This window comes from Macaca fascicularis, chromosome 2, assembly GCF_037993035.2.
Source record: "Macaca fascicularis isolate 582-1 chromosome 2, T2T-MFA8v1.1".
Classification (NCBI taxonomy): Eukaryota; Metazoa; Chordata; class Mammalia; order Primates; family Cercopithecidae; genus Macaca; species Macaca fascicularis.
The window spans coordinates 149,110,282-149,398,639 of NC_088376.1; the positions used below are offsets into that span (position 1 = coordinate 149,110,282).

The window sequence follows — 288,358 nt, forward strand, 5'->3', positions numbered from 1 at the left end:
AATCTGGGTTCTGGTTATGAAGGTGTGTTCACCCTGTGAAAATTCACCCAGCTGTACTATTGTGATTGCTACCCTTTTCTTATATATGTATGTCACACTTAAAAAAAAAAAAAAGATTTGTTTGGCTTACTGTGGAAAGTGCTGTGATGGAAAGCAACAGGGTGCTGGAGAGAAAATCTGGCTGGGGTGGTCAATCAGGGAGGGCTCTTTGGAGGAAGGGATGTTTGGCTGAGAGCTGGAGGGTGAGGTGGAGCCTGCTATGAGAAAAGCAGCCGGGAAGAGCTTCCAAGGCAGGGGGAACTGATAGACAAAGGCAGGAAGGTTGGGACGTGAGTGAAGCTGTGATGCGCAGGAAGCTGGCTTGTGCCATCAATGAGAGCCAGTTCTGAGCATCTGGCCCCAACTCTGTGTTCAGTGAGGTCACCATGGTGACTTGGAATATGCAAATGATGTGGGAAATCAGCAAATTGTATCAATCTGGATTTTTTTTTCCTCAGAAAATCGCCAGCTGTACAGCAATGACCATAGCTTGGCAGACCTGTCATGATTGGTCATTTAACCATCTTTAAAATTCACTCTATTACATCCTTGGCTTTCTTCTCTAGCCTGCTAGGAAAAAAAAAAAAAAAGTTTCTTTGGATGCAACCAAAGAGAACTTCTGGCTTCAGCTTGTCTGTTACTTACCCTTGTTAATTATTTTTGTTTTGTGTAAAACAAGAGTTGGCAAACTGTGGCCCTTGTGTCAAATATGATCCGCGGCCTGCTTTTGTAAAGAATTTTATTTGTTTTTCATATTTGTCTATGGTTGCTTTTGCATTACAACAGAGGAGCTGAGTTGCTGCCACAGAAATCTTACAGATGGCAAAGCCTAAAATATTTGCTATTGGCCCTTTAAGGAAATCATTTGCCGACCCCTGTAGCTTGGCAATAGTCATCCAATCCCATGCACCCTTATGGCCAGTATTTTCTGCACCCACGTCAAATACCCAGTGCAGTATGCTGCTAGTGCATTCCCTTCCACAGGTACACCCTACGAATCCCTGCTGGTTAAATGTTTAGCTTTTGAGCTATCTCTGCTCAACAGCCACCAGTGATGGGGACCTTCCCCCCAGCCAGAGGTGAGGGATCTATTTCCCAGAGGCCATCTCCTCACCTGCTCTCTCAGACCAGTCCTGGTGCCAACTGTTGAAGGTTGGGTTCCCCAAAAGTAGAGGCTGAGAAAGAGTTTGAGTGCAAGATGCTTATTAGGGGGTCAATACCTGTGGAAGGAAGAAGGAAAAGTCTTGAGGTTGTGATTTTGTTGGGGGAAAGGGGAGCTCTGGTCCAGTCCTGACTACCAGGGTAGCCTGCACCAGCCAAAATGGCTGGAGATCTATATACCCAGCTGGGAAGGGCATGACCTCAGTGAGGGGTTCTCCACAGCTGAAGCTGACCCCGAAGGAGCCAGAGCTAGAGGCTGCTTGCAGATAGCACTCTGCCATTGGCAGCAATGTGTCCCTAAAGGATGGTCTGGACAGCATGCACCAAGGTCTGCCATAATCCCCACCATGCGTCCCTGATGTACCTACTTTCTCCCCACTGTGGCACCCTTTTGTCATTTCTTCACACCTTCCAAAGCACTACATCTGAAAAACTAACCACACTGATAAAAAGGAAGAGAACTTCTGTCTGTCGGCAGGCTACTGTGTGCCAGTTGCCCTACAGAGGTGACCTCATGAGGGAAACCCGTTGACGCTCCACTCTGCAGACAGGGAGACTAAGGCTCCCCAAGGGGAACTGAACTGCCCAGGGTCACACAGCTGGGGAGTGCAGGGCTGGTATTCAGATATAGTTTGCCTGGCATTGCAATTAACCTGCTGTTTTATGTTTTGTTTGTTTTGTTTTGTTTTGTTTTTCCGCTCTAGGTCACCACCTCTTATAAAGCAATTATTATGTATCATAACACTTTATCAATCAAAGACAAATAATGGGCCATCAGATCTTCTGGCCTGTGTGAGCTGGTCAGAGTCACTCTTGCACAGACATAGGGACTTGCTGAATTGCACGCTCACCAGGGGTCAGGTGCCGCACTGAGCAGTGTGGATAATCCCCACGGCAGCGCCTGAGGTAGGTGCTGCTATTATCTCATTTTACAGATGAGAAATTGAGGCTTAGGAGAGGTTGAGTAATCTGTTGAAAGCAAGACATAGGTCTGTTTAATGACTGGACACAACTTCCTTCTTTCCTGGGTGGAAGAAAGTCTACCTCCAACAAAAGCAATTACTGTGTTTTTTCCCTTGTGTCCTCCTAAAGTGGGGATCTGCATAATCTTAAACTCTTGGAAATATGTAATGTAGCCCAAGCAGTCTCCATTGCCTTCACAGACCTGCAGGACCCTGGGCACACAGGATGAGACCTACTTGCTTATGGCAATGACAGGGCCTGGGAACAGAGTGCTGGAGTGGTGTCCAAGTATAAGGAGAGGTGTAGGGAAGAAAGCCAAGTGATCTGGGATTCTTTTCTCTCCACTGTTTTTGTTGTTTCATTTCTCCCTTGAAGATCCAGAATTACACAAGGAAGCATTTACTTCACTTAGTTTTGTTTTGTAACATGATGTTGTTAAACAGCATGGGCTCCGGAATCAGGCAGACCAGCATTCAAATCTGGATTCTGCTTCTTACTACCTGTGTGGCATCCACCAAATGGCTTCACCTCTCTGAGCCTCACTTTCCTCATCTGTCAGGTCTGACTTAGAACATCCCTATCTCCTGAGCTGTTGTGAGGGAATGTTGATAAATCTAAACACACAGCACAGCCTGCAGAAACCTCAACAAATGGCAGTTGAGCTCTGGTCTCTATGGGACCCCAGCTCTTTGGCCACTCAGGTTGATGCCTCTTGTTTTCAGCCCAAGATCATCCTCTCAGCACAGAAGCATCAGTTCATATGTGGCATCTCTTCTTCCCTCTTCAATTGCCAGAGAGTACTATCTCCCTGACCAAGGATGGATTCTTCCCATCACTTCTGAAGAACCACATAGTGAAGAAGTGAGGAGTTGGCCCTGGGAGTCAGGCTGGTTTGAGTTTCATTTGAGTCATTTCTTAGCTGGGTCACCCTGGACAAGTTTCTTAACCTCTCTGAGCTTCCAATGTCTCATCTGCACAATAGGTAAAATTGTACTCATGACATGGTACCATGGTGAGGGATCAATGGGCATGGCATGCAGAGGCTCCTTACATACTGACTGGTACACAGAAGGTGCTCAATAGATGCCTGTTCTCATCTCCTTCTGCTATTTTCACTTATTCTAAGCCAATACTTTCACAAGAGACTCCTAAGAGGTTGTATCCTAGCCCAGGCCTTTCTACAACCTCGGTATAGCTATTTAAAGAGACAAAAATCGGTCATAACTTTGTTCTTAATAACGACCACAATAATAAAATGGCTACAATTTTGCATATAAAATCAGTCCCAGTTCATGCCTACATGATGCATGATGGGGAGAGTGGACATTCATCCACAACCACAATCTCTGGGAATGAGAGGTACATGTGACAGTGCACTTACTTCTCAGAAGGACCCTATAAGTTGGAGACTATTATTATACTCACATTTCAAATAAAGAAACTGAGACTTGGAGAAGTTATGCTTTTTTTCTCTGGGCCACCCAATTGGTAAGAGGCAGAACTAGGATTTGAGCCCATGTTCTTCTCATATTCTAGCTGTGAAACAAATGTGGGAGCAATAGATAGACCTCTCTTGTTAGGTAGAGGCTAGCCATTCAAAATTTTCTAGCAGGATTCAGCTTCGGTTATTAAAATTGTTATTTGAAGTGTATCTGAGAAGGAGAGAGGGAGGACGGACCCCCAAAGAAGCCAGTGCTGTGATGTCTTGATTTATTCACAGTCACAGAGAAATCACTAGCAACAGATAACTCTTTGTGGCTATATAGCAAACCCAGAAAAGACTTTGATTGGTTCTTCTGGATCACTTGTTCATTCTTGCACCAATCATTGTGGCCAGAGGGCAGCCATAGCAATGAAAAGGAGGGCAGAGAAGACACCCCGAGTGACAGTTCCATCAAAACCAACCATTCCTCCTTGAGATGCCACACTACTGGATGCTGTCCAGGGCATGGGCACGAATGTTACTTCCTCAGGAGGCTGCTCCCAACCACTTTACCAAAAGTAGACCCCACCCCTGACCCTGTTTGCCTGTTTAATGTTCTCAATAAAACTCACTGCTCTGCTATTATCTTCTTTATTTTTCTTTCCTTGCTAGAATATAAATAAACTCCTTGAAAAGAGGGGCTTTGTCTGATTTCTTGATTACTCTGTTCCTGGTGTCTAGAACATTTATAAAGTTGCTCAATAAACATTTTTGAATAAAGAAATGAGTAGGTGCCAAGAAGACACCACAGGGAAACGATAGTCTCTTCCACAAATGGTGCTGGGAAAATTGAACATCCACGTGCAGAAGAATGAAATTGGATTCTTACACCATACACAAAAATTAAAATGAATTAAAGACTTAAACATAAGACTTGAAACACTGAATTCTGAAAAGAGAACATAGAGAAAAACCATGTTGACATTGGACTTGGCAATGATTTCTTGGATAGGCCACCAAAATCACAGAAAACAAAAGTAAAAATAAAAGTAGGACTACATCAAACTAAAAATCTTCTGCACAGAAAAGGAAACTATCAACTAAATAAAAAGGCAGCTTATGGAATGGGAGAGAATATTTACAAGCCATATATCTGATACAGGATTACTATCCAAAATATATAGGGAACTACTATAATGTAACTGTAAAAACCCCTGAAATTTTATAATGATTTTACAATGGGCAATGGAATTGAATAGACATTTCTCAAGAGAAGACATACAAGTTGCCTATATATATATATATGAAAAGGTGCTCAATATCACTAATCATCAAGGAAATGCAAATCAAAATCATGAGATATCACCTCACATCTGTTAGGATGGCTATTATTTTAAAAATAGCAGAAGATAACAAGTGTTGTCAAAGATGTAGAGAAAAGAGAACCTTTGTACACTGTTGGTGAGAAAGTAAATTGGTGCAGCCTCTATGGAAAAGCGTGTAGGGGTTCCTAAAAAAATTAAAAATAGTACTACTGTATGATCCAGCAATCCCACTTTTGGGTATATACCCAAAGAAACTGAAATCAGGACCTAGAGAGATATCTGGATTACATGTTGATTGCAGCATTATTCATGATAGCCAAGAAATGGAAGCAACCATTTTCATGATATTGATTCTTCCTATCCATGAGCATGGTATGTTCTTCCATTTGTTTGTGTCCTCTTTTATTTCACTGAGCAGTGGTTTGTAGTTCTCCTTGAAGAGGTCCTCCAAATTGCTTGTAAGTTGGATTGCTAGGTATTTTATTCTCTTTGAAGCAATTGTGAATGGGAGTTCATTCATGATTTGGCTCTCTGTTTGTCTGTTATTGGTGTACAAGAATGCTTGTGAATTTTGCACATTGATTTCGTATCCTGAGACTTTGCTGAAGTTGCTTATCAGCTTAAGGAGATTTTGGGCTGAGATGATGGGGTTTTCTAAATATACAATCATGTCATCTGCAAACAGGGACAATTTGACTTCTTCTTTTCCTAATCGAATACCTTTTCTTTCTTTCTCTTGCCGGATTGCCCTCGCCAGAATTTTCAACACTATGTTGAATAGGAGTGGTGAGAGAAGGCATCCCTGTCTTGTGCCAGTTTTCAAAGGGAATGCTTCCAGTTTTTGCCCATTCAGTATGATATTGGCTGTGGGTTTGTCATAAATAGCTCTTATTATTTTGAGATATGTTCCATCAATACCGAATTTATTGAGAGTTTTTAGCATGAAGGGCTGTTGAATTTTGTCAAAGGCCTTTTCTGCATCTATGGAGATAATCATGTGGTTTTTTGCCTTTGATTCTGTTTATATGCTGGATTATGTTTATTGATTTGCATATGTTGAACCAGCCTTGCATTCCAGGGATGAAGCCCACTTGATCATGGTGGATAAGCTTTTTGATGTGCTGCTGGATTCGGTTTGCCAGTATTTTATTGAGGATTTTTGCATCGATGTCCATCAGGGATATTGGTCTAAAAGTCTCTTTTTTTGTTGTGTCTCTGCCAGGCTTTGGTATCAGGATGATGTTGGCCTCAGAAAATGAGTCAGGGAGGATTCCCTCTTTTTCTATTGATTGGAATAGTTTCAGAAGGAATGGTACCAACTCCTCCTTGTACCTCTGGTAGAATTTGGCTGTGAATCCGTCTGGTCCTGGACTTTTTTTGGTTGGTAGGCTATTAATTATTGCCTCAATTTCAGAGCCTGCTATTGGTCTATTCAGGGTTTCAACTTCTTCCTGGTTTAGTCTTGGGAGGGTGTATGTGCCCAGGAATTTATCCATTTCTTCTAGGTTTTCTAGTTTATTTGCATAGAGGTGTTTATAGTATTCTCTGATGGTAGTTTGTATTTCTGTGGGGTCGGTGGTGATATCCCCTTAATCATTTTTTATTGCATCTATTTGATTCTTCTCAATTTTCTTCTTTATTAGTCTTGCTAGCAGTCTATCAATTTTGTTGATCTTTTCAAAAAACCAGCTCCTGGATTCATTGATTTTTTGAAGGGTTTTTTGTGTCTCTATCTCCTTCAGTTCTGTTCTGAATCAATATCATGAAAATGGCCATACTGCCCAAGGTAATTTATAGATTCAATACCATCCCCATTAAGCTGCCAATGACTTTCTTCACAGAATTGGAAAAAAACTGCTTTAAAGTTCATATGGAACCAAAAAAGAGCCTGCATTGCCAAGACAATCCTAAGCCAAAAGAACGAAACTGGAGGCATCACGCTACCTGACTTCAAACTATACTACAAGGCTACAGTAACCAAAACAGCATGGTACTGGTACCAAAACAGAGATATGGACCAATGGAACAGAACAGAGCCCTCAGACATAATACCACACATCTACGGCCATCTGATCTTTGACAAACCTGACAAAAACAAGAAATGGGGAAAGGATTCCCTATTTAATAAATGGTGCTGGGAAAATTGGCTAGTCATAAGTAGAAAGCTGAAACTGGATCCTTTCCTTACTCCTGATATGAAAATTAATTCAAGATGGATTAGAGACTTAAATGTTAGACCTAAAACCATAAAAACCCTAGAAGAAAACCTAGGTAATACCATTCAGGACAGGCATGGGCAAGGACTTCATGTCTAAAACACCAAAAGCAACGGCAACAAAAGCCAAAATTAACAAATGGGACCTAATTAAACTAAAGAGCTTCTGCACAGCAAAAGAAACTACCATCAGAGTGAACAGGCAACCTACAGAATGGGAGAAAAATTTTTGCAATCTACTCATCTGACAAAGGGCTAATATTCAGAATCTTCAAAGAACTCAAACAAATTTACAAGAAAAAAACAAACAACCCCATCAAAAAGTGGGCAAAGGATATGAACAGACACTTCTCAAAAGAAAACATTTACACAGCCGACAGCCACATGAAAAAAAAATGCTCATCATCACTCGCCATCAGAGAAATGCAAATCAAAACCACAATGAGATACCATCTCACACCAGTTAGAATGGCAATCATTAAAAAGTCAGGAAACAACAGGTGCTGGAGAGGATGTGGAGAAATAGAAACACTTTTACACTGTTGGTGGGACTGTAAACTAGTTCAACCATTGTGGAAAACAGTGTGGTGATTCCCCAAGGATCTAGAACTAGAAATACCATTTGACCCAGCCATCCCAGTACTGGGTATATACCCAAAGGATTATAAATCATGCTGCTATAAAGACACATGCACACGTATGTTTATTGTGGCACTATTCACAATAACAAAGACTTGGAATCAACCCAGATGTCCATCAGTGACAGACTGGATTAAGAAAATGTGGCACATATACACCATGGAATACTATGCAGCCATAAAAAAGGATGAGTTCGTATCCTTTGTAGGGACATAGATGCAGCTGGAAACCATCATTCTCAGCCAACTATCACAAGAACAGAAAACCAAACACTGCATGTTCTCACTCATAGGTGGGAAGTGAACAATGAGATCACTTGGACAGAGGAAGGGGAACATCACACACTGGGGCCTATTGTGGGGAGGGGGCGGGGAGAGATAGCATTAGGAGATATACCTAATGTAAATGACGAGTTAATGGGTGCAGCACACCAACATGGCACAAGTATACCTATGTAACAAACCTGCACGTTGTGCACATGTACCCTAGAACTTAAAGTATATATATAAAAAAAGAAATGGAAGCAACCTCAGTGTTCATTGACAGATGAATGGATAAAGAAATGTGATATATACATACAACAGAATGTTTTTCAACTTTTATTAGAGAAGAAAATCCTGTCATTCAAGAAAACGTTGATGAACCTGGAGGACATTATGCTAAGTGGAATAAGCCAGATACTAAGCACAAATATTACACAATACCACGTATAGGAGGAATCTAAAACAGTCTCATAGAAACCCAGAGTAGAATGGTGGTTCCCTGAGGCTTGGGGGAAGGGGAAACAGGGAGATATCAGTCAAAGGGTACAATGTTTTGATTATACAATATGAATAAGTTCTAGAGATTTGTTGCGCATAGCACCTATAGTTAACAATACTGTAATCTATGCTTGGAATTTGCTAAAAGAGTAGATATTATGCTAAGTGTTCTTATAATCATCATCACAATAACAACAACAATCATAAAGAGGGCCCCAGATAGAAAAAATCTAGGAAATACCATTTGGGACATAGGCCCTGGCAAAGATTTTGTGATGAAGACTCCAAAAGCAATTGCAACAAAAATAAATTGGCAAGTAGGACCTACTTAAAGAGCTTCTGCACAGCAAAAGAAACTATCAACATAGTGAACAGCCAACCTACAGAATGTAAGAAAACATTTGCAAATTATGTACCTGACAAAGGTCTAATATCCATAATCTATAAGGAACTTAATTAAGCAAATTAACAAGCAAAAAACAAAGAACCCCCTTAAAAATAGGCAAAGGACATGAACAGACACTTCTCAAAAGAAGACATATACATGGCCAAAAAGCATATGAAAAAATGGTCAACATCACTAATCTTTAGAGAAATGCAAATAAAAACTAATATGAGATACCATCTCACATCAGTCAGAATGGCTGTTATTAAAAAGTCAAAAAACAACAGATGCTGGTGAGGTTGTGGAGAAAAGAGAACACTTATACACTGCAGACGGGAATGTAAATTAGTTCAGCCCCCGTGGAAAGCAGTGTGAAGATTCTGCAAGTAACTTAAAGCCGAAGTACCCTTCAACCCAGCTATCCCATTACTGGGTATACAGCTAAAGTAACATAAATTGTTCTATCAAAAAGACACATGCACTCATTTATCCACCATAGCACTATTCATACTAGCAAAGACATAGAATCAACCTAGATGCCCATTAACAGTGGACTGGATGAGGAAAATGCAGTACAAACATACCATGGAATACTGCACAGGTATAAAAAAGAACAAAATAATGTCCTTTGCAGCATGAAGGATGCAGCTAGAGGTCATTATCCTAAGTGAATTAATGCAGGAACAGAAAACCACAAACCACATGTTCTCACTTATAAGGAGGAGCTAAACACTGAGCAAACATGGACACAAAGAAAGGAACAATAGACACTGGGGCCCACCTGAGGGTGGAGGTTGGGAGGAGGGACAAGATAAAAAAACTAATGAGTGCTATGCTCATTACCTGGGTGATTAAATTATTTGTACACCAAACCCCAGTGACATGCAATTTACCCACGTAACAAAACTGCACATGTACCCCCTGAACCTAAAATAAAAGTTGGAAGAAAAAGAAGGGCAGGAGGAAACTTTAGGAGGTGGTGGGTGGGCTTATGGCACAGATTGTGGTGATGGTTTCACAAGTATATACTTCTCTCCAAACTCATCGAGGTGTATACATTAAATATGCACAGCTTTTTGTATGTCAGTCATACCTCAATAACATAGTTTAAAAAGAATGAGTGGGGCAAAATTTTCCAGAGGATCTGGAGGAAGATAAAAGGGAAAAGAAACATAGCTTCTGAGCAGACATATAACACTGCCCACAGCAGCTTGCTATGGAGTTCTTGGCAATCATTTGTTTAGAAAAAGCGATAAAACAATTATTTTTTTCAATCACAGAAAAAAGGATGTCGGTGGGAGGTCTGGGATCTCTGGCTTCTCGCCTATCTCCTGGACTAGATAGGCACCTTCTTGATGGCAGAAACGGGGAACTTATTCTTCTCTGTATGCTTAGCACTTATCAGAGCCTGGCATATAGTAAGTGCTGAAATCAGGGTTCTGGATGAATAAGCCCAGCTGTAATAGCTTAGTCTGGGTTTCTGAAATGTTACTGTGTATTTGAATCACCTGAACATCTTGTTAAAACGCAGACTCTGACTCAGTAGGTCTGAAGGGAGACCAGAAATCCTGCATTTCTGACAAGCTCCCAGGTGATGCCAATGCTGCTGGTATGGACCACTCTTTGAGCAGCACATCTCAGTCTTCTGACAAGGAATCTCTGGGCGTCTCATTATGCAAAGAGGGCGGGCTCTAGGAAAAAAAAGTGATAGGAGGGTCAAGAGACTTGGATTCTAGCTCCAGATCTCCTGCCTAGGAGCTGGGGAACTTGGGCAAATTTCCACACTCCTCTGAACAACAATTCCAGCTGCCAGGTTAGGATTCCCTGCCCTGCGCTGTCCTGCCCTGTCCTGCCCTGTCCTGCCCTGCCCTCTCACACAGTGTCTGAGCTGCTGCAGTGAAGGCTGGGACTAAAAGGGCAGCATTTAAGGCTGAATCAGACTCATCACCGCCCTGGATAAGCTTTGAGATCACATACATTAATATGCTTTGCAAGGATGTGAGGAAAAGTTAAGATCAACCAACATACCCTGCAGAAAAGAATGCCTGAACTCTCGCAGCTGCCACCCAGCAGGCTGATCTCAGATTTTATATTTAGCCCTACCTCATAAATTCTCTGCCATCCATATTCTGGTAGTCGTCATTTTTTCTAAGCCGGCTCTTTCTAACCAGATGGACCCCCTCTTTACTAAGGACCTTCTGATCTCTCACTCCCACCCCATCCTCTTCTTGAAGAAAACAAAATCAAAGCCCCTTTTATACCTTTGTCAATGCCTCATGAGCAATAATAAAATAATAGCTCAACATTTATTAAGTACTAACTCTATGCCAGTTCTACGATAAGATCCTTACCTAGACTGTATTAGGGTTTCCCAAATGGTAAACATTGATTATAGTATGTGATACAGACACATGTTGTTTTGATCATTATGTTATTTATAAGTCACCTTGTATTTATGGTAACTAGTACTGTCTTTCCACTTAGGGTAGCACTGTAAAGTCTAGTTTAAAATAAATATAGATAAAATGAGTCAACACAAGAGGAAAGCAAATCAAAACCATAATGAGATACCACTTCATGCCAACTAGAATGGCTGCAAGAAAACATACCAACAAACAAAGAAAAACCCAGATACTAACAAATGTTGGCAAGGATGTGGAGAGGTTGGAATTCTCATCCACAGCTGGTGGGAATATAAAATAGTTCAGCTACTTTGGAAAAGAGACTGGCAGTTTCTCAAAAGGTTAAACAGAAAATTACTATGCAATCCAGCAATCCCACTTCTAACTATATACCCACAAAGAAAACGTATGCCCATGTCAAAATTTATACAGGAACCTTCCTAGAATTATTCATAATAGCCCCAAACTGAAAACAACCTAAATGTCCATTAACTGATGAATGGATTAATAAAACACTATGGAACATTATTCAGCATTGAAAGGAATGCAGTACTCATGAATGCTGCAACATGAATGAATCTTGAAAATATTTTGCTAAGTAAAAGAAGCCAGCCACAAAAGGTCACATATTTTATAATTCTATTCATATGAAGTGTCCTGAATAGGCAAATCCATGGAGACAGAAAGTAGATTAGTGGTTGTCTATGGCTGACAGGAGGAGTTTTAGGTGGGGAGAATAAGGAGTGACTACTGAAGGGTGCAGGGTTTCTTTTGTGGGGGTTAACAAAAATTGGGATGCCTGAAAATGTACTGTGTTGATGGTTTGCACAACTCTGTGAATATACTAAAACCACTGAGTTGTATGCTTTCAACGGGTAAATTGTATGATATGTGAAGTATGTATTAATAAAACCATTATAAAACATGTAAAGAACGTATTAGATAATACTATAGTTGGAAAGCTGATCACAATCTCAAAAGGCACAATCTCCAGTGCCATAACCCCAAATGTTGAAATCCAGAAAGATCACAACCCGAAAATATAATTCTGGAAAAAGAATTTTACAAATTACTTTAAAGGTATTTATTTACATTTTTAAAAGATTTGGGGCTGGACACGATGGCTTATGCCTGTAATCCCAGCACTTTGGGAGTCCGAGGCGGGTGGATCACGAGGTCAGGAGATTGAGACCATCCTGGCTAACACGGTGAAACCCCATCTCTACTAAAAATACAAAAAATTAGCCAGGCATGGTGGCGGGCATCTATAATCCCAGCTACTCGGGAGGCTGAGGCAGGAGAGTCGCTTGAACCCGGAGGTGGAAGTTGCAGTGGGCCGGGATCCCGCCACTGCACTCCAGCCTGGGAAACAGAGGGAGACTTCGTCCTAAAAAAAAAAAGAGGAGGTTTATTTAAAAAAACAAAAAAAAAAACAAAAAAAAAAACATAAATCCACAACAGAACTCCTCATAGGGCATTTTATATAATAAAAGAGGCAATCATAGATATATATTTTTGCGAAAACAGGGGCATAACTGTTATGAACAGGTGACTCTTATTCATAAAGGAATAGTATAAGTGTACATCACTATGGTTGGTAATTGCGTGCACCCGACTCTATAACTGCAGTCACCTGAAATACCATGATGGACAGTCTAAGCCTATTGGCGAGACTGGCCAAAAACATGGACGGGTCCGCACTGCTTTATCATAGCACCAACCGCCCAATAGTCAAGATCTTGACAAATTTTAACTTTCACAAATGTAGATGCACAAAAAGGACATGCTTTCACTTACTGAGGGAGTTTTAATGTTTTTATGGATTTGCACAATGCTTACACACTAAATCAATGTTGTGACAATGAACTTTCAAGGAGTCACATTTGCAAAAAGAATGCATGCAGAGAATTACAACTCTCTAAAAGTCTTTACGTAATTTACACTTTCAGGATTGGAGATGATGTGAAGAAATAGATAGCATAGTGATTGTAAAAAACAATGCTGACAATTTAAAACAGTAAAAAAAAAAAACTAAAGAAAAAACAAAAAAGAAAAAGAAAATTTGACATATGAAAATGTATATTACAGGGTTGGGTAGATTATGAGCAATCGCGCAGTTAGTCCATAAGAGCTGGCCAGCTTTCATGATCATTAACTCTATTTTGAAGTCATGTATCACAATGAATAGCTGTTTTTCTTTTTCTTTTAGGACATCACTTTCCTTGGAGAATATATTCATATTCAATTTCTACCTGGCACTTCTCTTTTTAAAATTCTTCTATGATTCGATATACATGAACATGAGCATTCCCTATTCAGTTTTCCCCTCTTCTGTGCCATGATTCTAATCCTGTTTTGGGTACCCAGAAGTCCATTTCATGAGTACTTACACAGAACACAAATTTGGTGGAAAAAATATTGGTGATCAAATAGCAGCACCAATGCATAAGTGTCTTCTTATCCTACCATTTACATAATTATTTTTGAACCAGTCAGTAACTTTGCTTAGTTTCTTCAGACAAATGTAGCTTTAATTCATTAAAAGCTCCTGGAATGTCATCAGCTGGAAAGGAATGCCAATGCAGGAAAATAACACATTTTTAACCCAAAGTTTCCCTTGTATGGCATGGTCAGCCAAGCTACTCATCTGAATTTTCTGCCAAATGCATTGGGCTGAATGGAAAAAACAAACTTTATTGGTAACACCTTGAAACTCACTTTTAGAAACCTTAATCACACCTAATTCCAAATCTGTTACTATGGTTTGGAGATTGAAATTGGTTTTCTTCTCCATAAAGGAAATATCAAGGTAATAATTCTTCTTGACATAATGCAACTATTCTGTGATTGAAATTTTCAGAATTTTAGATGACAGGGATTTTAGACTTCAGGAAGTTTGATATTTAGGGATTTCAACGTACAGGATTATAGTTTCTGAGACTGTGTTTTCAGGATTATGATCCAAATCCCTACAGATGGCACATGAATATTAAAAGAATTGAAGAGGCTGGGCTCAGTGCTCACACCTGTAATCCCAGCACTTTGGGAGACTGAGGTGGGCGGATCACAAAGTCAGGAGATCGAGACCATCCTGGCTAACATGGTGAAGCCACGTCTCTACTAAAAAAACAAACAAACAAACAAAAACACAAACAAAAAACACCATAGCTGGACTTGGTGGTGAGCACCTATAGTCCCAGCAGTTTGGGAGGCTGAGGCAGGAGAATCGCTTGAACCCAGGAGGCGGAGGTTGCAGTGAGCTGAGATCATGCCACTGCACTCCAGCCTGGGCAACAGAGTGAGACTCCATCTCAAAAAAAAAAAAAAAAAAAAAATTGAAGAGATAGTTATGGTAAAGTTTAGGAAACACTAGATATAGATCAGTAGTCCTTCCAATAACCCTTTGAGATAAATGCTACTTTCTTTTCCTGTTATATAGGAAACTGGCTTCCAAGAGTTAAATTACTCATCCAAGGATATAGACTTCAAGTGAGTTTTGAACCCAGACAACTGACTCCAGAACCAGTGCTCCTACCTGACATGCTATACTGCTTCCAGTGTCCCCAACCCCCAAGTTCAGCCGTAGTCAAACTTTGTATAATGATGCCCCTTGCCAGTCTCTCTGACTTGGATCTGACCTGTACCAGTGAGCATCACCTACTGCTTGACAGAGGCTGTAAGACGACACAGAAAATACTAGTAATAATTCCAGGCAGTGGGAAAGAACAAACTCATTGTACAGAGGGGGAAACTGAGGACGAGGTCATATAGACAGTCAGAGACACCACCAGGACTCCTTGGGAGAGCTCTATGGCCAAGATGGCCAGTTATTCACCAAATATCATCCCTTCCAGAAGAAGGGCTATCGCTGGGAAATGCCTGCTCAGCCAGGGACGTCATTTTCCAGATGCCCTTACATGTGACCTCAGTGGTAGCCAGTCTTCAAGATGGTCCTCAATGACCCCTGCCCCCTGTGTGGCCTCCTCCCACAGTGAATATGACTGGTCTGTGTAACTAATAGCTATTACTACAAAAATGATGGTGTATAATTTCCGAGGGTAGATCATAAAAGATATTGTAGCTTTTACCTTGCTCTCCTGGATCACTTACTTTGGGGAAAACCAGCTGCCACGTTCTGAGGATACTCATGCAGCTCTATGGAGTAGTCTATATGACAAAGAATTGAGGCCTTTTGCCAACAGTCATGTGAGTGAACCATCTGGGAAGCAGGTCATCTGGCTCCAGTCAATCCTTCTGAGCACTGCAACCTCATGAGAAGCCTTGAGCCAAAACTACCCAGCTAAGCTTCTCCTTAACTCTTGACCCACAGAAACCATAAGGTAATAATACTTATGGCTTTATCCACTAAGTTGTGGGATAATTTGTCATGTTGCAAGACATAACTAGTATACCCTATGACTAATTCTTGCCAATGGAATGTGACCTGACAGGTTATGTGCCACTGCCAAGCACATATGGTTAAGATCCAGTTTCTTCCCCCTCCCACAAAGATTTTTTTTTGAACAGATATCTATACACTCAGGTCCATAGCAGCATTATTCATACTAGCTAAGAGGTGGAAGCAACCCAAGTGTCCATCAATGGATGAATGCAAAAACAAAGTGTGGTCTACACATACAACGGAATATTATTCAGCCTTAAGAAGGAGAGAAGTTCTGACACATGCTCTGTACAGCATGGAAGAACATTGAAGACATTATGCCAAGTGAAATAACCCAGTTGCAAAAGGACAAATACTATATGATTTCACTTATGTGAAGTACTCAGAATAGCCAAATTCATAGACATAAAGTAGGATGGTGGTTGCCAGGGGCTCAGCGGGAGGGAATGCAGAGTTAGTGTTTGATTGCTATGAAGTTTCAGCTTGGGATGATGAAAACATTCTGATGATGAATAGTGGTGATGGTTGCATGACAATGTGAATGTACTTAATACTACTGCACTGTACACTTGAACATAGTTAAAATGCCAAATTCTATGTTATGTATATTTTACCACAATAAAAAAAGGCATTGTGTGCCGAAAAGGAGTTATTTCTTCTGCTGTCCCATACACACTCAACTAAATTTCTGCAAGAGCTGGGGCTTGTGGGTTGAGTAACATGTTTTTCTAGCCAATATTTGCTGGGCAGTGTCCTGCTGTGAACAAAAAAGGCAGGATCCCTCTACTTAGGATCTAGGTTCAGCAGCATGTGACAGGTATCCAAAGCAATAGTGGCTTAAGCCAGACAGAAATTCATTTCTCCTACATACAGTCTGGAGATGGCAGTGTCAGGCTGGCTGCTGACTCCGTTCCATGAGGTTATTCAGGGAACCAGGCTCCTCTCTTGTATTCTGCCATCCCTAGGATGTTTCTCTCACCTATGTGGCTCAAGACAGTTTACTACTACATCCACTTTAAGCAGCAAAGAGAAGAGAGAAGGGAAGAAGAGGCATGTTTTCTGCCTTCAAGAAACAGTCATTTTGGTTCTCTGTACTAGAAGTGGAATGTAACTACCACTTGCCGTACTGTCTGTCCCTCACATCCTCCAATGGGAAGCCCCCACAGAGATCTTGGGAGCCCCATGTTGACTATGATAGAGCCCCAGCATGGGTAGAATCTGGATCCCTGCATCACTTCATGGAAGGTTGTCTGCCAAACATCTGCATAGGACTTTGAATAAGTAAGAATAAACCTCAAAGGTGTTAAAGTACTGAGATTTCAGAGTTTATCTGTTATAGCCACCAGCATTATTTTAACTAACACAGTCTTATGATTGAAGCTTGGGAAGCCGGATGACACTATAAGACTGAGGCCAGGTTGGGCAATGAAAAGATGGTTCTAGAGTTGGGAGACCCTCGTGCAAGTCCCTTTGACCCCACTTACAAACTATGTGGGCTATTCAAACTCTTCCGGTCTTGGTTTGCTCAAATGTAAATTGGAGATAATGAGAATACAAACTACACTATTTGTTGTGTGGACTGAATGAGGGAATCTGCAAAAGAGACAGCTGAGAAAGATCTGCTTGGGGCAGTGACAGACACCTGTACCCTTGCCATTCTCCAAAGAGGAGAACAGATGGGCAGTTAGACTTGGGCACAGCACATCATAACTCACAGCTTGATGTGAAGCAAATGGCCCACTGGGGGTGCCTAATCTCTAAGTCACGGCTGAATACCCAGACTCAGGCAGGAAGCCATCTGACTTGGATTTGGCAGTATCTCCAATTTGAGACCTAAAATAGCCCAGCCAAGAACTTACTTGGTTGGCTTTTGGGTACTTAAATTGGGTTTGCCACATGGGCCGATTTTTTTTTCCCAGGTAGCCCAGGAATGACAGTCAAGTCCTCCTGTCTTTAAATCTCAACTGGACAGTGCTGGCTTAGAAAAGCAGGCATGCTCACTGCTCGGGCTGCCACTCCAGGGAGTATGACAACCACACAAGTGTCAGGGTCAAAGCCACAGATACTTCAGAGGCTGCACAGAGAATGTAAGAGTGTGAAGATGCCGGGGCTCACATAGCAGCAGGTGGTGGGTATTGTGAATCTTATGGCACATCAGGCAGGTCCACAGGCTCATTTCATCCCATAGCTGAATGAAAGGCTCAAATCTGAGTTTATTGCCTTCTGGTGCCCCAACTTTTCCAGAGTAATCCCCATTAATTGAAATATAACATGAGTCACATAAGTAGTCTTCTTAGTTTGCTAGTGTTACTATAACGAAAATGCTACAGACTAGATGACTTAAACAACAGAAGTTTATTTTCCCACAGTTCTGGAGGCTGGATGTCCAAGATCAAAGTATCAGCAGGGTTGGCTTCTTCAGATGCCTCTCTCCTTGGCTTGTGGTTGGCCATCTTCCCCTGTGTCTCAATGTGGCCTTTTCCTTCGACACACACATCACTGTCTCTTCCCCTTCTCATGAGGACACTAGTCCTATTGGATGGAGTCCTCTATGAACCTTAATCACCTCTTTAAAGGTCTTATCTCCAAATACAGTCACACTCTCAGGTACTAGGAGTTAGGGCTTCAACATAGGAATTTTAGGGGAATTTTAGTCCATAATAGTAATTTAAAGTATTCTAGGAGCCACACTTTTAAAAATATGAAGAAAATAATGAGATTAATTTACTTATTTAACCCAATATATCCAAAATATCATCATTTCAATATGTAATCATTAATAAATATTAATGAGACATTTTACATTCCTTTTAAAAATATTAAGTCTTCAAAATCTAGACTGTGTTTTATACAGCTCCATTAGGACCAGCCACATTTAAAAAACCTAGTAACTACATGTTCTAGGTACTTGATGCCCTCAAGCCCACCAGGAACTGTCCCATATCTGGGCCTTTGCCTACACTGTTCCCTCTGCCTGGAATAGCCTTCTCTCCTTTCCCCACTCATACTTCAAGGGCTTAGCATTACATGTTACCTTGTCCCCAAAGTCTTATGCAATCCCCCAGAAGGAGGGTTTCCCTTTTTCCCTGTGTCCTCACAGGACCCCATACCCATCTCTGTTTGAGTGCCTGCCATACCAGCTTATTATCTTTTCAATGTCACTGAAAGGTCAAAACCATTTCTGAGCCACCAGCACATAGCACATTGCTTGGCACATGGTAGACACACAATAGTCATTGCTGGTTTTAGGGGAAATTGGGGGCTTGCTCTGAGATGAAGGTATTAGATTACCAGGAAAATTTGTTTTAAAGTTCCCCCATTATTTTGTGTGTGTGTGTGTGTGTGTGTGTGTGTGTGTGTGTGTGTGTGTGTGTGTGTGTGTGAGAGAGAGAGAGAGAGAGAGAGAGAGAGAGATGGGTCACAGTAAAGAAAGTGGTAGAAAATATTGCTTAGGGTATTATTGTTTCCAGAGAGACTCTGAACCAAGGAGTTAGGATTTGAGGCTGTATGTAGCTTTAATAGTTGTTCCATTCTTAGTTTACGATCTTCTCTAAGAAATGTTTGGGCCTTGATATACAGCTACAAGGCACTGTACATCTGAAGCTGATGGGCTTATAATCATCAAGAAATACATGATTAATTTCACAAGGGTGGCAGGGCAGTTTACCAGCTGAGTGACCTAAGGGCAGTTTTGACCTATAATATGGGTCTCAGGGTCCCCCTGTTGCACAACTCCAGGGCACTGCAGAGTGACCATATGAATGGTGTCCCTGGAGCTGAGCATGCGCAGCCTGTGTGGCTGGATGCATTCATCCTGAAAGTCTACCTGTAGGTGAACATCTATGACAGACCACTGACTTTAGACATCTGAGCCAGGATCTCAGGAGATTAAACACAGGGAAACTCAGAACATAAGAAACTGTGTGCATTCACACACACAGATGCTGCCCACATCCAGAAGAACTGTAGCACAAAGGCCTAGTATAAACTCAGTGTTTTGGAAATTGGAAAGCATTCTCTCATAGAAACAGGGCCCACATAGGGGCTTTTCTCCCCAGGTTAGCATTCGGGACCCAATGATTATCTTTAAAAACAAAATAGCTGGCTGGGCGCGGTGGCTCAAGCCTGTAATCCCAGCACTTTGGGAGGCCAAGACGGGTGGATCACGAGGTCAGGAGATCGAGACCATCCTGGCTAACACGGTGAAACCCTGTCTCTACTAAAAATACAAAAAACTAGCCGGGTGAGGTGGCGGGTGCCTGTAGTCCCAGCTACTCGGGAGGCTGAGGCAGGAGAATGGCGTAAACCCAGGAGGCGGAGCTTGCAGTGAGCTGAGATCCAGCCACTGCACTCCAGCCTGGGCGACAGAGCGAGACTCCATCTCAAAAAAAAAAAAAAGAAAAGAATTAAAAACAAAATAAAAATGAGTCTCACAATATTGTCCAGGCTTGTCTCTAACTCCTGGGCTCAAGCAGTCCTCCCACCTTAGCCTCCCAAAGTGCTGGAATTACAGGCATGAGCCACCGCCATGCCCAGCCCAGTGATTAAGTTTTAAGCTAACATTCTTGGGCTTTTCCCTTCAGATGAAAAAAAGGACATGAACTTCCTCCTTTGTCCCATCTATTTTCTACTTAAATCAATTATAGAAGACAAACTTCATGTGGGTGAAACCTCTTCTGGCTAGAAGAGGTCTGAAGTGGGACCCACTAGGATGTAGAGCGTAAGTCAGAGAACTGGGTTTGAATTCTGGCTCCACTGTGTGATTTTGGACAAGTTGCTCAATCTGAGCTTCAGTTTCTTTATCTGTAAAGATATTCCCATCCCTATCCCATAATGCTGTGTAGCATAATAGAGACAGGGTACATGAGGGCCTAAGCACAGGCTGTGCAAAGTGTATCAGTCAGTTGTACTGTGTAACAATCTTGAAATGTCAGTGGCATATAACAATGAGCATTTATCTCTCATTCCTGTGATTGTAGGGTTGGCTGGGACAGCTCTGCTTCAGGCTATGGATCTGAAGTTTTGGCTAAGGTATCTCTGCTCCATTATCTCCTTTTGGGGCCCAGTCTGGAGAGGCAGCAGCTAAGTGAAGTGTGTTCTTTCCACAGTAATGTAGGCAGATAAGGGGGCAAGTCCAACTATGCAAGTACATTTCAAACCTCTGCTTGGCCAAAGTGAATCATATGGCTGAGCCCAAAGTCAAGGTCTGGAGAAGCAAAGTCTGTTAACCATGGGCCACAGCAGGAGTGAGGATGTAGCATATGATTATGAGGGAGTGAGAAGTTAGGACCAGTAATTCGTTACTACAAATAGAAATAGTATACACATAGAATTATCATCTGTTCATGTTCACTCATCCAAATATTTCAGTGGAACAAAATGGGTAGTTCTTAGAGTATCTTCTTCTTTCAAAGAAATGTCTTAGGCATTGTGGCAGAAGATGAGTATATGGTATAAAAACGTAGGAGATTGCCGATGGGTAAGGGGAAGGACATGTTACCAGAAGAGGCCGCCCCATCCTTCCATCTTGATTCTGGCCCTAACAGTAAAAAGATCATGCCCTGAACCAGCACTGAGGCCATCAAAGGAAGAAATGTTTCTACAGTTACCTGGCCAGGGTAGCTCCTAAATCAGGTATGTAAAGGTTGCAAAATGATGCTTCATCTTGGGCATTAATGTCATCAAGGAGCCCTGAGAGTTGAGAGGGTAGAGAAATCATTTTAGAATTCACCCAGAAGGTAAGCATTAACCTGGGCTTAAGAGGATGGGTTATATCTGATAAGCAGAGGGGAGCTTATCCCCTTTCAGAAAGGGGAAGGGCATGAGCAGAAGCCAATACTCGGTGGCAGAAAGCAGCAGACATTTATTATTGTAGCTTGTAAATCATGAGGCTGGAGGTTGGCTGATGTGGGTTGGGTTTGCTCATACGTCTTCGAGTCTGGTGAGGCCTCTGCATTAGTCTGGAATTTCCTGGGGGCACCTCAGCTGGGGCCATTCTACTCTGTGTGTATCTAGTTTTCCTCTTGGACCCGCAGACTGACCTGGGGACATCCTTCTTGTGGTCATGGCAGAAGTTGAAGAAGGCAAGGTTTGGGATTGACACATATCAGTATATCAATTCTGCCTCATTCTAGTGGCCAAAGCAAGTCATATGGCTGAACTTGTGTATTGCAGGGGGTGCTACAAAGTTACATGGCAGATGGCATGCATACAGGGAAGGGTAAAGAATTGGGATCATACGTGCAAACCTACTAGAAAAAGTCTGGTGGTAGTAACAAGGTAAGGGTTTTACAGAACGTTGCAATTGAAGACTCTCATGATTCAGAAATCCCATCTCAGACTCCAGTGACTGGGAAGTCCCCTCATGGTATCCCTGCCTTAGGCTATGACAGTCCAGCTTCTATGTCTACCTCTCCCGTGCGGCTTACCATGCCTGGGGAATACTATTCTGTCACTGAATGACTTGTAGGAAGTTCTTCCTGGCATCTAACTCCTTCCTGCTTCCTCCCCAATTCTAGCTCGCCATGTAGGCTTTTGGCTTGGCAGCCATCCACGCATCTGAAGACAATCCACTGACCCAGTGGTTCTGGTTTATCACACCCTAAGTGAGACAACCATGGCTGCATTGGCACAAAGCGGAGGGGGACTTTTACCCTCTCGATGGGCTGCTGTAGCTCTACTAACCCAGGAGATGTACTTGACATCTTCCCTTCCCTCATGCTCATATCCAGACCTAGTCAAGTCCTCTGAGTTTAGCCTTCAATGTCACTCTCCTCTCTCCAGTCTAAGCTGTCATCACCTCTTGCTTGGACCAGTGTGGTAGCTTCTTCACTGCCCCCCACCACCACCCCGCCCTATAATCTACTTTTCACGCTGTGTCAGAAGTTATCTTTTTACAATGTGAATGTGTTCTCATGGCACCCACTGCTAAAAATGCTTCACCTTCAAGCACATCTTGTTCCACACCATGCTCTCCAGCCTTGACCCTGGCAAGCATCCTCCGGAACCCCAGACCCTCCTTGTTCAGTTCACTGTTTTTCTCCCTTCAGGCTCCCGCTCATCTGTCAACTTGCTCAGGGAGCTCTGCCTTATCTCCTTGCCAAGGCTAGACTGCTGGGTTACAAGCTCTCTAGCAACACAGCCTTTTCCCTTGCACATCGCTGAGCACCTCTAACTTTCATTTCTGTGATGGCTTGGTTAACATCTGCCTCCGCCACCATCCTGTAATGGGGCATGCACACTGGCTGGTGAGGGTAGGGCTGATCTGTGGCATTTGCAAATTCCCACAGTGTAAATGCAACCACCTTGGAAGATTTCAAGATACCAACAACGGCGCCTTGCAAAATCCCTGAAAATGCAATAATCGGCTGTCATGAGCTAGTGTGAGCCAGCTCGAGCATACCATTGAGGTGAGGCTTATATCTGGTGTTGCTCCCTAGTGACCGATATTGCATCCGGAAAATCATTAAAGAGCCAAAGCAAGGCCGGGCATGGTGGATTACGCCTGTAATTCTACCACTTTGGGAAGCTGAGGCAGGCAGATCACTTGAGGTCAGGAGTTTGAGACCAGCCTGGCCAACATGGTAAAATCCCATCTCTAATAAAAATACAAAAAAAAAAGAAAAAAAAAAAAAAAAGAACCAAAGCATTTGGTAAATGAATGAATGAATGAATGAATGAGCAATGGTGAAGTTCCAATGAGCCTCAGGACAGCAACTGCTGTTTCCAGAAGATGGAAGACATTGAGTGCTTGCCCCAAGAAAGGAATAAGGGAGCCATGACATTTCTGTCCTCTGAAGACTGCTTATAACAAACATGTCTATCAGGCACAAATTCAAGTGCTTTACAAATACTAACCCACTCAATCCTTATGACAACTAAAAGGCAGATACTATTACTACCCTGGTTTTACAGCTAAGGAAACGGAAACTCAGAGACATGAAGTCATTTTCCAAGGTCATTTGGAGTTGGCTTTGAAACCAGGTAGTGTCACTGCAGAACCAACATTCTTACCCACTGTGCTGTGTTGCATTAGGGCCAGCCCTGGGGATAAGATGTGTGTTCCATTTGTGTCCCAATCCCTGTATATCGACCCCACAATCAGTGTGTGCTCTTCAGCCCACTGTCCCTCAACAAAGAAATGAAGTGGCAAAGGTCTAGAGATGAGGTCCTGCAATGATGAAGCAGATGTGGACTCTTCTGGAGAAGGACAGAGTAAAAAGATCAAGGCTTTTCAAGGGCCATATAATAACCAAGGAGATGGACTTTAAATATTTACTTACTAAATTCAAATAGGAAATTGACCTGGCTAACTTTTACAAAGGGAACCATTCAAACCTGAGAGGTGAGTTTGCAACATTAGTATTTGTACAATGTTCTTCCCTGCACGTGATCTCATTTTGCCTTGATGACCACCCTGGGACATGGGAATAATTGTGCTCATTTGAATAAAATGAGGACACCAGAGCTCAGAGAGATTGGGTGATGTACCCAACGCCACAAAACCATCCATCAGCAGAACTGGGCCTGGGTCCCAGACCAGATGATGGCCAGCCCCAGCCCTCTGTTGCTGGTTCAGTGTTACTTCCCAAGCAGGTCTGGTAGAATCACAGCTGCTCAGAGGAAGTCAATTCCTGGAGCTAATTATGCTGAGCGCCAGCAGAAAGCGAAAATGTAATTAGTTTCAAAGGAGCTTTGTACAGATTCTGGAGCGACAGCCTAATATTGCAATAGTAAGATTCAGGAATATGTCTAACTTTTGATGTACTTGTTCATTTAACAAATTGGCTCCTAGCTACTATGTGCCTACTCTGCATAAGGATCATTGGGGTTGAAGGTAAATTCCTTCCTTTATTCTATATACGGCATTGAGGATCATCCAAAAGAAAACAAAAATAATGATGTCTTGGTGTGGGAGAAAAATGGCATTCAAAAATGGTAGAAGGAAAGGTTGGGACCATTTGATTGAGGGGGAATTTTGAATATTGGGGCCAGGAATTTGGTTTTATCCTGTAGGAAAAGGAAGTCCAATGAAGGTTTTTTTTGTTTGTTTTTGCAGTCAGGATCTTGTGCTGCGCTCCAGATTGGAATGCAGTGACATGATCATGGCTCACTGCAACTTCGAACTCCTGGGGGAGTTCAAGCTTATGCCATCCTCCTGCCTCAGCCTCCTGAGTAATTGAGACTATAGGTGTGCACTACCACATCTGGCTACGTATTTTATTTTATTTTAATTTTAAAGATAGGGTCTTGCTACGTTGGCCCCCCATTAGGGCTTTTAAGCAAGGGAATGAACTAACCATCCTCCTCCTCCTCACAATACAAACAATAGCTACTGGCCAAGCGTGGTGGCTCACGCCTGTAATCCTAGCACTTTGGGAGGCTGAGGTGGGCAGATCACCTGAGGTCAGGAGTTCAAGACCAGCCTGGCCAACATGGTGAAACCCTGTCTCTACTAAAAATACAAAAATTAGCTGGGTGTGGTGGTGGACACCTGTAATCCCAGCTACTCGGGAGGCTGAGGCAGGAGAATTGCTTGAACCTGGGAGGTGGAGGTTGCAGTGAGTCAAGATTGTGCTATTGTACTCCAGCCTGGGTGACAGAGTGAGACTCCATCTTTTAAAAAATAGAGATAATAAATAACAATAATAGCTACTGTTCACAGAGCTCCTGCTGAAGCTTTTAACCCTCACACCCACCCTATGAGGTCAGAACGCATGTGAAGCCCACTTAACAGGTGAGAAGCGTGAGGCAAAGAGGTAACAGAGCACCTAAGGGGCAGAGCTTGGATGCGAAGCCACATCGATCTGAATTCAGTATACTCTCACCCTGAACACCGCAGCATCTTTGCTTTTAAACGTAACCTGGGCAGCACATGGGGACAGAGGTTTGGGAGGCACCCACATTTAGTTCAGTGGTTCAAGATATGAGAAAGGCTGAATTTAAGGAGAGAGAAAGGAGAACCAGAGAAGCAGGGAGAGAAACGGTAGCTGTGTCAGGCAATGCCAAGAAAACCACACCAGTGGGAATTTTAAGAAGCAAAGGAGGGAGCAACGGTGCAGAAAGTTACCTAGAGGCCAGGCAGGATGGGGATGGAAAAGGAACCGCAGAATTTGCCAAACTGAGAGGGCGTCCAGGACTTCACAGCATTTTCAGAGGAGTGGTGGGGGTGGGTGCCAGATTGCCGTAGGCTGAGGAACGCGTGGGAGGTGAAGACAGGGCTGGCAGCCTGTCAACTTACTCTTTCAAGAAATATGATAGTGGGGGGGGGGAGGGGAAAAGGGAAGATGGTGGAAGGAAAGGCTTTCTGGGGAGATGGAGGTTGGGAGAGACTTGAGCAGTTGTGAGCCACAACGAAAGGGGAAGCTGAAGGCAAGAGTTTGAAGCCTACAAGGCAGGGAGCCTGTCCCTAAGAGAGGTCCAGAGGGAGGTCCAAGGAACAGATGGAGAGCAGAGCTGGTGGGGGCTCATGTGGCTGGACTTCTCCAGGCCTGTGCAATGGAAGAGGTGGAAGTATCCATCTCTGTGGCCCCTAGCAGCTTTAATAGTCTTTCCTTCTTCCCCTTTTCCTCTTCCTTCCTTCCTTCCTCTCTAGCCACAAATATTTATTGAGCACATACTATGCACCAAGTCTTGTGCTAGGTTCTGTGGCTATTATAATGAACAGGACAGTGTATATCATCCTTACAAATGAGGAGACAAATATTATACAAGAAGATGGACAAATGTGTGTATGTCTACATGTTGTATAATACTAAAGTGGGCAATGTTCATTGGGCACTTTCAAGGTATCAAGACCTTTATAAGCATTTAATAACCTTTTACCTAAAAATCCATCCCCTACATTAAAACCTACAAGACCCTACTGGTATTACCTTTTGCAGACCAGGAAACTGAGGCACAGAGGGATCAGATGACTGACCAAAATCACACAATTTAGATTTACCTGTTTCTAGACACAAGCACTTAACTGCCACCCGGTCCTGACTATGTTGAGAGCTGCGGACACCAGTATGAACAAGACCTGCAGGGTGTCTAGGGCTGGGAAGAAGCCACAAGTTCATTTACACCCTTTCCCTCGAGGTGTGGTCCCTGGACCAGACATAATGGCATCACTGGGGAGCTCGTCAGACACGCAGGCTCTTCAGCCTACTGTGATCTACTAGACCGTGATGTGTAGTTTAAACATGACCCGCAGATGTCTGGTGTGTAAGTTCAAGTTGGAGAAGTCTGGTCTAGAGCCCATTCCTCTTATTAGAGACGGGAAACTGAGGCCCAAGCATTTGAAGGTTATGGACGGTGGTAGAACTTTGGCGTTTGGTGAGTGGTGCCAGCCTAGGCCTAAATGGGCGCTTCCACTCTTGTCCCAGCAGGTCAGTGGGTAGGGCTGCGGGAAGGATGGGCGCTGCAGGGGCTCGGCGCGCACAAGGTGCTCGCGGGCTCTCTGGCCCAGCCGGGCTGGGGTGGCGTGGGCGTCCTGCGGGCCGGGCCTCCGCGCCGCGCCGCGTCCCAGTACCCGTCTCCGCGCTGGCCTGGCCCGGTCCCTCAGCTCCACCCCCTGCCTCCCCCTCCCGCCTGCTCGCGCCTCCTGAAAAGCCAGCCCGCCCGGGGCGGAGGCGCAGAGCCGGGCCGGCGCACGAGGCAGCCAGCGCGGCCATGACGGCGGAGAAGGCGCTGCCCCTGGGCAATGGGAAGGCTGCAGAGGAGGCGCGGGAGTCCGAGGCGCCGGGTGGCAGTGGCAGCAGCGGGGGCGCGGCGCCCGCGCGCGACCCGCGCGACAAGCGCGACAAGGCGGTCCACGAGCGCGGCCACTGGAACAACAAGGTTGAGTTCGTGCTGAGCGTGGCCGGGGAGATCATTGGGCTGGGCAACGTGTGGCGCTTCCCCTACCTGTGCTACAAGAACGGAGGAGGTGAGGTGATAGGGAGGAGAAGGGGAGGTGGCGCCACCCGCCCGGTGGGGGCGGGGAACCAGGGGCTAGCGCGAGACCCCCTCCCGCGCCTGCGTGGAGCGGAACCCGAGCGGAGAACCTCGACTCCAGGCACCTGGCGCTTGAGCTCGCTCCGGAGCGCGGCCCACCTGTGCCAGTGCGCACGCGCACGTGCCAATTCGCACCTGAGGGTTCCACCGGCCAGCGCGGGGACTTGCCCGCGTTCTGTCCTCAGCGTGAGATGCAGAGCGAGGCCAGGGAGCCCTTGCTTTGGGTACGAGCCCTGATGTTTCAGGCACTTGGCCCCTTTGAGCCTCAGCTTTCCTAACTGGGAAAAAGGCCTGTGGAGAAGGGACTCCTGATGATCAAAGTGGTCTCAGTTTTTGCGCGCTTACTGAAGTGCCGAGCACCTTTGACCTATATCATCTCATCTCATCCTCTCGGTCACTTTCGTAGGCAGGGGTCTACCCATTTTGCAGATGAGGACACTGAGGGTCAGAGAAGTCTCACTCGACCAAAAATAAAGATGGGATTCTGATGTCAAAGGCCTTGTTTTAAACTGGAACTGGACTCATCACAGGGAGAACTTTTAGGCGAGGCATTGCTCGATGGTTTCCTGCCTAGTCTTTCGTCTACTCTTAAGCCCATTTTAGGGCCACTATTTGGGGCCCCTCTGGTGGAAGAATTGGCAACAAACAGTTTATTTTACGGGTCTGAGAGTCACCCACGACAAACAGCAACACTGGTTTAATGCTGATGCTCTGCCGTAGAGATGTAGAAGGGCAGAGGGAAAGGATGGTGACGAGAGAGTCCTTTCTAGTGACAGCCTCTCAAAGTCAGTTTGACAAAAGATGCAGCAGCGAATCCGTAACTCTCCCAGCTCAGGGAAGGGGCTCCAGCCTTCAGGACCCCCTTCTGTCATATCAGCAGGACAGCTGGGCTGGGCCATGGCAAGGGATCTTATAAAACCTCCTTCGGTGGCACAGTTTCTCCAAGGAAGAGCCTGTATCTGTATATTCCCTCTTCTCTTTCCTGTGCCCCTGCCCCTCCAGCAAATTCCCAAACCCCAGCGAAGGTGGCTCAGAAGTTGGCTGGCAGGGACCGCGTTGTCTGAGCAGAGCAGGACTTCCTGTGCGAGCAGCTGCCGGGAGAGCGAGAAGGGTACTGCTTGGCCCAGGCCCTTTCTTTGGGGACATTCATCCTGAAGGCACAGGCTGCTCCAAGCCTGCTCTGCACTGGTAATGAAGTGGCCGCCGGTGTTGATGGCTTGGCAAGGGAGAGAGAGGGAGTGGACTTGGAGACCCCCAACGTGCCCTGTGCTCTCGGCTCTGAATCCCGCCTCTCTTTGCAGATTCAGCGTTTGTAAACTGCGTCCTCTTGGAAACCTGTGGAAATCTAGGGTAGTCCCCAGGCACAGATTGTTTTAACATCTTTTTTTTCCATACAGGAAATGTTGTGCCCAAACAAAAAGCATTCCTAAAAGCAGAAAACAGGGTAAATTGGGTTAATTACAAATTCTGTCACAGATTTTTTTTTTCTTAAAAAAAAAGGGTTGTAGTGAGTAAAGTTTTTAAAATGAGTCACTTTTTTTTTCTTCTGACTTGTCAAGAGTTTCCATGAGATGCATAGATCTCCTGGTTTGATTGAGTTTATTATCCTAAGGATTAGTAGCTTTGTGAATACACAGGTCAAAAGGCTTTCCGAAAGTGTCATACGTTATACGTTAGATTCTAGAGGTTTCACAGGTAAATAACAGCATGTTAGGGGACCTGCTGCAACTGATTTTAATCACTTAGATTTAGATTCAGTAAACAGATCCTCTTATCTCCTTTTCCACACTTTTTGCTTTCTAATGTAGTTGGGATATCTGCTTCTCAACTGTTTACCTTTTTAAAAAAAGTCCATTCTGCCCTCCTTATAAATCCCAACTATAGTTTAAAGTATTTCCCAATATGAAACTTTAAATTAGCTGCTTGCCCAGAAAAGCTAAGACACTTTCAAACGCTGATAGATACGGTCCTGCTATCAGGATTGATCAAAATTGTTGCTATTAATCCTTGCAGTTAAGGAGACTTCATTTAGCAAAAAGCACTTTCAGTTAAAGCCTTCATTTGTGAGATCAGATGGTAGCAAATAGCATGTGTTTCCATGCTTTGTTATTAGACAGGAGGGACAGAATGAGGGATTTGGAAGAATCCCCATTCTGGGTGTAATAGTTCATGCTCACCTCAGTTATTTAATTTGTTTCACAGAAAGACCCAGGCAATGGGTATTGTGTTTCAAATAGAAACACTAATGCTTAGGGTGGTCTCTTCCTGGACCAATTCAAAGCCAGCCTTTGCTAGATAGATTCTTTTTGCAGACTCCTTGCAAGTTGACACCACACCTGGGCCTCATGTGTAGGGGTACTTAATTCTTTGAGGCCTGATATTGTTCATTGTATAATTCCCTGAGAATGCTCTTTATGACAAAGATTGTTTGCAGGTCACTTCCAAAGTAAGAGGAAGGGGTGCCCCTCACCTGGTCTGTTGAGGTCACTTTAAAATGAAAAAGGGTGCAACATTCAGGAAAGGAATGAATTTGACCCATGCTGGAGGATGAGATGTAATTTTTTTTTAATGAGCCAATGAAACAATTTCTTTTACATTATCATCTTAGCTGCATTACAATTCTATGAGGGAAGCAGTGCAGATGTTAAAAACTGAAGCTCCATTTTACAGATGGAGAAGTTGAGGCTTGGAGATGTGAGGTGGACTCACATAAACCTAGCCCTGTTTTCTGACTCTGGTCCTCATAATGGGAACTTGAACTCAAGTTCAAAGAACATCATGTCTGGCCTGTAGTAGGTGTTTATTAAAGAGTTCTTGTGGCTGGGTGCGGTGGCTCAAGCCTGTAATCCCAGCACTTTGGGAGGCTGAGGCGGGCGGATCACGAGGTCAGGAGATCGAGACCATCCTGGCTAACACGGTGAAACCCCGTCTCTACTAAAAATACAAAAAGAAATTAGCCGGGCGTGGTGGCGGGTGCCTGTAGTCCCAGCTACTCCGGAGGCTGAGGCAGGAGAATGGCGTGACCCCGGGAGGCGGAGCTTGCAGTGAGCCGAGATCGCGCCACTGCACTCCAGTCTGGGCGACAGAGCGAGACTCCGTCTCAAAAAAAAAAAAAAAAAAAAAAGAGTTCTTGTGCCAAGTATGAAACGGCAGGGACAGTTTTCATCTCATTCCTTTGCATCCTTACAGGGGCATTCCTGATTCCCTACGTGGTGTTTTTTATTTGCTGTGGAATTCCTGTTTTTTTCCTGGAGACAGCTCTGGGGCAGTTCACAAGTGAAGGTGGCATTACGTGTTGGAGGAAAGTTTGCCCTTTATTTGAAGGTATGTGTTGAGTTAATGAGAAAATAAAATTTTGCACAGGGAATGTAAACTGCAAAGGCAGATTGTTTTGAAAAGATAGACTCAAGTTGCTTCCTTTCTTTTGTCCCTTCAGGCATTGGCTATGCAACGCAGGTGATTGAGGCCCATCTGAATGTGTACTACATCATCATCCTGGCATGGGCCATTTTTTACCTGAGCAACTGCTTCACTACTGAGCTACCCTGGGCTACCTGTGGGCATGAGTGGAACACAGGTATGGCCCCACGGAGGTCTCTCTGCTGGTCCTGCTGGGTGACCTGGGATTGGGGTTTGTTTGTGCCCTCAGGCCAGTCCTGGTCCCTGGCCTCTCATCAAGAGTCTAGTTTTCTAGGGTAGTCTTGCTGAAACAGGGGTCAGCTCTGCACCTGTTCTGGTACGTTCTGTGAGTTGCAGCCCTAAAGGCTGAGCTGAGCATTGGCCCATAGACTGGCATGGTTAGGAGAATGGAGATGTTCTGTCTTCTGTCAAACGCAGAGACTGAACCCTTTGGGGGTAGCATGGGGGTGTGAGGAAGAACACTAGACTTAGACTTAGGGGACTAGGGCTCCAATACCAGTCTTGCCTCTAGTGTCAAGTTTTCCCCTATAAAACTGGGGTTAGACCAGATCAAGGGCTGCAGACAGAGGACCTACAGGCCAACCAGGCTTTAGATCAGTGAATGGCAAACTTAAAAAATGGATTTGGTTGCCAAAATTTAAAAAGTTGGAAGACTTCACCTGAAAAATTCAGGTTTCCAGCCTATCTTAAAAACTTAAACAATCTGGTGACACCAGACCCACTTTCCTGCTTGACGGCAGTGGCTACAGCCAAAAGGTGGCTATTGCCTTCAATGACAAATCTGTCATTGAGTTACCACAAACCCCACCCAGCTCACTTTATTCATTTACTTTATCAATCCAACCCAGCTGACATTTGAATTTAACCCCCAACCCCACTCCTGCTGGAATGGATAATCTTTTAGATTATTTTTGATTCCGATATATTCTTTGTTTTTCCATATATCCTCCTATTAGCATTGAGTTTGATAATCCAAGGAAGGCATTTCCCTGCCCAATCCCTGTCTAAGCTGGCCATACTCACGGAAGACATCGCTAATCAATTGTAGCACTCTTTCCTTCTCAGTCTAGTCTTGGCCTTAGAACCCTTCTCCAATAGTGCTCCAGACAGCTGCTGCCTTTTGACTGGAATTCGCACATACACTTTGACCTGTTCACCATCCATATGATAACCTGTGTTAGATTGTGTCTGGAAGTGGCCTGCCATCCTGAGGGCTGAGATCCAGTAAGATTGGGTAGGATGTTGGTGACCAGTAGAAGGAACTGCAGGTGGTAGACCTAGAGATGCTGCAGTGTGGCTTCTAGCCCTATGCAATGCCTGACTCTGCCCTACTCCCCCACTCCCCCAACCCCTGGCTGTTGCATTTTGTGGAGCTTTTGCTGTTTCTCTCTTTAGGGCCCTAGTTTTTAACCTTCCTTTGGCCAGGGAACTCATAGAAATGTTTATCAAACTATAATTCAAGGACATTTTCTTGGAGGCCTGTGAGTCCTCTAGGATAATTTAATTGTGTGTACTTATTTTGAGGATACTCTAAAAATATGCACATGTTCTGGATGGTCTGAGCAAACACCTTATAACTGAGGACAGTCAGGAGGTTCCAGTGGCTTACTTTATGCATGTTTATAATTTAAGATGCATTCGTGTCAAATAGAATGATGGTGGCCAAGGGAAAAAGACCAGAAAGATTTAATTCATAAATAGAGCATTATTACTAAGTGAAGTCCAGTTGAGAATGCAACACACCATGGGAATGAAGGTTTTGCAGAAGTGTAACCAGAGGAAAATGGTGTAATCAAATCTCAAATAGTTCACGGAGGAATAAACCACCTGAACTCAACAGATTCTGCTTCTTATGTGTCAGTTTCATTTTTCTGTTGGGAAAGCAATATAATTTTACCAAATGGCATTATCCTATGCATCTATTTTCTGTTATCACTTTAAATTGTGTTGGTTCTGTAGTTTGCTTGGTATTTAATTTATACATTTAATTTGGCTTTTATAATTGTATGAATACTACAATCACAAAGACTTTATAACTCATTGTTTATTTGTACGTGGTTAAATATTTTAATAAAAATAATTGGTCAACTTGGGTGTCCAAGAAATTTTTTTTTTAATCTAGGAAGAAAAAAAGAATTGAGAAATCCTATTTTAGGGAATCTGATAAAAGTCAAGGTCTCCTCTCTCCAGAAAAAGGCACAGGACACATTCAGAAATCTTGCTTATAATTTCAGGTTTCCAGGCTCCTCTCAAGCCTGACTGAGGACCCACAGACCACCTCCTTTCAGAACATAGGTAGCGCTTGCCAAGAGGATCAACAAGCAGGCAGACAATCTGGATTTTCCCCAGTGGACTGCAAACCTCTTTCTTCAAATGGTTTGCAATCCCCTTTCTCTAAAGGTGTGTGAACACTTGCAATGTGTGAACCATCACATATAGGAGGTGATTCCTGCCTGCAGAGATTACAGATGTGATTTGGAGCATTCATACGTATGTGAGATGGAAGACATGCAAGAGTGAAGCCAACCGGGCACCTGCTCCGTGCTGGCCATGGTGCAGGGTGCAGGGGCCTCTGAGGTGAATGGATACAGGAGGCCTTGCCCTCGGGGAGCTCATGGTCTGGTGCCCCAGGTGTCTCTAAACAGAGGGACATGGGTCCCATGGTGGTGGACTTTTCTGGGCAATACCCATGGCAAAGTAGATGGAGCCCTGGCTGGAGTTTATTTCAGTTCTATCCACAACTGGTCAGTGACTTTATATAGGAGGAAAAGGGTATAGGTGGGGGTCCCTTGACTATTTCTGAACCTTAGATTCTTCTTCCTCAAAATAAAGGGAGTTGGAGCAGGTGATTCCTTGGAGGGCCTTTGAATTCTTGCTTTCTTAGATTTCAGGGGAGGGAGGTTGGGGAAGCCCTCCTGGAGGGAGGGGTTAAGGCCCAGGGGCACTGGGCCTTGAAGGATGAATACTAGGTTGCTTTTACTTGAGATTAAATCTCCCTGGGACATCAAATTTCATGAAATGAGAAGAGGCATTCAGTAAATCCTTTCTGATTGACTGGATCGAGTGAGGGAATGATGAAGAAACCAGGGATTCTTGATATATGTTGGCTCACACCATTTCCTCCAATCATCACATTTTGATGAGACAGCTGTGGCATTAGCCCCTTTTCACATAAAGTAAAACAGTCTCAGCTGCATTACTGCCCCAAGATCACCATGGATGATCCATTCCTTTAGTCCTTCTATTCCACTAGAGCCCTTCAGCCAGACAACTAAATGCTACTGATGGGCCTCAGACAGGGAAGTGGAAAAAAGAAAAGAAGATTTGGGAACAAGGGTAGAGGAGACGGTTTGATAGGGAGTGTTGGTTGGGAATGGGAAAGAGAAGGTCCCCTTCCCCATAAACTTTTCCTCCTGTTCTAATCAGTCCAAACCTCTTAACTGTTTGTAAAATACTGATTTTCCCCAATGCCCTTTGACGCATGTTTACTTGGAGCGGCTACATGAAAATGCCTAGTTGCACATCCTGAATGTTTTTCAGGATTCAACTTTCATGGAGGTTAATTTTCTTCTATTTCTTGTCTGTTTCCACTGTAGAGAATTGTGTGGAGTTCCAGAAACTGAATGTGAGCAACTACAGCCATGTGTCTCTGCAGAATGCCACCTCCCCCGTCATGGAGTTTTGGGAGTAAGTGGAGAAGAACTTGTCTCCTTTGGCCTGTGGGGGCTCTGTCCTGGTTCTGCTCACTTGGTCTTGCCCGTATTCCTGGAAAAAGCGTGATCCTTCATTCCAGCCTGGCACTTCCTGGCTTCTGTGAGCATTCGACGGCTTCGGAAGCAAGAGTGCATATCTTCAGAGGTTTCCCAAAGGGGCAGCTGAGAGAATTGTTTTCTTGTTCTTTGATAACATGTCAGCGTGCATAGTTGCTTATTAGGGCAGGAAGTGCTTAGTGAAAGGATAGACAGTTTAAAAATTCATTTTGAGCAAAAGAAGAGATGCAGCCTGTTTGCAATAAGCTAAGTCAAGAGTGTATTTAGCCTGGAAAGCGTAAATCTCTAGGGGGGATGGATTAGCTTTCTTTCAGTAGCTGAATTGTCATATGGAAAGGAAGGAGATCAACTTTAATGGATAGAGATTATAAAGAAGCAGGTTTTAAATGTGCATAGGGAAGAGCTTGGTCTCACAGCATTGCATTGTCTGGAAGTACTTCAGAAGATTGTGAGCACCAGTCCCTGGAAGTTGACCAGTATAGGGTTGCCAGTCATTGTTGGGGGTGTGTCTGAATCCACTGAAATTGTAAGTAGTACTTGTGTGGATGGGCATTTTCCCAGAAATTGGCCTAGTTTTATCAGAGTTCCAAAGGATCTGTGACCCTCACAGGTCTGCCGAGTGTGGTTGTGTACACTGCACACTGAACAACCCAAGGGGTCATAATTTACATTATGAAATATACGTTCCAGAATTGTGTGGTGCCCGACCTGTATAACCATACGCAGTGGCCCTGACTTGCAAGTTTGTTATAAAGGTAGAAGGATCCCTTGCCCCAGGTATTGGAGAGAAGTTTCCTGTATGGGTCAAAGGCTGGACTAAATGCTTTCTGAAGCTTTGCAATCTAAAAAGTCCTGGCTTCATTGAAGAAGCCTCCATTACTCTGATGATGATTAATAGTAGTGTATGTGTGTGTGGTGGGGCAGTGATTTATGAGTGATTTTTATTCTTTTCCCAGATACCATTCGTCTCCTGCCCTCTCTAGAGGTCATTATGCTGAATTTAGATTTACCACTCTCATGTACATCTTTATACTGGCGTATATATCTCCCAAATAGCACCTAGGTATTTCTTGCATATTTTTCAAATTTTATGTTACTAGTATCTATTACTTACATTTTCTATAACAACTTTATTTCTTTTCTCAATATTGGTTCTTAGATGTATCCATATTGGCACATGTAGCTTGGTTCTTTCATTTTTCTACCAGAGTATTTCATTGTATGAATGGCCTATATTGTATTTATCCAGGTCCTCTGATGGGCATTTAGACTATTGCCCATTTCTCACTATTATTAAGTACACTGAGTAAAAATGTCTAGTCTGTTCTTCCTTGAGTGGAATTGCTGGGTTGTGGCATACATGCGTTGTCAGTTTTATCATATAATGTAAAATTGCTTTAGAAAGAAATTAATCTAGGCCAGGCATGGAGGCTCACATCTGTAATCCCAGCACTTTGGAAGGCCTAGGTGGGCGGATCACCTGAGGTCAGGAGTTTGAGGCCAGCCTGGCCAACATGGTGAAACCCTGTCTTTGCTAAAAATACAAAAATTAGCTGGGTGTGGTGGTTCATGCCTGTAATCCCATCTACTCAGGAGGTTGAGGCAGGAGAATCGCTTGAATATGGAAGGCGAAGGTTGCAGTGAGCTGAGATCACGCCACTGCACTCTAGCCTGGGCGACAGAGCAAGACTCTGTCTCAAAAAAAAAAAAAAAAAAAAAATTAATCTAATACACTCCAAACAAGAGTTTGTGAGAATTTCTATAGCTTCACATTTTGGACAGCACTTGGTCTGTTCAGTTTTTGTTTTGCCAGTGTAATGGGCATTAAATGATATCTTAATTCACATTTCTGTGATTACTTGTGAGGTTAAGCACCCTTTCATGTTTTGTTTTGTTGTCTGTTTTTTGCTATTTGATTTCTGTACCTGTGAACTTCAGGTTTATATGATTTTCTATTTGGATTGTTTGTCTTTTCTTACAGATAGAAATTGTTGATACATTCTAGATATTATCTTTTCCCAGTGTGTGGCTTTTCTTTGTTATTTACGGTATACCGAAGTTTCCATTTTACTGAAGTCGAATTTGTCAACTTTTCTTCTGGGTTTGCACAGTTGGTGTCTTATTTAAGATATATTTCCCTACCCCAAAGTTGAAAAAATTTTCCATAGTTTCTTCTAAGAGTTTTACAGTTTTTTGTTTTTTGTTTTTCACATTTAGGAGTATAATCCATCTGGAATTTTATGTTTTTAATGTTGTTTTAGGTAGAAATCCAGGTTTTAATGTATAAATAACCTATTTTCCCAGCAGGAGTTACTGATCATTCATTCTTTTCTGATTTGTAGTGCCATCTTCTACACATAATTTCCTTTAAGCACAAGTCTGTGTTTGGGCTCTCTGTTCTGTTCCATTGGTCTCTTTGTCTCTGTGCCCATACCACACCTATAGTTTTTTTGTAAGCCTTGAGCCTGTAGGGCAAGTCTCTCACTTGTTCTTTTCCAAAATTGTTTTAGTCTTCTAAATGAATGTCAGAATCAGTTTGTTGAATTAAACAAGAACAGCAATTAAAAAAAAAACTCTGTGAGAGTTTTGATTAAAAGTCTATTGAACTCATGGGTTAATTTGAGAAAATTTGACATCTTTATGATCCAACCTCTCTGTCTATGGACATGGTATAGCTAGTTCTCCATTTGTTTACATCTTTTAAAGTGCTTTATAGAGTAGTGCTACTTAAATGTGGTCTACAGAGTAGCAGTATTTTAATCACCTGGTTACCTACCCCAGGCCTACTGAATCATAGTCTCAAATCCATTAGATTTGTACTTCAAAGGAGACTTCTGTGCTGGGTGGGCCTTTGTGGTCTTTCCCAGTCTCATTGGGCTGAGGTTTCCTGGAAGGATGTCAGAGACTTGTATTGGACCTGCACATTTGGGGTTCTGTAGAACAGTTTCTGTGCTCCTTTAGAGAATTCACCCTGAAACTCCAGACTGGACAAGGTCTCTGTGTTAGTTACTGTTGTTTTTGCACCATTCATTTCCTTTGTAACATATATGGAAAACCTTAATTAAATCATTATTTGTATAATATTTGTTCGTAGCCTGTATTCCCCAATAGGCAATCATGAAGCGGCACCTTGTCTGGTTTTACTCATCATTGCCAGGCTATGGAAGGCCCTCTGTGAATATTTATAGACTAGATGGACGGATGAGGAAGGCAGACAGGCAGGCAATATGTCCTAGAAAATACTATATGAGAAGAGTCAAAGTGGGCTCTGGCAAGAACACATGCTGTCATTAAGCCTCTCACCCAACAGCATTGATTAATTCCAGGACCCCTTTGCAATATCCATATTATCCATTTATTTGGACACCAAGGGCAGGCAAGGGCAGTTTGACTGCATGCTCATCAGTATGGACCATCCTGCCAGCTACTTGGTTACTCAAGATGAAATTTCATGAGAAAATGAACCCATGGTTCTAGTTTTCTATTCAGATTGCATCTCTGTCTGTATCATCCATACAGTGTTGAATCCTGTATCCTAAAAGTACTCAAATACTAGTGGGACACACACCCCTTCATACAATTATGCTTTTGTCAGACACCTCTAATTCTTCTTTACCCCTGAGCTGAGATTGGAATATAGAGATTGTGTGAGATGTTCATATCATCCTATGAAAAGCTTTTGAGCCATCTAAGTTTGAGAAGGGATGAAAGCTGTGTCCTTCAGTGAGAATATCCATTTACCTTTGCTGAACCCAAATTCCCAAACTTATTTTCCTATGGACTAAATTAGAATCCCTTCCCTCTCTCTGACCCTGCCCCAGTGTACTCCACTCCCTGAATGCTCGCATTCCGCTAAATGCAGTCTGGGAAACATTTTGCTAGGAATAAGTTCTTCCTTAAATTCAGCCAAAAGTTGATTTCTGGGGCTTTGATATAGCATACCTAATTGCTTTTCTGTGTGACAGCACTCTTCAAGTATTGGATCAAGCTTCCTCAAAAGCATTTCTTCATCTCTCTTTGTTGTTTCCTTGTGTGTCTGGTTTCATGGGATCCTGTTGTCCTTTTCATACTGCCTCCAACTCCAGGGAGTTCAGTGAAGGCCACATTGCTCAAAGTAGACTGCCTAGGCTGTCTGTTATTATAGTTCATTCATTTGACAAACATCTGAGCTCCTGGTACACATAAGAAAGACACGGTGTCTTATTTAGGGGAAGCAAAGATGGAAGATGAGGTTCTAGTCTCTGGAAGCAGAGGTGAGACAAGCCCACAGATAACCTTAAAATCATTTATAGGGCACTACTTCTCTGCCTGCATCTGGCCATGGCTTTGCCTTGGCCATGGGCACCTGGCCTGCCCACCCCCATCTTGAAGTGTCAGTTCCCTTTTCAGATGTAATTAAATTTGCTGGCTTAGCCCATGAGAGAAGCTCGGGCCCTAGATCAGTCCTGGATTCTGACTCTTATGGGGGGTCCTACAGGGCCAGGGCTGCTTGTCTTCCTAATGTCAGGCTTCAAAATTAGGCCACCCTCGTTTCCCTTAGTAACCCATTATGCATCTGGCATCCGTGCATTTATCTAAATGTGTCTGCAGTTCTAAATTTTGAGCCTGTACCCTCTGGTGGGATTGAATGCTATTTAGTGCATAACCAATATTGTGGCATCAGATGGACATTGATTCATCTTCACTTCCCTTTCTCAAGCCTCCAAGTCCTGTTAGTCCAGGGTTGGGGGAGCAACTCCGTTCTTGCTATGTATACAACCAAAATTGTTGTTGCGCAGCGTCCATTCAGCAAGCACATGTTGAGCACATATTGTGTGCTGGGCCCAAATTAAGCTCTAAGGGTATTCAGTTCTATTTATTCAGAAGGATGAGGCCTTATTTTTCTGGTTTATCTTCACTGGAGGAGTTTTGTTTTTAGTGTTTATTTTTGAGTCACGTGGATATTTTAATTGATTTTCTTTGGACATGAGATTTGGGATCAGAGGAACTAGAGTGAAGGTTGGTTCTTTCTGTGGGACTGGGGTGACTCCCTGCCTCTTTCCCAGGCCTGTCTTCCCCTCTGCACATTACTCTCCTCCACACTGGCCTTCTTTCTGTCCTTCTTTCTGTATATTCGGATATACGGGCCTTGTCCCAGGGTCAGTCTCTTGGCTTTTGCTTTTCCTTTTGCTAGAAGATTTCTCACCAGATCCTGTGTGTCTGGCTCCTTCTTACCATTGAATCTTAATTCAAATGTCAGTGTCACATGGGGAGCCCTCCTTGACCATGCCCATGGAATCTGCACCCCAGTCCCTCTCAACCCCATCACTCTTTCTTAATGCCCCATCACTCTTTCTTAATAGTTCTTATATTATCTGAAATCCTTGTATATTTATTTGATTATTCTGTCTTTCTCCATCAGAATTTAAGTTCCATGCTGGCAAGGACGATATCTGTTTTGTTCATTATTGTCTTGCCAGCACATTCTAGGTGCTCAATAAATATTTGTTGAAATGAATGAATGGAAGAGTGAATGAATGAATGTTTCTTACCCCCTTGGATCTCAGTGTCCACATCTGTAAATTGGAAATGATGATAACACCTACCTGAACACCCACCTGCAAGGCTGAGATGAAGATTGAATGAATGAGACTTCTCCTGTAGGAAGCCCAGCCCATCTTAAGCTCTTTGGAAAGGTTTTAATATGTAAATAGATTTTTGCAATTGGTTCTCCCATATATGAAATGGGGTTAACTCTGTTCCTTGCCTTACCAACCTCTCCGGGCTAACACATTCTGAGAACTTTGATGGGTCATAAGTGGGGTACCTGTGTTAGTTCTGGCTACTGGAGGCACAGGGTCCCTTCCAGCCCCATCTCTACAGGTACAGAGTCATGGTTGGGCCCAAGCTGCCAAGACCTGTGCACAGTTGGTCTGTTTGCCTACAATAGCCTTCCTGCCTCCTGATTCAGCATCAGAAGTGCCCTTCGGACCCTTTCCTAGGTCAGCACTGCATGCTGTGTGGCAACATCCTGTTCTGCTAGTTTGGATTACCTGGCCCCACCATACCCCCAACACATCACCCCATAGCTAAAGTGCAGATTTTAGTGGCAAGTTCTAGAGCCCAGTTTAAGCAGCTGCCCCTTCCACCTGTCAGGTGTGTGACCCTGATTAACCTGTAGAGCCTCTGTCTGCTCCTCTGAAAACGGGATGACATATGGTAAACGTACCCACCCCGCTGTCAAGAGCATGGAATGAGATGATGCTTACAAAACTCCTAGCATGTGGTAAGTGCTAATAAATGGTAGCTGTTTTTACACAGGAGACTTTATCCAGATCTCTACAAGTCTGTGTGGATTCTTTTTAAGATTCTTTAGAGAAGGCTCATCAAGCAAGGCCTTGTTTTCCCCTCACAGTAGGCATGGTGAGCTTTCTCAGTGCATTTTTTCTTCACTTAATTGTTCTTTTGACATTTTTTAAGTAAATACTGGGTGCTGGACATCTTATAAGTAGCCAGAAAGATGAGGAGGACACTGGCTCTCCCTGAAGAAGCGCATAGCCTGGCAGGGGAAGCTGGGAAGTAGGAAAAAAAAAAAAAGAGTTTTTGAATTACGAGGTAACAGATATATCTGTAGAAGGCTTGCAGAGCGAGGCTGGCGAAACCTGGATACCTGGACTTTGGGGAAGGCTACATGGAGTTGGTGATACTTTAGCTGGGTTTTGCAGGATGAATAGAAGTTCATGTGGTTGGCTATGGAGTGAGTAAGTGACATACCAGGTGGAGAGAATAAAAAAAGCAAGAGCGCAGAGATCTGAAGTTGTGTGTTGCAGCTTATGGATTTTACCCACAATGCTACTGCATTTAGATCCTAGGGGCTAAGGGTAGACTTTACTGAACAGCAGGCAGGGGCCAGAGCATCTATGCACTTACAGGTGTTTATTGAGCACCTACTATATGTCAGGTCTCATTGCAGGTTCTGGAATGCAACATGAACAAAACAAAAACTCATCCTTACGGATCTGAGAGCACCAATAACCAAATAAGCAGAAAATATTGGATTAAGCTGAGTTCAGTTTCCTGAAGAAAAAGTCAGCAGGGTTAGAGGGCAGAAAGTGTCCGAGGGTCAGCGAAGGCTTCTCTGAGGAGGTGGCATGTCAGTCAGGGAACTGAGAGAAGTGAGGGAGCAAGCTGTGTGGAGGTCCCAGGAGCTACAGGACCGAGGGAGCAGCGGGGGTGGTGACCCCATAGTGGGAGGCTCTTTGGGGAATGGCAAGGCAGTCAAAGAGCCTGGAGAAGAGCATGAAGGGCCTCTGTACACTTCTAAAGGGTTTGCAGTGATTCTGTGGGATGCCTGCAAATGTTCTATTCTTAGAGTTGTGTAATCAGGCCTGAGGATAAGGCAGCCTCCCCAGGCTGCGGGTGGAGGCCATGGATGTGGTCCAGGTGCAGGAACCTAAGACTCCTTCCTGCGGAGGTGGAAGCTGGGTGGTGGTGCCCTGCACTGTTGGGAAAGACAGGGTAGAAGCAGTCTTGCCATGCTTGTCCATAGAATACACTGAAGGGAGTAAGAGAACGGTCTCTCTGATGTATTAATTCCTCCATAGCCTCCCACTTGCTGTGAGGTCTTCTAACCTCATGCGTCCTCAGCGAACTTGTTCTGATGCAGGCAGATGGGCAGCTCTTAATCTGCCTGAACTCTCAAGGCCCCATTTTTTTTTCTAAACAACAGCAACAGAAGCCAATTTAGCAATAACCTGCAGCACTGGGGCTGCACATAAGTTTTGTCCCCAAATCCTACTTCTGAAAGTTTATTCGCGATATGACCTCGCTAGTTACATAGAACCTGAGCATGTCCTCAGCAGCACTGTATATGATAGTTAAAAAGGACATGTAAAATGTTCTTAAATATGATACCAATTAGATAAAATTATACAACTGCTAAAAAAGAATTAGGCAGAAAATGTGTTGACACAGAGAAGCTAACAGTAAGTGAAAAAGGTGAGTTGTAGAATGTTGTGTATGATATCGTATGTAATACATGTGTTGTATATGCCTTTATAACCATAAACCATGTCTGGAAGTATACATAAGAAACTATTAACAGATTACCCGGGAGTGGGACTCGGGGGCAAGTGAGGTTATAGAGAGAGGCTTACTTTTTGCTTTGTACTTTTTTGTATTATTTAAATTAGAAACAAAACTAGGAACATGATTTCATAATTTAAAAAATGGGAGCCACAGGGTTAGTGAATAAGCTGTTATTTATCATAACGAACCCTCCTGTTTGTGTAACAAATCCCATTTACAGTAGTTTGTAGGCAGACATTGTGAAGAAACTAGTAGTTCTTTCTTTCTCCTATATGTGCCTACAGGCCCACAGAGATATCTAGCCCTGAAAGGTAAAATGAAGCTTGCTTTCTGAATGCTTCATCATTTACTGTTTCCTTCCAGTGAATGGAAGATTGTAACACAAAGGGGAGTTTGTAGGCAGACGTTGAGAAGAAGCTAGTAGAAGCTTCCACCTTGTTAATCTTTATGTATTTATTTGTTTAGTTACCATTTGTCTTGATATTAGTTCATTTAAAAAATTAAATTTAATTTTTTAAATGAACTAATGCCTGTAATGCAGGCAGAAGAAAAAAAATTCAATTTTACCATTAACTAAACATAATTTTGGAAACGCTGAGGGATTTCCCAGAACCCAAAACCAGCTTCTTGGCTCCTAGTGGCCCCAAGCAGCCCTGGTGCCCCAAACCCACCAACCAGCTGCCCCACAGAGGATCTCTTCTCTCAAGGAGAGGGCCGTTGTTACTCCTTCCCACCAGGGAGGCGCTGGGGATCCTTGGTTAGGGTTTGGGGGAGCAGGAAAAGGTCCCATTGAGGACACATACCAGACTTGTGCTGAGTGGGGGCTTGGGCCACATGCAGTACTCTCAGGAGATTCACCAATTCACCAAAGCAAAGCCAGATCAACACTTTGTTGCCCTAACAGGGTGTTGTGACCTTCTTATTCTAATTGTTGAATATTTAACTGATGTTAAAATGGTGATTATTGGCTGGGCGCAGTGGCTGACACCTGTAATCCCAGCACTTTGGGAGGCCGAGGCGGGCAGATCACGAGGTCAGGAGATCGAGACCATCCTGGCTAACATGGTGAAACCCCGTCTCTACTAAAAATACAAAATATTAGCCGGGCATGGTGGTAGTGGGCGCCTGTAGTCCCAGCCACTCAGGAGGCTGAGGCAGGAGAATGGTGTGAACCCGGGAGGCGGAGCTTGCAGTGAGCTGAGATCGCACCACTGCACTCCAGCCTGGGCGACAGAGCGAGACTCCGTCTCAAAAAGAAAAAAGTGATTATTGTTGTAAGCAGTGAAAACACAATAGACATATAAATGGGATACGTTTGTATGTCAGATTAAATATAACCTATAAATGTGTCTCCCCTAGCCCTTTTCCCTAAGAGAGAACTCTGTTCACAGTTGAGTCTCCTCCTGCCCATATTTCCCTGTACTCGTGGTACCACTCGTCTTACTCTCCTTTTTGCCCTGTCTGTCAAAGCATACAAGTTCCCAGGTTCAGAAATTTAATTCTCCTCTTCCGTCGGTTCCCTTTCATAGAAACAGGTTTTCCAGTGGACATTTGATTTCTTTAGTGCAAAAGTGATCTGTGTCCTTTTTTGTAGAAAATGTAGGAAGTAGGTTTAAGTAAAAGAAGAAAATACAGCATACAACAGGATTTGGGTTTCCAAGCTGCTGAAGTAGGGAGGGGCATGCCAAGTCTGCAATTTCACTCCCTTGTCCCCAGCCAGACCCACCCTGGTGGCCATCCCTGAAGCAAGAGCCAGGACCCCTATCTGCCAGGCACCAAGAAGCACTTCTCCACTGCCAATTAAGGTTTTTTTTTTTTTTTTTTTTTTTTTTTTTTTCTTGAGACAGAGTTTCGCTCTTGTTGCCCAGCCTGGAGTGCAATGGTGCGATCTCAGCTCACTGCAACCTCCACCTCCTGGGTTCAACCAATTCTCCCACCTCAACCTCCCACGTAGCTGGGGTTACAGGCACTCGCCACCACACCTAGCTATGTTTGTATTTTTAGTAGAGTTGGGGTTTCACCATGTTGGCCAGGCTGGTCTCAAACTCCTGACGTCAGATAATCCACCCACCTTGGCCTCCCAAAGTGCTGGGATTACAGGCATGAGGCACCAAGCCTGGCCCACTGCCAATTAAGCGTAAGGGGTGGAGGCCTGAGGGAGAACCCAAGGTCTGTTTGCCTTAAACCATCAATGCCAGGGATGGCCTCTTGCCCAGAACACCTCCCCAGAAGGACCAATTAATGCTTCTAGTGATGACACCATCCGAATACTATACTGAAAGCCCTTCAGCCAAGGATCAAGGTTCTGCTTGTATGCACAGTTGTTGAAACGCTATTTAAAAGTGCTGTGCCGTGCTGTGGTGTGGTGTGGGGACCTAGAGACTTGGGCTTTGGCGCCAGAAAGCAAGAATTTGAATCCTGCTGCTTCCACTTGTTGCTTAAATCTCTCTGCAATTCACTGTCTTTGTCTGCAAAATGGGAATAATTGTTGTTATAGCACTACTAGTAGTAATTGGGCTTAATAAATACTGAATAGCTGTGGTCGCCTGTTATTATTAGTTCTTGATCATTACAGTAAACATATTTGTGTGTAAATTTAGCCAGATGGGTATTTGTATTTTTCACACTAGATGTCTTACAGTATAGAACAGGAAGCAGCAACTTACTAAACTGCAAGAGTTTTGTATGAGGTTCTTTCTACATCCTAATGGGTGCAGTAGAGAAAAGGAAGTCACATTTGGTTACTAAGCACCTACTGTATACCCTGGCCCTGCACAGGGCCCTCTAAGCACATGACCTCATTTAACCCATCCACCCAGGTTATAAATGATGTGGTATCAGTATCTGAGTTCTCATCTCACACGGGGGATTCTGAGGACGTGAGATACTAAGGGACCTGACCAAAATGCCTCTCATGGTGAGCCAGAACCCAAGCTGGTCTGAAACCCAGCCACCTGCATCTCTCCGCCGTTCCAGGCTTCTTCCTGTGTGTGAAATATGGTCAGCTGCCTGCTTTATCCCAGGTGCAGAGTTGGACTGCTGTATGCTGCCTCTCTGCAGCCCCATGGATTCAGGCTCTGGAAAGAAGTTTTTTTTGTTGTTTGTTTTTTTGTTCTTTGTTTTTCAGCAGATGGGGAATATATTTGATAGGAAAAGGGAGGAAGGGACGAAGGAAGAAACTCATGAGGAATTTGTCAACTGATGCTGGCCTCTAGTGTGTGATATGTGGCCCTCCAGCCAGTGGCACAAGGCACTGATGAGTGAATGATTTAATTCAGGGTCAGGAGCAGAATAACTTGACTAGGTTGTTTTTAATAAAACAATGAGGAAGTATATAAAACTCTCCAGGGTCACACATGCACACCCAAACACACACATCCCTTGCTTGTGCTTTGCACTCTTCTCACTAAGGGGCAGATGGAAGACATGCAGGATGGGGGAGAAGCACCAGAGCTGGGGCAACGTGTCCTTTTCATTTAGGAATTGGGACCCTGAGCAGGTAATGCCAAAGCTCAAGATTCCTTCTCTGTAGAACGGGTGTAAATAGATAGCACTTAAAAGTGCAGTTGGCGTGAAGTGAGCTGTGGACAGTGTGACATTGCCGGTCAGCGGTAACTCCTCACAATCCAGTCCCCTTCCACAGACCTCCCATCCTCACTTTCATTTTAGAGCTGAGGTGGATGAAGTGACATTCCAAAAACAGGTGACCACCTGTGGTCTCCCAGTGGGATGCGCCCAGACTGGGACCAGACATCCACTCCCTGCTCTGACCTCCTTGTGCAGGGCTGCTGCTGATGCTCTCATGCCTATCCTGGCCACCACTCATCCAGGGCACACAGTGGCTTCTTGCAATCCTTAATGCAGACCACTTCGGAGGGGCCAGGGCACAGGTGGGCCAGCTTTGAGCTTCTGGATGCTCCTGAATGCAGATTTGCTTCCCCTTGGGCACGTGTGGGGAACCTGTGGGGCAGCCGTGACCTGGACAGCATTTTTGAGCTGCTTGAGTCCTGGGAGGAGGAATAAGGGGCAGGAATCTGAGGACCCGGACCCCAGCCATGGGGTGGGGGAGGCCCTTCCTGCCACGTGGGATCCACGTTCTGCAAGTGAGAATGGCTGCGTTATACCCTGTGGTGGATTCCTCACAGCTGCAGCAGCTCCTCCGTCTCTCACCTTCCCCTTATGCACTCTGCCTCCTGACCTTCAGGACCTCTGCTCACTTCTCCCTGTGAGGCCTAAGTTTTGAGGCATTTCCCTGGGTTCCTGCTCCTCTGGAAAGTCCCCACTTCTAGATTCACTCTCCTCCCTGCACTCCCTCCTGCTGCTCTCAGTCTCACCCTCCAGCCACAGAGGGGCAGCACACGCATTAAACTTGGGATCAAGGGACAGGTTCAAGACCAGGCTCTGCTACCTACCGGTTTTGTGATCTTGGACAAGGTAGCTATTTCTGTGGAGCCTGAGTTTCCTCTGAACAATGGGTGTGCAAGATAACACACGAAAGCGCCTGACACGCCTTCCCAAGTGTGTGTTCTCCAGGATGTTAGGAAGTATTGCTTTGGAAAAGCAGAAACAGGGATGGGAGAGGGGAGCCCTTCCTTCTTAACTTTTCAGAAAGTTTATTGTAGTTTACATGCCATAAAATGCACTCCTCTTAAGTGCACAGTTTTGAGTAAATTTACCAAGTGTGAAGCCCACACCACAATACAAGTTTAAAATGTTTCTATCCCCCGAAAAAGAGCTCTCTGCCCATTCACCATTAATCTCCATTCCCAGTTCCAAGCAACACTCAGCTATTTTTTTTTTTTTTAAATCTCTGTGAATTTGCCTTGTTCAGACATTGCATATAAATGGAACCATACAACTTGTGGTCTTTCGTGATTGGTTTCTTTCGTGTAGCATAACACTTTCAAGGTTTATCTATGTTGTAGCATGAATCAGTACTTCATTCCTTTTTGTAGCTATATGAAATACTGTTGCATGGATAGACCATATTTTGTGTATCCATTCATCAGTTGATGAACATTTGGATTGTTTCTACCTTGGGCTATTACGAAAAATGCTGCCATGAACATTTGTGTACAAATTTTTGTTTGAACATATGTTTATTCTCTTGGGCTTATATCCAGGAGTGAAATTGCTGGGTTTTGTGTTTAACTTTTTAAGAAAATGCCAAACTGCTTTCCAAAGTGGCTGAACTATTTTGCATTCCCACCAGTAATATATCAGGGTTCCATTTCTTCACATCTTCACCAACATTTGTTGTTGTCTGACTTTTTGATTATAGCTATCCTAGTAGGTGTGAAGTGGTATGTCTTGTGGTTTTAATTTTCATTTCAATGAGGAACACTTCTCAATAAATTTGAGAAACACTGAGTTAGATAAAGCTATGCAAATGTTGTTTCAGGACTTCTCAGAGCCTTTAATATTCTGCTAAGCAATGAACATCTCTAAGAAACTCTAGTGTGCAGTAGTTTCTCAAATGAGAGCCCAGCCTGACCTGGGAACTCAGGACATTGGAGGATTAGTGTTCTTTGGGAAGCATTAGCCTAGGACAGGGGTCAGCAAACTACTGGCCAAATCTCAGCTGCTGCCTGTTTTTGTAAATAAAGTTTTATTGGAAGAAAGCCACACCCATTCATTTACAAATGACCTGTGGTTGCTTTCACCCTGCAGGAATAGAGAATAGTTCGGACAGAGACTGTATGCCTTGCCCTTTACAGAAAAAGCTTGCTGAGCTCTGGCCTAGAAGTCCCTGGTACACAGTGAGGTGCTCATTTGCTTAGCGTGAATGGCAGAAGGGGCTGGTCCTGGGGTTGGGGTGGGGACCAAGGAAGCACTTGTGAGGCTTAGTGTTATTTGAGCTGGTGCTTGAAGGATGGTTAGAATATAGATAGCTGGGGAGAATTGGGAAGGATGTTCCCAGCTGAGGGAATCATGGGAGTGAATGCTGCAATGTGAGGAAGTGCAGGATGTTTGGGGACTGATGGAGTCTGGTGTGTGGACAAAGAGTAGGATTTTGCAGGGACAGAGGGAATTGGAGAGGTAGCTCCAGACCCCTTAGGCCTATGTTGGTCCCTGATTGTACTCCCTGGCTCCCCAGGGTCCTGGCTCCACTGACACCCATAATCACACAATTCCCCATCTTTCCCAAGACAGGGTAGTGATTCTGAGCTCTACCTCTGACATTGAACCGATATGGCTTCAAGATCTGTCCCCACTTTCTGGGCATGTCACCTGCCTGAGCCACACTTTCCTTATCTGTAGAGTGGGAATAATAGCTGTCCTCACCTGAGAAGATGCAGAGAAGGTCAGATCAGATTTTACACATGGCATGGTGAGCAGGTGCGAAATGCAAGCTGTAACTATCCTTGTTGATACCTTTATACCCCTGGACAGTAAGTTCCCTAAGGTGGAACAGCCTGCTTATTCATCACTGTAGCGTGGACTGAATGAGTGTGTGATGCAGAGGCCTGAAATTCCTGCAGAGGAGGCCTGGCTGAGTCCCTGGCTTGGTTTAGGGGCCCCTGCTGTGGACTCTGTCGGAGTCCCCCGTGAATGTGGAGAGTGCAGGGGACTGTACTTCTTTCTTCCTGGAGAAGTGAGAGCAGACTCCCCAAGGCAGCGGCCAGCTCCCCGGCGGGGGCCAGGAAAGCACATTTGTTTTGGTGATGGGCCTTTTTTGGTTTGTGTGTTTGTTGCTTTGGGAGACCAGCAGGGCTATTTATAGCTCAGCCCCTCAGCGCCAGCTTTTAGGGCGGTCTCCAGGGCCCTGGCAGCACTTTCGTCGGTGGCAGGTTAAAGAAAGGTGATCTGTTTGCCGGCTCCGTGCGCGACATGAAGATGAGGCCACCCCAGGCTGGTCTGGGAGCTGTTCCCACGTGGCCCTCCTGGGTGCCAGGCTGGAGGGAGTTCTGCTTCAGCTCTGCTCTCCGTGCAAACCAGCCCTTGTGCTGGGAGCCAGAAGCTTCAGGTGGGAGGCTGTTTCCTTCTCTCCAGACTCAGCAGCTGTGTGTATGTGAGCTGCCCAGAGGGAACAGACATGGGATTCCAGCCACTATCCTTTGACCATCAGGCACAGGAGAAGGCCTGAGTGAGAGACACCCTCTCAACCTTGGGCTCACTTTCTGGTGTAGCCAGAAGTTCTTGGCATCAGAAGAACTTGGTTTCAACTCTCAGTCTGGGGCAGGGCATGGTTGGCTCACACTTGTCATCCCAGTACTTTGGGAAGTCAGGATAGGAGGATCACTTGAGGTCAGGAGTTCAAGACAAGCCTGGCCAATATGGTGAAATCCTGTCTTTATTAAAAATACAAAAATTAGGCAGGCATGGTGGCAGGCACCTGTAGTCCTAGCTACTCAGGAGGCTGAGGCAGGAGAATCACTTGAACCCGGGTGGTGGACGTTGCAGCGAGCCAAGATTGTACCACTGCACTCTAGCCTGGGCTATAGAGTGAGACTCTGTCTCAAAAGAAAAAAAAAGACTCAATTTGGGCAAGTTGCTTCACCTCCCTGAGCTTCCTCATCCATGAAATGGATATAATCATGCCCCAGCAGTGGTGTTGCCATGAAGACTGAATGAAGCGAGATGGGGGAGGGTGTCAGGTGGTGCTGAGCACAGTACTCACCACTGCCATCTCCTCCCAGTTCCGCTCCTTCCTCCAAGTCTCTTAATAAGGAAGGATGTAGTTTGCTTTTGAGCCACCCTCTTAGCTTCCCCCACTCCTTCCCTCTTGTTGAGTAGAAAGGACATCTCCATGCCTGGCTGGCCTAACACCTCCATCTATGGATTTTCTGCCTTCCACCATCTTAAGGGCCTTCACTTCTTCTCCTCCTCTCTTATCCCCTGTTCCCTCCTGTTTCTGAAATTTCTCCCTTCTTCCATATCTTTCTGGTGAATTAGCCCAGTTACACCAACCTGAAAGCAAAACAAATGTGGATCAAACAACCCTTGTACCCTGTGGCCCCTTTAGCTGCTGCCACCTCTCCCTAACTCATCGGAGCTAAACTTCCTGAAGGACCCACGTGGCTCAGGGTCTCACCTCTCATCTGCCCCCGACCCAGTCTACTCTAAGATCAAACAGTGGCTCTCCGGGCCTCCCCACTCCTGGTCCCAAGTCCCGCAGGTATTGCCCTCCCACAAGGCTGGCCTGCAGCCTTTGCAGGTCGGCTACTTGCCTGCTGGAGATGCCCCTTCCTCTGCCTTGAGGATACCCCCTCCTTGGATTGCTCCCCTGACTTTCTGCCCACTCCTTCCCTGCTTCTCCAAGGGCTACTCCCTTCCCTTTGCTGCCTTAAGATGTTGGGGTTCTGGGGGCTTGGTTGTAGGCCCCATCTTCCCCCTTCTCTGCTCTCCCGCGATACTCTGAAGGCTGAGGGCTCAGGTATGAATTCCCTGTCTGCATGTCATTTCTGGGTGGCATTCAGAGACCCAGTAGCCTCTGGGCATTGCAGCAACCTGAGTGTCTTGCCAACAGCTCCACATCATCTTATCTAAAAGAATGATTGGCCATCATCTCTTCCTCTGTTCCAAGCACCACTTCACTCCTGCTCAGCCTAAAGACCCACCCTACCCATCCAAGGATCCGTGGTGTGAACCTGGTGTCAGCCTAGCCCTGGCTCTTTCCTGCCGCTGGCTGCCCCAGGCAGTCACCTTGTTCCTCTGCTGCTCTCCAGCCACCCATTCCTCTCTAGTACTATTCCCTTCCCTATTGCTTGCTCAAATGGAGGCAAACTCCTCTGCCCCACCCTGACCGTTCATTCTTCCCATGACAGCCACAGTGTTCTAAAACGCACATCTGATGGGGTCTCACCACTGTTGAACACTTCCCTAGGCTTCTGTCACCCGCAGGAAGAAGCCCTGGCCCCTCAGCAAGGCTCACAGTCTAGCCCCTGCTCCCCATGTGGCCGCCTCCTCACCCTACTTCTCACCCAGCCCAAGCTGCACTCACCTAGCCCACCGTGCCCTTCTTTGGCCTTGTGGTGTTCTTCCCAGCCTCCTGGCTTTTACCCTTGGGGGCCTTTCTCCTGCATATGCCCCCTCTTCTTTGCTAACTTTCCTCCTAACCTTCAGGACCCCCAAACCCCCACTCTGATACTGATCCCCACAAGGGTCTCCTGCTGTGCCTGGGAGCTTCCCCCACCTTTCTCTGTGCCCACCCTCTCCATGTGCTGCTGTTTCCTTATCTGCTTTCTCCACTAGACCACAGGCTCTTTAAAGACCCCCAGGCTTAGCTCCGTGTCTGGCACACCGATGATGCTTTCGTAAGTATTGTTTAAATAAATTACTGAATGTGTGAATGCCATGTTCCATATACTCCTCTCTCCTAGTACACAAAGACATGTAAGACAGCTTTGGGGTGTGCATTTACTGTAGCTTTAATTTGTTAAGAAAGGAAAGTGGTGGGTGATGCTAGGGTTATGGAGGAATCAAGGCTGAAAGTGTGGGCTCTGGAGCCAAGATCCCGGGGCTCAAATCCAAGCTCTGTTTCTTGCTGAGGATGTGAGTTTGGGCAAGTTACTTCGCCTCTCTACACCTCAGGTTCGCTGTCTTTGAAATGGTGATGATAACTGTGCTCATCTCAAGGACTGTGGGGGAGGGTTAGATGCATTCATGCTTGAAAAGCCATTGAAGGTAGGTATCATTATTCCCATTTTACAGATGAGGAAGCTGAGACTCAGAGAGGTGATGCCGCTTCCCCGAGGTGGAGCAGCTGGTAAGGAGAGGGCTGGGATTTGAGCAGCTTCTGGGTGGAAAGCTCCAGATATACTACTCTACTATGGCCTGAAAAGGGTGCTTCGTGAAGAATCTGCTGTAGGGCCTGGCGCATAGTAGGTACACACTAAATATTACTCATGTAAACGGATCCCTCTGCAGAGACCCATCTAGGCTTCAGCATTTCCTGCTCCCTTAACAGTGTCGGGGGAGGTCTGTCTCTGGGTCCTTTTTGGCCAGGGTGTTGGCAGCAAACTCTTCCTTATTCAGACCTTTCTTCTGTCCCAGCATTTCATGGGGGAGGGTCATTAAGAAAGCTTTTTCCCAGGAAGAGCTGTGCCTTCTCCAAGTCTCCGGAGTTGAGTGCCCCAGCCCCCATCCTCTCAAAGGCTGCCCTTGTGGGTTTCAAAACAACCCCACTGCCCTACAGGCTGAGAACCTGGCCCCCGAGCCCCCTTTCCTTTAGAAACCAAAGGTCCATTCCTAGTTAAAGTCAGCGTTGGTAAAACCTGAGGAAAATAGTTTGAGGATGTTTTCAAACAGTGTCTGGTAAAACAAAAGAGCAATTCATCCTCCGTAGCTTTTAGTAATCTGCTTCCCATTCTGGGAATTAGATTGTTCAATTAAGCGAGAGGGTGCCGGAGCAGGCTGCATGACTCAAAAGTTTGCAGCATCCACATTGTGGAAGAGAGGGGATCTGAGCCAGCTTGTGCCTGGCGGGCCTGCCCCGCTTTCTCCCTCTGTCCCCATGTGGGTTCCAGTTTTCAGGTCCCAGGTTCAGAAAACAACTACTTCAACAAGAAGGCACATGTGTGTGTACGTGTATGTGTGTGTGTGTGTGTGTGTGTGTGTATGTGTGTGTGTGTGTGTACATGCATGTGTGCATGTGCATACGCGTGCATACACCCCGGCTCAGTAGGGACCTCGTGTGTTCCTCCAGTGACAAGCTCAGCATCTCGAGTGGGCTGGTGCAGAGTACACCTGGGCTGTTTCTGTCAGCAGCAGCCCTGATTCCTTCCAGCTCTGGGTTGTCCCTTGTAGTTCACCAGCTGATGGGCATTGGGGATGCTTTGGGTGGCCGTGTGTAAGGCAGGGTAAGCCCACACAGCTCTTAATCTGGGCAAAGGAGAGCCAGTAGGTACCCTGAAATTCCTGCAGCATTTTGGGAGCCAGTGTGTTTCCCTGGGGAGAAAGTCCATCCCTTCGGTAACTTCTCAAGGGATCCATGACTTCCTCCCTCAAACCCCTCTCCTCCTCCCTCCAAAAAAAAAAAGTTTAAAAATGATTCGGGTGGCATTTGGAGATCACACCTTCATTACCAAAAACTCTTCTTCTGTAGTGCTCAAGCCTTACTGTGTATGAGAACTCCTAGGGGAAATCACAAAGTGTAGCTCCCTGGGAGCCACTTTGCAAAGGTTGGGACCCAGTGGGTCTGTGGGGGTGCAGAAAGGTTTGTACTTCTGGCAAACCTTTGGGATCAGGGATCATGCCCAGGGATCATGCTCGGGGACATGCTACTCTGTTATACTCGTAGATTCTCTTAAAGGCCTCATTTAATAAGGCCTGTAGTTTTAAAATGAATTAAAGCCAGAGACTGCTAAGACATAAGAAGCAAATAAAATAACAATTGTTATTATAATTAAATGGCTGCCTCCTTTCCTTCATAAATAACTGGGACCTTTTTTTGGTCCACCTTATTCTAGTAGAGAGCAAGGGCCATATGATGCTTATCTTTTTTATCCTAGGGTCTGATATAGTGCCTGGCACTTAGTAGGTGCTCAGTAAATGTGTATTGTATTTCAGTGGATGTTCCCACTTCTCCTGGCTAAGGGTATGAAAGCTGATTTCCTTTTGAGTAAATCTATGACTGCACACAGTCTGATTTTGTTTGGGGGCCTGCCTGATTTCTCTGGCGGGGCTGGGGCTGGAGGGAGCCTGTAGACCAGTGCTAATTGGTGTCATTGAGTAATTAATGCAGAATCAGGCCCTGAGCGGATTCCCAGGGAGACAGACACTGAGGGTGGCTTTCATGCTTGGTGGGATGGGAGCTCCTTTCTCAAAGGACGTTCCCAGAGTGCCGAGGCGACTGGCTTGGTCTGGTGGGGGTTGGTTTGGCAGCCGGAATGGGATTCGTGGAGCAAGCTTGGAGAGGGGGTTTGTGTTGGTGCCATAGTTCTGCACAATATGGAGCGTGGCGAGTTTGACTTTAAAGGAACACAAACCCCAGGCATGGGCTCTGAGAGCCAGGCCTGCGTCAACTCTGAAGAATTGATGGGTTCTGAGGGAAGTGAGCCTGGTGGCATTAGCTTAGCTCACCCAGAGTCTTCCCTGTCCTGTGGCCTGGGCCCTCTGGGAAGCCTCTACACTTTGGCATGATAGTCAAGGCTCCCCCTGGTACCACCTCTGCTTACCTTTCCTGCTGTTTCCTTCTGATCCCTGCACCCCAGCTTGCTGTTCCCAAAGCACACCATCCTCTACTTCTGGTCATGCCGTTCCTTCCACCTAAAACCATCTCCACTTCCTTCTTCTTCTGACCAAATTCCACTTACCTTTCACAATTTGGCTCACATATCACTTCTTTCAGGAAGCTCTCCCTGACCCGCTGTAGCAGTCAGGATATGTTGGGTTATGCTGCAGTAACAAATGTCCCCAAAGAGCTCAGCAGCTTCAAGCAACAAAGTTATTTCCTGCTCAGACTATGTCTCTGACACAGTAGCAGATGGTCACTCAGGAACTCAGGTTTTTCAAGGCTCTTCTTGACACATGCTTCTGTAATGACAGCAGAGTTAGGGAGAAGAGATGATGGAGAACCATACCCCCAGTCTCTGGAAGCTTCTATCTGAAATGGCACGTGTTTTATTGTTGGTCAAACAATGGTCAAAGCAAGTCCTATGGCCCCCCTCAAGTTTGTCAGGGCAGGATGTAGGGGCTCCCTTCAGGGAGGAATATAGGATATTTATGGCTGGTAATATGATCTCCTGGGAACCCCAAGGTAGGCTGGATGCATCCTCCATCGGAGCCCTTTCCATGCTGTTCTTGTACTACATTTGTAGACTTGCCTGTCTTTTTCCCCAGAGAGTGAATCCATGATCCAAGGTCCAGAGGGCAGCGTCTTGTTCCTCTCGGAGGCCCCATGTCCTCCCCAGAGGAGACATTTGGCCCATGGTGGACGTGGGTGAATGAGCACATGGGCCAATCCCTGCTCCTCTGCAGCACTAGCTTTGCTGAAGATGAGCCAGCCCCAGCCCCAGCCCCAGCCCCAGTGACTCTCCACCCTACCTTCTGCAGGCGCCGGGTCTTGGCCATCTCCGATGGGATCGAGCACATCGGGAACCTTCGCTGGGAGCTGGCCTTGTGTCTCCTGGCAGCCTGGACCATCTGTTACTTCTGTATCTGGAAGGGGACCAAGTCTACAGGAAAGGTAAGAGGTCAATCTTCAAGCAGCTAATCGTGGCAGGGGAAGGCATGAGCTCACAGATGACCCAGAGAATAATGGGGAGTTCATGTTGCAGAGGCTAGCACTTAAGTTGGGAGGCGGGAGGAACACTGGACCAGAGTGAGCTCTACCCACCCTCAGCACTTATTGGCCGCCCACGTTAGGACAGTTCAATTTTACCTTCTGAGCCTCAGTTTGCGCATCTATGAAATTATAAAGCCTTGCCCTGTCTGTCTTATTGAGTTGAGAGTTATACAAGGTAAGAGGGTTAAAGTGCTTTGAAAATTGGGAAATGCTGACCTACTACAAGGATTCTTTGGTAATGAAGACAGGGGTTCTAGGTGTGCATGAGGGCAGGTGATGCTGGCTGCCTCCACTGACAGACCCCAAGATCTCAGGGGTGTATTCCTCCCTCACCTGGAGTCTGGAGGAAAGAGAAACTGCTTCATCTTGCAGCCTTGCTGTGTCACCTGCACCATGCAGTCTCCCGGGTTGCCGCCTCACCAGGGAAGAGAAACTGGAGGAGGCTAGCTTTTAACTGCCATGGTCTGGGAGTTACACGTGGCTCTTCCACTCACAGGCTGTTGGCCAGAACCTGAGACACGGTGTCACCTACCTGAGACACAGTGTCACCTACTGCACAGGGGCTGGGAAGCAGAGGGGACCATGGGGACATTTGGGGAGTGAAAATGCTGTGCACTGCAAGGATCAGTACAGAGGTTAGAAACTTGCAGCCAAATCCAACTCACTTCTGTGTTTACTTTAAAAAGGCGGGGAGGGGAAGAATTCGTTGACAACATTTAAAAATCAGGATATTTCATGTGGAAAAAAAAAATCTGATTCTGGCATCCCTTGGAAAGTAAGATTTGGCAACCCTGGACTTGCCTGCCCACACAGCGGCATGTGTTTGAACTGAGCAGCTGCCACCTCCTTCCAGGGAGCTCTGGTTGGCCACAGTCCCCACCATTCCCTATCGCCCCCAATCCTGTGGCTGAGTGTCGATGCCAATGGTTTCCTCATTTTGCTATTCATTTTTTTCTTACAAAAAAGGGGGAAATGAAGCATCTCTTATGCCTGGGTTGCACTGACCACATCCCTCCTTGCCTGCCTCCTTCCCATAGGCCATTGCTCATAAACTCTAAGTACTTGGCTGGGGCTGCTGCTGGAGATAAAACCTCCAGGGAAACAGGAACTTAACAATTCTGGGCCCTTTTCCAAAAGATGTTCCCCTCAGCTCCCAGAGTGGTGGGTAGGATGAAGAAGAAACTGCTAGAATGTTTGAGGTGGGCGGATCTGCAGGAAGGAAGCCAAGGTGTTCCGTGCTACGGGCTATCTGGAAGCTGAGGGTGCACTTAAAACAGTCACACAGATGCAGAGGGACTGCAGAAAGTAGAGCAGAGATTCTCATGTCCCTGCAGCCAAGGTGATTTTGCTTATATTTGCTTTTTGTAGTTTGTATCATGAAGAAAATAGGATTTTTCTTTTTCCAACTATAAAACTGTGTCATTATCGATCTACTTCTTCAGACTCCACACACAGTCTCCCATCGTCTTCCTTGCTGCCTCTTCCAGGAAAAAAGCTGGAGGGTATAAGAGTAAGGATTCAAACCCCAGGTCTGTCACTCTCTAGTCGTGACCTTGGGCATGTCGCTCCACTTCTCTGAGCCTCAGTTTCCTCTTCTGTAAGATGTGATTGATAAGTGAGCTTACCACCACATGAGGTGGTTGTGAGGATGAAATGCAAGGAGAGTTGAGTATGGCCCATGCTCAACAGAGAGAGTAACTAATAGTAAATGCTGACTAAGTGGCAATCTTTAAAAATCTCATTATAAAGATAATTCAAGTCGTTGTTTCTGAGTATTTACTATATACTTAGCATTATTCAGCAGGTTTCTAAAGATGAATAAAACACAGCCTCTACCCTACCCAGACAATATATGAAAGTGCTTCATGAACCGTGAAGAGAAGGGAGGAGGTATCATGGTTGGTATTATTACTAATTCTGCTATGGTTACCACCTCTTGGGAGTTGACACAGAGGCCTGTGGGGCTTGGCGGGATGGCGGCTGTGCGTGGGTGCAGGAAAGGTTGCCTGCACGAGGCTTGTGTATAGATATGGTTGGACTGTTCCAGGACCTCATATGGCCTTGAGCTGCAGGCCCCAGACTGTGGGCTGCAGCAGTGCGGTTTCGCTTAGCCAGCAGGAGAAGACTCAGTCCGGTAGTGGGGCCCTTTGCTGCTGACTGGGCAATTAAGTCTGAGCGCTGGAGAATTCTAATGCAAAGAACTGAGTTCGACGAAGGGCCGACAGCTAGGATCTCAGAGATTTCACAAGAGGCTTATGGGGAAGGCAAGGGAGTGAACACTTATCCACTGCTTTCCACTCCCTGGCATCTTGCAAGAGCTACAGATCCTCACAGCCTGGCGGGCTGCTGCCTCTACCTTACCAGTGGAGTACCTGGGGCTAAGGGAGGGTGGGCAGCCTGGCCATCGTTGCATAGTGACCCTGCTTCAACACTGACCCCAGGCAACTCCCTCCTTGCCTCCCCCTGGACTCTCAATTAAGATGTAGAACATTGTGTTGTTTTGAGTGGTGTCTTTTCACACATCTTCCCTGAACCTCATTTTTCTCATCTCTGGTAGGAGTGGTAGTGATGGCAGCATGATAATTATCAGTAGTAATGGTTAATATTTATGAGTGCTTCCTTTGTGCTTCTCATGCCTACTCCATTTAGGCTTTGAACAGCCCCATGAGATGGGGGCTGTCGTTATCCCCATTTTACAGATGAGGAAACTGAGGCATGGAGGGATCAATAATTTGCTCAAGGACCCTCCAGTAGGAAGCAGAAGACTGGGATTAACTTCCAGCATTGGGGACCATGCAGTCCATGTCCTGGATATACTGTCATACCTGTCATCTGTGATGGGGGGACTATGGTGATTTTCTTATGGACTGGTTATGAAGAGGTATTTAATGAGATAGCACATAGTAGGTGCTCAAGGATTATTGGCTGCAGCTCTTTCTAAATGGTGCTTTTAAGGGAAATGCTGAAACCAGATGAGCCAAGTAAGTATTTTCCTGAAGACTGGGTTTCTCCTCCAAGTGTCCTGTGCCCAAGGCCAGCATTAGTATCCTGGATGAGATGCAGTTTGCTGGAGCTGTAAGAATCCTTAGAAATGGTTTGGTTCACCTCTGCCCTTATTTTATGGATGAAGAAACTGAGGCTCAGAGAGTGGAAGGGCTTGCCTGAGGTCACATAGTGAATAAGTATCAGGCCAGGAGTGACAGCCTGGTCCCCAGTTTCCCAGCTTGTTATGAATGATGAGGTTCTGTGGGGGCACATCTGAAAGTTTAGAGAAACCCCGAGTCCGTGAATTGATAGGTAGGCTTTTCAGGGGAGGATCTGGCACTTTTGTTCCTGTTTACGACTTGCTTCACTTTGGAGACGAGCCCAGCACCCAAAGGTTTTTTTGTGTTCTGTACAAAAACAGCTAAAAATAAAACATGGGGTCATTTGAAACTTCCCAAGTGGGCAGAGGTCACCCCTGCCCCTGGCCTGTGGGAACCTAGCCAGATCCTTTTTCACGAGGCTGTTCGAATAGGAAGAAACCCATCTCCCAGCTATTGTCCAGCTGCGACTAGCTTTGTGTTCCCTCTTTATCTCTTCCCTGAAGTTCCAGCTTGCTGCCCATACTCAAGCCTCAGCACAAATTTCCATTTATAATAAATGTTCGTTAATTCAAGAAAAAGTCCCCAGACCCCACCTATCTCCAAGGGATATTAAAACAATATCCCCAACTTTAAGTCAATTCAGTGAGCATTTCACCTGCTCAGGGAGGCAGACACTGTAGACCTGGCCTTTCAGCAGGTGGTTCTGTAAGTGAGGATTTGGGATCAGGTCATGAATAAGTTGATCTGAAATGGGGCTATAACAACACCAGAGGTGAAGTCCTAGAAGCACTGGTGTTAGCGTCTCCCTGCCGGGACAACATCCACACATGTTCTTCTCCACGAACCCCCTGGGGCACCTCCCAGTATGCCTCACAATCTTTTGACGTTAGGCATGTGGGATTTCCCCCAACCTCGGGGTCCGATGAGCAATCTGTTCGCTCAGAAGCAGTTGTTTTAGTTCTTGCTCTAGACACTACTGGAAATTTCAGAAATCTCCTATTTAAAAAAAGCCTTTCTCAATTGTGTGTTAAGTCCTGTGAAAACATGGGATTCTAAAGTGCTTGCTTTCTTCAGGAGAAAACTTCCAGACTGTTTGTATCTTCTGGATGATGCAAAGTTTCAGTTTGGATAATTGGAGTGGGGATAATTGAAATTAAGTGACCAGAAAGTGGAGACGTCTTTGTGATTTTCCTATGTCTTTGTTTTTTTCATCAATTGAATCCATCTTGCCCATTCCTGTCACCAGCTCCTTCTCCTGGTCTCCTGGGTCTGAAACCACTCAGACATGTTGGATACCTCTCATCCAATTATTGACCAAGTCTATTTTTGTTTAAAAAGAAAAACACCAAAAACATCCTGTCCTCTCCATTTTTGTTTCCCACCCACACATTCAAGAAACATTGAACCTTCAGTAGTTCCCTAGTACCTCCAGAATGAAAATTGCCCTTAGAATTTCCCATTTGCACAAACATTGCAGACATGCAGAATGATAACAACTGAAATGCTTTATATTCTATGAAACAACAATTTCACATAAATTCAGAATTGTAAACTCTATCTTAGGCCAAAGCATGCACAGCAATATTAATGTTTTGTGATATTTTTCTAGTATCTCTGTGCATATTTGTTGAAGCCAAAAAAAAAAAAAAACCTTTTCATTACTGTGTGTCCTTCTCTTGTGGTTTTGGTAAGCTTTAATCTAATCCAGGGATTGGCCAACTATGGTTTTAGGGCCAAATCCAGTCTGCTGCCTGCTTTTGTAAATAAAGTTTTAATGGAACACAGCCACATCCATTCACCCACATATTATCCCTGGATGTTTTTGTGTTTCTACGGAGGCAGCGTGGAGTAATTGCCGTAGTGTGGCCCATAAAACCTAATATATCTGTGACCCGGACCTTTATAGAAAAAATTTATGGACTGATGGTCTAATTTATTAAAATAATTTATGCAAACAAATTCTCACTTAACAAGAAGCTAATATGTAAATTGCTATCACCCAAAGTGTGAGCTATTTCAAATATTAAAAAGCAACATGATGGTTTTCAGTGGAGAGCTTTTCTAAAGGATCCTTAAAAATTTCACTCCAGCCTTCCAGCCCCAAATGGGATATTTCCCATGTCCACATGTTCACTTGCTAGAGAGGTTGCTCATTCACTCGCTTATTCATTCACTCACCCAGCAAGTGTTTACTGTGTACCTGCTACACCAGGCACCAGGCTGGGGATTCTTTTCAATGGCCAGTGAACCAGACCATGGGGCTTACCATGGGGTAGAGAGATGGAAGATAAACCAGCAACATAAGTACAGTGAGAGGGAGCATGGGGCTGGGAGAGGGAAGCATGAGGGCAGGTGTCCTCCTCAGAGAGGTCAGGGATGGCCTCTGTCTGTGATGAGAAGGATGGGGCGGGGCCAGTGAGTGGCACATGTGAAGTCTCAAGTGGGAAGGACCTGGTGAACTTGTAAGGCAAAGCAAAGTCAGTGATTGAGAAAGATGGTGGCATGAGATCAGAGGGGAAGCGGTGGGGGTCAGGCATTGCTGAATTTTTTCTAAGTGCATTGGAGAACCACTGCAGGTGTTCCAAAAGGGATAGCACAGTCTCTTTTCATCCCTGCAAGCTGGCTCTGGCTGCTTGTTGTGAATGGACTGGTGGGGAGTGGTGGGGCTGTGGCAGGGTGTGGCCCTGTTAGCATAGGACCAGGGAGGAGGTGGCAGGAGAATGGAGAGAGGTGGTCACATCAGAGACACCTCTCGGGGTTTCATCCTTGTTCTTCAGGGCCTGGTTCCATATAAGATTTTGAGACCTTGCTGTCCTTTGCCTTTTGAACAGGCGTGGCTGACCCGACCTTTGGCCCGGACACTGCCCTTGCAGACAGCCACCTCCACCTAGCAGACAGTCGAGTGTCCCCCCACTCTGCCCCTACACCCTCCCCAGCTGGCTCCTGTTCCTTGCTCTCCCTACTGCCTGGTTCCTTCTTCTGTCCTTCTCTTGGTGGATGATTTATGGATTTTTCCCCCTCATTTCCTGGTCTCCAAGAGCAGTGGCTGGGAGGGGAGGGTGCTGCAGAAACAATTCTGGTCCCTTCCCCGCCTCCTCCTATTGCCACTTTAAAGGAAGCAGGATTAACTGGGATTTTAAGAAGAATCATGCCTTTTCACTGCTTTGGGGCTCTGTTTTTATTCTTTTCAAAGCTCTAGGACACCAAGGCAAGGAAAAAAAAAAAAAACACACACACACACACAGACAAACAGACACACTCACACAGAAACAGCTGCAAAGAGCCTTGAATTGATTTTTTTCTTTCCCTTCCTTCATTCACCCACAAGTAGAGGAATTGGAGGTGGCACAGGACTCTTAAGCAGATCGTGTCGTCTGGAGGATGGTTATTGCAAGGCCGAGGCCTGAGTGGCACCTTCTTCCCTCCAGGCCCTGCTCCAAAGCCTTAACTCATTCAGTGCTCACAACAACCCTATGCAGAAGGTGTGAGGATCATCCCCATTTCACAGATGAGAAAACAAAGGTGCATGGTGCGTAAGCCTTAAGACCACAATGGGGGGATGCTGTCAGAGCCCATCATGGCTTACCATGGGGTAAGCCAGCAGGTCTTGGATCTGCAGATGGAGGCATTTCTCAGAGGGGCTGCAGGAGGCTCCTCCCCTCCCCTACTGCTACCAAGGTGGGCTGGAGCACCAGCGGGGAGAGCCATCAGGAGCCCCACACAGAAAATTTATTCTACAGGAGCACCCTATTAAGTGTCTAATGGCTCAATGAGGCATAAAGCAGGAGTAGAGGGGGGCTGGGGAAATAAAAGGAAGGGATGTGTGAAAGAGCAGAGGACAGGCCCAGGAAAGGAACTGGGCAGCGCTGTCTCTGGGCCCTCAAGTGGCCTTTGTTGCAGTCTCAAGCGAGAGGAGAGCTGCCTTGGTGGCAGGACTCTCTCAGGGGCCAGGACTGATGTCTGCATTCAGAGAGGAAACTAGAGCGTTCATGAGATGCATGCAGAATGCCTGGGCGGCCAAACAGGAGAGCCCCTGCCCCGGGGCCCTGAACCCGAGGACACCGAAGCTGCCATACCGTTGGAAGCACTTCTCACACCACTGTGGTTTGGGGAGAGCGGTAGATTGTGACATTAAGTCAAAAGAGTTCAGCATCTTGATTCAGCCCTTTCTCTGGCCTTGAATGACAGGGCTTCACCTTTAGCAGGAACCCTGGCAGCAAGGAAGCTTGGAAAGGAGGGAAGTTTTGCGACTTGGTAATACCGTCTTTATTAAAGCACAAAGGCCCCCCAAAGTCCCAGTGATTGCTGGGTGGGAGGGGGTCCTGTGGCTGGCGGCCTGGAGAAGGCCAGAAGTCCCAGTGGCAGGGGCGGGCAGTGATGCTGCAGTTAACCCTTACCGAGCCCCTCCTGGCACCTGGTGCCTGTGCAGTCCTGTCCCTGTGCACATGGGTCTCCCTGGGAAACAGGAAGCCACCCTCCTGTTTGGCAGGCACCAAATATTCAAAGTGGCTTTGCTCTCAGTGCAGGATGAGGCACAGTGCTTTGGAAAACTAAGCCAGAAACGAGTGGGGAATTTGTTTTGTGTTTACTGAATATTAGCTCTGTGCTAGGTGCTATGGAGAATGGTAAAAGAATGATTAGCTCTCAAGAATTGGGGAAATAAGAGAAGATGAGGCACAGATGGTGGGGGGAGTGGAACAAGCAGGAGCTGGGAGTCGGGAGCCCTGCCCCACCACTTGCCAACTGTGTGAGTTAGTGTGGGCCAACCAGGGCTGTTTTACCTCTCTGGGCCTCAGTTTCCCCTTCTGTCAGGGTTAAAGCATGACGCATGCAGTGACAGTGGAGTGTTGTTACTTGTGAAAGAATGAGCCCAGGCTGGGATGATTGAGTCAGGTGAGCCTGGCAGCCAAGGTGGGCTGCAGTGAAGAAAGATACCCTGGGGCCAGCATGTCTGGGCAGCTCCAGGCAGGGGGACCTGTGAGCTGCCTTGGACAGATGTGGCAGGAACAGTGATGAGCTAAAGCTCAAAGGGGCATTTGAGGTAGCAGGGAGAGATAACACAAGCCTGAGACTGGATGGCTAAGCCGCAGCTGGCATGTTGCAAGGGCACCCCCACTTGCTGTTGCCTGCGGGCAATGACCCACTCGCCCCAGTGCAGTCAGGATTGATGTGGAGCTGGGTCCCCCTCCAGAGCACCTGCCAAGGCCACCCCTCCCCTCCATCCCTCTTGCCACCCGTGTCAGTTGGCATCCAACCAGAGAAGCAGAACCAGTAGGAGATACAGAGGAAGAGCTCGAGTGGAGGAATTAGTAACTGTGGGGGCAGGCCATCGGGAGGGGTAGGCTGGGACTCTCCACGCAGCTGAAGCTGCTGTTCACAGGCAGAACTTCTTCCTCATTGGGGAAGTCTCCACTCTGCTCTGCAGGCCTTTCCTCTGAGTGACTGAGCCTACCCCGGTTATCCCACATAATCTCCTGGATGTAAAGTCACCTGACCATGGATGTGAATCACATCTATGAAATACCTTCACGGCAACACCTTGATTCATGTTGGATGGATGACTGGGAACCATAGCCTTAGCCACCTTGCACATGGCAGAGCCAGCACAGTACCTTCATGCAGGCATGCCCTGTCTCACACCTGGATGGTAGCACCAGTGGGCCACCCTACTGTGTACCCTGCCGGGGTCCTGGCTTTCTTGTGTACCATGGCCAGACGCAGCTTCCTTCCATATGGCTTTCATTGTGTAGCTCTCCCCTCAGAACCCGGCAGTAACTCCCTGTCACCTATGGCACTGACACTGATTTTCAGAAATTGTCCAAACAATACTTTTAACAAGCTATTTCTAAGCAAAATAATAGTCTCACTCATGTCTCTAATCCCAACACTTTGGGAGGCTGAGGCAGGCAGATCACCTGAGGTTAGGAGTTCAAGACCAGTCTGGCCAACATGGCGAAACCCCGTCTGTACTAAAAATACAAAAAACTAGCCAGGTGTGATGCTGCATGCCTGTAATCCCAGCTACTCGGGAGGCTGAGGCAGGAGAACCACTTGAACCTAGGAGGCGGAGGTTGTGGTGAGCCGAGATCGCACCACAGCACTCCAGCCTAGGCAACAAGAGCGAAACTCCATCTCAAAAAAAAAAAAAAGAAAAAAAAAGAAAGAATAGTTCCCTCCAATCTCACCACTATACATTCTCTCCTTGTTTGTGTGTTGCCTTCTAATCCTTAGCATGTGTAATCAGAGCTAACACTGCGGGAGGCTTGGCCACAGGCAGGCGTTGTGCTAAGCACCATGCAGCATCTTCTCTGTTAATTTTCCCAGCAGCCTCCCAGGATCTCATGCTGTTATCCCCCTCCTGCCTTTTATAAGGCAGAGAGAGGCTGAGGAAGCCACTCGAGGTCTCAGAGACAGTATGTAATAGAGCCAAGATGCAGATGCACATCTGTCTGATTTGAGTCCTTGCCTTAATATCACTCCTGAGCCCAGCATTCAACGTCCTTCTCTGTTTCAGTCCAGTCTCCCTACCTCCTGTAGTGTAGACTTAGTGTATTTATAACTTTTCTGTATATTTATACACACGTTTGACCCATTATAAAATAAGCTCCCAAAGGACAGACTGCCTGGTGCTGAATCAGGTGCCTAAATAAAAAATGGTGAATAGGTGAGTAGATGGATGGGTGCGTGAGTAGATGTGTGGATGGGTGCGTAGATGGATGGGTGAATGGGTGGGTAAGTAGATGGATGGGTGGGTGAGTAGATGGATGGGTGGGTGGGTGAGTGAGTAGGCGGGTGGGTAGATACGTGGGGAATAGGGAGATGGGTAGGGGCGCAGTGAATAGCTATGTGGATGGATAGACAGAGGGCTAATCAGCAAATTCAGTCCTCTAACTTTACTAATGAGGCTGTGATATGCTTGAGAACACACAAGTGACAATTAGCTAAGTAAAATATCTCCCGTTGATACAAGCACCCTGTGGAGTAGATACTAATCACCCCATTTTGCAGATGTGAAAAACTGAGGCTCTAAACGTTTAAGTAATGGGCTGAAGTCAATTTTTAGTGGCAGGACTATGATAATGAATCCAGAGCAACTTTCTGCCTCTAGAACGCTGCACAGACCTAGATTCTCCATCCCTCACTTCTTCATCTCTTTTGTTTCTGCCACACCCTGCTGTCTTCTGCTCCTGCAGGAAGCCTTCCCTGACTTCTCCTACCCTCATCCTTCTCGGCCATCTCCTCACTCCTGCCATAGCTCTTAGCAGCAGCAGTATCCAGCTGAGCATCCCTAAGTTTGCCTCTTGTGTCTCTGTCAAGCTTGTGGGTCCAGGGAGATTTCTTACTCCGTGAGACAAATATTTACTAAGCCTGTCCTGTGTACCATGTCCTGTGCCAGGCACTGCAGATACCAACTCTAAACAAGAATACAGGCTGGAGTGCGAGTCAGACTAGTAAACAGACAGTTACAGAATCTCCCTGTGGTAAAGATAAATATGACCCTGGGGAGCCAGTGGTGTTAAGCTGAGGTATGAAATGTGGATAGTTGTTAATTTCCCAGAAGCAGGAGAAGTAGGGGATTCTAGGGAAAAGAAACCATGTGTACAATGACCAGAAAGCTTACCTCCTTCCCTTTTCCCTCTTTCCTCTCTTCGGTTTTCCTTCCTCTGCCTATGTTGATTGGGAGCCCATTGCATGCCAGGGACTCTAAGAGCATGTATTTTTTTATTCCTAGTGTAAGCCACATGGGATGTGCTATGAGTGGTCACTTGTTGATTGATTCCATCAGCCAGCAAGTCTGTGATGCCTGTCATGTGCTAGCACCCATTTGATTGATTGGAGTGAAAATGCTAGCATTTCCTGGCAGTCACTCAACCAATTGCTCTTCTCCCTCACCCCCAGCGGAGGCTAAGGGAAGAGCAGAGGGAAAACTTGTCTTGGGGAAAAGGAGTGACAATCGAGAAGGGATTGATAGAAATTGTGTGTGGTTCTGAGAGTGCAGCTCTAGGTGCGAGACCCTTGTCTGATAACCAGGAGCAAATGGAGGGAGACTGCAGGTTGAGAAGGAAGCAGGGAAATGATGGGAAGAGAGAGTCCCGAAAGCAGTGGAGTCAGACAGTCCCAGGTCCTTCCTGCTGAGCTGAGGCACATCATTTGCAGAGCACTGTTGGACTTTGTCCTGGGCCCTCTACTTTCATGATTTAACTTAACCTTCACAATAGGCTGTCAGGCGAGTGTTGGCAAATCCACTTTACAAATGAAGATATTGAGGCCCAGAGAGGTAAGTGATGTGCACAGGGTCCCACAGCTGGTGGAGGAGTCAGGATTTAAACCCAGGTCTACCAAGGTGGACCCTAAAACCGGTGCTTTTCTCCCTGGTACCCACAGAGTCCTCAACAAGCATTGGCTCTCCCTCCCACCCACCAGGACAAGCGCTTATGATGTGCCGGGTACCTGTGGTGGGCTGGGTAATTTGAAAATGAATGAGTGGAAGAGAGCAGAGCCCATGGGCTCCACCACCTCTGGAACCAGGCAGGCCCAGGTCTGAATGGTTGCTCTGCCTCCCCGGTGACCTTGGGCACAGGCCTTCTTTTCTTCTGAGCTGTTTCCTCAGCTTTACCGGGGGCACTGAGAGCCCCCCACCTCACGGGTTGTTATAAGGCTCAAGTGAGGCGATGTGTAGAAATGCTCCCCCATGCTCGTATGCAGGGAACACCCCGATGTAAGTCTCATCATTATTGCTTGTAGTTTTTACAAATCCATGCTCCAACATCAAAGTGCTCTCAATTTAGTGGGGGAAGTAAGATTGGATTCACTCAAGATAATCAGCATGATTCTGGAGTAAGTATTATCAAATCCTGGCACAGTCTGTGTTGGTATCGAGTTTGGATAAGGAGGTTATAGTGGCCCGGGGTGGTCTGGAAAGACCTCCTGGAAGAGGTGTGATTTCAGCATCACTTTGAGCAAGGGGAGGGGCTAGAACTGGACCTCACATTGGAGGAGGGTTGTGGAAAGGTAGAGCCAAGGATGGCTATAGAGGTTGGGAAGCCATAGGCTGGGCCAGACTTCAGAGTAGAGGAAGCACAATTATCAGAGGAAGGTCCCATGGGCAGCGGGGAGCCATTGATGTTCCTGAGTAGGGGGTGTATTTTGGGAAAGTGGAGGTGGCACCAACAGGCTTCACAGTGTGCTCTATGCTGGGTAGCAGCTGTCTTCCTTCCTGTTTGACAACCCCTGATGTGTAATGAACTAGAACCCCCAGTGAGAACATTGGAGCAGACAATAATTCACTCGGCTGAAGCCAGACAAGAGCCTTATCCTGAATCACAATTAAGTTGTGTCATAATTGTGATCGGCTCAGTATATTCATAATAATAGTACCAACACCCAGGAAACAAATGCTTACTGTATGCCAGCCTTGGTGCCAGGGCTTTTACAAGCCACTCACAGACCCTGCACCCCTTGTTTGTGACAAGGATTTTGTAACATGGCTTTTGTCACCCTGAAATGCAACTCATAAATAATCTGCACAGTTACGTTCAAGAAAATTGATATGATGCCCTAGCTATATTATAAAGGAAAAGCAAAAAGAGAGCAAATTATAAATAAAACAGCATGTATTTCAATATGTAAATGCTCGAGCACACAAGAAAACATAATGAAGTAGTCAGGTGCTGGCACCAGCTTGTAAGAAATACATATGGATGTGAGACAAGAGAGCCGATGCACCACTGAATATTGTCCATACTTTTTCTCCATGTTTTTTACATCTTTAAAAAAGAACTAGTCACATATGTTATTATAGAATCACCATGAATGCAATAGCTGAAATAGTGACTAATACAATGGTGGTTGTGTCAATCACTCACATTCCGTGGACAGTACAGCCATTAGTGACATGATTTTCTGAAATGATGAACAATGCTTGGTAAAGTACTGAGTTAAAGAGACAGCCTTTCCTCACTTTACATGGTAATTGCATTTCTGGAAAATTCAGTCTATATTAAAATGAGGTTAAAAAAAAACTTTGAGGATATATGTAAAACAGAGTTAGCTTCTCACTCGAATAATTATAAACAGCTCCTCCCCACCCCACAGGAAGTGGCACATGCGGAAATCTTGAGAAGCAGGAGAGTTTTTTGCTGTGTGAGGATGGCCCCACACACTGTAGGATTCTCAACATCTCTAGTTATTGGCCATCAAATGCATCACCTCTATCTTTATGATGACTCAAAATGCCTCTACATGTCTCCAGGTTGACCCTTAGAGGATGTACTGCTTTTGTTGTGACCACTAACTTACGTTATGTCATTTAATCTTCACAACAATTCTTTGAAGTAGTTATTTTTGTTTCCACTTTGTAGGTGGGCACACTGAGACTTAGCGAGGTACAGTAACCTGCTCAAGGTCACAGAGCTGGGACTGGAACCCACTCTGTTTCTCTATCTCACTATGGCATTTAATACTGTGTTATTGTTTTACAGAGCTATGTGCCTTCAAATTAATTCAACATACACTTATTAAACACCTACTGGTTTTTAGGTATTCTGGTAAGTCAAGGAGATATAAAGGCAAATATCTAAGACTTGGTCCTGTGCAGCATATGGGATTGTCCAGAGAGAGAGAGAGAACATGGCTCTGGAAAGGAATGGAACAAGTTCTTTATCCCCAGAATGGGCAGCCCTTGAGGGTGTATGAAGAGAAGCAGGCTCGATTGGTAGGTAGAGATCAGCTTATGAAGGGCTTGTAGATAAGCCTGGTAAGAAATGGAGAGCAATGCAGAGGCACCAGAAGGCTTAAAGCCAGGGGATGCTATGACCAAGCTTTATAAAAAGACCACCATAAAATGTGGCATGTGGAATGAATAGGAGGGGCTGAGACCAGAACACAAGCCATTCAGTAGTTTGGGTAGGAGATAGTGACAACTTTGAGGTGGAGAGAAGAGTAAGTATTTGTGAAATATGCAAGAGTATGAGTCAGCCCTCTGTGACCCAATGTAGAGGGTAAAGGAGACACAGCAGCCCCAGATGAAGCCTGGCTTTCTGGCTTGAGTGCCCAGTGCTCAGTGGTGCTGGTAGGTGAAATGGAGAAATATGGTAGCAGGCCGAGTTTTGGCTGGAGTTGAGGGAGACCATTCTTTGGGGACCCATTAAGTCTGCAATGTCTGTGACTCTGCAGGTAGAGATGTTTGGGTAGCAGACAGGTATGTCTGAGCTCAGGTGGAGTGGAATTGTTAGCATATATGTTAGGATTTCTTTACCTGGAGCCCGTGGATGTTTCAACGTGTCCATGAACCCCTTGGAATTGTATAAAAATTCTGAGATTGTGTGATATGTACATTTTTCTAGGGTGAGGGTCTGTAGATACCATCGTGTTTTTGAAGGGACCTGTGTCTTCCCAAAATAAGAAACCTCTAATATGCCATATTTTGTCTAACCTAAGTTACGTCATTATTTTATGTACCAGAAGGTACATAATGCTTTCAATTAAGAACATTTACCAGAAGTAAAAACACTCCCAATTAATCTACTATCCATTGCTTTAACATTATTCCTGTGTGACACATAGAATAGTCATACCAGACTCTCTTGTTGCTTTGAAGTTTCTTCCAAAGGAATTGGCAGATTCTTCTTCTCAGGTGTGTTTTCTGGGGTATTTTTTGGCAATCAGTTTGTATGTATTGTAGTAACAGAATGTAACATAGCTTCATTTACTTGGGGATATCTTCTTTTCTTGGATCCACAAAATAATTGGTTGTTTCTTTGCAAGAAAATATGGAAGTGTGATCATTTCACCAATGATTTCTATTTTCTTTACAGTATCAAAATTTATCCCTATTTCTGTGCCTTTCTGCAGAGACATAGTGTAATCTTTTTAAAAGACATTCTAAATCTCACACAGTAATTGACTAAATTAATTTAAAATATTTTATCCAACAAAGCCCTTAGCTCAGCTATAGTGATGACAATAGGAACAGCTATGTCCTTGGTCCCTTCCATTCTGGCAGTGGAAACTACATTGCAGCTGCCACTTGGGAACCATCCTGATTTCAGAGATAATAAGGTGAACCATTTTTAAAACATTTATCTTAGAATTGATGGAATTGGAGCTCTGGGAACAAGTGGGATAGCCAGGAAGAGAATGCAAGAGAGAAGAGCACAAGAGTGAAGATGGGACTTGGGGAGCACCAACATGTAAGGGGCTGAGAGGAAGAGAAAGTTGAAGAGTTCCCTGAGAAGAAGGGAAAATCCAGGCTAATGAGGCTTCAAGGTGGGAGAAGGAGGGCGAGGGTTGTAAGACGTGTGCTGGGCTGGGCACGTCCATTGGAACTGGCCATACTGGGTAAGAGCACCTTCCATGGAGTGCTGGAACTTCTGGGAAGTGGAGTCAGACTATGCAGTCCTCCCTGTCAAAAGGTTTATCCTTGAAGAGCGGGAAGCAGGGAGGCTGAAATCAAAGAAGACACATGGAGGTTGTAGCTTGGATGACACCATTATCTAAAAGGGGGACACAAAAGGAGGAACAGATTTGGGGGAGACAGTGATAATTTTGGTGTTGAGTATCCACATACTCAACTTTGTAGGTCTTCATAGAAATTGTAGATCTTCATAGGAAATCCAGGTAGACATATACATAAGAGAGTTGAAAATATGTGCTTACATTCAAGAGATACCACTGCATGAGGAGGATTAAAGAGCATCAGTACATTGGTGGCTCCTAAACCCATAGGAATAGGAAAGAAAACCCAGGAGAGTGGAGAATAGGATCTGGATGAGGCCCCACTTCTGGGAAACAGTTTGGAAATCTGTAGAGAGCAGCTTCCTTTGAGAGCTACCTGTGAGGCAGGACTTGCTCCTGTGCCTAACACAGTAGCTGGCAGATAACAGATGCTAATTGAAGTTGATTGATTGATTGGTTATTTGATTCATTGATTGAAAGAATGCATGAAGAGGCCGGGCACGGCCTGTAATCTCAACATTTTGGGAGGCCAAGGTAGGAGGCTTGCTTGAGCCCAGGAGTTCAAGACCAGTCTGGGCAACATAGCAAGACCCCATGTCTACAAATAATTTAAAAAATTAGCTGGGCATGGTGGTGAACACCTGTAGTCCTAGCTACTTTGGAGGCTGAGGTGGGAGGATCACTTGAGCCCAGGAAGTCAAGGCTGCAGCAAGCAATGACTGCACCACTGCACTCTAGCCTGGGCGATAAAGTGAGAGTCTGTCTCAAAAACAAAAACAAACAAATAAAAAAAGCACGAAGTAATGAATCTGTGAAAGAGACTTAAGAAAATCATGGAGAAAGGAAGCAGAAAACTAGAAAAGTCCAATGAAGGAAAGTTTTAAAGCTGCAAAGATAGGAGACGAGCAAGCATGAAGAAGTCATTAGGTTGGACGATTGTAATAGTCCCTGGGGGGCCCTGGTGTCCTGTGGGATGGCTGCCAAGTGAGAAGTGAAAGAAAGAGGATAGAGTGTCTTCAAATGAGGTGAGAACAAGAGGCGAGCATTGATTCTTCTTCCAAGAAGTGAAGCAGTTTTGAAAGGAGCATGTTGCAACCAGCATGGGTGAGCTGGTAGGGATCCGTGTTGTTCGGGATCCCTGAGGAAGGACCCAGGAGAACCCAGAGTCCTTGGTCAATTGGATGGATGGGAGGAGAGTCTGCCTTTCCGAACAGGAGATGCTTGTAGGAACAAGGCAGCACCTTGCTCTTTCTGGCTCCAAATGCAGCCCCTGAATATCGGATCCCTCCTCTCTACAACTCCATCATGTGTTTTTAAGGGAGTGAGAGGACATGGGGTGGTGCTTGTCGTCTGGCAGTGTCCCGCCACTGGTACATCCTTGCCTGGGGAATGTGTGCTTTAATGGTGACCTTGGTCGCCACGGTGACACCAGCCTTCTAGTCTAAGAGAGATGGACGGGATTTAAATCATTATTAGCCAAGGTTCCTCGTATGTTTTCCAGGCAGTAAATAATAGCTCCTAATACCAGTGTAAGCTTGGCTGGGCACTGTGTGGAATGTTTATGTTGCTCGGGCTTGTTTTCATTTTGGGTTTGTTTTCTTTTCGTGGTCTTTATGGTAGAGCTGTGTAAAAATCAATAGCACTGACTCCCTCGCTAACCTTAATTCATCATGAAATAGGCTTAAACACTAGACTGCCTCGTCCAGTGAATTTTAGATATCCTGTGGACAGGGATTTAAATTGGGCTCAGCCTTCTTAATGAGCATGGTTGCTATTTAAGTATCTTGTCACCGTTGCATACAGGGCTCATGTCTTTCCTTGGAGGTGATTTTTCCCAGCTTGAAGAATTCTGCCTGCTTTGTGTCCTGGGTTCTTCTTGCTTTAAGGACTTTCTTCATGTAGCACATTCCAGATAGGACTCTAGAGCAATGGGAACATGCTGTTCCCCCTTCAGAGTTCAGCTCCAGGTGGAGATCTCTGGCACACCACTGCCACCCAACCTGCTCACACCACTGTGCATGTGCCTGAGGCCCTCTGCTGTCATCCTGTGAACTGTCAGTCATATACATCTGTGCTAGGGTTAGCTCACACACCCTTGAGGGCAGGGACCCAGGTCATTCATCAGCATGCTCTCAGAATCCAGCACAGGGCCTGGCACACTGTGGGCTCTGTGGATGGATATGAACGGAATTCAACTGCGAGTGTTTTGCTCTCAGATGGAGAGGCTGAAATGCGAACATGGACTGTTCACACCAGAGCCTATTGCAGACATATGGGGTTATGTCCTGTTATGTTCTGTTTGTTCTTACCATGTTATTGAGGTCTGAATTTATTCATTCATCAACTATTTACAGTCTATGTAGGTCTTCTCAGGAAGTGTTTCAGAGCCTGTAGAGATGAAAAAAGCCCTTGCCTTTGAGTAGATACCAAGTAAAGAGAGAGCCAGGTCTGTGAACAGCTGCCCGTGTTACAAGGCAGAATGAAATAAGGGCTAAGTAGAAGGAGGAAGGGGAGCTACTGTCTCCCGAGGGCTGATGTGTCAGGTCACTGTACCTGGTGCTGTGTAGACATAGGCTCATTTAATCCTCACACCTACCATGAGAGGTGGGAACTATGGTCTATGATTCACAGATTAAGAGCCTGAGGCTTAAAGGGATTGAATTCATCTGCTTCATTGCTATCCCCACTTTACAGAAGAGAATATCAAGACCTAGAAAGATAATAGCTTGCCAAAAGTCAGCCACATGCATACAGAGTGCCAGAGGCTGGATGTGAACTTTGATTTTCTGAAGCAAGATGGCTCCCTATATCTGTATGCCACATTGCTCAGTGTGTTGTAGGCTGTGACAGGAGTGTTTTGTTCTGCCTGGATGGCCTCTGACTGAGTCCTGGAAGACATGGTCATTGAACTGGTCTTGAAGGTCAGCAATATTTTCATAGGTAGAGAAGAGGAAAGGACCTTCCTTTCTCACCTCCACTGTCCCACTCAGGTGAAGGGTGACACGAAAGCAAAGGTTTGCAGGCAGGGAAGTGCAGGGTTTGTTCAGGGGACACAAGAGGACATGGTGTGAGATGAACATAGTTGGCTCATAGGGGAACTTGAACTCCCGAGGGGTCCATTCAGGGCTTCAGAGCTGAGTGGCTCTGAGTTTGAATCCTGCCTTTATCTAGCTTTGTGACCACAGGTCAAATGCTCAACTTCTGGGTGCTTCAGTGTCCATCTCTGTGAAATGGGAATGATATTTTCTGTCTTCTACAATTGGGTAATGTAAGAATAAGGCACATCAAGCAAACGATAAATGTCAGTCCTATTATTATTAGCTATCTTCTGATCTTCCATTTCTCCCAAGTGAAGCATTTTTTCCTCTTGAGCCCTCTGTGTCCAACTAGGATATCTCTCATTACCAAATAATAGAGTCTTGGACTCTCAGGGCTGGAATGAGCCATGGGTGTAGGTGATCTTTATGTTCCCAACCATCGGTGAGAAGAAAGAGTGACACTATTCCCTAAGCTCCTAGCTGTTTGTTTTCTTACCCCAGCCCCGATGATGCCTGACAGGGAAACGCCCCTCCCTTGTGACCTCTCAGGGCTGGGAGGGGCGTTTTCCTGTCAGTATCTGAGAAGTCTCAGCCACTTTCCCCCCACAACTGTGCATGAGCCCCCAGCAACCATGTGCCCCTCAATGGAGAGCCCCCAAGCTCCTTCCTCACCAGGTTCCTGGTGCATCCGAAAGGTTGGAGATGTTTGTTGACCTTGGCTGCTCCTGAAAGCCTGGCATCCTTCTTTACAGGGCAGGCTTCCTCCCTGTTACGTGTATCTGTGGTGGTGCAGTTGGGTCCCTTGCTTCCCTTCAACTCAGCTTTGAGCGCGTTCTATCATTTTAAATTGGAGTATGATCTTATTTGGTTTCATCCAGATATAATTTTTTCCCTTCCTTCTAGGCACTGTCTGCACCCTGGCCCATCAGCTGCCACAGTTAGGACTTCAGAGAGGATTCTCATCCATAGTGGCCACTCTGGCTGATTCCCTCTGTCCTTCATTCGAGTCTGGCTGCTGCAGCTCCTCCAAACAGCTGTGTATGCTTCTCCTCTGTCCTGAGGTCTTTCTTGTCTCTGGGTTCTATTCACTCAGATTTTCCCAGCCAATGAATTATCACCTCTTAACACCAGCCTTCCACTGCCACCCCCATCTATCAGGGAGAAGATCCACAAGGATTATCAAGAGCCATTTCCCAGTGCCCTTCACAGCTGAGACAGAGCTGATTCCTGCCTCTTTGTCTGTAGTCTTGAACCCCCAGATATGTTGTTCTCTGCCAGCCAAGGCCACTCGCTCACTGGGTTGGACAGACATTGCTTATTGCACAGTGATGGTGAGTGAAGGCAGCGCAAGCTTTCTAATTATTGAGCAGTCTTCATGTCAGATGCTTTGCAGAGTGATCTCTAACCAATCCTCACGACATCATTTGAAATAGGCATTATCCTCATTTCACACAGAAGGAAGATGGAAGCTTAGGAAGGTCTCATGGACCGCCAAGCCCATGCTTGTGCTTGGTGATGGGGCCTATGCCAAATCTGGCCACCCCGTCAGGCCCGTTTTAAACTGTGGCAGAGAAAGCTAAAACTGTGGTGGCCGGGCACGGTGGCTCACGCCTGTAATCCCGGCACTTTGGGAGGCTGAGGTGGGCAGATCACAAGGTCAGGAGATCAAGACCATCCTAGCTAACACGGTGAAACCCCGTCTCTACTAAAGATACAAAAAATTAGCTGGGTGTGGTAGCAAGCACCTGTAGTCCCAGCTACTCGGGAGGCTGAGGCAGGAAATCACTTGAACCCAGGAGGCGGAGGCTGCAGTGAGCCAAGATCTCACCATTGTTCTCCAGCCTGGCGACAGAGTGAGACTCTGTCTCAACAACAAAAACAAAAGCAAAAACAACAACAACAACAACAACAAAAAACTGTGGCTTCCCAAGACATAGTGATATCTTTGGCAAAGCTGTTCTAACTGCTCTTTACACAGACAAAACTTTCTGAAGACTTCCTGATTCCATTTATTGCTGTTCCTGGTTGACTCCAGGTGTAGAAGGATGGTCACTCTTAAGGGTCCACCTTCAGCTCCTGGGTTGTCCTCAGAATCTTCTCTTCATGTCTGAGTAGAAGGAAACAGTGTGGATCATTTGGGCTAGTGCCTCCATTTGGTGAAAAACAACAAACTCAGGGCAGAAACAGGACCCACCCAAGATCACAGAGGCAATTGGTGGTTTGATATTTAGCTTCCATCCTTATAGTGGAGGCCTCAGAGAACAGGAGCACAAATAGGATAGTTTATTTCTCTCTCCCATAACAGTATGGGTGTGAGCTGGCTGGTTTCAGGGACCCAGACTCCTTCTGTTCTGTTGCTTTGCTTTCCTTAGGGTGTTGCCCTCATTTACATGGCTTAAGGTGGCCCAAGACTTTGTTTTCATTTCAGCCCATGGGAAGGACAAGAAAGGAAGGATGGGATACAGCCCTTCCCTTTAAGGACGTGACCTGGAAGCTGTACATGGCACCTTCATTTCTATCTTGCTGGCCAAAACATAGATGGCCATATCTATCTACAAAGGAAGCTGGGAGATGTCTTTATTCGGGGCAGCCATAGGTCTTTTCAAAAATGAGGGGTTTTGTTACTGCAGAAGAGGGAGAATAGAGTCATGGTCTTTGTGCTGTGGTGGGATGGGGACCGCCAGCTGGGCTGTTCCCAGCTCCAGTCCTGCCTCTCAATACCTTTCTTCTCTTCCTCCTCAACCCAGCCCAGGGATAGTGCCCTGAAATGTGGATCCCACATGGGTCAGTGTTTACTTAGATTATTTTAGGCCCCACACACGGGCTAATTTTCACAGCTAATGATACACCGCTTACACTTGTACAAAAAATTATAACTTTAACTCTTCATGGAAATACCACTGCATTGTTAAAATACCATTACCCCTTGAAGAAATGCCACTGTTTTCTTGTGAAAACATGACTCTACCTATTTAGAATTTGGTTGCTTAAAACAGAAAGTTTTCCCCTACATTTACTATTTCTGTTAGAATGTTCTAGAACAACACCTCCAACAGTGGTAAAAATTGTGAGGAGGCCAGATGTGTCCAGGGTGGCCTTCCTTCTTTAGATATGCATTCTCTTAGCATTTTATTCCCAAAGATAAATAGTGTCTTTGTGGGAGTTATGCCAGACTGTTAGTTGACTGCTCTAGTGTTCTTTCCTGGGAACGCAGGTAGTGGTCTCTAAGAAACCAAAGGGGAGAAAAATCAGTTGATATTTAAAAGAGTGATTGTCTAGGGATTGGATATTCAGTGCCATGCTTTCCAGCCATATGGGATGCACCTGAGAGACAGAGGCGAGACTGACTGGAAGTGGACGTGGAGGAGGGGTGGAACTGCACAGTGTCCCCCTGGCTGGGAGAGTGGGCGATGGATTATGAGTTGCTGCCAAATGTCAGGCAAACTGAACACTTGAGGTTAAAGACAGCCAGAGGAGACGACAAGATGGCAGCACCTGGCCACATGTGTGGCAGAGTGCAGCATGTGTGCTGGAGAGAGCAGACTTCTGAATACTTCCAGCTCTGTGACCTAGAGCTCCCTAGGCTCGGAGAGATTTTTGTCTGCCTAGGCTCAGAGGAATTTTTGTCTGCAAAGTGTGGAAAGAACCTACTCAAGTTGTGTGAAAATTAGTTAGAGATACTGTATGAGATATTTCTGGCACCCGGTAGGTGTTCTGTTAATAGCAGCATTTTCCAAGGCTCTGGGTAGCAGGTTCACAGAAGGTTCAACCCAAATCCGTGTCAGGACCCTGGATAGCTCCAAGGAGTCCTGGCTGTGGACTCAAGTCATTTGTGGCTGACTGAGAGAGCAGGGAAGGACCTCAGAAAGCATCCATCTGGTCCTTTCCCACAAATCCAGAAAGAGCTCTTTCCGCTGGTAGTTCACAGGATGATTTCAGTGATAATCCATGAACCCAGATTGCAGAGCATCCAATTACGAAGTGAGACAGCTCTTCCCTTTTCATGTCCCTTAAGGTGAAAGGTACGCTGAGGTGCTGGTTTATCTTTAGCACCTCTCTAGAACTTGCTTCTCCTGCTTTTGAACAAAGACAGAACACAGCTCAGACTCAGAGCCTTTGGCTAGAATTTAATCACATTTTATTTTCATCACATTTATTTTTGTAGTTACTTTCCATTTGCAGTAAGAGATCATAGTTTTCTGTTTATGGTGGTAATTCACGGTTTTCTCATTATGCATATTTGTTTAATATTAAAGAATGTGCTAATTAATATTAGTACAATTAAAAAATATTAAATAAATAATACAAAGGTGATGTGTATATGGCAAAAAAAAAAAAAAATACTGGGAAGATACTATGACTGATTGAAGTTTGGATTAGTCTATCCTTGCCTCTTTGTAGATGGTAAATGCCAGCCCAGAGAGGGTGTGGAACTGGCCCCAGCTGCCTAGAACATTGGATCTTCTGATTTTGTGGTCCTAGGTTCTTGCCCCACACTACTCTGCTTTTTTGGATTTCTTTTGAACAAGACTTGGCTTTCCAATTGACTCCATTATCCTGGAAAACTTAGGGTGGGGTGGCCCTTCTACAATGTTTGTGGCATTCCAAATGATCAGACAATCTCCTTGCTCTGAAATAAATGGCCATGTCCTGGAAGTAGGGGGAAAACCACCCCACAATCCCAGAATTGGGATGTAAATGAGCAATTAGCGTCAATTAAAACAGGATACAGTATAATTACCACCAATTGTGCTAACCTTTATATTCAGAAAGCCTTGACCTGTGAAAAGGGAATTAAACAATAATGAAAACTCTTTCTTAACCAAGGGGTGTGTTTTGGGCAGTGATGCCTCCTTTCATGGACTGAGGGTTCTGACAGATCAGACCCTCCCTTCTTCACACCCACCCTTCTGGGCTTGGGCCACTACTGGCAGTGGCCAGGAACAGCCAGGCTTGATGATACCTTGTCAGAGACTTTATTAGACCCATCACCAAATGCTGCGTAATTCAGCATAATGCCTGACCCCTGCTGTGGCCTCTTGCCTCTTCCAGACAAATTCTGGGGCCTCAGACATCTTGAAAGGGACACTTTGCATCTGAGCTGCCCTGCCCTCTGTATCTGACCTGGTCTGTCTTTTAAAGCCAAATCCTTTGTGATGTCCTTGTTTATAAACATGCCTCTGAAAATCCTATTCAATTTTCTGAATCCTGTTTTATGTGGACCCAGCATCACATATGGATGCAGCACAAAGCAGTGTTCCTAATGACCTGCATGGTAACCTCAGAGTTCCAGATCTCAGCCTGCTTCTTTGTTCCTCTGTCCAACAAATATGTATTGAGCACACCTTATGTGCTATACACTGTTCTGGGTGCTGAGGATACAGCAGGGAAAACAAAAGACCAAACCCTTATATCATAGAAATCTTAAACTTACAAGGCAAGAAAAATGCTGATGGAGAGCAATTTTAGGTGCTGGGAGGATGCAGAATGACAAGGGTGATAAATGTGGAATGGGGCTCAGGGAGGACAGGAGAATTTATCCTCTCAGCAATATCTGGGCAGACAGTATGGTTTATGAGGCTAAGAGGGTGACTTCTATAGCGAGACAGACATTCTAAATGGACCACTCTGAGCCTTGGCTTCCAGACCTTTAAGATAGAGAGGACAATGAGTTCTCAACTGGAGGGCAGGGCCCTGACTTGGAGGAATCCTCTGCCTGTGGGGACTCAGACACACACAGGACGAACGTCTCGTCTTGGGTGGCCAAGGAGCTGGGGATGGACTCTGTGGACAAAGAGAGACTGAGAAAATGCAAGGAGGCCTAAGAGGCCTGGCACGTTCCCCAACAGCAGGGAACCTGGTAGTCTGGGGAAGGGTGGAGACTGGCCAAGTCACACGGCAAGCCCGGGCAGAGCCAAGACTGAACCAGCATTATCCAACTCTAAACCCAACCCTTTCATCATATCCCACAACCTTGAATGCGAGGCTGAGGTTAGACTCAGGAACAGGGAAGACACATACAGGATTATTATTTTTGTAACTGCAGCTGCAGTGTGGACAGTATGGGCTGTCAGTGACCAAGAAGAAAGGTGATGAATGGCACCAGCAGTGGGGGTGAAAAGGGGGTGTAACTTCAGAATGTAGTTGGATATCTAGTTGGCAAGACTTGATCACTGATTAAATGTGGGGGAAGCTGAGAAGAGAGGTGAAGCTAACTCTGAGCACACCTGAGTGACAACCTGGAGGTTCCTGGATATACGAGGGGGCAGACAATGCCCTCTGCCTATTTCTACATCCTTGGCTAGTTCCACATCTTCCCTGCCTGACCCAGCCTCTCCCATTCCTGCTTATCTTTGGAAACCCTGCTCCAGCCCATGTTCACAGACAGGAGAAGGCTGGATCCCTTCCCAGAGACACTGGAAGCACCTTCCCAACCTGTCTGCATAGCCTCCTTTTCTTGTGTGACTCTCATTGTATGGTGTCATGATCCCAGGAGTTTCATTCCTAGATGCTCATGTGCATAAATTCCTTCCTCAAGGACAAGACCTGGGTCTTACCATTCTGTTGACCTGCAGGAGAGTCTGCAAAAGCATAAATGAAACATGGACTAGACCAAGGGTAGCAGATAGATGGATTTCATCCCAGCTGATTACGGCGGGCTGCCTGGAGTGCTGTGTAGAGGGCTCTGAGGCTGCATCCAAGCTTAGCTGCAAAGAATGCTGTGATCTATTAGTGGTATCTGGCAAGGCGCAAGAGGGAAGAGTAGCAGTATGTGTGTCACTTATGTGCAGTCTCTGGATGACAAGAATCTGTGTGGTTTTGACAATACATAGTTGTTCTCAGGAAAAGTGAAAGATGATGTCCAAGTGTCTGGTGTGGCCAAGGGTAGAAACAGATTAGAAATAACTTTTAAAGAGCCACTTTTTAAAGTGGCTTTAAAAGAACTATAGACACAGGCTATCCTCAGCATTGAATTTCAACCTTCATACCACTCTCCGCTTGTGTGCCTTACATAATGATGCCCCTAAACCACCTTTTGTACCCTGACTCGAGGTTCTCAAACCTCAGCTTACGAATGATTTTTTCTGCGCTAATGCCTGCCAGCCAGTGGTTTCATTTTGGCAGCCTAACTCTTTGTCTGCACTGTGATCTTTGGGCAATTGATTTGAATATTTTATTTCCCTTGGTTTTATTTCCCTTGGTTTGTGGTTTTATAAAAGAAGTGTAAAAATGAAGGTGTGGATACCAGTGGAGGGAATGTAGTTCTCCTGAATATAATGTAGAAGCAGAGCATCGATTCAGAACTCTAAACGATGGAATTGCTTCAAAATTATCCTCAGCCACCTAATAAACCATGTCACTGTAGTAATTGAGGAGCAGTCTTCTGTACATGGTGCCTGGGCACAGTGAGGGTACATTTGGCCAGGTTGTAAGTGACCCTCTTAATGACACCCCACTGGTTCGGTCCACCCAATATAGACTGGACATAGCATAACCAGCAAGTGTAGTCACATCGAAGTACTCCCACAGGTGAAGCACAAATTTTTATGATTTTTGAGTTGTTCTTATGTTTTACACGGTAATGTTATTTTCCTTAAATTTTGTGAGCATTGGGAATTAAGATAGCTGAGTTCCAAATATTATGTATCTGGAACAGGTCAGCTCTTGGACATTCTGGATGATTAATCTTCTACCACACAATACAGGCAAAAGTGGAAACTACTAAATGAAAGCGATGGGTTTTTAGCCTCACCCTGATGTTTTACAGACTTAAGCTGATTGGCTTCGGGAGGGGGTGGTAATTTTGAAGGAAATGAATCAAGAATGTATGTGAAATGCCAAAGATCTATCATAGATGCTGCATGCAAAGTTAAGTGAAACTGGAGATTTTATAGCACTTTTAGCTCTCTGCAGAAACCATCAAGCCTTATTGATTACTGGCCTCTTATTTTTATTAATATTAATATTGATTTCTGCTCTTTTATAATATATTTGACCTGCACCTTTTCTGAATTACATTACATATGATAGCAAGAGATTGTGTCGATTATGTGACGTGTCAATTGAGCTGATGGTTGATTTGGAAACAGGGATGCAGAAATTGGTGGTGCGGGGGCCATGAGTGGGCTGGGGAGGTTGCCATCATTGTAGAATAGAGACATTTTCTGAATAAAATAATCCAGCCTTTCAGGGTGTGTCCACAGGACCCACTGTCACCAATCTTTGCTGGTTCTAATTTCCCATTTTTGAGGACTGTGTTTAAAATCTCTGCTTTGTCACTTACAAACTGAATGACTTGACTTTTCTGAGAGCATCGATTCAGAACTCTAAACAATGGAATTGCTTCAAAATTATCCTCAGCCACCTAATAAACCGTGTCACTGTAGTAATTGAGGAGCAGTCTTCTGTACATGGTGCCTGGGCACAGTGAGGGTACATTTGGCCAGGTTGTAAGTGGCCCTCTTAATGACTCCCCACTGGTTTAGTCCACCCAATATAGACTGCACATAGCATAACCAGCAAGCGTAGTCACATCAAAATGTGAAAATAACTCAGGGTTTGCATGGCTGTCATGAGTGTTGCAGGTTGTGTACATAGGTAGCCTGGTGGTTGAATGTGTGACCTTGGAGTCAGGCAGGACTTGCTGTGACCCCCATGTCTGGTTGCCATTCATTCACTGGGCAATCCTGGGCAAGTTATGAGTAGCTTCTCTGACCTTTGTTATGTGTAAAAAGATAATCATGCCTACTCATTCATGTTGAATGCTTCGCGTATGGAAGTGCTAAGTAAATGCAGCCATTGTTATTACCACGTATAAAGGGCTGGGCATGGAGTGGGGATGTCTTGTTGCCTTCTTCCTTCCATCCCCATTTTCCAAGTCCTGAATTCCTCATCATCCTTTATGGGCTGACACCTCCTTGGAGAAGCCCTTCTGGACTGCTCTTGCAGTGAGGGACTCACTCTTTCTGTGCTCTTCCATTCTTTTTGCTCCCCTGATGACATAAGGCATGACCTCCTGTCTATAAGTCTTTCTTTCCTACCAACTGGAAGTTGCTTGAAGCAGAAATTTCCCTCCTGTGATTCAGTCTTATTTTTACCTTCCAGGACCTAGCTCAGTGCTTGGTGCATGAGAGTGTTTTGGTGAGCAAGTGAGTAGGTGGATGAGCTGAGTGAGTAAAAGAATATATGAATGAACAAATGGGTGGAGGACTGAAGCACTGGTCAAAGAAACCCTGGGTTGAACGGGAGTGAGAGGCTGACTTAGAAAGCTGGAAGTCTCAGGGCATAGATTCTAATATCTGGGAAATGGGAGTCTCTGAACCAAAGCTTGCATGCATATCTGCATCTGAGCACATTTGGAGGGAAGGTCCTTAGATTCTCACAAGTGTCCCTGGACCCCAAATGTCAACACGTTGCTGATCTGAACAGATGGAGAGGGCAGGCCCCACTGAGAGGACAGAACCAAGTGATTGGAGGAGTGAATGTGACAAAAGAGAGAAGTTAAAACTGGCAGGACACTGAGTCCTGCAGGGACCTCAATTAAGGGGTGTGGCCGGCACCACAGGCAGCCCCTGGGACAGGAACTCCTACAGTCCCTGCGGGCCTTGATGCCTCCTTCTAGGCAGCTCTTGTGCGAGGAAGCTCAGAGGAGGTTTGTGTCTTTGACTGTCTTGATTCCTATCCAGAATCCACTAGCTAAAAGGGTCTCTCGGGTTCATTGGGTCCAATCACCTGCCTCCAAATAGACTAAGCCCAAATGGTTCCAGGCAGGCCCTAGGTTTTTACTGCCCCCAAAGTCTTCTGCCCTTTTCTTCCTTTCCCTCCCCTCTTCTCACCTTCATTATTTTATCCTGTTCTATCCTATCCCATCCTATCCTATCCTATCCTATCCTATCCTATCCTATCCTATCCTATCCTATGCCATGCTATCCTAGCCTAGCCTAGCCTATGCTATCCTATGCCATGCTATGCTATCCTATAATATGCTCTGCTCTGCTCTGCTATGCTATCCTATCCTGTGCTATGTTATCCTATGCTACTCTATGTTGTCCTATGCTATGCTATGCTGCACTATCCTATGCTGTGCTATCCTATGCTATGCTATCCTATGTTATGCTATGCCATGCTATGCTATGCTATGCTATGCTATGCTATGCTATGCTATGCTATGCCATCCTATCCTATCGTACATTAGTCTAGCCTATACTGTCCTGTGCTATCCTAGTCTCTCTTTAGCTATGAATACTTAACTTTCAGTAAGAGCTGTGGCTTTTAAAATATGAGTTTTGACCCAATAGTGAATTCTGAAGTGGATTTAGAACATCATGACCAGCTTATTAAAAAAAAGAATATGATACAAAATATTAGCATGTATCACACATGTGTTATTTTGTGAAACTTCCTTTTCAGCTCTACGTGTGGTGGATTGTGATGTATATTTCTTTCTGTGTTGTGGTCAAAAAAATTCAACAAGCATCACTCTCAAGCACATCACAGGCACTCAGTAGATAGCACCGAAAGACCTCGCCTTTGGTGAGGTATGAGGCAGGAGGACAGACCATGTTAGGGGTCACTTCTTGTTGCTGCACCAGGAAGCCCTTCTTTCCTTTACCCCCTCTGTGGCCCACTCCTATCACCCCTGCTTCCTTTTCCTTTTAAATTTTATTTATTGTGGTAAGAACACTTAACATGAGATCTGCTCTCTTAACGTATTTATAAGTATCCAATGCATTGTTGTTGACTGTAGGGGCAATGCTGTCCAGCAGGTCTCTGGAGCTGATGCATCTCACTACTGAAACTTTACACCTCTTCATTAGTAATGCCCCATTTCACCCCTCCCAGTTCCCCACAACTGCCATCCCACTCTTTGATTCTGTGAATTTGACTCTTTTAGGTACCTCACATGAGTGGAGTCATGCAGTATTTGTCCTTCTGTGACTGGCTTGTGCAGATGAGTGGATCAAGCAAGTGTGGTCTATACACAGGGGGGAATGCTAGTCAGCCTTGGGAGACAGGGTCCTGGTGCAACATGCGACAATACGGATGCACCCAGAGGACGCTGTGCTGAGTGAAGTAAGCCCATTGCTCTCACCCTCTTCTTGATTCTCTCCTCTCCTCTTGTGCCCAGGTTGTATACGTGACCGCAACATTCCCCTACATCATGCTGCTGATCCTCCTGATACGAGGGGTCACGTTGCCCGGGGCCTCAGAGGGCATCAAGTTCTACTTGTACCCTGACCTCTCCCGGCTCTCCGACCCGCAGGTAAGAGTCGCTTGCTCAATGTGCAGCATCAACCACCACCACTGGGAAGCCTTCTGCAGAGCCCCTGCCACTGGCCACTGGGATTCAACAGCTGGTTGAACAGTGGAAAGCCTGTGAACTCTTTCCCAGAATAATTTTAAATGCATACATTTAATACGTAGGAAATCAAATATTTTAAAATACCATTACCGAAACATTTTAAACAGACCAATTTGTGACATGGGGATAGATGTACATTTTAAAATGAGGACATTACATAGCCAGATCCAGCAGCAAGTCTGACGACTACTGTGACTTTAAAGCAGCAGTGAGCATAAGTGACGTTTCAAGATAGCTATACCATGATATGAAAACATCTGGAATTTCTATTGCTAACAGGACTGCAGTTTGTTGCCTGCATCTAAAATTGAAACAAATACTACATTTCAGTTAGAAGTTAACTAAAAATTAAAAAAACAACAAAAAAACATTTCTACCCCAAATCACAGATCTCTGCAGTAGTGCCTCTCGGTGAGAGAAACTGGGTCTTTGTTCGTGATTGATTTTCTTTGTGGGAGCAGCTCATAGTAAAAAAAAGAGTTGGAGAAACTGGCTAAGCTATCAGTTGTCTTTGGTAAGGCATTTGTTGTTCTGAGTGGTGAGTAGTAATTGTGCCTAAGGTTCTCTAAGTGGGCACATGGTGGTGTGCCCTGGACTATATTAAACAGATAAAACCAGAACATCTCACAAGCCCGGTGGTTCTCAACCTCAACCACATGTCAGAAGCTCTTGGGGAGCTTTTGAAAACGTGAATTCCCAGAGCACAACCCAGACCAATTAAAATGAACTCTCTGGTTGCAGGTGTCAGTATCTTTTAAAGGCCTCTAGGTCATTCTAGTGTGTGAAGTAACTTAATCAAAGACATTTGAGCGGGCGAGCAGGCACTAATTTTTCTATTAAAACACAGAACACATGGAATCAGTACAGTTTCCAAACAGGAAATGAGGCTTGCAGGAAATTTGAAGTCTGCGATCTGTGGCTTCCAGCCACCTCCTGTTAGGGGAGCTTGAGGGGGAAGCATTTGTTGGGGGGATGGTTAGTGCAGCTCAGAAGCCCCTCATCACGGTGGGCGGAGTGGGAGGTGAGCTCATTTTTGTCTCAGTTTGCCATGCCTTGCAGGGCCTTGAGGCTGAGGATACCACTAGGCACCTGCATGGCATTCTGAATTGCAGGCAGAATCCCTGGGAAGAAGGAAATTAGCTTCAAATGTTGGCTTTGCCAGTTCCTGATCTCTGATGGCAAAGGCTCAGTTGAAGGAGCAGTTTTGGAGAACATATTCTACAAACCACTGGTTGGTCTGTTTTTATGATGGCCATGCATTCTGCCTTGATCCAAGACAGATTTCCCCTTCTCTCCTCTGCTTATGGGCTTCTTTTTTCCTGGTAGTCATTCAAGAGCCACTGAGTGTCACCCAGAGTTTCCAGATCTGGCTGATCATCCGAATACCTCGGAACTGGTTAAAAATGCTGATTCCAGGCTCTACTCCTGGAGATCCAGTTGCAGTGGGTCTGTGATGGCACCTGGGCATCCATATTACTAAGAACCCTCAGAGGCGATTCTTATAATCAAAAAAGTTTGGGAAAATCCAGGTGGCACCTAAAACTTCAGAGCCCTGCACGCACACACACACACACACACACACACACACACACACGCACACACACCGAGAGAGAGAGAGAGAGAGAGAGAGAGAGAGAGAGAGAGAGAGAGAGAACGAACACTGAAGTGAGTCAGGCCAGGCCATTTTCTACCATCTCCTTCCTTTTAGGCCCTGGCCACCAGCCAGTATTAAGTAGTGGAGAGCACATTGGTCTGAGAGTTGGGACTTGGGTTCTCCTGGTTCTGCCATGGATCCTGAGTGACCGTGGACAAGTTCCTTCTCCCTTCCCTCTTTCTGGACCTCTGTTTCTCCACTGGTGACATGAAAGAGTTTTCAAAATGGAATTGGAGAGTCCCTGCTTTTCCATGAGCATAGGCTGGCAAACTCTGGCCTCTAGGCCACATCCAGCCCTCTGTCCATTTTTATAAATAATGTTTTATTGGAACACAGCCTGTTATTTGTTTACATATTATTGTCCATGGCTGTTCTAGCACTCAAAGGTAGAGTTGAGTAGTTGAGACAGAAACCCTGTGGACCTCTGTGTCGGGGGGTGGTCCCAAGATTACCTACATATTTGGTAATTTAGAAGGATTCACAGGACACAGAAGCAGTTATACTAATGGATGTGGTTTGTTTCTATCATCAGTAAGACAAAGACAGTCACCAGGCAGAATGTGGAGGAATCCATACACAGGTTTCTCACTTTCCCTCCCTCCTGCCTGGAGCAGGTATGCAGACTGTGTTCCTTCCTCCAGCAAGGAAATGCGGCAGCATGCGTGCAGGGTTTCTGCCCAGAGAAGCCTTCCTGCAATGCAGAGTCCAGGTTTTTAGTGAAGGTGTTTTATTGACTGCACAGGTACTCCCTGCCTCCATGATCAGCCACAACCCTCTGACTTCCAGACTGTCAGAGGAAACACAGGCGTTTACCAGAAATCACATTGCTGTACAAATGGTCTAAGCAGGCAGCCTTTATGGGATTCAGTGTTCCAGGCATACAAAACAACCATGTCACTTAGTACCACAGGGAGCATCCTAAAAGCCCAATTCCCAGACACCAGGCAAGAGCCAACACTACAAATGGGCCCAACTTTGGAGCAACATTGGGCCTGCTCTGTTGACTCTTTCCTACAGGCCTGCAAAATCTCAAGTGTTTACTGCTTGGCTCTTTCTAGAAAAAGTTTGCTGACAGTGCACTGGAGTACCCTCAGGGGCGTGTGAGCAGGGGCTGATGGGCCCCACTCCACCTGACCCCCGACTCCGTCCTTGTTGCTCTCCACCCCTGCTGCCACCAGCCTAGTCTGGGCCACCACCATCTCCCACGTGAAAACTGTAGCAGCCCCCTAACTGGTCATCCGGAAATGGCTCCTTGACCATCTAGGCCACTCGCCACCCAGCAACAGAGGGATCTTTTTGAGATGTAAATTCGATGGGCACCTCTTTTGCTTAAATCCCTCCTGGGATTCCCTGTGGTCTTTGGAACAAGATCCAAATGGTGGGGTCCCCACTGTCCTCTGTGAGCTGCCTCCTGGCTGCATTCCCTACCACTCTCCCCCTCTTTCAGCTCATTCCAGATATTGGCCTCCTCTCTGGGCCTCCAATAGACATGGCCTTTCTAACTGAGGGCCTTCACACATGCTGTTTCTCTGCTGGAAACACTCCTTCTTTCTTCCCCAGACCCGCCTTCCCCACCTTGGCTGAGCAACCATCCACTCATTCTTTTTTTTTTTTTTTTGAGATGGGGTCTTGTTCTGTCATCTAAGCTAGAGTGCAATGGTGTGATCTCGGCTCACTGCAACCTCCACCTCCCAGATTCAAGCAATTCTCCTCCTCAGCCTCCTGAGTAGCTGGGATTACAGGTGTGTGCCACCACACCTGGCTAATGTTTTTTTTTTTTTTTTTTTTTTTTTTTAGTAGAGGTGGGGTTTTGCCATGTTGGCCAGGCTGGTCTTGAACTCCTGAGCTCGTGATCCACCCACCTCGGCCTTCCAAAGTGCTGGGATTACAGGTGTGATCCACCGTGCCCGGACCACCCATCCTTTAGGACTTAGTTTAAACATCACTTTCTCAGGCAAGTCTTTTCTGACTGCTCAACCATGCACCACCCCCCAGCACCCAATACTTATTTTCCAAAGCACCTACATATCCTATATATTTACAGTAAAATATTTGTGTATATATATAATTGTGTGTGATCTTTATTTGTTCAATGTCTATTGTTGAACAGATATTTTCCGAGTGCCTACTCTGTGTCAGAGATTATTGTAGGCCTTGACAATTTTCCACAGGGTGGCCACTGGCTGAGATGGCAGCTTGGGAGCAAGGTCTGTATCTGCCTTTCCTACCATTGTATCCTTAGTCCCTGATGAGCTCAATGCCTGGTACACAGTAGGTGTTCCTTGAATGTTTGTTGAATGATAGGAATAAGGGCTATTTTCATTTTTCACGAGAAGGTTCTCTTTAACAAAAAGTCTAATGACCTCCAGATCACCAAATCCGTGAGCTGTAATGTTTTTTGATTCTCTATCAGTGATGGCTAGGAAGCGTGCGTGTGTGTTTGTGTGTGTCCCAAAAGCAACTATGTCCCCAAAAAGCAACTGCTGATTTTCTGTGGCATAAATAAGGATAGCGACCCCAAGAGGGAAAGAAAAACAAAACCCCATGTATGTTGGTGATTTTTGGAAGCTGGGGTATGCTGTAGGAAGAAGCCCAATGTGGCCTGATTCCAACTGTCCCCATTTGTGGATACCCAGCCCATGAAGAAGCAGGAAGCACTGGTTTCCATTCCTGTTCTCCTGCAGTGGTGATATGACCTTAGGTAAGGCCCCTAGCCTCTAGGGGGCCTTGTCCCCTCCTCCCTCAGTCACACGTTGCACTTGCCTGCCCCAGCAGATGGCCTTGAAGGTGGAGTCATTTGATGGCCCAGTCATGGAGAAATGTTTTTTCTTTTCAATTATGTATGTATGTTAATAAGCATTAGGAATAAAACCAGGACATAAACCATATCAAAACCATGGCTTTATTGCTATTATTGCTAGAATGAAACTATATATATGATATGTATGATCTCATACACACACATATATACATACATACATATATATACAGGTTGAGTATCCCTAAACGCTCCAAAGTTTGAAACTTTCTGTGTGCTGACATGGCTCTCAAAGGAAATGCTTCAGTGAGCACTGGAGCTCATTGGACATATATATGCCATGTATACGATTAAAAGTGAGGCTAATTTAAAGGCAAATGTTTAAAAATTATTAAAACAAACATGGACATGACAAATGTAGTGCAGGTGGAAGGTGGCTGGCCAACATCTGAGGCATGGTGCTGTGGGGGTAGAGAAACATCCTAAGCTAGTCTTAGGACTTCCATAGCCACATGGTCACCCTACAGACAACTGAGGCACAGCTCCCAAATTTAGAGAGAGTAGATTAGTAAGAGGGGTCGACTGGAAGTATTTTATCATGAAGTCAGTGAAAGTTTCAAACTTGTATCTCTTTGTAATGTTGCTCTCTTAGCAAGTCCAGATTATTTGTTTGTTTTCTGAAAATGATCCTTAGTTTTCCTATACTTCTAGATATGATCCTGCACTTCAAATTGCACCAAGAAGAAAAGTTCCCAGATAGTGGGAGAAAAGTTCCCAGCTGTAGGCCTGGCTGTTGGGCTAGTCTGGGAGTATGGGCACCTTTGTTTCTTTGGGATAATCCAGCATTTGTAGTATTCGGGCCTCTTGCAGCTGTGAGAAATTAAAGGGGTGACTCTGTAGCCAGTAAAATCTCTCCTACAAGTGGAGAAATAGGTAATAGGAAGGAGAGATGATTAGGGGAGGAAGAGAAGCCTGCAGGAAGTCAGAGGGCTGGGCCTCAGGCTGAGCTCCAGGACACATTCAGGTCTCCAGCCTCTGAGCCCCATTGGTCCCCAGGGCTGCTCCATCTAGTCCCTTGGAGGATGAGGATGAGCTCAGGTGGACTGAGGGCCGGGAGGGGATGAAATGAGCACTTGGTGGGGAGTCCTTCCTAGTCTGTGGACTCCAGGAGGGCAGGAATTACAACTATCATGTGTCCCACTCATCTATCACCAGAGCCCAGCAACCCTTCCTTAATTTGTTCTACTGGTAGTTATTCCCCCCTGCCTGTGACAGGTACTCAGCATGTAGAATGAGTAAGAGCCTCCTTGTCCCCAGGGAGCACACAGTCTGATAGGTAAGGGTGGAGTCTCACCTCTTCTGGGGTTCCCTCCCTAGAGGAAGAGGGAAGTGGGGTTGGATGAGACCAGAAGTTCTCCTCCATTCTTACAGTTTGTTGAGAAGGAGTAGCAAATTTTTGTTGGTAATCCATCTGAGTGCCAGAGCCTGTAAACGACTTATGCCTTTTATACATTAAAGTGGGCTTAAAGTGACTGCATTTAGGCTGGACACAGTGGCTCACCCCTGTAATCCCAGCACTTTGGGAGGCTGAGGCAGGCGGATCACTTGAAGTCAGGAGTTCGAGACCAGCCTGGCCAACATGGTGAAACCCCGTATCTACTAAAAATATAAAAATTAGCCAGGTGTTATGGCACATGCCCGTAATCCTAGCTACTCTGGAGGCTGAGGCAGGAGGATTGCTTGAACCTGGGAGGTGGAGATTGCAGGGAGCCAAGATAGTACCACTACACTCCAGCCTGAAGGACAGAGCGAGACTCTGTCTCAAAAATAAATAAATAAGTAAATAAAATAGAGTGGCTGCGTTTGTACCGTCACTTTCCCTCTCTTGCCTTTCTAGGAAATTCCTGGGAAGGTCCACTGGGAAGTCAGGAGGGCTGTTAGCTGGTGCACCTTGCGTTAGAACCCCAAAATTGCCTTGTCTCTTGTGGCTCCATGAGGGGCCAGCCTGCCATCATGCTCCAGTAATAACCATGGGGATGGCATGTTATCAGCAGAGCTTACTTCTCTGCAAACGTGTGTGGGGTTCATGAAGACTGGGCCTGGGCCAGGACAGGCGGGCATGTGCACCCAGTTTAGCCCTGTGGCCCCTCCATGATCCAGGATCTCCATTAATTCCAGACTGACCCCAGCTCCCCTTCCCTCAGGATTACAAGGGGCTCAGACATGCCTATTTGCTATGTCATTTACATTTCTAAAGGGGACACAGGGCATCCAACTGGTGCAAAGCTCTGCACTCCAGTTTGCAGCCTTATACAAGGACGTTCCCTGGGAGGCTGTTCCTGCCCTCCACATGTGGGCGGCAGGGATTCTGCATGAAGGCTGATGAAGTGTTGAGCCGGGTGGCTGTGGCTGCCTTCATGGTGGCCCCTTCATCCTCCCTCCCAGCCAGTAAAGCCAGAAAGGGTGAGGAGAGCTTAGCTGGGAAACCTGAGGACTGAGATGGCACAGCAAGTCATTTCTACTCCTTCTTTGGAGACTTGGGAGCCATTTTACTTTCCTGCTCTTTATGCACAAGTGGGGAGAATACCTTCTCCACTGATCAAGAGAGAGAACTGTGAAAATTGCTTGAAAGTCTAACGGGGTGCGCACCCAACCAGTGCAGTCACAATGAAGGTCCCAACCACCTTATTTAAAATCGCACCACCACCCCCCGTGCTCCTGGCGCATCTCATCCGTCCTCCTGGCTTTCACTCATCACCATCGCAGACACCATTCATTTTGCATCACCGTTCTCCACCCACTAGGATGTACGCCCCATGTGGGTGGAGGATGTATCTGTTACCTGCCCTGTTCAATCTCCAGACCTGGAACAGTCCCTGCAACACAGGAAGTGCTCAGGAGATATTTTTTGAATGAGTCAAAGAAAGGACCAAACAAACAAACAAACGAAGGAAGGAAAGACAGAAGGAAGAACAATTTCTAGTACAGCCTGTGTTATTTTGTGTTATGGTTGCAGTTGTGGGTGTGTTCTTCAGAAAGAAGTATTCTTGGTGTAGTGGGATCTGGTGTGGAGGGGAGGAAATGGGAGTCACTATGCTGCCACTGGCCAGAAGGTGACCAACAGCCTGCCCCTTGACCTCTGTGGGCTCCAGGTTCTCACCTGTGCATTGTGGGTGAGAATATCGGCTGCACAGGGAGGAGGCAGTGGGGCAAGTGTGCACATGAGGCCCAGAGCACCTCCGCTTCTCCCTTCTGGCACCCCGCCCAGGGCCTGGGAGCCAGAAGGGCTCTGGAACACCAGCGGCAGTCCTCATTTTTGCCTCCACCTCACCAGCTCTGGGCAGGATGAGTCAGGGCCCCACAGCCCAAGTGGGGGTCTTTGAACTTGGAACCGAGGACCTTTATTGTGGATCCAGTAAATTAAGTTTCTCGTCAAGAACTGGAAGTGACACAGCAGCTTGCCGCTTTTGTCCCCCAGCAGTTTGCATTCTGTGGTCTGTTATAACTTCCTAAACATTTGTTCATCTTCACTGTCAGCCCCGTGTTCTCTCTGAAGTGTGAAGTACTTCCACTCCATTTTTCTCCCCTCAAATTTTTACTTTCTGTCTTTTCAGTCTTTGGGGAGCTAAGGGGATCTTGCAAGAAATCATATTGTTCCTGCCCCAGATTCCCGCTCCTCTCACTCTTCATTGTGTTTCAAGTGTGTGTTTTCAGGGCAAGAACAGAAAGGCCTGTCACAGATCCAAATGGCGGGGTCTGCTTTCCCAGGGCACTGGTGCACCAGTTCCCCAGATCCACCTCCTCTGTGCAGGGAACTGGAGCCTGAGGCTAAAGCGTCCAAACTCTGGGGCTGGGATGAAAGATGCCCACACTGTGAGAGCACCTCAGAACACCAAATGTTCCCTGCCTCCCCACCCCACAAAAGGATGAATCAGGGAAAACAAGACCCCAGTTCAAGACCCTACCTGCTGAACCTCACAGCTGTTACCATGGAATTGCTGCCACCTGGTGGCAGTGTACTCTGATTCTAAGCAAGGACCCAAAGAAAATTGGGCCTTCTGGCTGCTGGACTTTCAAACCAAAATGTCTATATTGCCGTCAACGTAGAGATATCATATACGGTTTTGAAAATATTGCAAACCTCACTGAGGTGGGAGCCACTCCTTGAGACTGAAAGTCCCCCAAGGTTTCCTTTCAGTGTATTTGTTTCTGGGTTAGCTTCACTGTTCCTAATACCAAGCACTGGAATGTAAAGTCAGATCATCACACATGGCTCTTATTTTCAAGGGAATGACAGTCTCTTGACACAGACACATGATTAAGCCAGTGACAACAGTGGTGCAGGGCGGTGCTGGGGTTGGAACTGACCTGACAGATGCACTCCTTCCAGTCAGAGGGTAAATTCCTCCGTAATTAGAGTTGCATTACTGATCTAACATCGCGCACATTTAAAGGTAGTGGATGTTTATTCTTTTCTTGTTTCATTCCTGGCTGTTTCAGCAGTGTCTTACGATCCACAGTCCTGGAGGTTGAAACACTGCTTGGGTACTCATAAAACTACTGATGCTAGTTACCACTGATTGATTGCTGACTCTATGCCAGGTATTGTGCTTTAGAAACTTGTCTTTTACTTTATCCAATCAGCAAATAGTTGAAAATTATTATATTTTTGACATAGGAGCTAAATGCTCTATATAAGTAAAATTCTCATGACCTATAAGATAGGACCTGAGGTCCTTATACGTCATCTGATAAGTCACGAGAATTTTAAAGCCTATGTCTTAAAGGTTTTACCAATGAGGGGACTGAGGCTCTGCGAGGCTGAAGCTTGCACAGCCAGCAGCTGAAACCAGGTGAGTCTGACTTGGCTGTGTAAGGGATGCAGTGCTGAAACTGTGTCGTGTCTGATTTTCCTGACCTCTCTCTGTCCCTGCCCAGTCGTGAGCTGGCAATCTGGCTCTGGAGTCTCTGAGCATCCCAAAGCTATGTGACAACTTTGCAAGAATCCTCGAATCTTAGCCTTGGGCAGCTTTAATCTCCCTTCAGTGCAGGAATCTTCTCTGTGGTAACCTGGTCAGCCTCCACTTGGCCCCTCATGTGAGGGGGAGGCCTGTCACCTCCACTTTGGGACAGGGTTTCATCACCTGCTTCCCAAGTTGAGACATTTGTTCATTCTATAATTTGATTATTCTTTCTTCACTTATCTGCTTTAGTTTGTCAGTCCCCCACTTTGGGAGTATCTACCAAGGTCCAGCATACTAAGTTAAGTGCAGCCTGAACAACTGAGGCACAAGTCGGCCTCCTCCGGGTGAACAGAATAGAATCAAATCACCTCCAAGGTGGGTTCCTGCCTCCTCTTTCTCCCCGCTGCTCCCTTTCTCACATGGCAGACCAGGGAAGCTTTATAAAAGGGATCCTGGATCATACAACCTTCTGGCATTGTTCTTTGAATGTATTTTCCTTTAATTATTTGAATGTATTTATATTATATATTTATAGTAGCTACTTTAAAATCTTTTATACTACGTGGTTTAATTACCGGGTGACAACCTTAACCTAGTGTAGGCTCAACATTGTTTTCTTAGTGCAGGTCTGTGGAAATCTGGACTGTTCCCAAGCCCCTCTAACTCAATAGGACTTGATAGGATTCCAAGCTCTGTCTCCCCTGTAAATCTCATCAGAGCTTGGCTTTAGACTTAATTAGGATGGGTGTAAAGTAGTTCTGACTCTACAGCATGGGTCTCAACTGAGGAAGCTTTACCTCCCAGGAGACATTTGGTAATGTCTAGAGACATTTTTTGATTGTTACAATTGGGGGATGTTGCCAGCCCCACCTCTACTAAAAATACAAAAATTAGCCGGGTGTGATGGCATGCGCCTGTAGTCCTAGCTACTGGGGAGGCTGAGACTGGAGAATTGCTTGAACCAGGGAGGTGGAGGTTGCAGTGAGCCAAGATCGTGCCACTGCACTCCAGCCTGGGCAACAAAAGCAGGACTCCATCTCAAAAAAATAAATAAATAAATCCCTCCCTAGACCCTATGACCTAACAAAGCCCTTGTTTTATTCACAGGGCTGATGGCTGTCTGAAGTAATCTCATGCTTATTTGTTGATGTGTTCATTGTTAGTATCCCCATTTAGAAAGTGACCTCCATGTGAGCAAATAATTTGTCTGTCTTATCCATTGTGAACTTCTCAGCACCTGGCACAGAGCCTGGTGTATGAGAGGCTCCCAGTCAGCACTGGATGAATGTATGGATGGATGGACAGACGGATGGGTGGACAGATAGATGGATGGATGGATGGATGGAAGGAAGGATGCACAGATGGATGATAGATGGATGCATGGATAGATGGATGCATGAATGGGTAGATGGATGATAGAGGGACAGATGGATAGATGAATGATAAATGGATAATGAATGGGCATATGGACAGATAGATGCATGGCTGGATGATGAATGGATGGATGGTTAATGAATGGATGATGGATGATAGATGGATGTATGATGGAGGCTTGGATGGATGGATGGGTGGATGGATGGATGGTGGATGCCATATAGTGATTTAGATGAAGGAACATAGGCAATCAGAGAACAACAACATTATTTTCAGTCACATGTCCTGGAAAAGACTTTATGAAACAGTCTTTTTTTTTTTTTCTTTTTTGAGATGGAGTCTCACTCTGTCACCCAGGCTGGAGTACAGTGGCTTGATCTCAGCTCACTGCAACCTCTGTCTCTCATGTTCAAGTGATTCTCCTGCCTCAGCCTCCTGAGCAACTGGGATTACAGCTATGTGCCACCACATCTGGCTAATTTTTGTATTTTTAGTAAAGACAGGGTTTCACCATGTTGGCCAGGCTGGTCTTGAACTCTTGACCTCAAGTGATCTGCCCGTCTCAGGCTCCCAAAGTGCTGGGATTACAGGTGTGAGCTACCATGCCCTGCTGAAACAGACAGTCTTTGATTTGTTCTCTGCAGGATTAGGAAGAAAAGTCTTTTCAGAAATAAGCAAACATCAGAGGTGGAAAGTCTGTGTATATGCAGGATATATATGGTCCATAGTTCAGTGTAGCTACAGGATAGATTTTGTGATAGGGAATCATAAGAAATAAGATGAAGTCATTAGGCTGAAGCCCCTTCGTTAAGAACCTTGACTGCTAAGCCAAAGAGTTCAGATTTCATTCATTGGTCTGGAGGGAGCTGTTGAATGTTTTTGAGCAAGAGATGATTGGCATGAAGAGAGCTGTAATTTCAGAAGATTACTCAGATAAGAGAGAGGCTCAGCAAAGCTCATCAACGAAGAGTATGTGTTTTCAGAGCAGCATGTGAATGCCTGCTCTTCATTCTCCACTGTGTGACATTAGGCAGGAGGCTCATCCTTTCTGAGCCTCAGTATCCTCTCGTAAACTTCTAGAGGAGAGAGCCTTTTCCTTTACTCATCTCCTTCCTCCATGCAGATTTGGTAAGGTTAGGTGAAAAAGCACATATTAGCTGTTTAGAAGGGGCAAGCAAATAGAATGAATTTGGATAATACAATGAGTTTGGAGGAAAAGGAGGCTGCCATCAAATGACCTTGAGTTTTGAGGAGTATGGCAAGGAAGAATCTAACTGAGGATGGAGAAGGCTTTGCAGTGTCTTGGGGGTCTGAGAAGAAGCCTGGCAGCTGTGATGTTACAGCCTATGGGCAGTTGTGACTGGAGCTAGTGCCATCGTGTGAGTTTGTCTGGCTATCTCCAGAAGTTCAAGAGGATCAACACAGGAAGGAGAAGTGGAGTCACTTCAAAGAGATGTCAGCAAACATTCAAGGTGCACCTACTGTATGCAAGGCCCAGCCAAGCAGTGAGAGTACGGGATGAAATGGTGGTGTTTTCACCCTTGATAATTTTGCTGTCTCATAAAGGAGAGATGTTGTCATGTTAGGGGCTGGTGAGAACCTTGGAGAGTCATGAACTGAGCTGTGCCAGCACAAAAAAGTAACAACTGAGTGCCTGTTTTCAGGTATTCTCAAGCTGTTTTGTTAGAATTCCCACCTCATGTTTATTCATCCACCAAATATTTGTTGAGTACCTACTCTGTGCCAGGCATGATGCCAGGTTTTGCTTTTTAAATTAATCGGGAGAAATTTACCAAGTATCCATTCTTGCTAGACATTTCCTGGGCACTGTGGGAGTGGGGTGGAGGTTGGGTGGGGAGGATGAGTGAGGCACATTTCCTGTTTTCTCAGACAGGAGTTTTTAAGTGGGGGAGGGTCTTTAACCCCCCCTCCCCCAAAATTGCACATTAAATTTTGCAGATTAAGTATAGTTTTTTTAGATCAATAGATTGTTATTAATTTTAGCTGTTTTAAGTTTACAGAAAAATGGAGCAGAAAGTACAGAAAGCTCCCATATACACCCCACACCTCTTCCCAACGCCCATTTCCCATATTAGGAGCATCTTGCATTTGGGTGGTACATTTGCTACAATCAAGGGGCCAATATTGATACATTATTATTAATTAAAGTCCATAGTTGACATTGGGGTTCTCTCTTGGTGTTATACCTCCTATGGGTTTGGAGGTACCTCCAAATGTGCAATGTTGTACCTCCAGTGAATGTGTAATGACATACCCACCATTGCAGTATCACACCGAGTAGTTTTCCTGCCTTAGAAATCCCCTGTGCTCTGCCTGTTCAGCCCCCGCTGCCCCGAACTGATCTTTTCCCTACCTCCATAGTGTTGCCTTTGCCAGAATGTCATATAGTTGGAATCATACAGTATGTAGCCTTTTCAGAGGAGCTTCTGTCTCTAAAATCTTATTACTACTCAAAGTGTCTCCCGGCCAGTAGCACCAGCCTTATTTGGGAGCTTGTCAGACATACTGACTCTCTCAGGCCCCATCCCAAGTCTGCTCAATCAGAACCTGCATTTTAGCAACACTCCTGGTGGTTTTTATGCACATGAAAATTTGAGGAGCACTGGTCTAAGAGAGTGCTCAAGGCAGGCTGAGGCCTGTCAGACAAACAAGTGAGGGCTTGTGGTCAGAGGAAGCAGAAGTTCTGGGGCCAAGTAGTCCAGACAAGAAGGAGTTCCTTCTTGGGGCCACCCACCTGCCCTCGCTCCCACTCCAGGGGAGAGAGAGAGAGAAACACCTCAGAGCTTCCCAAAAAGGGAATGGAATGGATCCCTTCAGCGATTTCCACTTTCTAGAACTACATTGTCCCATACAGTAGCCACAAACCACATCTGTCTATTTAAATTGAAATTAAATAAAATTTACAGCTCAGTTTCTCTGTTTCATTAGTCAAATTTCCCATGCTCAATGCCCACCTGTGACTAGTGGCCACCATATCAGACAGCACATAAATAGAACATGTCTATCATCATAGAACATTCTATTGGACAGTAGTGCTTTACAAGAAAAAAGGCCCAAGAAGCAGGAAGGTGTGTAGAATCTGGAGCTCCAATTGTGCCAGGTGCTGGAAATGGAGCAGTCACTCCTGGGGCCCTGAAGGCATGCTGACAGGCCTTGTGGGTTTCCTTCCTAAGAATGAAACAATAGAGTTCTAAGAATGCCCACTGAAGAGTCAGGACCAGAACCATGGCCACAATTGTCTTTGGCAGAAAGGACTGCAACTGAAGTCCATCTGTGAAGTGCTGTGGGAGGCTGTGATAGCTGTGCATGCAGCACCACTGGGCTGGGAGGAAAGGGTCTATCCCTGAGTGCAGTGGAGAGATAGGAGGTGTGGTGCTGACTCAGTCAGTGTGGCTGTTAACTATCTTTGTCCTCTTTCTGAATAAGAAAAAATACTCTAGGACACAAATTCTGCTCCAAATCCCACACTCTCATCATCCCTGTGATATCTTGATTCTGCCTTATTACTTCTTAAGAGTTGATACTTGTATTTCACAACATGCTTTACTGATATGTTTGCTACCCATTGTTTTCATTCCTTTCTACAGGATTGCATATTCTTTTTGTTGGAGTTAATCCTTTAGTAGTTCTTTGAGCAAGGACCTGGAGTAACTAAGCTCTCTTAGTCTGTGTATTTCTGGAAAGACATTTATTTCACTTGAGTGGTAGTTTAGCTGGGTATGGAATTGTAGGATGGTAATTTTTAAGTTATATTTTGAACTTGGATGCCCATATTGCAAGAGCAGTGTGTAATCATAACCACATCTGGCACTTTCATGGTGAGCTGAGGGGTAGAGTTTCTAACTTCTGGTTCACTATGGGACAATCCTTTCTAGCGCTCTTTTCAGTAAGCCTAATTAGCTTTTGGTCATACCCACAGCATGCAATCTTAACTCTACAATTGGGAAGGAGTGAAGCCTCAGCCTCTCGGATTTCTATTTGCTCAGATGTCCCTATGGGTTGCTAGATCTATTCGTCCTCCTCCTCAACTTTCAATTTTGACTTCTCATTTCTAGCATCTGGGAGAATTTTCTGTCTTCCTTAAAATGGATTTAAAATGTTATGGATTTAAAAGCCTGTGATTTAAAATATTTCATAATTATCTGTTTTCTGTAACTCTCATAACAATCTTAACCCTCAGCATTTACTTTTCTTTATCTGCTAGTCTTGAACACGATATATTGAATGTTCAAGTAGCCAATTAATATTAAGGGAGATGGGCCGGGCGCGGTGGCTCAAGCCTGTAATCCCAGCACTTTGGGAGGCCGAGGCGGGCGGATCACAAGGTCAGGAGATCGAGACCACAGTGAAACCCCGTCTCTACTAAAAATACAAAAAATTAGCCGGGCGCGGTTGTGGGCGCCTGTAGTCCCAGCTACTCAGGAGGCTGAGGCAGGAGAATGGCGGGAACCCGGGAGGCGGAGCTTGCAGTGAGCCGAGATCGCGCCACTGCACTCCAGCCTGGGCAACAGCGTGAGACTCCGTCTCAAAAAAAAAAAAAAAAAATATTAAGGGAGATACCCTTAGTCACTCATGCTTAATTCATTAGCTCAATTTTATTCATAAAGTCATGTGTCAGTGGTGGTGATGGCATATTTCATAATTTCCATGGTTTTACATTCTGACACTAAATTTGTTTCTTACACATAGAGGAAAATTATACTCATGAAGGTATTTGGCAAAGAACTCCATGAAGCTCATTTATTTGCTACTTTAATAAGTTTGAGAGCCAGTATATAGGTCCATCTTCTTTTGTTGATGAGTACCTGAGTGCCAGAGAGAAGATATGGCTCACCCAAGGCCACAGCTGGTGGAGAACTGGACCAGGACCGAGAACCTCCAGTTGAAACATTTGCCACTTTTCCACCCCTTTGAGTCTCTTTGCTCATCTATGAAATGAAGAAGTTAGACCAGACGTGGATTCAGGTCCTGCCTCACTAATTCTGTGTCCTTGGGCAGGTCACATAACCTCTCTGGGCTTCCATATTAATAAACCCTACTCTGTCTACCTCAAATGGCTGTGGAAAGCATCAAATAGGCAGATGTGTGTGAAAGAGCTCTGAGCAACACAAGGGCTACAGAGAGGTGTACGCAGCTCTTGTTATTAAGTTGCTATGACTGGTTCTTGCAGCTCCTCCATAGTTGGGAAGAAGTGTGCTTTGCAGATGCAGTGTGTTCTAATGACTTCTGATCTAGCACTGCTTTGTAAGAGAGCAGGAATTTCTTCTGTGAGCAGCAAGATGCTGGGTCTTTGATACCTCTTAGTTGGCTGGGATTGTGACACTTGATGTCCTTCTATGAAAATTCATTGGTGTGTGAATCTCATGTTCCATTTCTCTCACTTCTCATATGCAAGCCAAGCGCTGGAAAGCCCTACAGGGCGAGTGCTGAGTCCTGCATAATATTCATACAGAGGCCAAACATAGCTCTGGCTCTTTGCTTAGGGTCTCAGTGATGTTCCAAACAGTAGAGGCCCAGTGGGTGCTGCTCAGCCTCCTATGCTGTATCCATCTCAGTCCTTCACGTCCCAGTGCTCACCCCAGGAGGCATTGTTGCATGGTAGGAAACTCCCAGGCTGAGAATCAGGAAACCTAGCTACACCACCGACCTTGAACTGTCACTGTACCTCCCTGTGCCAGAGTTCCGTCAGCCGTAAAATGAGAGTGTAGTAAAATCACTGTCTTCCACTTTTTTTTTTTTTTTTACTATCAATAATCCCTTTTATTTTCCCCCTTATGACCCACCAACACGGGCCATGTTGTGCTGACAGGAAGTTCCTATTAGCAGTTGTATGTGTCTGACTAATAAAAGCTGACAAAGCCCAGAAATTATTCTTTAAAATGTACTTTGGGGGAGATAAAACCCAGAGAGAAGGGATGATTTACCCGTGGTCATGAGAAGATTTTTATATCATAAATCACCTGGAAGGGGGAAATTGCATGTCTCCAAGGTTATAGATGATAGTGCATTAGGATTTCCCAAGGCTGTGGGAGTGCGTGGGGGAAACGGGTTGGGTGAATGTCATTCTAAGCAAGCGTATGATTAACTTTCCTGAGGGTTAATCCAAGCTACACTTGACCAACCCTTCCGGAACGTGAACATTTTATTCAACTCTACGTCTCCTATGACGGCTTGCAAACTGCCTAGCACATAGTAGCTGCTCATTAAATGCGTATTGTAGAATGTGTTTGTCATCTCAGAGTTAAGCTCCTGCCTGGGACAGTGGGTACCATGATAATTGTTCTTCTCCAGTCCTGTCACCTGTTTGGAGCTTTAAAGAAAATATTCCCTAAGAAAGACAGATGAGGAAAATAAATAACAGATACAGACCTCTTCAGTGAATACCTCAGAGACAGAATATAAAATTAATCCATAGGTTTGTGCAGGGTGAGGTTGGAGGAATGCAAACTTCTATCTTCTTATACTTGCTCCTCTTTCTCTCTTGACTCGTGAAAGACTTATACCTGGCCCAGAAGGGGAACAGCTGAAAATGAGGTTTAACAACTGCTCAGATGAATCTGTGAATCATAGATGGATAATATCAGGAGTTCAGAGGTGTTTTTAATCTTTAAGGGGATGTCAAGGAGGAGACAACTGATCCCAGAAAACTCAGTTTTTCTGATCTGAGACTGACGTTGGTTTTGGTTTCTGACATCACCTGGGCAGCGTAGGAGTTTCCTCAGTTTCCCCCCACTGATACAAGCATGAGTTACTGGGCACAAAGCATAGTCTTCTCACAAAAGGATTCCTGAGAAGTGTCGTGAACGCACCTCTTCCAGTGAGGCCGCCAGTTCCCACTGTGGGACGAGAGTATTCCTTCTGCTGTCTTGTGGGTTGGTTCTGCCTGCACAGGGAACACCCACATGCCCACCCCCTGGACTCTACCATGGGTGTTTCACTATGTCAACTTCACCACAAACCTTTCTAGCCCCATCCATGCATTCTATTTTATTTTTTGATACACTTCAAAGTAAGTTGTAGACATCAGTACACTTCAGCCTTAAGCATGTTGGCATTGATGTCTGTAACTTACTTTATTTTTACCTAATCATTCTTGGCTTTGCGGCTCAACCCAAAGCCCTGAAAAATCTCTGAGGGAAGCATGAGGAATGAAGACAGCCCCTCCCTCACAGTGGCTTTGCCCCAAAGCCAAGGCCACTGTGTCCCACACATTATCCAGGAGGGCATGTTGTGGTGGCCTGCCATCTCCCATTAGTCCACCGAGGTTAGCCGCCCCTCCTGGTTTCCTGCCTGACACAGCCCTGCATGTTTACCCATTCCCCCAGGCTCCTGGGTCCTGCTGCTCCCACTGGCCTATGTGAACCAGGATGCTCCATTAGTCAGATTCCCAAGGAACTGGAGCCATTTAAAGCTGTCACCTCTTCCATTCAGATGAGCATAGGAGAGGCCGTGTGAGCAGGTGGCAGTGCGACCCTGAAGGCTGGCAGGACCTGAGAGGTGGAAGGAGAATGGTATGTAAGCAGGGCAGGCAGGTCAGTGAGTGTCAAGCAGTGAAATTGGTTTGGACATTGGGCCTGTGGAGAGCAGAGAGACAGGATAAGAGCGTTTGGCTCCAGGCTCATTTACACCACCTCTCCTCTTGGTGAAGATGATGGCAGTCTACTGGGAAGATGAAAGTGAGCTGCAGCTGGACACTGCACAGAAAGACAAACACCATGTGATCTCACTTATTCTGTGTGTGGATTCTAGAAAAGTCAAACTCACAGAAGCAGAGAGTAGAATGGTGGTTCCCAGGGGTTGGGTGGGCAGGGTTGGAGAGATTGGGTCAAAGGATATGATGTCAATGCCACAGGTGGAGTGAGTTCAGGAGATCTATCGTACAGCGTGGTGACATAGGCAATGACATGCAATACAATCAGGTGTACTTGAAAATCACTAAGAGAATAATATTAAGTGTTCTCGCCACACAGAAAGTAAGCAAGGCAATGCATATGTTATTTAGCCTGATTTAGCCTTTCCATAGTGTTTATGAATTTCAAAACATCATGTCTAAACCACAAATATATCGAATTTTTGTCAATTAAAAATTAAATAAAATAATTTGGAGCATATTTTTTAAAAAGTGAGGGCTTTGGGATCATACAGATCTGGGATTGAGTCTTCTAGGCATCAGCTGAGTGATCTCCCAGGGCCTCGTGTTCTTCCTCTGTGAAGTGGAGATGATAATAGTACCAGCTTATAGTGTTATTGTGAGAACTGAGGGAGAAAAACAGCCTGGAAGTGCCCAGTAAAGAGAGGGAGGCTGGTGAGGATTCCAAGGGCTGGTTTTCTGCTGCTGAGATAAGGCAAGAGAATCCACTCACCTTTTTTAAAATTTAATTTTTTTAATTTGAGTGCATTTTATTGATTAAAAAAGAAAGTTGGTAATATTACTTTTTGTAGAAATATGAAGACAACATGAAGTTTGGACTAATGACTCTTGGGAACTTGGGACTTTTTTTTCCTAATTTTATTTTATTTAAGTTCCAGGATATATGTGCAGGACATATGCACCATGGAATATTATGCAGCCATAAAAAAGACTGAGATCATGTCCTTTGCAGGGACATGAATGGAGCTGGAAGCCATTATCCTCAGCAAACTAACACAGGGACAGGAAACCAAACACTGCATGTTCTTGCTTATAAGTGGGAGCTGAACAATAAGAACACATAGACACAGGGAGGGAAACAACACACACCAGGGCATGTTGGGGAATAGAGGGAGGGAGAGCATCAGGATAAACAGCTAATGCGTGTGGGGCTTACTACCTAGGTGATGGGTTGGTAGGTGCAGCAAACCACCATGGCACACATTTACCCATGTAAACTTTTTTAGGAGCAAAGGTCATCTTTGCATGTGCAGGTGATGCTCATATGGGCAGCTCGCGTGGCTTCTCAAAGGCCCATGATGAGAGGATGTCTCCTCCTTTCTCACTCCTAATGCTGCCCAAGGCAAATGCCTGCAGAGAGACTGAGAGGCCCCAAGCCCGGTTCCTTGAGGTCTGTCCACTAGGCCTGGAAGAGGAGGCATTGACCCTGCAGTGAAGGCTGGGCAGGGCCAGCTGTTGTAGCATTTCTGGGACAGAACAGGTGGGCCTGGCCTCCTGCCCTTTGTAGAACATTCACACCAGGGTGGGGAGGAGACAGTCAGGGCCTCTGAGGCCAGCTCCTCCCAGGGCTAGAAAAGCTGGCTTTTCTTCTGTTACCCCAAGTGGGACCTACCCAGTCAGCCCCACACACACCTTCAAAGATGCTTTTTCAGGCCCAAATGAATGACCCCTCTCTAGCCACTTAGCATTTACTGTGAGCCAGGTACTCTGTGCACACTCTACAAACCTAGTCTCATTTTGTCTTCAGAACAACTCTGGCAGCTTGAAATGATGATTTTCCCCATTGTACCCACAAAGAAACTGAGGCTCAAAGAAGTGACCTCCTCAAGGTGGCCCAGCAGAGCTGGAACTCAACCAGATCTGTCTGATTTTGTGAGATTTTATACCTGCTCTCCTTTCTCTCTTGACCCGTGGAAAACTTCTACCTCACCCAGAAGGGAAACAGCTAAAAATAAGGTTTAAGAACTGCTCAGGGCCGGGTGCGGTGGCTCAAGCCTGTAATCCCAGCACTTTGGGAGGCCGAGGCGGGCGGATCACAAGGTCAGGAGATCGAGACCACAGTGAAACCCCGTCTCTACTAAAAATACAAAAAATTAGCCGGGCGCGGTGGCGGGCGCCTGTAGTCCTAGCTACTCAGGAGGCTGAGGCAGGAGAATGGCGTGAACCCAGGAGGCGGAGCTTGCAGTGAGCCGAGATCGCGCCACTGCACTCCAGCCTGGGCAACAGCGTGAGACTCCGTCTCAAAAAAAAAAAAAAAAAAAAAAAAAAAAAAAAAAGAACTGCTCAGATGAATCTGTCAATCACAGATGGATGATACCACGGGCTTGCTCGACTTTCTTTTTCCTCATATGCTTTCTAGATTGCAAGGCCCTGAGCACGGGGTGGGGAGCTTCATTCTTGCTATAGTCTCCATGTGCTATACAGAGTGCTCAGGAAATGATGAGGGGCATAGACCCCTTAACATTAAGCTTCTTAGCAGCAGAAAGCCCCAAACACCTTTTGCCCTGACTTCCAATGCAATACATGTATTAGTCCATATTCACGTTGCTGATAAACACATACCTGAGACTGGACAATTTACAAAAGGAAGAGGTTTATTGGTCTTACAGTTCCACATGGCTGGGGAAGCCTCACAGTCATGGCAGAAGAAGAAAGGCACATCTCACGTGGTGGTGGCAAGACAGAGGTTGAGAGCCAAGTGAAAGGGGTTTCCCCTTATCGAACCATCAGATCTCGTGAGACTTATTCACTACCATGAGAACAAGTATGGGGGAAACTGCCCCCGTGATTCAATTATCTCCCACCAGGTCCCTCCTATAAAATGTAGGAATTGTGGGAATACAATTCGAGATGAGATTTGAGTGGGGACACAGAGCCAAACCATAACATTCTGCCCCTGGCTCCTCCCAGACCTCATGTCTTCACATTTCAAAACCAATCATGCCTTCCCAACAGTCCCCCAAAGTCTTAACTCATTTCAGCATTAACTAAAAAGTCCACAGTCCAAAGTCTCATCTGAAACAAGGCAAGTCCCTTCTGCCTATGAGTCTGTAGAATCAAAAGCAAGTTAATTACTTCCTAGATACGGTGGAGGTACAGGCATCAGGTAAATACAACTGTTCCAAATGAAAGGAGTTGGCCAAAACAAAGGGGCTACAGGGCCCATACAGGTCTGAAATTCAGCAGGGTGGTCAAATCTTAAAGCTCCAAAATGATCTCCTTTGAATCCATGTCTCATATCCAGGTCACGGTCACGCTGATCCAAGGGGTGAATTCCCATGGTCTTGGGCAGCTCCACCCCTGTGGCTTTGCAGGGTACAGCCTCCCTCCCGGCTGCTTTCACCGGCTGGTGTTGAGTGTCAGCGACTTTTCCAGGCACACGGTGCAAACTGTCAGTGTATCTACCATTCTGGGGTCTGCAGGACAGTGGCCCTTTTCTCACAGCTCCACTAGGTGGTGTCCCAGTAGGGACTCTGTGTGGAGGTTCTGACCCCACATTTCCCTTCTGCACTGCCTTAGCAGAGGTTCTCCATGAGCACCCTGCCCCTGTAGCAAACTTCTATCTGGACGTCCAGGCATTTCCATACATCTTCTGAAATCTAGGCAGAGATTCCCAAACCCCGATTCTTGACTTCTGTGCACTCCCAGGCTCAAAACCATGTGGAAGCTGCCAAGGCTTGGGGCTTGCACCCTCTGAAGCCATGACCGGAGCTCTACATTGGCCCCTTTCAGCCATGACTGGAGTGGCTGGGATGCAGGGCACCACGTCCCCAGGCTGCAGATAGCATGAGACAGGAACTCTGGGACCAGCCCAGGACACCATTTTCTCCTAGGCCTGTGGGCCTGTGATGGGAGGGGCTGCTGTGAAGACTTCTGACATGCCCTGGAGACATTTTCCCCATTGTCTTGGGGATTAACATTTGTCTCGTCATTACTTAGGCAAATGTCTGCAGTCTGCTTGAATTTCTCCTCAGAAAATGGGTTTTTCTTTTCTTTTTTTTTTTTTATTATTATACTTTAAGTTCTAGGGTACATGTGCACAACGTGCAGGTTTGTTACATATGTATACTTGTGCCATGTTGGTGTGCTGCACCCATTAACTCGTCAGCACCCATCAACTCATCATTTACATCAGGTATAACTCCCAATGCAATCCCTCCCTCCTCCCCCGTCCCCATCATAGGTCCCGGTGTGTGATGTTCCCCTTCCCGAGTCCAAGTGATCTCATTGTTCAGTTCCCACCTATGAGTGAGAACATGCGGTAGGTTTTTCTTTTCTATCACATTGCTACAAATTTTCCAAACTTTTATGCTCTGCTTCCCTTATAAAACTGAATGCCTTCAACAGAACCCCAGTCACCTCTTAAATGCTTTGCTGCTTAGAAATTTCTTCCACCAGATACCCTAAATCATCTCTCTTAAGTTCAAAGTTCCGCAAATATCTAGGATAGTGGCAAAATGCTACCAGCCTCTTTGCTAAAACATAACAAGAGTCACGTTTGCTCCAGTTTCCAACAAGTTCCTCATCTCCATCTGAGACCACCTCAGCTTGGATTTCATTGTCCACGTCATCAGCATTTTTGTCAAAGCCATTCAACAAATCTCGAGGGAGTTCCACACTTTCCCACATTTTTCTGAGCCCTCTAAACTGTCCCAACCTTTGCCTGTTACCCATTTCCAAAGTCGCTTCCACATTTTTGGGTATCTTTTTAGCAGCACCCCACTCCTAATACTAATTTACTGTAGTAGTCCATTTTCACGTTGCTGATAAAGACATACCTGAGACTGGGCAATTTACAAAAGAAAGAGGTTTATTGGACTTACAGTTCCATGCAGCTGGGGAAGTCTCACAATCGTGGCAGAAAATGAAAGGCATGTCTCACGTGGTGGCAGCAAGAGAGAGAATGAGAGCCAAGCAAAACAGGTTTCCCCTTATCAAACCATCAGATCTCATGAGATGTATTCACTACCATGAGAACAGTATGGGGGAACCGCTCCCATGATTCAGTTATCTCCCACTGGGTCCCTCCCACAACATGTGGAAATTATGCAAGTACAACTCAAGATGAGATTTGGATGGGGACACGGTGACAAACCATATCAATGCAGAAATTTCCTCTCTGTGTCTCTGACTGTGCTTGGTTCCTTCTAGCCACAGGAGCTCATCCCAAGACTGGAGCTCTCAGGCAGGGAAGAGGCTCTTCCACTGTTGGCTGTGCCTGTTCCCACTCCTCAGCCACCACAGATATCCCTTGGGAGGCTCCTTGGGGCATAATTTTGAGTGTGTTCCCATTCACTGTCAGAATTCTGTTTCACACAGAATTGAGCGGTGTCTTTCTATATCCTTGGTATGGCTGCCACAAGCATTTTCCTACTTGGGAACTTTGAGTGGCTTCTGCCCAAAGGTACAGAGATGAATGAAACACCAGCTCTGTGAATTCCATGAGGCTCTAGAAGGTCTATTCCATCTCCCCTCTCAGCCTCTTGCTTAGAAGCATTTCTGCTGGGCAGCTTCTGACAGATTTCTCCTTTCCTGCCCTCTAGGCCTTTGCTTGTAGCATTTGTTCCACTGGAATAGCCTGCCACTTTCTGCCAGCCTTCCAGGCCAGCGTAAGTGCCAGAAATCCACTAAAAACACATATCTCCATGAGTATGTGTCATTTTCCTCCTTCCTTTCTGTGTCCCTTGTGTTTCATGTGAAGTTTGTCCCTAGTATGGAGCAGGAGCTTAAACACAGGTGTTCAGTGTCTTCCTGGGCTTTTAAAACTGCAAGGTTGAAACGCCCCATGTAAAATGGGTTCAGCTGACCCCAAACCATAACCTTGTTATAAAGCCTGGGATGGCTGGGCTGGATGATTCTGTCTGGCAGGTTTCTGCTCACTCACTATCTCTGACAGGTGGTGGATGTCTTTCCCCATAGCTACACTGAAGGCAGAAGAGTGCTGTGATTGATCAGTAATGTCTCCCCTGGGCAGAAATGGGGGTTGGATGTGCATGTCACATAGTTGCCATCTCCTTTGCAATGTAGTTCCCTTATTTTACAAGTTGGAAAACTGGGGCTAGGAGAAAACAATGAACTTTAGGGAGAACACACAGGAACTTTAAGGGCAAGCTGCAATTGGATCCAGGTGTCCTGTCCCTCTCAGTCCAGTATGTTCTCCACTTGGCCTGGTAGTTAGGACTTGGTGTGAGCTTTGAGCACTCCTTTCCTGTGTGCTGGAGACCCTAAGCAGCTGTGGGCACCCTATAGACATTTCTTGAGTGCTTATCCTGCGCCAGCAATGCGCGAAGGGTTGGGGATTCAGCAGTGAGAAAGCAGAGCACCCTGCTCTCGAGAAGCTTCCATTCTAGTTGGGGGAGACCGACAATAAACAATGAATGCCACAATATGATCTCAGATATTCATCTATCTGCAGCCAGACACAGAAGTGACTACCTTCACCATTGCGGCTGTTTTCTTTTCTGTTCTCCTCCCAAGGACATCTTTTCTATTGCTTGAAGTTTAGCTCCCATTCGGGTCCTCCAGCGCATGGAGCACCCTGGCTTGGCATTTCATTTCCTGGCTTTGAACAAGTTCCATGGTTATTAGCAAAGAAATGTGGTTCTAGGGGGAGATGATGAGGCTTCATCCTAACAGCTTGCTCGGCTGACACAAAAGAACCTGCCTGATCAGGCTGCCTGATTGGGAGCTGAAGTCTGGCTTGGGCTGGGAGCCCCTGGCCCAGTGCTGCCCATGGGATGTGGGTTCTGCAGCCCCACAATCATTGCCCGCTCTGACTTCCCCTGCCTCAGTGGCTTCTAGCCAGGACTAGGTAGGACTGCTGGCCTGGGGTCATTTAGAAACAAGTGGGGGTGTAGTTTTGCCTGCTAGAATGACTGGGAGACCTCTAGCATTTGGAGAGTGGGGGCTGGTGGGTAGACATCCTACAGGGAGCGGGACAGTCCTGCCCAGTGAATTGTCTTGTCCAAGATGCCAAGAGCCTCCTCCTTAAGCAGCACTCCTTGGGGAAGAGCCTGGCCTAAACTGTCTTTCCCTGAGTCTGTGTGGACATCCTGGGAAGAGCTTGGGGCTGGGAATTGCCATCTTCAGGCGTTGCTCAGGCTCATCCTTCTCTGAGCCTCCTGCATTTAGCACTTTGGTAAAATGGGGCTCAAGCAACTGATGTGATAGATTAAGGGGAGGCTAACTGCCCATCTGCCCTCTGCACTCTCCATGCCTGGACATGGCTGTCCAGCCTCCTGGGCAAAAGCCCCGCCACAGTCACCCTCGTTCCCTGCTCCACACAAAGGGGCCACTGGGGTCAGCCTACACACCCAAACTCCCCCTGCACAGAACTGAACGGCTCCTCACCACCCGCAGCGCAACCCTTTAGCCCAGTGACACTTTACTGGCAGGGCCCTGGTTGGCCGCAGGGCCGGCTGCCCAGGGAAGGGCTTGGCACCAGAGCGAGAGGCTGCAGAACATATTTCCAGTTGGGTTTACAGGCCAAGAGCCTCAGTCCCTTCCCACCACTGTTCCCACTGGCCCTGCCCGCCTGCCCAGCACATTAGCATTTAAATATCTCCAAAGTCGTCTCCACCAAAGCCCTCTCCCCCCATGGAATCCACCAGGGAGGGAGCATTTGAATCCCTCTCCCAGACTCCCCTTTCCTCATAATGGCCATACTGTATTCATCAGCTTCTGTATGTGGCATTAGCCGAAAGAAGGAGCAAGGGCGCCTAGCAACCCAGAGGAGGCTGAGAAAGAGGTGGGAAGGAAGTGATTTTCATGTAATCATTCACTTCTACAAAAGCCGTTGTCAGGTACACACTGGAAACACAGCTGTTTTATTATTCTCCTAACCTACTTTTAATCTTTTGAGAATCCTTACCAATATAAAAGGCAAAAAGAAAGAGCTTAATTCAGCCATTTTCTGCCGGGCCATATAAGTTATATTTTTGCCTCAAACTAAGGCTCTGCTTACAAAAGTTGTGTGTGCGTGTGTCTGTGTGTGTGTGTGAGTCTGTGGGTGTGTGTCTGTGTGTGTGTGTGTAGCTGTCTGTTTGAAGGAAAATGTCGAAGAAAGAAAAGGCTGTGGGTTGGAAGCCCCAGGAGGGCCACCAAGCTCTGTTCTGGCTTCTTGGATCCAAAAGCCCATACCGCATGTGCTGTTGGGTCTGGCGGTTTTCACGCATCTTCTTGGCCAGGCGCTGGAAGAGCAAGCAGCCTAGGAGGGATGAAGTGTTGGTTCTTCTCATCCATCCCTGTTGGACCCAAGCTGGTAGCCCTAAGAGGCATGTGTATCTGCTTTAGTGATGGGCTGTTCAGCTTTTGCGCTTCTCAGAAATCTGATTAGTTCACCTGATGGGAACGGAAGCTGGGATGTTGGAAAGGACGTGGGAGCTTGTTTGCATAGTATAATTGAGTATCGTCAGCCACCAAAAGAAACCAGATTAAGGGGATGGTACCAGGTACTCCACTATACACTTTACATTCATTATGTCTTTCTTTCACAGGCAAGGAAGTTGAGGTTCAAAGAGGTGAAGTAATTTGCCCAGGGTTGCTTAGCAGTAAGCAGAAGAGTAGAGCTCCAAGCTGGGTCTGCTGACCCCAAAGTTTTTGCCCTTTTCAGTAAGCCCCTGCAAGGCTTAAGGCATGCGGCCTGGCTAGAGCTCTCTTGTTTAACTTAGGCCCCTTTGGCTTGGTGTTTCAGTGCCTTCTCCCAACGTGGGCTAGGTTCCCTCTCCCAACGTGGGCTAGGTTCCCGGGGCAATTAGAAGATTCGTTTGTTTGTAAGCCCAAAGTGACTCCTCACACTGGCCAGTGTGTACATTTCTCTAAAGTAAATGACAAGTGACTCCCTCTCCCTGGGTGTTAGTTTTTTCATCTATAAAAGGGAGCTAATAAATAACAATGGCACCCACCTTAACAGTGTAGATGAGGTGAGTTTAATACCTGTACAGCGCTTTCCATCTGGTATGTCATAGGTGCTAAGAAAAGTTAGTTGGTGTCATTGTGATCATCAGCATGACTATCATCATACACCCTCTTACTGGTGCTTTCGTGGCAGGATGGGTTAATGCTGCATTTGTCAAAGACCTAAGGCATTACCACAGCAAACACCAGCCAATTCCAGGACATAGAGATGGATTTAATTGGTCGGCCTGCTGATGCTGGCTTTGGTGACAAGCAGAGGCGTGCCCTTCTGCTCTGACCAGTGGCTCTCTTTGCAGATTTGAAATCACATTTCTAGGGTAGCTTTTTCTGAAAGCTGTGCTGCCATAGATGCTGTAGAAAATCCCAGAGCAGCATTTGTACCTTCATGGGTAGGCGGGACCCTGGCCCCTACTGCCACTGAACTCACTACTACACTGAACTCATCTCCCATGCCCCTTCCCACAAGTTGCTCCTCTCTGCCAGATGTTGTTTGAGAGCTTATCTGCCTTTGCTTGCTCTCTATCTCTCCTGCTAAAGTGTAAGCTCCTTAAGGGTAGGAGCTCTGTAACATTTAGTGACAGCTTCAGCCTCCATTCCTGGGACTCGTGCCTGGCACATGGTAGACACTAAATGCATGCTTATGGTGGGGGGAAGAGGGAATAGGCTTTTTCGTTTCCTCCAGGTTTTTGAGTACTGGAATATCCTGAGAGGGAATAAATGTTGACTAAGCACCTGCTGCTCATGAGGGCTCCTGGCTGGGTTTCTGAATATTTTCCAGAGTATTTCTCAATGCTCTCCAAGAACCAGGACGGTGCTAGAGGTTTGTTTCACAAATGTTATTTCATGTTCTGTGTGTGTGAGAGACATGCTGCCCACATATGCACAATGACCGTCTCCCCAGTCTCCCCAATTGGATAAGTTACTCGAAGAGGTAGGAAAAAGAAGTGACGCTTTCTCCCCCAAACATCTAAGAAATTAGACATTCTACTTGCATGTCAAGGCAGAAATGTGGAGAAAAGGTGAGCATGTTTCCAGCAGCTCACCTGTGTCTAACCTGGGGATGACAATGCTCACCTCAGAGCAGTGTGTGGGATACACAGGTCATAGGACATACAGTCTTGTAAACTGTGAGGTGCTGTCCATGTGGACTGGGACAGCGTATGCTGAGTATCCGTCATGATGACCGTAGCTAAAGTGTAGGTGGGGAAAATTTGTCCTTGTCCATCCATCCTTTCTTGCTTCTCCCAGCAAATGTCATCAAGGAGCTACTCTGTGCAGCCCTGTGGCCCTAGCTGGGAAGGTGGGCTACACCCTTATTCATTGTTCTCTGTACCTACCATGCACCAGGGCTCATTGGAACCAGTTGCCTTGAAAGAGGTGAGGTTGCCCCAGAGCTGGAGGCGGGACCACCTCTCTTCTAAAGGGGCCCCACTCCCCTGTTCCCATGCAAATCTGTCCTCCAAACATCTGAATGTGGACCGCCCACAGCTGTGCTGCCAGAACGCCCCCCATTCATTGCTGCAGAACATGGGGAGTGATCCCTTTCTCAGCTGCTGACCCAGCTTCCTTAGGGTTTGTTTTGTTGAGACTGTTTTCCCTTCAAATTGTGTTGAGAAATAGGAAGCCCTTTCTCTGCTGAGCTGCTCCCTTTGTAGCGTCCTGGGAGATGCTGGTCAGTAGGCTCAGTTGCCTGGTCTTCCTTTCATTGAGGTGGGGTTGCCTTTGTTCTTTCTGTTTGACTTGACAGCTGCAGAGCGTTTAAATCCCAGCTGAGACTCCAGGCCTACTCAGCAGACCAGGAGGTCCTAGTTTTTCTCTGTAAAGTGTAGAGCCAGAACGCGCTGGGTTCAAACCCAACTCTCTCCCTTATAAGCTGTTTGACTTTGCAGGAGCCTATTTCCACTTCTGAAAAAAATGGAGACAATAATACTTACCTAGTAAGATCATTAGGCAAATTATGAGATTGTGTACATGAGAGTCTGTAGTATGCAGTAGGTTTCAACAAACATTAACTCAAGTTTTTCACTTCTTAAGTCATTACCAAAGCGATGGAAGGGCTGGTTCATGAATGTTCTGTTAGCTTATTTTACTAACTTTCTTTTCCCCTTTTGCCAAGTCATTCTAATGGCCACCATGATTTTGTTTGTTTGTGCTTGTGGGATTTTTAGTTGAAGAAAGTAGCTGTAGGTGAAATCGACTTGAAATAATGCTTTGGCGGAGATAATGCTGTGTTCACCAGTCATTTATTTTTCTCTTCCTGAGTAAATGGGAAGACTACATTCCCCAGACTTCCTTGTCTTTAGGTTGCAACCAAGTCACTTGGATGTGGCCAGTAATGTGTATTTGGGAGTGATGGAAACCCTCAGGTCTAACCCTTAAAACTTTCCCAAGCAAACCTCCAGTTTCTCTGCCTCAGAGGCTGTGCTGAAAGCTTGTATTAAGAGATGGTGGTATCATAAAGGAAAAACACTTAATATCACAAATCATTGGGTGGAAGAGAGCCCCTTCACAGGGGTTGTGCTTTAATCTTTGTGTGGGTGAGAAATAAACTTTTATTGTGCTAAACTACTGAAATCTGGGGATTTATTGTTTAATACAACATAACCTAGCAGTAATTATCTTAACAAATACACCACCTCACTGATGAGTTAATTAGTTCCTTTCTAGACTGAGAGGCAAGGATGACAATTGGAGCCATGTTGCATTTTCACAACCACAGGCATCTGTGTAAGAACACAAACATATATCAGTTATGCTTTCTGTAAAGGAGCCTAATGATGCAGACTCCATGTAAAGGCATCCCATGGTTCTTCATGAGATGTTTTCAAGAAATCCAATCCCATACATTCTCAGGCTCTGCTATGCCCAAATGAGCATGTGTCTCAGCAGAAAAGCTGATCTCAAAATTGGTTTTTCAAATGTGAAAAATAGAAGAGGCCAGGGAAGAAAATGTTAGATCTGGAGTCAGGGAGATGTTAAGTTGCTGCTAAAATCCTGATGATGTTCAAATGTATGTCTCTAGCCCAGACATCTATATGTAGCCCCAGACTTTCCATGTGTCTCTTGAACATCTCAATTGATGTCTCAAACTTCCCTTCTCCAAATTAATACCCATTTCCCCACTTTATACCTTCAACCACCCTTAAAAAAACCTGGATCACCCTCTAGTGTTGCACCCCCACCCATCATATTGCTCAGATCTGGGTATTCATCCAGCCAAGATCAATCTTGTATAACCTGCCCTCTAAAGATTTCTTGAGAATCAAGAAGATAAGGTGGCAACAGAAAAAAAAAAATTGTTTTAACTTCCTAGGATCTTCCCATCCAAACAGAGAAACAAGAGTAGTAAAACAAAAACCCTACGGACAGCACCTTCAGCACAACTACGTGACTCCATGAACGACAAAATGTGAATAGATGGGGCCAGATGCCAACAGCAATGACATCTGCATGATATCAGTTCTGCAGGATAAGATGAAGATTAACATAAAGGTAAAGGGAATTCTGACGATCCAGCACCAGGAAACCCAGAAAGCTCTAACATGTACTGGGAGAGGACTCTCTTTGGGGGTAGAAGCTTGGTGGACTTATCTGAGAACATCACCTCAAACGAGGAGGGAGCCTATGCAGTCTCTAACCCCTAGGTAAGTGGGGGAGGACTGCAACAAATTTGGGCAGAGGTCTGGGCCCCGTGAACACTACACACTAACCAGTTGAGGCCCCATTGTCATTAAGAAGAAATTACGGGAAGCAGAATCCAAATTGAGCAGGACAGAGACACTAGAGGAAGTGAAAGGAGAAATTTTGGATAGGAGTGGGAGAAAATAATAGAGAACAATAATTTCAGAAAGAACTATCTGTATGGCCATAGTTTTAAAGAGTTTTTGGCAATAAAAGAAGAAGGAAAGTTCAGATTGTGAGTCTGGAAAAATCTATCCTGGACCACTCTCATTCCTCTACACAAGAAAATCCTCTCCTAAGAGTACAGGAAAATCTATCTCACCTACACATGAGCAACAGAAGAGGACTGTGATCAAAACTTATGCAAAGCTATGATAAAGAAAATAATTATGGGGAGGATATTGTCCCAAGGCATTGCACAAAGACAGATTTACAAAACAGCGGAACACTGAAACTTAATATTTCAAAACAAGCTAAAGGAAATTAATAAACCAATAGATACTATGAGGCAAATAGCATAAATGAAATTGTTAGACAAAAAGACTATTTTTAAAAAGAGCTGACAGGAAGGACAACTTACAAAAGAAAAACTTTAAAAAAAAAATAACTAAAATGAAGGAATAACAGTGAATACAGACCATGGATAATATGATAAAGTAAACAGAAGATGGAAAGGAGGAAAAATGTAAAAATAAAGTCAGAAATGAACAAAGACTCTTTAAAGAATGAAAGAAGGCCGGGCGCAGTGGCTCAAGCCTGTAATCCCAGCACTTTGGGAGGCCGAGACGGGCGGATCACGAGGTCAGGAGATCGAGACCATCCTGGCTGACACAGTGAAACCCCGTCTCTACTAAAAAATACAAAAAAACTAGCCGGGCGAGGTGGCGGGCGCCTGTAGTCCCAGCTACTCGGGAGGCTGAGGCAGGAGAATGGCGTGAACCCGGGAGGCGGAGCTTGCAGTGAGCCAAGATCACGCCACTGCACTCCAGCCTGGGCGGCAGAGCGAGACTCTGTCTCAAAAAAAAAAAAAAAAAAAAGAATGAAAGAAAAAGCAATAGGTATAGAAGGTGAGCAAAGAAGGTCCAACATGCATATGAGTCCCCAAAGAAGAGACCCAAAGCAATGGAAGAGAATAAATACAACAATAATTTTGGAATCTTTTTTCTCCTGAAAGAGAAGACTTGAACTTGCATCTTGAAAAAATATACCATGAGCCTGAGAAAATCAACACAGATTAGTCACTGTTGGATTTTATTAAATTATAGAACAAAACCTGTTGGACATCCAGACCAAAAGAATAAGTGCTTTATAAGGGGAAGCAAGTTATATTGGCACCAGACTTTTCTACAGCAGCACTTTGTGCCAGAAAACAACTAAGCAATATATTCCAGATACTCAGGAAAAGAAAAGAGAGCCAAGGATTTTATATACAGCCAAATTGCCTTTCAAGTATGAAAGTGACAGATCAACTATTCTAAACATGCAAGAACTCAGCAAATATTATTTCCTATGAGCCTTTCCAGAGGAATTTACTAGAGAACAAGCTACAGATAACAAAATTGACTGGAAAGGCATTAACATAAGGGCTGGGGGTGATCATTAAATTCATAGTTACCTATCAAATTCACATTAAATAATGACTATAAGGAAACTGGCATGGTGCTGCATGCCTATAGTCACAGCTACTCAGGAGGCTGAGGCAGAAGGATCATTTGAACCCAAGAGTTCAAGGCTGCTGTGAACCATGATCACACCACTGCACTCCAGCCTTGGCAACATAGCAAGATCCCATCTCAATCAATCAATCATTCAATCAATCAGTAAAGGCTATTATGTGATGGTTGTATGTTCTGATAATCTAGACAGTATATGCAAAATTTGAAGATAATAGCATATATATGGAAAGTAGAAAAAGTTTACAGATTGACTTTTAGTATTAACTGGAAGCAAATGGATATTTCTTCAAATTGGATGCTAGCAGATAGGGAGGGAAGACAGTTGGAGGCTGTAGCTAATTTCAGTATTCCTCACAGCAGAGAACCAACAGACTGTGTCAAAAAAGGGGAGGACTAAGGGTATTGTGTAAAGGTGCTGGTTTCATGGTGAACATCGGACTAAAAATGACAGACTTTTCCCCATAGAGGTAGGGGAGCAAGATGGAAAAATCATTTGAGAACATACCCACCTTTCACATGAATCTTTAAGCCCAACATGCCCTCTTTCATCTCTTCTCCAATATTGAAAGGTGTGCCTCCTCCAGGCAGCCTTCTCTGATTGTCTTAGCACAAGTTTCTCTTTCCCCGCGTCTGTCTTCTCCTAGCTACTGGGCACATTGTTTTGTGGATGTTTTATCTCACCTGAAGACAGAGATGGAGTGCTATGTAAAATTGAGTGGTACATCTTTCAGAGTCTGACACAGGGCTCTGCACAGTATACAGGTGAATGAACTCAGTGAATGCTGGTCCATCAGTAATTCGGGTTTGATTAGAGGATTTGGGCTCATATCCTCTGGGTTTTTCTAAGAGCTAAATGTTGCTATTAGCTTCAGTTTGAAGTGAGAACAATTCAATTCAACATGACTTAAATAAAAGAGGAATTTATAGGCCTCTGAAATGAAATGTTCTAGGATAGGTCTGATTTCAGGTCTGATCCAGGGACTCAAGTCATGTGCTAATATTGGTCTGCCTTTGCTCTAGACTCTGCTTTCCTGTGTGTTGGCTTTAATTCTCAGGTAGACTCTTCCTTCATGGCCAGTGATGCCCCCAGCAGTTACAAGCTTAACATCCCCAGAAGAAAAAAAAAAAGTGTCCCATTGACTTGCCTTGCATCATATGCTTGTCTATGAACCAGTCACTGTGGCCAAGAGAAATCCTTGGATTGGCCAAGCCTGGGTCATGTGGCCAGCCCTGAATCTACCTCTGAGTGGAGAAGAGGTAGCTTTCCAAAGTAAAATTGAGGTACTGTTACCCAAAAAGGAAAGATGGATGCTAAGTAGGCAAAAACAGCAGATGTCCATTTCGGTGTTGATGGGTCCAAAGGGCAAATTGAAAAAACAAACAAACAAACAAACAAAAAAACCTGCAAGTGACAATCATTGGTTTGGGGGACATATCTTTGGGGCTTGTGGGTCAAAATCTTTCTTTGGTGTTGCCTAACTCACAGAGCATTTATTTACCATGTTAGGCAGAGGGCCCACTCCAATGAGTGATGGGATTCAGTAGGGATTGGGGAGCGGCTCTCCCACAAGTCTGAGGGCTTTGCTCACTCTGGCCTGCACACTCTGACCCAGGACAGTGAAGGAAGGACACCCGGTTTGTGGCAGCATTAACAAGTGTGGTGGATTGAAGGCCCAGAGTCTGGTCAGGCACTGAGTAGCTCTGTGAGTTGCCACTGGGATTTGGCCTCCCATTTCATGGGTCAGCAGCTGCACTGCTTTTTGCTTCCCCATGTGGCTCACTGGCCTTTCTAAGCAGAACAGGCAATCCACTGAGGTAGTAAATGGGGAAACTGAGACAACGCAGGAGGAATTAAAAATACAACCATTTCTTCTCAAGTCTTTAACACTTTTTCTCCGCTGGACCCTTCCTACCAACATTTCAGCATCCTTAGGCTTCTACCATTTCCAAACACCTTCCCCAAATTGTATCTACCCTTTTACTACCAGCCTATCTCACACCCCCACTCACAGCAAAATGTCTGGAGTTTGTTCTTGTATTTCCTCTTTCCAGTTTCTCCTACCCCATCTCGGTGCACTCTGGTCTGCTGGCACTACCTGCCTCTCCCTGCCCTTGCACTTCATGAAAAAGCTCTCCCTCAGTTCCTCACAGAGCTCCAAGACCCTAAACCCAGTGAGCCTTTTGTTAGAGGAGAAAAAAATACACTTATTTCTCAGGTTCAGAGGCAGCATTATGATCTTCCATTTTAATAGGCAATTTGTTGAATGACTTAACACAGTTGAGCAGACCCACCCACAAGAATGACTTGTACCGTGTAATCCAGTTCTGAAGAGGGAGAAGATACTGATACTTTGCCTGGAAAGGAAAGAATTCTGGGGTCCATTGGGCATGAGTGTTTTCTTTGAATCGCTACCACATGGAGGAGAGGGATGTGGTCTGGGTGCCCCCAGAACAAGGAACACAGGAAGAAAGCTCATCTTATCTTTAAAAATGTTCTAATAGTCAGAGGTCTCTGAAGAAGAAAGGGTCTGTGTCAGGAGATAGTGAGCTCCCTGTCACTGGTGGTAAGCAAGCAGAGACTATTCTGTCAGAAGTACTCAGAAGAGAGTTCTGTGTTGAGTGAGAGGTTACACCAGAGGCCTTCTGAGGCTGATTCCATGTTGGAAATTCTGGGACTGAATGAGCATACATCTCTAGAGGCAGACCTTCATGGACTTGCACCTGCCACTTCCCAGCTGTGTGGTTTGGGCACATTACGCAACCTCTCTGTTCCTCAGTCTCCTCAGCTGTAAAAGGGGGCCAATAATAGCACCTACCACATAGGGTTGCTGTGATTTTTTTATTTTTTTTTATTTTTTATTTTTTGAGACAGAGTCTTGCTCTGTCACACAGGCTGGAGTGCAGTGGTGTGATCTAGGCTCACTGTAACCTTCGCCTCCCAGTTCAAGCAATTCTTGTGCCTTAGCCTCCCATGCAGCTGGGATTACAGGTGCCCCCGACAATGCCCAGCTAATTTTTGTATTTTTAGTAGAGACAGGGTTTCACCATGTTGGCCAGGCTGCTGTCAAACTCCTGACCCCAGGTGATCCACTCGCCTCAGCCTCCCTAAGAGCTGGGATTATAGGCATGAGCCACCCACCATGCCCTGCCGGGTTGCTGTGAATATTCAGTAATACATGAAGGGCAGTAATGCATGGTGCCTGTACATTGAGAGGTCAGTGTTTCCTGTTTTGTATTTTTAGTGCGAGCCCTGTTCTCTAGATGTCATTTGATACCTAAGCATGAATCTCCTCAGCTGCATTGGGATTTGAGCTCTGGATTTTCCTTGGCAACTTCTAGGGGCTGGGCTCAAAGAGAGCCTGGGGTACGTGTTTGAGAAGCCACTGTCATTTCCGTTGTGCATGTCATGCTGTCCACAGCAGTTTTTATCAAAAGGGAGCTTGGGGACTAAGAAAGTAGTTATCTTGTGTACCACGTAGGAAGCCGAGATGGGGGAATCTGTTCTGAAAGGGAGAAGGACATGGTGGGCCTCCCTCAGTCCTCCTCTCCCTGCCACCTTTTATGCTGAGTTCAGCTATGCAAATGTATCATCCTGGACAGAATCTTATGACACTTTTCTCATGGTGGCCTTAATCATAAGGAAAAGGAAACATTCGTTTTACCTTAAACATGACTTACCTTGCAAGCAGGCACTAGATCCCAGGGGCTCGTGGTCCTTGTTGCATGAATCCTTGCAACAGTCCTGATAGGGAAGTTTCTTCCCTACTTTGCTGATAAGGAAACTAAGCCTCAGAGAGGTTAAGTAACTTGTCCAGGGTCACACAGCTGAGGCTGGGGTCCTAAGCATTCAAGTTCTTGCTATTCACTGAGCTATTATTCATAATGTCTGGCAAATTCCCAAATTAATTGAGGACATTTACACTTGATCATGTGGTCCCCAAGAATAGAACTCTTTTAAAGGGGATCCTGGGTAGGTTAGGAAGTTTAATTATCCATTGTGGAGTTTTTCTGAAGGGTAGAGTGTGGGTGGGGAATTTCAGAGACCAGGGCCACCCTCTCACCACACATCTGACTTCTGTTTATGCCATCATCTTTGTGCCTTCCTACAGGTCTGGGTAGATGCTGGAACGCAGATCTTTTTCTCCTATGCCATTTGCCTGGGCTGTCTGACCGCTCTGGGAAGTTATAACAATTATAACAACAACTGCTACAGGTGAGCATTTCCCTGGGCCCTGCCAGCTCTCCACCAAACCCTCAGAGCCCTCTAACCTGCCAGGCTAGTTTATATTTGTCTGCCCACCTTGCAGGGCCCCAGGAGGAGACAGATAGGCTGTTTGTTGACCTCCCGCTGCCCAAGGGTCAAAGAGTGGGCCACCAAGGAGCTAGGAGAATAACAAATGTAACCAGAGTCTCTCTCAGGCACAAAGCCAATCCCCCACCACCACCAGCATCTCATTCAGGTCTCAGTGCCACCTCGTATGGGTAAAGACACATCCCAGGGTGGATAAGTGACTTGCCTGAGTCACAGAGCTAGTACATACACCAAGGGCCTTGTTCTCCCACCTACTATTTAGAAACCTGCTTCCTGCCCCTTCATACTTGACTGTAGGGTCCTCTTGTGCCCCACCTTGCCCCTCAGCCTAACACGTCTCTTTGGCCTCCTGTAGATGGCTGCACCAGGGCTGGGAGGGAGTTCAGGTGAGAAGGTGAGCCCCAGGCTGTCTGACCCTTGGCTTCCTGGCCTCTTATGCCTGCAGCTTGAGTTCTACAGCAAGGCTGACACCCGTGGAGGGCAGAAGACCTGCCCAAGGTCACCCAGCAGTGTGTGGTGGAAGTGCTGGTCTAGGATGATGGTCAGTCTGTTGACGTTTCAGTCTACTGGGGTCTCTGCACCCCTGAACTCAGTGCCTGGTACACAATAGGCTAATATTTCATGGTAGATGGACAGCACATCTCTTCCTTAGAGTCTAAGAGCTCCTTAAGCATGGAATGACAGTGCAAAAATCCCTTATCACAGAATAGTGGAGAAAGGAAGGCTGTTGTTGTTGTTGTTGTTGTTGTTGTTGTTGTTGTTGTTGTTTAACAAATGGTTCTGACATAGGATAAGTATTTTGGGGAAGTCATCAAATTAGATTCTCATATATCATCTCATCTTTCCACCGTAATAAATGTCAGATTGATTAAAGAGTTAAACATTTTTTGAAAGAAAACCATCCTGTAAGTAGGAATGAAATACTGATTTCAGAATGGGAAAAGATGTAGAAAGCATCAAAAATAATTAAAGAAATCACAAAAGAACTAACTAAGTGATAGATTGGTCCACATAAATATGGAGAACTTCTAAATTTCTGGAAAAAAACACAGAAACTATTCAAAGTAGCCACCTCCATAAAGTGAGACTGGGAAGTCAGAGGTGGGGAGGTGGGCTTTTCCCAGTTCTACCTTCTATACAGCTTAATGGGTTTGTTTTGTTTAGTTTCTTTTGTTTAACTCTGAGTACATATTGCTTTTATAATTTTTTTAAATTGTTAATACAAATATCATCCACATTATTTTATTTCCAAATATGAGAATTTTCTGTAAGATTAACGAGCATCCCCACAATGTACGATACTCAAGGGGTTTATATCCACAACATATGAATAATACAAACAGATCTATAGGAAAAACACTAAAATACCAGTAGAAAAACAAGCAACACACTCTTTTTTTCTTTTTGAGATGGAGTCTCGCTCTGTCGCCCAGGCTGGACTGCAGTGGCGTGATTTTGGCTCACTGCAAGCTCCGCCTCCCGGGTTCACGCCATTCTCCTGACTCAGCCTCCCCAAGCATCTGGGACTACAGGTGCCTGCCACCACGCCCAGCTAATTTTTTGTATTTTTCGTAGAGACGGGGTTTCACTGTGTTAGCCAGGATGGTCTGGATCTCCTGACTTTGTGATCCGCCCGCCTCGGCCTCCCAAAGTGCTGGGATTACAGGCATGAGCCACGGCACCTGGCCAACACACTCATAAAATATTGAGAGTGTTTTTCCCAAGTCCTGTTCAGCATAGGTGAGGGTAGGTGAGCAGATTGTGCCATACACCTGCTGGTGGGACAGGAACTTGGAATTAACCACCACATCACTGGGTCATCATGTGACTCGAGTGGCACCGTGCATTTGAAAGAACTTTTATCAGTGACAGCATCCCTCCCACATGACCCCATCTTTGAGACAGGGAAAGTGAAGCTGGTGGAGGCGGTACCTTGCTAGACGTGGCAGGGCCTGGACTCTGACTGGGGTCTCTGTGTCCATCCTGGCCTCCCCACTACATCCTTTCTGAGAGCTAGCTTAGCGGTCACATTATGAACTCACTTGTTAAATCGGCAGTGTTTGCTGTGTGTCTACTAAGTGCGAGGCCCTGGAGTCGGTGCCGTGGGAGATGCAGACAGCAGTGGTGCAGCCTATAGAGTTTGTAATTTGGGGAAATCAAGACAATGGGGAAGTTAATGTGGGCAGGTCTAACATGCTGAAAAGAGCAGCTATTGTAGAATCCAGTGTGCCGTCAGGCTGCCGTGAGTTCTGCTTCTCGGGTTTTTTGGATGAGAGGTATTTGGGTGACCGGACGACGACGAGATGCTAGAGACAGTCAGAGCAGGCTGTCCAGAAGAAGGCATCTAAGTTTTGTGGAGGATGTGAGCATGGGGGATGAGAAGTGAAGCACTTTGTCAGCCATGATGAAAATGTTAATTACAGACAGGAAGAAAGAGGCACCCAGACAGGAAGAACAGCACATGCAGGCTTCCGGGCTGGGCCAAGTCTGACCCCCTTGGGATACCAGAGAGGGCTACTGTCTGTGTACAATAACACCCCATCAGTGGCTTATGGTCAGCATGGGGACCTCTGTGCTGGGACCTTCAGAGATCACTTGGTCACTCTCCTCTCCAGCTAGGCCGTCAGCACCATGAGGACGTGGGCTACATGTTCTTGTTCTCTGCTGCATCCCTTGTACTTAGTTTAGTGCTGGCTTCTATGCAGGGAAGTCAGAACAAAATCACCCCATTACACAAGCAAGGAGACAGCGGCCCGTGGAGCTTGAGTCCCTTGCTCCTGTTTACATTGCCAGAGCTGGAGTGTGGCTTTTCACCTGAGTCTTCCTGGCTCCTGCACCCCTATTCCTCACTACCAGGGGTGGCCAGCTATTTCCCAACTGCTGGAGTTGAAGAGGGTTTGGTCAAAAGTGCCTTGTCTCCAGCGTGTGTCTTGGGGCAGTGGCAGTTTCATTCCCCAAGGAGTGTGTGGATGATGTGTGCTGTCAGCCGTGAGTCCCTTCTGCTTCCCCCTCCAGCAGGCAGGGTTTTATCCCATCTCTCCCATCAGCAGAAGAAAGCAAATCCCCTGGGTGGCAATGCAAAATCAGAAGGTTCATTTTATTTCCTTTTCCAAATTGTTCTGCAAGTGGGTCTTCTCAACTCCAATGGAGTAAATTAGTACCCTCTCTCCCAACAGCACAATAGCTTCTGGAGGTCTTAAAAGCCCAGTTCAGCGCCTGCCGACTTCAAAGCACTGTTACATAAGCCTTTTACCTTGACGTGGGAGCTGGGGAAGGAATTAGAGGGCTGGAAATGGAGCAAGCCAGGCAGGGAAAATCCTCACTTCCGAAGACACCACTAAGCTCTGTCTGCTTGAAGGGGTGGGTGTTCTGGGGACTGGAGGGGAAGAGGGACAGGTCATGCATGGGGCTGGAAGGGACCTCAGGTCCCTAAACAGCTTCTCTGTCTCTCCTTCTGTCTCTCCCTAATGTGAGAAAGTCACTCAACAGACGTGTGCAGGAAGATGGGACTTTTTTAACAAGGGACATTTGTTTTTTAACACCTGTGTGGATGCCCAGAGACAATTTTTTAAAGTCAGGATTTTTTCGTCATAATTTTTAGGGTGCATCATTTTTGTTTAGCTCCTAGCAAAAGCATGGGCTTTGATCTATTTGACTCATCTCCCCCAGCCTCAGGATTCAGTGAAACGTAGCCCAGGGCTGGCACACTGCAGGTCCTAAGAGCATCACGTGGGAGAATTTCAGAATGGAGAGGCTGTAGGCAAAAGCTTTCCTCCCTGGTATCATCCAATGTCCACTGCTTGATAAGTCAGGGCCATTTTGCCTCAGACTTCAGGAAACAGGCACAAGGAGCAGATGTATCCCAACCTTAGGAATAACTCTGCCCTGACCTGGGCATAGCTGAATTTCTTTTTGAGCAGAGGTAAATCAGACTTGCAGATAAAGTCCCCAAAGTCCCCAGTTATACCAGCCCAGCCAGCATTCACAGTGCCAGAAGAGTTATTTAAAGGGATGTGTATCAGTCATCCATGGCCACAATACTGCTATGTAACAAACAGCCCCAGCACACAGGGGCTGACCACAGCGAGTGATTGCTTGTATTGCTCACAAGTCTGCTGGTCAGCTGGGGAGACTCTCCTGCAGGCTATGGATTGAAAGACCCTGGGTTTGGCTCCAAAGTCCAAGCCAGGCTCAAGTCAGCTCCACGTGGGTACATTCTGGGGTCCAGGCCAAAGGGATAGCAGCTCCCCTGGGGAAGTTCTCATGAAAAATCACAGAAATGATATAAGACAAATCCAATCATGCAAGCATATCTCAAGCCTCTGTTTATGTCACATCTGCTAACATCCTGTTGTCCAAAGCAAGTCATGTGGCTAAGCCCAAAGTCAGTGAAGGCAGGGAAATATACTTCACTCCAAGGAAGAAGATTGTGAGAGTGAGTCCTTGAGGAAAAATGATTTGATCTAGTGTAAGGCCAAGAAATTCTGTTATCCAAGCACCTTGTATAGCCAGTGAGATCAGGTTCAAAGAAAAAATATTGCAGGGAGAATTGGAACCCAAGGCTCTCGACCACCAGTTCAGTGCTCTCTCTACTCTGCCCTTGATTCCTAGGGTCATTGCAAGGCAACAGGGTGTTACAACCACCAACGATGTTAATGTAAGCTTTGGTTGCATTATAAAAAGTATGATGTCAGGAGAAGAGGAGGTGAGAGTCCTGCTGTGTTGTCGAGACTAGTTCTGGATGTGACAATTGAGGAGGGACTGGATAAGCTGGAGTGTATTACAGATTTCAAGCAAAATAAGGAATTGGTAAGGGAACTGGAATGTTTAACAGAGAACAAAAAACTCAAGGGGCTATAGGGCCATTATCTTCAGATCTGCCAAGCCTGAAGGAACTCCAGGCTGTTTTGGAGGGTAAAGCTAACTTTATCAGAGAGAACAAGCATGGGTGAATACAATATGAGAAAGTTCTTAGCACTCTAAGCAGTAACAAGGGGAAAGTACCACTGGAAAAAATGGCCAGCTCCTCATTCCTGGGTGTGCAAGCAGAGGTCAGCCGGCCACCCGCAGGGATGCTATGGAGGCTAGTCATGCCTCTGGCAAGAGGTTGAACAGGGTCACCTGGCAGCTCCTCCCCTACAAAATGGAGTATTAACATGGATTGTATGCGTAAGTCTCAGTCCAGGCACTGCAGTGGTTGAGATTCTAAGGGCTAACTTCCTGACTTGGTGATTTTAGGATGCCAGGCCTGAGGCAGGACCAGCCGGGACTCAAGGGTACCGTCTTCATCTTGACAAAGTTCCATTGTTTCTAGTCTGATTTCTCCTGGGCCATGGCTTTATGCTGGTGCTTCTTAGCTGGTGAGTCCCCCCTCCCAAGAGCAGGGGACAGTCACTGCTCTGATAAACCTCTCCATGCAAGGGTTCAACCTGGAAGGGGCTGCTCCCTCGCGGCAGCAGAGCAGAGACAGACTGAGGTCTGGCAGACGCTGCTCCAGTGAACAGCTTGGCCAGGATGAATGTCACCATAAAGCCTCTGCCCTGGAGGCTGCCGGAGCTTCAGGTGCAAGGCCCATGGTTGCTCCCCTGGCTGAGAAGCCCCCATTTCTCCCGTGGAGGCTTCTCCTGCCCTCTTTGCTTTGAGCTCCCAGGAATACTTTCCCAGGCTTTCTCTCCTACCAGGGACTTGGAGGAGTGTCGGTGTGTTTCGGAGCATTTTCTCATTAGTTCTGCATTTTCCCATGTGCCAGCCTCCCTTCCCACGCTGACTCCATGCTTCTGATTCCTGACCTACCTTATCTTCTAGAAATTCAGGAGAAGCTGTGTGACCGTGGGCCAGCCACCTAACCTCTCTGAACCATGAGTGCTCCATCAGAAAAATGGAGCTGCCTGTGCCCGCACTTCTCTGCCTGCCGCACAGGACAGCCATGGTGCTCGGGTGGAGAACGTTCGAGCTGTGCACTGGTTGCGCCCGCTCTGACCCTAGTGCCTCTTGCTGCTTCCCCACAGGGACTGCATCATGCTCTGTTGCCTGAACAGTGGCACCAGCTTCGTGGCTGGATTTGCCATCTTCTCAGTCCTGGGTTTTATGGCGTACGAGCAGGGGGTACCCATTGCTGAGGTGGCAGAGTCAGGTAAGTTCGCCAAAGGAGGGGATGGAAAAGGCGGCGAGGGAGGCCAGGAGTGATGGTCATCATGGAAATGCCATCTTCCTCTTTGGCTCACACTTCTGGATTAAGGCCTCAGAAAGGGGCCCCACCATTCATCCACAATCCAGGATCCTGGGAATTACCGAGGAGGAAAGCCTCGATACCTCCTCCCTCCCAAATCCAAGGCATCCCCAAGTTTTGTAGATGCTATCACCCACTTCATTCATTTCTCCCAAGCTCCACTGTCTCCCCACTAGCCCGGGCCACCATCACTGCTCACCTGGATGGCTCAGAAACCTTTCACTGGACTCTGCCTCTGCTATTGTCACTTCCACTTCGTGCTCTGTCCTGCAGAGGGATTTCTTTTTTTTTTCAAAATGCGAATCTGAACATGTCTTCTCTGATGAAAAGCCTTGCTTGGCTTCTCATAGTGCTGGACTCAGCATGGCCACAAAGCCCTGTGTTGCCTGGCTCCTGTGGCCTCACCAGCCTCACCACCCACCATTCCCCCATGCTCACCCTCTGCCCCATCACTGTGGTCTGCTTCACTTCTGCAAGTTAACTCTCTCCTCCTCCCTCAGGGCCTTTGCACATGCTTCCCCTTTGCTTGGAGAGCACCTCCCCCTCCCTCTCTTTCCCTGTTCTAGACACAGAATCACCATGAGCATGACAGCCTTGAGTAGAGATTGACATGTGTGTGTAGCAAACCCACCACAAGCAGGGTTATCATCGTTTGGGTGATTGTGCAAAATGGTGAGAAACTGTTTCCTTGATTTACATGGTATTTGAATTTCCAGAGAATTAAGTGCACATGAAAAAGTACATAGTTTGTGTTTACATGACAAATGGAGTCTAACCTCAGATAAGTATAAATAGGTTTTTCACCTACAAGCATGTCCAGTGGGACTTTGTTTTTAAGAGCAGCACAGGGCATCTGGCCTCCCTGGCCTCCATCTACTCAAGGCCAGTCCTGCCCCCACTCATGTGACAACTGACCCACCTCCCTCTCGAGCTCCGGTCCAGGGTGTGGCTGTTTAGGTTTGGCCTGTGCGGTCAGGGAAGCACCCCTCTGACCCACCAAGACCGGCAGGCCACGGGGTGTGGATGTCAAAGGAGGCAGCTGATCAGCAAGCTCTGCTCCATGGCTGCTCAGAGTCCACCTTGCTCTTGGTCATGTTTATCAGAGATGCAGGGGCCCCTGCTGAAATCAGGAGTACAAGCTAGACCAGAGGATATGAGTATGATCAGAGCTCTCAATCGCTGGGCACCTACTCATTGGACAGGAACTGTTACACACATCATCTCATAGGATGCTCAGCTCAGCCCTCTGAAGTGGCATTTTTGCTACCCCCATTTTACAGATGAGAAAACTGAGGCTCAGGGAAGTGAGGTCACTTAACTAAGGACACACAGGCTGGAAGCAAGAGAGCTGGAACTTAATCCAGGCCATCTGGCTATCAAACTCATGTACTTCCCACTCCATCCCACTATGGCTGGGTCACCTAGCCCTTCACAAAACACCTCTGCCTCTTCCTCACATTCAACCACAGGCAGCCCTGTGAGGAGGGATCATTGCCTTCTCAACAATAGCGTTGCTCACCGTGAGAATCCGTGTCCTCCTCTGTAAAGTGCACACCCTGAAACTCCCTCATAGTGTTGCGTGAGACAGAGTAGCCACAGCACTGTTGTTGTTCATTTTATCATTGCTTCCGTTTTGGAAGGGAGTCCAAGAGAGGAGTGATAAGAAGAAAAAAAGCCAACTAAAATTAAATTTTGGACTTTTTCTTATTCAAACTGAAAGAATACTCATTGTGGAAAAATAGAGAAACATTAACATAAGAAAAAAATTCAAATCCAATGCAACACCTTGGGGTTATCCCGCTAGGATTTTTCATACTTATGTAGCTATAAGCGTGATGATCAAAACTGGATGATATTATCCTTGGCATTATGTAGGCTGAGTTCTTCCATTATAATAAAGCATGAGGAGCTTGGCCCTCAGTAAAAATAGATTGTTATCATGAGTTGTGTGGTATTCCATTGAATTGATGCACTAGAATTGACTTTCTCTGTCCCACTTGTCAGGCTGTAAGACAGGTGTTTTTCATATACTACCTCATGAAATGCTCCTGGCACCTCTGCAACATAGGTTTCACCAGGGCCTCCACTCGTGGCTGTGCAGACTATGCCCTGCACAACTCCAGCAGGCACTATTCACATAGCAGTCCTAGCTTTTACAGTGCCTGTTACAGACGAGGACCTTGTAGCTCAGAAAGATGAAGTGGTTCATCCAAGAGCATATAGTCCATAAGCAGTGCAGCCTGGATCTGGTCTCTTCTGCCTCGCTTTCTTGTGTTGCTGTTGGCAACAAGCAGGAAAGCCTGCTCTGTGCCCCTGATTGGGGGTGTGAGTCACACCAAGACCCTCTTTAGGAGTCTGCCAGTTGGAGCAAATGCAAGTTACAGCTGAATATGTAGTCACCTCCCCTTTCTCAGAAGGATCTGGGCTCACTTTCTGAGGCATGATTTTTGGAAAATACTTAATTAGATGCCAGAACACTCAGTGGGATGTCCCAGAACACCTTGGAGACTGAGCCAGGGAGACAGAATGTACTTCTTGCAGGGCTCAGATTTTGTTCTGTTCTACGCCTAGTGCCTGAGATTTGCTGACCTTCCCTGCACGTCCTGCAGTCTGTCTCTCTGATGCTATTGTACTCAGGATGCTGTCTCCTAGGGGAGAGTTTTACACAGCTTACAGTTGGGTCTTGCTTCTTTATCTAGCCTAATGATCTCTTAACTGGAGTATGTGGTCCATTTGTATTTTGCAATGATTGATATGGTTAGGTCCAGATGTCTGTTTTAGGACAGAAAATGTCAGAATAATAATCAGAAGTGGAAAGTGTCACATGTGTGGTAGAAGTGCAAAGTGATATGTTATTAACTTGAATAAGTTATGATGTATAGTCTTGGTCCAATTGCTTAGAGAAAAATAATAAGAGGTAGAGCTAAAAAGCTAATAGATGAAACAAAATTGAAAATTAAAAATATTTATTAACCTAGAAGAATGCAGGAAAGTGCCACAGAGTAAAACTAAACAAAATAAGCAAACAAAAACAGAAAACCAAAAAGAAAACAAATACAAAATAATAGACTTAAATCTAACCATATTAATACTTATATTAAATTTTTTTTTTTTTTTTTTTTTTTGAGACGGAGTCTTGCTCTGTCGCCCAGGCTGGAGTGCAGTGGCGCGATCTCGGCTCACTGCACGCTCCGCCTCCCAGGTTCACGCCATTCTCCTGCCTCAGCCTCCTGAGTAGCTGGGACTACAGGCGCCTGCCACCGCACCCGGCTAATTTTTTTTTTTTTTTTTTGTATTTTTAGTAGAGACGGGGTTTCACCGTGGTCTCGATCTCCTGACCTTGTGATCCGCCTGCCTCGGCCTCCCAAAGTGCTGGGATTACAGGCGTGAGCCACTGCGCCCGGCCACTTATATTAAATTTAAATGGACCAGATACACCAATTAAAAGGCAGAGATTATCAGACCAGATTTTTTTTAAAAAAAGACTCAACTATAAAACGTCTAAAAGAGACACACTTTAAAGACACAGATAAAGTATAAAAGAATGGGTAAAGATATACCATTCAAACAATAAACATAAGAAAACTGGCTTGACTATATTAGTGTTGGACAGAGTAAACTTCAAGTCAAAAAGTATTAGCAGAGATAAAGAGGAACACCTCATATTGATAAAAGGGGCAATTCATTGAGAAGACATAGCAATCTAGTGAGTTTGTACCTGAAAGCAGAGATTTGTTATATAGGGAGCTAAAACTGATAGAACTAGAGGGGAAAATAGACAAATCCACAAGCATAGTTGGAGATTTTAACACCCCTCTCTAATGATAGAACAATTATATGAAATGTCAATAAAGACACAGCGATCTGAACAATACTATCAACCACAATGACTTCACTAATATTTATCAAACTGCACTCAGTACTTACAGAGCACAATTCTTTTCCAGTGGACATGGAACATTCACCAAGATAGACCATATACTGTGCCACAAAACAAGCATCAGTGTATCTCAAGAAATTGAAATCCATTAATATAATGCACCATGTTAATAGATCTAACAAAAAAACATAAGATTAGCTTCATCAATGCTTAAAAAACCTTTAACAAAATTTAACACGCATTTACAACATAAAATAATCAAGAAAATAGAAATTGAGGAGTACTTTTTGAAATGATGTGTATGTGTAAAAGTTTTTAAAAAGCAGATATCTATAGTATCCTACCCATTATGTGAAAAAAGAAGGGGAGATGAGAAAATATGTCTACTCATTTGTGCAAAAGAAATACAGAAAGGATTAACTAGAAACAAACAAGAATGGTTACCTTCAGGGATGGTCGGAAAAGGGGTGGAAAGAAGGGAGGAATGGGAATGAGGGAGGAAGAATGAGAAGAAAGCAGTGCTTCTTTGAATAGATCTTTTTTTTAAATTAGCTCTGAGTCTTGGTAATGTTTCACATACCACTCAAAATAAACCATCTTTTTTTCTGTAGTGGAACCCCAAATTGAATATAAATAGTAACAAATGAACTTAACTATACTACAAATGAAAAATGTCACCATGCTGAAGGGAATGGGGAAGGAAAAACTAACCTATGTAACTTTGAGAAACAGCATCTTGACTGGATATTATAAGGCTAAAGACAAAAATAACTGTATTGTGCTCCAATTAGCATAGGGGTAGCAATTCTGCAACTGTTATAAGTGTGTATATTAGGATTGAACAAATAGGTAAATATTTTATAGATAGATTTTTCACTGAGAAAGAAGTTAAAAATAAGGAAAGGACAGATGCTAGAATGTCTTTTATTGGAATTGGAAGTATCAGTATATTAAAACTCATGGTTTTCATCTGTGTACAGATAGATATAGAAATATTCATGTGTATATGCATGGATAAATATACATATATTTCCTATCTTTGTGTGCTGAGAGAGCTTACAAGCAATAATACTCCATAGTTATGAGCACACCTAGGGCTCAGATCTTGGTTTCTAAACACTATTCTTCACTTTAAAACAAAAACACAAACAAAAACAGGGCTCCTTGGCAAAGCAGTTGATTTCAGAGCTAGGGCAAGACAAGGTGAAGCTAGAACATTTTTGTGATGCCAAAAAATAAGGAAGTGCTCAGAAAAAAAGGATGGAGGCATGTCAAAAAGCCATGGAAATCAACCTGAAGGAACTCCCAATGGTCAATACTGAAATAACTTGAACAGTAAAATAAATAATGATAGTATTGGATTGTAACCCATAGAATAAACTACCCAGGAGTCCATACTGACATATATAAATAATTGAATAAATAAATGGTGTGAAAGGACACTATTCCTTGGAGAAGAATTATAATTAATAAATATAGAAGGAATAAGGGAAATACCAAATCACCATTAGGCAAACACCATTGTAATCACGGTTGCAGGCAAGACCCACCAATGGATGCTAAAATCAGTAGGTAAAAGTTGGAGTAGAAGCAGGATATTTTCATAATCTCAAAATATTTCCCTCTAAGAGAGTTAACAATTACAAAGAGGAAAAGAGTAACGTTACAGTGGAGAAACCTAGCAGACAACAGTTTAACCTTAACCTTAAGTGATCAAAGTAAACATCACCAGTAATAATATTGATTGACATGTACCCCCTGATATAATACACCAGAAAGGACATAACATCACTGCTGTGGTTTTCTAGCCAAAAGATGCACAGCCTCAGCATAAGTCATGAGCAAATATCAGACCAACCCACATCAAGAGACATTCTGCAAAACAACAACCAGAACTCATCAAAAATGTTGATTTTAGAAAAGACCAAAAACAGACTAAGGGACTGCAAAGACTGGAGAAGACTAAAGAGATACAACCACTAAACGCAATCTGGAGTTCTGAATTAAATGTTGGAACAGAGAAAAGGGGGCAAAAGGAGAAAAACTGGCAGAATATGAGTAAGATCTGTGGCTTAATGGTATTATACCAATATTAATTTACCAGTTATTAAATATTGAATGTGTTCCCCTAAAATCAGAAACAAAGCAAGGATGTATGCTATCTCTGCCTCTATACCGTATAGCAATGAACTTCCTAGAGAGTGCAATAAGGCAAGAACAATAAAAATAATTAAAAGGAAGAATAAAAATGTTCTTGATAAACATACTGACTTAGCCAAAAATCCTAAGGAACCTACTAAAAAAGTAATAAGTGAACTCAGTGAGGACAAAGGACAAAATAAATAAAATCTATTGTACTTCTTTACATGCTAGCAGGAAACAACTGGAAAGTTTTTACTTCTGCTCTTCACAAGACACCGTTAAGAAAATGAAAAGGCAAGCCACAGACTGGGAGAAAATATTTGTAATAACTCCTCTGATCAAGGATTTACATCCTAAACATATAAAGAACTCTCACAATCAAATAAAAAGGAAACAACCTAATAAAAAAAAGTGGACAAAAAAATCAAGCCATCACTTCACAAAAGAAGACATATGAACAGACAATAAACATGTGAAGATACTCAACGTCATTAGCTTGTCATTAGCTATCAGGGAAATGCAAATCAAAACTATGATATAATATCTCTCTCCCACTGTAATGACACATCTTAAAAGACTGACAATATCAAGTGTTGGCAAGGATGTGGAGCCACTGGAAATTGGAAACATTGCTGGTAGTGCTGTAAAATGGCACAGCTACTTTGAAAATCAGTTTGGAATTTCTTAGAACGTTAAACACGTGATTGGCATATGACCCACCAATTCCATTTCTAGGTAGAATAGGCAAAACTAATCCGAGGATGAAAAAAAAACCTGAATTGATGGTTGCCCAAAGTGAAGATGAGGAACGGAGGCAAAGAGGCAGCAGAGGGGCCCAAGGGGCCAATGGCAGTATTCTATAGCTTGATTGCCATGGCTTGATTGTCATGGTGGTTATCTGGGTATATACATTTTTTAAAACTATTAAACTAGTGTGTAAATTATACCTTAATGAAGCTTCTCTTTAAAGTAAAAACTCATCAGAGTTCATGTCTATTAAGCATTTACCTGCTTCAGTGCTTTCCATTTATTGTGTCATCTCACTGAATTAGCAAAACTACTTTTTTTAGGTAGGACTTTATTATCCCCATTTTTCAACTAAGAAAATAGATTTGAGCCCAGGACACCCGGCTACAGAGCCTGTGCTCTTGACCACTGTGCCACAGGGCTCGACTCTCAGGTATCTGTCTGCTGACATTGATAAAGTTCATCCCGAGGACACGTTAACCCAGCCCTCTTATGTGGAGCAACTAAAACAAGGGAGTGTGGACCTGGAAATGAGAGTGGAAGCCAAAGGAAGAGGCTGCCAGGGTGGAAGAGCATTTCTCCAGCCTGGACCCGACCTACCACAACCACTGGGTGCCTGGTCCTTGCCTCCCCTTGGGCAGACGGGGTCAGAATCGCTGGGTGGGCCTGAGAATCTGCATTTTAACAAGAAACTGCACCTTGCCCCTTGAGAACAGTAGAGACATGTCTAGAGGAAGGTCCATGGATCAGCCCAACCTAGGCTTGAATCCTTACCCTTCCAAGGCCCTTGTTTACCTCTTTCTGCCTCAACTTGCTCATTTGCAAAAGGAGCATCAGAATAGCACCAACCGCCTGGGGTGACTGGGAAACAAGTGATTTGAGTGAGAGGCAGGCACAGTGCCTGTCGCAGAGGAGGCTCTCAGTAAATGCTGGATTAAACTAGCAATGGTATGAGGGATGGGGCTCCACCCAGTGGCTTTCTCTCTCTCCCTCACTCCAGGCCCTGGCCTGGCCTTTATTGCGTACCCCAAGGCGGTCACCATGATGCCTCTCTCCCCGCTGTGGGCCACCTTGTTCTTCATGATGCTCATCTTCCTAGGCCTGGACAGCCAGGTAAGGGGCCATGGGGAGGGGGAGCCCAGGAGGGAGGGGAACCTGGGCCAGGAGGCCAGACGCCACCCTTAAGAGTGGCTCCCCAGGCCCAACCACTCCCACCTGGCCCTGGCATCGGGGCCCTGCCCACCATCCCCCATTCCACCCTCCTCTTCCCTCCCAGCAACGCTTGCACCCCCCATCCACCAGGTGGGCTCCACACTTACCCACGAATGTCTGTTCCAGCCCCTCTAAGCCTCCCCAAATACTGTTTTCCTTACTGGAATTCCCAACTCTCAATTCATGTTTAGAAAAATTTGCTAAATACTTCCCTTCTGCTCAACCACTCCTGCCAACAGCACTGCCAGGCACAGCAGAAGAGAGTCTCAGAGAGTGAGTCCCACAGCATGCATGTCCCCGTCCCAACCCAGTCACTGAGGACACGGACACATACAAAAGCACCTCCTCTTCCTTCCTCCGTCTCTGTCCTGGATGCCACCACCAGCTCTGCCCCGCCACCACCTGCCTGCCTCTGTGCTTGGCCCTCCCTAGAGGCCCCTTGCCGACCTGCCTCTGCTTGGCAGCCTCCTTCCCTGGCAAAGGGGATAGACCTGGAGCTAGTAACTCACCCATGCACTCAGTTTCCCTTTGTTGTCACACAGCGGCAGGCGCTCGCTTCCCACACTGAGCACACTCCAGCCTCCCATCCCAGGTCCCCGGCCTCTTTTCCAGACTATTCCCCCATCAGTCCCTGAAACCCACGCTTTGCCTGCTACTCCGTGTAGCAGTTTTCCCTAGGAGCCCTGGAGAACTTCCCCCAGCCACAGCCTCCCTGCCTAGGAGACTAGGTCTTGGCCAGCCAGCGCTGTGCTGTGCGGGCAGCTCTGCAGGCAAAGCAGTCAGACACCCTGGGCCCCCAGGTGAAGTGGGGAGACACACCCAGCCCAGCCTATGGGAGTGCTGCCCTCACACATGACCTTGTGCCAGTTGAGTCACTTGGCACCCAAACCCCACAGCCAGTGTGTCTGTCAAGCCAGTCGAGTCCAATTTCTTCCCCTGAACAGTTTCCCAGAGGCTGCTGAGCCAAATCACCGGGTGTTTCTGCTGATAATCTTCCCTTATTGTTGCTGTTGCAGGCAGAGGCCTTGGAGGGATTGACAGCTTATGCGTGACAGGCCAGGCCTGCCTAGCAGAGGGAGGCGGGGGCTGGGGCCTCGGCTCGGGGAGTCCCTGGGCTGAGCTAAGCCAGCACTTGGGCCTGGGGGCCCAAGGTCTGGCACAAAAAGTGGCGGCCACTGCCTACCCCCATGCGTGCTACCCTTGCTGTGTGCCTTGGATACATTCTCAGTTCATTGTCACCATAACCACATGGGCTGCGGGGGGGTCCTTTCATTGCCTCCATTTTATAGAAGAAGAAACTGAGGTTCAGAGATACTGAGTGACTTGCTGGGACGTGCACGCCGGCCTGTCTGCCTCTTGGCCTACGCAGTGCAGGTGTCTCGTCAGTTTCAGTCCTGGATAAAACAACCTCCCTAGCATCCCATCCTCTTCCCTAGGACCTGGAGAAAGGATAGACAGAGCCAGCCCTTGCTGCTGAGGCGGAGCAGCTGCGAGGCCACAGCCTGGGCTTGAGTCCCAGCCCCACGACTTGCGAGCTGTGTGCCTTGGGCTAGTCACCTTGCCACTCTGTGCCTCATTCCCTTTGTCTGCACAAGGAGTGTTGAAACACCTTTTCTGAGGAGGCAGAGGTAAATCAGAAAGGATTTGGAGCCAACAAATGGCTCCATGGAAGGGGTGCTTCCCAACAAGGTGGCTGGCAAAAGAACCCTTAACTCCTCCTCCCTCCCTCAAGGCAGGGCAGTGGGGTGGGTAAAGCCCAGCTCTGGAGCAAGATCGCCTCATTCGAATCCAGGCGTTGCCACTTACCGCCTGCGTGACCTTGGGTAAATTGCGTACTCCCTCCTCTGTGCTTCTGTGTCTTCATTTACAAAAGGGGGATAATAATAGTACAGACCATGGAGAGACTACATAAATTAATGTATGCTAACTGCCTAGAACAGAGCCTGGCACGTTGTCGCAGGTATGATGTGTTTGCTATTATCATTACTGTTATTATTATTAATGTGGCAAACATTTCCTGAGCCTTTCCCTCCTCTGTGCCAGGGGCCCGGAGCTAGACACAGGAAATAGATAGATGACAATGATGTGGCCCTTGCCCTCCAGGATCCCACCTGCTTGTAAGGAGACAGATATAATCAGGCAACGGCCCCCAGGGTGAGGGGTGTACTCAGGACACAGAGGAGAGGGTTGGGCTGTCCTGAGTGGGGGACAAGAGTGATCAGGAAAAAGTTCATGCAGATCTGCCCCCAGTGCCGTGAGAACCAGGTAAGGGGGCGGTTGGTATCTTAGGATATTCAGGCTGGCTGTTAATGGGTGGGTAGGAACTGGGCAGATACCGTGTACCTGGTCCTGTGCTCAGCACACAAGATACAGATACTTAGTGGCTCAAACTCAGCCATTGATGCCTGCACCGTTTGGCTGGGGCCCAAAGACACCCAGCAGAGACAAAGAGCTGGAAGTTGGCTCACCTCTGATTGCCCTCCACCCAACAGAGGGGCCTCATCTGCCAGAAACAAAGAGCAGGGAAGCATCCCAACCCCGGAGACCACAGAGACAGACCAGAGCCTGCCGTCAGCAGAGCACGTAGCTCCCACTACAGGCACAGAAACCCCAGCCTTGCCTCAAGGGCAGGGGCTGGTCTCATTTAAGTTGTCGACCCCAGCACAGAGCCCAGCACATAGGCATGTGACAGGCAGCATGCGGGAGAAGGAGGAGTACTAGATTTGGAGTCTGGAGACCCCAGCTCAAGTCCTTACTGCCACATCCTTGCTGAATAATCTTGGGCAGGTCACTCCCCACCTCTGAGCCTCAGCATCCTCATCTGTTAAATGGGCATGACTGGAGCTCCGCTAGTTCTGGGATTACTGTTATTCTCCGGCCCCTCGTCTGCATCAGTGGGTGTGGGAATGAAGGAAGCCCAGGGTTCAGGCCTGCTGCGCTTGCTCAGAGCCTGGGCCCCCAGGAGCAGCCTTTTCCTTGAGTTTCACACCATCGTATCTCCCCGTCCAGTTTGTGTGTGTGGAAAGCCTGGTGACTGCCGTGGTGGACATGTACCCCAAGGTCTTCCGGAGGGGTTACCGGCGGGAGCTGCTCATCCTAGCCTTGTCTGTTATCTCCTATTTTCTGGGCCTCGTGATGTTAACGGAGGTGAGTGGCATGGTTTGTGCTGCACGGGGTGAAGTGGGTGTGTGACGTCAACTCCCAGCTCTGAAAGTGACCAGCTGTGTGACCTGGGTCAGGTCTAGTGCCCTCTGCCACTCGGTTTATGCTTCCTCCTAGCGGGTCATGGTGAGGATCTAATGGAAGTTCTCATCAAGCCCTCAGCACAGTGTCTTCATGTGCAAGTGCTCAGCTAAAGGCCGCTGCTGTTATTCACAGAGGGGAGTCACACTCACCAGGGGAACGCTGGGTTGATCTGTCATGGTGAGCACATGGACGCCTGGGCCATCCCTCAGAATAACTTCCGGGTGAAGCAACAGTGTCAGCTATTAGCCCTGTAACAGTTACCTATGAGTGGTCTCGCGTTCAGAGCAGGCTTTTCTGGGCATCTCTGATGATACTGGCACCTTCGGGCACCGTGTGCTCCAGCCTGGGCCTTCTGTGTGTAGCCCTCTTCTCACTGTCCCTGCTGGGCCTGCAGGTTAAGAGAGGCTCTCCATGACCTCCAAATTAAGACCATCTGAGAAAACTGTATTTCTCTCCCCCACCTCCCATAGCCATTCTGTCAAATAAATACCTTCTTATGTATCTTGGGAAGGTAACATTAGGTATTTTTCTCCCCATATGCACAAAATTAATTAATTTAAAAAGAAAAAATGAACTGTTGCCTAGAAACAAGAAGAGTTTTTGTAAGAAACATGGAAAGAAATGAGGGAACTCAGAATTAGTAAAAGCAGCTGACGTAATATTGAGGTCAGGCTAGAAAGCATTTGGGTTCATGCCACCTTGTTGCATCTACTCATCCCCCCCACTTCCCAACTCATATGCTGCCTCTTCCTGGAAGCCTCCTTAGCGTCCCTTTCCTCATTCATGCCCCCAGCCCCTAGCACTTTGTTTGCAGCTCAGTTCAGTCTCCTCCTCCCCATTACCGTGATCTATGGTCCACCTGTTCACCTGTCTCCCCCACCAGACCTCAGGGGCCGTGAGAACAGGAGCCAGCCCTCATTTGGCTTCATGACCTCAGAGCCAATTCAGTGCCTGGCATGGGGTGGGTACTCAGTGCACAGTGGCTGGCATCATTACCTCGCCCAGTCATTGTCACATTAATGAGAGTGATAATCAGTGTTGGAGCAAATAAATGGTATGGCGCTTCCCAGTTTCCACCTCACCTCTCCCCACTCAGAGAAACCGGGCAGTGCAGTAAGCAGGGCCTCATTAAGCACTGATTAATTAGAGTCTCTCGTCACAGTCTTGTCACATACAAATTGGGGGGTTAGCCTGATGCGTTAAAGAGGCTAACGGACAGAATTCCAAGAGGAGCAGATGTTGGCACAGGCATCGGCTGCTTGGAGAAGGCAGGTGGTGGAGGGTGCTTCTTGAACCGCCTGCCCCAGGTGCCCCCAGCTCACCAAGTCTCTGATACCCAACTTCTGACTGAGGCCTCACATCTGCCCAAGGGGTGCTTCATGGCCCCTGGAGGCCATCAGGGAGCCAGTGCTGCAGTCACGCAAGACTGTTAGTCAGCAGGCGCTTGGGCCTCCCACGCCAACCGTCCGCATCCTCGGAGGACTATCTGTGATGAATTGCACTGGAGAAGTTCAATTGCCAAATGGGCCGTGCTGCCTTGGCCTTCATGGTAATTGCTGGAAGGAACTTTCCCTCACTTACACACATTTAAAGCTCAGCTCTAAGAAAAATAGGCCACAAACGTCTTTTCTTCCACCAAGGCAGTGTGATGAGTGGTTGAGAGTATGGGCTTTGCATCCAGATGACCTGGGTTCAATCCTCAGCCCTTGACTAGCTGGCTGGATGACCTGCAGCAGGTGTTGTCGCTGCTTCGTGCCTCAGTTTCCCCATGTGAACAGTGGAGATAACACTAGTGCCTGCCTTGTAATTGCACTGTGAAGGACCAACTGGATGAAGACACAGGAAGCGGTTAAACAGCCTGCTGCTTGCTGAATGCTGCATTGAGGTTTCTTTGTTCCTTTGTGAAGTATGATGTTCATGCGAGGGGAACAACTGGAGGTGGGGGCAGGTCTTAGGTATTAACTCAGAAAGCCAAGCCCCGCACTCCCCAGAGAGGTGCCTCAGACCTGCTCCTGACCCCCACAGACCAGAATATTCACTGTAGTTGTCACAGATGGGAGAACCCCGGCCAGACATGGCCCACTCAGAGATCCATTTTGTTTCCCCCTCACTGTGTTTTTTAAAAACACGAAGTTGCCAACAATTATAACAGAAAAATTTCCCATAAAAATCTGTATTTCTGGTGTCTTCCAGAAAATCTGCAGATCTGGCCTCACAGCTGCATTCCCCAGCAACTGCCCTCCAGAGGTGTGTAGCTAGATGGGGCCCGTACTCTCCAGTTAGCCACGGTCCCCACCACTCCCTGGTACCACACCCAGCCCCCTTTTCTCAGTCGTATCATCTGTCTGGCCTTGTGGGCATTGAGATATTTCTCCCTGTCTAGTTGAAGACATGAACGAGTCCCATGGTGTGTGGTCTGTGAGTGACAGGAGGAAGCAGGCCCAGGGCACCCTGGGAGCACAGAGGGGAAGCAGAACTCCAAGGAAGTCCCCATGGAAGACACACGGGAGGCTCTCCAGGTTTCATTCCAGCCCCCTAATGCACTGTCCTGGTATTCAGACTATCCCACCCCACCTGATCCTTCCTAGCTCTTTGACACTTTCATTTCCTCTGAATTTGACTGTATCCCCTAAGGATCCTCATTGTATTGTAAAGATTTTATTTAGAGACCCCCACTCTCCCTACATCTGCAGCTGGTGTCCTCTCCCCTCTCCTCCCTCCTAGAAAACCTTCCCAGATTACCTTGGTCAGCTGAGCTTACACATTCTAGGTCATCACTAAACTCAATCGTCACGGATTTGTATGCTACAGAGCTGGCCTATGGTCATTTCTTCATCCCGTGAAGATGGACCACATACTGCCTGTGTGCCAAGCCCTGGGCCAGAAACTGGGACCCAACCCTGGGCAAAGCCAGCTGGACTCCCCCACCCATGGAGATCACACTCCACAGGATTTAACTTACATTTATCACCCCCTACTGTGCACCAGCCCCGCTCCCCTCCTTTTTTAGTTGAGTCCACAAAACATGCTGTGAAGGCCCAAAGAAAGAATGAGGCCGTCAGAAAGGGCTTCCTGAAAGAGGTGGCATTTGATCTGAGCTTTGAAGGAACTTAGCAGGTGAAAGGGAATAGCATGTGTAGAGGCACGAAGGTGAGGCTGTCCCTTGGTCTGTCCAGGAGGGGCTGCGGGAAGGGAGATGAGGCCAGTGAGGAGGGCAGCAGCCCTGACTGGCAGGCTGAAAGGAGCCAAAGGGTGACTTTAAACTGCCACGTGTTTGGTTGGACTTGCACGTTTCAGAGAAAGGTTCCTCCGAAAGCTGGCATGTAGACGGATTGGAGAGGGTGAGGCCGGAGGCAGGGAGGCCAGTCAGGAGGCTGTTATAGCCATCCAGGTAGGGGTGCTGAGCCTCCCCCATCTCGATTTTCTGTGTAGTCTCTGGCCCTTGGGGAGCTGGGAAGTGAGGGGCTGAGATAAGACAAACCATCTGCAGTCCCAGCAGCCCCCAAAGGACAGGAAATTAGGGGGCACCCAGATGGGAGGGTACAATTTTCAAACTGGGGAGACTAGGGAGAAACTGATTCCTGGCAGTGGTAGCCACAGAGCAGAGAGAGGGACCTTCCTGAGGCCAGCTGGCTGACCCTGATCTCCCGTCTGTCCATTCACCTCCCATCCGTCTGTGTGTCTGTCCCCCGACCTACAGGGTGGCATGTACATCTTCCAGCTCTTTGACTCCTATGCTGCCAGTGGGATGTGCCTTCTCTTCGTGGCCATCTTTGAGTGCATCTGCATTGGCTGGGTGTATGGTGAGTAGCAACCAAGCCCGTCCACACCCCAGCTGCCCACCGGGTGCCCAGGATCCTGGTGCTTGGACTCTGGTGGGCTCTGGTTCTCTGTGGCTTGTCTTGGTCTATACTGGCCTCTTCTTTCTCTTCAGGGATTCCTTGGCCCTTTCCCACTGTTGGGAGGCCTCCTGCTTTCACACCCTGCAGCACAGGAAGGGGTTCAGGGCTCAGGCACTATGATCTTGGGCCAGTTCTTCTGCCCTTGAGACTCAGTTTTCCCCTTTGTAAAATAACAGTAGTCATCAACATGTCTCCAAGTAGGAGAAAGTGTAGTCGAGCAGCAGCCTGCATGGTGCCTGGCCTTCCATAGACAACCACCTCAGGTCCTCCTGCTCCCCAAGCCCAACAAGTGGGTGAGGGTTGCTGGGCTCAGTGATGGTCACTCCTGCCATGAGTGTGGCTTGGGAATGGATGCCTCTGCAGGCCCCTGCTCTGTAGCAGCCCTGCCAGGCCCCTGCCTTCGAAATCCTTATCCCCTTTTCAGGCTGCCTTGCAAAGCTGCACCCATGGGCACAGGCTCTGGCCTTGGCCAGGGAGCAGCCTCATTGCTATCCCAGTGCTGCCGTGTGACCAGGAGCACACCACTTCCCTTCTCACACCATCCCCGGCCGGGCGCAGTGGCTCATGCCTGTAGAGTCCTAGCACTTTGGGAGGCCGAGGTGGGCGGATCATGGGGTCAGGAGATGGAGACCATCCTGGCTAACATGGTGAAACCCCATCTCTACTAAAAATACAAAAAATTAGCCAGGCGTGGTGGCAGGCACTTGTAGTCCCAGCTACTCGGGCGACTGAGGCAGGAGAATGGCGTGAACCCGGGAGGTGGAGCTGGCAGTGAGCCGAGATCGAGCCACTGCGCTCCAGCCTGGGCGACAGAGTGAGACTCCGTCTCAAAAAAAAAAAAAAAAAGAAAGAAATCCTCATCCCCACCCCTGATTGCCTTGCCTCCAAAGGGATCACCTTCCACCTTTCTCCCAGCAACTCATCATTTCCTAGGCCTGAGGCCAGGAGAGCTGTCTCCAGTAGTGGGCCAGCATCCCTCCTGCTGCTTTTTATTCTGAAACCTCACACATGTAACATCCTGGTCGTTATTTAAGCAATACAAAGGTTCCTGCGGCAGTTTTTCTGTCTCAGGCTGGAGAACGCAAACACTCCTAGCCATTCCCCTGACTCATGTACAAAACTTCTCTGGGGTGTGTATGTGCCCATCTGATTTATTCCGGACAGGAAGCAACCGGTTCTATGATAACATTGAAGACATGATTGGCTACCGGCCACCGTCGCTCATTAAGTGGTGCTGGAAGATCGTGACTCCTGGGATCTGTGCGGTAAGGGCCCCACCAGGAGCCACCTCCAGCCATCTACCCACCCACCTACCCCCCAACCCACGTTTCCACTCCGCAGCCCCCAGCCTGGCCGAAGCTGGACCTGAGGAGGTTGATGTCCCCTGGTTCAGGTTGCTTTGCAAAGCCGCACCCATGGGCACAGGCTCTGGGCTTGGCCAGGGAGCAGCCTCATTGGGATCCCAGTGCTGCCGTGTGACCAGGAGCACACCGCTTCCCTTCTCAGGACCTCAGGTTCTGCATAGGCAAATCAGGCACTGGATCTGCCTCGGAGGGCTGAGGACTATGTGGGGAACAAAGACCTGTCCCTGTCTTGTTGTTAACCATGAAGGCAGCAGAGCTGAGGGTGACATTGGGGCTCATGCTCTGCCCAAGACCGGACCACAGCAGGGCCTTTCTGAGCAGACATTTAATTAAAAAACGCCCAATCACTCATCCCTTTATTGGCACTGGATGTAACTCAGCATCTTCACAGACCTTGGTAGTTCTGAGAAGCAACTTTGAAACCAGTCTCAAGGAGTAACTAGAAAAAATAAAAATTCCTAACTGGGCAGAGGCTGGGGAAGAGGCTCCTGGGGGTGGGGAGAGGTTCTCACAGCCCAGCGAGGTCCCAGAACCCAGGGCCGAGTTCCCTGAGCATCTGTTGCCTGTGGGATGGGGCTCCAGCCTGCTGTGCCTCAAGCTCACTGTGGTCCTGGCAGGGCCTCACCTTTCACGGCTGTGAAATGGGGCCAGCCTCCTCCCCTGCCAGCCTCCTGCTGGTCTGCCTGGGCCCGAGACCCCTCATGGCCTAGCAGGGCTGAGGGCCCATCCCCCAGGCACCTGCCCCCATCTCTCTGCAGGGGATCTTCATCTTCTTCTTGGTCAAGTACAAGCCACTCAAGTACAACAATGTCTACACCTACCCAGCCTGGGGCTATGGCATTGGCTGGCTCATGGCCCTGTCCTCCATGCTCTGCATCCCGCTCTGGATCTGCATCAAGGTGTGGAAGACACAGGGGACACTGCCCGAGGTGAGACTGCCCCAGGAGGGCTGGTGCATGTGGGCAGGGTTCGCACCTTGGGTCCCAGTTTCCTCATCTGCACGGTGCGCGATGACCATGTGCCCATCTGCCTCGGCGGGCGCTGTGGCAAACTCCTCTCTGACCAATGCTTATCAGCATGGTTGTGCCCAAGGTGTCTCTGTGAGGTCTTTTGGCTGAGCCAGTTTCTAGGAGCCAAGCCTCTGTCTTCCTGTCTGTAAAATGGGATAACTGCAGTATCTAACTTATAGAGGCTGTGAGAACTCACTGAGTTCATATAGGAAAAGCCCTGGGATCCTGTCCTGGACCAGAGGGTAACAAGTGTTAGCACTGACTGTTCTGTGAATCCCAATCATTCTGACGTGTCACCCTGCCAGGCTGTCTACCTGCTGTATCTCCTGCCATCCTCAGAGCAAACTGGGGCGACAGGCATCATTTTCTGTAGTTAGCAGGTAGAGGAAACAGGTTCAGAGAAATCAGGTCACTTGCCTGCGGTTACACAGCCAACAGTTAGCAGATCACATTGTTAAAGACAATTTCATCAAAGTAGATTTTAGATATCCTAAAATTAACCCATTTCAGCTATACGATTAAACAATTTTTAGTAATGTTCCACAATATGCGGTCATTGTCATGAATCCATTTTAGAATACTTCCATCATCCTAATAAGAGTCCTCATGCCCATTCACCGTTAACCCTTGTTCCACCCCCAGACAACCACAGATCGACTCAGTCTCTGTGGATTTGCCTACCCTGGATGTTTCCTGTCACTGGAGTCCTACAGTGTGTGGTCCTTTGTCAGCAACTGAATCGTTACCGAGCCCATCTTACTCCAGAGCGGCACTCCCTATTCACTCTCCTTCCCTACCGCTGGCAGCGGTTTGAGTGGGTTTCTGCTTATTTAGTATACAGCACAGGGTGTTTGTTGTGTGCCAGACGCTGTTCTAAGCAGTTTACAAATACTAAGTCATTTAATCCGCATAGCAGTCCTGGGGGGGTGGAGATTCTTTTTGTCTCCATGGATGAGGAAACTGAAGTACTGAGAAGTGAAGCAACTTGCCCAAGGGCACACAGCTTCTGAAGGATACAGCAGAGACTCTGACATGTGTGATCCTGTCCCCTGAGTTTTGCTGCCTCACCTTCTTCTGCTGGACCGGTTGCACTCTACTGTGCGGCCCTGTCTCTGCCCCAAGGCCACACCCCAGGGACTGCAGGAGTTGAACTTGGCCACCTGGGAGGCGATGGGGAGTGGGGGTATGCACAGCCAGAATGCAAGCTCCAGCTCAGAGGCAGCTACACCCAGCCCACCTGCCTGCCCACTGAGGGGCCCGGGCTCCAGAAATAGCCATGCATCCAGCCAGAAGGAGCCAGCCACTAAGGAAGGTCTCTTTCTCAAGCTTGCTCACGCCCCAGAGCAAGTCAGGCTCCTTGGCGCCTGTAGGTCGAGGGCAGTTGGTTAATTCTGATCTCAGGCCAAACATGTCCAGAGGGGAGCTGACCTGGGGCCTTAAAACCTTGACCACTGGAAGGCCCCTGCCCAAACTTCCAGATGATCTTTTGGTGTTCAGAAATGCCTGGTGTTGCCTGCTAAATCCTCTAGAGATCATCTCAGGCCTAGTGTGCGGGGGAAAGCAGGAGAGGGAGCATTCTTTCCTAAGCCCCCTCCATCTCCCTGAGCTCACACACCTGCCAACGTGGACAGCAGGGTTTATTAAAGAGGGAATTCTTTGGAGGCATCAGACCCAGTTTCCAGGTCTTCCTCACCAAGAGTCCTTGTGCCAGGTAGTCCACTACCCTGAGCCTCAGTTCCCACAAAGCTGCTGCTGGGGGATGGGAGGGATCTAGAGGGGAAAATGAGGATAGAGGTGCCTCAGAGAGGTGCTCTGAGGATGCATCCTACTGAATGGAAGGTAACATGGTGACCCCACTCAACTAATCTGATCCTTATACTAACCCCGGAAGGCAGGTACCATTATTATCCCCCTTTACAGATGGGGAAACTGAGGGACAGGGGGTTAAGCTTCTTGCCCTTGTTAAATGGTAGAGCCAGAACACAAACCCAAGCGCCTGGCTTTGGAACCCATGCTGTAGCCCCAGATCTGTGCCAGAGTCTGGGGCACAGTGTGCCCCAGCAGGCACAGCAGGATCTGAAAGAGAAGGCAGAGCCTTGATCCTGAGAAACCAGCCACCCAAAAGGCTTTGCAGCCTTCCTTGGGAAAGGGTTTATGCCCAGAAAGCACCCCCTAAATCCTAGCTTGGAGTCTTCTCCCAGGAAACTTGGGGAGTGCAGATGAAGCGGAGGGATAGGGGCCTGAGGCAGGGCCACATCTGGTCTGAGGGGCAGGGCCGTGGGACAGGAGTCTGCATCCATCAGAGCTAGCCACCTGGTGCTGGCTGCTTTGCAAGGCGGCCTGAGGCTGTGAGCCTTGGGCTTTGTGTTAATGCTTCTACCTTTGAGCACAGCTGGAGGAACACACAACACACGCTACACCTTCCCCACATGATGGCACCCCTTCCATGGGAAACGCACCCAGGTATCCAGCAATTGTCCTGTAAACAGCCCTGGAGATGCATTCCCACCCAGTGATTCACACCCCAGCTTCTCACTGTCCCCCAAGGGCAGGCACGAGGCAGGGACCCTGATGACAGCTCTGAGTCCCAGCCACCTTTCCTAGCCAGGTGTGAGGCTAAGTACTTTAGCCTCTCCTTACTCTTGACCTAATGCCAGGAGTAGGGACCTCTACCGTCCCCATTTTCCAGAGGAGGAAACTGAGACCCAGGGAGATTGTTCATCATCGAGGGCAGAGCTGTAAGAGGCCAAGCTGGGGCCCGGACCTTAGTCTGAGAATTCTTCAGCACCCAGGTGTCCCCCGTGTACTTGGGAGAGGCCAAGGCAGACCCTGGACCCTGGCAGCTAATCACTCAGATCTTTCCCTCCTCTCCAACCATCCAGAAACTTCAGAAGTTGACGACCCCCAGCACAGATCTGAAAATGCGGGGCAAGCTTGGGGTGAGCCCACGGATGGTGACAGTTAATGACTGTGATGCCAAACTCAAGAGCGACGGGACCATCGCAGCCATCACAGAGAAGGAAACGCACTTCTGAGCGGCCGCCAGCCACCTGGGGCTCTTCTTCCTTTCTTCCCCCCATGTGTGTAAATGAATTCCTGAACCCCATGCTTCACCTAATGGTAGGGGCTTGCTTGTTTTGCACAGGATTTATTAACAAGTTAATTTTAAGGTGGCCACTGTACACTGCTCTAAAGTCATATCCCCTCCCCGCCCCCAGTCATCATGGAAGTAACCACTACAAAGAGATAACACTGTACAGTGACTGCCAGATCTTCTGTCCTAGGGCAGTTTTAATCAATGTTTTCTAGGGATTAAGAAGAAGTGTATAATATTGTAAAACTTTTTTTACTGGGGTCGTGGGCCAGGTGGGGTGGGGAGTGATGGCTGTCCTCCTCTGTCAGCCTTTTAATGACTGTTCTGTGTCCCATGTTTGTCTCTGACCATCCGCAGCCGCCCCTCCTCCATACCCCAGGGTATGGCCCCAAGCTGGGGCCCTGCTTGTGTTTATCCTCGGCTGCTGTCTTCCCAGTAGTTTTCCTTCAAACGTTCCCTTTCCAAGGGACACTGGGTTTGCAGACAGCAAGGCTATGTGGCAGAGAAGAAAAGGTTCAGCAGACTCAGGACTCCTGGGCTGGAGACCCCCCTCTGCCCTGATCCCATGAAGTGACCTTGGGCACTCCCTTTCCCTCCCTGGGCCTCAGTTTCCCCATCTCCCAAATGGGAGGAGGAGCCGGATTGGGTTATCTCTTAGGGATTCTCTTTGTGTGCCTTGCTGGCTCGCAGACCTGCCATGGACCTTGGCTTCCTCTGAAGACTTGCAGGCAATAATCTCTGCCCTCCCAGTTGTACCTCCTCCCCACCTGCTTATTTAAAATCAAGTTTATTGTAGAAATGGTGCGGTGTTGATGTGTGTTTTCCCTAAAACTCTAATTTCATCTCATCTGTGGGTAGCCCTGCTCTCTGGACACCAGTGGGTCCTCAGCCCCCATGGCGGGGGCTCCTCTGTCTGGCCTGCCATTTTTTCCTGGTCAGCTGCTCTTAGCCCCGGCTCTGCCTCTCCACCCTTGGCAGGGCTGGCTGGAGTTGCCTTGGGGACTGATATTCTGGGTGGGGAAGCAGCCATCTATTCTTGCAGCCACCCCAGCCAGGATCTATGTCTTAGGACCTTCCTCCGGCCTTCCATGAGAAGGAGCCACAGTGGGGCCTGGTTTCCTCCTAAGGCCCTTCTCTATCCCAGGCCACCTCTTCTCCCTCCTCTTGTCCCCTAACGTCTGCCTACCACCATCCTCCCTCTCAGTTCTCTCCCATCCTTGCCCCTGGTTCAGGAGCCATTCTACCTGCTCCTGTGGCCAGGCGCAAGGCTACAGGTGCAGTCACCTGTTCCCTGCCACCTTCCCTCCCTTCTTTGGCAGAGAGAAGTGTCAGCTCTCACTGGAGGGAAGACCTGGGCATCCCGCTGGCTCCTCCCTCCATGGGACCTGGAGTCTGGCACTGCTCCCCAGCCAGCCTGGCTGCAGAACTCTCTGGCTGATACCGTTCTTCTTTTTTAATTGGACTTCATATCAAGCCTCTACCTTGGTTTCTGAGCTATATGAGGGTGGGGAAGGCACCCTCTTTCTTCTTTCTGTAGGTTCCCAATACTGTTTGGTGGAAATGTGGGCTTTCTCTAAACCAAGGCTTTAGTTTCCTGTAAGGGTCCTCTGTGTTTGATTCACCCAAAAGTCTACAAACCCCCAGCGTCTCTGCTCTGGCCAGCCCCGATCTGAAGCCTGTGTCTGCTGAGAGATGCCCAGTGCCCCACTGGGCAGGACAGGAAGCCTAGCCTGGGCCCCCTGTGCACACAGCTCAGGCCTGCCCAACTTCTTATGGGCAAGCTACCATCCCACTCTCATCTCCCTGAGCTGTCTGGTTCTGCGGACCCAGGAAGGGCCAGGCTGGGGCCCTGCTTGTGTTTATCCTTGGCTGCTGTCTTCCCAGTAGGCCCCGGGCAAGGAGGCTTCCCACTGCTGCTGCTACAGGTTCTCTACACCAACTCTCATGGATGCACAGATCCCTGTGGTCCGCCTTCGCCGACACACACATATCGTACATGTGGCTGTTAACACTTGACTCACTTAACACTACTCATGGGGCAGGGCGGAGGGTGGATTGTTGTTTTTTGTTTTTTGTAATTTCCTACTAGTATTTGGGTAACTTTGGGGGCGGGGAGGGCAATGTTGGGGCAGGGGAACATGTCATTGTGATGACTTTTTTGATATTCATTAGAAACAATACATCCTTTCTGAGATATTTACAATATTATTAAAAAATGAAAAAGGTTGTACTGTTTTGCATAATGAACATTTTTATTGGGCATTCAAAGGGTACAAGATTGTCTGCTTACTCATTTTTAAAAATTAAAGAAATGAACACTCAATGTGGCTATTCCTAGCAAGGTGGTATTCGTTGGGTTTTTTGTCCTGTTTTTATTCCCTCCATGATATGCCTGCAAAACCCTCCTGGATCCCTGTGTGGAAGTTGCAGTCTCAACTCAGCACTATAGATTAGAAACAAAGGCAGTGGTGTTTTAGGAGCCCAGACTTCTTTATGTTCTTGTATTTACCATTTGCCTAGTATGTGCTAGATGCTTTACAGAAGTTGTCTTTTTAATCCTTACAACAACTCTGTAAAATAGGTACTTCTCCACTTTATTTATGTCTTGCTTTATTTGTTACTTCCCCTATTTTACAGATAGCCATCTATTCTTGTAGCCACCCCAGCCAGGATCTATGTTTTAAGACCTTCCTCCAGCCTCCCATGAGGAGGAGCCCCAGTGGGGCCTGGTTTTCTCCTAAGGCCCTTCTCTCCCCAGCCACCTCTTCTCCCTCCTCCTTACAGTTAGGGGATTTTGAGGCACAGAAAAGTCAAGCAATTTGCCCGCAGTCACACAGCTAGTAAACATCAGGACCAGAAAGAGCACTCAGGTGTGTCTAACCCAAAGGCCCTTTCTCCTGACCACAGTGCCTTATTGTTTCTCATGCTGTGAGGCCTAAAGAAAGCAACAGCTCCCTCACAGTGGTGAAAATAGCTGCCACAAAACTTATGCTTGTGTCCTAGTAGGCAGACACTCATGTCTGAGGCATGCAAGGCAGAACACAGAGAGATGAGAATTTGGAGTATGCAGCCCTGGGTTAGGCTCCAGGATCTGCCCTTGCCAGCCTCAGTTTTCTCATCTCTAAAATGGGGATAATAGCTCCTGTTTCAAATGCAGGGTGATTATGAAGATCCCATGAGCTCTGTATGTGAATGATGAGGTTCTGAACTCACACTAGTTATTATTCTGAATAAATAATGCCTAAGCTCAAAAAGTGTTTGTAGTATTGCCTAGAACTTAGACTAAAGTCTCTAAATTTGTGTCTGAGATTTCTAAATGGCCACTGGAGACCACAGGCTTGTTTTGTCCTGCCAGCTCATGACAGTAAGATCATCTTATGCAGTGTCTACTCATTCCTGTCTGGTCAACCTTTTTGCTTGAAATCCCTGATCTCAAGTCTACCTGACCCTGTCTTGGCCTTTCATCCTCTCTGAGGTGGTAATATCTGCTCATAGGAAAGCATCCCACAGAGTTCTGGAATTCAGAAAGTCTCTGTGATCCACAGCCGGGGTCCCTAAGTAATTCCTGCCCTCACAGAGCCACAGGGATTGCTGCAGTCACCTGTTCCCTGCCATCTTCCCTCCTCATGTCTGAAAGTGTCTTGCATTAAGCAGCTGTCATATGCAAGAGGAGGCCGGGTTACAGAAAGATGAGTCTCACTCATTCCCAGGAAACTTCATTTGCAGACTCTTGAGCCTATAGAATTAATAGCATGAAGAATTAATTGACGCACTAGACCCCTCCAGGCTGCAGTGTGTGCTAGTGACCCCTGCTGGCCAAGTGGGACTCTGCAGGCTGGCTCTACTAGACACTGCAAATAACCAGAGAAGGGGAAGGGAGCTTTGGAAGTGAAGTCCAGGCTACCTCAGGCCTAACAGCATTTCCTATGGAGTGGGGGGCAGATCAGGCACCAAAGACCAGACATATTCTGCTGAAAGTGGCCAACTTTGGAAAATTGAGTCCTTTCATGCATTCAGCAGCCCTTTACTGAGCAGCCACCATATTCTTTGTGTGCACCTAGGACTAGTGTTATTATGACAAGTGAAACAGCCCCTTCCCTTGAGTGTTCCTACTGTTAGGAGGAGAGGTGTCCATACCCTTCTGGACAGGGGTAAGTTCACAGGGAGATGCTGTTCTGATTCTGACCTCCTATTCCTAGCCGTCTTCCAGCCAGTTAAGAGTTCTTCAGTGTGGCACTGAGCAAGTCTGCCCACTCCGTGGACCTCAGTTAGCCACTGGTAGAATGGCAAAGAAATGAGACCCAGAGCGGGAATGTGATTTGCCCAAGATTCCCCTAGAACTCTGTATTCCCATCTCATAATCAGTCCCCTGCACCATCTCAAGCTGTTAAAAAGCAAATGAGCTTGGGGCCCTCATTACCCATTAGGGATAAAAGTCAGCCTTTGTTGCCAACTCTGGCCACTTCTCTCTCATTTTTAAATAATGCCCACTTTGTGAGGGATACTGGAAAGAGTAACACATGCAGCATTCTCTGAGCATCCAGGGTGGCTCAAGTGTCAGAGCCACTTCACAGGAAACCACATGGCAGGATGTGCCATGGACCGAGTGCTGGAGGAGTACTGCAGGCAGGAATGAGAACTGTTTATGGAGCACCTGCTGTGTTCCAGGGTCATGTCTGCGTTACCTCATCACAGCCTCACAACAAATCTAAGAAGTAAGTGTCATTAATCCCATTTTTCATATGAGGAAACTAGAGTTCAAAACTGTAAATAATTTGCCCTAAGAGATACAAATTATACCTCCTGGCAAGTGGAGGAGCTGGGCTTGGATCCAGGTTTGCTGGATCTAAATAAAGCCCATGTACCCAGCCACTTAACCAAGGATGTGGGACTTGAGTTGCACCATGGGGGATGGTAAGATTTAGGCAGAGAAGGACATTTGAGATGAGGGAACATCCCGAGTGATGACAGAGGCTTTGGGAGAGCAGGGAACCAGTGTACTCCCCATTCACTGCAGCCTCCACTTTCTGGGCTCAGGTAATACTCCCACCTCAGCCTCCTGAGTAGCTGGGACATGCCCAATTTTTTTGTTTTTGCAGAGACAGGGTTTCACCCCAGTCTACTTTCTATAACCCTTCATGTATCTTCACCAATCTCTCTGGTAGAGTAAGATCAGGTAACACCATGCTTATCATGGAATGGCACCTGATGCAGGTCCCTCCACAGGACAGAAGCTTGGATTAACAAGTGCCCAGCTTGCCCCAGAGTGGGGAGCCATAGGAAAAGGAATACATAGGCATTGAAGACCTACTCAGTGCTGGAGACCATACCAGACCCTTTCCTATGCATTACCTTGCCCTCAACCGCCTTGTAAGTTGGCATGGTGTTCACATTCTACCAGGAATGAGGAAACAGGCTCAGAGAGGTAGATTCAGCTACCCAAGGTCACAGAGATGGAAAGTGGTAGAATTGGGGTAACAGCCCAGGTGTGTCTGGTGCCAAGGCCCGTGCACTTTCCCCCAACCACCTGTAGTAGTCAGGCTTCTCTAGAGAAACTTCTCTAAAAATTAGATATAAATATATAGAAAGAGACTTATGATAAAGGATTGGCTCATGCAATTATGGAGGCTGAGAAGTCCCATGATCTGCCATCAGCAACATGGAGACACAGGAAAGTCAACAGTGTAGTTCCAGTCCAAACCCAAAGGTTTGAGAGCCAAGAGTACTGATGTGCAATGGCAGAAGAAGATGGATGTCCCAGTTCAAGCAGAGAAAAATTTTCCTTTCACCTTTTTGTTGTTCTTGGGTCCTCACAGGATTGGATGATGACTGTCTGCCTTGGTGAGGGCAGGTCTTGTTTACTAGGTCTACTGATTCAACTGCTAATTTCTTCTGGAAACACCCTCACAGACATGCCAGGAACAATGTGTACCAGCTATCTGGACATTCCTTAACTCAGTCAAGGTGACACATGAAATTGACCATCACAGCACCGTTGGGAACCACTAAATGTCACCACAGTCATCAGCATTGAGAGGTTAATCAAGGCCATGGAGAGGCTACAGATGGTGGTGGAGGCCATGTGGGGAAGGTCTGAAGGTCTTCAGGGGCCTTGGAATGCCTTTGGTGACACTAGGGACCTCTGGAAACCTTCACCGTTTCCCAGAAATGATAGAAGGCCATGGGAGTTCACTGATAAAGACAAGGGGATGTTAAAGCCAGTGAGAGGCATTGGAAGTGCCTGGGACCCCCTGGAGACCTGAAAGAGATGTTGCAAGGGGAGGGGGCCTGGAGACCCGGTAGAATTATGTGGAGCCATTTGGGAGTTACAAGAGACTGAGAGTGACAGGAATATATGGAAGTCATAATGGCTACTGGAAAAAAAAAAAAAAAAGGCTCACTTGGGAGCATTAAGAGGTGCTGAGAGCCATCAAGAGTTATAAAAAATATCACAGCCCTTGGTCATTACTGGGGGGTATTTCAGTCATCCAGAGTCCTAGGGAGTACTTGGGATCACCTTGGGGGGGCCCTGCCTGGAGGAGCAATATGCAGGACGTAGCCTTGAGGAAAGGGGAGGAGGGTAGCTCGGAAATGCTCTCACAGGGGGGCACAGAGACTGGGAGCCGGAGCCAACATGAATAAAGGGGTCAGATGCCTGACTGGCAGAGATGGAAAAGCCAGGCCAGAACTCTGCAGACCACGAGAGGCAGCCGGCGGGTACGTGATGGGACAAGGATTTTTTTACCTTGACCTTCCTAGGCTTGTACAGGTCTGAGTTTTCTGGAGATTCCCAACCTGGGTGTGTCAGATTCCCCATCTGGGTCTAGCCGACACTTGGCTTTTCTTATTCTCCTGGGAATTTTCTCTGCCTTTCTTTTCAAAGCCAACCATTCCTGGGGTGACAAGGCTCTTATAGCCCAGGCTGAGCAGGGGCTCAGCCCCCACCAGAGGTGAAGGATTTAGGGGAAACCTAACAGAGGAATCTGGGCCTGAGCTCTGGGAGCCCCTGGTCGGATGATGGAGAGAGGGGACAGAGGACAGTGTAGAGTGAAGGCAAGTGTCCTTTATTGAGCACCTACCATGCACCTAGGATGAGGTGGGTGTTTTCCATAATCCTCACAACGACCACTGGAACTGTGATTTATTCTCATGTTACAGATGTGCACACAGGCTCCAGAGGTAAATGGAAGAACTTGCCCAACATCACACAGGCTGTGCCGGAATTCAAACCAGGTGGATCAAACCCAGAATTCTTGGCTTTTTCCCTCTATACCAGGCAACTATTGGCTTGGCCCAGGTCTCTAGCAGGGAAGAATGAGTTCTGAGCCTTCCTGCCCTTACCCACTCTCCCCGACCCCTATCCCTCCATCCCAGTCCTGGGCTCAGAGGGGCTGGTGGCTGGCAGATCCAGGCTCTGTTAGCAGTAAGTCAACCACCAGATGGCGCTGCTGCTAAACCCAAGCCCCCTCCCTGTGGTCCAGGCTCAGGCCAGTGAGGTCAGAACTGGAGCTGGGACCCCACAGTTGAGACTAGAGGGTCCAGAGGTCTCACTCTGGGTGCCCAGATGAGGGACAGAAAGGTTGCCCTTGTCAAACGCACACAATTCATCCTTCTCACCCTGCCCCATCCCTAGCTCATGTTTGCAGCACTACCCCAACAGCCAGAAGTGAGAGTTCTTAACTCTCTCACTCCTTTGCTGTGTGACCTTGGGCAAATGACTTTGCTTCTCTGACTTCAACGTCCTCTTCTGTCCAAGTGGACAGAATAAGCCACTCAGGGGTGCCGAGAGAATGAGATGAGATGATGGTGTGTGCCAAGCGTCAGGCACACAGGGAGAACGTGACTCTCCCAGTGAGCCTCCTTCCTCGGGGCCACGGTCAGAAGGGCCCCAGCCAGTGTCAGGAGACCTGCACCCTAGCTCTGAATTCGCTCTGTGCCTTCACAAAGACACACTGCCTCTCCAAGGCTCGGCTTTCTCATCTGTAAAGTGGCACTAATCACAGGCGCTTTCTCTTTGGTTATTCGGAGGATGAAATGAGAACATGGCTAGATGGCATTTCTTTTATAAAGCCCCACGTGATCAGGAAAGGTGATTATTGAAAATGTCTACAGCAGCTTTCAGGGTGGGGGGTTGGGTGAATGTGTAAACGGTGGTGAGGTGGGAGAGGTGACCGGGCACATGGGACAGGCTGCTGGTTTTGCTCTGTGTACCTAGCAATGACACAAGCCGCTTGGACCACACCCTACTTGGTATCTTCCCGGCCATGCCGCAAGCCCCTATCTTGCTCCATCTATCCTGGAAGCTTGCCCCAACCCATTTAAACACAAAAATGTATGAGTGCCTGCACGGAACAAAGATGAGAGGCAGAACACGGAAATGCCGAATGTGATTATCTCTGAATGATAAGGTTTGAGCTGATTTTTATTTTTCTCCTTTTTCTTTTATTTTTTTCTGTACCATCCAATTTTTTTTTTAACAAAGAACATCTATTGCTTTTATATTCCAAAAACCAGAATCAATAAAGCTATTTTTAAAAATTCTTTCCTTGCCATCAAGAGGTTGGTTACAAATGAAGGTTCCAGAGAAAGAAACGATGATTCTCCTGTGGCTGGAAGACGTGGCCAGAGGGAGACGCGAGGGGAGAGGAGGTGTCACCACGTAAGCTGCCTTCAGTCCTGTCTCCAGCCTCCCCTGGGAAGCCAAGGAAGAGGCAGATGCAGCAGGACCCCTCCTCCGGGCCACAGAGCTCCCCGTAACATTTATGGGCCGGCATTCCAGGGGCCTTGATCTTGCCGCTTGTCTCTGGGAGCTCGTCATGGTTGTTGAAGGAGGAAGGGAGCAAACAAGCAGGGAAGCCATGCTTGGTTGAGGGCTGACTATGTTCCAAGTGCTGCCGCCTCTATTAACTCGTCAGACCTCCCTCCCCACACTCACCTGTTGAGGGAGCTGGGATTATCAGCCCAGTTTACAGATGAGAAAACTACGATATGAACTTCCATATCTGACTGCCTTCTGGATCTCTCCTCTTGAACATCCATTCAGCATCTCAAACTCAATTTTCCCAACTGAATTCGCCTCCTCCAGCCTCTACCCCTGCCCAGCCTATTCCTTCCTATCTCAATAAGCGACACCGCTGTCCAACCACTTCCTTTATTCAGCAAATACTGATGGAGCACCCACTACGGCCCTGCCCTTGAGGAACTTGCACTCTCCCCAGAGGAGACAAGACCATGGACATTTTGGAAAGTAAAATTATGCAGTGTTGCAGAAGATGATAAATTATCTGGCTAAAAATAAAGCAGGGAAGAGGTATAGGAAGGGTCAGAGTAGGGAGATTGGAATTTTAAACAGGCTGGTCAGGGAAGGCCTCATGGGGAAGGTGAAGGAGGGAGGCAGTAGCTACCCCAGGAGGAGCATTCAGGCAGAGGGAGCAGCGTGTGCAAAGGCCCTGGGGTGGGCGCTCATCTGCAGCTAAGAGGCCAGGGTTGCTGAGGCAAAGTGAGCAAAGGAGGACTGGTGGAAGGGCAGGCCAGAGAGGTGGTGGGCAGATCACAGAGGGCCCCAAGGCCAGTGCGGATGTGCGATGAGGAGGAGTGAGGGCTCTCAGCAGGAAAGGGACCTGTTTTAACAAGGCCCCTCGGGCTGCTGGCAGGGGCTTGGGTGGAAGCATGGAGACCAGAGAGGAGGCTGTTGTCCTCCAGGAAAGAGACGATGGTGGCTGTACCAGACAGAAGGGGACATGGGATCTGATTCTGGGTCTATTTAGAAGGTAAACCAACAGGGTTTCCTGGCGGATTGAGAGAGAGACGAGTTGAGGATGACTGAGGTTTGGGGCCAGCTTGTCAAGTGAGAAAACCTCATTCCCCGCATTCAATCCACCTGTATGTCTCATTGGCTCTTCCTCTTTAAACCTCTCAAGTCCAATCACTGTCTCCGCCCCAGCCACTGCTTTGACCTCCCACCATCCCCTGGGCTGCTGCTACCTCCTCCTGGCCCACTTGCCCTGCCTTCTCCTCCAAGGTGCCTTCCCCTCAGCCCCTGTGATGGGGCAGTTCATGCCCATTAGCACTCATGGCAGACCTGAGCCAGAGCCCACCACTGTCAGGGAACTTCCCTTCTGCCTGAGAGTTACCCCCCCAAAAGGAAATCAGGGGTGGCCAACAGATGGAGGATGGTGCTGGTTCACCAAAAACCCACCATGTCCACCCCAAGGGCCAGCTCCATGACAACCAGGCATTGTTCAGCGAGGAGAGGAAGGAGGCCCCAGGACTGGCAAAGGCTGGGCCTTTGAAGAAGTTCATAGCTCAGTGTGGGCTCTGGCATCTCAAAGGTGTGGGTCTGAATCATGGCTCTATCTCTTACAACATCTGGGTGACCTTGAGCAAGTCTCTTCACCTCTCTGAGCCTCCCTTTGCTCATCTGCAAATTGGAACCAATAATCTCCGAGCCTCAAGATTCTTGCAAGACCTAGGAGTTCCATTAGGGTGTTGGCTTACATTAACCTAAAACAATGCCTCCCGGGGCCTGATGGGCCCCCATGAAAGGAATGGACGTAGCTTTGGAGCCAGACAGACTGGATTCCCATCCCAGCTCAGCTGAGTGACCTTGGGCAAACCTCTTCCTCTCTGAGCCTCCGTCTCCTCCCCCTGCAAAACAGAGACCCCCTCTCACCAAAAAAGCAGGTGTACATGCACCCAGCACACAGTAGGTACTCAGCCACCATGCTAGAGAGTTTGGACTTCACCCTGGAGGCAGCTGGACCCATTGCTCCCATGCCCCCCTTTCTGGGCCAGGGCAGCTGCAGGCCTGATGGGGTGTTTTTATCTCCAAGCCGCAGTGGGCTCCGCAGAGCTCGGCAGAGTCCCTGGGCGCATGGACAAAGAGCTGTTGTTCCCTCGGATCTAAAATTGCCTCCCTCTGATTGCCGCTATACAAACCCAGGCGGCTGCTCGCTTCCCCCATCCAGTTGGGTCTATTTCAAGAACACGCTGATTAGCGCTGATTGCGCCTTGATTGTGGCGGGCGCCTTGCCCAGCCCCCTCCCCATGTGCGGAATACATGCTCCTGCTCCCCCACCACGGCTCCTGCTGTCACCCAGGGGCCACCAGACCAGGAGACCAGGCGAGTGGTGCAAGACACATGAGCTAGGGTCCTCATTCTTCCTTTGGGCAGATGACCTTCCCTCTCTCAGGTCTCTACTTCCTTCTCTGCAAAATCCTTCTGGGCTCAGAAGGGTATGGAATAAAATAGCACGTGGAGGAATGTAGCTTTCATGGTGGGCATTTAGACACTGTGACGGGTCAGTGGCCAGGGGAAGTGGCTCTTCAAAACACCCCATCACACACACATTTGGACACATATGCACACACACGCAGACACACAGACACACACACACACACACACAGACGCCATTCATGCCGCTGGCTGCACTTGAAGCCACCCTTGATGGGACGGGATGGAGCTTTAATAATTAGACTTTGCTGCACTGGGCATCTGACGCTTGCCTTGGGCACATCATCCATGCAAACTCCACAACCATCTTTTCAGCACATATTTTGTGCCCATTTTGCAGATGAGGACGCTGAGGTTAATGGAGGTGATGTGACTTGCCTCGCATCTCGCAAGGAGGGAATGGTGACGTCAGGATTTGATCCAAGCTCCTTGTGAGGCAGAAGCCAGTGTTCTCACCACCCCATAGCCCGCTCAGGGTTTGCGCCTGATTGAATGGAAACTATGAGTGGGAACAGCTTATAAGACAACTTATGCTGGTTATTTTTACTGTATTCGTCCTGTGTGATCCTGGAAAAGTCTCTTCTCCTGATGGGGCCTGTTTCTTCCTCTGTAAAATAGGGTGCCCCTGGTCATGAACTGATTCTTGGACTTTCCTGGAAGCACATTTTAAAAATGCAGATTCTCAACTCTGTCCTTAGAGATCTGGAATCAGTCGGCCTGGGATGGGCCCAGGAATCAGTATTTTAAGATACTCTCCAGGTAACAGTGGGCACCAGAGGAACAGTGGTTTGGGGAAAGTCTACTCCCTGGCAAGTTAAGCCTCCTCCCTGGCAAGATAGCGAGTTAAGCCATCTTGTCACCCAAGCCAGAAACTCAAACATCAATCAATCCTGTCCCAGACTCCCTCGCTGAACTGCAATCATTGCAAGATCTACCTGTTCACTCTCAAAGGGGCCTCTCTGCATCCCTGCTGTCCCCTCACCCACTCAGCCCAAGCCCCATCACCCCCACACCTAGACCACTTCAGGGGCCTCCTTCCAGGACTCCCTGTGGCCACAGTGCCCACCCCCACTCTCCACTTCAGTCCCTTTTCTACACAGCAGATAGAATGATCTTGAAATGCAAATCTGAACACCAGCCCTGACCGTTCCCAGCTTAAACCATCAATGGCTCCCTATTGCTGCAAATATTAAGATTAAACCCTACATAGTGGCCTACAAGGCTCTGCAGAGACTGGCCCCTGTCCCTCTCCAGCCTCATTTTACACCACTAGCTTCCTGGTCTTCTCTCAGACTTCAGATTTTAATCCACTCTGCGCCTGTCCACCAGAGGGCCTCTAGCCTCGCCGTGTTTTCTTCCCGGATAGAGCATCTTGTCTCCCTTCTTCTAGTTAACTCTGGCCCATTCATTAGACTGAGCTCAGCCCTCACTTCCTGCAACTATCCTGAGAGGAACTGTGGACTGGCCTGGGTCCTTGGTCCTTGGAATCCCAGGCAGCCTAAGCCAAGGCCTGTTGGCAACAGTGGGAGCTCCAGAGCTCTGGCTCAGGGACTGGAATTCTCATTGGATTTTCCACTTAGCCCCCAGGTCCTGGGTAGTGCTAGGAAGTGGCATAATCTGAAGGCCTCTGACTCCCGGTTGGGAGGTCCTTGCAGCCTCAGGGGCTTCTGAGGGGCACACATCAGTTCCCTCCCCTCTGCCGTCTACTCCTGGGAGAGCCCTTCTCTCTCAGGCATCTCCCACCCTTTTCCCATTCCCTTCTTCTGTCTCACTGCCTCTTTTCCTCTTCAACACCCCTGCTCCTCTCTCACCTCTCCCTCTCCCCTCCTCTCCCTCCTCCCCATCCCTACTCCCCCAGGCTCCTTCCTTTTCTCTCCACACTCCTGCCACCTCGACTTCCTCCTCTCCTCTTTAGGCACCCCTCCCTGTCTGCTACTTCCATGCTGCTTATCTCCCCACCTCAAACTCTCTCTTTCTCTCTCACACCCCGCTCTGTGCACCATACTGAGGAGGCCTGCAAGCGCCCTGCAGCCCTTGGGGATGTGGCTCCAACGTTCCATCCTGAGGAAGAAGAAGCGGAGGGAGACGTGGCTTTCAGAAGTCCCTCCCTGCTGTCCTGCAGCAGAGCAGAGCACTGGGGGAGTGGGGAGGAGGCCTGGGCTGTGGTGAGAGGAGGCTCAGAACAAAACAGGGACCTAGGGGAGGCCTCATCAGGTGCAGGTTCAAGAGCACAGGCTCTGGAGTCACACAGGCCTGGGTTCAAATCCTGGCTCTGCCACTTCCTGGCTGTGTGACTCAGGGCAAGTCACTTGACCTCTCTTGGCCTCAATTTCCCCATCTGTAAAATGAGGATGAAGCTAGTTCCTGCCTCCTAGGGTTGTTATGAAAATCCAGGGAGCTCATGCAAAGTGTTTGACACCAGGCCGGACATACAGGGGGCGATCAGTATCTTGAATAGGGAGTCCGGGACTGGCCTTGGCCCCACACTTCACATCTGGGGAATGGGCTGGGCATCTGAGCCATGCATTTCTAAGTGAACCCTCAGAGGAAGGAGGGGGCTCCAGGGTTAAGACTCCCAAGGCACCTCCACAGCTGCAGTCCAAGTGAGGACTGGGATGACTTGCTGCCATATTCTTCCAATGCCCAGAAAGGTGAGGCCACAGGCCCCAAATCTCAAAGCACTCTCAGCAAGGTCAGCACTTCAACTCAGCGGCATGGCTCCTCCAAACCTGTCTCCCTCCATCACCTGGAATTGGGTCCCAACTCTGGGGATCCTCCTGAGGCTGGCACAGATAGGCTCTTCAGGGCCCATGTGTGGGATGTGGGAGACAGACAGGATGTTTGCCCAGACTCTGGGATTCTGCAGACCCCCGCCCCTACCCCCTGTTGCTAGGCAACAGCTGCTCATTGCTAAGGGTACCTGCAGAGGTGGAGCAGAGGGAGGTGGAAGCAGCTGGCTCTGTCCTTCACAAAGAGTCCTTCACAAAGAGTCCCAAGTCAGGCGCAGTGAGGATCAGAACCTCTGAGATGAGCAGGGACTTGCCCAAGGTCACTAGAGATGCGGGCTAACACATCCTACTGCCAAATGCCAGGGCTGGCAGGACCTGCAGAAAGCTGGATAACATGGGGTACATGTATTACCCTTGAGTCCTGAGCCCAGGACAGACGTCACTAAGCACCGACCATTCTCCTTCCCACCCAGCCCAGCCCTAGCCTCAGAATTCTCAGCACAGCAGTCGAGCAGCTGCTGCAGCAATGCATCAGTGCTGGCATGCGAGACAGACCTATTTCTCATTTCTTATCTACCTCAACACTGTCATTTCACAGATGGATAAACTGAGGCCCAGAGGTAAGATGCAGTAGAATGAAGTGCGCGTGGGGCCTGAGCGTCAAATGACCTCCAGGTCTTAGCTCTGTGCTGTCTTGCTGTGTGACTGCGAGCAAGCCCCTCTACCTCTCTGAACCTCAGACTACGTGTATAGAATGGGTCTGAGGAGAGCAAGCCCTCCCTGTTAAAATCAAATGGGGGAGTGGGTGCAAGCACTCCCTGGGTGCCAGGCACAGAGTGGCACTCGGGCATCTTTCCACCCTTCACTCCTTTCTTGTCTCTCATCCAGGGCCTGGCAGCAGGCAGGCTAACACGCAGGGCTTCTCCGCCCCCAACACACCTCCCTCAGTTCCAGCTTCTCCAGCTGCTCCATTTCTGGGCAGATGTTTGCCCCACAAATGGTTTTAACTGTGGGGGAGGTGAGGGAAGGGGTCAGATTTGGAGCTCACTGGCTCTGAGCTTAGTGGGAGGAGGATGGAAAAGGTGGTCACCCATGGGGCTGAGACAGGTATCTGCTGGAGGGGGGATGGTTGCCTGGAAACCACCACAGTGTGCACAAGTGTCTCGCTGGCTGTGGGGAGGTTTGGAGTCAGCAGTCTTCTCTCCCCCTCTCTTCTCTTTCTCTCCCATTCCCCTGGTTCAGCCCCCACAGCCAGCTCTGCTTCCATCATGGCTGCCAGGGGAGAACTCAGCAAGGCTCCCCCAACACACACTCTTAAGTGAGCTCAATCACCCCCACGACATGGGGAGAGTCACTGACGCCCCAAGTCAGGCACTTACCATGGGATCTCACGGGATCTCCTGTGAGAGGATCTCTAATCCTGTGCAGGACACGCCAGGCACTGGCCCATGATGAACCCCACTCACCCCAGGCCCTGTGAGCTCCCCTTCCCTAGATGCTCTCAGCACAGCATGGAAGGTCTGAACCCCTCCTTCAGGGCTCACCCAGTCTCCACATCCAGACAGGGTCTCCGCTTAGGTGTCTCTGTTCACCCTGATGCACAGTAGATGCTTTTAGCAAGTGTGCGTGGCTGGCAGTCAGGGAGCATTGCTGTGTGAATGCATCAGTGAATGAATGAAAATGAATGAATGAATGAACACTGCTCTGGGCCATGAATTGTAAACTGTGTTGTTCCCCTGCAGGGAAGTGTAGTAGTTCAAGCTTTAAATTGAGAGTCAGGAGACAGGATTCTGCGCCTAGGTCAGCCCCTAACTGACTGTCCAAGCTTGAGCTGTCCCTCCTCTCCCCAGGCCTCAGTTTCCTCATCTGTCAAATAAGAAGGTTAGCATAAATGCTCAGGTTCTGCCATTAGGAGTGTCTATGGATTTGGTTTTTATTCTCCACGGTCTTCCCACCCCACCGTGGATGCAGCTGGTTTAGGAGCAGCTTACGTGGGTGAGAGGAGAGAGGAAGTCTCCCCTCCCCAGTGAGTCTACACTTGGGACATCCTTTGCTAGAGACAGGCCCTCTGCCTGGATCAGGAAGGCCATTGTGGTGTTTACTATCCAATGGACTGGGAGGTGAGTGTTGAGGGGGCTGTGCAGAGAAAGGTGTTGGGGGAGCTTCCTGTAAAGATCCTCTAAACGAGGAGGTGAGATTTGAAATGAGAACCTCTAGGGGAAATGTGCACACGTGTGGACACACATTGCACACACTTCATGCATGCACACATGTAAACATACATGCACACACCACACACAAACATGTGCATGCATGCTCGGGCACATGCTACATATACGCACACATAAACACACATACACACACTACACACATGCATTGTGTGCACATACACATGCTGCATGCATGCACACATATAGACAGACCACACATATGCACACGTACACACACATGCACCCACACGCGCGCACCACACTGCATACACACACACATGCTGATTTTCCCTGTAGAGCTATTTAGTTTTTTCTCCCCCGGAGATGTTTCCATTGTCTTCTTGATCTTTTCATCTCAAATATGATCATTCCAGACCCAGACCCAGCCAAGGAGCACAGTCAGTTTCAATATTGAGCAGTAACCACCAGGGCTCCAGGAGAGATGGGTGACAGTGGAGGGGCCTTGGCAGCTGAGGGCAGGGGAGCAAGCACCAACTGCCCACCAGTGGTCAGCGCCACATGGCCCAGGTCTTGGCATGCTTATCCAAACTGCAAGGAGGGGCCAAAGGCCTTACTAGGGGAGCAAATGTCCCCTGACTCCAGGCCTTAGGCAGCCTTCTCTGCCCAGCCACTCTGGCTGCCCTGGTTTTCATTGTTCCTCTTTGGACGAAGGACTTCATCACAGCCTTTGTGTGTCTGTTTTGATGGGTTTGAGGACTCTCGCCAGAACCGTTGTTTGCCAGATCGCTCTATATTTTGTCAAAGTCATCTTTTCACTCTGATGTATCTGTTCCTTTTTCTCTTCCATTTTCAAAGGATCCAGAAGCGGCAGTGGGCCAGGGGCAGGAGCAAAGATCCCTAATTAGCAGCACAGGTTTGAGATCATTCACTAATCATTCATTGATTCACTAAACAAAATCTTATTGAACAGCGTTCTGAGCCAGCCACCATACTGGACACTTGTTTCTTGCCTTATGGAGCAACAAAGGAAATATACCCAACAGTAAATAAATGATGACAATGATGTGTGCTCAGAAGGGTCCCTGGGCCTGGGAAGCCTAAGGCTGGGCACAGCTGCTCCTGATGGGATGATGGGCAGAGGCCACCCTGAGAGAGACACTGTGGGGAGAAGGAGCCAGCTGGGCGGCGCGCAGAGAGCAGCATCTGGGAGAGAGGAAACCGTGAGTGGAAATTCCTCGGCAGGACACAGCAACAGGCTGAAGTGCAGAAAGGAGGCCAGGGTGACGGGAGGGTCTCGAGTCAGGGAGAGGCACGACAGAGCTCAGACAGTTGGGCAGGGCTAGTGATGGGTCAAAGCGCGGAGGCATGGAGGAGGACAGAACCACAGTTTCTGCCTTGGGCACTGCAGGCCATTCCTGCACTTTGCTGAGGGCCTACTACGTGCCAGAGCCAGACACTTGGCCATGCATCTCCTCTTCCCAGGGAGGCCATTCCAGGGAACCCATAACCATAGCCCAGCCCAGGACTGAGTGAGTCCTCTGGCCAGATGGGGCCTCAGCCATCGTTCAAAACAGCAGCTGCAAAAACATCTCCTCGCTGCCTTCGCCTGACCCACAGCCTCTCCCAGCAGAGAGCCCACGGCAGACTCTCAACAGAGGTTCAAACCTGCTGGGATTGACCGTGGAGAGCGTAAAGGAGGTCTGGCGCCCACAGAACAAATTCCCTCACGTTCCAGGCATTTCTGCCATTGTGTTCCCTGATGCTGGGAATTTAACCGAGGCAAGGACAGAAGGACACCTGGTCCCAGTTACTAGGACTCCACAGCCTGAATTTACCTTCTACATTCACATTCGTTCCTCCTTAAAATGGGGCTGCTGCCAGGACTCCTGCCCAGGCCTGGCCTCCCCCAAGCCTGGCTTTGTGGCCTGTGTTACACTAGAATAGGCATCACAGCTTATCCCACCAGAAACTTCCAAAAAATCCAGACTCCCACGCCCATCCCTTACTTGCCAGTTCCAAATCTCCCAGAGAGTTCTGTATTTTTAACAGGCTTCCTTGTGACCAGGAACCACAAGCAAGCCTCGGCAGAGAACAGAAGAAAAACCTGGGGCTCTGGAAGTAGAAAGCCCCAGGCTTAAATCCTAGTAGACTCACTGTGTGATCCTAGGCAACTTGCTTAACCTCTCTGGGCCTCCCTCTCCTCATCTTTCAGGGGAGGTTGAATATAATACTGATCCCTCCATCCATTGCAAGGAATCTTTACAAGGTATGCCAAGTTCCCAGCACATAGTGAGTGCTTAATCAATGGCAGGCATTTTCACAGTTGTCTCTGAGGCACACCCGTCTTGTGGATGTGTAGACAGAAAACACGGGCTCATAATGGCTCCCCAGATAATTTCCAGGGCCAGTGAGCCGCTCCTTGTCCTTGCTCAGATGAGCATGCTGGAATCTCTCAGGCAGGTCTCTCTGACCGCGACTGACGGTGTCAGGCACATGCTCTGCCCAGCAGATGCAGAAGCAAGAGGGAAAGATCCTCCCAGTGTCCCTGGCTCCCGTGTGGGTGGGGGACAAGCTGACTCCCCAAGTCTGACAGGAAGGGGAGGAGGGACCTGAAAAAGGCTTACAGAGAGGAAACAAGCCCCAAAGTGGGTCAGCACTGCCCTGGACACTAACCCATTTCCAGTCCCTCCTGCCCACAGGCCCGCTGGCCATGGGACTGTCATCTTGCATTCTCTCCCATCCTGCTCGGGCCTTTGACCCTGTTTTCTACCTCTTGTCAGTCTAGGGAGGAGGCCTGAACACCCAAGTACAGACCATGGGGGCTGCAGGGAGGGCCTTCTGGTTTGTGCTGGATGTTCTAGGAGAATTTCCCACCCACCGTCCTGACTTTATTTGCAGTGGGGCTGATGTGGGGATGGGGGAGCAACGTGGTGTTCAAAACAGTACAGGCTTTAGGACCACCAGATGAGTTCCAAACCCAGCTTCCCCAGTTCCAGCTTTCATGGTCTTGTGCAATTGGCTCTGTTTCTTCCAAGCCTGTTTCCTGACCCATAAAATGGTTCAATGAGATGGTGCCTACACGAATCCTAACTTGGGGCTTGAGGAGAGGAACACCCTGTAAACAGTAGCAATGATGCCTATTATTCTAGTGTAACAGAGGCCACAAACTAGGCTTGGGACAGGGCCAGACCTGGGCAGGAATCCTGGCTCTGCCCTCCTGGCTGTGTGATTTGGGACAGGACTCTGCCTTATCTCTAGCACTTTCTTCATCTGTGAGATGGAGACGCTCACCTCCTAGGCTTATGTGAGGATACGTGCATCGATGTTTGAAACAGAGCCTCGGCAGAACAAGCTGTCACCAGTGCAAGCCATTCACAGTGATAATCGGGAACGATGTGTGAACTTACTCACCACATGTTTATTGAGCATCTCTCTACGTGTGCGACCCTCAATCCAGCAGGGAGGCAGACGCACGAGCTCCAGACTCACCAACAAGGAGACTGACGATCCCAGCACAGGTTGTCACCCCACTCCATGATCCAGGACCATGTGTGGAGGGCACCTGGCTTAGTCTAAGCTCTTTGCTCACCAGAGGGGTCTCCGGGAGGGTGCTGGACCCCAAGCCAACCAGCCCGGGAGGGAGGCCAGGGGACCCAGCACACCACGCAACCTCACCCACAGCATCTACCCACTTGATAAGCCTTGGCCACTGCCCAAGTGGGCTGAGGGGAGCTGGCCTTGAGCTCTAGGGAGCGGGGCATTCAGAAGCAATCAGTGGCACTTGTGGCTTGGCGAGCTTCCCAGCTCTTTGTGACCTAGCAGTTCTCCTTCCACAGCTGCTGGAAACTGAGCCATGGAGGCCACTTGATCGGGGCAGCTATTGCTCAAGAGTTCCTGTGCCCACATCTCCAGGACTTGAGCACCTTTTCCCATCAGCCACAGATGGGTGGCCAGAAGCAGAGGGACAGAGACAGGAGGGGACTGCAGAGAGTGGCCCCAGGGCAGGCCTGAGGGGTCAGAAGGAACACCTACAGGTCCTGAGGGCCGGGGAGCCCATTCTCCCACAAGTGCCAGGGACATACTCTTCCCAATAACACTCCCCAGGAAGTGACCTGGCCATGTGCTACTGAGGTAGAAATGTCCCAGGACTCCTCCTGGGGGTGGGCAACTTAGAATTTGGGATCTCGTAAGAGAGGAAGCAGAGCCTCAGGCTCTGGAGCCAGGTTTGTATCCAATCATTGCCACTTACTCGCTGGGTCTCAGTTTTCTCATCTGTAAAATTCAAACAATAATAATAGTACTGACCTCGCCGGGCTGTAGGAAGGTTTAAATGAGTTCATACAAATAAAGTGACTAGAGCAGGGCTTGGCACATATTGGGGACTTACTGAGTATTAGCTGCTATTGTAGTTTCCCCCCTTATCTACACTTTCACGTTTTGCAGTTTGTTACCTTCAGTCAACTGCAGCGTGAAAACACTATATACGATAAGAAATTTTGAGACAGAGAGAGACACTCTCACGACTTTGACTACAGCATATTGTTACAATTGTCCTATTTTATTGTTATCGTTGTTCATCTCTTACTGTACCTAACTGATAAATTAAGCTTCATCATAGGTCTGTATGGATAGGAAAAATCATAACATGTATAGAGTTTGGTACTATCCTTGGCTTCAGGCATCCACGGGGGATCTTGGAAAGTATCCCCCACAAATAAAGGGAGACTGCTGTGTTACTATTCAAAGTGAACAATCCTGCCAGGGGCAGGGAGCTCAGGTGAGCTGAATTATCAAGCAGTTACCTAATGAAAGCAGATGGAAATGCAGGTGTGTTTTGCTGCTGGAATGCACTTGACACCTCTGCTCCTGACCCTTCTGACCTCACCACAGCTGTCTGTGCAGGCTCTTCCTTTGCACTCACAGGTTATGCTCAAGGACATGCCAGAGTCTTTGCCTATATGTGGTTGGCGGGGGTGTGGGGGTGGGGGGCACCCACAGAGTGGTGGGCCCCCATGCACGTGCAGCTCAGAAGTCCAGAGAAGTTAGCACCCAGTTCTTGCACCCCTTGACAAATGGAGAATAGGAGCTGATGGGCAATTGTGGGAGGCTTTCCCTATGCTCCTCAAACATCTCGGCAGATTCACATCCCTGTTGCCACCATGGCAGCCTGGACTGCACGGCCTTGTATTGGCTTCTCTCTCCCTGCCTCACTCTTCCGGCTCCCTGTCTCCTATTCTCGGGTGTCACCTCTCACACGAACTACCTCAAGCCAGTCCTTGCCTGAGATTCTGATGTCAGGGGAACCGGTGTCTTGTGTAGGAGCCTGGGTCCTAGCACTGGCTCTGCCATGTACACACAGTGTGGCCCTGCACAGGCCAACGCCATCCTTTGGGTCTTGGTTCTTTTGTTGGTCCCATGAGTAGGTTGGATCTTTGTGACCGTGACCTGTAGCATGGATGACACAGGTATTGGGGAAGTCTGGATGCTCCCTAGGTAGCCTCACCCTCCCTGCCAGCCTCAGGGCCTCTTCTTCCCCCAACTTCAGTCCAAATCCCTTCCTTATCCTCCAGGTTCCTCCCACCACTTGCCTTCTGTCTGCTCCAGAGCAGTGTGTGATGATGCAGGGGCCAGGGGCCAGGGTCTGTCCACACAGTTTCACACATGCATGCTCATGCCCCGTGCACATGCAAGAGCATGTATCTGAATGTGTGGGCCCACGTGGGCATGTGCATGAGTTTTGCTCAACCTCCAGACCATGGCCCAGCAAGGCCTATGGGCGCTCAGACAATCCAGCCACAACTATGATTAGGTAGGGGATCCAAGGTGCCCTCTGCCTGAGTGAGAGGCCTTTCTGCACTGTAGGCCTGGCCAGTCAGTCCCAGGGAAAGCAGGTGGGGGCATGAGGAGACAGAGATGTTCTCAAGGGGATGGACTAAGTAGGAGAGAGGGAAGAAAGGACCTCAGTTACTGGTACCAAGTGCTCACAGATGTCATCTCCTCTTTGTCCCCGCAACCAGGAGGTAGGGATTAAGACCCCACTCTATAGATGGGGTAGTGGAGTGTGGCTGGGGAGGGGGGTTTATGTAGACTCTGAAGTTCAAATCCTGGATCCATTACTCACAGGCTTTGGGAAGGGGCCTTGAGATCTCTAAGTTTCAGTATCCTAGTCTGTAAAATGGGCCAAGGATTTCTCCTTCTCAGGATTTTACTGGGTGTTGGGGGAAAAATGAGCACAAAATGCTTTTATAAGCCCAGCATCCGGCACAGAGAAAGTCTCTCTAAAGGAGGACTATGATTATAGCTGAGATGACATGAAGTGGGAGCCAGACTCCCACCTTCCCCCGTTACTGTCCCTTTGGTGGTGCTGGTCAGTCCCTTGTCCTTGATGCAAGGTGGAAGGTGAGTTCCTGCGGGCCTCCCCTTTGCCCTGCCACAGGTGCACCCACTGCTCATAAGCAGAACATTAGGGAAGGCAGCTCTGGGTGGGTGCCTGAGCCCCTCCCACCCTCAGAGACAAAAATAAAGTAACTGTCAGAAGCATTATGGAACTGTCAAAGGTAAATGAAGTCATTCCCGTGAATTATTAATAAATCACGAGCCTACCTAGTCAATGACAGTATAAAAAAGAAAAAAAATGTTTATCAAAAAATTTTTAAAAATTAGGGTGGACAAAGTGGCTCATACCTGTAATCCCAACACTTTGGGAGGCTGAGGTGGGAGGATTGCCTGGAGCTTGAGACTAGCCTGGGCAACATAATCAGGCCCGGTCTCTACAAAAAATAACTTTCAACAAATGAGCCAGGCATGGTGGTGTGCACCTGTAGTCCCAGCTACTCAGGAGGCTGGGGTGGGAGGATCACTCGAGCCCAGGAATTTGAGGTTGCAGTGCAGTGGCTGTGATCACGCCACTACCCTCCAGCCTGGGTGACAGAGTAAGACCTTCTCTCTTAAATAAAAAAGAGAGATTTTTTAAAAATTCTAAATCAAAAGGAAAAAAGACATGCTGCGGGCTGTGGGAATAGTATGCCATGAGTTTGCAGAACCCAGGAGCCAAGCGTTAGGAGAAGCCATGGGCCCTGGGCACAGAATGTTTCGGAGCCGTGGAAAGCGATGTCCATGTGGGAAGAGGGGCCATCAGCGTCACTGAGGCACTTGGTCCACATGGAGCGCTAGATGAACAGGGAGAATTGCCCCTGACATCGCTTCCTGTCCCCATGGCTCATTGAATCCCAGAGCAGCAGCCTCAGCTGTCTGGATCTTCACTCATCCTGCTCCAACCTAATTGCCTTTGCCTAGACCACAGTCAGAGCTGGTGACTTTGCCAGCTGTGGCCTCACCTCCCTAGACTCCAGCTCACTGTGGAAACTACAGAGCCCAGTGACCCATCACTTCCACTGCAAGAAAGGCTGGGGATGCAGTCTGACAATCATTGTCTTTCTCCGAGCAATTCAAGGTAACTATCAGCACCATGATGCTGGCAGCTGTGACTGCTAATGGAGCTAGAAACTGTCAAACTGAAGGTAATAATTGTCTCCTTAAAAAAAAAAAAAAGAAAGAAAAAACTAGTTAATTAGCATAATCAGGGAATATATGGGCCAATATTCCTCACCTAATGTGGGAGATGAATATGAACTATGGGGCCTTCGGGGTTTCCAGTGGAGAGAGCAACTCCAGCCAGGAAGTTGGGGGCCACCAGCACAGAAGGAAGAGGAGAAGAGGGTAGGAAATGCCTGTGTATTTGGAGGTATTACTGTATGAGTGCTTCTGGAGACGTTATTTTATGTAAAATGCACGCCTGTCTTCAAGGCAGTGATGTTCATCTTGGCATTTCTCCAATCTATCCCTTTGATGTGTACTTACTGAGCACCTGCTGGGAAGGCAGCCAGGATTTGTTCTTGGCAAAAAAAAAAAAAAGTGAAGTTCACGAAGCATACTCCCATCTTCTAAGCTGCTTATCCACCTTCCCACCCCGAAAAGGGTCTGTTCTCTGGGTTGTCAAGGTAAGACGAGAGCTCATCTGAAGCCATACATGACTGGTAAGGATACCTAGGGTGCCCTGGGAATTGAAAAACAATCTCTCAAAGTCATCTCTCAAATCATGGCAGGCACTGACTGCCTAATATTTGTACCCTTCTGGTGGGTGTGTTCAGAGAGACTGGGGAGAGGCATGAACTAATCAGAGTAAAGCAACCCTTCTCTAGACTCACTGTGTGCTGGGAGTTTACCACAACTATACAGACATTTGTTTAGTTCTCCTCATGAGACTGTTAGGTGGCTAAAATTATCCCCATTTTATAGAGGAAGAAACAGAGGCAGAAAAATGGTTAAATAACTTATTCAACATCAACCTGATAGTGAGTCCCAGAGCCAGGATTTGAATGCAGGAAGCCTAAATCCAGAGATCATGCTCTTAAGTCTCAGTCTAATACAGGAGAGTTAAGCTTGACAAAGCCAAGCCTCCATAAGAGAGGGCAGGAAGTAGAAGGGAAGCATCACATACTGAGCACCTAGCACATGGAAGGCATTGAGCTGAGGACCCTCCAGAGCTAGTCCCTATCGCCAAGGCACTAGCAGCAGAAGCCAGGAGTGGCCGACACATCTACAGTGCAGGACCCCTGGGCGGTCACTCCATGTGCTCTGGGTCTGAATTCTGGTTCTCCACTTACTAGGTAAGCGCCCCTAGGCAAGGTACTAAATTTGGGTTCCCCTGGAAGCTGCCCCTGAAACAAGGATTCAAGCCTAAAAAGTTCATTTGGGAGGTAAACCCAGGACATATTGATAATGAAGTGAGAAAATTTATTAATATTATCTATTGTATAACAAATTATCCCAAAATTTAGCAGCTTAAAAGAACCGAGACTTATTACCTAATGGTTTCTGAGGGTCAGGAATGTGTGAGTGGCTTAGCTGGGTGGTTCTGACTCAGGGACCCTCACGGGGTTGCAGTCAAGGAGTCAGCCAGGGCTCCAGTCATCTGAAGGCTTAACCAAGGCTAGAGGATCCACTGCCAAACTCTCTCAGGTCATTACTCAGGGCCGCAGGCTTCAGTTCCTCACTACATGGGCCTCTCCATCTGGCTTCCCATGACAGGAAAGCAGGATTTTATCCAGAGTGAGTGATCTGAGAGATAGAGAAATCAGACAGAGACAGAGAGAGAGAAATCAAGACTGAAGCTATAATGTCTTTTATAGCCTAATCTCAGAAGTGACATACCATCACTTTTGTCATATTCTACTGGCTACAGAGTCCAACACTAATACAGTGTGGGAGGGGCTGCAAGGATATGGATACCAGGTGGAGTTCACAGAAAGTAAGATGGGGGAAGCCATAGAGGTCAATAGTGGATGTGATATCAAGCCAGGTCCCACTGTGGGCACCAAGAGGCTAATCCCACAGGGGAACGCTGGGAGAAAGTGTAGAACATGTCTCAGAGTTATCTCCAACATACAAGTGAGGATGCTGGGGGCATTTTCCCATCCAATCCTCATTCATCATTAGTTGAAGGTTGCCTCTATGGGCCCTAACACCAGCATCTTCAGCTGTGACTTCCTCTCTCTCAACCCAAGTTTCCTTGTCTGTAAGTGGGGATGGCATCAACACTTTCATGATAGAGTAATTGTGCAGTGGTTATGCCTGGCACACAGTAAGTGTTCAATAAAGCTGCTGGTGGTGTGGTGATGTGGCTATGATGGTCATTCTGATGTCTGGTTGGGATGAAATGAGATGATGTCAACACCATTCTTGGTAAATCCCTACTTGCTGATTCTCATTCCTGTGTTCTTTCCAGCTCAGCACATCACTTCTCAAGCTCCAGATAATACCACTGCAGGACTCATTGCTCTGATGTTCATATGAGCCCAGAAAGAGACTGGGAATGGGAGCAGATTATGTCAAAAGTTCCCGCCAACTTCTGCATCCATGAGATGTGTAGGGCCCTGGGAGCAATGTGGTATCAGAACCTTGGACAGTTTCCAAAGGCGTGGGCCTGGCCCTGGTTGCTCCCCTCCTTCTTTTTTTTTTTTTTTTTTTTTGAGACGGAGTCTCGCTTTGTTGCCCAGGCTGGAGTGCAGTGGCCGGATCTCAGCTCACTGCAAGCTCCGCCTCCCGGGTTTACGCCATTCTCCTGCCTCAGCCTCCCGAGTAGCTGGGACTACAGGCGCCCACCACCTCGCCCGGCTAGTTTTTTGTATTTTTAGTAGAGACGGGGTTTCACCATATTAGCCAGGATGGTCTCGATCTCCTGACCTCGTGATCCGCCCGTCTCGGCCTCCCAAAGTGCTGGGATTACAGGCTTGAGCCACCGCGCCCGGCCCGCTCCCCTCCTTAGGACTCCATAGTACTTAGATGTCTTGAGGCCCTCCTGCATATTAGTAAAGTGATTTGTCTGAGGCTCCACAGCTAGAAAGGGGCAGAGCCAGGACTCATAACAGTCTTTGAGAAGTGCCTTACCTCTCTATTCCTCAGTTTCTTCATCTGTAACACGGAAACAAGGCAGGCTCCGTGAGTATGTGACTTAGTTTATGCACACTATGCTCTTCAATCACTGTCTTGAAATTCTTAGCAATTTTTAAACAAGGCGGCCAGTATTTTCATTGCGCACTGAGCCCCTCAAATCACATAACCAGTCCTGCAAGAGAAGAAGAATACACCTCCATCTCCCGGAGATGCTGTTTCCCCTTTTCGACCTGCTCTCCACTCTTCTCCACCCACCGTATGGTGCATGAAGCAGGCTTATAAGGGCTACACCGACAGGATCCTTTGTCTTCTGATATGTATAGCTGGGTTCAGCTGATGGGCGGCCCTGGCAGTGGACAGGAGAGCAGGAGGAGTGGGTGCTTGGATCCAAAGGCTGCTCACTCCCCAGGGGAATGTCTTCCCCCTGCTCCTTCCCTGCTGGATCACAGAAACTGGGCCACATCTCTGCCCCTGCATGGAAGCAACAGCTCCATCCTTGCATGGACACCTGTGTGGAAGCCACAGCTGTGTCAGGCAGCCCTCTCCTAGAGCTATGACCACTCTTGCAATGCTCCAAACATCTCCTTCCCTTGGTCCATCTAAATCCATGGTTGCTGACCTCAGACACCTCATCATCCTCTCGTTAAATGCTTCTCAATTTCCCCCTGTGTATGCATCTTCTATTTCCCACTAGGACCCTGGCTAATGCACTCTCTTGTGGAGTTGATGGGAAGATTAAATAAAATCCCACATGTAGCACACTCAGCACAGTCCCTGGTACATGGTCAGTACTGGGCAGAGGTTCACTGTTACTACCGGTTACCTAGCTCCAAAGGCCCAAAGTTCTGAACCATTATCCTACACTGCCACACCCCTCCCAATACACACATGCGCATGCACACATGCACACACATGCGCCCCACTCTATGACAAACAGGTGGTTTGGTGGAGTGCAAACAACCAAAGACCTGTATCTAGGGAGAGAAGCTTGGAACCTAAATTGTCCCTAAAGACCTCTGGTTTCCATCCCATTGGCTCTGGGCCACTCTCTGACTTTCGTTGGAAATTTCTCTCTCAGGCTTGGTTCTCTGCACCCTTGATTCTCTTCTGGGAACACAGGCTCTACATAACAAGGCAGAAGCCAGGACTTGGTTTCTCTCCCTACTTGGATGAGCAAATCACATCACAGTTCTATTGCCCTTTCAAGTAGGTAATTACGGAACTTTGCAAGACCAGGAGGTATAAAAGGACCTCCATGATGTGGCCAAGATGGTACCAACACCACCAACCAAGGGTGTAAACAGTGATTGATGATGCCACGGCCCAGAGGAGTGCTAAGGACCCTAGGAGGATGGGCTCAGTTCCCTTCCCCAGGGCCCCAGTCCAATAGACTTCTAGACTCCTGAGGCTTGGAGCTACCACAGCCCTTGGGGTGGCCGTGTTGTCCTAGGGCCATGTCTGTCCTGCTCCCCGATGCAACCTTGGACCCTGGCAGATGGGGTGGAGGCTCATAAAAGTATGATGAACAAATGAACGAATGAACACTTGAGTCCATAAGCTAGTTCAGGAGCCAGTGGAGCTCTTCCTGTATCTCAGGCCCAATGTATTTCAAAGTCCCTCCCCGCACCATATATGGCCTGAGGAATCTATAGAAGAATCACCCTGCTATCCCCACACACAAGACACTTTCCTCTTAGTAGTCTTTTGATTCAGCCAAATAAACACTCGCCAGGCCTATGACAGTTCTAGTTGGAAGGAAGAAAATGCTCCACTATTTTCATTAATTCCTCCTCTCCCATGTGGTCCAGGTAGAATTTTGTAGGACAACTGCAAGGACATTTTTAAGAAAACCACAGAGAGAGCTGTTGACTGGAGAAGCTTGGCTGAGCTGGTGGGAAAGGGATGGTGCGTGTTCCCCATGAAGTGCTCCCCCAAGAGTCAACCTGTCTTCGAGTTTGGATTCCCCCAGAAACAGACCTTGAGACAAGCGAGCAGTTAAATTTAGGAGGAAGCACTAGTGGGGCAGGGAGGAGGAGAAGGAAAGGAAGCAAATAGTCTATTTCAGAACAGGTCACAACCGGCAGCAATGGGGTCTTAATCCCTCCTGCGCAGACCACACCTTGGGGCCATCCCACAGAAGGGCAGCAAGCTGGGTACTCATCCTCCCACTTCTGTCCCTCTCCCTCACTGGTCAAGGGCTGCCACCAGGGCTGAGAAGCTCCCGCATGTCCAGCCTCCCCTGCACAGCCAAGAGAAACCCCTTGCGTGGAGGGCTGAAGGGCATTGCAGGGGGAGCTACCCACACCACCATCATCTGATACACACCATTAATCAATTAATCACCCATCAGCAGGTTGGAGCCTCCCATGATGCGTGTGTGCTTAGGCTGTGCCTGGGGGTCTGCCCTTCATAGCCCCGGCAACAGAGCTGTGAGATTGTGAGAACTGCTGCCTGCATTTTACAGATGAGGAAACGGAGGCATAGAGGTGACTTAACTTTCCCAAGGTCTCATCACTAATAGGCAAATAAAATAAATAAAAATTCCTGCCCTAATATAGCTTCAATTCTAGGGGAAGAAGACAAACAATAAACAAAATTGATAAACAAAATGTGTGGGGTCTTAAAACGCAATAAATGCTGTGGAGAAGGGGCAGGGGACAGGGAATACTGGGATGGGGAGAGATAGAGAATTCAATAGAATAGAGAATTCAAAAAAGACTTCCCAGGCCGGGCATGGTGGCTCACGCCTGTAATCCCAGCACTTTGGGAGGCCGAGGTGGGCGGATCACAAGGTCAGATCGAGACCACGGTGAAACCCCGTCTCTACTAAAAATACAAAAAATTAGCCGGGCGCGGTGGTTCCAGCTACTCAGGAGGCTGAGGCAGGAGAATGGCGTAAACCCCGGAGGCGGAGCTTGCAGTGAGCCGAGATCGCGCCACTGCACTCCAGCCAGTGGGACAGAGCGAGAGTCCGTCTAAAAAAAAAAAAAAAAAAAGAGTTCCCAGAGATGACAGCATTGAAGCCAAGACTCGAAGGAGGTGAGAGGAGAAGGGATCCATGTGGCTATCTGAGGTCACCGAGTCCTAGGTAGAGGGAACAGCAAGTACGAAACGCTGAAGCAAGAGTCTTCCCAGGGCTGGGCATGGTGGCCTACGCCTGTAATCCTAGCATTTTGGGAGGCCAAGGCTGGCAGATTGCTTGAGACCAGCCTGCCCAACATGGTGAAATTGCATCTCTACTAAAAAGAGCAAAATTAGCCGGGTGTGGTAGTGCACACCTGTGATCCTAAGGAGCTACTAAGGAGGCTGAGACACAAGAATTGCTTGAACCCAGGAGATGGAGGTTGCAGTGAGCTGAGATCGCGCCACCGCACTCCATCCTGGGCAACAGAGCAAGAATCTGTCTCAAAAAAAAAAAAAAAAAAAAGAGTCTGCCCCCAGGGTGTCCAGAACAGGACTGTGTGGCTGAGACTAGGAGCTGGTCATCTCAGGGGATGGGAGCTGGGTCATACAGGTCACTGCAGGGACTCTGATTTCTACTCTGAGTGAGGTGGCTTTGGAGCAGAGGAGCAACGTGGTCTGACTTGCGTTGAACAGAGTCACTCTGACTACCAGGTTGAGAGGAAAATAAAGTAATATGTGAATGAATGAATGAGCAAGTGAATGAAAGAATCAATGAGTGTCCTTGTACCTTCTCACAGATGAGTCTGAGCCACTTACTTTAATGGGGAGACAAGGGGCAAGAGTTTAAAGGGAAGCTGGTGAAGCCCACACTGCAAAGAGTGGAATTCAAGCCCAGGAGACAGCAGCTGGGCCTGGCGGGAGATGCTGGTCTTGGCTGTGTCTGCAGCTGCCCCTCCACCCCTGTGTTCCCACCCTGCCAGCACAGCCCCAGGGAGCAGCTGTGATCACAGACATGAAAGCAAGCCCTGTGCAGAAGATGATCAGAAGCCTTGTGACAACAGTTGTCCCTCAGAGTGCTGCTTTCAAGAGGCCTTGGGCCATCCTGGGGAGTCCTTCTCATCGTCCTCCAGCCCCTGGGCTGCAGAGCCCAGGCCATGACACTCTTACTCAAAAACAGCACACAGTTTCTGAAATAATAACACAGAGATGAAGGCTCCCCTGCTCTGGAGTGGGAGAGACTCACAGCTGCCTATGAAGACACCTTAGGGGTACTGGTCAAAAATGTGGCTGACAGATGCTGAAACCTACCCCCCATCAGAGCATTTTGAATCAAGCATTTTTTTCTCTCTCCTCCTCCTCCTCTCTCTCTCTCTCTGTCTCTCTCTCTCTCTCTGCCTTTGTGTTGTAAATTGGGAAGTTAGAGAGGAAGGAAGATAGGAGGTGGAAGGAGAGAAAAATGAAGGAAGGGAAGGGAAAAGAAGAAAAGAAATGGCCCTTGTATGAACATCAACTGTGGGCAGGACACATTACTGAATACTTTCTAGTCTATTCATTAGTTCATTTAATTCATACAACAGCCCTATGAAGTAATTCCCATCAATAGGCCTATGTTGCAGACGTGGAAAATGACGCTCAAAAAGGTTAAGTCATCTGCCCAAAGACACAGAGTGGAGAAGTGATGGAGCTGGGGCTGTGTGTTCTAATGCTGATTCTGCCTACATGCAACCGTCTGATGGGGGACATGTTCTGTGCTCCATTTCTTGGCAGAGTCAAGACTGGACACCCTGAGAGAGCTGCATCCCAGGCTCTGCGCCTGGGGGAGTGATGGAGCCTGGTGAGGGAAAGACACCAGGTGAAGGAGCCAGGGCTCTTCCTGTTTTCAGCCCCCTGAGCTCCCCTCTGGTTCAGCCATCTAGCCTCACACAGTTCCATGTGCCCTGGTTTCTCCACTCACCCACCACCCGTGAGCTGGGCCATGCTATGGAACCCAAGAGGACTCAGACCTCAGCCCTGCCCACATGGGGCTTCTAGGCCAGGAGGCACACACAACTGAATCCAGGGTGAATGTTTTCAACTATTCCCAGAAGACATCCCTTCAATCTTCCACAGGGATTTGACTAATTCCATTTATTTCCCACCATTACCTGCACACCGCTCCATGACATGCTATGTGCCTGACTCTGGAGCCACAATGGTGCATAAGACAAGGTACCTGTCCTCAGGAGCTCTCAGCCAGGCTACCAGGGGAGGCAGATGTGTACACCAACAGATCCGGAACAAGATTATAAGTGCCTCACAGGCAATCTTTTCAGAGTTGAGTGGAAACTCAGAAAGAGTTCACTGTAGAAGGTAGAGTAGACATTAGAGCTGGGTTTTTGAAGCATAATTAGGAGTTTTCTCAAACCAAGAAGACAGGCCTGGGCATTCCAGGTGCAGGGAAGAGCTTGGGCAAAGGCCCAGGGGTCTGAAAGGACATGGTGCATCCCTGGAACTTCCAGGAGGCCACGGGGGAAGGAGGCAGAGTGTGCCCACGTCTCTTCTTTTTTCTTCCTATGCAGTCTCTAAAAATCCCCTCTACTGTTGGAGCAATTCCACTCCACCCTCAATGTGCATCCCTCAAGTGGTAATTAGTCCAGCATTCCCACTGGAGATCTTACCCCTAGTCTCCACAAAAAAGTATACAGGCATTCATCCAAATAAAACAGGTCTCTCCTTTGGGGGACGTCTGCTGCTGATAGCATATGATTTTCCTCACATTGTTACTCAAAAGACCGGAGAGATTATTTCCTTCCATTGGAGGGCAGGAGTAAGGAGAGAGGCTGCCATTCCAGCGAGGAGGCCGGGTGACTTGACAGTGCTATGGGAGTGGATTGGGGAGCAAGGAAAAGTGATGGGTGAGATGGAGAGAGAGGCTGGATCCAGATGGAGGAGGCCAAGGGACCAGGTTGTGGGCTGCTAGACATCCTGATGGAGTAGGGGGTGCCGTCGGCAGTTTGGCCAGCCTAGGCCCCGGATGGCACAACCAATGGCACCCCAGCCTGGCTTGGGGTGAGCACAGAGTTGGCGTTTGGAGCTGTCAGAAGTGATTAATTCATCAAAAACACAGCACACTGGAAAACTGGCTGTGACTCAATGGCTCATTAATACTCAGACTCTGATCAGCCCGCAGATGCTAATTAAAGCCACTCTGAATAAAGGGCGGCCTCCTGAGAGCTCCAGCATGAACCTTTCCCTCACTGCCCTTGGCAGGGCACCCTCAGAGCCGGGGGGGAGGTGAGCATAGTGGGTGGGCTCTAGGCCGCCAGTGAGGGCAGACTCATTCTTGGTAGCTCTTGAGTGACAGAGCCCAGTGGCATTTGGAGAGGATCTGTTCCAATCTCTGCCATTTTGCAGATGGAGAAACTGAGGCTCAGGGAGGAGCAGGGGCTTTCTCAAGGCCACTTAACAAGAATGTAACCAAGCCTGGGCTCAAATGAGGCCTGAGCCCTTCCTATTCTGTTCCTCTTGACACTGTGCAGACTGAAGGAAGGACAGGAAGGTGAACACAGTGTAGCCACAGCCCTCAGGTTGAGTACATGTCAATGGGAGGTCATTTCTGGGAGGGTTTCAATCTCACCTTGTTCAATTCCACACCCCAGCCCCCAGCCTGGAACCTGGTACAGAGAAGGTGCTTAACAAAATGCTGAACAAATTTATGCATGAGTGGACTATAACTTATGCCAGAATGTGACCATCAGATACAAAGGTGCTTTAATCAGATACAAAGTGCTCTGTGAGTTTGGAAGAAGAAGAAATCAACGAATGCTTCCTGGAAGAAGAAGCATCAAGTAAAGAGGCACAGACTGACCCTGCCTGAGCCTGCTCTGAGTATCTTCTCATTTCATCCTCACAAAGGCCCTACCATGATTATAGCAATGATTACATCCATTTTACAGATGAGGAAACTGAGGTCCAGTCAAGTGAAGTCCTTTCCCCCAAGGTCCCACAGCCAGAAAGTAAAGGAGTTGGGACTTGGATCCAGGTCTTCCTGGCATCAAAGCCCATCCCTCACCAGTGCCTGGAAGCTCAGCTATAGAAGCCCTGCCAGAGATGAGTCTTCCCAAACTCCCCCAGGACGTGGCGGGATGCCTACATCCCTCCATTCCAAGATCATGCCTGCCCACTCCTGTCATAGGGTCTAGTCAGGTGTGTCTATGGAGGGGATCAGGATGGTATCACCACATCCACATCCAGCATGAGTTTTGCAGCCTGGGAGCCACCCACCAATATCTGTTGAGGGTACTTTAACCCAAACACCTTCGTGGAGGGCTGCTGAGGGATTCCATGAACCAGATTCACAAACTGAACACTGGGCATGCAGTGAGTGCCCTCCAGGAGGAGCAAAGGTTGCATTTGGGCTGTTCATTGTTATTCGCATTTGACCAGCCTCCCTTCCTGGATTCAAAGTCATTCTTGTCTCCAGAGAGGGGCAGACCAAGGACAGTCACGGGTCATACAGCCACGGGAGGCGCAAAGCCAAGTTTTCCAACTCCTGACTCCCCAGGAAAGCCTCCTTGTTCTCAGAAAACTGCCCACTCAGCCAAGGTTGAGGTCTGTGTCCTTTGACAACATAAAAGCCCCTTCTGATGAAATGATTCAACTGCATTTCCACCAGGGAGTCAACATCTGCTTCCCACCTCATGCTGTTCCCACCCCTCCCTGGTCCCGATCAGAGGCTGGAGGCACTGCGCATGTCACACTCACCTGGAGCGTGCTAGGGAAAGTGCGTGAGCCCAGGGGAGTGTGTGTGTGTGCCCAGTGTGTGTGTGAGAGTGTGAGGGTGTGTGTGAGCTCAGGGGAATGTGGTTGTGTGTACTTAGTGTGAGCCTGTGTGAGTCCAGCAGGAGTGTGTGTGTGAGCCCAGGGGAAGCATGTGTGTGTGTGCACATGCCTAGTGTGAGTGTACATGAGCGTGTGGATGTGTGTAAAGGATGTGAGACCAATGTGAGTCTGTGGGTGGTGCGTGTGAACCCAGCAGGAGTTGGGGGGTGTAGTTTCAGTCGGCTACGACTGGTGATGCTGCAGTGACAAACAGCCCCAGTCTCCACAGCTCACAGTGGCACAGATTTACTTCTCAGCATCTACCAGTTAATTTGCAGGTCACCTATGGCTCTGCTCTTTCAGCTGCATCCCAGGACCTAGAGGAAATGGGCAGCATCTGGCTGGAATATTGCGGGTCACTGTGGCAGAGGGAAAAGAGCATGAAGGAGCCATGAGCTGGTTTTCAAGGCTCCTGCCCAGAAGCGACACCTCGCTTTTCCACCCTATTCTACGGCCAGAGTGGACACACAGCCGAGCCTGACTACAACAGGATGGGAAGTGGAATCCTCTCTTGGGGAAGGCCAGGAAATACCTGTGAACAAGGACACAGCCTATACCCCTGTGATTCCATGAGGAAAAGCACATGGCTTCCTTGACTTCTCCCTTGCACGTGGGTCCAAGTGAAAAAGAGCCAGCGTGCAAATCTGCCCTTTGGGATGTCTTGCTTCTGAGTGCGAACACATAGAGGCTTTGTGTTTCACACAAAAATGCATGATCACTGTGTGCAAAAGCCTGTGGCCCAATGGGCAGGTGCCAGAGCACGTGTGATGGGAAGAATGTGGGAAGGGAGTGCATGTGTGTATCCTCACCCTCATCGCAGCACTGTCTGAACCCGTCTGTATACACACTGAACGCCCCCCACATTCACACCCGAGCATACGCTCCCTTCCACAAGGAAGAGGCTCTCGCAGATGGGAGGTGAGATGCTCAATTTCCCAGCTGATGATTTAGCAGGTTCATTCACCCCTCATTTGTGGCCATCTGTCACCTTCCACAAGGTGGCTGCCTCCACCTGGCCTGCACACTCTGGCTGCAAAGGAATGGTGGCAGGATGAAAATGCACAGCTTCTGTTCTTAGCTACCAACTCTGAAGATGGGGTCCCCCTCCCAGTTTCAGGACTGTCCTTCTAAGTGCTGCCCTGAGGGTTACGAGCCCCATAGGAGACAGGTCAGCCCTAAGCCTCCCCAGAAGATACATCTCTTAATGCCTCAGACTCCCCCGAATCTCCAGCAACTTTTCTCTCCTCCTAGTCTGTCCCATCTTCCTTAAATGGGCCTCTAGTGGGAAAAAGTCAGCCCCTAATAATCACTGAGAGAATCGCCATTCCTTGGGTGCTGGTCCTTGTGCCAGCACTTGACACGTCTCATTGACCTGTCGAGAAACCCAGCAGACAGGGACTTCTGTTGTTCCCATTTGACAGATGAAGAAACTGAGACTCAGAGAGGTGCCCAACCTCACACAGCCCACTTACAGCTAAACGGGGGCTTGTATCAAGGCCTCCCTGTTCAGCCTTTTTCAATGGGTCCAGGCTGCTCAGGTAACCTCCTCCAGGAAGCTAGCCAGACCAACGGCCTGGAGGGGCTGTGGCAGGACAGGAGCCCTAGATGTGGATGCTGAGGGAGGGAGAGCAGGCAGTCCAGGTCATTGTGTCTTCTCTGGCAACACTCACTCCTCACCCAGGGAGAGACCCTCCCTCAGATAGACCTCCCTTTGGCCCTGACTCCAGCCTCTAACACATCCTTGAAACCAGCCTTCTGAGCTGTGAGTGATTTTGTCAGGTCACATCTCAACCACCGCCTGCCCTGGTGCCCCATCCCCCTTGGGATGAGACTCAGCCTCACACATGCCCTATGAGACCTGTACACCTCTCCAGCTCTGGCACCCCATGCTCCCTCCTCTCTTCCTTCCTCACACCTCACACCCGCTGCACTCCTTACTCCCTGGTCCCCTACCAGGAGCCCTTTCCTTCTCCTTCCCACTTTCCCTGTTGAACTCCTGACCAACTCAGCAAAGTCTTCCTACAACAGGGACCCCATAGTTCCCTACCCCACCCAACGGTGGAATAGCACCCCTCACTCCACAAGGCAACTGTATCTCCACTGCTGAATTCTAAGTTCCCTGTTAACTACTGCATCCCCAGCTCATCACTTAACAAAGATCCTTGATCTCCCCCGCCCCAGACCAGGAACTTACTATTTTAGAGGCCAGCGATACAAGTAAACGAAAATGGAAGGCAGGATGGAGAGTGACTCAGGCTGGGCAGCAGCTGTCAGAAAGGTTGTCAGGGAAGGCTGGCAGTGACAAGCGTGCAGACCCGAACGATGAAGGGAGCCATCCCATCCGTGCAAAGCTCTGAGAGAAGGACATGGCTGGCAGATGGAGGAATGGGCTTGGCATATTCAGGGCACACTCATGTGGCTGGATTTTAGGCAGCTGGGGGAAGACAGGGTTTCAGCAAGGGAGCAAAGGGTTTCAAGAACGTTTTTATTCCATCTTTGAATACTCCAGGCCACCTCCTCCAGGGAGCCTTCTCTGATTGCCCTTGCTGACCTTTCCCAGCCCTGACCCCTAAGGTAGGTTCCCAAACACCTCTTGGCCCCCTTAAGATGAAGGAGTCTCAGAGGATGGAAAAAGCATTTTACAACACGGCCTTCCTCTGGTCCCAGGCTCCATGGCCAGGAGAGCATCTGCAGGGTTTGGATGGGGTCCCAAATGGGACAGTTGTCCTCTGTGTCAGCTCCAGCTCCAGTTAGCAGGTCCCTCAGGGAGGCAGGCCGGGCCGGCTGGAATGTGAGGCTTGGTTATTTATGGATTTCAATTTCCCCACTCCTGCACCTCCTGGGTGTATCACAGGGAGGCTGCAGAAAAGAATTTTGCCTCAGACTAGCAGAGGGATCCAATTGCCACGTGAATCAAACACCCCTAGGGGACCCATGGACATTTAGGGGTAGCATCTGAGAGATAAAAAGAGACTGCACAAAGGGCTCTAGGCTGGGAGCCAGAAAACCAGGTTTCTAGTCCTGGCTCTGCCCCAACTTTAGGGAAGCCTTTCTCTGGGCCCCAATTTCCACCTTAATAAAGAAAGACATTAATCTAGGTCAGGGATCAATGAGTTTTTTTGGTAAGATGCCATACAGTAAATATTTAGGCTTTGGGGGCCTTATGGTCTCTGACACAACTACTTAATTCTGCTCTACAACCATAGACAGTACGTGAGCAAATGGGCATGGCCGTGTTCCAGTAAAACCTTACTACAAACAGGTGGTAGGCAGAATTTGGCCTATGGGCTGTTGATTGGTTTCCTGTGACCTAGGTGACCCTTCTGATAGGTTGCAAGCAACAAAATCCCAATGCCAACTGCTGTAAGCTAAACATTACCTAGGTCAGAAGGACTTACCAGGTCACATAAAAGTCCCAGGGAGACATCAGGCATGGCTGGATCCAGGGACTCAAATGATATCATTAGGACTCATTAAACACTCTTTTATGGGGGGAAACATGGCTGTCAGCATCAAGAGTTCCAGGATCAATTCTGATTGGACCAGCTTGGGTCATGTGCTTCTCCCTGAACCAATCACTGTAGTGGAAGAGAGGATGTGCTCCTGATTGGCCAGGCTTGGGTCATGTGCCCATCACTAGAACTGGAGGTGAGTCCAGCCCCACCTAAACTACATGACCTGGACTGGGTGAAGGGGTGGCACTCCTGAGGAAATTTGGGGTGCTGTTGCTGAAAGAAAAGGCAGTGTACAGGGCTGCACTTGCATATAGTGAACCTTCATGTAAATTAGAACAGCACCCCTCTGGGTGGACGTAGCCCCACACTTTGGCTTGGCCAGTGGAGCACAGACTGGATTTCAGCCCATACTCCCCCCACCCCAGGGTCAGACACCTGTGTGGGGAATGACATGCGCTCATGGTGTATGGGGTGGCCCTGGAAGTAGATGCCACCAGATGTCCATGTGACCCTTCCAGGTGGACAGTCAGGGATTCCTTGTATGGAGTTTGTCCTCAAAGTTTTTTGTCACAATGTCATTGTTTCTCTCTGGATAATAAATAGTAGCCACATCCTGGATGCCTCTGAGTCCCCAGTCACTCTTCCCATCCAACCCACACCACACACCATCACCAGATTAATTTTCCCAAAGCTTCCAAGTCAATCCCCTGCTCAAAAAACCTACTTAGCTTCCCATTGGCACCAGAACAAGGTCCTCACACCTCAGTCTCATGCTCAAGGTATCCAGTGGTCCTTCCTTAGTTTCTTTTCTCAGGCTCATCTCTTCCACTTTTTTATGCTCGACTGAGTCCAAGACTTGAGTTGGCCCCATCATTCATTAACCATGTGACCTTGAACAAATCCCTGTCCCTCTCTAGGCCCTCAACCTCCTCATCTGTGAATTTGGGGATAACCATTGATGTATCTTGAGACACATGAGTCATTTTTACACTATAAAATATTATACAAACACCAAGTGTTACTATTATATCTCCTCCCCTTGTAACAGAAGCCCTCATAACAGTCATAATTCACATTTCACTAGAGTGTAGGCCCTAGATTGACCTGAAAATTTCACCCAAATATGTCTGGGAAGCCCCAAGAGACATCTCCTAGGTGCTCACCAACCAGCCTGGCAACACCAGTTTCCTGTGCAGCCGCCACGCTCTCTCTCTCCAGCATCCACATTTGCAGTCCCTGCTCATGCCTGGGGTCAAGGTGTTGTCCCCAGCTGTCTCTCAAGATGTTGGATTGATGCTGTAGCCAAGCATACCTGGAGACAAGAAAGGGCTCCTCTCTTTCACACCTGTGGGGCTGGGTAGAGTCCCCCGGGCCCAGAGCCTCATGCAGACCCCTGTGGAATAGACCTCTTCAGCTTCCACCATAGCCCCTTCCTCTAACAGCCCAGCCCAGGAGTTCCTGGCCTGCCATGGTGCAAAGAGAACTCAGGAGGTCTGTGAACTTGCATGGGGAAAACATTACAGCTTTATTCTCATCCATTTCCTTACAGTAGGAATAAAGATAGCAAGCCACAATGGTGTTAGCCGTACCTATGACTCTGCAGCCAGCAGCAATCACTAATGTTTTCCTATCACCTTGCAGGTGTTACAGCAATCTTTTCAATATTGTTTACATTCATCACAACTTTGAAATCACAGTAGTGACTAGATCCAATGTTAGATCTTGCTTAACTCATTGATGGAATCGTATATATTTGTATGTGTCACAATTTTGATTTTTAAAGTATTTTGATAACCATGTTCCTTTGTCATCCAGTATATTGTATTTTATGCATCTAAATGAATTATTTTCAGAAAGGGCTATATACCAGCATGCTAAAATGGCCCATGGCACCAAAAAACGTCGTTAGATGTCAGGATTCTTACCATCCCAGGCTCTCCTCTGCCTCCTCCTCTTTTCTTCTTCTTCTTCCTCCTCTTCCAAATACATGCAAATAAGGGATGCACACTTCATCAGACAGCCCTAAACCTGTCAGAGCCGCAGCTGCAAGCAGAAGCCAAGTTCATGCCTGGCTCTCTCCCGTCTCCTGTGCCAGCCCCCACCCCACGCCCTCCCGATCCTAGTGCTTTTGAAAGTGAAAAGCAGGCATCTACTGTGCCAATGATAAACAGCCCCTCCCCCACCTCCCCTCAGCCTGCGCCCTCTTCCTCTCTCTGCTCACCTGGGCTCCGGCATCACATTCCCATGTGCCTGGATACAGAGTGTGGTTCTGTAAACAGGGCTGTGGGCTATACCACGCTCCCTCCCTCAAAGCACTGACCTTCTCCCGATTGCTGAAGAAAAGGGACTTGTGCATGTGGCCCCCTGGGAACTGAGTCTGACCTAGAAATCATGATGACCGGCAGGCTCACCCCAAAAGAATGAGAGGCATTTATTTCTCTTCTGTTCTCTGAAGAGGAAGAGCTCAGTTGTGTGTTCTGAAGATTGCAGGCTTCCCCATTGTGTCTGAGATGGAAGGAGTCTACTGCGGGGAAAGCAGACCCCAAACCTGCCAGAGAAATGGGGCAGTCGTGTCCAGGCAGACCTGGTTGCAAGCATGACTGCCTCTCTGTGAGATGGAGTATGCAATCTCATGAAGGGACGTCACCCATCTCGGTCCCCATTAGCAGCTGAGATTGTATTAAAAGAGGTGTATCGGCCAGGCACGGTGTCGCATGCCTGTAATCCCAGCACTCTGGGAGGCCGAGGTAGATGGATTACCTAAAGTCAGGAGTTCGAGACCAGCCTGGCCAACATGGTGAAACCCTGTCTCTACTAAAAAAAAAAAAAAATACAAAAAATTAGCTGGGCGTGGTGGTGCACGCCTGTAATCCCAGCTACTCGGGAGGCTGAAGCAGAAGTTGCAGTGAATCTGGGAGGCAGAATCTGGGAGATTCTTGAATCTGGGAGGCAGAGGTTGCAGTGAGCTGAGATCACGCCATGGCACTCCAGCCTGGGCAACAAGAGCAAAATTCCATCTCAAAAAAAAAAAAAAAAAATGTATCTCCAAGGGATCTTGTTTTGTAAAAAGAACACAGTGAAAACTGGTGGGGCCTGGGGAAGAAAGGATAAAGGGAAAGGGAAGGAGAGAAGTTCTGTAAACAAGAGTCCCCTGCAACCCAGTCTGCAATGGCAAAGAATTGAAAATGCCTGAATAACCATCAATGGGGAAGTGCATACACCCCCTCTAGGCCGCACTTCGGAATACTCACAGCAGTTCAAAGAGAAAAAATGAAGATCTGTTTATTGCATGGCAAAGTGCAAAGATCACCGAAACTATTGAGTAAGAAAAACAAGTGGCCCAATGATAGCATGGTATAATGCCATTTTTATAATGTCAACACACAACACAAAAAACCCACCAGCATATGTTTTCTAGGTACATATAGATGAAATCGAGTGGAAAGAACCAAGCCTGGAAGGATGTGTTGTAAACAGTTCACGATGGTTCTATCTGGGGAGGGAGGAGGAGTGAGTGATGATTACGTGTGATGATCAAAAAGAACTGTCTTAAATGTTGTAATAGTTTACAAGGAGTAAACTCCTGAAATGCTTGCATAATTTTTATTATTATTATTATTTTTTGAGACAGAGTCTCACTCTGTCGCCCAGGCTAGAGTGCAGTGGTGTGATCTCAGCTCACTGCAACTTCCACCTCCTGGGTTCAAGTGATTCTCATGCCTCAGCCACCTGAGTAGCTGAAATTACAGGCATGCACCACCACACCTGGCTAATTAGTAGAGACAGGGTTTTGCCATGTTGACCAGGCTGGTCTCAAATTCCTGGCCTCAAGCGGTCCACCTGCCTCTGTCTCCCAAAGTACAAGGATTACAGGCGTGAGCCACCACAACCAGTCTAACTTTTTCTTTCTTTTTTTTCTTTTTCTTTTCTTTTTTTTTTTTTTTTTAAAGACAGGGCCTCGCTCTGTTGCCCAGGCTGGAGTACAGTGGCATAATCCCAGCTCACCGCAGCCTCAAACTCCTGGACTCAAACGATCAAACGATCCTCTCCCCCCAGCCTCCTGAGTAGCTAGGACTACATGTGTGCGCCATGACACCCAGCTAATTCTTTTAAAACATTTTGTAGAGATGGGGTGGGGTCTTGCTACTTTGTCCAGGCTGGCCTCAAAGTCCTAAACTTAACCAATGCCCCCAGCTTGCTTGGATTACAGGCATGAGCCACCATGTCTGGACTGTAATTAATATTTTTAAAGAGGGAAAATGAAAGAGAACAAAATAAGAAAAGAAAGGAGAGAGAGTGGGGGGAAGAGCGAATGAAAGTTAAAATTGGAAGTAGACAGAGGAGGGCAGGGGGAAGGGACGAAGGGGATGGGAAGGAAACAGGTGCAGAAACACCTTGTGGTCCTCTCTTCTCCCGCCTGCCAATCTCTCCCCAGTTCCCATCAGCCTGGGGCAGACAAGCAGAAATCCAAGGGCTCTGCAAGTTTCTCTCCCATTACGATTTCAATTCCTGTCCTTGTGCCCGCCTGCCCCCAGCCCTGGCCTCCTGTGGAGTGCTTCATTCCCCTTATCAGAGGGGACCAGAAAGGACCTCAGTGCTGGCCCTGTGCCTGGCCAACTGATTGCCGTTTGTTTCTGAAGGAGCGTTTGACAGTGGGCTTTCCCTCTCCCAGAACTATTCTAGGAATGTCAATCGCTTCCGCTTGGGATAAAAAGGCTGAATCCATTTTTTTCTCCTAAATAATGATATTGTGATTAGCTGCCATTCTCATGGCAAGTAATGAGAGCAGAGCGAGCATTTGCTGCTTCTGGATTTCCTAAGATAGAGATGTGTGGATGCCATGAGCCTTAATGGGACAGCCACTCCATGCTAGGTCTTGAGTGCACAAACTCCTTCCACCTCTCAACGCCTCTCTTGAGTATTCACGGCTGTGCCCATGCAAGAAAGGAAGAGACTGAGGCCCGGCTAGGAAGTCCTACAGGAACTGGGGCCTTCTGACTCCAAGGCCAGGATTCTTACCTCTGGATTCCACTACCCGCTACTCTTGGAAGGTGAAAATCCCAGAAAATGAATAAGATCTCAGGGTAATGCTCACTGGCACAACCCCATGAGGCATAAGCTACCTTTGCAGTGCCCACCCCTTTCCCACTGAAGGAGATGCAGTGTGCCACTCTTATCTCTAGACTTTACCTTTCCCAGCTGGTCTGGCCGATCTCCCACCACCATTGCCTGCACTTCTGTGCCTGGGGGCTTTTCTACAACTCCAGAAGGCTGTTGTACCCAAGTGGTCGCTAGTCCAGAAGACTGGGAAGCTAACACTCTGAGAAGCAGCCCTCAACTGACGGCTGGCAGGAGTTGGTGTACAAATACTCCAGCTCCCTCTCTCCTTGAGTAGGATAATTCTGAGGTGCGTGTGCTACACTGTTTCCTAGAGTTTCTTCCAGGCACTTAAACTCTGGTTGCCCACCCTGGTAACTGGCTCAATCATACACCCTGTGTTGGCTGCCTTCCCTTCCCAATCTCACTTCCCTACCCAGGTTCCCTGCATCTCCCAAATAAACTGCCTGCACTCAAGTCCTCATGTCAGGGTATGCTTCTAGGAAAGACCAAACAATCACCTCCTTCAGAAGCTGAGATCCAGACACACTCTAACAGAAGCTTTGGTCATCAATAGTATGTCTTCTAGAAGGAACTTTCTAAGAGTCAGATCCAATCACATCCTTCTTCAGGACTCCTACACCAAGTTCAAACTCTTTCAAGTGGTATTTGGACATATAGGTTTTGCCTGTTCAGCAGCCATTTTCCCTGACCTAGTTACAACCCTCAACTTGGCATGGGGGTAGGAAATTACTTCTCCAAATTCAGTCCTAACAGGACACAGGATAGTATCATGGTCAAGACTATAGTTAAGAGTGTGTGGATCTGAATCCTGGCTGGGCGACCTAGGGCAAGTTCACTTCAACTTTACTTCACTGAGCCTCTAGTCTTTATATGATGGGCAACAAGGATGGAACCTCCCACATGGGGTCTTGTGTGGATTCAATGAGTTCATACACACAAAAGGTTGAGTATAATAGCTGGCAGTACCTGGCATGTGATTCAGGTGGGTTAATTCCACCCCAGATTCCGTGGAAATGGGATGGATATGACTCAAGCTTAGCCAGAAAAACACAAATACCTCTGGCCACAGCCACTGGCTCGGGAAGGAGTCTGTGGGCCAAGTTAGCCCCATGAGAACCAGCCTTAGGAATTTGCCGGAAAGGCTGGGAATGAAAGAGTCTTTCCTCTTGAGAGGATAAGGGTATTTGTCTAGAACTGCTGACAGCCATGCTGTCAACACGTGGGGAGAATGAAGCCAACTCTCAGGGAAGCAGAGCTGAGAAATGGAGGTGGGGGGCGGGGATGGATCCAGCCATGCTGACAAGATATGCTCCTGGCATTTTAGCTGTGCAAGTCGATAAATTTCATTTGGTGTTTCAGGTGGTTTGAGCTCAGATTCCATCTCCTGCAAGCAAAGGAATTTAGGATGGAGTCACGCTCTAGATCTGAATTGAATGAGTCAGATGGCCCTTTGACATCCTAAGGCCAGTGACTTCTAGGTTTTATCTTTAGCCAAATAAACATCGTATCAAAATAATCAGTAGCTCTTTGACATCCTAAGGCCAGTGACCTCTAGGTTTTATCTTTAGCCAACCAAAAATTGTATCAAAATAATTAGTAGAAGTCCAGCTTATAAAAGTGCAACTGTACTGGTTGAATTCAAGATAGAGACCCTTGAGCCTCTCAGATCATGCCCCTCAATGTAGTGTGCACGGTTGAGCCAGCTACCAGGGTGGGCAATAGGAGTTTAATTGCATGGGGGAAACTCTATTCACACAAGGAAATATCACTCACACGTAACTGCCTCCCAGAGACACGTCCACAGGAAGATCCAGGGATCACTGGGGTCCCAGGACTGGGACCACTGTCCTGTACCACCCCTGTAACAATCCAGCTGAACAAACAGAAAATCTAAGAGGGAAAGTGACTTGCTCAAAATCACATGTTAGAGTGACAGCTAGAATCCAGATGAGCCCCTGACTCCACTCTCTGCACCTCCCCTGACCGTATTTTTTAAGTTTCCATGACTCACATGCCACGTCAAAAAGGTTTTTTTTTTTTTAAACATTCATGCCACTCTTTAGGAATTTTGCCAGGACTGCACGTACTCAGATTGCCATTGACTTAATATCTTTCTTTAAATAAATCCCTACTTTTAAACTACAATAAACTTATTTAAAAGGAAACATTCCACCACTGCCACTACAAATAGAAAGCCAGTATTCCTTGCCAAAATAGAAATTGTTAAAATAAATACAACAAAAGTAACAAACAAAGAGCAATGTTATTAAATTCTAGCCAGACTCAGTTTCAGGAAGGAAGCTGAGGCCAGCTCTGTCTTTATTGAAAAAGGAGATTAGCAAGGATTGGAGAGGTGTTAAATTCATGGCAGCACCACAGTGAGACTTTCTTCTTCATGTAAACAGAAGGATTAGGTGTGAATTGAAGAGGAGGTCACTTTCCATGATTGTGAGTCTGTGTCATCTAATGCCAGGTCCAGGTCTCACCCGGAATCCTCTCCTGGCCCTCTAGTGGTAGAATCTGACACTAGGGAAAATTCTGCCATAGGCCAGGGCTTCTGCAACTTAAATGTGCAAGTGAGTTTCCTGGGGTTTTGTTAAATGCAGATTCTAATTAAACAGATTGGAGACGAAGGGCCGACGTTCTGCATAATAATAAGTTCCCAGGTGAGGCCAATGCAGCTGATGGTCCATGGATTACACTTTGAGGACAGTCTAGACCAGGGGTCAGCCAAGTCTGCAGTCTCACAACCTGTTTTTGTGACTAAAGTCTCTAAAGTCTTCTTAGAGCACTGCCATGCTCACTTGCTTATGTGTTATCTTATGGACTACACAGCAGAGTTGAATAGTTGCAACACAGACCTTATGGCCTGCAAACTCTAAAATATTTACTACCTGCTCTTCTTCCAAGGAAGTTTGCTGACCCCCTGGTCTAGACAGCAGACCCTGAGGCCTTTATAGGTCCCGGACTGCCAAAGCCATAGGGAAAGGGGCCTGGTGACATGTCCAACTGTCATCTTGGCCACCCACTCCTCAGCAAAGGCAGACACTAAAATCTCTTTTTTTTTTTTTAATGTAAGTAAAGGTGCCTGTATAGAACGCAGTGTCATTCTAAACAAGGGTAGGAAAGGGTAAACATTTTAATGGGTTAAGGATCAGGACTGTTAGATGAGGAGTTAAATTGCCTTTGAACCCTCTGAGTCAAAGGATTGTAGGCCCTCCCTTAGCACCATGGACATGGAGCCAGAGCCCTGCTCATGTCACCTGCAGCCTCAGGGCCCCTTCTTGTTGAAAGAAGCAGGTCTGGCTTCTTAGTAATGGAGACTCAGAGCTCTTAAATGGGCTGCTGGCATATCTACCAAAGTTCAACACACACCTCCCCAGGACCTGCAAACCCACTCCTAGGTATTAGAAAGACAATTCTGCAAGTGAGTCTTGGCCTAAAAATGCATGACTTTTTATCATGAAATCAGTAAGTGTGAAAGAAGAACCACTGAACAGAAGTACATTCACATGTGCACCTGAGGGCATGCATAAAAATGTTCTCAGCAGCACTATTTAGAGTACCCTGGAGCAGGAAACAATCCAATGTCCATCAGCTGGAGAATGGATAAATACATTGCAGCATATCCATAGAAGGGAATACTATACAGCCCTGAAAATAACAAACAATCGCTACATCCAATAGCATGGATGAATCTCACAGACATAATGCAGAATGAAAGAAGCCAGGCACATGAGAGTATGACTCTATTTGTGTGAAGTTCAAGAACAGGCAAAACTAACTTATGGTAATGGAAGTCATAATAGTGGCTACCTCTTGGGGTGATATATTGACTGGGAATTTCTGGGAAGGTAAAAGTGTTCTACAGCTTGCTGCAGCAGTAGGTACATAGATGTGTGTACATATAAAATGTCACTGAACTATACACTCAGAATTAAAGCTCTTTCTGCGCTTTATTGTATGTTATACCCCAATTTGAAAAAAATTTTCACAGGCTGCTGGCCAGCCCAGAAGATAAGGTGCGTTGGCTGCTGTGGGTCCCTCCAGCCCCATGGAGAGACAAGAAGCAAGTTGATGAGATCCAGTGGCTGGTGGCTTTTGTCACCACCAGTTGTGGGCACAGTGGGATCAGGGAGGCACCCAAGGGCCTGGCAGCAGGGAAGTTATTCTCCCACCTTCTTCTTAGAAGCACATTCCTCACAGCTTATCTCAAGAGCTGCTTCCAAGGCGATACCATTTTTAAAAGCCACCAAAAGCCCTCTCCTAGGACTGCCTTTGTATAAACTGCCACATCTGGCTGGGCACAGGGCACTTGGTATGCATCACTCTATTGAACCCAGGCAACCAGCCCTAGAAGCAGTGACACAAGCAGGGATGTTGAGGAACTTGCCATAGGCCACACAGCTGTGAGGGCATGCTGTGATTTTTAACTATTTCCCTCCTTCCCTCCCTCCCTCCCTTCCTTCTTCTTTTTTCTTTTCTTTTCTTTCCTTTTCTTTTCCTATTCTTTCTTTCTTTCTTTATCTTGGTAGATATGGGCCCTCACTATGTTGGCCAGGCTAGTCTCAAACTCCTTGCCTCAAGTGATCCTCCTACCTCAGCCTCCCGAAGTGGTGAGATTACAGGCGTGAACCACTGTGCCCAGCCACCCTGTCTTAATTACTCTAACAGTCATACTTGCATCTGCACCACACGTCAGTGCTCTATAGATAAGACCAAGAAAAAATCCTTACAGAAGTGTGACACTTTATACATATGAAGGCACTTTCTACATAGTAAGAAAATGGTTGGAAGCCCAAGCTAAACTGCTTGGTTTCAAATCTCAGCTCTAGCACTTCCAGGTACGCTTTTGGGCAAGTGATTTAACCTCTCTCTGTGCCTGTTTCCTCACCTGTAAAATGGGGCTCTTGATAGTACCTATCTCATAGGCTTGTCGGAGGATTGCTGTGCAGCCACTTGAATATTCTCTGGCACAGTAGGCTCTCAGTAATGTTAGCCATTTGCATGTTAGTCAATACAAGCCAGCATTTACTGAGCCTTCTCCACTACTGCAGCTGACCTCATTCAGATTTCAGGGCCATACCGGGAGTCTCTAGCTCACTCCCATTTCACAGACTGTGTAAAAGAAGTTTGAAGAAATGAGTCCCTTTCCCGAACAGAGGCCCCAAGAGAGTAAGCAGCTCACCAGGGTTTAAACCGGGTCTTACTGGCTGTGTGACCTTGGACAAGTGGTTTCACCCTCTGAGTCTTATTTTTTTTTAAAATATATTATATACTTTAAGTTCTAGGGTACATGTGCACAACATGCACATTTGTTACATATGTATACATGTGCTGTGTTGGTTTGCTGCACCCATTAGCCTGTTGTGGAGTCTTAATCTATAAAATAGGAATAACATCACCCATTTTATGGGGTCTTTTGGAGGAGGATTGCAATGGTTCATGTGAATGGCTCCAGCACTGAGAGAACTTCCACAAATACTTACATAGTTACTTGTTGTTTTAAAGACATGACTTGCCCATGGGCGCATACCTCCTGGATAACTCTCTGGTATGCATCCAGTCTTCCCTCCCCAGTGCCCACATTCTTTCCACAGCATGGACTGCCTCTTTGTGCCTCCCTTCCAGGCCTGTCTTTTCTCCAGCCCAACCACCTCGCTACCCTCCAGATAAGCCTTGGGTTTCCAGATAGATATGCATCAGCGTCCTCAGTGTGCAGCACACAGGATCCAGTCTGGGTTAGTTGTCAGACACCCACAGGTGACCGGTGACATTACAATCCTTGCCAACTGGGCAGGGTTCTTATTCCCAGGAGGCTGGCACTGCCCAGGGAAGAACAAATAAGTGTTTTTGAACTCTGAGCCTTGCTCCTTACATCCTGTCCATTGAGAGGCGGACGCGCAGGCCCTCAAAAATTTATACTTGAGTGAGACACAAACGCATGGTTTTCCTTAGTGCCTTCATCTATTCAATAGATATCTATTGCATGTTCCCAGCTGGGGGTGATGGTTCATGCCTATAATCCCAGCACTTTGGGAGGCCGAGGCATCTCCTGAGGTCAGGAGTTCAAGAGCAACCTGGCCAACATGGCAAAACCCCATCTCTACTAAAAATACAAAAATTAGCTGGGCATGATGGTGCGAGCCTGAAATCCCAGCTACTCAGGAGGCTGAGACAGGAGAATTCCTTGAACCCAGGAGGCGGAGGTTGCCATGAGCCGAGATCATGCCACTGCACTCCAGCCTCGGTGACAGATTGAGACTCTGTCTCAAAAAAGAAAAAAAAAAAGATATTTATTGCACGGGCCAGAGGCGTCCCGGTGGCACCCAAGCTGAAACCTGCAGAGTAAGAAAGAGTTTACCAGGAGAAGAGAGAGGATGAGGAAACGGTGTTTCCAGCACAGGGAATAGCATATATGAAGGCCCAGAGGTGGAAGCCTTCTGAGGGGCACTGAAAGTAGCCTCATTTGGCTGGATGCAGGCAATGAGTGTGGAAGGGAATTCAAGAGTCCCAGGGACTCTGCAAGAGGATGTAAGGGTCGCAGTCAACAAGTATTGAGCCCTGTTGTGTGCAGTAGTCCAAGGGGCAACAGTCCCTGCCCCTACCAAAGGGAGAGTGGTAAGAAGCTGAAGGAAGGCAGTAGTAAGGTCTGTGTGGGAGTTTCAGTGGAGAAGAAATCATATGTAGTTGGGAAAAAATCAGTCAAGATTCTTGGAGGTGGTAGCATTTGAGATTGACCTTGAACCTCAACTAGAATCTTGTCAACTGGGGAGGTAGGGCATGGAGATTCCTTGCAATTCACAGCAGAATAATTAATATATGCTGAGAATTTACCACAACCAGGGCGTTAGCCGGCTTTCTCCAAGCAACCTTCTGAGGTCGAGACTACTATCATTCGCACTTTACAGAGAGAAAACAGAGGCCCAGAAAGGGGAGGTCACATGTCCAAGGTCTGTCTAGCTCAAAGCCAGCATAACACCTGTAGTACAATGTGCTGTGGAGAAATGTTTATGAAGCCATCTCCTGGGGGGCAGGCTCATCTCCATGGCTGCTCCTGGCCTGTCTTTTCACAGGTTGCCCATTTGGAGGCATCCGCCTGTTGAGTGTTTAAGTATTGATCTCAGCATGGTATGACGGGCACAAATATTTAAACATTCAGCAGTGAGGCCTCGCTGCCCAAGATCTGGCCCAGCGTGACTCGGGGAGAGAATAACAAAATGAACCTACGTCCTACTATCTCCTGTGAGGCGTATTGTGGTTTCTCAAGTGATTACGCACATTAATGATTACGCACATTAATTGCTAATGGGGGAATTTCTGGCATGGAGGGGGGTGTGGTTAAGGTGATAACATTTCTTCTGAAAACAAAAAAAACAAAGGCCCGCTTCCCTATAGGGGGTATTTTCTTAGGTTGAAGGGGGGCTTCTCAGTGTTACTATAATTTTGGAAAGCCTGGAAGATGGGATTCTTTGTTGTCATGGAGACAAAGTCTGCTATGAGCAGCGGATGGGGTCCTGGACAGGGGTCCTGGACAACGGGCAGGAGAGTAAAGCAGGTTGGCGACAAGTCTGGGGGCCCTGATCCCAGATTGGGTCTCTTCCCGGAGCATCACTGTGACCTGATGAGAGGCTCTCTGGGGCAGCAGAAAAGCCCCCTGGCAGGATTCATGAGCATACAGGCCCAGAGCCCTGGCTTTGGAGGAGGCCGGGCCTGAACTGGGATCCAGCCTCTGCTCCTCTCCTACTGTGTGTCTCTGGGCCAGTGATTCGTCCTCTCTGCACCTGTTTCCCCCTATGTCAATCATTACCATGCAGCGAGTGCTCAAAAATGTAGCTAGTAGGCATGGTTTTTGTGGCTTTGTCAGCAGATAGCCAAGTACCCTCAGGCAAGTCAGTGCCTCTCTCTGGGCCTCAGTTTACCTGCAAAAGCATTCAACTAGCTAATATCTAAGGACCATTTCTAGCCCAATGGCCTGTGAGTCTATGACTCAATGAACTCTCCCAAGTCAAGAAAGAGACAGGACTATGATAATGGCATTCACAATCATCATTTCCACCATCTATTGGGTGCCTACTGTGTGCTGGGAACCCTGCTGGGCACCAGGTCCTCCTCGCCTCACACCTACAGTGCAGCCTCCTGACAATCTTCTCACTTCCAGTCTTCTCCCTTTTAATCCATCCTGCATACCTGGCCAGTTTCAGCTTTCTTAAACCCTGCCTGCTCCTTTGCTCCAGAACACTCAGTGGCTCCCCAGCGCCCCTCAAGGTCAAGACCCAACTCCTTAATGTGGCAAGTGAGCCTTCCATGCTCAAGCCCTTCCCTTTCTCATGGACTCTCCGACAGACTGTGTTGTCTCTTTGTCTAGTCCTCCCCATTCCTCGTACTCAGTAGGTGCTCAATAAATATTTGTCAAGTGAATGAACGCATGGATAAAATGTTTCTCTAAATTAGGCTACTCAAACTTGAGTCCTTTGCAAAGCAGCCACAAGAGTTTTGCAAAAATTGCATGCCATGTCTATTTTTATTTACTTAAATATTTTCCTTTTTTAGATTAAATAAATGTATCTCAAAAGGAAACTTTACATCATGCTATAACTAGAAGGCCAATATTACTTGCCAGAAATAGGTCTCCATTAAAATAAATACAAGGACAAATGAGCAAAGCATTCAATTCTAACTAGATACTGTTGTCTACCAAAGCTGGCGGCCTCTCAGTTAAAATGGGATTAGTCAGTGCTTTGGAGAGGTGTTAAAGACTAAACTAGCACCAACCTGAGACTTACCCATTGACAGAAATCACAAGGATGTAACAAGGGGATGAATAGGGAAGAGCTGTTTCACTCTAAGTTATTCCATTCCACTGAAAATTATCCTACCAGCAGCGTGGTAGGATACCACCTAAGAAGGTAGGCTGAACTGGGATCCAGGCTCTGCTCCTCTCCTACTGTGTGTCTCTGGGCCAGTGATTTGTCCTCTCTGCACCTGCTTCCCCATATGTCAATCATTACCATGCAGCGAGTGCTCAAAAATGTAGCTAGTAGGCATGGTTTTCATGGCTTTGTCAGCAGATAGCCAAATACCCTCAGGCAAGTCAGTGCCTCTCTCTGGGCCTCCGTTTACCTGCAAAAGCATTCAACTAGCTAATATCTAAGGACCATTTCTAGCCCAATGGCCTGTGAGTCTATGACTCAACGAACTCTCCCAAGTCCAGGCCCCCTGTCCAGGACCCCATCTGCTGCTCATAGCAGACTCTGTCTCCATGACAACAAAGAATCCCATCTTCCAGGTTTTCCAAAATTATAGTAACACTGAGAAGCCCCCCTTCAACCTAAGAAGGTAGTGGCAGCCTACACTTTGGAAACCCTGTTCTGCAGAGCCCACAGCTCCAGCAGGAGGTATGCATATGAGTTCTCTGAAAGACTTTAACTCAGGTTTTTTGAAAGAGCATTGGAGGTCCTGCATGCAACTACCTCACCTTCACAATATAGTGTCCCTATCTGAAGTCTCACTGCACCAGAGACAGCTCTCAGAGCTCGACTGTGATAAGAGTTCGTTGGACACCATCTTCCTGGTGGAATAATGAGCTTCCCATCCCTGCAAAGATGCAGACATATGCTGGACAGTCATGGGTGTAGGACAGGGGCAGAGAATGTCAGCAGGGGCAGGGAATGTCGTGGAGATAATTCAAGCGTCAGATGGTCAACCTATGAAATTGATCTCATAGCTAGAGTTTGCTTTCATAGGTAAGTAAAACAAATCTAGAGGGACAAAAAGAGAGGGGAATTCATTCTGGTCAGCAACGTAGAAAAAACAGAGAGACAATTGTGAATGGGGTTACCCAGAAAACATGAAGGACAAAAGGGGGATGGGAATGGCTATTATTATTCTTTTTTATAATGCTTCATAATTTTCAATCCAACACTGGATTCATGAAGGCTATTTTGGTTTTAAGCAACATAAACTGAATTCAAACTTGTGTAGTATAGGAAAAATGACTTAATGATATAAATAGCTGACACTGCCTTCAGGTATGGCTGGATCCAGGGACTTGATATACATCAGGACTCACTCCGCTCTCTGTCTCTCAGTTCTGCTTTCCTCTATGTTGGCTTCATTTTAGGTCGGGTCTGCTCAAGTTCTACAAAGATGGCTGCCAACAGCTCTATGCTTAGGAGCTTTGGTGGAGATTGAGTTTCTGTTTGACAATAGTTTTTGCAAAGTCCCAGGCAGAGTTCTCATTGGCCCAGCATATGTCACAAGTCCCCTCATTGAGGTCAGAGTGCCCTGGTTGTCTGGTTGTCAGAGTGCCCTCTGATTGTCTGTGCCCTGGGTCACAAGTCTGTCTCCAGGAGGAGGGAACCCCACCCAACCATATGAATATGAGTGAAGGAGGGGAAGTTTCCCAAATGAAAATTGAGGTTCTGTCACCTAAAGAAGCTGAAATGAATGTCAGGCAAGCAAAAGTAGCCTTCATTTTTGCTACCCTTGTATCTCCACTCAAGGCTATGCTCCACATCTCCATCCAGACAGCTCCTATTCATCCTCCTATTCATCCTCAGTTCAAATGGCACTTCCTTGAAGAAACTTTCCCAAACCATCCCACACTGGACTGGAATCCCCTGCATGTGTGCTCTTGGCAGAGCTTGTCATTCTGGGCTTGTGTGGTTATTTGATGAAAGCCTGTCTCCCATACTGGACTGGCATCACCTTGAAAGCTGTGGCCTGTCTCACCCATCGCTCTGTCCCTGGAGCCTAGGACAGTGCCTGGCACACAGGAGGAGCTCAGTAAATACTTATTTGAAGTACCAATGGAGGTCCACAGCAAATATGACCTGGTGATCAGTGGTGGGAGGCGAATGGGTCAAGAAAGACATCAAGATTCCCTGCTCATGAGTGAGAGTGTGGGGAGACAGAAGTCAAGGTGACCTTGGTGAGCACTGCCTTGGGGGACTCAAGGATGGACGAAAGCGGGAGGAGGCGAGGTTACATGGGGTAGAGGACTGGAGATCCATCAGCAAAAGCCATCCCTGGGGACACGGAGAGGAGGGGAAGAGTAGGTCAGGGCTGAAGAGAAGGAATCTTTTCTCTGAGTTCCTGGGGAGCCCAGATGGAAGGGTTGATGTGGCCCCATTCCCAGGAGCCTTTATAAAAGAGAGTGGGGAGGTCAGGGCTTTGCAAGGACAAGGGAAGGAGTCCCTACGTGCTGGATTGGGATTGGTTGGAAAAGGGATTTCTCTGGGAGAATCCCTCAAACCTCAAGAACTGGGAGGAGAAGGGTGTCTGGGGCTTCTGCCACCATCCCTGTTTCCCTTTTGAGTAATCTGTTCCCGCATCTGTCCATCCACACACAGAGTTACTTGTGTCTCCATGACCAACCGCTGGCAGTGGACAGGGTGTCCTTCCCACCCCTCCTCTTACACACACTCACTCCCACCTGGTACCCAGAGCCTGGTCACCCCAGGCCAGGCCTGTGTTTCCAGGTGTAACAGGCAGGAGACGCTGCCCTAGGACGAGAGCAGGGAGGGGGCAGGGGCGCACCCCCACCCACAGCGACCCACAGAGGGCGAAAAGAGGACGACGGCAGAGAGAAACAGAAAGGACAGGCCAACAGAAGCAGTCCTGCAAGGCTGGAAAGAGAAAAGCCAGGAGGGGAGTGCTTGCTGTGAAGGACAGGGAGACAGAGACCAAGACGGACAAGCAGACAAGCTGATGACCCAGGACGAGGCCGGGAAGAGCCATCCAAGGAAGGAGAAGGAAGGAGAGAGACTGGAGCGGGACGGCGGGGCACGCGAGGGAAGGAGGGGGTGGGGAGAGGGAGGGAGGAAGAGAGAGGGGAGAAGGAGGGAGAAGAGAGCGGGAGAATGCGAGAGAAAAGAAGGGAGAGGGGAGGCGTAGAAGGGGAGAGGAGGTGAAGTGAAAAGGAGAGAGCCTGCTGGCGGTGAAGCTGCAAGAGGCAGCTGCGGAGGGAGCGCGCGGCGCGGGCCGGGAGAGCGCTGGGCGGGGGCGGGCGGTGCGGGCAGGGCCCTCCCCGAGCTGGGCGGGCTCCGGGAGCCGCGGGCCCCGCCCTCCCCCTCCATCCCTCCGGTCTCTCTCCCCCCTCCTCTCCCTTCCCCGCGTCCCTCCGCCCGCCCTCGGAAGACCGAGACAGCGGAGAGGTTGCGGGTGAGCTGCGCTGTGCCCAGGAGCGGAAGAGTCGGGAGCGCAGCGCAGCCCGAGCCCGAGAGGCCCCGCGTCCCGAGCGCACCGGAGCGGCCGAGCCGCCCCGCGCAGCGCCCGTCCCGGGCAGTGCAGCCCCGGCCGCAGGTAGGAACGGGCGGCTGGCGTCGGGGCGCGGGGCGCTGAGCCTAGGATAACGGCGCAGGACCGGCTAGAGTCCCGAGCCGCCGCCGAGAGCCGGGTCGGGTGGGGGGCGGACACCTCGAGATTCAAGCCCCCGCGCGGCACCGTCCCTGGAGCCACATGAAGGAGCAGGGGCGCCGCTCGGACCCCGACGTGCGCCCGGGCCATCCATCCCCTGAGACACGCGGCAGGCAGGAGAGCTCCAACAGAGGCGAGAATTGCATGCCCCTTCCCTCCTGCGGTGCCCCTCTGGCCCCGCAAGTTGGCGCTGGATTCTGCTGGAGCCGTCGAAGCTCCCTATTCATTCCCCAGGGGATGGAGGGGACGCGGAGTGAATGACACGAACAGCGTTAGGGGACCGTGCGCCACTTTCCCAATCCTGGGGTCAGCTGAGCCGAGTTAGAGCTATGCCCCTCATTTGTTATCTGCGGCTACGGCGGGATCGGGTGCGACTTGAGGATGAGACATCTCTGGGACAGCCCAAGCTCTCAGAAACGTTGGCTTAAAAGCACACCTGGGCTTGGGCTGAGTGCACTGGAGCTAAGCCTAGTGCACCGGAGCTCGCGTCGCGCCACCCCAGCCCCGACTTTCTCCAAGAGATACGGGGTGCGGGAGGTCCCTTAGAGGGCTGGAGGACTGTACCTCCTTGCTGCTTCGGGAACCGCGCTCCCCTTCTTGCTTTTGCTCTCTGCGTTTACTCCCGGGGCGACACTGCTCACCACGGTAGCCTCCGGCAGGGCAGTGTCCGTTGGGTCCTGAGCACACGTCCCCACGGGTGGCACCCACAGATGTCCTGTTCTAGGCTTGGCTCGGTCTTCAGACAAGAAACTCAGACCGGGCAGTCCCCTATTGAGGCTCTGAACTAATATCCTCCCAAAATAGACATGAACCTCAAGGAGAAAATTGGAATTTTTAAAAGCCAAATGATAACACCACGTTCCTCCCCAATGTGGGGCTGGAGGCTCATTCCCTTTCCCAGGAAGCTCAGCCTTATCCCCATGAAGAGCTGGCGGGGGGTGGGGGAGAGGGAATAAAATGGCTCCTGAGCTTTTGTGACACCCCAAAAATCAGAGACCGTGTCAGACTGAGTGGCATTGGGGGTCTACCTTTGTTTTTCTGTGACACACAAGGTGGGTGTTTGGCAAGGGAGTAGGGGATGTTGGGTGCTGGATAGTGCCTAGATTCTGTGTCTTTGGGAACTTTGGGGGAAGTGTCCTCTCCTAAGGGAGCCTAAAAAGGCTACTACCCCTGTCCCCCAAATTCCAAAACAAAAGAGGTCAGTGAAAGCTACTCGCATCTTGCATGTTATCTCTTTATCTTTGGAGCGCATTAGGAGGGACTGACCCAGCTCCAGATCAGGGTCTGGTTGGAGCAGGCACAGACCCTCTCCAAGGCAGAGAAGGGGAAAAAGAACTTGCCCTTAGAAGTGGGAGTCCCTGCGGGAGTGGGACGGACCTTTTCCCAGAGCAGCCCTGGCAAAATGGCTGAGCCTCCCTCGGGCCTCAGAAATAAATCGTCAGGCAGGCAGAAAACAAAGAAAGAGCTCTGTCTCCAGCCAAGCGCTGGCTCAGTGGCCAGTCCTTGGAGGACAAACAGTGAGTCCCAGGCAGAGAGACACAGCCCGGCCTGTCTGGCAGAGCATCTGGAAAGTGGGGTTCCCCTAGGAACACACAGGAGAGAGGCAGCCACTCTGGAAGTAAAATCAGGGACCCTCTGTACTGATGTGGGATACTTTATTTCAGGTCTGGAGGCTTGAAGAGAAGTGAGTCTCCAGGAAGTTAGATGGGGCTGGGAAGGATGTCTAGAGACCAAGGAGTAGTAGCTTAGAGGGTAAAAATGAGGCAAAATCAAGTCCATCAAAGCCGAAAGATGCACAGTGGCCACGTCTCTCCTGCCTGCCATGGATTTTACATGCCTGGTGACCCCAGAGCAGCAAAGACTATGAATTTTTTTACACATGGCCCAGCACACAGCAGGACCTCAATAAATCTCTTAAAATAAAGCCTGCATGTATGGAAGGTGATGCTATCACTGTCATGGACCTACCTGCAATCTCTACCTGTCTTGCTGAGCCAGGAAGGCTATAAAATGTGGCCCCCTGGCCCATAGCCGGGAATGAATGAGCCCCAGATGAGGGTTTGCTTTGAGCTGAGGCATTGCCATTTCTGGCCGGGTGACCTTGGGTACATTCTTGTTCCTGTTGGAAGGAAGGAATGGAGTACCCAGAGCTTCCAATGTGCCAGGGGTTATTCTTACAAGAACTGTGTAAAGCAGGCACTATTCTAATCCCCAATTCAGAGGCGATGAAACTGGATGCAGAGAGGGGAAGTGACTTGCCCAAGGTCACGTAGCCAGGAGGAGGAAGGGCAGGGATCTTAACCCTACTGTTCTAATTTGCAGGCCAACTTTGTCCTCTCGTGGGTCTCTGGGCCTCGGTTTTTCCATCTGTAAAGTGAAGTGATGGGGTGGTAGTTCCTGTGGGCTTGCCATTGGAGCAGTGGCTGGTCCTCTGCCTTGGTGGCATATGACATGCTGAGAGCACCATGAAATAAAACACCAATATCAGGCCACTTCTTGCCATCACACAAAGACGCCGTTCCTTGGCTTGGCTGTGAGCTCAGCAGCTGAGATTGAGTTCCATGCCACTTGGAATTTGGAGATTTTTTTCCACCCTCTTGCTTGTCAGTGGTTCACAGGCAGGGTGTTGTTAATGACAGTTGATTCAGCCTTGCCACCACCTTTAGCCGCCTGCATCCTGAAGTTCATCTCCTTTGTCCTTAGGAGCCCATCCCTGTTGCCTAGTCCAAAATGCACCCACCTTCCGCTTGACCACCCGCTCCGCCCCAGCAGCCCCTCTCCTCTGCCACAGCCCCAGTGCCAAACCCACTTAGAGCCACTTCATCGCCTCTGCCCAAATGGAAACTAAAATGCGAGCGTCAGCAGGCCTGTCTCTGCCTGTGTCGGAACTACCCCTTCAATTCAACCGCGCAGTGTCGCCTGAGCTTCTCTGTGTCTGGAGAATGCTGGGCAGGGTATAGCACCGCTGGATGACAGCAACCTCAAGTTGACCTCAGTTGCCAAGAGCATTGGGCACTGCCCCCACAAGGTGAAAAGATCATCATGTGTCCACTGCTCTGTGGCTTGGCGTGCCTCGATGCTGGCTTCTCAAACAGGCCCTGCTCAGGTGGCTCTTTTTGCCAACTTTACCCCGTTTTCTGAAGGGCGCTAGGAGATGGAGGGGAAGAGGTTGGTGCTTGCAAAAGAAAAAGTTGGGAGGCCAGATGTGCACCCCAAAATAGGACTTCCCAGGAAATGGGTCTCAGTAAGCGTATGAACATCCAGCATCTTCATCTACTCCATGCTCACCCAAGACCTCTGGGGTCAGGGGAAGGGGCTATGGAGTCAGTGGGAAGTGGGCCAGTAGCAGAGAGGAGAGTTGCCTGGCATAGGCAGTAGGTGTGAATGCAAGCTGTGATATTTCAGCGGAGACCTGGAATTCAGTCATAAACAGAAAAGGAAGAAAACACTAAATATTGTTCCAATGCAATTGTATCAAAAACAGTAATAACTGTCAGTTACTGCATGTTGGCAATATGCCAGGGACTGTGCTGTGTGCCTTACTTATATCATTGCAGTTAATTTTCACAAAGCCCTGTGAGATGCATAGCATAATGATCCCTATAAGGGTGAGGAAACTGAGGAGGAGAGGGGCTAAGGCACTTGCTGCAGGATCACTGGGCTAGTAAATAGCCTTAAAGCCCAAACCCAGTCACAGCATGCTTAAATCCCTGCCACTGAAAAGCCCCTGACACTGCTTACTTGGCAATGACCATGAGCACCCCCCACCGCCTCCACCCCAGTTAAGGAGCTGCACAGTTTACAAAGCACTTCTTCATCCATTCCATCTGTGGAGCTTTGCCACAGCTCTGGGAGGCTGGGTGGCATAACTTTTGCGTGATAACTGGGGAAGCTGACTTGCAGAGAGATGAATTTATGCCCAAGGTCCCTCAGATGCTAGGTTGCAGAACTGGGATTCAAATTGAGATGTCCAGCCTGTTACAACATATTTGGGACCTAGATTTTAAATTCATTTGCAGCTAGTGCTGATGTCGTGCACTCAGCCACCTTTCCCTAATTCTCGGGTGTCTCCCAATTTTGTCCCCACCATCTTACTGCTTAGGAAGCTATTGAGAGTGCCCTGACAAAGCCATCAGCTGCGTTTACCGTGATCTGACGTGACACAAAAGTGGCATCCGATTCCATGCAAGCTGCCTGCAGCGAATGGCCTTCTATTTTTACATTTCTCACAAATTGGAAATTACAAGGAGGCCAGGTCTTGCAGAGAGATTGGCTGTGGTGCTCTGAAAGCAGGGGATGTACAACTAGGTGGAACGGGCCACTTTAGGATGCCAGGGGCCCTGTTGGCTGTGAAAGGAGTCCCCTGGCTACTGGGACTGGATGGGATCCTGGCACACAGGCCAGGCTTGGGGATGCAGGAGTTAGTGACTGCCTTGGACAGTGACCTGCAGCTCTGCCCACCTGTCGGTGGCCTGGTGTCTGCAAGATCTGTGTCTCACGCCAGCTCCTGAGATAACTGAGCCCTGGCCAGAGGGACATTCAAGGTCAAAGATGCCCTGAAACATAGACAGCAGGTTGCTTTCATGAATGTGTTGTTTGATAAGGAGGTTCTGTGCAGGGAGAGGGCAGCAGCCACAGGGAGGTGAGCAAAGACATTTGGTATCAGTGTTGCGGTTTGCTGCAACTTAGCACTGATCACGATACTCCCGGTCATCAGAACCGCACGTTATACTTTGCTAAAAATGCTCTTGCAGCTGCTCTTTCTTTTGATCATATATAAAGTATTCTAGGGGAAGAAAATATGGTCCTTGAGATCCTGGAGAAGAATCCTTTCTCTAATAAAGAGTGACTTTTATTTTAAGCTAGTTTTCTCATAAAGCCCAAATCAGAATGACCTTGACCCAAATGAGGCTCCTTTGCACACATGTGCTTACATGCACATGTTAACACTTACGTAGAAGTTCAGTTTTCACAGTGTTTTCTCAGTTGAAGCTTGTGACAGCCCTGGGAGTTTCAACTGAAGGTAATTTTATTGTTGTTATTAGTACCATTATTATCCTCATCCAAAAGATGAAACTGAGGCTCAGTGAGCCCTGACTCCTCATCTCTGTCCCCTAGTTTCCCAGCTGATGGAAATCACCTTTACTAGGCTGAAATCCAGGTTCACCAGGTAGCCCCTTGAGAAGTAGTCCAGATGAGGCCAGTTCTGGTAGGAGGTAGAGCACAGAGTACTCAAAGATCGAGACTTACAGGAGAGCTTGGGAAGGTACGGCTGTGAGGTTTGGGAGAAAAGGGCCACGGCATCTTGTCCTAACCTTACCTGAGCTCTGGCCAGAGATTAACATCTCCTTGGTTATGCCCAGAGTTTGGATCCAAAGAGTGATCATTTGGCTGGGGGCTTCCAGCAGTAGCCAGACCTGGAGGGAGAGGAAGGGATGGTTGCTCTCAGACACCTACCTGCACACAAGAATGCTTTTCTCAGTGAATTGGGGGAGAAATGAACACCAGGGGCCCCCATGAGATTTCATAGAAGGATCTAAAGGTCTTCGTAGCCAGGAAGGTTGTGGGGAGTGTTTGTATGTGAGCTTCAGCTCAGACCCACTGGAGGAGCAGGCTATGTGCTTCTGAGCCATGCCCAGGCAAGAGGGCAGGGATGGGGTGGGGATATGGGATGGAAACCACTTTACCCTGGCCATGACCCACTCCCCTCTGCCTTTGGACTGTCGCCATGCTGGAGACTGAGAAATATCACGAGTTCTAGGAGCTTCCCTGTGAGGTGCCAGGGGAGGCAAGAGACCTGAGGGTTTGACAGTTCCCTGGCTGGATGGTGGGGAGAGAACTTGTCCAGTTTGACCCTGACAATGAGTTCAGAGGGCCTGCTGGGCACTGGTCCCTGAGCCAAGGCTGATGCTGGACGATAGGTGCTACTCTCCCCTTCTGCCAGAGGGGACCCTGAGCCCAAGGGTGGTGGAGTCACTCGCCACGGGGTGCACAGACCAAGATTGGGCCCAGGTCTTGGTGATGCCAACCTCACGCTGCTTCTGAAAAGCACCTGAGACAAGATAACTGTGGGGGAGCCAGGAGCTTTTTCTCTGTATTCGCCATTTCTGGCTGTGCCATGCAAGGGCTGAGAAAAAGTGAAAGCAATGCAAAATAGAAGTGGCCAAAAGCAAAACCCACCAGCTTCCTGGGCACTGTCTGAGCTGCCAGCCTGCAATCCAGGCTTCACTGCCACCTGAGCTGACTAAGCCCCTTCCTGCCCAAGTCAGATGTTTCCAGAGCTTAAGATCAAGGACCCACCTATGATTTAAAAAAAAAATAAAAAGTAGGCCTGGGGAAAGGGAAGAAGTCATCTTACTGAAGAGTATTTTTTTAAAGGTGGAATTTAAATGCACTCATGGATTACATATGCATTTTTAGCAGGTTGGTTCAGCATAATGACACAGAATGATCTGATATGTACATCTGTCAGTCTTGGGCTCTGCCTGTGACCTAGGCACTGAGCCAGTATTTCACAAGCATTGTCCCAGGATCCTCAATAAGGAAACTGAGGCTCAGGGAGCTCAAGAAGTTGCCCAAGGTCATATCACTGACACGGGGCAGAGTTGGGAATCAGATCCAAGGCTGCAGGGCTCCGAGGCTTGGGCTTGCAGACCTGAGAAAAAAGTGGGAGAGCTGCCTCCTGCTGGGCCTCAAGCCTGTGGGGGACCATGGGCAGGTTCTTTCCCCTCTCTTGGCTTTGCATGCTCAGTTCATACAGCCAAGGGGTTTGGACCATTGGATAGGACGATCGGCTGCTCCCTGCGCCAGGCGCCAGTTCTCCAGGCAAGGGGAGGGAAGTTGCACGCCCCACTTCCTCCTCTCCTCCTCCATTTCCCCCATAATAGCCTCCCCGAGACTAATGACTGAGGAAGATAAGAGTCCTTTCTCCAAATGGCAGTGAATGCCACTAATGACAGAGCAGATGCAGCACTGTTAATTATTCCACGGGTATTAAATGAAAACGCCAGCCCTGGAGGAGTTAAATAGCGCCACTGATCTGGCAACGGCTGTACTTAAAAGTGGTGCCATCAGCCTGGGCCAGAGCAGAACAGCCTCCTCCCCAAACTTGGAGCTAGACAGGAATCACAAAGGAAGGGTCCCCTCATTGGTCATAGACCCCCTTCAGCTCAGGGTCCGAAGCAGCTCCTTGGAGACATGGATCAGTGGCTGCTTTGGGAGATTTTCTTAAAGGCCCCTGGGGGACCTAGACTAGTTACCCTCAGGAGCAGATGTGGACAAACAATTGGACCGAATAAAACTCTGAGCACCTACTGTGTGCCAGGTCCTATTTTGGATTGTAGAAAGAAACCGGGTGCTGTTGCTGCCCTTTGAAGATCTGCTTGCAGTGAAAACCGTAGATCCCTTAAGAGCAGGAATGCTCTGTCTTTTGGAGTCTGTGGTCCCGTAGTCAAGAACACAGAGTGGGTACCTCTTTATTACTTTGATTATCTGCTGGTTCCTTGAATGAGGACCAGAGGCCACACAGATTGCGGCCAGAGCAAGATCGGTGGGCAGGGGACTGGGCCAGGGGTCAGGCTGTCTTCTCCAGGTACAAGCAACGTGACCTTCCTGCACAGCTTAGCCCCAGGTTCTGAAATGAGGCATGACGTGGATGAAGAGCTGGGTTTTCCGCTTGCTGAGGCACCACAGGCAACTCCTTTGCAGTCTCTGAGCCTCAGTTTGCACATCTGCAAAACGGGGAAGATAAGGGCTATGATGGCTGCAGGCAAAACCACCATCTCCTAACCAACCCTGGCCCTGAATCTGGAGGATCACAGACACCTAATAAACATTTGAAGAGTGACATTCTGGAGGCAATTCAGCAGAGAGAGGGTAGTCACCAGAGGCGGCATCCGGTTCTTCCTGTGGGTCTCACTCAAACCTCACTCCAACCCCCAACTCATTTCCAGCAGCTCAGGTCACTTGTTCCCAGCTTCCTGAACCTGGAAAGCCATTTCTCAGGTCTTTCTAGGCTAGAGAACATTACAAAATCCACCCATTTCAGACACACCTGTGTTATAGATGGGTAAACTGAGGCCTAGAGAGGAAGAGTCCTCGGTCTTGCAGATGCTAGGACCCGGAGCTTCTAACCCCTAACGCAGTGCTCTTTCCCTTCCACCAAGCCAGCCCAGCTCCTCCGTTAAGAAATTATTAAATAGAGTTGGTGGAAGGACTCTGGTTGCCGTGACAACGGAGCCTGTGTCCTCGGGAGATAATGGCGTTGCACAAGGCAGAGTGATGTGTATTGAATGCTGATTCGGGAGCTGCTAGAGTGAGAGTGAGCACAAGAGGAGAGTGGAGGGGACCGTGTCTAGAACTCAAGCTTCCCCAAGAAGGAGGTGCGGGACTGGTCGGGGTGGGGCAACTTGCCTCCTCTACTTCCATCCTTCCTACAGCCTTGTCAGAATGGGATACTTCCCTGCACTTCGTGGAGGTGCAGAGTCAGGTGAGGAGAGGTGAAGTGACTCACCCCAGGTCACAACCAGGAAAGAGCTAGAGCTAGGATTACACCTCCAACCAACACGAGGGCCTAGGCTATAGGGAGAGTCTGGAAGGAGGCTGCCCTGCAGGGCCAGGGGATGGTTGACAGAGACCTTTCTAAAGTCTTAAGTGCTTGTGGAGGTCCTGATGGGCCAGAATGACAATTCCAGCCCAAGAGGAGGAGAAAACAGAACATCAGGGTAGCTAAAAGCATCAGCTTTGGAGCCAAAGTCACATCTCTCCCTGCCACTTCCTAAACTGTGTAATCCTGGGTGAGTCACTTTCTCTCTGGACCTCAGTGCCCTCATCTGCAAAATGGGGATAATACCAGCACCTACCTCATAGGATTGTGGTGAGACTGCATATCATGAGGCAGATAAAGCATCAAGCCCCAATCCTGGCCATAGCTCAATCACCAGCAGCTGTTGTTATGAGCCAAAGGGGAGAGGTTAGGAAAAGGGTCCGCTCCCAACCATGTATCGGCTTGTAATTTGTGGTGTTGGAAGAGTGAAACTGACTAATACAGTACAAGCATGATACATAACAGGGTTCTTCATTCCAGGCTAGTAAATATCACTAGAACAAATGAACAGCTCCATCACCAAAAATATACATAAATATTTTGCATTTGAAGAGTGTGAATGGTGTACCTCACTGCAAACGTACTGTCTTTAAAAACCTCTATGCACACCTCACTGGGGGAATTTGTGTTTGCTCTATGCCAGCTATCTAAATGACCCCATGCTGCAAACGCTTTTGGAAAATAAACACTCTCACCCACACACCTAGTTTCTCTTCTAGAAGCACAGCTGGTGCAGTAGACTTACCTCCCTAATCAGGGATTGGAGAACATGGGGTTAATACCCTGTGAAACCCCAAAGTGCATCATTTGCATGCTGGCAAAGATGCAGGCTGGCAGACAACCCCATTCCATTTTGGAAGCGGAAAGAGGGTGCTGGACTCAGGCATTTGGCTGTTTCAAAAGCGCTGGTGAGAGCTGGGATCCTGATGATTTAGATGCAAGCAACCATTTTGTTTGTTTCCGCAAACCTGTTTGAGCAAATCCACCCCCAGAGATAGCAACCTGTTTCTGGGTCCTCTGAGAGAGAGGGTCATTTGTTTGCTGCTGTTTCTGGGACTGGATGCCAAGCTATGAGGCAATGAGCTGAAGACCTTGGATCTTGACACCCCTATTCCAGGCAGGCAGGAGAGGAGTCAGGGAGACTGATTCAGTGGACAAATAAAGACAGTTGACATTTAACCAGGATTTTAACGGGTGTGCCAAATTGCAGGATACATACACATACCACTTTGGGAATCACGTTTAATAAACAATTTGCTCTAAGAATTTGATTTGATCAGCATCTCCCAGTGACTCCCACCATTCCTTTATATTGATTGCGTATAGGTTAAGATAACACTGGACCGGGCGCAGTGGCTCACGCTTGTAATCCTAGCACTTTGGGAGGCGGAGGCGGGTGGATCATGAGGTCAGGAGATCGAGACCATCCTGGCTAACATGGTGAAACCCCATCTCTACTAAAAATACAAAAAACTTAGCCAGGCATGGTGGCGGGCACCTGTAGTCTCAGCTACTCAGGAGGCTGAGGCAGGAGAATGGCGTGAACCCGGGAGGTGGAGCTTGCAGTGAGCCGAGATTGCGCCACTGCACTCCAGTCTGGGCGACAGAGCGAGACTCTGTCTCAAAAAAAAAAAAAAAAAAAAAAAAGATAATACTGGCCTTCCTTCCACCCAGAACTTTTTTCCATCACTAACTAAAAATATAAATGAAAGCCCTGATCAGGTGGTTTATTATAATATCTGCCAGATATCAAGCATTTACTATGTCCCAGATGCTGTACTAACTACATATTTTCCCATTTAATCCTCATAGCAGCCCTAGAAGTAAGTGTTATCACTTCTGTTTTAGACAGAGAGGGTAGGTGACTAACCTACAGTCACACAACATTGAACCGGAGCTGAAACTCAAAACGAGGTGTCCTTGCCCCTAGGGAAGGACAAATTTTCTTTAAGTCCCGCGAACAATGAGCATACTTATGAAGAGCTCCTGCTTGGGATATCATAGACTGATCAGAAGTTTGTCAGGAGCCATGATAGGGGCAGGCAGCAGAGGGCATTGCTTATTGTTCATGGGACTTAAAGAAAATTTGTTCAATAAAAATCTGATTTTTAGCCTGACATGGTGGCACATGCCTGTAGTCCCAGCTAGCTGGGGGCCTGAGGTGGGATGATTGCTTGAGCCTGAGAGGCAGAGGTTACAGTGAGCTGAGATCATGCCACTGCACTCCAGCCTAGGTGACAGAGTAAGACCCTGTCTCAGAAAAAAATTAAATAAATAAATAAATAATCTGATTTTACCAAATGGGTAGACTGTTCTTGTTACATAGGAGTTTTCACTTTACAAAAACAAGGGGCTCTATACCATAAAATTCCTTTCCACAGCTAAGTGAGTGAGTTAAGAACAGATGCACTGGTGAACGTGAGCATTCAAGTCTTTTAAAAATAAAATTAGCCTTTATATTGTGGGAAAATATTTTAGACCCTGGAATCTGACCCTTAACTGACTCTGAAAATACACGCCTCCCTCATTCTTGCAGAATATACTAAAGCAGAGTCTCTCTGAAGTTTTTAAAATCCAACTGAGCTTTTATTAAGAGAACAATAGGATTTGTTGTTTCCTAAATATAAAATTATAACACCAAACATGCTTTTTCAAACTTCACCACCCCCAAGAGTTCGACATATCCCCTAGGGAAGGGGACATTAATCCTCATCCGTCTTCCACTGCTCAGAGAAAGAGCTCTACTGAGTGACTACGACTGCACCGTGTATACAAGGATTGCAAATTCAGGGGCCGTTGAGGGCCAGACAGGTCACAGAAATGCGTAAAGAGGTCAGGGATAGGATGATAGTAGTGGTGGGACTTGTAGTAAACTAGAAAACACATCACCCCTGCCCTTCTCCAAAGCATGCAAGTTCAAGTTCTAAAATTCAAATCCGATACCACTCAACCAAACATATTTGTGGGATCCATTCGGCCCAAAACCACCATGTTGAGATCCCTGGTGGTTCTTGTGACCTTGTGTGATCTTGATCCAGACAATTTCTCTCTGGGGCTCAGTCTGATTGTCTCTAGAAGGGGCTGATAGAGCCTGCAGAGCTGCTGAGATAGAGAGAGGAATGCAGTCCCAGGTGTGGACGCTTCATAAAGAGCCGTGGCGCTGTCTGCGGCCACTGTCTTGGATGTGCCTTCTGCGACGCTAAGCCAGCTCTCCGTTTGGGCTGTGCTCCTGCACGTGACTTATTTAGTTCATCGTTTAGTTCAGGCAGCCCTTGCAGTGTTATGTTTTCTTTTCCCCAAATCTGAGTTCTTAAAGGGCCTTTACCTTAATGCCCGTCGGAGCCTTCCAAGCACATCTTGAGCAAAAATGAACAGCTATTTTAACCCCACGGGCTTCTTACACGTGTGTTTTAAAAGGCAAAGAGTGATGTAAAAGAATGGCAAAAGGTCATCGTGCCGCTCTTATTTCCTGGTCTGAGTTAATCCTTTCTGGCCGGTTGAGCACGGGGCTTTTACAGAGGCATCCCCTGGAACTGAAGTCCTCCAGAAAGTCCCACACCCATCAGAGGCAGAAGGAAGAAAGAAGCCTGGAACAGGCGGTGAGGGTGCAGAGGGAGGGCACCCGGACCTGTTCCACAGGGGCTCGCCCTCATACCCAGCACAGGGTTGGGGGCTCCAGCTGGTGTGGGGAGGTAGCTGCCCCGCGTGGAAGGTTAAGACTAATGGGCCCCCAGCAAATACAGTCAGAACCAACTGAAGGAAGTCAGTGGAACAGGCCCTGCAGCCTGGGTTCAAAAATCCCGGCTCCTCCGCCACTTTTGACCTTGGCCTCCGCCAACCTCAGGCTTCTCTTGGCTGAAAGGTAGGCTACCTCCCTCCCTCCTTGGTTCAGTGAGCTGACACAGTGGAGCCTTGGACAGCTTACAAGCAGTGAATGGCACATCTGTTTTCTCTTCCGTCCTTCTTTCCTTCTGCCCTTGTTTTTCCTCTTTCCCCTTTCTGATCCCTTCCTGTGTGCCTCCTTTCCTCCTCCTGTTTTCCTCCTCATCACTCTGCTCCTTTACCCCAGCCTCCTCCTTGTCTGTTTCTTTCCTCCTCTCCTTCCACTCCCTTTTCTCTCCTTTCCCCCTCCTTCCCACCCTCCTCTCTCTCCATCCCTCTCCGCTTTTTTAAATCCACCCAGGGGATGCCTCCAAGTTCCCGTATCTGATCCCAGGGTGCGATGTTCCTTGCCCTGCAGCAGGCATCTCTGCGGGCACCCACTGGCCCCAGCATGCGCTCCAGGGCCAGCCCAGGGGGTGGCGTCCGGGGCTTCCCTTACAGGAAGCAATCAAGAGGGTTTCCAGCATTAAACCACTCAGGAAGCAAGGCCAGTTTCTGCCCGAGAGCATGCCTCACTGGCCCCACAAGAAGAACCAGGCCTAAGGCGTAGTGGTGTGCTGGAGCCTGCTCGCAGATGGCGCACACCCAATCCTGTGACCTCGTATTAGTACTTTGCATGGGTCACGGTGGGAGTGTTTACACCACAGAAATCAGCAGGTGCTGCAAATTGAGTCTTCTGTTTTGTTTCCTAAGAGCCCGTTGTTAAAACTTACCAGCACACCACTGCTCTGTAGACCTGCCGCCTTCTCCGAAGCAAACGTTCCTGTGCTGAGGCCTTGTAAGAACAATGTCTGCTGCCATAGAGGGCAGAAGCCAGAGAGCGCACGCATATCTAGCGCTGTTTAAGCTGCCTGCTGTCGGGGAAGCAGAGCGGGTGGAAGATCTGAGCCCTGTTCTTGCAGAGGTGACGGTGCAGCTGGGAAGCTAAGACAGAAGAATCTGTAATTAGTCAGGAGAGAAGCCACGTTGTATAGGGTGACCAGGCCTTCCTCCTCGCCCCCACTATAGTCCTGGCTCAGGCACTGTCTCTCATCCTTCCACCAGCCCTGTTACAGCAACCTCCACCCATGCTCCCTCTCCTCTCTTCCTCCCCACACAGCTGCTGGGGGATCTTGCCAAGTCACCATCACATCAAATCTCCCCACCTTCCATGGCTCAGGTGGCAGCCCTGGTGACCACTCCATGCCCACAGCGGAGAGGGATAGTTAAGAACATGGGCTTTGGAATCAAACTGCAGTGTCTGGGAGCCGAGAAGTTGTTTAACTGTCTGAACTTCGGCTTCCTCATCTGTACAGTGTGCAGTACAGAAAGGCAGTAAATACATTAAGCACTTCCTCAGCCTTCGGTGTGATCATCATTCTCATTACAGAGTAAAATGTGCCCTCTTTTCCTGCATCAGAGTTCTTTACTACTACTGGCGGCTTCCTGGCCACGTTTCCCTAAATCACCCCAGATTCTAGCCCCCAAGCAAGCCTCCTCACTGTCTTCAAATATGTTCTGTATTTTGGCTTTGTTCTGTCTGCCTGGAATGGACCAGGAGCAGTTAGGGTTGCGGTTAAGAGCAAGCAGTCCGGTCCTGCTCCTCTAGCTGTGATTATTTTAAAAATATCCCTACTTCTGCTCCATTTCCCACCAAACCCAATGCTACCCCTCCCAGTTGCCTGCCTGAACCCAGACCCCAGGGCAGGGCGCCACCTCTCCTTCTCTGTGTGCTGTGGAAGAACTTACACCGTGGATGTGGATTGTCCATGGCCCATCTCCCAGCTGTCCCAAGAGCTCAGTGGCAGCAGGACTCAGACTCCAACTTGCATCTTTGTCCCTCAGCACCCAGCATGAGGCCCGGCTCCCTGGAGGTGCGCAGTAGATGCGGATTGGATTGAAAATTGCCTTGACAAAATGAGGTGCTCAGTTGGGCACTATAGATAATTAGGGGCTGGAACAGACATTAGTAAACCACTGATGGTGTGAGTGAGACAAGCAGGATTGGATCAGAGTGAGGTGGAGCTGGAAATCGGAGTCTGACTCTCCTGCTTGCACACAGAAGAAAGCTGAGGCACAGAGAGGGGAAGGGACTGGCATAGGGTCACACAGCTAGTAAGTTTAGGGTGAGATTTCAAACCTGTGTCTACTGGACTTCAGGGTGTCAAGCCCTTCCTCCTCAGGTCAGCTCCTCGCGGCAGCTGCAAGACACAGGCCATGTCTGCAGTTAGAGGACAGCTGGGGTCTCCAAGAGGGCAGTGCTGCCCCTAGAGGCTGGCTGCCTCCTGGGGACTCTGATTAGAACCTCCAGCCCCACGGCTCAGCCAGAATCCCATGTGACCTCCCAGAGACTCCCTGGATACCTGTAGGGTTTGTCCAGCACAACCATAGGAGCCATTTTAGAGCCAGAACTCAGAGGCTTTTATGCTGGCAGCCTCTCTTGAGTTTCTTAAAAAGAACAGCAGGCCTTGTCCTTGTGGAGGTTTGTCCTGGAGGGAGGTGGCTGCTGGGGATAGGCCATACTTGTACACCCCAAATGGAGGGCTTGGGGGGTTCCACAGGTACCCCATTAGAGACAGCAGAGTGGTTAAGAGCTTGGACACAGGAGCCCGGCTGCCTGGGTCAAGGCTTGGAGCCCCTAGCTCCTAACTGGGAGACCTTTGGCAAGTCACTTTAACTTCTCTGTACTTCAGTTTACCCATCAATAAAATGGGGGCTAACAGCAATTTAATAGACAAAAAGCATTTAGAGTGGCCCCTGGCACATTAGTAAGTGTGTCCAGCTCACTTCCTCCCTGTACCGAGCTCTTCTTTTTCTTTCACCCCTTGTTAATGAAAAGTTGAGGAATTCTTCTTTTCTGCAGGCAGCTGCAGAAGCAGGAGAACCATACTCCTAGAATCTGTTTCACCATTGGATGGGTCTGTCATATTCCAGTAGTTGCAAAGTTGAATTTGTTCTCGCCTGGGTTGTCGGGGTGAGGATGCCTTCCGGCCTTCTTCCACATTGTGGTTTCAGAGGTGTCCTAGAAAACCTGACTTCTAGGCTCTCAGAGGCTGAGAGCAGAGGGGAAGGGCTAGAGCCTCCATTTATTCATCTGTCCTAGGACAGTGAGGCTAGGCAAGCTCATCTCCATGCAGTCACATTTCTTTCCCTCTGGCATCCAGCAGGCATGCTTGGGCAGGTCAGGTCATGAGGCCCAATAGGTCTAATGGCTTCAGGGAATTTCACACAGGCCAGTGCCTGGGAGGCACTTCCTAGACAAGCAAATAGCACCAGACTATAAGTCAGAGGGCCTGGGTCAAGTCCTATGTGACTTTGGGCAGGTCATTTGACCTCTCTGGGCCTTAGTGCCATCATCTGCAAAATGGGACAAACGATCATTTTAGCTTCAGTGTATTTAGCACTTCCTGAACTGAGCACAGTGCTAGAAAATTCAAATCCAGTCATCACAGAGTGAGAAGTGGTCACTATTGACCTCCTTTATTGACAAAGAAACAAAAACTCTTTTTTTTTTTGAGACGAAGTCTCGCTCTGTCGCCCAGGCTGGAGTGCAGTGGCGCAATCTCAGCTCACTGCAAGCTCCGCCTCCCAGGTTCACACCATTCTCCTGCCTCAGCCTCCCAAGTAGCTGGGACTACACGCGTCCGCCACCACGCCCGGCTAATTTTTTGTATTTTTTAGTAGAGATGGGGTTTCACCGTGTTAGCCAGGATGGTCTCAATCTCCTGACCTCATGATCTACCTGCCTTGGCCTCCCAAAGTGCTAGGATTACAGGCGTGAGCCACCACGCCCGGCCAAAACAAAAACTTTGAGAAAATAAGTAGCTTACTCAAAAGTCACAGTGGGATGTTGTAAAGAGTAAGCATGCAATAAATACTACCGACAAAGACACCTGCTTCTGCAAATTCCCTCTCAGGTACGTTGAGGCAACTGAGGGATTTATACCAAGACATGAAACTGCTTTCCTTCGTCTCTTGAGTAAGAGTATGTGGCTGTCTGGGAGCTGGGTGGGAGTCTGTAATGTTCAGGCCACTCTCATGCTGTGAGACCTTGGGCCAACCACCAGTCCTCGGTGGGTTTTTTTCTTCATCTATAGAATGCCATGATAGACCAGGTGCACCGGTTTGGCATGGAGCAAGTCTGGACCAGGAAGGAGGCCAGTTGTGTCTTGGCCCCAAGCACCACTGTGCATGGGGCTGAGGATCCAAGAATGGAGGCCTCCCATTTAGGCCCCAAGCTGTCCCAACCAGCTCATTTCTCCTGTAGCCTGCATCCCACCACAGGCCTGGCTGGCCTCTGAGGTCTTGTTAAAATGCTGGGCCTTGGAGACCCTCTCTGGTGGCTCCCTTTCCATCAGGGCACATTCTCCAGGGAGCTTTCCCTGATCTCCAGGACAGTGCGTGGCAAGCGCTGCCCACAGCACCGGCTGTCCTGCACAATTCCAACCTCCATCTAACCTTCTGTACCTGATCATCCAGTATTAATTGGTCTTCACATTTGTATAACATTTTTCAATTACAAAGCACTTTTGCGGCCATTCATCTCTTTGAGTGGCAGCCTAAGCTGCTATTTATTGACACTTCCTGTGTGCCAGACCCTTGGCTGGCCTCTTTCCATGCATTATCATGCAATTCTCAGAGCAATTCTGTGAAATCCACATTTACAGATGAGAAAATCAGGACTCAAGCAAGCCAGATATCTAGCCCTATTGCACAGAGATTTGAACGAAGTCCCATGAAATAATCTGGGTCATCCCTAACTTAACAACTTCTGAAGCTGTTGTATGTGCCTAAATCATGGGACCTGGTTAAAAATCAGCTTCTCATTCCATAGGTCTTGAGTGGGGCCCAAGATTCTGCATTTCTGATAGGCTCTCAGGTGATGCTGATGCTGTCTCTTGAAGAACCGCACTTTGAGAAGCAAGGCCCTGAAATCACTGGGCAATTTCAGACCCCAGGCTGGCAAGGCTGTTTCCTTATCTGTCAGATGGGTGAAGTAGCCCTGGCTTACATAGATGGAATGACTCCTGGATGACATAGTGCCTGCAAAATGCCTGGCACACAATAGACGCTCAATAAATGCTAGCTCTTCTCCTTCGATAGGAGCTGGCATGAGTCTGGGTACACAACAGATGCTCAATAAAGCCTTGTCCAATGGATTGAGCCTAGCATTTTTCCCAAAGGCAGAGAATAAACTGTATTATGTTTCCCCTTGGAATGAAGCCAAACTCAATATTAATTTCTTTCTTGAACCACAGAGTTTCAAAAAGAAATAAAGGCAAACTAGAGTGATTGCAGTCGAAGCGAGCCTCTGTAATTTCTGTAATTACAGAACGAGAGCAAAGCAAAGCAAGCACAGCCTCATGGAGGGAGTGGTGTGGGGTAGGGGGAGGGGAAGAGCAGGTCCTACTTCTAGACCCACTGCTCCCCCTCCTTGCTTCCCTGGCTTTTCAGGGCTCCCCACTCACTCCATGGTGGGGCCATGGCCTGAGACAATGGCAGCCCTGAGACTCCAGCCCTGACCTCTTGGTCTCTGCCTAGGTCCCCACTCCACGCAGCCGCCTGTCCCTCTGATGCAGTGGGACAGAAGGAGATTGTCCAAGGCGGCTTCCACACACTCCCCTCCCCCTTGCCTGCCATCTGGTCCAGGGCTGGGCTGCTCACAGCCAATCATCCAGCAAGGCCCACAGCCCAAGGGCGCCACCTCCAGAATAGATTGTGGGTGCCAGTGCCACTTCCCCAACTTCTGCCGGTCCAGCGACCCCCATGCAAGCCGCTGTCATCTCTCTGGATAGGCAGCCTCTGATCATGTCTCCCTGCTTCCCCCTTGCCCCTAGGCAGCCTCTTCTGGGCAGCCAGAGGGAGACTCTTCCCCCACCACTGCAACCCCCCACTTCCTCCCATCCCACTTAGAATGAAACCTGAATTCTTGCTGTGGCCTCTGACACGTGTGTGACCTGGCCCCTGCCCAACACCTCCTCCTGAATCCGTTTCCTCTCACACTGCTCACACTGGACTCCAGCCACTTTGGCCACGTTGGTGTCTTTCAAAGGTGCCAGGCTCGTTCCTGCCTCAGGGCTTTTGCACTTGCTGCTCCCTCTGTTTGAAATACTGTATCCCAGAAAGTCCCATTTCTGGCTCCTAATTCAGACTGAATGTTTTTTTCTCAGGCCAAATAAAACAAGCCCAAGGGCCAGTTTTGACCCATTTTGCCACTTCTCATGTAGGGCTTCCAAACTGTACATGTTTTCTTTCCCTAACAAAGCATCTTGTCATTCAGAGATTGGCAGAGGAATTCTTTGTGCTTGGTTTGGCCCCATTTTTATCAATGGCTTTAACACTTGGTCATAGAGCATACACTGAGGAAGGATGGGATATCCTGGGAACGTTTCTCCATCTTCCTGCCTGGAGTGTCTTTCACTAACTCCATCCTTCCCAGAGGCCCCATGAGCGAGTCATCTTCTGGTTTACTAATCTGATCCCATTATCAGCCCTGCCCCATCCCTGCAGCTAGTCCCTAAGTTCCTTAGCCCAGTGTCCAAGACCCTTCACATACTGACCTTCCTAGCTTCACACTTTGTACTTTAGTACACGTGTTTCCCTCCACTTGGAACACCTTTTCTCTCTTTTTAACCCTGATGAATACTTATTCAACCTTCAAAGCCCTGCTCAAGTGACCCCTCGTCTAGGATACGTTCTCTGGCTGTATTAACGCGTTTCTTCTAGGCCTACCGTGTCTTGTTCTTACACCTCTTGCAGCACTATCACAGGGTATTATGATCAGCCATAGGCAGAAATATTTCTCCTTCTAGGCCATGACCTTGACAAGGGCAAGTGTCTTGTCTTACTAAATTCTCACACCCTGAGTATCCACCCCAGCTCCACGCACATAGGAGGCCTCACTAAGTATTTACAGAAATGAATCTTTCTGCTGGAACCTGTTAGTTCACTGATTCAGATTCTGGCAACCAGGGTGTAGTTCAGAATATAAAATGCTTGAAGAGACGGCTCCATTGTCGTTTCAGCACACAGCATGTGCTCAGTACATACTTGCAGAATGAATGTGTTAGTGAGCGAGTACAGAGGACCTGACCTGTCGTCACTGGTGGTCTCACATTAGTAGTGCCCTGTGAACGTGGCTTTGGTGGAATTAAGTTAATCATGGTATAGTATGCACCTGAAGGAACGTGGAGCCGGATTCTGGGTCTCCAGAATGTTGTTACCTGATGAAGAAGAATGGGAAGATGCTGGAAGAAGGCTTTGGAAAAATGCCCAGATGATGAGAAGGTGAGAGGTGTTTCTTCTGCCTGCTCCACCAGCCGGTAGAGGAGGCTGATCACAGACTGGCACTCAGGACAAGGTGGAAGAAACGTGTGGTCTTGCCGCTACAGACCCACAGAGCTGTCCTCCAGCATGATCCCAGAGAGCCACAAAATACAGGGGTGTGTCTCAGGAAAGGAAAAGTAACAACTTGCAAAAAGGTTGGTTTTGCTTCAGAGAAATGTTCTAGAAAGACAGCCAAGTTACCCTGCCGTGAACTCACACACACCTGTGCTTTCTGCATGTTATTTTTTCATAGGAGAGGGAAGTGCCAGGAATTAAAATTGCCGAAGCACTGTTCCCCAGGTGTGCGGGTGAGGCATGCTTCTTGGGACCACTCCATTTAAGTGTTGGGTCCCAGGCGCGTTCACTAGCAGGAGGCTCTTTATCATTTTCCTCCCATGGACTAGATGTTTGGGATTTTTTTTTACTACCAGACTTTATTACAGAAGAATTATTTTTGTATTAACAAACACATGTACCACTCCCAGCTTCTGACTGGCCCAAGGTGCTGAGCTAGACTTCTTTGCTTTGGTACAAAGAGAGCCCAACGCCAAGAGACTTGACATTTCTGTTAGCTGGTATTCCCCAGGGGGACTAAAAGGATGATTTCCATTGAGTTTTTAAAATGCTGAAGACACTGAAAGACCTGAATAGTAAACCCTTAATAAACGTTAGTCGGCATTATTATTGTTGTTGTTGTAGCCTTCTGGGAAGTTGTGAATGCCAGATTAAGAACAATGGATCCATACTCAGATGGTGGCGATTGCAGTGATAACAATGACTGAGATTTCCTAAGCCCTAACTATGTGCCAGGCATAGTTGTACACGCTTAACACACATGATCTCATTTAATCATCACCATAACCCTCTGAAGGAGGTATTATTATCCTCCCATGTTATAGATGAGGGTCAGAGAGGTGAAGTAACTCACCCAGCATTAGCAGGTGTTGGAGGGAGCCGAGGTCTGTCTGACTTAGCACTAGGGTGGCTTTACCGCTGTGTAAGTCAACGAGCCTTCTCAGTCCTAAATCCTCAAAGAAGTTTGAGTAGTATCAATTCATGGCTTTACTTTATCTTCATATGTGCCACATCTTCTAAAAGGAAAACTCCAAATATAGTCATGTGGCTCTTCCTAGGGAAGTTATAGGCATTTAGCTGAATCTGAATACATATCCCCATATTCCAGAAATTGGAAATCACATGTATGTCTTCTTTATGGTGGGGTCTTCAGAGCAGCCACCATCTCTGATTGCTCAGGGCTTGGCATGAGGAGGTGCTCAATATAGTCATGGAGAACTCATGGACTGAACATCCTGGTGAACCAGAGGGATGGTGCAGAGATTTAAGATTGCAACAGGAGCCCCCAAGCCAATGTAAGCAAAACATCTGTTTCATGACTATGGGAATATTTTGTAAAATCCAAGTACCAGCCTGAAGAAAGCCTGGAACTGCAAACTAGGAGCTTCAAGACACTCTATCTTTTGATCTCTAGTTCTCTCCTTCCTCAGCAGACCAACTCTCACTCTGAGTACAAGATGGGCAGAGGATGACTGCCCCAGAGTTCCCAAGTCACTGGCAAAACTGCCCCTCTTCCTGGGTCCCATGCCAAATTTCCAGGGAAGGAATTTGATTGGCTAGCCTGGGTCAGGTGGTCAGTCTTGATCCAAGGTGATTGGATCATTTTGAACAAATATGGCAGATGGAGACCACAAGGGTAGATCATGGGACAGTCAAGGCCATCATTGTTAGGACAGTTAATGGCTGAGGCTGCTCTCTCCTGCATATCCCAAGACTCCCTGGTAGACCACAGAATCGGCCGCCTCCTACTTCCTGCCATTCTCGAGGAGGGGAGGCAGGCACCCTACTGAGTCCAGAGCTCTCTCTAACATTGCCATGCCCAGGCCAGGATCTAGATGGGCATCCAAGACCAGCCTGTGTGCCGTGAAGGAGCTCAAAGTGAGCAGGCCATCCCTGAGAACGAGGAGCAGGGGTGGCAGGAAAGTTTGGATGATCTGAAGATGGCCTGGTTCTCCGTGAACTCTGGGAGGAGAAGATGGTGTTTGGTAATGGGGACTGCATGTGAAGGGCTGGAGGGCCAGTCCACAGCAGACTGGGCCCCCACTGGGCAAAGCTGCAGGGTGGAGGTCACGGGGGGAGGGCCAGGGTCACACTGCACCTTGCTTTGGCGCAGCTCCCACCTCTGAGGGTCCGCAGACTGGTGCTTCACATGTTCTGGTTGTTCCGAGGGTTCCACAAGTTTATTTTGTGTTATATTATTAATTTAAATCACTTTTGTAGAACATTATAGAAATTTAAAAAAGCACAAAGAAGAAAACAAAAGTCACTCATAAACTAAGCATTGTAGTCATCTTTGGATATATCCTTTTTTAAAATAAATTTGGGGGGAGGGGGCAAAAATTGGATAATTCGAAATAAACTCTCTGGAAACCTGCCTTTCTCACCCCAAAACAAGGTGCTCTTTCTCGTGTTCTTACGTGGCCTTTTTGTAACATTTCCACGAGTTTGGATGGAGGATGGAGAAAAGTCTCAGCAGCCCCTCTGTTGGTTTCTCTTCTCCTCTGATAAAATTATAGAATGTCTTCTCCACGCTGCCCTCATCCCACCCCCACAGCTGTCCTGAGGGCAGCAGGCCCCACTCCTGCATGTTCCCAACACCCCGAGGGCCAGTGCCATGCTGCATGGACTCGCTGCGGCCACCCTGGCTGGGGATGCTCTGCGGGACACACGCACAGCCCGGACGACCTGGCAGGCTTCCTGCACCCCCGCTGCCCTCTGTAGGAGCTGCCTGCCTGCCCCACCGCTGCTTCGCCATCCCTCCTCTCCTTCCCTTCTCTGTTTTGCAGGCTCTCACCCAGAGTGGCAGAAGGAGCCCTTCTGGAGCTGACCCACCCCCGACAACCATCAGGTAACATCAACAGCCACAGTAACAACATCCATGAGTGGAGTTCTCCCTCTTAACAAGGCTGACGAAAAGCACTCTTGCAGCGATTACGGCTGAGTTTTGATGCAACTCTACAAGCCAGAGGGGATTGCCCCCATTTTATACTTGAGAAAACTGAGCACAAACAAGAGCAGTACTTAATAGTATTGAGTAGTAGTACTGAGCAGTAGTACTCAGCTGGTAGAAGGCAGACTGGAGATTTGAACTCAGGACTGCTCTCAGCCCAGTTTCCTCCACTGTACTGTACCCCATGCTGCCCCTGGAAATAAAAAGGTAAGAAGGCTTCAGGGTGTCAGTAGAATATCTTGCGGTGACTGAAGGCTGAAAGAGGTCCTCTAAACCAGTGGTCCTTAGCTGAGGGCCGGGGCTGGGCTGCCAGTATAAGAATCTCCTTTAGCAGAGTTTGTTAGAAGTATAGACTCAGGACTTCCTGCAACCCAGTGAGAGATGTACCAGTGTCATCCTCATTATAAAAGATAGGGGCACACAGAGGTTGAGTGTACTTAAAGTCATACAGCTCAAAAGTGGTAAAGTGGACTGTGATCAGAGGTTGTAACTCCTAGGCTCTGTTGTCTTCACTGGGACCCTCCATAGTGGGGCCACCTTTCTCCCCATTCAACCGTAGGTTGAACTTCTTTCTTGCTCGCCCTGGCCATGGCTAGTATGGCTGCAGAGTGGGACAAGGCTCCCAATTGCATCCTTGAAGGCAAAGTTAAAGATTTTATGATTAAATACTTAATATTTCATGTTGGAAGTTTGGTGGCCTCAGATTTCTCCTCTGAGCAGGACATACAACAGAGGGTTGGACACAGATGGCCGGAGTTGAAGCCAGGCCAGGAAACATCGCTGTGTCTTTGGAAACAAAAGTCACCTTCCTTCCTCCAGGAGCGAGGGTGGGCGAGAGGAAGAGCTTATAGAGAGCCTTTTCAAGCCCCTAGTTTGTTCATGGGTTATTTTGTTTTTGTCATTTTAGGGTGAGGCAACTCCAAGGTCATACTCTCTTTCTGTGCCTGTCACCCTACCCCTGTCCTCCTAGGGTGCCCTTGAGCCGCAAAACTGCTGTCCACGTGGACCGGGGCTGACATCGCACGTCCATCTGCCAGGACCCCTGCGTCCAAATTCCGAGACATGGCGACCAACGGCAGCAAGGTGGCTGATGGGCAGATCTCCACCGAGGTCAGCGAGGCCCCTGTGGCCAATGACAAGCCCAAAACCTTGGTGGTCAAGGTGCAGAAGAAGGCAGCGGACCTCCCCGACCGGGACACGTGGAAGGGCCGCTTCGACTTCCTCATGTCCTGTGTGGGCTATGCCATCGGCCTGGGCAACGTCTGGAGGTTCCCCTATCTCTGCGGGAAAAATGGTGGGGGTAGGTGCTGGCCTGGAGACCTCCTGGCTGGGTCTGGACCCTGCAAAAAGGATCCTGCTTAGGCATTTTTCTGGGGCAACTGTAGGAGAAAAGCTCCCCTAAAGACTCCAGAGGGAGCACCAGGCCCCATTTCTTGTTTCTTATCCCTTTATCAAAAGATTCCCGAAGGACGATTGTCCTCTGTTAATGATACTAAGAAGTTCATCTATTCACCTGCAAAAAATGGGATGTATTTCACGTAAGGCTGTCCTTGGGCCTGCAGTTGGCTGTGGGTCCTACTTTTGAGGCGGGTATAGAGAAATCCTGGATGGGGACCCAGAACCATGGCAATCCCTCTACCAGGGCAGGTCTTGAAAGTCTTGGGGCCACGAGCTCTGTCTTCTTTCCCCTGCAGGTGCCTTCCTGATCCCCTACTTCCTGACGCTCATCTTTGCGGGGGTCCCACTCTTCCTGCTGGAGTGCTCCCTGGGCCAGTACACCTCCATCGGGGGGCTGGGGGTATGGAAGCTGGCTCCTATGTTCAAGGGTAAGTCTGCAGAGCGGAGCCCTGGGTGGTGGTGCCCCTGCCCACACACACCCCTGCCCCTCTGGAGAGAGGGAGCTGTCTACCCAGACCAGGGTTGACATCACATATCCGTCCATCAGGTGTATGTCTGAGCAGAATGAGGGCTGTTGCAAGGGGCCAGGTGGCAGATGACAGTGCTGGTCAGAAACTAGGGAGATGGAGGTGGAGAAGCCCAATCCAGAATCTCCCGCACATCAGCCTGTTCTGTCCTGTTAGCCCATTCATTTCCCCTGCGAGAGCTGGGTGTGACTTGCTTTGCCTCGTGCTCAGTGGCTGACAGGCACCCAGGTAGATACTTGGTGAGTCATGCTTACTGACTGAGGGCCTGGGCCCCACCTCCTCTGGCAAGCTGAGACCCCAGCCCTGCCTGCCACCAGTCTGCACTGGGCCCCAGACATGAGTCCTGGGCCCTTGGCTTGCCAGATGTACATGACCTTCAGCAAGTCACTGCCTCTCTCTTAACCTCAGTGTCTTCAGTAATGCCTCTCTCTGAGATCGATAAGATTGTAGAGGTCATGGAACATGCCAGGACAGTTCATGTGAAGTCTGTATTAAATGGATGTGTGTCTGTGTTCTGCTCCCAGGCGTGGGCCTTGCGGCTGCGGTGCTGTCATTCTGGCTGAATATCTACTACATCGTCATCATCTCCTGGGCCATCTACTACCTGTACAATTCCTTCACCACGGTGAGTGGTCCCTTTGGCCACCCCCTCCAGCAGGAGCCACACCCAGAGCCCACCCTCCGCCTGCTGTGGCCACCACTCTGCTGACAAGGTCATTCCTCCAGGAGTGGGGAACTTGGTTTGTCTTTTATGGGCCTTGGTCTCCCCACAACAGCCATAGCCTCACGAATTTAGCATCTCCTGTGAGCCAGACACTCCTTGTAGGCTCACATCCAATCCTCATGACACCCCTCTAAAGTGCGTATTGTTAGTCCATTTTATATGGACACAGACAGCCTGGGTTCAAATCCTGACTCTACTATATACCAGCTGTGCAACTTCAGAAAAGAGACTTAACCTCTCTGAGTCTCAGTGCCCTCATTTACAAAATGGAAATAAAATTAGAATCTGCCCTAGTTCCTCAAAAAGTTAAACATAGAATTACCATATGATCCAGCAATTCTGCTTCTGAGTAGATACCTAAAGAATGAAAAGTAGGCTCTCAAAGAGATATTTGTACACTTCTGTTCACAGCAGCACTATTTACAGTAGCCAAAAGGTGGAAGCAAGCCAAGTGTTCATTGATAAATGAATTGGTAAGCAAAATATGGTCTATACATACAATGGAATGTAATTCAGCCTTTAAAAGGAAGGAAATTCTGGCACGTGCTTCAACATGGATGAACCTTGAGGATATTATGTCAAGTGAAATAAACCAGTCACAAAAATACAATCCTGTATGATCTTGCTTATATGAGTTTCCTAGAGTAGTCAAATTTATAGACACAGAAAGTAGAATGATGGTTGCCAGGGGTTGTGAGTAGGGGGATGAGGAGCTGTTGTTTAGTGGGTGGAGTTGCAGTTTTGCGAAATGAAAAAAGTTCTGGAGCTGGATGCTGACAATGTTAGGCAACACATTTCTCACAATGTATTCCCATTGTTAAGTGACACATGACTATATTTGCAGAGGTGTGGCAGGGCTAAGGGAGCTACATTATGGGTATACTTAATGCTTCTAAACTGTACACTCACCAACAGTTAAGATGGTAAATGTTATGTATAATTTTATCACAATTAAAAAATGAAAGAAAACAAAAAGTGAAACCCACCTCATAGGGTTCTCATGAGGATTAAGGAGCAGATATGTGTAAGGAACTTAGAACTGCGCCTGGCAGAGAACAAGCTCTGTAAGTGTTTGCAGGTGTCATCGCAGTGAGAGTTAGATGGGCAAGATCTCTTGCCCAAGATCACATGGTGGGGAAGTAGCCCCGGCTGCAGCTTGGAAGGCTCTTTTCATAGTGAACGGGTTGAGGTTCAAATCTCAGCCCTGGCACTTAGTAGCTGTGTATTCTCAAGCAAGTCACTGTCCCTCTCTGATCTGTCAAATGGGGATCATAATGCTACTTACCTCCCAGAGCTGCTGGGAAAGGGAGGTGTGAGGAGGCTTGGGGACCATGAGGGTGGGCAGGGTGCACTGGGACCACTCATGCCAGCCCCTGGGAGCCCAGCGGGATGTGTCCTCATGACTGTGTCCTTGCAGACACTGCCGTGGAAACAGTGTGACAACCCCTGGAACACGGACCGCTGCTTCTCCAACTACAGCATGGTCAACACCACCAACATGACCAGCGCTGTGGTAGAGTTCTGGGAGTGAGTATGGGGCCGCCAGGGGATGGCAGGGACAGGGAATGTCAGCCAGGGGCTACGGTCATGTGTCACATGACATCTTGGTCATCAGCGGACCACATATACAATGATGGTCCCATAAGATTATAATACCATATTTTACTTTACCTTTTCTACATCTAGACATGTCTAGTACAGAAATGCATTGTGTTACAGTTGCCTACAATATTCAGTACAGTCATGTGCTGTATAGCTTTGTGGCCTAGCAGCAATAGGCCACACCATATGGTGTAGGAGTATAGCAGGCTACACCATCTAGATTTGTGTAAGTACACGCTATGATATGCACACAACAACAAAATTGCCTAACAACACATTTCTCAGAACATATCCCCGTTGTTAAGTGACACATGACTATACTTGCAGAGTTGTGGCAGGGCAAGGGCTAAGGCAGCCACAAGGGATGCCGAAAGCCTTTTCTCCCCAGAAAGAGTTGGACCATAGATGGAGCCATAAGACACACATACTCTGACCTTTGATAGCGAAATCCAGCTACCCACAAAGCCACGGTCTAGCAGGGACAATACGTTCCCCAACATCTCTGCCTCTAATCTCCTGCCAGCGCCTCCCGGTGATCGAACTCAGCTAGAAGCCAGAGGGCAGGGGACCAGATAATGTAGCCATAGTAGTCAGCATCCTGGGGCCTGGCACAGAGTGGTCAAGGGGGAGAGTGGATCAGAGAGGCAAATGGAGGGGAATAACCAGCACAGCCAATTAGAATCACATGGAGAGGTCGACCTTATCCTGATTCATCCTGAAAACCGGCCCGATCTACTTACGAACCTAGAGTCACTCGGAATAAACACGCACACACACTCCGGCCATAGTGAAGGCCATGCTGATTGTATCTTCAGGGGAGTACCTTGTAGAGATGTGTGTTGGGGGACACTGATATGACACAGTGAGGTGCTGGGGCCCAAATCTCTCTGGCATGAAGGAAGCATCCATGCTGGATAGCTCTGAAGGATCCAGGAGCAGTCTAGAAGGTCCCAGAGTACCTTGGATAAGCTCCCAGGAGGAACTGTTCTCAGGCAGTGTCAGAATCAGTGTTGCCTGATCTCTTTATGGTGCAATGTCCGTGGTTACACTGTTTCCTTACAAATAAAAATCAAATTCTGCTCCGGTGGGTTCTGCTTTCTGGCAGCTCCCACATGCCGCTCTTAGGCACGTTCGAAGTTTTCATTCAACCATTTATTCGGTAAACACTTCTTGAGCTCCTACTGTGTACCAACTGATGACAGGCACAGACGTGCAGACAGGCAATGGCACCACCAGGTGGCCAATGCAGAGAGGACGGAAGCACAGGCGGCTGGGCTGCAGGGACCTCAGGGAGGCCCCTCGACCAGCCCAGGTGGGGAGTGGCATCTAGAGGAGAAAACTGCAGGGCAGGCAGGTGCTGGAGAGGAACAGTGTGAAGGCTGGGAGGCAGATGAGGTCAGGCTAGGCACCGGCAAGCAGGCTGCAGTGAGTGCTGAGAGGAGAGAGAGATGCAAGGGCCTTGAAAGGCTGGCCAGGGAGTTTGGGCTTCATTCTGAGAACAAGCGGGTGCTATTCATTGCAGTAAGCAGAGGAGTGACATGATCAGACTTGCAATTTAGAAGGCTCTCTGGGGCTGGAGAGGGGACAGAGGAACACTGAAGGCAGCGTCCCACTAGGAGGCCACTGGGCCATCCAGATGAGCAGTAGTGGTGGCTGACTAAGGCCCTGGGAGGTCCTGTTCTCTTTGATCTCTTGACCAAACAGCACTTTCTACCGATCAGTATAGTGGGCCTCGCAGTCCCCAGCTACCTCTTGAATCACGGTGATGACGGTGTCAGCACAGTTCCAGGGCGGGGATATCGTCTGTGGCCATGCCCTGGGCACCCCTTGATCACTCCAGCTCCCACCAGCTCTGTGTGACTTTCTCCTCCCTCCACTGTTTGACTAGGCGCAACATGCATCAGATGACAGACGGGCTGGATAAGCCAGGTCAGATCCGCTGGCCACTGGCTATCACGCTGGCCATCGCCTGGATCCTTGTGTATTTTTGTATCTGGAAGGGTGTCGGCTGGACTGGAAAGGTAAGGGATGTATGTGCACAGTGGGGACAGGAGGGCACTGGATAGAGGAAGCTCTGCCCGCAACTCCCAGGAGTCCCATCTAACCCTGAGTTAAGCAGGTCCCTTCATCACTCGGTGTGTCAGTTTCTTTTACTGTAAAATGGGAATAATAACATTACCTTACCTTCTAGGGTGGTTATGAGGATGAAAGGAAATAGTGCAGCACAGTGGGAAGCTCACAGCGAGTCCCATGGGATTCCACTGGGCCCAACAGAGTCAACTCAAAACAGAGGACAAATGTTGCTCCTGGACTGTTGAACAAACTTTCCCAGAGCATCTGCTCTGCACCAAGCCTTGTGCTAGGCGCAGAAGCTCCAGAGATGACAGCTTCACATCCTGACCCTTGAGGAACAACAGAGATGAATAGGTTAATGGTTGAAGACTCAGGCTCTGTGTTAAGCAGTGCATGATTTCAGATCCCAACTTCACCATTTACTAGCTGTGAGCTCAGGCAAGTCATTTTGCCTCACAGATAAGTATAATCATGAGCCCCGTTTTACAGAGAAGGAAACTGAGTTCCTTCTCGGCTTATGATTATACTTATCTGTTGGTTTATTATGATAATCAGATGAGATGGTGATTTTGTCAAGCACTCAGCACCTAGCAAGGGGGGTTGTTATTGCTCTTGTTTTTATTATCAGCAAGTGCAGAGCAAACGCCAAGCTGGGATGTCCAGCCCAGGGACACCCGGGAGGTGGAAAACTGGCCTTACTCCACCTCTTTTCCCTTTCAAGCCCTACCCCAGGAGCTTGGGGACAGAATATAGCAGAGCCTCTCACTGGCCTTGACCTGAAGGGAACCCAGAGGGCAAGTGTGTTGTCTCAGATCTTACGGCAAGTCAAGGGCAGAGAAGAGATTTGTACTGAATAAGCCGGGAGGCGGGAAGGTCAGAACTACCCAAGAAGTGGATGCAAGGTTCTAGAAGCAGTAGCAGAAACGAACCAAGCAGAACTTTAACAAATTCCACACTTCGCAGAGCTGATGAAAAGCGGCCCTAGTTCCATCTGGTGGGAACTTCTGGACCCACTGGGTTCTCAAATCCAAGGCTGGTGCAAAAATCTCTCTGATCCATTCCTAGGACTAAGGATGCCAGAGGAGGGCACAAGTGTGTCCCAGTCTAACTTTCAGGGCAGAAAAGTATAGGGCTTATGGGCTTTGGAAGGGTTTGAATCTCAGTCCCTGAGCTTCTAGCTGTGTGCACTTGAGCAAGCCATTCACCTCTCTGAGCCTCAGTCTCCTCATCTGTTCAATGGTCACAACAACAGTACCTTACAGGGTTGTCACAAAGACCAAGGGAGATGAGTAGAATGCTTAGCATATGCCTTACACATAGTATTAATTATAATCATTTTGGAGTGGTAATTAGAGTTCCTGCTACATTAAGAGACTGGCCACTTCTTGGGGACAGAGAGTAGGGCCCCCTCACTGCATATATTGAGGATGTCAACCAATCCATCCACAAGCATTTATTGAATACCTACTATGTGCCTGGCTTCACGCTGAACACAGAAGGCAGGGGAAGTACGAGACCGAGGCGACATATAATAAGCCTGCAGTATGTCCTCATGTGACTGACCTTTCTGAGCAGTGGGTGTGACTGTGCCTGTTTCCAGACAAGAGAAAGTGAAGCTAAGAGAAAATACGACATTGGCCCTAAGTTACACAACTCGTGGGTGACACAGATGCGTTTGAATTCCCTTTTCCTAGCTCCAAGTACAATGGGTTTTCTCTTGGATTGTGGCTGCCTTCCTTAATCCTGCAGAATCTCAGGGTCAAGTCATGGAGGTGAAGCTAAGCTGGTGAATTGTCCATGCTGACCGGGAAACAGGCTCACATTAGACTCTCAGATACAAAGGTCATCGAACTTGAACATTGCTCTTCCACACTAGTGAGCAAAGAAATGCAATTTTAGACAATGATGATCAATTTGACAAAAAATAATTGTTTAAATGATGATACCCAGTGCTCGTCTTGTGACAGGAAGACACTCTCTGTAATACCAGGTGAAGTTCCATTTCTTGAAGGCAACAAGGTAACAAGGTAATATGGATCAAAAGCCTGTGATGAATTTATTCCTTTTAACTCAGTAACTCCATCTCTAGAAATTTTTCCCAAGAGTGGTATAATAATTTTGTAGCTGAAGATACAGGGGTATTTAATGTGGTATTATTTAGAGTCACATAAAATTGGAGGTAACCTAAACGCGTAACAGTGGGGAAACTTAAAAAGAGAATGGTAGGACCTTCTGAGGGACTGTTTTGTGTAATTAAAATGTCAAATTGTTCATGAGGCAATAAAACAATGTTTAGTAAACAAAATGAGAAACAAACCTGTATGTATTGTGTTTTGTTTTTTAATTCTAAACATGTTACATGGAAAGGCAAGTACCTAATTTGAACCTCATTTTGTAAGAAAATGTAATTACATCTGCAAACGAGAGTTTCAGAAGAGCATTAAAGTAGGAACATCCATGCATTTATGTGTTTGCCAGACAATTATTGAGTGTCTACTATATACGGTGGACTGTTCTAGGTATGGGGATGTGAACAATGCAAGCCTTGCTCCCCCACATAACTTACATTCTAGGTGCTGGTGAAGGGAACTTTCATTTTATGTGTGTGTGTGCATATGTAATTTAAAAGTTTTCCTGTCACCACATGCATTACTTGGATAATTTAGAAGTCAAAAAATAGGACAAAACAGGGGAAGGGAAAAACCAAATGTGAGCTGGTTGGCTCAGACTCCAAGGAGGAGCTTCAGAAAAGTGGCCAAGGAGAGCAAGGATCTGGGAAGGCTTCCTGGAGGTGGAAGAACTGGAATCAAGCCCAGAGCCACAACAGATATGGATGTAGGGGAAATGGGGGAGGAGGAAGCAAGGGTGTACAGGAGGAGGCGTCACCTGTCACCCACTTTCCTCCCAGGTGGTCTACTTCTCAGCCACATACCCCTACATCATGCTGATCATCCTGTTCTTCCGTGGAGTGACGCTGCCCGGAGCCAAGGAGGGCATCCTCTTCTACATCACACCCAACTTCCGCAAGCTGTCCGACTCTGAGGTGAGTGCTCCTCCCGGCCTGGATTCTGAGCCACCACTTAGCAGCTTTGAGACAAGCTTTTACATCTTTCTGACCCTCACTGTAGACCGGGTTTGTTGCCAGGGAGAGCCGGTGGGCATACGGAAAAGGCCCTGGTGAGCCATGGCTATGGTAATTACTATTGACGGTCTTTGATAATTCTGCCTACAGGTGTGGCTGGATGCGGCGACCCAGATATTCTTCTCATACGGGCTGGGCCTGGGGTCCCTGATCGCTCTTGGGAGCTACAACTCTTTCCACAACAACGTCTACAGGTTGGAGAGGACAGCTGTGGGAGCCCCTTCATTCCTGGCCGAGCCCCTCGAGTCCGCACCCCACACTCATGTGTTAGGGCCCTCTTTGGCCACTTTGCACTCTCAGCTTAACCTCTCCCTGAGCCAGTCCTTTGTGTCACTCCTTCTGGAGACACAGACTTTCCTGTTGTCCCCTTTTCCTGACCCCGATCCTCTGGCTCTGCCCTCCCCTAGCTTGCTCTTAGGGCCTGTGCTTCTGGGGCCCAAAGTGTAGCCCCGTTCCCAGCTCCCTCCTCCGGGCCACCCCTTCATAACCACAGCCAGCAGCTACACTGTCTGCCAGTCCCACCCTCCTGACCCCACTCCTCCCTCTCTCCAGGGACTCCATCATCGTCTGCTGCATCAATTCATGCACCAGCATGTTCGCAGGATTCGTCATCTTCTCCATTGTGGGCTTCATGGCCCATGTCACCAAGAGGTCCATTGCTGACGTGGCGGCCTCAGGTCAGTACAACATTGTGTGGGGCCGGGCTCCTGGTGTGGGGGCACTAACCACGCTGGCCTTTGCCATCATCACCATTAACACCACCACTGTGGCTCACTGGCCTTGAGTACTCCCTATGTGCCAGGCAATGCACTGAGCATTTTACATGGACTGTACCCGTGATTCTTCTCAACACTTTGCGATACATGCTACTGTTAGCCCATTTCATAGATGAGAAACTGAGACTCACCTCCTAAGGGCATGGAGCTGGAAAGTGGCAGATCTGGAGTTGGAGCCCAGGTCTGGCTGACTCCCAAGCCTGGGCTTAGTCTCTTGGCTATACTGGCACATCCAGCACAAACCTGGACATTTTGGGGAGAGGATCCACTCTTGCCTTGGGGGTATAAACTTTGGCTCAATTCAGATATGTTCATCACCATACTACAAAGACCCCCAAATCCATGCTTTTGTCTCAGCTCCAAAGATGTTCTCACCAAGTGGGCCATGCCAAGTCTGCTCACCACACAGTCATCAGTGCCACAGAGCCCAAGGAAAACCCCAGACAGCCCTTCTCTGCACAGCCAGGCAAGCAGCCAATGGGAGGAACTCGCTGTGTGCAGGGCAGAGGCCCCTGAGGCTCATGGAGGCCACACAACTGGTCCCTTGAAGAAGTGGGCTGGTCCCGTGAAAGGAGCATTCTCTGCTCCGGTTCTAATCTCCCCTTCAAGGGCAACCGCCATCTCATTTCTCTGCAACTCCCCAGCCATTCCACCACCCCCATCCAGAGCCAGACCCAGGGAGGTTACAATCTCTTTCCTTCTCATTCCAAGATTTCCTGATCTCTTAGACACCTGCACCAAATACTCAAACGCAACACATGCCAAACAAGGCTCCAAAGCCTTCTCCTCCGCTATACTCCCCATCACAGAAGGGTCTCACCATCCAGTGCCCAGGGTGGAGAACTCAGCATCATCCTGTACTCTTCCCTCACCCTCACCCTGCAAGCCAGCCCATACCAGGATCTGCCCCTCCGCCCCCCACATCTCTATCTGGTTGCCTCTCTGCACCTGCACTATCCCCACCACTGGCCAGGCCATGCTGTCCCCATTCCAGATGATGGCCACAGCTCCTCACTGGTCCTCTTGTCTCTGGGCACAATTACTGTGGCCCCTCATCCCCCACCCTCTTTCTGCATCTGGAAAAAGGGACTGAAAACACTCACTTGAAAGGTTACTCTGAAGATGAAATGAAATAAGGCTTAGAAAATGGGCAATGCGCTGGAAAGGCTGTAGGTGCTGAGTACTTTTTATTTTTCTTGTCTTTTGCCCTTCTCTGTTCAGGCCCTGGGCTGGCGTTCCTGGCATACCCAGAGGCGGTGACCCAGCTGCCTATCTCCCCACTCTGGGCCATCCTCTTCTTCTCTATGCTGCTGATGCTGGGCATTGACAGCCAGGTGAGGGCGCCCTCTGCAACCCAGGAGCTTCTCCACCCCCAGACTCCTCAGTCCCTGAGTAAGCAGGGAGAGGAAGCCACTCTTAGGCTGCCAAGAAGATGACCAGAAATTCCAGGTCCCTAGAATGTTCCACTGCATGAAACTTTAGGGAACAGCTCAGCCACCTTCTCCATTTTCCAGAAGGGGAAACTGATGCTCAGAGGGAAGGGACTCTCCTGAGGTCACAAAGTGAGTCATAGGCAGAATCAGGCTGAACCCTGGGCTCTGCTGGCTCAGTGCTTCTAGGCCTCCCGTCCTTCCTTAGAAGGTCAGGCTTTGGGTGGATTGGGGCTGGGACTGCTGTAGGTGGCTGACCTCTGTTCCCACCTGAAGTTCTGCACTGTGGAGGGCTTCATCACAGCCCTGGTGGATGAGTACCCCAGGCTCCTCCGCAACCGCAGAGAGCTCTTCATTGCTGCCGTCTGCATCATCTCCTACCTGATCGGCCTCTCTAACATCACTCAGGTAAGCTCAGTAAGCACCTGGCACTCCCCCAGCACTGCCCAGGGCCACACCCAGGGACTCCTTTCCCCTCCTCTGTTGTATCCCACCTTTCCTGCCTTCATTGAGCATCATCTCTGTGCCAAGCTCTGGACACATAACAGTGAGTCAGATGGGGTCCCTGCCCTCCAGGGGCTCCCAGGCTGGTGGGAAACACAAACATTGAGCTAGGACATACAGGACAGAGCTAGAGAATGAAGCACCTAACCGGACTGGGGGCACCAGGGACTGCTTCCTGGAGAAGAGGATGTAGGAATTGAGCTTTGAAAGGCCCACAGAAGGCCGGGCGTGGTGGCTCATGCCTGTAATCCCAACACTTTGGGAGGCCGAGGCGGGCGGATCACCTGAGGTCAGGAGTTTGAGACCAGCTTGGCCAATGTGGTGAAAACCCATCTCTACTAAAAATAAATAAATAAATAAATAAATAAATAAATAAATAAATAAATAATACAAAAATTAGTCAGGCTTTGGGGCAGGTGCTTGTAACCCCAGCTACTCAGGAGGCTGAGGTAGGAGAATCACTTGAACCCGGGAGGCAGAGGTTGCAGTGAGCTGAGATCACACCATTGCACTCCAGCCTGGGCAACAAGAGCGAAAAACTCTGTCTCACAATAAAAGAAAGAAAGAAGAAAGAAAAGAAAGAGAGAAAAGAGAGAGAGAGAAAGCAAGCAAGCAAGAAAGAAAAAGAAAGACAGAAAGAAAGAAAGACAGAAAGAAAAGAAAGAAAGAAAGAAAAAAGAAAAGAAAGAAAAAATAAGAAAGAAAGAAAAAGAAAGAAGGAAAGAAAAGAAAGAAAGAAAGAAAGAAAGAAAGAAAGAAAAGAAAGAGAGAAAGAAAGAGAGAAAGAAGAAAGAAAAAGAGAGAAAGAAAGAAAAGGAAGAAACAAGAAAGGTCCACAGAAATTAGCCAGAAAGTCAAATTGGAGATGGACCTTTGAAGTTGACACTGCCCAAAGCTTTCTTTCGTTCCCATTTTTCTTTTGTATTGACATGAATGAGAAATGCTCGCATAGCTGGTGAATTGTACAATAAATATAAATGACTCTAGCAACATGAGTTTAGCGCTGTGGGTCTGATTTTTATAATCCACAAATCACCCCCCAGATCCAAATGTAGTTCTGCTCCAGAGTTAGTATTCATTCATCCCTTCATTCATAGTTGTCGAACACCTGCTATGGGCCTGGCATGACCCTGGAAATTCGGCAATTAATGTGACAGATACTACCGTGTCTGCCGTCTTGGAGCTTACGTTTTGGTGGATAAGACTGACAGACAAATTAGATGATTTCGGAGAGTGTCAAGTGCCCTGGAGAAGAGGATAGCAGAATAGACAATGACCAGTGGGACAGGAGGGGCGCTCCCTCAGACAAGGTAGTCAAGGGAGGTCTCTCTTTCCAAGAAAGCGACAGTTGGGCTGAGACTTAAATGATAAGAAAGAGCCAACCAGACGAAGATCTGGGGAAAGAGAGCAGAGTAGGTGCAAAAGCCCTGAGGCATTTGAGGGACGGGGCAGGTGGCGGGGGAAGCCAGTGTGGCGGAGGCAGAGGGAGTGAGGCAATGGGTGGGAGACGAAGAACCAGCCCATGCGGACCTTGCAGGCCAAGACATTTGGATTGGATGGGATGGGATGGGATGGGATGAGATTGGATGGCATAGGATTGGATTAGATCTCTCTCTCTCTGCTTATTTATGTGTTATATTATTGTCTCCTTTAAGTCATGAAAGGTTTTAAGCAGGGGAGAGACATGACTGATTTACACTGTAAAAAGATGGCGCTGGTGACCAACTCCTCTTTCTGCCCTCCAACCTTACCAGAAATTGGCATTTTCCTCTACCACCTGGACATTTCCTTCCCAATCCCCAGACTGTCAATGTCCACAACCTCTCATGGTCACAAAGCCCTCAGTGCTTCATCTAATCTACCCTGAAGACTTCTTGCTGCAGTGCAGCCTAATCCCAGCCCCATCAGCCTCCAGAGTCCATGTCATCTGTGAACTGGATGCAGTGGGCACCGGGGGCAATGCACCTGTTCTCACCTCTTTTCCTCTTGCAGGGGGGCATTTACGTCTTCAAACTCTTTGATTACTACTCTGCCAGTGGCATGAGCCTGCTGTTCCTCGTGTTCTTTGAATGTGTCTCTATTTCCTGGTTTTATGGTGAGTATCAGCCCCTCCTCCCTTATTCATTCACTCATTTATCTGTTCATTCCTTTCTTCAGTCATCATTCAACAAGTGCAATTTGAACCCCAGGTCTTCTCCCTACATTTATGTATTTATTTATTCTTCATATTACAATTAAATTAGGTTAGTCCCGGAGTCCCCCATGTTTAGAAGATATAAGAGCAGTTAAATGAATTCATTTAAAATAGGTGCCAACATTTCTTCATAAATTTTGGAATAAAAAGGGTTTTTGGAGATTTTATCCAGAAAAGGGAAACCAAAACTATTTTTTAAAGTTTTAAAGTTATATATTTAACAAAAACTAAGCTGTAATTAAAAGTATGCACTATCTTAAAACAAATAACAAAAGAAACATTGATTTTATTTATTTTGTGGCCTAAGTTTCTTGAGCCAACTGCATGACAGTAAAAAATGAAGACATCCTTTCCTGCACCTTTGATCGTCCCATCAGAGCAAATGTTTAAAGAAACATGATATTTTGTGTCCCCTTTGCAATATCTACCACCTCATCCCTCTTGTCATTGTCCCTTCTTTTTTATGTTTGTTCTATATGTATAAATTTAAGGGATATGGGTGCAATTTTGTTACCTGGATATCTTGTGTAGTAGTGAAGTCTGAGCTTTTAGTGTACCCATCACCACATAATGTACATTATTTTTATTTTTATTTTTATTTATTTTATTTTATTTATTTTTTTGACAGAGTCTTGCTCTGTCACCAGAATGGAGTGCAGTGACGCAAACTCAGCTCACTGCAACCTCCGCCTGCCTGGTTCAAGCAATTCCTCTACCTCAGCCTCCCCAAGTATCTGGGACTACAGGCCCCCACCACCATGCCCAGCTAATTTTTTGTATTTTTAGTAGAGATGGGGTTTCACTGTGTTAGCCAGGATGGTCTCGATCTCCTGACCTCATGATCTGCCCACCTCGGCCTCCCAAAGTGCCGGGATTGCAGGCATGAGCCACCACACCCACCTGTACATTCTACCCACTAAGTAATTTCTCATCATCTACCCTAGCTCCCATTCTCCCACCCTTCTGAGTCTCCAGTGTCTATTATTCCACCTGTACCCAGTGTTTAGCTCCCACCTTTAAGTGAGAACATGCAGTATTTGACATTCTGTTTCTGAGTTGTTTTGCTTAAGATGTTGGCCTCCAGTTCCACCCACGTTGCTGCAAAAGGCATGACTTCATTCTATTTTATGGCTGAATAGTATTCCATTGTGTATGTATACCATACTTCCTTTATCCAGCCATCCACTGATGGACACTTAGGTTGATTCCATGTCTTTGCTATTATGAATAAACACGAGTACAGTTATCTTTTTGATATAATAATTTCTTTTCCTTTGGGTAGATAGACAGTAGTGGGATTGCTAGATCAAATGGTCGTTCTATTTCTGGTTCTTTGAGAAATCTCTGTACTGGTTTACATAGAGGTTGCACTAATTTACACTCCCAAGAACACCTTCTCTGTCTAACTGTTCTAATATGGTCAGATCCTCACTGGTCAGTGACTCTGCTTGTAATTTGAGCAGTGCCCAAAGCCACTCTGGTGAACTTCAAGATACCAGTTTGGGGTTTGGGGTTTTTCTTTTTCATGAGATTTGCAGTTCTTCTTTGCAATTGATTGCCAATTTCTTTTTCTTTTATTTATTTTATTTTATTTTATTTTATTTTTGAGATGAAGTCTCGCTCTTGTCTCCCAGGCTGGAGTGTAATGGCACAATCTTGGCTCACTGCAACCTCCGCCTCCCAGGTTCAAGCGATTCTCCTGCCTCAGCCTCCTGAGTAGCTGGGATTACAGGCGCCTGCCACCACACCTGGCTAATTTTTGTATTTTTTAGTAGAGACGGAGTTTCACCATGTTGGCCAGGCTGGTCTCAAACTCCTGACTTCAGGTGATCCTCCCGCCTCGGCCTCCCAAAGTGCTGGGATTACAGGCGTGAACCACCGCGTCCAGCAGACTGCCAGTTTCTTACAGCATCTGACCATCAGGGAAAAACAGCCCCTGCCCAGGAAAGCCTTTGAAGGAATGGCTGGGATAGATGTTGAGTGGGGGGGACATTGAGAGTGGCAAGGGTTGGGGGGGATCATCTTGTCAGTCTCCTTTTGTTGGTAGATATCTTCACGTTAAAGTGACTTGCTCACCTACACAACCCACTTGCTGTGAGAATTGGGCTATTGAAAAATACCTGGTAACAAGGACCCCCAGAGCATTACCCCCATGGTACAGACAAGGAAACTGAGACTCAGAGAGGTTAGGTGACTTGCCCATGGTCACACTGTGAGAAGGTGGTAGAACCAGGCTTTGACTCTGAAGCACCCACAGCTCATCCATCCCTTCTGCTCCCAATGTCACAGGTGTCAACCGATTCTATGACAATATCCAAGAGATGGTTGGATCCAGGCCCTGCATCTGGTGGAAACTCTGCTGGTCTTTCTTCACACCAATCATTGTGGCGGTAAGAACAAGGCCTGAGTAGCCCTATCAGGGCTAGACCAAGCCCTGGGAGGACTCAGGTCCAGGGAGAAACCTCTAGAGGCAGAGGCAGGTGGAAGAGGCCCCCAGAAACCCTGTTCCTTAATAATACTTCTCTCTACCATTTGTTGGGCATCTATTCTGCACCCTGTACGGTACAAGACACATTATATCATCCTCCACAAACCTCAGAAAAGAGGTATTATTGTCCCACTTTACCGCTGCAGGATCTGGGGCTCACCTAACCAGTATCACCCAGCTAGTCAGCGCTGGGATTCGAACCAAGGCCAAGCTCTTGGCACTTGGAGACTCTCCTTCTCAGGGTCCCTCATCCCCACAAGCAGGAGCTGAAGCAGGGGCAGGCCTGGAAGGGGCCACCCGAGGTTCTTGAGGTGGGGGCAGAGCCACTGCATATGTTGTGTACCACGTAAGGGGACCCCGCCAACCGCACACTGGGAGCTGATACCTCACCCTTGCTCTGCTTTTGAAGCCGGGGAACTTGGAGGAAGGGATTCCCTTTTCTAATTAGTCTCCCTAGAGGGGTTGCCTTTTCCTGCTGATCTTCCCTGAGAGGGTGTCTTTTTCTATTATGCACAAAGGCACCTTAAGTGCTAGCAGTGGCGCTGAGTGCAGGACTCCTAAGACCTTGGGCCTCTGTAAGGGTCAGCCTTGCGGTAAGGGTGGAGGGCAGTCAGCCTGCTGGCTTCAGGGTGGTCCATCCTGGGTGACTGACTCCTCCCCTCCCCTCCCCTACCCCGTTTCCAGGGCGTGTTCATTTTCAGTGCTGTGCAGATGACGCCTCTCACCATGGGAAACTATGTTTTCCCCAAGTGGGGCCAGGGCGTGGGCTGGCTGATGGCTCTGTCTTCCATGGTCCTCATCCCCGGGTACATGGCCTACATGTTCCTCACCTTAAAGGGCTCCCTGAAGCAGGTAAGCCCTTCCCCACCCTTCAAATTGCCAGAGCCCTTCTCCCACTGTGCCAGGCACAGCCCCACCCCTTGTGGAGCTCACAGTCCAGCTGGGGAGACAGACAAGTCAATAGCCAATGACAGTAGAGTATTAGAGACACTGAGATTAGGGAAAGCCAAGGGGGTTGGAGCAAATAGCCCTCCCTTAGCCCTACCTGGGTTAAGGAGGATTAAAGAAGGCTTCCCAGAAGAGGAGATAACAAAGGAGAGGCCTGGGGATAAACCAAACTTAAAAGTAGAAGCAGAAAGAATGTTCCTAGAAGAGGGAGGGGAGGAGAGGTTGGAAAGCATGTGCTAAGGTCCAGGGGTATAAACTGCATTGGGTGAAATGAAGGGAGATCAGTGTGGCTGGAGGGTAAAGTGGAAAGGGGTGTGAGGAGAGGGCATGACAAGAGATGAGGCTGGGACGTAAGCAGGTCCAGCCAGATCATGTAGGGCTTTGAAAACCAGGACAAGAACTTTGGACTTTATCCTGGCGGCAATGGGATGTCATGAAGGGCTTGGAACAGATGGAGGGTGGGATCACATTTGCTCAGGGCTCACTCTAGATCTCATTTGTAGGATTGATATAGAGAACATGTGGTCTTACCCGCAAGGAAAGACAAAGCACAAAAGACCTGCTGCCCGCAGCAGGGGCCTCACCATCACGTAGGGTTCTCTGACCATGCCTGCACTTTGTTAAACTGCACTGAATTCTTGAGGGAAGCAAAGAAGTGCTGGAGGTGCCACACAAAGAGACATTGATGAGGTGTGTGCAGGCTGAAAAGATGCCACTGGGAGAAGTGGAGAGTCAGAGCGTGAGGGCCGCCCCAGAAGGCCCTGGATAAGTGGCTGTCCACTGTAGTTCCCTGGGAAATGCACCTGCCGGACCCAGGGGAAGCCCTCTCAGGTCCGAGGCACGGGGAAGCTGGGCTGCAGGTTATGTGCCGCCGTGGAGTTACTGGGTCATCCTCCTCCAACCTCAGATGAAGAAACTGAGGAACCACAGGGGTTGAGTAAGCAGGTTCCCAGTTCGGGAAGCTGTGAGCAGAGCCAGGGCTTTCAGCCCTTTCTTCCCAATGCAGTTCCAAAGCTTTCCTTTTCCATGATCCACTGAAGAGCCTCAAATAGCAGCTGGGTCTTAGCGTGGCAAGAGGTTAAGGGGATGCCCTTGCAGAAAAGAGCACAGCTTGTGCAAAGGCCCAGCAGTAGGAAGGGCCAAGACATACCTGAGGCCAGGGTGTGAGCTGACAGGGCAGGATGGCGAAGGCAGTGGGGGATCCGTCCACTCAGCATACATGGATGGAACCCTGATGATGTGCCAGACACTACTGTCAGTGTGGGGGACACAGCCATGAACAAGATAAGCAGTAACTGCAGCCACCTGGAGCTCCCATTCTGGTAGAGGAAGATAAGCAACTAACAAAATAAAAGCATGTGAGGTGGGGAGGAGCACTATAGAGAAAAATCAAGTAGGTAGGGGGTTTAGGGAGTGCCGGGGGAGGCCTCACTGAGAAGGCGAAACATTTGAGCCAAGACCTAGGGAGGCAGAGAGCGAGCTGCCGCTGTCTGAGAGGAAGGCTGTGCCAGAGAGAGGGCAGGGCCTGTGCAAACGCCCTGGGGCGGGAGCATGCCTGCTGTGTTTGCGGGGCGTCGGGGAGTCCCATGCAGATGGGGTGTGGATGCGTGAGGAAGAGGAGAGGACCCTGAGGACTGGGAGGTGGCAGGAGCCAGGTCATGTAGGGCCTTGGAGGACTTTGGCGCTGCCTCTTGGGGAAATGGGAGCCTTCGGTGGGTCCTGAGGAGTAGAGGGGCGTGATCTGAGTCCGGTTTTCACGGAACTCTCCCGCTGCTGAGAGGACGGAATGAAGGCGAGAGTGGAAGCCGAGGGCTGACTGGGAGTTTTTGCAGTAACCCAAGTGAGAGGGGCTGTGGCAGGGGTGCAGGATGTGGGGATGTGGCTGGAGTTTGGGTGTAGTTTGGAGGCAGAGCAGACAAGATGCACTTGAAGAGAGGGCAGGAGAGGGAAGCGGCGGGTTCCCTGTCATCCCAGCCTGGGATTTTCCCCAGAGAGCCTCATGCCTTCCTCCCCGGTACCCACAGCGCATCCAAGTCATGGTCCAACCCAGCGAAGACATCGTTCGCCCAGAGAATGGTCCCGAGCAGCCCCAGGCCGGCAGCTCCACCAGCAAGGAGGCCTACATCTAGGGTGGGGGCCGCTCGCCGACCCGACACTCTCACCCCCCGACCTGGCTGAGTGCGACCCCCACTTGATGTCTGAGGATACCTTCCATCTCAACCTACCTCGAGTGGCGAGTCCAGACACCATCACCACGCAGAAAGGGGAGGTGGGAGGACAGTTAGACCCCTAGGTGGGCCCTGCCGTGGGCAAGGATACCCGGTGGCTTCCGGCACCCGGCGGGCTGGTGACCTTTTTAATCCAGGCTCCATCAGCGTCCCACGATCGGCCTTGGTAACCGCCGCGGTAGATCATTTTTATCCCGCGAGGGAGCGTGATGCAGCGAGGCCACATGTGCTCCTGGCTTTTAAACCTGTTCCTGACTGTTCTCTTACTGCCGAAACCCATGACTGTTATCTCGGACTTTGCAGGAGTTACTTTCCCTCTGAACGCTGCTCCATGCACAGGAAAAGGGCATTTTGTACAATGGGGACTTCCCGGGAACGCTTGCTCTTAAGTACCAGAAGTCAGCGGAGCTCTGGCTTTCGTGTTTTGGTTTTCTCCTTCCCAAGGCAGCTGGACAAAAAAAAAAAAAAAAACCCAAGGGGCGTCCGTCGATATTCCCAGGGCCGCTTCTCCTGCAGTCTGTGGAGTGTCCTTGTCCCCGCGGCCCGAATGAATGAGCGTTCTGCAGCCCGATGTCCCTGTCCCCTCCCCGCCGGGCCATTCTGATTGGACCTGGCCCAGTGCAATCCATCCAGACAAGCCCTGCTTGCTGGAAAACTGCCACAAGCACAATTGATCTCTTTTTATCGCCATTCCAGGGGCCTCAGGTCCTACTGGGGAAACTTCCTATACTGGAGCTCCGGTTTCTCTTAAGCTGCCCAATTTCACAGAGTACAAAACAGTTGTAGGGGAAATCAAGGTGAAGGATCTGTCCGACAGTCAAGACGGATCCACAGTTATCTTTCGGTCTCCTTCTTAAACTACCACCCTCACTGCCACCCACCCCAAGCTGCTGCCACCTCACCTTCCTTGAAATTCCTCAGCGGGAGTCTCCTCACTGCCACTAAAACCCACCCAGCCCACTAACTGAGGAGCTAGTGTTAATCCAGAGGATCCCCCGCAATGTGCTTCCGAGATTCAAAATGCTTCACTGGAAAGTATGATTTGTTCCTTTCTGGAACTGGGCTCCGTGGTGGCGGCGGCACTTCAAGCGAAGACAGTTTCTTGCAAGCTCCAGTAGCTCCGCGTGTCTCATTTGCCAGGAAGATGGGTTCCCACGTAGCAAATCATACATCGTGCCCCGTAGCTCCTTAGCTAGTTAGCTCACAAGCCGTGTTTTATGACTAATCCTTAATAACTATGGTAAATAACTGTGACTGTGGGGTTTTTAATCTCTTGTCATTCTCATCTGAAAGTGACCAGCATACCAGTTCTTGCAATAAGATATTACCCTCAGAATATTAAGCACATTATTGTAGAGAAAAAAAAATATGTGTACACATATGAACGCACAACATGCACATTCATCCTCACTTGTGGCACGTAGGTCTCATTTGATATTGTGTAGGAAATCTGAAGCCTTTTCCTGAGGTCATCTGTAAATTAGTCTCATTGCCAAGGCATCCCCAGTGCCAGCTGGTGAATCCATGATCAGAATGCATACGTATTATTAAATGATAGGGTTTAGAATGACAGGAACCCATCACTGTGTCTCATGGTTCTACTTCTCCATCTGTGTGTGAATTCCTTTAGACTAAGGGCAGGAAGACTTCCAACTTTCTCTTTGTTCTTCAGTGTGAAACTGAGACCAAGTCTCTCTGAGACAAATGCAGTGTATTTAATGTTTGTAAGCAATTCTAAGTGAGATGTTTGGCAAGAAATCCCCTAACTGATTTCCATCCAAACCTATCTTATAGAGCACAATATTAAGTGTCGTACAATTACTGTGAGAACTGTGAATATGTGTAACTTTTTTTAGTATTTGCCCGGGGCGGGGGAAATATTGTATTATCATATATGCTTTTTTTGCAATAAGGATTTATTCTCAGAACACCAAGTAAATCTATCTCTATATAAAAAATATATGTAATATATACATATTCAAAGTATATACAGAGCCTGTTTTAAAAAATACAGTATTATTTAGTAAAATTATCTGTTCTATGGACCAAATGTAAAATATTTATAAATGAAGATGCATTTTAAATGTCTATAAATGGTGTCATAACTAGAGCACGGGCGTTATGTAAGTTTCTAAGAATTTAGAGGATAAATAATAAAGGTTCTATGATATACAACATCAGACCTTCAATTCTTTGGGGTGGGGGCACAATATCCTGTTTCATCAGAACACCACCACATATATACAGAACTATTTTTCCCTAGCAGAGAGAGACTGGGGCTCAAAACCCAACAAAACAGAACTGGACTTCCCCAGAGTCTTAGAGTCATAGAAAATGATTGTGTGCTCCACGAGGGAGGTGCTTTCGCTGTGCATGGGGTCAACTAAATAAAGATCTAAAACTGCAGGAGAACAGGAGCACATGTAGTGAACAACGGCACTCATTCATTCACTCACTGATTCCTTCCTCAACATTGTTATCTTTCTAAAGTGTATTTAGAAAAATGTGAATTCTACAGATGAGTTGTAAGAATAGTTCCGCGGACACATCTGCGCTTCACCCAGATTTGCCAGTTGTTAACACGTCGCCACATTTATCTTCACTAACTCTCTGTCAGTCAAGGCTCAGCCTGGGAAGTGGAGCCACTGGATATGATGGAATCAGGGCTTTATTACAGGAACGGACCTTAGACCACTCACTGTAGGGCAGTTGGAAAATAAGAGTCTGAGGTTTCTCTACCTGGTCTGTTCTTCCCCGGCTGTCCTCACCACTGGTTCCTTCCTTTCCTTCAGGTCTCTGCTCAATTGTCACCTCCTCACAGAGGCCTTCCCTGACCACCCTAGCCAAAATAACATGCTCCTTCATCTCTCTCTGCTCCCTCACCCTGCTTTATTTTTATTATTCTCAGCATTTGCATGCTTACTAATTTAATCTCTATCTCTCCCCACTATAAAGGAAGCTCTTGGGGCGGGCACAGTGGCTCACGCCTGTAATCCCAGCACACTTTGGGAGGCCGAGGTGGGTAGATCACTTGAGGTCAGGAGTTTGAGACCAGCTTGGCCGACAGGGCAAAACCCCATCTCTACTAAATATACAAAAATTAGCTGGGCATGGTGGTGGGTGCCTATAATCCTAGCTACTCGGGGGCTGAAGCAGGAGACTCGAGTAAACCCAAGAGGCAGAGGTTGCAGTGAGCCGAGATCGTGCCACTGCATTCCAGCCTGGGTGACAGAGAAGACTCTGTCTCAAAAAAATAAATAAATAAAATAAAAATAAAGGAAGCTCTGGGAAGATGGGGACTTTTGTTAATTCACTACTGTGTCCTAGAGGCCCAGAACAGTGCCTGACACACAGTAGAAGCTCAGCAAATACATGAATGAATGAATGAATGAATGAATGAATGAATGAATGAATGGCTGGATGGCAGAATGGATGGATGGGCAAGAAATGGCGATGGAACAGCCATCGCGGGCACTGGCTTTGGGGTCAGACAGCTCTCCATGTGAGTTCCGGCTCTGCCATTCACTCTCTCAGCAACTCTGAACACATTGCTTAAATCTCTTTGTGCCCCAGTTTCCTCACAAAATTGTTGTTAAAGTGAAATGAGTTAAAACAAGGAAAGAACATAGCATGGTGCCTAGCCCAAACTGAGCACTTAAAAAAAAAAAGTGATGTTATTACAGCAATGGTTCCTAAAATGTTCCCTTAGAAGAACCTCTTTAATCGGGGTCTGTCCCCTACCCAGAGCCCCATGTTTTGAAGGATTTTGTCTACCAAACTGTCGCTTAATCATTAAGCTGTTTCCCCCCTTTTTATTAATCAGATGTGGCTGCTAATTAGAGCTCCTGATTAGCATGAGGTAACCAGGGTGACAGCACTAAGCTGATATCATTCCAGGCAAAAGCAAAGAAATGTGGCATTTGGGGTCCTCAGCTTACCCGGATGGTTTGTAATTATGTGATTTCCTCTGGGCTCTATAATATGGAAAAAAAAAAAAAAAAAAAAAAAAGGTCCTGGATGTCCCATTGACTTTTCCAGGGACCCTCACAGGTTCAGGACCTCAGGTAGGGTCTATGTCTTACAAAATGTTTGACTGCAGACTTTGTATTTCTCTTTCTTTAAAACAAAAGGTTGCCTTGAGGAGTAAACATTTTCCGGGTTAGGTGACCACGACCTTTGATCCAACTAATACAGATCATGAAAATGGCTCACAGTTTTGAAGCTCAAGTTTTGCACACATCTCTATTTCTTTCTAATAAACTCCCAGCAGTGAAATCGCTGAGTTAAGCAGTCTGTGCATTTTTAAGGTTGTTCATACCTGGTGCCAAACTGTCCTCAGGGAAAGTGGTGACCATATTTTATTCCCCTCAGAAGTATATGGTAGTGACAATTTCCCCAGACCTTTTCCAAAATTAGGTCTTATTATTTTTTTAAAATCTTTTTCAATTTCACAGCTAAAGATATCTTAATAGTTGAGCCTATATTTCTTTGAATTTTACTGATGCTGGACTTTTTTTCATGTCCTTTCTGGCCTTTTGTATTTATTTTGTGAATTTATAGCTCATAAGCATCTTGTTGTTCTTTAGAGACGGGCTCTCACTCTGTCACCCAGGTCGGAGTGCAGTGGCACAATCACAGCTCACTGCAGCCTCGAACTCCGGGGCTCAAGCCGTCCTCCTGCCTTGGCCTCCCCAGTAGCTGGGACCACAGGCATGAGACACCACGTCCAGCTAATTTTTTAATTTTTCTTTTGTAGAGACAGAGTCTCACTGTGTTGACCAGGCTGATTTCAAACTCCTGGCCTCAAGCCATCCTCCCTCCTTCGCCTCACAAAGTGCTGGGATTATAGGCATGGGCAACTGTGCCCAGCCAGCATCCTGTTTTTGTATGTGTCTTATTTGTTTGGAAGACTTATTTTTAATATATTGAGAATATTAACACTATCTTATGTATGTTGAAAATAAATCACAGGATGTATATGGATAGATATATGTGTATGTATATGTACATGTATATGCATATGTACATGTGTATGTATATCTATATGTATAGATATATGCATATGCACATGTATGTGTGTAGATTGATATAGATAGATAGATAGATAGATAGATAGATAGATAGATAGATAACTCTTCTCCCAAGGAAGTCTTTGTGTTTTCCAGTCCTGGCTTCTCTACTTCCAAACCTTTTAGAGTTTGAGCCAAAGGCTGGGAAAATGTTTTTGGCCATCCCCTTTTCCAACCCTGTGTTGGTGTAGCCCCTCTCTTGGGTGGAAATGTGAGAGTAATTGCATCTTCCACTGAGGGCTGAGGATTCATGGCTTAGTAAGTGTCAGGTGTTTATAACAGGGCCTGGTACATAGGAAACAGTCAGATCGGGCCATTCTGATGACTTTCTGTGACCACACAATAGCATCAGCTGCTTACTCTTCTCTCTGTCCTCACAAACCATCCCTTTTATGATCCTCGTGGAACCTTCCCTGGGACACCTTAAAGGCTCACTGAGCCACTGTCAGGACAGCTCAGAGAAGGCAGGTGTTGAAGTAGTGGCAGTCATGGCAATAGTGATAATGATAACAACTATTCATTCAGGCCCTACTAAGTCTGAGGCTCTGTACCAACCACCCCACAAGATTTTTCTCACTTCTCTCTTGGGACCACCCCATGGGGTGTGGGTGACCCCTCATGTCAGTGCTCCAGCCATAACACTCAAGTCCCTTTTCCATCTTCATTTTTGTGCACACTGGCTCCCACCGTGCCTGCACTCTGACATCCAGCACTTCTGTCTGTGTCAGACATGAGTATTATTTTTATAATAGGAAATACATAATAAACTATATTTTTAAATACACAAAGTCATGGCTAGGCACAGTGGCACATGTCTATAATCACAGCACTTTGGGAGGCCAAAGCAGGAGGGCTGTTAAGACCAGGAGCTCAAGACCAGCCTAGGCAACATAGCAAGGACCCATCATTACAGAAAAAATTTAAAAAGTTAGCCAGCCATGATAGTACATGCCTGTAGTGCTAGCTATTTAGGAAGCTGAGGCAGGAGGATAAATTGAACCCAGGAGTTCAAGGTTGCAGTGAGCTGTGATTGCACCATTGCATGCCAGCCTGGGCAACAGAAGGAGACCCTATCTCTAAAAAAACAAAACAAAACAAAACAAAACATACAAAGTCACATGGGCTTATCAATATGGAGGAGGACAATTTACTGACAAGGCATCTCATTATAATGCATGTACGATTAAGGACTTTTGCTTTTGGAGGAAAATTTTCTTTTACCAAAAAATGCTAATGGGACATGGGAGAGGAGACCTACCATGACAGACAACTCTAACAATATCCTAACACAGGCAAAGGAGAAATCAAGGGTTCCAGTGATGTGTTTACTGGTGTTTCACCTGATACTGTCAAAGAGAATGTCGTGGTGGTTTACTCGAGGTTGGTGTCAGTTCAGGTCCACCAGGAAACAGATGCCAAGACAAATGTAGCAGCAAAAGGGACCTGTGGGTAAACACCTTAAAATTTTTTATTCATGTATAATAATTGCATATATTTATAGGGTACGTGGGATATTCTGATACACACATACAATGTATAATGATCAAATCAGGGCATTTAGGATGTCGATCGCCTCAAATGTTTATCATTTATTTGTGTTGGGAACATTTCAGATCTTTTCTTCTAGCTATTGGGGTAAGCACCCTTAAATGACACAGGGGAGAAAGGGCAGGGCCAGGCAGGAAGACATTTGATCACATTGATGACTGGACAGCAGGAGAAGGAAGGAGGCATGGGTGGGAAGAGTCATAGACCACAGTGCAGCACTGGGACAGTCTCAGCCAGCCCACCAGGGTGCCCCAGTGCAAAGGCTGTCCTTTGAAGAGTTCCACATTGAAGAAATGCCCAGGCCCTATTAACTCCACTACACAGTCAGTGCTGCCAGGGAGAGTGTAAACTTGGCTCAACACTGTGGGACATCCCAAAGGCACTGCAACTGGGGCCACTAGCCTACTGTACTCCCCGCAGCAGTTCTCCAAATTACAGGAATGCAGAGGCAAGGAAAAGATATCCTTATTTCCTGAATGCCTTCTGTGTGCCTGGCACTTTCTCATAGAATACTGTTTACTCCTCATCACAAACCTAAAGAACACTGCAGGTAATTATTGGCATTTTGATATGGTGTGCATGTTCATCTCCTCCGAATCTCATGGTGAAATGTGATCCCAAATGTTGGAGGTGGGGCCTAGTGGGAGGTGTTTGGGTCGTGGGGGCAGATGTTTCATGAATGGCTTGGTGTCCTCCCCACAGTAATGAGTTTGCACAAAAGCTGGTTGTTTAAAAGAGCCTGGCATCTCTCTCACTCCCTCTCTCATGACATACTCACTCCCCTTCCCTTCCACCATGAGTAAAAGCTTCCTGAGGCCTCATCAGAAGCTGAGAAGATGCTGGCACTATGCTTCCTGTACAGCCTGCAGAACTGTGAGCCAAATAAACCTCTTTTCTTTATAAATTACCCGGTCTCAAATATTCCTTGATAGCAGCACAGAAAGGACTAACCCACATTTATAGATGAATATCCTCAGGCTCAGAGAGGGAAAGCAACTTTTTCTCACAAAGCCACACAGCTCAAAGTCATGGGACTGGACACCTGAGCCCAGATCCTTCCACTATAGCATAGTGGCCTCCATGGTCACAAACATGGCACAAGGTATAAGGCAAAGATCTAAGACCAGGCAGAGTTAAGGCAAGAGATGGATCAGGAAAAGCCCATGGCATCAATATGGGGGGCTTCTGCCCCTTTCCTGCTGGAGTCTTGCCACAGCCCAAAGGGGTTCTTCTTGCCCACTGCAAGAAAAAGCCAGAACATTGAGACAGCAGTGTTGCAGTAGAGAAAGGGTTTAATTATCACAAGGTAACTAAACAGAAGGATGGGAGATGTTTTTCAAATCTGTCTCCCCAAAAATTCAGAAGCTAGCGTTTTTAAGGGCACTTGGGCAGGCAGAGGGCTGGGAAACTGAAACAATTGATTGGCTGGGGACAGAAATCACAGGGGTCTCTAAACTGTCTTTGAGCAGCGGAGTCAGTTCCTGGGAGGCGATTTCAGATCATGTGGCATCTCTTGATCTCCTGGAATGCTAAATCCGAAAAATATCTCAAATACCAGTCCTTTACGTTTCACAATAGTGAAGTTATCTATAGGAGCAGTTGGGGAAGTTACAAATATTGCAACCTCCGGTTATGTGACTCTGGGGCAGTAAGCAACTTATAGAAAAGCAAACTAAACAAGCAATGGATGGTTATAGTTCAATCTATTCTTTAGCAAAGTTGTAGGCCTCTAGCATAATTCTAACCTTGTTACCTTTTGTTTGTCTTTACAAATACGATTGCAATTTTCAAACAAAGAAGGGAACAGCTCCAGGAAGGGGCTACTATGGCCTCCGCACAAGAATGAGCAAAAGCAAACTAGCCTGATAGAAGCAAGATAAAGTCAGGTATGTTCGATTTCCCTTACTACTACAATTTTTGCAAAGGTAATTTTAGCTTCAGAAATTAGCCCCACATCTTCTGCCAACCCCTCTGGAGGCAAGGGCCTGCACTGACCTCCTGGGCCTGCAGGGGGCTTCAGGGTAAAATACACAGACTGAATTTACAAGGACCATGCCAGGAAGCACCAACCCAGAAACCCAGTACACAAACCCTTAGCTGCATTTTGGAAGAAGAAAGCTTTAACCCAGCAGTGCACATAAGAATCGGAGAGAGTGCTGGGCAGAAAGTTGATCCCCAGACCCCATCCCAGACACTCTGATGCAGGAAGTCTAGGCTGATGCCCAGAAATTACATTCTAATAAGCGCCTCAAGCCTTTCTAGTGGAGAAAGTCAGCCACACATCACATCAAGAAATACTGTTAAAAGCAATCCTGGAACCAAAATTGAGGAACAGTATACAAAGCAACAGGCCTACGCTCTTGAAAAATGTCAAGGTCATAAGAGACAAAAACCAAAGAATTGTTCAGATTAAAGACACGACAACTGAATGCAATTTTATCCGGAAACGGATCCTGGACCAGAGACAATATCTTTTCTCTTGCTGTAAAGGGACATTAGTGAAACAATAGATGAAACTTGAATAAGATATGTAGATGAGATAATAATATTGTATGGATGATAATTATATGATTTTGATCAATACACTGTGGTTATGTAAGAGAATGTCCTTTATTTAGGAAATGCATGCTGAAGTATTCAGGCTAAAGAGGAAACTTGTCTACAACTTAAATGACTCAGAAAAAAAAATAATATGGTATAGGCTGGGCGCGGTGGCTCATGCCTGTAATCCCAGCACTTTAGGAGGCCGAGGTGGGCGGATCACCTGAGGTCAGGAGTTCAAGACCAGCCTGGCCAACATGGTGAAATTCCATCTCTACTAAAAATACAAAAATTAGCTGGGTATGGTGGTGGGCGCCTGTAATCCCAGCTTCTCGAGAGGCTGAGGCAGGAGAATTGCTTAAACCTGGGAGGTAGAGGTTGCAGTGAGCTGAGATTGTGCCACTGCACTCCAGCCTGGGCAACAGAGTGAGACTCTCTGAAAAAAAAAAAATAATAATACACTATATACATATATAATATGTGTGTGGAGAGAGAGCATAAGAGAGAACGATAAAGCCAGCAGATGTGGAAAATAACATTTGGGGAATCTGGGTGAAGAGTATACAGAAACTATATGAGTTTTGTAACTTCTACTTATTTATTTAGAGATGGAGTCTTGTTCTTTTGCCCAGGCTGGAGTGCAGTAGTGCAATCTCAGCTCACTGCAAACTTCATCTCCTGGGTTCAAGCAATTCTCCTGCCTCAGCCTCCCAAGTAGCTGGAACTACAGACATGCACCACCACACTTGGCTAATTTTTGTATTTTTAGTAGAGATGGAGTTTCACCATGTTGTCCATGCTGGTCTCAAACTCCTGACCTCAAGTAATCTACCGACCTCAGCCTCCCAAAGTGCTGTGATTACAGGCATGAGCCACTGTGCCCGACTGAATTTTACAACTTCTAAGTCTGGAATTATTTTAAACAAACACAAACACTCTAGGAAGAAGCTGGGTATCACCTTCATTTGATGAGAAAGGTACAGGGTTTGGAACAGGTTCCTACGGTGGGGAGGGGGATGGTGGAAGGATGAGCAGGCTCTAGTTTGCACCAGGACCTGTCCCCACTCACACACTCCCATCCCTGTCATTGCCCCTCTTCTCCTAGTAAACTCCTCAGGTCCCAGCTGAGAAGTCACCTCCCGGGAGCCTGCCCAGGATGTGCTGAGCACCGTCCTGTGCTCCAAGGCTCCTTGGCACTGTGCTCCTCCCACCCCAGCCTATTAGCCTCTCAGGGGCTGAAGGTTGTTGGGGGAGACTGTGTCTCAATTTGTCTTTGTGTCCCCAGGCCTGGCACAAAATTTGCACATTCCAATGATTAAAAGAGATCCACTTTTATTAATAGTTTCCTATTCCTGAGAGCCAACATTTTGCAATACACACCAGCTAAGTGCTGCCTAACCTCTGTGTCATTAATACCTATGAAAACCCATAAGGCAGGTCTAATTACTCCCACTTAATGACGCTTATAGAAATGAAATGACTTGCTTTAAAAAACATTGAATGAATGCATGCATGCGTGCATGAAAGAAAAAGGTGCAGAGTACTCTGTGACCCTAGAGAAGCCAAAGGTGTGTGTATTAGGGGGTAAGAGGGGAACCTCAGGAGACAAGCTCCAGTACCTAAGGAACTGGACATTCTCATGGTCGGGACTGTCCAACAATAGAACCAGCTGCCTTGGTAGTGAGTGAGCACCCTGTCCTTGGAGGTGTGCAAGCAGAGGGCCCCACCTTAACAGGAGTAAGAGGATGGTGGCTGGATGCCTGGGAGGGGCTGACTTCATGATTCTGCTGGCAGCAGGTGGTTTCTGAGTTGGTCCAATGGGAGAAGAGACCTGGGACACAGGGTAAGACCCACATTGGCTCTCTTTTCACCCCCACCTCATGTAGCCGAGTCCTGGTCCATTGAAACATTCACTTTAAATTGGCCCTTGCACTTAAATAATTTTTAAGCTATTTTGCAACAAAACCATGGCCTCATTAGACTTTAAAGAAGGAGGTGACCCCCAAACAGACTAATAGTGGTCATGTGGGCTAGCCCCACATGGGGCTTGACAGCCAACTGGGACATTCAGAATCTCACCTCCTCAGCCGAAGCCAGACCCCGGCTCCACAGCCTGTGATGTGGGGCCCTGACCTGGGCTTCTCCCCTGTCCTTCCCCATATAACTCAAAGCAGGCCTCTTCTTTCTGGCTCCCCCTGCCAGACCACTGCTAGTAGCAGTGGTAGCCACAAGGCCAGCTTCCACTCAGTGCTGCATCCCATGGCCAGAGAGCTCTTTCTAAAGCATAGCCAGGCGGGGTGACTCCCCTGCTGAAAACCCTCCAACTGTCTCCTACCATGCTGAGAACCAAGTTCAACTTTCTCTCCATACCCTGCAAGGCCCTGTCTGATCTGGCCTTCCACCTTTAGCCCCATCTAGCTGCCCATGCACACTCATCTGGCTGCTCTCCTCTCTGAAAATTCCATAGGAATTTTAAGAACAGCTTACCAATTTGTGCAACAACAACAACAACAACAACAAAAGAAAACAGCTAGAATTTTGATAAGGTTGCACGAATCTTTCAATTGATTTGGGGTGTATTGCCATCTTATCAATATTTCCTCTTCCAATCCATGAACATAGGATGTAGAGGACTTTGCCCTCTGCCAGATGTGCCCTTTTCAACTCTCTGGGCTCCTTGATGAACTCCTGCTTCTACTCCTGGATCCCTGGAGGAGTGAAGGATGCACCATCCCAAAATATGCCAGATTGGTATATTGATTACTTTTGAGTTGAAAACATTGAAGTAATTTCCAAAAGGGCTAGCTGACCTGTCTCTTCCTGCATATAGCAAGTGATAAAGATTCCTTCGGAGGGAGGGGGGACCCTTTGCCGTACCAGGGTAAGAAAATAGCCCTTGTAACCACAGACTGAGACTTAGGGGCTGCGATGGATAAATATGACTGAATATACTTAACATAGTAACCCTCAACATCCACTAGTTCCAGGTACCAGTACCCCATATATCTCCTAGAGGCTCCCCTAGAAAATTTGTTGTTCCTATCAAAATTTTCCTTGTCCTGTCATTTCTTCTCAAGTTTATAGTTGTCCAAAAAGTATAAAAGCATCTTGCTTTGGCCACTTCTGACTTCACTTGCTTGTGAAGATCCCTGGGTACATGTAAAACTAATACAAAGTGTACGCTTTCTTTTTGTTAATCTGCCTGGTGTCAATTTGGTTTCTATCCTGCATAAGAGCTAAAGGAGTCTGGAGGTGATCTCTGCCCACTGCAGCCCTCTGGAGCATCCTCTCCCTCAGAACCCTTCCCTGCACCAGGCCCTCCTCACTGTGTTCTGGGGGCCTCTGGACTTGCCCATCTGGGCACAAGTGTACCCCACTAATCTCTTCCCATTTTCATTCCCCAGCTAGACTTGTCAATCTCATGAGGACAGGGACTGTTTTTCCTGACATTGCTTCCCCAGCACTGAGCACATGCCTGTTGCATTGTAAAGGTTCAACAACTATGTGGATTGCAATGGCTGGCTGGAAGAACCAGTGAGAATACCTAAAGGCACATTAAACATGCTTCCCCAAAGAAACAAACAAACAAGTATACACGCAAAAGAATGAATGAACTGACGCATCCACAAATGTAGGTAGATAGTTAAGTGACAGAGCATCCCCCCAAGCTTTGAAAGCAATGGTTCTCCACCCTGGCTCCAGGTTGGAACCACCTAGGCCTCCATCTCAGATCAATCAACTCGGAATCTTTAGGGGTGGGGCTGAGCTTCACCTTTTTTTAAGTTCCTATTGATTCTAGCATATAGTCAGGGTTGAGGGGTTCCCAAAGTGCAGTTCCGGAGCAGCAGTGTGAGTGTCGCCTGGGGACCTCAGAGTTTCTCAAGCTGCATAGAAATCACTGGAATCGGGAGGGTGGGGGGTGCCCGACTATGTGTGTGTCTAACAAGTTCTCAGATGCTGCTGGGGCTGCTGATTGCGGGGGTTCGTACTTTGAGACCCACAGGTCCAGAGGTCTTCTTTCTCTCTAGTCCTTTAGTGAAGTAAGGATTGGAGGAGGTGACAGATACTGCTTCCTGGTCCAGGGACGAGAAACCCTAAAAGGGTGGGACAGAGATTGCTCTATCAGTTGTTCTTTTTCTTTACTTTCCCATTTTTGTAGATTAGGAACCTGAGACTTTGGGAGGAGCAGAAATTTGCCCAAAGCCCAGGATCAATCTTGGAAACATTGACTTAGCAGAATATGTCCTGAGCACTTGGGACGTGCCAGGGGCACATATGCGACATGCTAAGAGCTCAGGGGCCAGCCTTTTAGCTCCGCCCTGCCTCTTCCAACTTGACACCAGCACCCCAAGGTCAGAACCCTAGGGACAGGTGGGGGCTCAGTTCCAACTCACCTGGCCTGCCGAGGAAAGCAGGGCTGGGTGCCAGGCATCCTGCTTCCCTCATGCCCCGATGGGAGAAGCTGATCTACCCCCTGCTCCCTGAGCTCCCTGAAACTGCCAAAGCCCAAGAGGAACATCAGGAGGAGCAAATGAGGCAAGGAAGCCAACTGTCAGCTCCCACTCACAGCCATGGAGGAGACGCTTCCTCTCCCTGGGGGACGCTCAGGTCCCACACAGCCCATTTTCTTGCCTGTCGAGGTGGTCTCTGGAGATGGTGTGAAAAACTCAGTTGAATGGTGAAGCAACAGCCATTTCCCTCTTCCTCCTCAACACCAGACTCTGATCTTGTTCAGGTATCAGGTGGCCCTGTGCTACAGAGGGGCGGAGGCCTCATTCCAGGGCATGACTGATCCACATCAATCATGCCACTCCATTTCCCTGGAAGTGATCGGTGGAGTCATGGGCATAGGAGCAATTATGGCCAATAAGGTGTGAGGATGAGACAAGGGGAAGTGAAACTGGAAAGGTTTTTGCTCTTATATGTAGATACTGGACCAAAAAAGAAAGAGAGAGAGATGGATGAATAGATGGATAGACAGATGGACAAACTATGAAGATAAGATAAATTAGAGTAAAATGCAGAGTGCTAATGGTATAATCTAGATGGTTAAGTACACAGGTGCTCACTCTATTATTCACTCAACTTTTCTGTATGTTTAAAACTTTTCATAATGATGTGTTTTAAAAGCATGATGCCCGAGTGTCTACTAAAGTTGAATATATGCAAGTCCACTCCTAGGTATATGCCTAACATAATAAGAGAAACACATTCTTTTTTTGTTTTTTCTTTCTTTTTTTTTTTTTTTTTTTGAGACACTGTCTTGCTCTGTCACCCAGGCTGAAGTGCACTGAAGCTTCCATTTCCTGGGCTCAGGTGATCCCCCCACTTTAGCCTCCCAAGTAGCTGGGACTATAGGCATGCCACCATGCTCAACTAATTATTTTATTTTTTGTAGAGATGGGGTCTTGCTATGTTGCTCAGGCTGGTCTCGAACTCCTGGGCTCAAGCAGTCCTCCTGCCTCAGTCTCCCAAAGTGCTAGGATTATAGGCGTGAGCCACCGTGTCCAGCCAGAAATGCATTCTTAATGTTCACCAAAAGATACGTGCAAGAATGTTCATAGCAGCACTATTTATAATAGCAAAAACCTGAAAAAGTCGAATGTTTGTCAACAGAAGACTGAACAGATAAATTGTGATGTATTCGTGCAATAGAATACTACACAGCACTGAGAATTAACAAATGGCAACTACACACAACAACAGGGTAAATCACACTAATATAATGCAGGGCAAAGACACTAAAAGTACAGAATGCATGATCACATTTCTATAGAGCTCATAGCAGGCTGACGTGAACGGTGCTGTTAGATTTCAGGAGATCGGTGGCGCTTATTGGAAGGTAGCAACTGGAAGGTAGGGCAATAGGAGCTCCTGCAGGGCTGGTGACATTCTGCTGGCCGAGCTGGTGCTAGTTACAGAGAAGCAACTGAGCTGCATGCTTTTTTTTTTTTTTTTTTTTTTGCACCTTTCTTTATATATGTTATGCTTCGATTAAGAGTTCAAGATGCATATGCTTGAAGGGAAGCCTCCCCGTTCTCTGATTCTCCACACAGCTAGGTGAAGTGAAGATGTTGGAGTTTCTGCTGGCATCTATGATGCCAAGGAAATGAGCCAGCCTCCCTAGGTGGCAAAACAGAAAGATGGAGGCTGAGCCCAGGTGACACTGTTGCCAACCTTGACACTGGCACAACTGTAAGAGGTGGGGACTATCATTGTTCCCATCTAATCCCCCAGGACACCAAGGCTTAGAGAAAAAGCTTAGAAAATCCCCACCCCACCTCAGAGTGGACATTCTAGTTGTTCCTGGGTTAGAGGTGAGCATTCAGAATAACAATACAAGGGATGACCCACCAAAAGAGAAGCTGGACAGTTCAGTGGATGTGGAGACCACCGTGGGCTGGGGTGTCTGGGGAGCTTTCCAGCTAAGATCTTGTTTTCCGGTTCCTGCTGCTTCTCTCACTATTCACCATGCCTTTTTCCCAGCCACCCACAACCCAGTCTCTGCTCAGCCGCACGGAGTTCCCCCAAACTCTACTGCTCTTCCCCTGTTGGCCTTTGCACAGCCTGTTTGCTCTGCCTGGAGGGCTCGCCTCCTTCCCTCCAGCAGCCTAACTCCAACTTCTCTCTCCGTCTTGGCATTGGTGCTCTTCCTCCAGGAAGACATCTTGGACTCTCTCTTAGGAACCTGAGGCCCGTGAAGCCAGAAGGAAGAGAGAAAGTAAACCCCCACACTCACCCACCTCTGGAGAGGCAAGTCCTTCTTCAGTCCTTCTAACGACCTTCCAAGGCAGGCAACACTGGTATTCTCAGCCCCAACTGGCAGGTCAAGAAACTGAGGACCAGAGAGGACAAGAGACTTCCATGAAATCACACAGCACTCTTTCCATCAGGAGACAGGCCCTGAATTATGCCTGTGGAATTTGGCAACCACAGCAACAATGATAATGATACCCACTAAGGTTTATTTGGCATTTGCCAGGAAGGGCTCTAAAAATTTCATCTATATTAACTCATTTAATCCTCACAACATCCCCATGAAATAAATATTATTATTGTCCCAAAATTACAAGGAAGAAACCAGAGGTGCAAACAGATGAGAAACTTTCTCTCTCAACTACCAAATACTCATCATGAAATACCAAAATACTCACTAGTCACCAAATACTGAAAGCAACCAGAAAGATCTTCCTCATCCATCAAGTCTACAGATCTTTCAAAAATCATAACTGGCAGCATCAGAATGCAGACAAATAAACACATCAGAGACACAGTACAGATGCACAGATTGATTTTTTTAAGCTTTCTGATCATAATTTGGTAACAGTATTTAGTAAGAATTCCTCTTTTTTTTTTTTGAGACAGAGTCTTGCTCTGTCACCCAGGCTGGAGTGCAGTGGCGCAATCTCAGCTCACTGCAACCTCTGCCTCCCAGGTTCTAAGTGATTCTCCTGCTCTGCCTTCGGAGTAGCTGGAATTATAGTGCCCACCACCATGCCTGACTAATTTTGTATTTTTAGTGGAGATGGGGTTTCACCATGTTGGCCAGGCAGGTCTTGAACTCCTGACTTCAGGTGATTCACCTGCCTTGGCCTCCCAAAGTGCTGGGATTACAGGCGTGAGCCACCGTGCCTGGCCTGTGTATTCTTTTTGACTCACCAATTCCATGTCTAGGAATCTTTTTCTTAGGGAAATACTCAGAGACCTTGACTCAAATTTGTACTCGAAAATATGCATTGCAGTATTACGTTTAACAATGGCAACAAAAGAAAGGAATCCACCCAGAAGTTCAGCAATAGGGTTGGTCGGATAAATGATGACACTCCCAGTCCATGAAACATGACTCAGTCACTGAAAGTAATACTGTAAGAAAAAAAGTAAGTATCATTTTTCTAAAGTGTCTAAAATTCAAGGATGAGTAAAAACAGAATACAAAACTATATGCACACGGTATTATTTGTGCTGTATTGCATGATATTATTATACACCTACACCCAAAGGAACCCTCCCCAGGGTTATGGATGTGTGCAGCAATATTGGTTGAATCTATTGAGCAAGGCTGGGAGGACATGCAATGATGCCTTCCTGCTCATAACAACCCCGTGAGACAGTCGCAACAGTATTGTTCCCATTCTGCAGTTGGGACCACGGAGGCATAGGAAAGTAAGGTCCTCACCAAGGCCAGGATTGTCTGACTCCAGAGCACACATTCAGGCCCACACCAGCCTCTGGGTATGATATTATGGGTGGATGGTTAAAAGTTTTTATATACTTTTAAGAAGCTCTTTTCCAAGCTTTTTCCAAGTTGTTTCCAATGAACATCTATCACTTTTACAATCAAGGACAGAAGGCAATAAAAATCATTTGTTTGTGCAAAGTGTCCAAAAAGTTCCGGAAGGCTGTACATGCCCAGGTGTTACCGACAATTATCTCCAGCTGGCAGGAGGCCTGGAGCACTGTGGGCTCTTCATTTTGTTCTATTTTGTCATTTTTCTGCAGAAAGTGAGCACACGAGTTATTTAGAATTCGGGTGTTTGGTGCCTGGGACCTCTGTCAGGGTCTGCGGTGTCTGGAGTGGGGCCTGCTCTGATCCGGTGGCAGTACCTCTAAACCCCTGCCCACCTTCTCCCCACAAGCTTAGGCCATGGCCACCCTCATCCCCACCAGAAAAGCATGGCACCAACACCAGCTTGTGCCTTTCCTCGTCCCCTCCCAAGAGGGCCATGTCCTTGTTCATCTGTAACTTTCAATTAACCAGGCACCAGGCTCCGGCTCAGAGGCTGAGCAAATGTTCCAAGGAGGGAAAGAAAATCCAGCCCAACAGCTCCAGGAGGACGCTTCCTTTTAATTAAAGTGATGATCACGGCGGCTCTAAAACCCCTTTCTGATGAAACGTGAAGGTGGCCAGGGAGGTGTCCTTGAGAGCAGCGCTGGGTAGGGCAGGGTGGCAAAGGTGTGGTGAGGGAGCCAGCCTCCCACCTCTGCATCCCTCATTAGACTCCTGCAGGGCTGGGGCCTTCTAGCTGCGCTGAGGAAGGGTGGCTGATGTCAGCGGGCCCTGATAATTAGAATCCAGGACCCCCGAGAGGGCTGCCACATGGTGGCACCAGGATGGTCACTAACACTAGCCGTTAGGGGTGTTAGGGAGGGGACAGCGTGTGCAGATCAAGTCTGGAAACGAAGCTCTGGGCTTGGCCCGAGCACAGCTCCAGGCTTCCTTGCTCCTGCTGCTCCCAGGGTCTGCCTGGCTTCTCCGGTTTTCTGTTTGAACAGAGTGGAGGGAAGGAAGGACCGTGCTCACTTCTCTTGAGCCCATTTCTCAGAGCAAAGGAAGGGTGTACCCAGCCCCAGCCCAGGGGAAAGAAGGCCTTTGCCTTTGTGTCTCACTCACATCACGCCCTGCAGCAGGGCCGGAGGTTCCCGCAAGATGGTGAATGGTGAAGATGGTGGTGGTTGTAGTCATACAGCCAAGGTCTGTGGAACATAACTACTGCTCCAAGTGGGCATCAATAAGATGGCGGATTTGGCCGCTTGGCCTTTGTGGGTTGGAATCCCAACTCTGCTACTCCCTAGCTGTATCACTGAGGGCGACTTCATTCCCCTCTCTGGGCCTCATCTTCCTCATCTGTAAAACGGAGCTGACACTGATGCCTGCCTCACAGAGCTGTGTTGTGAGGATTAAATTAGTGAACATGTGTAAAGTATAAGAACAGTGTCTGCTTCGCCTGCCCTCAATTAATGTCAGCTGTTACTAAGACATTTTACACTTATTCAGATTAACTCAATAATTCATCCCAATACCCCACGTGGTAGTCACTTTCATTATCCCTCTTAGTACATGCAAAAATAGGCACAGAGAGGCTAAGAAATTTGCCCAAAGTCACATACCTTTTACTAAGGAGAAGAGCCAGGATTCCAACCCAGGCCCTGTGGCTCCACAGCCCACATGCTTGGCTATCATTTTATTAAACATTCTGCTCCTCATTGTGGATGCATACATGTGGACTTGTAGGCATGGATGGTATTCTGTAGCAAATTTTTACAAGATGGCGAATATTAAGGGAGTGGTTGGCAGAGTTGAATGGGCAGCGGCTCTGGGATCAAGCCAGCTTGAGCTCAAGCCTCAGTTCTGTTGATTTCTGGGTGTGTTCCTTGGAGCAAGACACTCCTTCCTCGTCTGTGAAGTAAGACTCACAGTCGGGTCCCTTCTGAGGGAGGCAATGGAGTAAGGAGGTGAGGAATGGTCTGCAGGAGGGGTTGTGGGAGGGAAGAAGGAGGAGGGGCACAGGGGAAGGGCCTGTCCCCTGTGGGTTCCAGACCCCTGCCCCTGAACAGGCTGCCTTTCCTCCTCTGCTCCCTGCCCCTGCAGCAGCCAGAGGCAGAGCCCCAAAGCCCCAACCAGCATATCACTGAAAGTGATGAACCCTGGCTTCAGATCCTAGCAAGGGCGCCGCTGGCAGCTGGAAGGGGTGCTGCTAAGGATCGCTGGAATGGGAAGGGTCCAGTGAGGACACCTGTCACTGGACCATCTGGGTCCTGTCTGAGGATACTCCCAGGAACACACCTGTACCCAACGCCTCTTCTTCTTCACCAGGCTCCTCCCTGTCTTCCACCTCCTGGCCTGCCCCCTCCAGTCCAGCCTCTATACTGCAGTGGAGGGATTAGTCTAAATTGCAGACCTTATCAGGTTGTTTTCTGGCCTAAAACCCTCCCATGGCTCCCCACCATCCAAGCTCTTTGCCTTGACCCATGAAGCCCCATCCACCTGTTCTGAGGTTGTCTGTGAGTCCCTCTTCCATTCTTTGGCCACTGTACTCTCCCCTCTCAAATGCTAAACTCCTACTACCCTGGACATTTGTTTGTGCCATGTTCTTGCACCGCATTGGGGCATTTGATCTTATAGATCCCTCTGCAAGAAGCACCTTTCTCCCCTTCTGACCACCACCACCCCCAACCAAAACACACCTTCTGGGTTTTCTCCTGTTTATTCTTCAAGGCTACACTTAACACGTTGCTTCCCCGAGGAAGCCCTTTCCATATTCCCCTGACCCAGCTGGGTCAGCTGCCCTGCTTCGTGTTCCCACAATCTCCCAAGCTTCCCTCAGGGGACATTTACCATAGTCTATTGTAATTATTTAAGAGTGTATCTCTTCCACTGGACATAGGGAACCCCTTGAAGATAAGGACTGATTTTGAGTTGCTTATTATTGAAATTATGATGCTTGAGACAGAGAAGGGGCTAAAGGGTCTGCTGGGTAGATGGAAGGATGGATGGATGAGACCATGACAGGTAGGTGGGTGGGTTGGTGGATGGATGGATGAATGGATGGGTAAGTGGATGAATAGGTGAGTGAGTGAATGGATGGATGGATGAATGGAGACATGGTAGGTAGGTGGGTGGGTGAGTCGGTGAATGGATGGGTGGGTGGATGGATGGATGGAAAGATGGAAGCATGGCAGTTAGGTGGGTGGGTGGGTTGGTGAATGGATGGGTGGGTGGATGAATGGATGGGTGGATAGGTGGATGGATTGATGGGTAGATGGATAAATGGATGGATGAATGGGAGCACGGCAGGTAGGTGAGTGGGTGGGTGGGTGGATGGATGGATGGGTGGTTGGACGAATGGGAGTATAGGCAGGTAGGTGGGTGGGTGCATGGATGGATGGGTAAGTAAGTGAGTAGACAGAGGGAATGATACATTGGTGGATGAATAATAAGAAAACAGATAATAAAATAAATGTTGGAAGAATGGATGGGTGAGTAGGTGAATGGATGGATAGATGAATTATGGATGAACGCACAGACAGACAGATGGACGGACACAATCCTTCCTCAATCGTTAAGAGAAAAGCTCCAGTCTTTGGATTTCAAGGTTTGGAAGGTCATTATACCTCTCCCAGCCCTTAATTTTAATGGTCACAATGGCAGTAACATAGTTTTATCACGTTTTTAAACATTAAGGTCAAATTTACATAATGTGGTCGGGCGCAGTGGCTCACGCCTGTAATCCCAGCACTTTGGGAGGCCAAGGCAGGCAGATCACTTGAAATCAGGAGTTCAAGACCAGCCTGGCCAACATGGTGAAACCCCGTCTCTACTAAAGATACAAAAATTAGCCGGGTGTAGCGGTAATCCTAGGGGAGGCCGAAGCAGGAGAATCGCGTGAACCCAGAAGGTGGAGGTTGCAGTGAGCTGAGATCGCGCCACTGCACTCCAGCCTGGGCAACAGAGTGAAAATCCATCAAAAGAAAAAAAAATTACATAATGTAAAGTTAACATTTTAAAGTGAACAATCCAGTACATTCACAATGTTGTAAAATCACCACCTCTATCTAGTTCCAAAACGTTTTCATCATCCACAGAAGATAACCCCATTAAGCAGTTTCTTCCCATCATCCCCTCCCTCAGCCCCTGGAAACCACTAATCTACCTTCTGTCTCTGAATTTGCCTTTTCTGGACATTTCAAAGAACGCAGTCATGCAATGTGTGACCTTTTGCGTCTGGTTTCTTAAATAAGACTTTTTTGTAGGCAATAAAAACTAGTTTCTGAGGGCGGAGAGGAATCTATAAAGTGGGCATATGGCATCTCCTGCCTGGTCACTCCTGCTTAGGAGACCAAAGTGCTCCTGGAAGCAGCAGAGGTTGACAAGCAGGTGGGGGAGGACCCCAGGGACGCAGGCTCTCCTGTGCCACCCACTAGCAGGCTGGACAGGGACTGAAGACATGCTGATGTCCCTGGTTGCCTAGCACCTGGCTTAGAGTCTGGTGCGCAGTGAAAACTTAGTAAGGAGGAGCTGGAGTGGCCTTCACTGAGTGGCGTGAGGAGGGATAAAGATTCCCCCACCTCCTGGCTGTGTCATGGTCCCAGAGGGAGCCCCTCTTTCCCGTGCATCAGTCCCCACAGAGCCTTGCCGTGTGCAAGGAGCCTCAGCAAGCCTCTTCACTTAGTCTCCCCAACAACTCTGCAGAGTGGCTGTCAGAAGACCCATTAGCAGAAAGGTGGCCAAGCTAGATTAAGTGTGTTCCCCAAGTATCCAGCAACAGCCCCTGTGCTCTTTCCGCTGCAACATCCTGTTCCTTCTCTTCTCTTCCTCCTCTCTGTAGGGTCCCTGCTATCTACACATGATTCAAACCCTGGGGGATTTAGGCTCCTGTGTCTCACCCACAGCACTCTTTTCTTAACCATTTCCTGCTGCCTCCGAGCCCCAGACAGGCTCCCTCTTTCCTGGCATCTCTCTCCCCTCCCCTCTGCAGGCAGCAGTCAAAGGCATCTCCATGGTACGAGTCGGCCATCTGGTGTCTACATAGGGTATAGCAGCCACAGAGGGAAAAGAGTGAGAACTCCCTGCCAGGGCAAGAGCTGGACCTCACCTCACAGCTCAGGGAGGAAGGTACAGGGGATGGGGCCCTAATTTAATCTGGGCTCTCCATCTGTGACTTGCCCTGTGCTAGGTGCTTTACATGCATTGATCTCAGTTAACTCTCACATTAGTACTACAAGAACTACTCCTTACTGTATGTAGTAGGGGCTCCAAAATACTTGTGATGAAAGGACAAACACTCTATGATTCTACTTACATGAGATCCCGAGAGCAGTCTAATTCATAGAGACAAAAAGTAGAATGCTGGTTTCCAGGGGCTGGTTGCGGGGAACAAGGAGTGAGGTTTCATGAGTGCAGAGTTTCAGCTGGGAAAGATGAAAAGAGTTCTGGAGATGGATGGTGGTGACGCTGCACATCAGTGTGAGCGGACTCAGTGCCACTGAGCTGTGCACCTAAAAATGGTTAAATGGTAAATCTTATGCTATATATATTTTACCTCAATTTTTAAAATAACTATATGTGAGTGAATCAACTAAGAAGAAATGAATAAATGCATACATGAATTGATGAATGCATAATGAAGATAATAATACCATTTATGGAATACTTAGTATGTCCCAGTCATTGTGCAAAGTGTGTTTCAACTGAGAAGTGTTTTTATGAAGCCCCAACCCTGGAGGTCCTGCTTGTGGCTTTTGGGATACAGCAGTGAGCTAAGTTGCTACCACACTAGAGCTGACATTTTGTGGGCAAGATAGTAAACAAGGGATATTAAGATGTCAGGTGGTGGTAGGTGCTATAAAGAAAAAAAAAAAAGGCAAAGCGAAAAGATGGAGAATGGCTTGGAGAGAGGTGGGAGAGCTCGTTCTGATGGGTGTCATTTCAGTTTCACAGATGAGGAATGGGAGGCTGGGGGGCTCGCCCAGGGCCACACAGCTAGGAAGTGGTCCAGGCAGGAACTGAACCCAGGTCTGTCAGAGCCCAGCCCTGGAGCTCCTAACCACGCTGTGACCACGCGAGGGAACGGTGTTGTCTCTTGGCTCACATCCTGAGGCACGCACTTCAACCCTCTGAGGGCCTCAAAGCTGAGTCCCAGGATGCGAGCAGCAGGGTCTCCCTCTCTCATAGCCCGCCGGCTCCTGGAGACGCAGATGGATCGTGCCTCCAGCAGGTGGCGCCGCGGCCCGACTCGGGCGCCCCAGCAGAACCAGCCTGCCAGTTGAGTCTGTGCCAGGCTGGAGAGCGGGGCGCGGGCAGTAGGTACCACCTGAAGCGAGGCTGGGTCGGAGGCTTCGGACAGAGATGTGCTGCTGTCAGTCGGGCAGACCAGCTTTAGAGGCTCAGCCCTGCGGGTCACTTCGTTATGGGACTTCGGCCCGCTGTGAGCTTCCCGCTCTGAATGGAACCGGGCTGTCCATCCTGCCTCCAGGCTGCGGGAAGACGGCATGAGCCCAGGCCTTCATCCCTTCAGCGGTGTTTCCTTGAGAACTTCCTGGATGCCAGGCCCCGCGGACTCAGCAGGAAATAAAGCCCACAAACCCCGCTGCCCTCCCCTCCGAGAGGCTCCATTCCGGTGGGGAGACACAGTAACCTAGAGTAACCAAGTGCGCATTTTGCTAGAGAAGGGGACATGGAGCAAATAATGAGACGGAGAAGGCAGATGGGAGGTGTGTGGTCACAGGTTAGACGTGTCGGTGGTCAGGCGCCAAGGAAGACCTGCTGAAAAGCTACCCTGGAGCAAGGGAGGTGAAGGGGGAGCCGCACAGATGCACAGGGAAAGGCACCCAGCAGAGGAAGCCAAGGGAGTCAGTGGGCCTGGAGCGCGCTAAGCCAGAAGAGTGCGGAGGGAGCGAGGGAGGTCACAGCAGGGGCGGGTGGTGCAGGGCTGCGGAGGTCATGGTGGGAGGAATTGGACTTGAACTCTGAAGGGGACGGGAAGCCAGTGGCATGATAGCCCCACATTTCAATGGCTTAAGCAACACAAGTTTATTTCTTGCTCACATTATCTATTAAGAGGGATTGGCGCGTATGGGCGGGGCCCTTCACTTAAGAGATCCAGATGATTTTATGAGGTCGATATTTTCTTACAAGGCATCAGCATCCCAGCTAGGGGATGCGAGTGGTGAAAAGTGAAGCAGCAGCAACTAAATGCTTCGGAATGGAAGTGACATTCGTCACCGCCTCTCATATTTCATGGGCCAGAATTTGAGACAGGCCATGCCTCATGTCAAGGGAGAGGGGACGCATAAGCCTCCAGGCGCTCAGTATAGAGGAAATCAGATTAGTGACGGACAGCACCCTGCTAGTGCTATAATTTCCACCATGAGTCTACATTCCCCGGCTCAATTTTACTTTTTTTTTTTTTTTTTTTTTTGAGATGGAGTCTCGCTCTGTCAGCCAGGCTAGAGTGCAGTGGCATGACCTCTGCTCACTGCAAACTCTGCCTCCCGGGTTCACGCCATTCTCCTGCCTCAGCCTCCCGAGTAGCTGGGACTACAGGCGCCCGCCACCATGCCCGGCTAATTTTTTGTATATTTTTTAGTAGAGACAGGGTTTCACTGTGTTAGCCAGGGTGGTCTCAATCTTCTAACCTCGTGATCCACCCGCTTTGGCCTCCCAAAGTGCAGGGATTACAGGTGTGAGCCACCACACCCAGCTAATTTATTTTTTCTTAGAGAGGAGGTCTCACTTTATCACCCAGGCTGGAGTGCAGTGGTGTAATCATAGCTCATATTGTGTATGGAGTTGGCTGAAGCTGCAGACCTTCACAGTGAGTGTTACAGCCCTTAAAGATGGCAGAGACCCAAAAGTGAGCGGTAGGAAGGTTTACTATGAAGAGCAAAAGAACAAAGCTTCCACAGCGTGGAAAACGACCTCAGCAGGTCGCCACTGCTGGCTGGGGTGGCCCGCTTTTATTCCCTTATTTGTCCTCTCCCATGTTCCATTTTTGTCCTATCAGAGTGCCCTTTTTCAATCCTCCCTACGATTGGCTACTTTTAGGATCCTGCTAATTGGTGAGTTTTACAGAATGCTTATCAGTGCATTTTACAGAGCACCAATTGGTGTGTTTTGCAGAGTGCTGATTGGCACATTTTACAATCCTCTTGCTAGCTACAGAGTGCTGATCGGTGCGTTTTTACAGAGCGCTGATTGGTGCATTTTACAATCCTCTTGTAAGACAGAAAAGTTTTCCAAGTCCCCACTGGACCCAAAAAGTCCAGCTGGCTTCACCTCTCAATATCCACTTCAAATTGCTGGGCTCAGGGGATCCTCCCACCTCAGCCTCAGCCTCCCCAGTGGCTGGGACTACAGGTGTGTGCCATCATGCCCAGCTAGTTTAAAATATGTGTGTGTATATATATATATAGAGAGAGAGAGAGAGAGTCATAAAACCTCCCCCTCTGTATTTGGAGGGCTGGGGAACTACCTCTGCTTCCCAAGGAGAGAGGCTGAGCTGAAATTAGGTGAGAACCCTGAGGAAGGGCTGAATCTGAAACTGGCCCAAGAGTCCCATAGACTTTTTTGATAAACATAGAAATTGACCCTTCTGGACTTAAAGCTTGAAACTTGTATTTGTTTTATCTGAATTCCTTCTTCAGGAAAGAACCTTCAAGCCTCTCAAAAAAGCATCCAAGAACTGGAACTCACCAGATCACTGCACCAGATAGCACACTCCTCATTTGTCATGATGGCTTATTTGGCCTTCCCTAGTTCCTATTTTCTTACACATTGTTACATTTCCTCCCTGCTATATAAAGCCCCAGTTTTAGTCAGGCAGACGGATTTGAGGCTGAGCTCCCATCTCCAGGGCTGCAGCACCCGATTAAAGCCTTCTTCCTTGGCAGTATTCACCATCTCAGTGATTGGCTTTCTGTGTGGTGAGCTCATGGTGTGGCTGCAACAGACTGGGAGTCTCACAACCCCTCCTAAGCAGCTGCCCACCCAATTTTGGCTGGAGGTGAGTTTCAGTCTCTCTCTGGCTTTGCCACAGCCAGTCCCAAGCATATTCCTGATTGCCTTGGAAGAACTGTTTTTGAAATCTGACATCTGCATCCACATAGGTGAGTGTCCTTTGTGGCCCCAGAGAGTAGGATCTGTTCCTCTCAGTTTGGGAATTTTTTTTTTAATTTTTTTTGAGACAGCATCTCATTCTGTCACCCTTACTAGAGTGCAGTGGCACTATCTCGGCTCACTGCAACTTCTGCCTCCCTGGTTCAAGTGGTTCTCCTGCCTCAGCCTCCTGAGTAGCTGGGAATACAGGCGTGTGCCACCAAGCCTGGCTAATTTTTGTATTTTTAGTAGAGACGGGGTTTCACCATATTGACCAGGCTGGTCTCGCACTCCTGACCTCATGATCTGCCCCCCTCGGCCTCCCAAAGTGCTAGGATTACAGGCATGAGCCACTGTGCCTGGCCGGGAAATTTTTAAAAGAATTTCCATTTGCAGTTTGAAGGAGCTCAACTGGGAAAGGCAAGCATACTGACTGTTTTGGTGTGGACACTTTGGGGGTTGTTTGTTGCTATAGCAATTGGATTGTGTTCTGGTGAGTGTGTGTGTGTGTGTGTGTGTGTGTGTGTGTGTGTCATGGGAAATTAGAGTTCGGTAAACTTTATATTATTTTGCAACACTTTTGGCCCCAATGTTGTTTGGAATTTGGAGTTTGCTGTTGAATGGGAGAGTGAGATGGAGTTCCATGTATCCAGGCTTTTGTGCTGCTGTTCTAAGTAGGGCTGGACTTGGTTAGTATGTGATGCTCTCCCTTGGTGCTGTTTGACCCCAGTGTTCTTTGGAGTCTGGGGACGTTTGGCCTTTGAAAAGCAAACTGCCATGGAAACTGCTTTACCCAAAACTTGGTTCACAGCCTTCACTGGACTACCTACTGGGGCAAAGAAAGTATAACCATGTAAAACCAGTGAGTTTGTATTGCTACTTCATGGCTAGAGTTCCAAGGTGTTATAAAAGCTGTTGAATCTGTGTGTGTGTGTGTGTGTGTGTATTCATGTCTAGATGTATTTATATGTATGTAAGTTACATGTTGTATCTACCAAATTGGCTTATAAATAAAACAGCGCTCAAAAATTAAGAAAATAAATCCACGTAAGTTCATATGACTTAAGTAAATGTTTGCTAAACAAGCTGGTTTTAAAATTGTTGGTAAAATGAGGCCTGGCTTGGTGGCCCATACCTGTAATCCCAGAACTTTGGGAAGCCAAGGTGGGCGGATCACCTAAGGTCAGGAGTTCGAGACCAGCCTGGCCAATATGGTGAAAACCTGTCTCTAATAAAAATACAAAAATTAGCCAGGCTTGGTGGCACATGCCTGTAGTCCCACCTACTTGGGAGGTTGAGGCAGGAGAATTGCTTGAACCTGGGAGGTGGAGGTTGCAGTGAGCCAAGATGGTGCCACTGCACTCCAGCCTGGGCAATAAAGCAAGCCTCTGTCTTAAAAAAAAAAAAAGATTATTGGTAAAATTGAATTGTTAGCATACATTTTTGTCTGAATTTTATATTTGTCTCTGACAGATATTTTGAGGTGTCAGGGTTTGGCATAGAAGCTTATAAAACTATAAACCCAGCCAAAACAAAATGATCTTGGTGCAAATTTTTGATAACTAAAACTAATTATGTTATTGGTTTAATGAAAACAGCTGAATCTTCTGAATTATTGTTGAAAATGCCCATGTAGTTAATTAAGATTCTTATTTTGATGAACACCTGATATTCCCAGATTGTAAAATGGTTAATAAGGAAATAACTAACTTTAAATGATGGTGCCTAATATCTCAGTTTTCAGAAGTAATCTAGATAAACTGTTAAAAACGAAAGAATTGAGTATATGTAAATGGGATAAAGCTTTTACATAAATTTTTTGTGTAATTAAAAATCTTAAAATTATTTTTGATACTCAGATATCTGGGTCATCTTCAATTAAGAAAGGGTTATGATATGGGGAAATATGTTTCTAAAATTGTGTAATTGTTATCTATAAAAGGCTAATATCTGATTGTTCAGTATTTCTTCCTTCCTAGGGTTTCACTACAATTTTAGGGTAAGAATTCTAGTTGACACATAATTCTATATAACATGTACCCAAAAAGATATTATTAGTGAGAAAAAGCATAATTTTGTCTAATTCAGAAGTTATCTAAAATTACTTCAAGTTATGGACTTGAAAATGGTTATTTATGAAACAAGGTAGTAAAAAACCAGTGAGAGAGAGAGGTGTGAAGAAAGCTGAATATGAAGATGTACTTTTGGTAAAAAGGATTATAAAGAAAAGATAATAATTTTGTACGAGAGAGGATCTTACATAGTTAATTTTTCTCCTGGAGTAAAATGACTGTTTTTTAAGAAAAGAAGAAAAAGAAGAAAGTCTGGGACTGAACAGAAAGCCTAGTCGTGTCATGGATGGTCTGCATAAGTCAGATGTAGTTTTTCCCGTTTCTCTGTGTGTTTATCTTCATACATATACAGAGAAAACAGAAAGTTGAAAAAGTTTAGATAATAAAATATTCTTTAAAACCTGACAGAGAACTGGAGAAATTTGGCTAATTAACATTTTCATAGTTAAAGCTCTTAGTCTTGATGATAGGGACAGAAGGCAGGGAAATATTAGGTAAAAAAGGGCAGGGTCCCTGGCGAGGGCTTCACCCTCAAGCCTGGACCCAGGGCACAAAGTGAGAACATCCATTCTTGTTTTCCTGCCCAAATGTTGCCTTTTCCAAAACCACTGTGGCCCTTCTCCCCACATCCTATACCCATAAAAACCCCAGTCTCCTCTGGCAGAGTGGTGCAGCAGAGAAGGAGAGAAGCAGCAGTGTGACATCAGTGAGAAGCAGCTTGACTTCAGAGAGGTGGCTTGACAGTGGTGCCTCGGAGTCCCTGGCCAAACTCCAGGGGAAAACCACCTTTCCATTCCATCCCCTTTCCAGCTTCCCATCTCACTGAGAGCCACTTTCATCAGCAATAACATCCTCAGCATTTACCCTTTTCAATTCATTCCTGCAACCTGATTCCTCCTGGACGCTGGACAAGGACCCTGGTGCATGTGCAAGATGTTGTCACACTGACCCTCCACTGAGCTGTCTTAATACTTAAGCTGTCCATGAATGGCAAAACTAAAAGAGTGCACTGTAACACATGGGGCTCTGGGTGTCACGGGCAATCCCTAGATGCTGCTGCAGGCCTGCACAGAGTTCTGCTCCTACCGGTTGCCCAGAAGCACTCCTCCTGACCTCTGCACCCGTTCACCTGGTGCTCCCACTCCCATGAGGGGTTGAGAGCTGTGGGCTGAGTAAGCAAGTCACCCCTTCAGGAATCCCACAAAGGGGTCAAGGGAACTATCTCATTTCATTGATGAAGGTAAAATAAGAAATACTGTAAAGAAATGCATGGGCAATTTGACAATTCTTTTGTGCTAGAATACTTAATAGTAATTACTAGTCATGTGTCTAGAGTGAATTTCTTGATTGCACAGGATGTACAGTAATATTGGTGGACTTAAGAATACTGAATTTTGTATCAGGAATAAAATATTCATCATGGGGGGTTTTGGGGCTCTGGCTAACACTGTAGCCTCCGGGGTAGACCGAGTAGGGGAAAGGTTGGAAGTAGGTTTCTTAATTTGTTTTTGCTTTTTTTTTTTTTTTTTTTTTTTTTTTGAGAAGCAGTCTTACTCTGTCCCCCAGGCTGGAAGTGCAGTGGCACAATCTCAGCTCACTGTAACCTCCGCCACCCAGGTTCAAGCGATTCTCCTGCCTTAGCCTCCCGAGTAGCTGGACTTACAGGCACGTGCCACCACACTCGGCTAATTTTTGTATTTTTAGTAGAGATGGGGTTTCACTATGTTGTTTGTTCTTCTTTGGATTTTGTTTGTGTATGTGTATATACCATAGGTATTTTTTAGCATCTAGTGGAAGGCTTTTATTTGGTTCTATGAATAGTTATTTTGTTTCATACAAATTTCTAACAAGTTATCATTTATCCTATTTATCCTAGGCTACCTTTGTTGGGCCCGCAGGACTTGATGGAGCACACCAGCCATTTGGAATTGTTTCATTTTGCTTAACTCTGATGATGTTGAAATCTATGAGAGCTTTAAGGATCCTGGCAAAAATAAAAGACTTGTTTTTACAAGTTCTGAGCACAGATAGTACATTACATATTTTGTTATTTGGAAAAGTAGGTATGTTTAAATGTAATAAAGGAGGTATGTTTAAAAGTAGTAGAAATGTTTAAGTGATGTTTATTTCCAAGGTAATTCAGTTAAATCAATGATTTGAGTTGGTTTCAGATCTTTTCCTTTAATGAGGAAAAACTGTGATATGGGTACAGTTTTAACATTCAAGAAAGACTGGCTTTGTCCTTAGAGAAATTATATTGGTTGGGATTTCTCTCAAACTAATTGAGTTGTGTTGATCATTATTAAAATTAAGGAAAATTCATTTCGATTAAGTAGTAATAAAAAATTCTGAGACTTTCTAGTGATCTCTGATCCCAGGCCATTTATCACTGATGGGCCTTCATGTGTGTAACTGAAAATAAAATTCGTGCAGGCGTTGCACTGGTTTCAAGATTTTGGTGGTGAAAGTTACCTAATCAGTTGTCACTACTGTATCTAGAAACCAGTCTTGGAAATGTGGGATGATGCTCTTTTAAATAGCTGAAAAGAAATTATTGTGTACTTGTCCTTACTATGTCCTTGTTTTGTTGTGTGATATTTAAGTGAAAGGAAATTATTTATCCTCTTAAGGAATTGACAAAACTGACATTTGCATTTATCATTTTTTTAATGATGGAGAGAAAAGGCAGCTGTCTTATTTTGCCATAGGACCTCTCACTTTTGATGCTTTTGGTCACAGTTTTGTCACTAGAATACTAGCAATTAGATATATGCAGTGAGTAACCTAACTACTTAATACAGTGGTTTGAAGTGCTGCAGGCAGTAACTCCTAAATGCCAAATTTCAGTGTTTTAATTTTTAACATGTTAGAATGATAGAACTTTCTATAATATAAACATTGTATTGGCCGGGCGCGGTGGCTCACGACTGTGATCCCAGCACTTTGGGAGGCCGAGGCAGGAGAATCACGAGGTCAGGAGATTGAGACCATCCTGGATAACACAGTGAAACCCCGTCTCTACTAAAAATACAAAAAATTAGCTGGGCGTAGTGCCGGGTGCCTGTAGTCCCAGCTACTCAGGAGGCTGAGGCAGGAGAATGGCGTGAACCCGGGAGGCAGAGCTTGCAGTGAGCCAAGATCGCACCACTGCACTCCAGCCTGGGCGACAGAGCGAGACTCCATCTCAACAACAAAAAAAACCCATTGTATTAATGAATGCTTGTGCTGTTAAGTTACAGGGCTTTGACTCTTGGGTCTGAAGAAGGCACCAGCCCCTGCTAAATTCTGGGCATTGACACTAGTTGAAGCCTCATCCTCAGATTTGGAAGAAGGTAACAGTAAGAATGAACTGTTTTTAACTGTTTTTGTGAGACACAGGCCAGAAATTAAAACTATTCAATCCCTCTAGGCCCAGGGACTATGGCAGAAGAGGTAGGCATGTGAACTTATAAGGGTTGATTTTGAGGGATAAGATTAATTCAGAGTTTATCTATAAATTAAACATTAATATCAAAAGCTCACTGATGCAAGGCCAGCATCTGGGCCCATGTGTTGGAATAACAGGGTTTTCTTGGAACATTTATCTGTTCTTTAACAGAAAATTGGAAACAGTTATTAAAAGTTGATGGAAACCTTATCTTATGGTCAAACTGATTACAATTAGATTTTTACAAGGTTTTATTAAAATCAGCTTTAACATTAGCAATATACCATACGAAGGTAAAATATAGTTTTCTCTTTTGAATAAAATGTTTGTATAATACTGAGAGATAAAAGATTATGTTGACCTTCTGAGTACACTGCAGGGAGAAAATGGAGTGGGAAGAGAGATTTAGTTGGCCTCATGCTGTCTTTATTAGGTCTTACTGTTTGGGAAACTAAATTTATCAAAAGGTAAACGTTTTTATTTTATCACCTCCGCTAAATGAATATTTTTACAGTGACTTGTGATACTATTTTGTGCTTAAAACTTTGATATTTGGCAGACTTTCTAAGAGCAAACTTTCAAGTTCTAAATTCAGTCTCTTGACCTTAAACTAACTTTCTTGGATATTAGGTTCCCTGAAGTCTGAGATAGACATATTGGGCTTATTTGTTATGTTAGGATTATGCAAGAAGCACTGCCAAATCTGAGATAATATTTAGCCTCCTTTGGGTTATATTTATATAGATGTATTGTTAGTATGTGTTCCAGGATTGTATGAGAGTCCTAAAATTCTGATATGTCTTAATATATGTTGTCAGCAGTAATTATTATTAAGTTGTTTTATGTCACAGGAATAATTAAGTTTCCTTGTCAATCATGTCTTTAACTATGGCTGTCTGCAGACTTTTATCGTCCACAATTGATGTTTTGCTGTGATCCTTCCCAAAAGAAAAAAAGTGACTTACAATCAGCTATAGTCCAAAGCTTCCTTCTTTGGAGAAGTTCATGAAAAGGACTCTTGAATGCAGGTTTCTGATAACTTTGGAGATTGTGCCACTAGATTACAGAGAAAATTTCCAGGGCACTAATTGAAAGCCTGATGTGCTCATAAACATTCCCAATCCAATATGAGGCAGAGCAGGAGGTGACTGCATGGACTGAACCAATGCAGGCCAGAAAGAATTTCTTATGGCTTTTGTTGTTTGAAATATTGCTGATTATTTTTGTTTTGTTTTTCAGAGTCTGGAGAATCTTTTTCTTTTGAGCTATTTATAGCCTTTAAGTGTATTTATAGCCTTAAAGTGTATATACCTCAAGGGTATTGAATGGAGTATGCTTTTATAAACAGAATTTGAGAGCTATTTCTCTCTCTGCTTAATTTATCCAGAATATGGAAACTCTTTGTGAATATTCTTTATTCATGGTAATATGTTTGTTTGCATACAATTAATAACATGTTTTCTTTTGTAATGGGACACGGTTGGAGTAACTGGTTATTTTCTCAAGACTTTGACTAAAATGGCCTTGTAAGAGATTCCAGCAAAGCCAATTTGGGAGAGTCTATATGGACAATGATTCTTGTTGAACTTTGTGGGTTATCAGGCCATGTATATGGAACTGAAGCTTATTTTGCAGGTACATTGGTCCTGCTGTGATTTGTCTTTAGTGGAAGTGGGGAACTGGAGAGAGAAAGATTGGGTGTTGGAAGAAAACTCTATATTAGATTAACCTTTGATTTCTGGGTGGCCACATGGTCACCCGTGGTATGGAGCTGCCTAGGACACCCACCCTCAGAATGAAACAGCCAGAAGTACTGAGACCAGATTCCCCATGACTGAGGAATTGATAAATAGAAAGGGGAGACTGAAACCAGCCCAACTGCCCCATAGACTGTTCTTTTGGATAACTATAGAAATTGATCCTTCTGGGCTTAAAGCTTGAAACTTACATTTGTTCTACCTGAGTTCCTTCCTCAGGAAAGGAACTTCTGGCCTCTCAGAAAGTATCAAAGAACTGAAACTCACCAGATCACTGCACCAGATAGTACCCCTCATTCTCACGATTGCTTCCTTGCCCCTCCCTAGTTCCTGTTTTCTTACACGTAGTTACATTTCTTCCCCGCTATATAAAACCCCAGTTTTAGTAGGTCAGGGAGATGGATTTGAGTGAGCTCCCATCTCCTGGACTGCAGCACCTGATTAAATCCTTCTTCCTTGGCAGTACTCATCATCTCAGTCATTGGCTTTCTGTGTGACAAACAACAGGACCTACACCAAACCCTTGGTGTTTTGGTAACCAATTGAGGGACCTGATACCAGTCAGCAGCTTCCCCTCCAACCCAGCTTCCCACCTTAGGGACCCAGGCACCAGGGTGGACGCTTCCACATCCTCCCTCCCCTTACACAGTCATTAGCTCGTGTTTATTTTACCTCCTAAAACACTTCCCAAGTGTATCCATATCTCACAACCCCAACCAGAAACCACCACCCAACTCCCATGACTGCCATCCCTTGCTGCAAAGCAGGTGAGCCTTCCACTGGCTTCTCCACCCACACTGCTGCTGTGGTCTTGTGTCCAGAATTGGTTCCTTCCAGTGGCTTCTTGGTCTTGCTGACTTAAGAATGAAGCCACAGTCCTTCGCAGTGAGTGTTACAGTTCTTAAAGATGGTGTGCCCAGAGTTTGTTCCTTCAGATGTTCAGATGTGTCCAGAGTTTCTTCCTTCCAGTAGGTTCGTGGTCTCGCTTGACTTAAGGAGTGAAGCCACAGACCTTCGCAGTGAGTACTACGGCTCTTAAACGTGGCACATCCAGAGTTGTTTGTTCCTCCTGGTGGGTTCCTGGTCTCACTGACTTCACGAGCGAAGCCGGAGACCTTCGCACTGAGTGTTCATAAACGTAGTGTGGACCCAAACAGTGAGCAGCAAGATTTTTGTGAAAACCAAAAGAACAATGCTTCCGCGGCATGGAAGCAGACCCCAACGGGTTGCCATTGCTAGCTGGGGTGGCCAGCTTTTATTCCCTTATTTGGCCCCTTTCCACGTCCTGCTGATTGGTTCATTTCACAGAGTGCTGATTGGTTCATTTTACAGAGTGCTGATTGGTCTGTTTTTATAGAGTGCTCATTGGTGCATTTTTACAGAGTGCTGACTGGTGCGTTTACAAACCTTTAGCTAGACACAGAGCGCTGATTGGTGTGTTTACAATCCTTTAGCTAGACAGAAAAGTTCTCCAACTCCTCACCCGACCCAAAAGGCCTGCCAGCTTCACCTCTCAGTCTTTTTAAAATGCCACTCTGGCCATGTCATGCCTCTACTTTCTCTCCAGTGGCTCTACATGGTGTCATAATACAACCCAGTGCTTTCCCTGGCACCCAAGGCCCTTTAGGATCCAGCCTCTCACGCTCCAGCCTCCTCGCCCATGCTCCAGACCTACCAGTCACCTAGCTCCTCTCTGCTTTCCCGCCTCTGTGCCTCTGCACATGCTCTTCCTTCTGCCTGTGGTCGCTTTCCACTCTTTAGTGGGAAAACTCCTGCACATTTTCAAACCCCCAGCTCAAACGCTCTTTCTGTGTGAAGCTCCCCCAGGTGTCGCCTGGCAGAGGGATTGAGCTCCACCAACACCCCCAGCACATCTTCACTGTAGCACCTGGCATGTACTATTGGCATCTGCTTCTGTGCCTGCTGTCCCCAGCACTCTGCTCAGAGATACACTGCACGTTGAGATCCCTTTCCCACACTCACGTGCACAGTGGATACAAAGGTTTCCCAAACATCATTTTCCCCTGCTGCTTGCTATGTACACTAATATCTTCTATTATAGCCTATTCTGTTTCTTTTTTAAAAAAAACATGTTAGTCCATCCATTAAATTCATTTTGCTACAGTTTGAAAAACACTGCCCTGGAACCTCCTGTAGGGCGGCAGGGACTGTGTCTGTAATTATCTCTCCATCTCCCAGAGCTTAGGACAGTAATAAATGTTTGTTCTAATAAATGAGTAAATAAATGAGGGAGTGATTATTTAAATGTGAGTGGATTACTTAAACAATTATTCAAATGTGGTTTGATGTAAGGGAATACAATGACAAGTGAGTAGGTGAATGAGTGAGTGAGTGAGTAAATAAATAAATAAATAAATAAATAAATAAATAAATAAATGAGGAGACTGGTTATGTTGTGGGGACTGGCAGCTAAGTCAGCGGGTTGCCTCGGGCCCTATACTGCTAGTGCATGGTTTCTCCAAGTGTGGTTCCTGGATTTCCTCCATCAGAATGTCCTGGAGAGTATAGTGAAAACCCTGGTGCCTGGTACCCACCTCAGACCTACTGAATCAGACTTTCTGAGTGGGGCACAGAAGTCTTCATTTTTTGAAGCTGCCCAGGTGATTTGGGTGTGTGTTGGTGTCTGAATGGCTGCCTCAGGACCTCCCTAAGCTGCTGTTGGAGGGGGCATGGTAAGAGGAGCAGAGCAACAACAACAAAGACAGGTAACAGCCCCCCACATCCTCCCTTCCTCCCTGACCTGCTTCAGAAGGAAATGGACTTCGGGTGAGCCTGCTCCTCCTCCACCTCGCCCTGGGCCCAGCAGTGAGAGGACACCAGAGCCCTGTCCAGCACTGCTGACAGAAGAGCAGAAGGCAGTGATTGCCATGGCAACGCATTAAGAGATGCAGAGCCACCTCCAGTTTTAGCATCTGGAAAGGGGTCAAGCCTTTGGGGCACAGAGTGGGAAGGGAAATTCACTCCTCCGGCGTCTTCAAAGCTAACAAAGCCATGGCACAGTGCACGTTACGAAGCCTTTCACACAAGAAAACTAGGAAGTGGCGTCCCCATTTTACAGATCAGAAAACTAGGGTGGGAATTTCCTGCCAAGCCAGTCAGTGGCAGAGCTGGTGTTTGAATCCAGCCTTCCTGATTTCAAAGTCCACACTCTTGCTTCTCTAATAGTTGCCTGTCTTGGGTAAATGACAGACAAGGACCCAGAGACCCCAGAATCCTGCTGGTGTGGGGTTTTGGGAGCACATGCGTTGGCCCACTCTACTTGACACAATCCATGGCCCACTACACTTGGCACCTATCTGGGAAGGCTCACACCTGCACAGATACACAAGCAGAAAAGCTTCCAAAATTGTTCATTCATCCTTGCATGTAGGACATGTAGATACATCCAAAGGAAGCATACACACAGCCTCACATGCACACACAGATGCCTGAACACACTTATATTGACCAATATAGACACATATATCTGCAAACACCTACGTAGGCACACACTGGTATATACATGGAAGCAGATGTAAAATTAATTGTCTTCATGGTACTGAGTCATTACCCCTCCACACACCCACTTCTTTTGACATGTGACTTTGCAGTTCCTCTCTTCTGAGAGGGAAGATCTATTTCCCCATCCACTGAATCCAGGCTTGGCCGTGTGACTTGCTCTAACCAATGCAATATTATCAAATATGATGCAAGCAGAACCTTGAAAAAGTGCTTGTGTGGTTCTGCCTCTGTCTCTTGGTCCTTGCCATCACTGTGAAAACATACTTGGGATGTAAAGGAGGAGACACCTGGGGCAAGGCACCTCATTTGCCCCAGCTGAGGTCATCCTAGATCAGACAGCCCATGGGGCCATGGCCAACCATCGGAAGTGGGAGATGAAGCCAGGCGCAGTGGTTCACGCCTGTAATCCCAGCATTTTGGGAGCCGAAGGCGGGCAGATCACAAGGTCAAGAGATCAAGACCATCCTGGCCAACATGGTGAAACCCTGTCTCTACTAAAAATACAAAAATTAGCTGGCTGTGGTGGCGTGTACCTGTAGTCCCAGCTACTCAGGAAGCTGAGGCAGGAGAATTACTTGAACCCAGGAGGCGGAGATTGCAGTGAGCCAAGATTGTGCCACTGCACTCCAGCCTGGGTGACAGAGCGAAACTCCATCTCAAAAGAAAAAAAAAAAAGTGGGAGACTAGCTAAAACCAGAAGAACTGCCCAGCAGAGCCCAGCTGATTTGTGAGCCAAACAAATACTTACAGCAGTGTGCAACTGAGGTTTTGTGCCACTAAAGTTCTGTAGTTGGTTGTTACATAGTATCTACTGATAGATAACTGATGCACATCCCCAAGCTGATACATCCCCAAAGGGGAATTTATCATGGGAGAAGGCCCTAGCTATGTGTTTACCTGGTCACGTGGTTTTGTAAAACTCACAAAAGTAAAAATCTTTAAAATAATAGCTTGATTGAAATGTAGTTCACATATTATAAGATTCACCCTTTTAACATGTACAATGCAGTGATTTTTAGTATATTCACAGAGTTGTACAACCATCACCATTATCTAAGTCCAGAACACTTTAATCATTCTTAAAATCAACCATTAGCAGTAACTCCCTCCCCATTTCCCTTCTCCCTGGCAACCACTAGTCTTACTTTCTGACTCAATACATTTGCCTGTTCTGGGCATTTCATAAGAATGGAATCATACAGTTTGTGGCCTTTTGTGTCTGTCTCCTTTCATTTCACATATGTTTTCAATATACATGTATGTAGTAGCAGGTATCAGTGTTTCATTCCTTTTTTGTAGCCAAAGAATAATCCATAGTTTGGATATGCCACATTTTGTTTGTCCATGCATCAAATGATGAACATTTAGGAAAAGCAACACATTCTATCCACAACTGGTTAAGACTCCTAGCTCATTCTACTCGCACTTCCCCTCATGACAGGTGGCATTTGGGGAGAGTTGACTTGGCGATACATTTAGTTTGAGATCAGAGCATAGATGGATGTGGTTCACCACCTCTTCCATATATAGGCTATTATTATTTATTGTGGTTCCTATGGTTTGAATATTTGTCCCCTCCAAAACTTGTAGTAAAATTTAATCCCCAATGTGACAATATTAAAAAGTAGGACCTGCAAGAGGTGATTGGCTCATGAGGGCTCAGACCTCATGAATCCAGGGATTAGTGGATTAATGGTTTATTATGGGGGTGGCACCGGTGGTTTTCTAAGAGGAAGAAAGACTTGAACTGGCACACTCAGCCCTTTTGCCATGTAATTAAAAAGTGGGACCTGGAAGAGGTGATTTTGTCATGAGGGCTCTGCCCTCATGAACTGATTAATCCATTCAGGGATTAGTGGATTAATGGATTATCATGGGGTGGGACTGGTGGTTTTCTAAGAAGAGGAAGGAAGACCTGAACTGGCACACTCAGCCCTTTTGCCATGTAAGGTCCTGAGCCACTTTGGGACTCTGCAGAGAGTCACCAGCAGCAAGGCGGCCCTCACCAAATGCAGGTCCTTAACCTTGAATTTCTCAGCCTCCATAAATGTAAGAAATAAATGATTTTTCTTTCAGGTATTTTGTGATAAGCAACACAAAATAGACTAAGACACTGGCATAGCAATGGCCTCCAGAATAGCCCTATTGCCCCCATGCCAACTTGCCCTACATCATGACATGAAGGATGAGGTCTATGGCTGTACCAAAATATCTCAGTGTGTGGTCTGGTGCCCAGTATCAGAAAGGTGTGGGCCAAAGAAGAGAAACAGGGTTGGAAATGGACATAGCCAGAAATTAGTCTTGGAAATGGAAATGGAAAATTCTTCAGATCATCACAGATAGTATTATAATTGGATTCAGTTCTGACACCTAATCAAAAATATTTTTTTCCATTTGGGCATATGCTTGATAATGCAGCATATCCCCAATAAGGTGACATATAGCATTATAAATACACCATACATTTTTCTTTTTGTGATGGAAAACACACAAAATTGAATTTATCAGAATTCTTGAGTCTGTAGGACTCAAACCCAAGACTCTGCTGCAAGAAGCAAGTATGTATATGAAGTTACATCTTGTGCATCCTAACTCTTGGTGAAAAAACAAATTTCAATCGACTGTGTCAGAGGAAAGGCTGACATCATTCTTTTCTCTATCAGAAAAGATTATTAAAAATCATAAACATATGAAAAGTATGTAGCAAAACTAGCATGAAATGCATTTCAGAGGGTATCAGGAAGTTGATTAATACATATGTCATTTTTCTAGATTTTGTGATGTTTCTGACCCTCGTCAAATTTTTAAAATGTTGTAACATTATGATTTGTTTTTAAATTCTAAATATGCATGTGCATACCTAAATTAGTATTGATAATTTTGAAATCTTTTCCT

General features: G+C 47.4%; 2 protein-coding genes across 4 annotated transcripts; both read left to right on the forward strand.

Moving 5' to 3' along the window:
• The first annotated feature begins 27,332 nt into the window (after nt 1–27,332).
• On the forward strand, nt 27,333–152,277 carry SLC6A11 (solute carrier family 6 member 11). 2 transcript variants are annotated; one of them, XM_074033775.1, is made up of 15 exons: nt 27,333–27,626; nt 30,884–31,018; nt 31,131–31,271; nt 34,711–34,801; nt 52,606–52,660; nt 55,948–56,080; nt 85,888–86,022; nt 122,926–123,029; nt 129,137–129,261; nt 137,127–137,239; nt 140,348–140,485; nt 144,285–144,387; nt 145,651–145,751; nt 146,609–146,779; nt 149,743–152,277. In XM_074033775.1, exons 4-15 carry the CDS (start codon nt 34,756–34,758, stop codon nt 149,893–149,895), a joined length of 1,377 nt encoding a protein of 458 aa, XP_073889876.1. In that variant the 5' UTR covers nt 27,333–27,626; nt 30,884–31,018; nt 31,131–31,271; nt 34,711–34,755; the 3' UTR covers nt 149,896–152,277. The 2 variants fall into 2 exon arrangements, with proteins under 2 accessions (XP_073889876.1, XP_005547873.2); XM_005547816.5 differs by lacking the exon at nt 52,606–52,660.
• Nucleotides 152,278–205,018: 52,741 nt separating this feature from the next.
• SLC6A1 (solute carrier family 6 member 1) lies at nt 205,019–250,328 on the forward strand. 2 transcript variants are annotated; one of them, XM_045385748.2, is made up of 16 exons: nt 205,019–205,188; nt 227,956–228,017; nt 229,090–229,419; nt 229,814–229,945; nt 230,569–230,669; nt 232,186–232,295; nt 234,259–234,391; nt 237,352–237,486; nt 237,676–237,779; nt 238,138–238,262; nt 239,583–239,695; nt 240,068–240,199; nt 242,288–242,390; nt 244,779–244,879; nt 245,662–245,829; nt 247,950–250,328. In XM_045385748.2, exons 3-16 carry the CDS (start codon nt 229,182–229,184, stop codon nt 248,052–248,054), a joined length of 1,800 nt encoding a protein of 599 aa, XP_045241683.1. In that variant the 5' UTR covers nt 205,019–205,188; nt 227,956–228,017; nt 229,090–229,181; the 3' UTR covers nt 248,055–250,328. The 2 variants fall into 2 exon arrangements, with proteins under 2 accessions (XP_045241683.1, XP_065395069.1); XM_065538997.1 differs by having other exon boundaries at nt 229,090–229,229.
• The last annotated feature ends 38,030 nt before the right edge of the window (nt 250,329–288,358 follow it).

Excerpts from the sequence above, each read along its gene's own strand:
- SLC6A1 (XM_045385748.2), top strand. The coding sequence starts at position 229,182 with ATGGCGACCAACGGCAGCAAGGTGGCTGATGGGCAGATCTCCACCGAG. Across the intron at positions 230,670-232,185 it reads TGTACAATTCCTTCACCACG|ACACTGCCGTGGAAACAGTG; the intron begins GTGAGTGGTCCC and ends GTGTCCTTGCAG. Across the intron at positions 242,391-244,778 it reads CTCTATTTCCTGGTTTTATG|GTGTCAACCGATTCTATGAC; the intron begins GTGAGTATCAGC and ends CCAATGTCACAG.
- SLC6A11 (XM_005547816.5), top strand. The coding sequence starts at position 27,371 with ATGACGGCGGAGAAGGCGCTGCCCCTGGGCAATGGGAAGGCTGCAGAG. Across the intron at positions 27,627-30,883 it reads GTGCTACAAGAACGGAGGAG|GGGCATTCCTGATTCCCTAC; the intron begins GTGAGGTGATAG and ends GCATCCTTACAG. Across the intron at positions 146,780-149,742 it reads CACAGGGGACACTGCCCGAG|AAACTTCAGAAGTTGACGAC; the intron begins GTGAGACTGCCC and ends CCAACCATCCAG.